The sequence below is a fragment of the Prenolepis imparis genome, unplaced genomic scaffold (genome assembly GCF_030444845.1).
Source record: "Prenolepis imparis isolate NDT839.2.m4 unplaced genomic scaffold, iyPreImpa1.0 SCAF_7, whole genome shotgun sequence".
In the NCBI taxonomy this organism is placed as follows: Eukaryota; Metazoa; Arthropoda; class Insecta; order Hymenoptera; family Formicidae; genus Prenolepis; species Prenolepis imparis.
Genome location: NW_028141165.1, coordinates 4,982,771 through 5,271,128, shown reverse-complemented (window position 1 = coordinate 5,271,128; position 288,358 = coordinate 4,982,771). Strand labels below are relative to the sequence as shown.

The 288,358-nt window shown below is 35.0% G+C and overlaps 12 protein-coding genes across 14 annotated transcripts in view; 2 read left to right on the top strand and 10 right to left on the bottom strand.

The window, feature by feature from the left end:
* The window catches only part of Nachralpha1 (nicotinic acetylcholine receptor alpha1), a 154,769-nt gene extending 74,186 nt beyond the window's left edge, over positions 1 to 80,583 (top strand). For both annotated transcript variants that reach the window (XM_083041352.1, XM_083041354.1), the window contains 5 exons: positions 23,469 to 23,513; positions 34,988 to 35,097; positions 42,997 to 43,177; positions 48,188 to 49,255; positions 55,897 to 80,583. In XM_083041352.1, coding sequence (XP_082897478.1) covers positions 23,469 to 23,513; positions 34,988 to 35,097; positions 42,997 to 43,177; positions 48,188 to 49,255; positions 55,897 to 56,100 — 1,608 coding nt within the window. In that variant the 3' untranslated portion in view covers positions 56,101 to 80,583. The remainder of the gene's footprint in view (positions 1 to 23,468; positions 23,514 to 34,987; positions 35,098 to 42,996; positions 43,178 to 48,187; positions 49,256 to 55,896) is intronic.
* A 7,384-nt stretch (positions 80,584 to 87,967) lies between these two features.
* LOC145938035 (uncharacterized) lies at positions 87,968 to 278,244 on the top strand. 2 transcript variants are annotated; one of them, XM_083041358.1, is made up of 7 exons: positions 87,968 to 88,101; positions 140,224 to 140,425; positions 140,534 to 140,575; positions 273,288 to 273,414; positions 273,658 to 273,845; positions 274,756 to 274,863; positions 277,858 to 278,244. In XM_083041358.1, exons 2-7 carry the CDS (start codon positions 140,358 to 140,360, stop codon positions 277,991 to 277,993), a joined length of 669 nt encoding a protein of 222 aa, XP_082897484.1. In that variant the 5' UTR covers positions 87,968 to 88,101; positions 140,224 to 140,357; the 3' UTR covers positions 277,994 to 278,244. The 2 variants fall into 2 exon arrangements, with proteins under 2 accessions (XP_082897484.1, XP_082897485.1); XM_083041359.1 differs by lacking the exons at positions 87,968 to 88,101; positions 140,224 to 140,425 and adding an exon at positions 272,860 to 272,999.
* On the bottom strand, positions 101,872 to 114,773 carry LOC145938900 (uncharacterized). Its single transcript, XM_083042784.1, has 5 exons — positions 114,728 to 114,773; positions 108,748 to 108,888; positions 107,732 to 108,072; positions 103,725 to 103,835; positions 101,872 to 102,305 (listed from the first exon to the last, which is right to left on the bottom strand). The coding sequence occupies exons 2-5, from the start codon at positions 108,877 to 108,879 to the stop codon at positions 102,053 to 102,055; spliced, it is 837 nt and encodes a 278-aa protein (XP_082898910.1). The 5' UTR covers positions 108,880 to 108,888; positions 114,728 to 114,773; the 3' UTR covers positions 101,872 to 102,052.
* On the bottom strand, positions 116,305 to 118,176 carry LOC145938018 (uncharacterized). Its single transcript, XM_083041333.1, has 4 exons — positions 118,000 to 118,176; positions 117,304 to 117,494; positions 116,613 to 116,723; positions 116,305 to 116,434 (listed from the first exon to the last, which is right to left on the bottom strand). The coding sequence occupies exons 1-4, from the start codon at positions 118,174 to 118,176 to the stop codon at positions 116,305 to 116,307; spliced, it is 609 nt and encodes a 202-aa protein (XP_082897459.1).
* On the bottom strand, positions 121,519 to 126,360 carry LOC145938037 (uncharacterized). The gene is made up of 4 exons (XM_083041361.1): positions 126,165 to 126,360; positions 125,243 to 125,427; positions 122,002 to 122,118; positions 121,519 to 121,880 (listed from the first exon to the last, which is right to left on the bottom strand). The coding sequence occupies exons 1-4, from the start codon at positions 126,339 to 126,341 to the stop codon at positions 121,772 to 121,774; spliced, it is 588 nt and encodes a 195-aa protein (XP_082897487.1). The 5' UTR covers positions 126,342 to 126,360; the 3' UTR covers positions 121,519 to 121,771.
* On the bottom strand, positions 128,934 to 130,703 carry LOC145939061 (uncharacterized). The gene is made up of 4 exons (XM_083043116.1): positions 130,522 to 130,703; positions 129,884 to 130,056; positions 129,322 to 129,438; positions 128,934 to 129,063 (listed from the first exon to the last, which is right to left on the bottom strand). The coding sequence occupies exons 1-4, from the start codon at positions 130,684 to 130,686 to the stop codon at positions 128,934 to 128,936; spliced, it is 585 nt and encodes a 194-aa protein (XP_082899242.1). The 5' UTR covers positions 130,687 to 130,703.
* LOC145938039 (uncharacterized) lies at positions 135,600 to 148,752 on the bottom strand. Its single transcript, XM_083041364.1, has 4 exons — positions 148,515 to 148,752; positions 136,532 to 136,692; positions 135,785 to 135,892; positions 135,600 to 135,708 (listed from the first exon to the last, which is right to left on the bottom strand). The coding sequence occupies exons 1-4, from the start codon at positions 148,626 to 148,628 to the stop codon at positions 135,600 to 135,602; spliced, it is 492 nt and encodes a 163-aa protein (XP_082897490.1). The 5' UTR covers positions 148,629 to 148,752.
* On the bottom strand, positions 217,248 to 226,564 carry LOC145938524 (uncharacterized). The gene is made up of 4 exons (XM_083042227.1): positions 226,433 to 226,564; positions 217,970 to 218,172; positions 217,505 to 217,612; positions 217,248 to 217,413 (listed from the first exon to the last, which is right to left on the bottom strand). The coding sequence occupies exons 1-4, from the start codon at positions 226,562 to 226,564 to the stop codon at positions 217,266 to 217,268; spliced, it is 591 nt and encodes a 196-aa protein (XP_082898353.1). The 3' UTR covers positions 217,248 to 217,265.
* On the bottom strand, positions 249,053 to 252,907 carry LOC145938525 (uncharacterized). Its single transcript, XM_083042228.1, has 3 exons — positions 252,746 to 252,907; positions 250,090 to 250,385; positions 249,053 to 249,370 (listed from the first exon to the last, which is right to left on the bottom strand). The coding sequence occupies exons 1-3, from the start codon at positions 252,905 to 252,907 to the stop codon at positions 249,211 to 249,213; spliced, it is 618 nt and encodes a 205-aa protein (XP_082898354.1). The 3' UTR covers positions 249,053 to 249,210.
* LOC145938042 (uncharacterized) lies at positions 257,971 to 261,555 on the bottom strand. Its single transcript, XM_083041366.1, has 4 exons — positions 261,214 to 261,555; positions 260,170 to 260,359; positions 258,743 to 258,905; positions 257,971 to 258,305 (listed from the first exon to the last, which is right to left on the bottom strand). The coding sequence occupies exons 1-4, from the start codon at positions 261,367 to 261,369 to the stop codon at positions 258,155 to 258,157; spliced, it is 660 nt and encodes a 219-aa protein (XP_082897492.1). The 5' UTR covers positions 261,370 to 261,555; the 3' UTR covers positions 257,971 to 258,154.
* On the bottom strand, positions 266,520 to 273,404 carry LOC145938041 (uncharacterized). Its single transcript, XM_083041365.1, has 4 exons — positions 273,299 to 273,404; positions 272,547 to 272,635; positions 271,481 to 271,658; positions 266,520 to 266,958 (listed from the first exon to the last, which is right to left on the bottom strand). The coding sequence occupies exons 3-4, from the start codon at positions 271,632 to 271,634 to the stop codon at positions 266,645 to 266,647; spliced, it is 468 nt and encodes a 155-aa protein (XP_082897491.1). The 5' UTR covers positions 271,635 to 271,658; positions 272,547 to 272,635; positions 273,299 to 273,404; the 3' UTR covers positions 266,520 to 266,644.
* A 1,507-nt stretch (positions 278,245 to 279,751) lies between the features above and the next one.
* On the bottom strand, positions 279,752 to 288,136 carry LOC145938033 (uncharacterized). The gene is made up of 6 exons (XM_083041357.1): positions 287,704 to 288,136; positions 287,366 to 287,536; positions 285,749 to 285,857; positions 283,978 to 284,189; positions 281,098 to 281,208; positions 279,752 to 280,050 (listed from the first exon to the last, which is right to left on the bottom strand). The coding sequence occupies exons 2-6, from the start codon at positions 287,401 to 287,403 to the stop codon at positions 279,912 to 279,914; spliced, it is 609 nt and encodes a 202-aa protein (XP_082897483.1). The 5' UTR covers positions 287,404 to 287,536; positions 287,704 to 288,136; the 3' UTR covers positions 279,752 to 279,911.
* Between the last annotated feature and the right edge of the window lie 222 nt (positions 288,137 to 288,358).

Sequence of the window (288,358 nt, the reverse complement as noted above, 5' to 3'; positions counted from 1 at the left end):
TGAAGCGATTCGAAATTTTATGCATTGCGCGAAAGTTAAATATCGCGTAAAAATTATGTTATATATAATACGGGTTTAAAGCTATCTGCTATCGCGCGCAGCGAGAGTGTTTTAATATTTGCGAATTTAATATTGTTAATTATTTAATTATCCTAGATTCCTCGAATTCTTGAAACAATTTTGTATTAAGAATTCAAATAAAATGTGATGTTAATTGTTTCTCTTTAATGAGAGAAATGTTGCGCAACAATCTCATAAGGGAAATTTAAAATTTAACATTGATTATGTAGTAGAAGTTAAAATCTGTATAAAAATAGTGTTTATATGTCGATATATTTTTGGGTTTTATATAATAATCGCGAGATAAAAAACAACTTGTTTAAACATCGATACGATATAAATACCAGTATATGTATATATCATTTTTTTAAATATCAGCTATTATACTTGTATTGTTAATATTTTACTGAACATCGATATTATTATTATCAAATCAATCGGCAAAAATATCATAAATATGAAATTTTTATATAATAATTGCAATATAATTTCGCATACAACATGAGAAACGAAATTCATCGAATTTATATCGGTTTCAACACGATTGTGTAATTTATTGCGTGATTAATTAAAAGTGAATTTGTTTACGTTATTTTTCTTCTTGCGAACATAGTTCCGAACATATTCATACTAAAATTATTTACATACGCAATTAATATACTGTTATTTTCTTATCCTTTTATGAATATAATAATATTCTGTAGAATAAAACTTTACTTTTTCGCGTTAAAAACAAATTGACTCGAAAATAAAGAGACGGGAACATTTCCTCCTTGTTTTATGCGGTCGCATAGATTTTTTACGCATCGTACATCATACAAAATGTTCGACAAAAGAACATTATTTTTTTATTCGGCGGAAGTGTAGATATCGATGCATGAGTGTCGTCGCACGGGGGTCATCGAACTTCGTTCGTTGCAACGATTTCTCATCCATCCGCTATTGCAGCTCCGTGTCGCCTTTAGGAGCACTCGCGACATGACAATAATAACGGATGCGTTGTGTCAGCTGCATTATATACGCGGGAGGAAAGGGGGTTGACTCGTTCCGCGAAGCAACAATCGCGACAGCTGAATACTTTTGATTAGTAGCTAGGTGGGTCCGCCGCTCGTTGATCATGTCGGCGTTGACACGTGTTACTCTACTTAAAATATCAGTCCGCGGCAGGAGATAATGATGCTACGCACGCGTGAGGATAAGACATTTTAAATTATTTCGCGAGATTTACTTCGCATGCAATTTGCAATAGAAATCGAAAAATCAGTGAAATGGTCAAATTTGTTGAATTATTTAATTACATCTGTCATTTTATTTTTCTGCCGACATAAAAATATAATAACGTAGATAGATCTGCCGTATGGACGATAATACATTTTTGCAGTTTTTATCAAAACTAAGTTGCTGGACTCCACTCGGCAGATCCCATTATATTTTCTGATAAGAAGAAGAGTACATTTAGGAAGCAGTACGTAAGGAAGAAGTACAGGCAGGAAGTTTTGATTCCATTATGCTTTTGCTGAAGGTACTCTTTCCATCGCACGACTTGTCATATCACATTACATTCTTAATAAAACGTCTGAGAATTTCTTGGCGACACAATCTTAAACTTTAACTTTATTGCATTTGAACTATGCATGCCATTCAATGTCGCTTAAGTTACTTGAAGAAATACGTTGAATTATTCCAACATAATAGTAAATTAAGCTGTAGAAAAAAAATTCAATAGCAAACAATTTCAAGTCGAATTTTTGCTAAAGAAAAAAACTAAATTTATTTTAAAAAATATAGTCTTAAAAAAAATTCAAGCTTATTTAATACGTCGCAAAGATAGAATTTATAATAATAATTTTTCAATTATAGCTTGCATCTCGCATCACATTACACGCAGTGTAATAAATCTTATTATAACAAAAATATCGAAGAAAATATTTTTCTCCGGCTAGATTTTCAAACGGCTATGCAAATGACAGAACCCAAACCACTAACGCTGTGGTGTTCATCATTAAGCTCATTATCGCTTTCGTCGGGTCGCTTGGCGAATTAATAATTGATAGGCGGGATACTAATACGCGCTTCGGTTAATGACGCCGCATTGCGAGCGTGATCATCATCGCTTTATTTCGTCACCTTTCTCGTTAATTTTCTCTGTGTCTTTATTCACGATGGTTTTAAGAACGCGCGGTCTTTTGTGCGTCAACGTAGCGTACGGAAATCACGGTAAGGTCAGAGAGCGTTATTCCGCTCGATTTCGCGCGTTAAATGATCGCGCTTTGAAATATTAAGGGTCGGCAGCAATTAAAAACCGACGTTATTTGATCTAATGATCACTGCTTTCTTTCTTTCAAATAACGCCTAAAATAGACGAAAGTATTCTTGAGATAAGCAAAAAAAAACAGCCGTTTGTTAGTTCAAAGAGATATACGAATTCTCAAAATTCGTTTCAACGACGAAATAAAAGCGTTAAGTGTAATTTAATCAACGAGATACGATATTCGTGGAATTGTGGTTTTTTTATTATTGCTATATCAGCTTTGATTGAATTGAATTGTCAGCGGATAAAATTTCATCTCGCGAGATTAACAATCGAAGGGAAGATGTAATCCCAAAGGTAGCGGCGCGTATACAATTTCAACGTGCTAGAAAAGATTTGGCGATTCGTGCTTTAAAGTAGACAAATGGATTCCAACCGGCCAATACATTGCTTCGTAAGAAGATTAAAAAAGTCTGCGAATTGGATGCATTGCTTGTGTCCATCGTTTGTGTTATTTTTTCTTTTTTTTTTCTAGAACATTCTCACTTTGTATGGATTTAACGATTACAAACTCGGCCATGCCGCGATTGCAAAGATTTTCATTTTGTCCGAATGCTTGTTACAAAGCGCGAAACGTGAAACGCTTTAACAAACTTGAATTGCGAGTTGAATACTTAAGAACCGTATAAAATTCCGTTCTGTATAACATTTATTCAACCGGTTTTAATTTCTATGTAGACGCGGAAGTTCAACAAGAAGCGAAAAATGCAACTCTGGGACATACTACGAACTAAATTATATAACCTCGATTTTACCTGGTAATTTTATCGTAATAAAATCCGATATTTCCAAGTATAACATTTTTCCCTTTAGAAGAAAATTATAAGAAAATAATTATATCCCAACTATTACAATTAGCCCATATATTTTAACACATCTTATATACATGTATAATATACAATACATCTTTTTCTTCTCATAATATCTCTCTAATAAATCTTTTAGATGAATATATAATTACATGAAAAGCTGACATTGATTTTTATTTATTAAATAAAATGTCTTTCTTATTGAATTCATATTAATATTTACGATGTATGTATATAAATTATTATTACTTTACATTGATTGATCAAATTGTGTTTGTTATAAATATTAATTTACTTGATCTAAACGTAAATTTATTCCTGCGTCTTTTTTCAATTTTTTATCGGCTTCTCCAAGATAATATTTCTTTAATCAAAGTTTCAATATTTTTACATACGGGGAATGGTAGCGAACAATCTTTACGGGACGAAGGACACGCCAATCCAAATAATAGACATTGTTGTTAACGAAGTAATAATTCATATTGGAATTGATCGTCGAAGTCGATCATCTGTTCGTTCATAGAGCGGTTCGTTCTCGGTTGTTTTTGGTTAAACGCGCGATACCGCGAAACTGATCCGACGATTTATTTGAAGTGCTCGCGGACAGATGGAAACGATATCGGGAATTTCGAATGAAAGTAGGTTCTGATCGGATTGCCGATTGAATAGCGCCCACCAACGGAAGTGGTTTTCCGATATTTAAATATCAGCCAGTCAGAATTTGTACGAACTTGTCAGGTGGACGAGAGGGGGTATATATAGGAAGAGGGGACAGCGGGAGCTTCAACAATGTGTGCGCCGGTGCCATTGTCCTCTATAAAAAGGAATAGAACTCATATGGTGAACATTTCAGATTCCGGAATTGTCTACATCGTTTCACCCATTTTCATTCCTTTGCACATATAGCTATGGCAACAGTTTGCCTATATTTTGGCAACGTTTATAACTGCTTAAACTCTATTTGCCTGTAGCGATATTTTATCTATTAATTCAGTCAATTTTTTTTTTTTATTAAAAACGCATATGTATAATGATTTAAATTCTTAAACGCAAAGTCTTGCATATTAGAATTAATATTTTCTTCTAATATTTACTTTACTTTGTTATCTTATTCTCAATATAAGTGATCAACGTACGAATCGATAGAAATTTTTAATCAGTGTTTTGATAACTTTATTATATACATAGATATATACGAATTATACAAAATTATCATACAAAAGAAAATGAAAATTGTGCACTAACTCGATAAGTTTGCATATATATTATCTGTCATTTTATTTATTTTTATTACTCAGCTGAGTTTGTCTTTCGGCTCTTTTTATATGCACACACATGCATGTATATGCATTATGCAGTAATGCAAAATGGCCCATGATATGCGCTATCGTATCGCGGGGATAAACATTTAATTCCGCAAGAAATAAATAAAATATAAATAAATAGTAAAGTACTCATCAACGCTTCCCTCGCTTCTCTTGCTTTTTTCGTTGCTGCTCTTTTATTCGGCATTCATACAACAATCCCTCATGAAAGTACAACTCGTTCGTACGATTATACCAGAGCGTGGCAATTTTGACGTTAATTTCACACGAAAAATTCGAAAATTTCATCTTGATGCGATATGAAATGCAATTAATATTGATTGAATTAATGGCTAATTAATGCGAGAGGAATTGCTTTCGAAAATTCACAATCGAATATTCAATATTGCTCGTGCGATACAGTTTCGAATATAAATCCTGCCAAATTTGTATATCATCGACAAAGGGTCGATGCATCACGATTTTCCGTTTCTTGAATTACTCAATTCGGCAATTTTCACGTATATTACTTTGTGCTTTCACAATTCGAAAATGATAGGTAAATTATATTCGAATCTGTCAGAAATTATCAATGCGCGATATGTATGTACATTCAAATTTGAGTATTGTTAAAGACACAATTATCGCTCATAAATATCACGAAATAATAATTTATAATTTTCATTTTCGTCACTCTTATCGCTTCGATTCCTACTTCAAATGAGTAAATCGCGCGAAACATATCTGCTTCGCAAATAAATAGCAGTCGATACGCTTTTATGAATCGTTAATCGCGGAAGTTAATTAATCGACTGGGCTGATAATTGCTAATATTGTTTTATATAGAAAATGGCCGTGTTTTTCTCCCGATACATTTCGTAGTCATGTTTACACGACAATTGTAAAAAATGAATATTGAGCATCGTGTGCCAGCCAATTCGTCACTACTGCAAAATAGTTTGCATACTGTAAAATAAATTTAATTAATTAATTATTTTACTTAAAAAATATTAATTTGATCTTTACTTTACATAATTATAATAAAAAGTAAAATTAGATTTCCGTAATTGTTATACATACAATTTTTATTTATTTTAATAGAAATTACTTTTCTCGATTTAGTAAAATTAAAAAAAAATTATTTTTCTCGAAATATAGAAAAGAAGAGAGAGAAAAGAGAACAGAAAATCTGGGAAAAGAACTAATAATAATTTTATTTTCATTTTTATTTCATATTACCCATACAGAATTACTGATAAACCTTATTCTTTAAATTTAGATTGAAAATCAGATGTATAATAATTCTTTTAAAACAAAAAAATTATAAGCAATTATTTAGAAGAATTAAATATTTTACATGTATAACATTGAAATGTTGTATAACAGTTTGAATTATAGTAATTAATTTTAGTTTGTATATTATACTTATTAATTAATTTGTCAATATTAGTTGATTGAGATAATGTATCTACACACAAAGAAGTTGAAAATGTTTGCTGTGTAAGACCGCAAGTAATAGATGCGGCAAAAGGCTCCTACGAGATCTTATTGGAACTTCATCTTCCTGCTTAAGAGGCAGGCAGCTGAGGATTTATGAGTTTCTAGAACACTTAGGAAACTTAGTCTTACTAAATGGATTACGGATCCGAGCGCAGAGAGAGGTAGACAGACAGGGAGGGAGAGTGAGAGAACATATAAAGTAGGCTTATCTATAATCTGACACAGTTATATATCTTGTTAGTGTCGATAGGCACGAATATAAATTTATCGTTATTCTTAGTTATCTAATTATAATAAAACGGAAAAGCTCTAATATATAAATATAAAAATCAGATAGGAAATGGGCTAATAATTTCCCCAATTTCTGCGCCCGGCTTTAATTATATCAGGTATTATTAGCAACGAAACTTATTATCTAGCTTCGGCAATATCACATCAACGTGATGTATCATCATTGTCTTATTTCTAAGTGACTTTGTTTATATATTTCAAAAATTAAATACGTGATATTTCAGTATAAAACATAGATATTGAATATCTCCGTTTTATTTAAATTATTTTCAAACACGATCATTATTCTTCGGCAATTTCTTTGGATTCACCATTCGCTAACATAGGTTCTACTCACGTGAGGGCGTGCATCGAGTAAATGAGGATATTGCACGCTCTTATTTACAGAGGGACAACTATAGCGACGCATATCTGCGAATTTCGAGAACTTGGAAACTCCATCTTAATGCTAAACGGCTTACAACTTGTGCCGGAGATAGAGAGCATAAAGATAACTACGCCCCCGAAGGAAACCATCCGTTTTGCCAATGGCATATATTGTTAGAAATGTAATTTTCGAAAGTGCGTGGCGGAGCGCGGACGCGACTTTACATCGCCAACTTTCGAATAATCGTAATTTCGCGAAGGAGTAAGTTTTAGACACGCGCGTGTGTTTTCTATTTTCACGCAAGTATCAAGCAACTTTAACACAGTGTAATATATTTTTACTGTCTAATTACTTGAAAAAGAATACTGAGTGAAATGAGAAGAGCGAGAAATGAATCCTATCACAAATCATTTCGATACATTACCGGAGTTATGCGCCGAAAGTTTGAAAATATTTCTCTCTCCTCGTTTTACTCATCGATTGCTCTAACTAAGAGATTACGAAGGCGGAGTTTTAAGAACGTTGAAACTTCGTCGTAATGTTAAATGGCTTACCGGAACCAGCCGAAAGGAAAGAGCGCCGGAGTTAAGCGCGCTATTGCCAACTATCTGCTTAGCATGAGGGATCCTTTTTAAGTAAAGTAAAAACACATCCACCGTGAAGAACGAGAGCAGCAAAAAAAAAGACAAACGCTACTTTACTTAAGCCCCGATCTTTTAAAAACATTTCTTGATATAATCTTCGCCCAGCGAAATTTACAAAAGAATTCGCACTACAATATAAATGAGAGAAGCGGAATAAATAACGAGAATAACGGAGTTAACGAGAATTAAGTGTTCAGTGAGTCCGCGGGATATTTTTAGTTTTAAATAATATATAGGATTTTTTACTTTGAAAATATTTTTCAGCGCTTTTCAAACTCGCAAATAAACGCAGATTATTTACAGTTTATTCAACGTAAGGCGATTAACAAGCGCGCGATTAATTCAACGGTTATTTCATTCATTGATCAATAACAGATTGAGATTTGAGATTTCTCTTTTCGAAGATTATATATTTAATTTTTTTCTTTTTTTTTTCATTTGACATTACAACTATTTGAATGATTTATAAAGAAATGGAATGTAGTATAAAAATGTAAAATGTTTTGGCATCAAAAAGAATGGAGATAACAACAATGAAAATTTTAATCACATTAATGCATAATGAATAATGCAATGTTAAAATCAAGTTAATTAGTTAGCTTATTCCTCGAAATCCCAGTTTTTGTGTATTTATTGTTCGTTTACATGTACTTATATTCGCTTGTATAAAATGTTTACAGTTTAAAGTTTTCTATTTCTATATGATTTTCTTTAATGAATTATTATATAAACAAAAATAACAGATTCTTCGATAAAGATTGCATTATTCTACGCTTTTCTAAAGTTCTCGAATCTGTTTCATTTTAGTTTCTAATATAATTTTTGTATTTATTTTTGTAATTTTCAACAGATATCGGTTTTAAGAATTAATATCTCGGAATTCGATTTTTGTTCATTTAAACAAGAAGTCGTTTGCTCAAAAAAGTTTGAAACAATATTATCAAAACTGTGATATAATTTGACGAGGGGGGAGCAGAGTATTTTGATAAATATCTCTGGATATATAAATTGATATTTTTGAGTTCTCTCAGAGCGAGGGGATAGAAATCAAAAGCAAAATGTTACACGAGAGATGAACATGTCAATTTTGAATATTCTTTCTCCCTACAAGTGCGCGATGTGTGAAGATAAGAATAGGATACGTGATATGAGCGTACACGTGGACCGCGGTGGCTGACAATGCAAAGTAGCACAGCCGATACAAACTGATTTTATAGGAAACGGGTGAGAAAGAGAGAGAGAGAGAGAGAGAGACGGTTCCGTCGTTGACAACTCGCAAATTGCTTTCCTCGCAGCGAAACGATACGCGCGCGGATCGTTCTTTTTCATCTTCGGTCGACACCACTTTTTGACACCGTTGAATTTTCAACCGTGGCGAGGGGGAGGGAAGCCTTCTTCCTTTTCGTCGCTTCCCCCTAAAAGCTGCGGGATATATCGTTCTTCCCCGTCTTGTAGAACCTCACCCAAGTTTGTCCGCAAGTCAAACTGTCAGGATCGATTGAAAGTTCGCCGCGAGCGTCGTCAGACAATTCTCCAGGATGGGAATTGACGGTAGCGTGTCGCCGTGATCCCGGAATATAGCAAAAGATCCCCTACGTTGGTAAAGAGAGAGAGAGTCCCAAAGTCTTGTCCAAGCGCGATTGTTCTGAAATATGCAAGTAGTTTCATATAAGACGAAGAAGAAGAACCGGACCGTTCTCAGACACGTCCAAGTATTGATTTATTGAATTTTTCTTTAGTTATGGCGAAGACATGGGTACCACCATTTATCTATCATCGTAGATTTATAATTCTTTTCGCCTGTAATACTCTTTCGCCTCTTTTGTACGAACTGCTTACGCAGATTGTTCGTAAAATATATTACGTTAAGATTCGACAAAGTATTGCGTGTTCCAGATTCAAACACGCGAGCATTAAAATAGATAAAAAAAATTCGCCATATAATCTCTTTTTTATTTTGACCCATGACCGAGTACCATACACGTGTATTCAAATTTATACGTATATTCTTTTTTGTCGCGGAAAATTAAGTGAAAATTTTATGGAAAGCGAGATTTTTTGTTCGATGAGAATCGGGGTTAATAATTATAATGAGACCGATAAAAAGAAACCACCGCGATCGAAGCGTGTAATTGGTGACTTTGCAGGAAAATCACAAAAAAACTTTTCTGGCTACATAGAACGAACGTTCTTCGGAACGGAATAAAAAATTTATCTGTATCGTAATTTATTATTAATTCTTTTGCGGTTGTTGAGAATTTCGATATAGAACGACAATTATCCGACGAAAATGTTTTGCAAGTTTCTTTAACAACTCCCTATCGTTACATAACAACAGCTGGCATATACATGACATGAATATAATTAATAAACATTATACATTTTAATTGAATTTTTTATTAAAATAATTTTTAGAGTTAGAACTTTTTTATAAACTGAAAAAAAGAATTATTAGAGAAATTAAAGATGCATAAAAATGAATAACAAGAGTGAAGAAAGTGTAAAGGCATTTTTACTCTCTTTATTTAGAATAAATTTCTTTCAAACTTATCGCATACATTTTTTTATTTATTATATTCTCATCTGACTGTATTATTACATCATACCAATATACACTTAGAATTATATATATAATCTGACAGTATTAAAATTTAAAAATCGAAGCTGTCATTCTCTCGTGCGTTAAAAATCAACTTACTGACGAAATGATACGAGATGCTGGACTTTAACAAGTCGCAAACCAAATTCTGTCTGTGATAAGGTATATATAGGTGGGGCATCGGGGTACGATAAAGTTCGGAAATGAAGAATGAAAGGGAGATGAGAAAATAGCTGTATAGGTTGGGCGCGCGCGAGGAAAGCGAGGACATCAAAGGACTTAGCCGATTGGGTCGCCGAACGCAATTAAAACTTTTCTACTTCCACCAGTTAATTTGTCTTTGTTACTGGCGTCATGGTGTCGCACTACCTTTTGTTATGAAACGCCGCTTATTCGATCTGCTTTTTTGACGCCTGCTGTATAAACTCTGTTTCTACACTTTGACAATCGAATATTTTAAAGACAAGGTTGAACATGATAATATCGAAGTTCTTATCGATTGCTAAATAAAGCATCGGTTCCATTATAAGTTTCATCTAGTTATTTTTATTCAAATTACAATAATGCGTTCGTTAAATTCGATTTAATCAACGGATATATGTATATTTTTAATTCAACTGATTGAAAATATAATGTATACAATGTATAATTGCATCTCCCTCTCTCTTTAAAATATATATTTCACAACATATCATATAATAAATAAAAATTTCGTAATACGTAAAATTTTCGAATTAATTTATATAAAAAATGCTCTGTAAATATATTATAAATGACATTTAAATTATGGATTACGTATTCACATATACATACGTATTTATTTATTAGACACGAGAAATGATTGAAATTATGAATGAATTTATAAAAATAAATTCAATATTCTTTTGAAATTATTAAATATATTTATATTTGCGAGATATTTATTATAAAATTATATATCGTAATACTTCAGATACAAATTTGAAGCAAAAAGTATTTAAATATATGTAAGATATTAAATTGCAAAGTTTTAAGGACATTTAAAAATAAAAAATAATATGGAGATAATTAGAAATATATAATAATATACATTTATAGTAATAGCATTTATAGTATAAAATTAATCTCAAAATCTAATTTTATTTTACGTTCACATTGGTCAGCAAGACAAATTCGAAAAATCTCTTTCCTCACATTTCATTGAATTGTTTTTTTTTTTTTTATTCATGGCACAGCTGGTTGCTTTCGGTGACGGCTGGTCTGTCGAGAAGTCCTGAATATTCTGGAAGGGTGTTTTGATGTAGAAGCGATAAAGGCAGAATCAGCGAAGAGCAGAAAGTTCGGACGTGCCAGATGTGGTCATCTTTTCTTTAGTCCGTTTTAGGAGGTCCGCAAGCAGGGTTCTTGTCAACGACACGTTCAAAAATCGCTTAGCCTCGCTAGATAAGCGGTCGATAAAGGATGAACCGGGCTGACATACGACGTAACATCCGTTCTTCTTCACCGCTATTCGATTTTTTTCTATGGTACAACTCGATGAAAGACTGTTTGCGGTCTGCGGTCTTTGGACAGCTTTTTACGTCCCGAGATAACCAGAATCTCGGGTCGGTCGCAATCTCCGGGAGATTGGAGTTATAGGTCCGAAACGGTCAAAGAACGTGCTAGATTATTTTTGATTGTTTTTTCTTTCTATCGTTTTTACTTACGTGGCAATTTATTTAAGTTAAACACGGCAAAAAATAAACGATTGAGTAAAATTAATTATTAATTCTGCGCAAATTAAGAAAGAGACGATCTCACAGCGAAATGTGTTGCTCGGTAATAAAGCAAATCGTACGAAATTGAAAAGAATGCAATTTTGTACGTGAAACTTTACGTTCGAGCACGAAAGAATTATAAATGCTATATCCTTTGCATCGAGACATATACGAAGAATCCTAATAACGCGTGCGCAAGTCGATACCGGAAATAAAGGTGCACCTGTGTTTCCTAGCAGCGACATTCTTTCATTTATTTCTCTCTCTCTCTCTCTCTCTTTGCGATTCGAATCACGATTTCGTTTTTAGACGCCAACGTTTTCTCTGTAAAAGGAATTCTTATGGCTCCTTCTACGGCGGAAAAGAACGCGAATGGCGGACTTTTCCTCTTATGTTCCGCTACAAGCTGTGCTCGATTTGTCAAAGGATGGCCGTCGTTTCTGACGTAAATAAATCCGCGCACCTCTACGCTCTTACAATCTTATCGTGTTCGCGAAACTCATTACGCGGACGGTTTAAACGAGCTGGATATTCGCGTTAGCTACAGCCTGGCCGTATTTCATTTACAGGTAGTCGCGTTCTATCTTTATTCAACGGAGATCACGGTCGAAAGTTTAAAGAAAACCTCGTGCTGTTAAATGTAGGATTTAACATCGTTTAATTATTTCGACGATTCTTGTACGCGTTTGACACGAAGAGAGAGATTTTATGTGCAGGAAATCTGTGTTAAGGATACTGTGTTAGGAAAGAAATAATATAAATTATATGTTATATATTAAATTTATTATATTAAAAACTTATATTACATAAAATTTTTTTGATAAAATTCAAAATTATCTTAAGTTTTTTTATATAAAATATCATTTTTTAATGCATATTTTCATAGCCATTGCTGAGACGGATTATAACACAATTTTGCTGAAAATTATTCAAGTTTAAGAAAATACGTAAAGATTAAGTTTTGAATTTTCACAAAATCGATTTTTCCGAAAATAAATTAACAAATTATTTTTTGCATTTCATCGTTATATTTCATCGTTTCATTCTCGATTATAACATTAACCCAAAGATACTGAATGTAAGAATGATAGAATTAAGAAGTTTTGAATAATGTACCCATAACTAACGTTCACTGTGCTTAAGTTAACAAATCTAATTCGTATTAGATGACGCGAAGCGACACCAAAACTTCCACTCGCAGTTTTAATGCTCGAGAACAGTTTTAATGATGAGAACCGTCTAATGTGTACGTACGTGTTGGTGTTACCGTATACTCTCTCTTCACTAATTCAAACATCTTGAAAGTTTGTAGCAAGTATAGTTTACTCTCGTATAATGCGTATCGATTACTTTACTGGATCTGAAGTGGATGCTTAAATTTAACGCCGCTCTTAAAGGCCTCCATATTTTGTAGCATATTTTGCAGTATCTTATAATGACAAAATATATATATAAGAAAAAAAGGATTATAATATAATCAATTATATCATAATAATAGAATAAGAAATTAAATGCTCATTAATAGATTTTACATTAACTATTTCTCTATATAGGAGAATAAATTTATGCACAGTTTGCATAAACTGCTTAATATAGTTACGCCTATTTATTATTTTGTCCTTATTATTAATTAAGATAATTATTCCCCGTTCTTCGTTACGAGTTTGAGACGATAATAATTTTATAACTAGAAATGCACTGTGTTACAATGTGTTGTTACGGTGAATAATTTCAATATTGCGTTTCTCTCCGTTCTTGTAATTTCCTTTTTAACATGTAAAGCACATGTTTGCTCTTTCGAAATTTTACTAGTTCCTTAACCCACTTTTGAACAATGCGCGGATACATGGGGTAGCTTGAAATCGATGATGTCTCTCAATAGTGTTTCGTAATCTTCTATAAATAAGGTTGCGAGAACAAAATGTTGCTTGCTTATAATTGTGCACGAACTTTCTGAGATTAGAATCGCGATAACATAAATTCTTGGCGAAATCTTTTCTTGCGTATTAATTCTCGAGATTATATTCCAAAAATTCGAATAATAGAAAATATCCATTATATGATTCTACTATTTGTTACTTAATAACAATAAATTAAGTTAAATAATATAGTTTGTAATAATCAGAAGTTTTTGAGTTGTTATTTAGAGATATCTATGGCAGAAATATATATATATTGATGGCTGATGCCAAAGCAAAACCTTTATTCCATTTTTATCCACTCGATTTATTACGGTTTTAAGAAGACTTTAGGACAATTTTAATTTAGAGCTTAGAACGTTGCAATTTTCAGGTTAAAAAAGTTGCGATAAATGATGATCTCGCGTAATATCTTCGTCGAAGAAAAATCTACTTCAGGTGTCTCCTTTAAATTTGCTTCGTTCATTTTGAATTAAATTATTCTATCTCTAACATTACGTAAAATAACAATTAATGGAAATCTATTTTTATTTCCGAATAGCTCCTACGCGTTTAGCATATTTCTATTACCGACAACCGTGACGGTGTGGAGCTGGAAATATCGCGAATTCTTAGGGGGTTGAATTCAAATAAGACTAAAAGACGCGAATAATGGTATTCTCTCTAAGTTCGTTTTCCAATTCCACCAACCTCCTGCGTCCCAGAACAATCCCTTTGTTCTTTTGTTGAATTTCTCCGAGGTACCGTTAAAGCTATACTCCGGAAGTGTCGTCAAGTGAAAAATACACACACAGACACATGTGTATATTTATGCGTGAGTAGACACCTCCACGGATACTGGCATCTTAACCGAATTAATAAGAGCAAGGAGAGACGTGAAATAAAATATCAGAACATCGTAACGAAATTGAAAAAGATAAGACTGAATAGGAATAAACATAAAAAGTAATGGAGAAGTCCATTGTAGAGGATAAGGCATGAAGACAATAGCAGTAAGAAAATGAATAATAAGGAAGAGAGAAAGAAAATTAATAATTTGGCTTATTCACCGCTAGTGGTACTCTTCAAAGATTTTTTTTTTTCGTTAAGAACTTAATTTTAAAGATATGCAACTCAAATTAAAAATATATAATCTTAAGTGTACTTTAAATAATTTACAATATAATTCGTGGCAAAAAATTCTAGAATAGAATTCTATTTCTAATTTTGTGTGTTAATAGAGAAAACAGATTGCAATGATTAAAATACATACATATACAAAATATCAGGATGCATATATACATATATATTAGGATATATACATGTAGCACATAAAATTACAAATACATCAAATAAAGAGTAACAGATAAAAAAAAGAGTGCTTCGACGCTGTAATACATCTATTTCCTTCTTTGTCCCGAGAGAAAGAGAGAGTTCGATTCAACTCTGTTTCCTTCCGACATCCAATTTCCATGCCATTAAGGAGAACCTGCCCCATATACACAAACTGATTTTCGCGCGGGCATCTTTTCTCGAAACCGTGTTTAAGACGAGCTACCCGATGATGAAAATGCGTTATCAGGGGGATGACGAGCGATATCTTCCGGATAACGATGCACAGTCGCTTTTAATGCGACCGTACTTTACGGACAAGTGGACGTGGCCGCGGTTTCAATAACGAGCTTTCAAGCCACGTTGCATTAAATTATAGTCGTGCGAGCAGATGGAGGTGATTAATAAGCCGCGCAACAAAGCCTTCGCGCCTGATGCAACATGACGATGGAGCGAAAGGAGAGAAGAAATTTTGACATTTATCGATTGTGTGCGTATCAGATTTGCAATACATTCATGATTATCACATTTATTTTCACTCTGCTTCACACTAGACACATTAAAGACATTAATTTATACATTTTACCCACAAAAATTAATTTAATTGTCTAGTCAATCTTCGCCTGAAAATGAATAAAAATCGAAATTAGGTCCCATTACTGATAGCGAGCTTTATGCTAAATCCTTTAAAGATATAGGTATTTTGTATAGACATTTTCATATGTTTTTGTTTTAAGGAAACGAATCAATATTTATTTTTTTAAAATTTTATTATTATTTATGAAATTAATTTACAAATTAAATGATCACTAAAAGAATTCAGTACTATATGATCTGTCCAACTTTCACTAGAATTATGTAGATTTTTTAATACATTTTCACTTATTAATTATCGTACCTTTAGCAAAATTAAATAATAATAAAATTTTGTCAGAGAGAAAATGGAGTAAATATATAATGCTATATAAAGAAGAGCGCGTATACTTTCACCGATATATTAAATCGACTAATGTACTAAGAAATTGGAAAAATGTATCGTTTGTGTAAAATGTTCTTTGAGGAAAAGCGGAAACGTGTTGGTTCGATGATACGTGCGAACGATACATCATCATCCTCGTGGCAAATGGCGGGTGTAAAACTGTTTTCGCCGCGGTATTGGTTATTAAAGAGGTACGATAAATGCGAATACAATGACGTTGGGTTGTAGGGTTGATAAACGATGTTAATAATCGGGCGAACGGCGAGCAGCGACGTAAAATCGGATTACACGACGAAGCAAATTTCCCTTTGTTGCACGACGAGCGTGAAATATGAATTGGGGTGTTCGCGTGTTAACGGTTACTGCCATCGTCACTGCCGTGTGTCGCGCGATTGTCAATAAAGAAAAAGAGTTATATCGGCGCAACGTCGGTCTCTTTTTCGTTGGTTGATGTTGCGAACCAACTGACACAACTGAAACGATTCGTAACACACGATCAAGCAAACAGGCGCATACGAGTATATACATACATATATATTCAGGAGTATATATTTATATCTTTTAGAAACCCTAATAAAAACCAGTTAGGTACCTAGCTTGAAAGTAACCGAAATCGGTTATTATTTCGAGAATTATTGCCACTCTATGATAGTTTTCTCGTTTAAATCGCTAGTTTTCTCGTCCGAATCGCGTGATAAGGAAGTAAAACTTTGCAATCAGCAGCAGACCATCGCTATTCCTGGACAGGATATTCGAAATCTGCGTCGGAGATGTTCCTTTTTCTCGAACTATAATTCTTGGTCTAAATTAGCCGAGAGAATTCGAGGGTTTTGTGCCGCTTATCTCGATTGGCCCTTTTTTCTTGGCCACTACTTTCTCTCCCTCTCTCTCTCTCTCTCTGGCGAGCCAACGAACATTGTTTTTTTTATGGGCAATCAAAGGATCTAGAAAATCCGAAACTGAGGCATCTAGATGCTATCTCGTACCATTTCGAAAAAATACCTGCGCTAAATTCCGACTGGTCAATTTGAGGAATCGCGTATCCGCATCTCCGTTCGGTGTGTTTAATTAAGAAAAAATTATTTATATTAAGCGCGTGTTAATTCAATATAATCGCGTTTTAATTCACTTGAAAAGAGAGCAGCTGCAGTAACTCGCGCGACTCGACGCTATAGGTATAAACACACGCTCGATAAATGCCGACGAAACTATGTCGCTTGATAAGCAAAGTTTGTGAATTTTTGCCGTAATGAACCTTTCGCGGTTGGCTGCGCTTTTAACTTCTCATACTATGTAATAACGTACTAGATACGTGTTATGTTAGCCAAGATGATGTAAGAGCAGCAAACACTTTGCGCTGCAATAGCATTAGTGCGCGAGAAACTCATTTATTCTGACCTTCTGAATGGCTGCCTTTAAACGGCAAAGGCTAAAGCTACAAGAGTGAAATGCAACGATAAATGATGTGTGTCGTGTGCTTCAAATAATTTGGTATAAAATTAAATATAAAATTAAAATATTAAAATTGAATATAAAATTCGATACTTTTTTGCAAAGAATTTTGCATATAGAATTTGTGTTCTTGCGCGCACATTAATTATTAAAACAATTTTTCGATCGTCGTTTTAAAAATTTATACGAACTAATTTCTTCGCAGTATATAATTCGCGAAAATTGTTACAAGATTCTTCTGAGAGAAAGAGAGCCTTTCAAGGAAATGTCCAATTTTTCGATCGTCACACTCATTTGTAGAGTACTCGCGTAATGAAATCTTTATAATACGTTAAATATAGAGATATTAAATTTCAGATTGATCTCATAAAGTTCGCTTACACACGCGGACAAGATCATTTTGCAATAGTGTTCGCACGTTCTTTTTACGTCCATCCCTCTTTTCGCGTTCTTCTGTTTTCTCTTTCGATCCGCGATTCAATCTTCGAATTTTTTTTTCTTTCGAGATAATAAAAATTCTAGCAGATTGAAAAAAAAAGAGATATAGATATACGCTTAGCATTATTCTTTTAATAGCCTGCGTCAAGCTATAAAGAGGAACATCCCTTTCCCCGTCGACGTTCTCATAAATTCTCGTCACGCAGAAGCGATCCTGAGGGATAACGACGTTAAATGCTGCCAAAGCTTCACGCTATCAATTGCGAACGTTGCGCTTTTCTCGCGATTCTCTCGGCTACGTGAAAAGTTGCTTCTTCTAGGAAAAAAAACCTTCGAGAGAAAGGCTCGAGAAAAATATGTGACTTATAAGCTCGTCGAAAAAGTATCTTCCTCGTTTTTTATCTTACGTCCGATTTCTTCGGATCATTCAGCATCAACTTATCAGACCAACATTTAAATGAAAACCATATACATACATATTAAAAATAAATTTTATTTAATATTTTGTTTCATACATGTGTCTAAAATATACTAAAATTGATTGGGTTAAAATAATGATTTTAATTATTTAATTATAATAATATTATTATCATTTAATCCAAATTGTGACGACGTGTGCGGTAAAACTACAGACGAGATATCCGTAGATATTATTGATACTTTACGCAAAAAGTTACCTCTGCCATTTTAAGATTCTGTTTCGCAATATGCTGTGTGCGTCAGTGAAATCCGTATTATCCCCATCGAGGAATCAGATTCTCGTAAAAGGAAGCGGGAAGGCAACATTGTTGGAAAGTACTTCTCGAAACTTCGTAATGGAAGGATTCTGTATTTTTACTATCTTTGTTCGATGCCTCGATATGATTTCATTTCTTGCTTCATCAAAACTATAGCGAGAGTTCTCAGTTTCTAGCCTTAACCTTTCCTCGCTCCCCGTACACAGCTCCCTTTTTTGCGATTAAATCGACGGTACGTTTACATTAAATCTTACGTAACTTTCAACTACAGATTTTTTGCGCACTTCGATTGCGCGCGGCATGCGACGATCGTTTTCAACTATTCGCACAAAGTTTCGAGTTTCATTTCGCAAAGTTTCTGTCGACGCATTCACTCGAGATTTACTCGTGTAAGTGCGCGAGTTGCAATCGAAGGTTAAGTGTTACGGAGTTTAGTTTGGAGTATAGAGAATTCGCATGGCAACTATATACCGCACTTTACGTTGGATAAAATTAATCCACTTAAATTTAGTAATTTCATTTATTAAATAAATATATTAGTGTGGGGAAATGTTAATTATTAATCGTATAGGGAAGATTATAATGTTATTGCAAAGTATAAATAATTAGTATTACATTAGTAATTCGACAAATAACAATCTCGTAAATATTAATTTAAATATTAATTTAAATTAAAATTAATCTGGACAGGGAGGGGAGAATTTAAAGTTAGGGAAACAAAATTAGGATACTTTAATTTATTTCCTGGATATCTTACTTTTATAATATTACGAGAAATCGAATTAAATTGGAAAGTTTAACTTTCGTTTTCATTACTGCGTATAAAGTCCTAAAATCTATGTAGATATGTAAATCTCCCTCGAGGATATTTCTAGCTGTGTGTTTTATTTCGCTTCTTTTTAATATTATTTATTCATTGCTTGAACAAGTTATGAATAAATATTAATGTGTAAATTTTAATCATTAAATGTTTGTAAAGATTATATAAGGCGTAAATAATATGTGTATTACAAAGCGTAAATAATTACACATAGTACAAATTGATAAATAATAAAATCTCGTACAGAGATATTAATCGAAAGCGGTTCGTTCGATAAAATATTGAGCACGAGTATGATTTTATTCGAGTGCGTATATATTTGCATGCAAAAGTAATATGAAATGTAATGGAGTTTACATGAAAAGATAAATATTTAATGAAAATACTTTACGCATTGTGTATGTGTGAAAGAAATACTTAATGTTTTTATTTCACTGTTATAATTATAATAACACATGATTCGATGACATAAATTTTTGAGTGCCTTATCCTTAGCCTACGATAACGACCTATATAATTTACTCGATAAACCATGTACGCTAATGAAAATCCTGATTAGTATTCGCGTAATTCTCATTTTGCATTCAAGAATTTCAAATCAACAATATCTTACTGTTACAAAAGATCCAGTGACAAGTTTTGCGTGATTCATATCTTGACTTTTTTTTTTTTTTTTTTTTTTTACATTACTCTGATTTCACTGATATATTGAATTATGTTAAATCAAACATATGTTTTTGAATTACATTTAAGTATTACCAAGCTGTTAGGGGTTAATTTAATTAGTCGTCGGGTTTTTTTTTAGTTAGCTATATATTTTTGAGTTTACATTGAGCCCTTTTAATCACTTACATTCATATATTGCGCTTTTTATTATATCAAATCTACGATTACATCAAAATTACGACATCTCTTCCTTTATAAAATTAATTTTCTGTAAATTAACGTATATATACATATAGTGGTTTATGCACAATACTTGCGATTTGTAGAGCTGTTGATACATTTGTATATTTAACAAAGCGTCTATCTCGCGCTGTCATACCGTTTAGAAGAATAATACATTATTGAATCACACTTGATGGATTTTCAATATATAATCAATCTTCGTGTCGATCGAATCAATAGTGACACAGGATCCGTAATTTTTCAACAAGACAGCACGCTAGTTAATCTTACGCTTCTGGGATTATCGATATTTACGATTGTTCGTTTGCTAGAATTCCGGATGCTTTTTCTATCGGTTCAACGATTGAAATGCATCGATTACTTCCGATTCTCGTAGAGTAGCACCCACGCTATTGTTGTTACGTGCAGTAGTTAAACCCGACGTTAACGACACCGTTTTGCGATTGTAAAAGGCGGCATCGTGATTTTTCGCGGCGATAAATTGGACATTACGCCTTGCGACGATAGATGTTTACAAAAGAGAGGCTCGTGATTTAAAGAAAAAAATATTGCGTTTAATTTATATGCGCCAACGTCGAGCTATTAAGCTTTTATGTCTGCTGGAGAGAAAGATATATCTTTTTTTCCCCTTTCCTTTTACTAACCGTAAAAAATCTACACAACCCCATTACTCGGAATTACTTAGAATTTATTTTTCCTTAATATAAAAATATGTCAATATCCTTTGAATTATAAACGATTGAGAGGAAATAGGATAAGGTATAGAGACGAAAATCTAATCTGACAATTAATTGACAGAAGCAGCTTATATTTATTTTAGGGTTCTTGGTTGTCAAAATATCTAGAATTAAAAGTTGAACACATATACAATTTTGACTTTTGAAAAATGAAAGATGCTTGATAAATATTGCTATTTCCGTCGATGTTTCATTATTTTATGATTATTATTAATCTTGCTATACTGGCGCAAGATCGAATCGCAGTATCTCATCTGAGATAATTGCGCGGCACTATCGTATTATAATTTATAATCGCATATGCAGTGTGTTTCAAAGCGATCACAACGGTATATACGTAATGTCCGATTCGGCGACCGTAATTACTAAACGCGGTCACGATATCCACTTGTCGCGCTTTCAGGGATGCAAGTCCCGTCCGTATATCCGGAATATACACGGACATTAATATGGTTGAGTACGAAATCGTAACCGCGCTCACGTTCACGGGGTGCTCCCGTTATTATCACTTAGCTATTACGCGCCGCGGACGATCGTTGATGCCGATATATTTGATTACACAGCCGTGACTATCCGTTACACGCTTAGCCTGTCCGTACGTTTCTCCCTCGAGTTTGTCCGCCGCGATAATTGCTAATGATACGCTTGCGGGAGAGAACTTTAAGCGTTGTTGCGTGAACCACCATCGCGGACAGAGGACAACGATAACAGTCGCCATTTATCCTGAAGCGCGACGCTGCGTGTTGAAAATAACGCCGCCGTTCTATTTAATTTAACGCTATACCGATTATTTCAGCACCGCGCGCACCGTGTTTCGCACCTAAAAAGTTTTTACGGAATTCGTTTTTGTTCGTTTTACATAACAATATATGATGTGTGTACTGAATTGCATTTTCGGTGTTTTATATTTATATTTTACGATACTGATATAGTTTCACGTTATCAAATCAATCGAAATTTAGTTAACAATTTTTGATGCAGGAAATAAATTATTTTATTTCATTTAAAATTTACTTATTTATAAAAATTTAATTATCTTGCCAAAGTCAAAATTAGTACTAGATATTATTTTTAATTCCTTATTTTTTAATTAATTTTGGATTCAAGCGGAGTTTATATTTGGAATTTCACCATAATATTTCAATTAAAAACTAAAAGCTACGACAAATAATTATATTTTTGTAAAAAAATTTTTAGAGGGAAATTAATTTTCTAAAGAAAAATTGTTATCGAAATCTATATCGTGTGCAAACAACTTCGACTGACACGATTGCGTGAAATCTTTTACCTTTGCAATTAATTTTTTCTTTTTAACCGAAAACCAGAGATTTCAGCGTTAAGATAAACCGAATCCGCCGAGCCAGTGCTAAGTGAATGCCGTAATTCTCCGTCCGAATGTCCCTAACCGAGATCTGCATATCTGACGTGAAACTCGGGCGATGACTATTGACGACGATGCGACTGATTGCGGGACTATAACCGTAATCGCATACGAACATTAACGTTTCACAGCCGTAACACAGCCGTGGTAGTGGTTCGACGACCTACGATGCCCCCCTCACGTAGCGCGCAGCCCGTCCGCCCAGAGCTTGACACTTGCTACTGCCGTGATCGCGGATAGCTACGATGCCTTACCTGCCGCTGTCAACATTATCGCGTACTATTACTACTGGGCGGCCGCCGCCGCCGGCCGGACCCTAGCGCTTGTCAATGACTACTGATATCGAGGCGCGCGGCTTCAATGCCGGGAGCCGTAACTGCTGTAATGTTCGTTGACGGTTCTATTGGCGCGATGGGGAAATCTATTGACCTGCATGCGGCCAGGAGCCAGATAATAACTATTGTCTCGCGCGGTTTGCTCGGTAGTTTGTGTGTTGTGAAATTATATATATAATTTCTCTAAAGTTTTTCTTTGAATTTTCATCACACGCTTTACAATTTTTAACCACGTATAATTACGATTTTGATCGAAACGTGATATCTAGATATCTGTGTAATTAAAAAAAACTGAGATATCTCTTTACAGTAATAAATGTAGCGTACAGTTTCATCACATTTCATTGGACATTTTTTAATCAAATTAATTCAGCTTCTTTTATGCTATACAATTTAAGTTTTTCGAGCGATATTGTCATGATACAATTATACTTTAAAGAAACATTCTTACCGTCAAGTACGGTTCTTATGTTACAAATATTTAATAATCTCAAAGGTTATATACATATGGAGACCGCAAATGAAGAAGATACTGTTTGTCTTTTCGGAAAAAGAATAATATTATATTCGGATATTTTATATATATATTTGAAAATATATCTGAGATTTTTCAGTATAGAAAGTGGATGTACTCGACGGTGGAATGATTTATTGGTATCTTCGCGAGCGCTCTAAGAGTCTCTCTCTCTTCTGTCTTTCTCTTTTGTTCTCTAGTATCATTCTAGTGTCTCGAAGAACCAATAAATCCGTCTCTGAGTAACCAGAAACGAAGTAAGATAACGCCTTCTGGAGATCGCATGCTCATCCTCTTTTCTATTTTCTTTTTCAGAACCTGAAGAACCAGATCATGACGACAAATGTTTGGGTGGAACAAGTGAGTAAAATATTGTCTTTTTCATATGTATATTATATTAAATTTAAGTTAATCGTGTACGTAAAGCGCACATATGACATTTTTTTGACGTAATCTTGTTATTTATAGAATAAAATTGTGCATAATAATAATAATAATAAATAATAAATAAAAGTAAAAATTAAAATTAAAATTAAAAAATTTTCTCTCTATATAAAATTCTATATGTAATAAAAGATAAAATTAAAAAATAAATACTTATATGTATTTTAATTTGAAAGAATTTATTATACAAAAAAAAACAAATTTATTTAAATTGAGTAAACTAAATGCAATATTATAATATTGCCTCTTTAATTTTGATAGCTAATTAATAATTTATTGTTAATTGTATAATCAGTCGCTTATTACCTGTGCGTACGTTTATTTTATTGCATTACCTGTGCGTACGTTTATTTTATTGCATTACCTACTTTATTATTATTTATTGTTACTAAAATAATTATAATTATCATTATAATTGAAATATTTATATTAATGTGTCTCTAGGATTATTGAACGATTGAACGGAGTTTATCCTATTTCAATAATTAATTAGTAATTAATTTGAGAATCTAATAAAATATGCAAGAGATATTCGCTCTTTCATGAATTATTCGCACAATATCGGTTCGATAATATTTAACATTATCGATTTTCGATGCTTTTCTTGCAAAACATACGATATAGCTATTTTGTTATTAATAAAGCACAGTATTGCTTATAATCTAAAAATTCGTAACTTTTAGTAATTTGCAAAAATGCTTTTCCATTTTTTTGAATATGAAATTTTTTTATCGAGAAGATATTCACAAAGATATATACGTGCTGCTAAAATTTCACATTTCTGTCTGCGAAGGACGAGATTACAAAAGCCGAATTTCGCCATTTTCGCGAGTGCTATACACGAACACGATCGTATCGCTTTGACTGTCAGATCTTGCCACTCGACATAAGGCGATGGTTTGGAATTTCAAAGTAGACGAATTTCATTCACGTTTGTCGACGACGAAATCCGAATCGACGCAGAGCAGTTGGCCTTTATTGACGTGATGTCCTCCTCTTGAATTCGCGAGAATAATTCCGTGACACGATCGTTTTTCATCTGTTCGAATTTAATCCGTTTTGTGCTTTTTCGAAGAATTGTGCTGTATCTTCTTTATGCTGTATCTTTTTTATTACTCTTTGTTCACTGCTGATCGCATAGGAACATAAACTTTTGTTTTGATTTTAACAGGAAAATGATTGATCTATTTATTCTGCTTTTTGCAATTAATCATGAAAAGTTTAGTTTTTTTTAGTTTTTCTGAAAAGCTTTAGGATGTAAATAAAGAATTCATGTTTTCACGAAAAATCTGCGAAATATTTAGACAGACGTCTACGATAATTTTTATTTTTAAAATAAATTTAATAAGTATGGAGAAGATGTATATATATATAAATTTTTTTATTCAGGTTAAAATTTGTATGTAAAATAACATACAAAATTCTTTATTTCTATTTATTATTCTGTTTTAACATTTTTTTGAAAAAGTAAAAAATTTACATAAATGCATATATTAACAAATAGTATTCCTGGTAGTATTCGAATATTTAATTCGTTGCAAGTGTGTGTAGAGCAATACTTATCTCTATTTCTAATTGTATATAAAATTTTATAGACATTTTCAATCACTGAAAAATATAAAATCTCGAAGTAAAAAGAAGCGAGATCGTGATGACAGACGGTGTTACAGAATGATGTTTGTTGAGGGAATCTTTCTGATTTGGTTCAAGACGCGGAATGTCAAAAGGCTTGCTTTGCCTTTCTATGGAATCTAGAAGCGACGAGACGGTGTCGATGGGATGCATTTTAATTGTAAAGCAGCTCGGGCGCACGTACTTGCCCCACTCGCGGATGCAACCCTCGTCTTGCAATGTGGAAAATTTGGAATTCTCGAAGAGTCGCCGGCCGACGCCTGGCGACGATCCAAAAAACTTGATACCGCGGTAGAATGGATTTGGTCGGAATGTATCTGGATGCTTGTTGGTTGACTTTGGTATAACTTTTTGCGAGCGTTCCAACTTTTTCCGTACGTGCGAGGCAGAAGAAAGAGAATTCGAAATGAGCTTATTATTGATTAAGGAAAGTGGCTATATATAAATTACAGGGCGTATCTAAAATCTAATATTTTTTTTTACGACTGATATAATAATTTGTATTTTCTTTAATTAGAACACATACGAAGCATTTTTTATAATATATGAGTTAGATCTCATTGGTCTCGATCTGTTTTATTGTGAATTTAATATGTAACTTAATTTATCTTTTGTTTATTATTCAAGTTAGTATTTAATTTATGAATATATTTATTTGGATCTTTGCAGGTCTGAGTGAAAAATTAATTTTTTTATTATTTCATTTTTTTTTTTAGATACTCAAAACTTATTAATATTAAAATTTTATTCAGTTCTATATCAGAATAATTGTGATTGAAGTTCGCTTTCTGTTCCAAATATTATAACTTTTTTTTATCTTTTTTTATATCTCTTTCTCTCGATCTTTGAAAATGCAACATTCTCGAATCTTTGTAGAGAATTTCCGTAGAGAATTTGAGCGACCTTGAGTGCCGGAACACGGTTAGCCGCGGACAATAAGCCTTTAGTAGCGAGACCCGAACTTCCTGGAAGTTCGGCTCGGAAAGTTAAAGCGTAGGCAGAAGATCTCGATTTATATCGGGCACTTCCCGTTTTGTACGGAATTTTTTTTTGCTGTTCTACCCTCTCTCCCTTCTTTCCTTTTATCCGCGTCGTCGGTTCGTTACGATCGTTTGTCAGTGTCGATAAAGCGAGGTCGGCGATCTTCCTCTTTTTTCTTTCCTCTTTTTTTTCTTTCTTTCTGACGTCGACCCGCAGAAACGATAACGGACGAGTTCCCCTCCGGCGTCATGTCAGCCGTCGATGAAGTGGCACTCCTTTATCAGAGTTTCGGAATTGCTCGTGATTACTGTTCGAGCATAGGAGAAGAGAAGACTGACTGGCAGTCTGAACGACATGCTTTGATGGGTTCGGAAGTTCCGCGATACACTCGGGGAAGTAAACAGTCATATGTTTTTCTTGACAGAAAGCCGGCTGAGGCGAGGGAGGGAAAGTTTAATCGAGAATCGTGCGACGGCAGCGGTGGTGTCTTGTTTGTATAAAACAGAGAAGATATCATCTTCATCCTCCGAAGACAAATTGCACAGTCGATAGAAGCAATAGGGGAAGAGGGTGGCAATGGAATCTCGCGACGGGAATAGGACAAGGGCTAAAAAGAAATATTTCTCTCGCAAGCTGGTTATAATTGGGGAAAAAAGAGACAGACAGACAGACAGACAGATAGATAGACATATAGACACGAGAGAAGAGCGACACGGTATATCTATTAGTGGCACAACTGCGCGGCTTGCATAATCATCATCGCGATCAATTTCGACCGGATTTATCGAGTTCGAGTGTCCCCGATACGGGCGCGGCCGCTATTATTGATATTGTTAGAATAATTACAATGAATCGGAACGAGGAAGAGAGAGAAAACGAGATTTGATGCACGCGCGACTGGCTGGTTCGCGGGCTCGGCGTATCAGTTCGAATTTCATCGTCGATAGGAAATCGTAATCGACTGTGTGTGCGCCATTCGGAATTGCACGATGCTCAATTACGATACGCGCACGCAAATTATCGACTCCATCGAAAAATTATTTAATTGGGTTATCGCTCGTATCAGTACTGTCGCATCTCGTTCGTGTGCATTCCGAGAGAGATATAGATGGACAGATAGAGAAAGAGAGAGGGAGGGAGAGAGAGATTCGAGCTCTCGTGTTATTATTAGTGGAGACGGGTTTTCAATTCGTCATCTCACTCTCTATTGTCGAGCACCGGCGGAAATCGGACCGAGTTCGCGACACAGGTGGGAGCCGCGAGGAGAATCTCTCTTGGCGACGATATTTATACTATAAATATATGACGGGGGCGGGGGTGCGCGCGCGCGTCATAGGGAAGTTTCCGTACTCTTCCTGCTTAGCCTTTGTAACTACAACGTAATATAAGTAGAAGCTCTCTAGCTCTCTTCCCGGCCTTTTGTTCATTAACCGATGCGCTGCGATCCAAGACTCGTGCCGCACTTAACTCCTCGATAACACGAAGAAGAAGGCGCCCGTCCGCGTCTTACAAAGACGAGTCTGATTAACGGGATTCAGCATCGCGTCCGCGAGAATTTACCAACAGTATAGGCTTTTGTTGTATCGTTGTTACGTAACGTTGTTGTACTGCGAGTCTTTATACACGAGTTTATCTCGTCCATTTTTGCGAGTGTATATCGCGACATTATCATCCAGTATGTCTTATTAAAATTGAACGCGTTAGACTTAATGTTTAATATAATTGATTATATGAAAATATGAATAGACATATAGGTATTTCAAGTTCTAGACATTCCAGGACAAGTTCTGGAATGTTTGAGTTTCATTAACAAATGTGAGATGAAAGAGATACACACGTGTTCTCGATTTGACACTTGAGCACGTTTTTCCTACTAGTATTCAATGCGCGACTTTACGTCGAGAATGAAGCAAATATTTTACAAGAGACGTCGTATAACAAAGATTACATACCTGCCAAAAAATTAATTCCTATGAATACCTATGTTATTTTCTCCGCAGAAATAACGCGCGGTTGACTTAGGGATTATGGATATGTGCGATCCTTCCAGCTTGTTCAAACGACAAGGATAAGATGTCCGCATCGTACCGTATTTATTCTATCTGCTATTCTGCCATTGTGTGGTTGCTAAGCGAGTTTTGCGGCTTCCTAATGTCCGACACGGACGATTGTCAGCTCTGCCAGAAAACAAGCCGACAGTTTCCGTCGAGTCGTGCCAAGTTTTCTCACTTACTTTGGTAACAACGGGATTTCTTCCTATCCTCTGCTACTTGTTTTCCACCTTGCGCGAAAATGTTCTGACACGAACTCCTACAGGAGTTAAAAGATTCTATCTGACCTGCCGCGCGAGAGAAAGAAATGCTGACTTGAGATATCAGCGGATCTGTGCATTCGTATGATCTCGAACGATACAATCCTGCTATTTTATTGCGAACGTTATTTTATGTATAATGCAGATGAAAAGGAAAAAATGCTATCGTCAATTTTATTTCTAACATGAATTTTCATATGAATCTTCTCAGGTATATACGCAATTTTTTTATGACATATATCTTTTGCGCACTAGCGGATCCTGACGTCGACAATAGGGGGGCGGGGGTTTTGCAAAATTATTTTATTTAATATTTTTGGTTTCATGATTAGCTTTTATTCCAGGATCAACGACGTCGATAGCTCTGTAATGTTTGTTTTTCTTTATTTATATTTTTTAAACAAATTCAGCAAAACTGTTTCTTTTAATTTGCCGGGGGGGGGGGTTAACCCCCTCCCCCCAGGATCCGCCAGTGTATATATATATACATATTATATAGATATAAAGAATTTCTCGCCTAATTATTTTCATGCAACAAAATTTATCTCATCATTTCGTCCTGTGTCTGACTTAATCTATACTTAACTCCTTGAATGCGTAATGAGTATAATTTACAATATATCTTATACATACATATTGTGTATATTATATAGATACAAAGAATTTCGCCTAATTATTTTCGTGCAACGAAATTATCTCATCATTTCGTCGTATGTCTGACTTAATCTAAACTTAACTCCTTGAATGCGTAATGAGTATAATTTCCAGTGTATCTTATACATACATATTGCATATATTATATAGATATAAAGAACTTTGCCTAATTATTTTCGTGCAACGAAATTATCTCACCATTTCGTCGTATGTCTGACTTAATCTAAACTTAACTCCTTGAATGCGTAATGAGTATAATTTCCAGTGTATTTTATACTTTTTTATATATGTATATTATATAGATATAAAGAATTTCGCCTAATTATTTTTATGCAACGAAATTATCTCACCATTTCGTCGTATGTCTGACTTAATCTACACTTAATTCCTTGAATGCGTAATGAGTATAATTTACAGTGTATCTTATACTTTTATATATATATATAATATATATATAAAATATATATATAAAAAATATATATATATATAAGAGTATAAGATACACTGTAAATTATACTCATTACGCATTCAAGGAGTTAAGTTTAGATTAAGTCAGACATACGACGAAATGATGAGATAATTTCGTTGCACGAAAATAATTAGGCGAAATTCTTTATATCTATATAATATATACAATATGTATGTATAAGATACACTGTAAATTATATTTATTACGCATTCAAGGAGTTAAGTATAGATTAAGTCAGACATAGGACGAAATAATGAGATAATTTTGTTGTACGAAAATAATTAGGCGAAATTCTTTGTATCTATATAATATATACAATATGTATGTATAATTTACAGTGTATCTTATATATATACACTAGCGGATCCTGACGTCGATAGCTCTTTAATGTTTGTTTTTCTTTATTGATACTTTTTAAACAAATTCAGCGAAACTGTTTCTTTTAATTTGCAAGGGGGGGGTTTTACCCCCCCCCCCTCCCCCCTCAAGATCCGCCAGTGCTTTTGCGTATATTTATATTTAACATTTTATTTTTATATTATTTTTTAATAATAAAATAAAAAATATTTATGATAGAGTCAGACAGTTGCCGGTTCTTTTTTTGTTCTAATGCAGGTAGAAAGATACACGTTTTTTCATATCGGAAACAAGCAATACTTGTATTTCAAAGCTGCTAACTCCGCAATTCTGTTATCAACAGTAACAGTTCTGCTGGTGGCTTGAAAAAATATTGTTGATAAAATTGCAAGGTAAAATTCTCGCGCGCGCATCAGTTCCGCTTTTTTTGTTTTTCGCAAGAGCTAACGTGACAGTGTGTTACATCTGACAGGCTAAAATCTGAAAGCGTCGACGGAACACAACCGTGTGCCGCAAACGGTGCGCAATAATCGACGGTGAATTCCGCTTGTATGCTACACTCGCTTTATTCCAGGCGTCGCATTGTAATGGAAGAGAGGGAGGATGTGTCTCTTCACGAACCGAAAAGCTTCCCGATTGTCAATCGCGTGATACACACATGTGACTCTTCGGCGGTCGAATAAACCGCAGCGCCGGTTTGCTACTGTGTGCGTTTAAATTCTCGCCCTCTTCTTTGAAATCTTTCTCGCTCTCTCTTTCTAGCTCTCTAGCTCTCTCTCTTTACGCAGGATACGTCGACAAATCCTTTGGGCGCCGCGCGCGACAGGAGATGTCGAGAAAATACAGAGATTCTTCTCCGCCATTCTCGAGTTTAAAAGGTTACGCTCTAGATAGTCGTCGATTTCGCTCCCTCTCTTCACATCTCTCCATCCTCGACGATACGTTCCTCGACGTGGTGCGAACTGATTTACGATTCACCTCGGTCTTGCCTCCTCGATATCGAATGTAGTCTCCTTTAACAATGAGATATATTTAAGGAAGTGAATTGTAACCTGGGAAATTTAGTTTTTGTCGGAAACGGAAAATGCACATATATAACAGAAATTTTACTACTATATACTAAATAAATAAAAAAATTTATAATTTTTATCCAAACATTTCTTAAGTATTTTTTGTAGCAATTTCGACGAGGAATTATAAATTATAAATTATATTTTTGTTGTCGCTCTTTATATATATAATTATAATATTAAATAATTAATTATTATGTAAACGAAGGATAGCAGCAAAGAAATAAATTGTTTGAGAATATTCGATACGAGAAAGAAGATTGAAGTTTCTTGTAGCGCGTTCTTTTCAAGCGACGAAAGTACTTTTTTCGCGCCGTAAGAAAGAAAATATTGCTCCTAAATTACCAGCGTTTTTTCTCGCGCTAGACTGTAATCGCGCTTGGAAATTCAGTACATAGCGGCTCACTATGCGATTTTACAATGGACGTCGTACAATCGATTTCCGTCCCCCGATAAATCGCATCTTGCGGAACGCTGGTAGAAAAATTCGAATGCAAATTACATGTAGCGTAATTTACGATCTTGTGTTTAAGAGTTAAATAGAATTTAACTTTATGTTTGTGCCACACACACACGGCTACAAATGTTTGGATTCTTTAAATTAATCGTCAACAGGAGAGAGACCTGATTATTTATTTTTACAATCTATTATTTAATAATTAATTTAAACATTAAATAATATGGTTAATAGCATTTAAATACGCGTTTGTGTTCTTGATATATAAATTTAAAAAGTGAAAAGAGATTTTTTTAAAATAATTTGACAGAAGAATTATTGAAACACAGCTGTTTAGATCATGATCGATTTAATGGTTCCCAATTAGGAAAATAAACGAAACGCGTCTTTTTTATGTAAAATTTTTTTTCTCGCTGAATTGTTTCAATATTCTATTTTTAAAGCACTTTTATCATATACTTTTGTGATAGCACTGAATTAATTAACGAAATTATTTAGTTTATACAGTTTATTTTAGCTTTGATCTTAACAAAGGATAGAACTCTTGCGAATGTTTGCTGTCCGATAGGATTTAGTTCTACAGTTTTTCGCTCAGTTTTTTCTTTTCGATCGCAACTCACCGAACATCCATGTCTCATACACTCGATAAAGTTGTCTCAAGGGCGTTCCCTTTCCTCTGGTTCCATTTTCGTACTGCGTATACTACTAAATTAATGTCGAGATCATTTGAGCCGCCGTATAATGGTTTTAGCGTGAAGATAATTTTCCATGGTAGATGTGCGACGGTTTATCATCACGTATGCCACGATGTTCCCGAAGGGGAGGAAATTACCGAAGTGTATGTAGCTATAACTGCGTGCATCTGTTCACATTATATACGCAGCTTTCTCAGTGTCAATGATTCTCCAGACGGCGCGTTTCCGAGAAACATATTTATTAACGCTTTTATCTCGCTTTTTGTCTTATGTGCAATTATATATCGTATATTTTTAACAAAATGATATAATAAAATCCTCTTTATATTTATGAAAAGATTAATCAGGAAAAAATAATTGTCCTTAATCCTTAAACTACAAATTAAAATCATTTGACTGTACCGCTCTCTCATTGCCAAAATAATAATTGATCTCGATACGAGTGTATGTTGGGATCGTGTACGAAATTTTAGATGCGCTCCGCGGCGATGCCAGATACCTACCAAACTCGGCTAATTGCGAGCGGAATAATTAATGCCTGTAGGAGCAACGAAACTCGACGCTTCGCGAGCGCGAACATACATCGCGGGTGCACCTGCAGCGGCTGTTTTCTGTCGCGCGTTGCCGCCGCGTCATATAATTCTCCGTATATAAGATGATGATGAAATCAAGATGTCTTAGTTGCAGGTGTAATTTAACTACTAATTGTCGATGCAGAAGCGTAAGTCTGAACACTATCGAGTTTGAGATTTGCATAGAATTCAATTTCCAAATTAATGCGAAATTAATTTAATTGGACATTGTCTTAATTGCGTTGTTATTGAGGAAATAAAAAAGAATTATCTGTATATCCATACGACGTTATTTGTTTTTTTTTAAGTGCAAACGCAAATTGCGAACATATAAATAATATGTATATGAATTTATACATTACATTATATTTGTTCTAAAATCAAAACAATTTCTGGTATTTTTTTTGTCCAACGATGTAATTTGAAGCAGATAAGACGAGCAAAAAAAATTAAACAGCACTATTGTTATTACACATGCAACGGGAGAGTTTTCAAAATTTCATAAAGTCTGTTGCTTTCTTCTTTTAAGCTGATGAAATTTCTACATGTGTATTTAATAGCACACATGTATGTAGAGATTTAGAAATAAAAGTTCCACAAACAAACAAATAAATTAGCAGATTCTAACAAATAAACTTATTATGTGCAACGCATTTAAAAAGTAATGTAATTTTTTGCTTTTATATGTAAAGATTTCCTGATGTTTTATATTAAAAAGAAAAATTACGAGGAAAACGAAAAATAATTTTATTCTCTCTGAGAGAAAGAAAGAGAAAAAGAGAAAGACAGCTGTTTTAATTTTAAACTGCAATAATTTTTTATTTTGGCTATCCGGCGTAGAAAAAACGATTCCGAATTCCGAATATTTTACATTCAAATAATGATGCTATAATTCTTTGAATATTGCGATACTTAGGAATGGTCGAACAATTTTCAGAATATCTGCATAGCAGCTACTGGAATATTAATTATTAAAATCAGGAATTTTGTATGCACACATTAATTAATTGCATACAATTATTAGGTTATTAAGAACGATGTAAATTCAGTCGGCGTTCAGTAGACGAATTAGTGGAATTTAATCTACGACCGAATGTCGGCGAATGTTGGGCGTTGCTCGAGTATCGATCAGGTGTAAGAAAATTCTTGCTTCGCTACTGCTAGCTCAAGCATCCGTCTCGCAAAAAATATCGATGCATCTTGCGTGACGCGCGTATAGATACCCCGCCTTATGATGTTCGTCGTAATATCTCGTTCAACTCTTCCTTCTCGTTATCGTCGCTTCTGCTCGACACGCTAACGAGTTAGGAGAAAGGCATGCCGATATCAAAGGGATACATCCTTCGCTGAGAGTAGTAATGAAGAAAGGGGAGAAAGAACTTTTCTAGAAATGGTTCCACATTTCCGCGTCATAATGTACCCGAGAACACCGCTATCTTTCTCGAGTAGAAAAACTTGCGACGAGACCGACGAGCGGAGGGAAGGAAAAGGTAGAAAAATTGCGGATCTCTCTCGTGTAATTACTCTCTCCCTCTCTTTCTCTTAATCGTTTTACCTCGTTTGCTCGCGTAAGCCGTTACTATGGAAAGTGAATCTTGGAAATAGGATCTTCCTGCCCGGATATCCGCTACGAAGGGCGAAACTTCCGCGAGTAATTATGAGGATCGCCAAGACTGTGGTCAGAGGGACTCGAAGTCGGACGGCGGGATATATTGACAGCAGTTAGGACGATTACGGACGATTACCCACTCTCCCTCGCACGATTGCGGAGGGTGCTGGGATTTACTCATGAAATAAAAATATAGCGTTACACATAAATACAATATAAATAATGTTATATACAAATTAATTTTGCTTTACATTTTCTATTTCTTTCTCACAGATGAGTTTTAATTTATATATACGTGGAAAAATTATACTCTCTTCTTGCTGGAAATGAATCTTTTAGAAAAATATTTTCATATTTTTTACGTGATTTAATTTAATAATTCTTTCAAAATGATGGAAAAGTAAAAAAAATTACGCAAAAAGGAAGAGAAAGAGGAAGAATGTATACGAGTAGAAAAACCAATCTCGTTGTTCTCGTTTCGTGGAAATTTTCTTTACTCTTGTCGGACGCTCGGTAATCGATTAAGACTTCTTCATCCCCGTTAAATCGGTGAGACATTTACGATTCTTCTCTCTGCTTTCAGGAGTGGAACGATTACAAGCTCAAGTGGAATCCGGACGACTATGGCGGCGTCGACACCCTTCACGTACCATCGGAACACATATGGTTACCTGACATTGTTCTTTACAACAAGTGAGTAGAAAACATTTTTTTTATTATTTCATCTACGATAACATTAGAGAAAGCGGACGCGTTCGACATTCAAATCATATAAGCTTATCTCTCTTGAAGCAATCGACGATGTCATCTTTTCACGTCGAGCAGATTTTTCGTTCGCGCGTGTCAACCGATTTTCGCGTCGCTTCTTTTACCTCGAACCTGGGGGTTGATCGTCACACGCGAACCGACCATATTTTATAGGATTTCACAGCGCAAAGTGCGAAGAAACGTAAAGCTATGCTCGGAATATTTCTTCAGGAGGGACGGCACGTTTTCGCCCGCTATTTTGAAAATCCATGCCGCGACGAACGAGCGAGCTACGTAGGTAGCTACCCTCTGCGCATCTAGCATTGAGAAATAGGATGTACTCAAGCACTAGCCGAGGACACTTTTACGAGGAGAGGGAGTTGTAGAAGCCCCTTCGCGGAGAGAGGTCGACTCGTTTGTTCGGCGGTTCCCGTGCCGCATTTCATGCTCGATGATCCTCGCACGTAACTCTCGAGTAACCGTGCGGAAAAAGGTTACATCTCGGATATACATACACAGAGCCTCGACGAGATCGTTGGTAGTGTGACGCTTCGATATCGCGGATGCTCGAGCAATTCCGCGGTAAAAGTAACTCGGGGAGTCTACTATCTGGAAAAAAACTCTGAGAAGAGAATTCTGAGGGGGGGATTCTTTCTTATTTTTTTTTAAGGTTTTACAGACGTTCTTTGTAGAATTATCGAGCCGAATAGCGTATATCGCGAAGCGAACGAAAAGCGTATCACGAGATGATGTAGCTTAGCGAGCGTGAAGGTAGATAGATACACAGAATTTGCGATTTCACAGAACTATCGCGGATATCGCTCGCATGCGTGACGCCGACATCTATGACCGCGGATTTCATTTTGCCGTGAGTCTTCGCTGTGCTACAGATAGTACTCGAACGCGATGACGTGATGCATAATGTGCGGTCGGCATAAGCCGCAAATTGCATAAATCGGCGCAAATTACGAAACCATTAATCCGGAGAATGGGGGCCGAAATTAATTGCCCGGTGTATCCCGGCTTGATGCAGCCCTTCGTCTCTTCGCGCGGCAACTGCATCGCGTTGTTGTAACGTTTAGTTACTGACAAGTGTCTACGACGTAGGATGTGATATATTAATTATAGTGATAATAACAACTTTATTAAGCGCAACATTGACGAAACATTCTAATCAGCGACTCCAAGAACAATAGCGAATTTCATCGAAATCTGTCGGAGTTGAAAAAATAAAATATTCAAAAGAAAACTCCATATATTGACAGGAGATTGATGATACTCTTGCGATTTCCGATATCTCCCCCGCGAACAACCGAGTCTCAAAGGAGGAGGAGGGCAAGCAATCTCTAGTCTCGTCTAAAGACGGTGTATCAAATAAGCTGAACTTAACCCGCCCTATTAAACTCCATTCCAGTGTGCGACTTCAATCCGCTATTCTCATTTCCATCGGGGAACTTTGAATCCGTCTTGCACGTTCACGAGCCACGCAGGATATCTCTTGCCTTACCTTCTTCATTCCTTCGAAGCGATACATTATGTAAAACTCACCCTGTGACGCGCCAAGACGGCACTCTGCCTATGTGCACTCTACGCTCGATATATTTTCTCTTATTTTCTATTTGCCATACAAAGTGCCACTCTGAGCTCAGCCGTTATCGTCGCTTTCTGATACAAAGGTATCAAACGAACGAAACAACTTTATGTAAGTCATTAGAGAGAAAACATTTTGTCGATTTAATGGACCGGATATTGTCGAATCGATCAAATTATACCAAATTAACGAGATAATATCGTTGATTGCTGTAATATATAAAAAATAATCTCGTTGAGATTACATCAATGAAATAGTTTGATAGAATTATATATAAAATTATCTTATATTTTCTCTCGATTTCATGGAATTGGCTAATATTTACTGAACGTTTGTAAGTGTGCATCAAGATAAGATAAGATAAGATAATGATGCAAATACATATTTTACGATGATTGAGAAGTAATTTTGTCATATGGCAGTAGCTTAAATCTTTGCATGTTGTAGATCCTTCATTTTTGTATTATACAGGATAAATAAAGAATGCAGTACGCAATCACGAAAGAGATTTCTTGTATAAAAATAAATTTAAAAAATATAGAATAAAATCCTTTTTTGTCCAAAGCTTTTGGTTTCGAGAAAATTTTTAAATTTAAGATATTTATAATATATTCACTCTTTTTTAAAACGAATAATCTCTAATGATCTTTATTATTTATAATTGAAATTGTCCCAAAAGCGACTATTAATATATAAATATGAAAGTATAACATTCTCTTTAGTGAAACGAGATTTTATATATTATAATCTAATTTACTGAAAAAGCTACATGTGTAAAACAGCTAAATAAAATATCTAGATAAAAACTTTACTTTTTTTAACAGAGAGAATTTTATAGTATTTTTTTATATCTTTTAAAAGCTGCTATCGAGCTAAATTAAATAAGCTTAAATATGTTATCAATCTTTTCCACTTTTTCAAATCGCTTTTTTTCTCGTCTAGCACGAAAAAAATTTGTTTATATTCTACATTTTTTATCTATTTTGCATGACCTTTTTTTCGAAATTTGGGCCATCGTTTCAGTAATCTCGTAAAATTGCCATTTCGCAAGAATGGCTGCGGTATGCCAAGTCTACATAGAATCGGCGAGGTAACTAAGCGTCTGTATGTACGCGAAGGGCCAGGGAGAATAGCGGCCAAAGGGTTGCTTAGGCACAACGACCCTGGCGCGGTACGTGCCGCCGTGTGCCGCAAAATGCAAAGTTAAAATATGCAGGAAACGTACGTGCGGGCGAATCTCGTTACTCCATTATCACCGGATTACTGCACCTGCAGCTCATCCCAGATGCGCGCCGCGGTAATCCATTCCAGTCGCCTCGCGAGAAAACGGATATGACCTGGTAACGAAGCAAAGGGGTTCTTCCCTCCGAGAGCAATTGCACACGTGTGCGTAAAAAGTGCAATCGATATAGCAATTGTTTTCTCGAACGATGCGGATTTGATACGTAGGGGGAGGAAGGGGTGAGAGAGGGATGAGAATTCGATAGAGCGAAAAAAAATTGCTACAATAGTAAATTACTCGTAGGGTATTCAAACTCACTTTGGTCACATATTTATGGAACTCTCTCTCTCTCCCTCTACTATTTCTCTCACTGAACTATCCAGCTCGCATTTCGCAAGTGTCAGCCGCAAGCTCTCTCGCGTCCAGTTTTCCAGAGAAGCACTCTCGCGTGCGCCATAACACGTTATCAATTGCGGGATCAAGTCCGTCTCACCAGTGGATGCCACATCGTAAGCATCGAGATCTACGACAATAGGGAGCTTTCCTCCCTCGAAACGATCGCGGGGTGGATCGAGGGACGGCAGGGGTGGCAGGGTAGTAAGTAATATCGTGCCATAAAGGGTGCCTCAGCGCGGAATGCGGTTTGCAACGATTCAAGCTTTTCAGACCGGCGAGCTCTTACCTCGTCGAGGTAGGACAAACTGCCCGAGTAAGAGGATACCGATGCGGTCTAGACGGCAAAGGTCCGCGCGTTCTCTTCAGCGAGCCGCGGAAAAGATTATCGGTCAGAACTTTACCGTAATGGCCGGCGATCCACAACGTCGGCCGCCGATGTCGTCGTCGTGTTAGTTTGATGTGAAGATCTCGAAAAGAAAGCGATTTTCGCGGAATAGTAGTACGAGTACGCAGTGTATCGCGACGTACAAAAATAATATTAAAATTTAATTTTTTAATTAAATTAATAAGTATTTTTAAATTTTCAACATTGAAATTACACATCTAGGTATATTTTATTAATTTTTAAAATTTTTATACATTTTAAATTTAATTCTCTTTTTCTTCTTATTCGTATTTATTCTAATTTAATGTGTATTAACTATAAATTAGAATAAATATCAATAAGAAAGAAGAGATAATTCAATATAAAAATTTAAAAATCAGTAAAATATATCTGTGTGTATAATTTTAATTTATCGAAAATTTAAAAATATATAATTTAATTACAAAATTAAATTTTAATATATACCTATATGTTATCATTGATTTATTGGTATACAAAATTATATGTGAACCTTAAAAATTCTCAATACAAACTTAAAGAAATCAGCAGTATATATACAATATTTAGCGGTGTCTTATGTGTCACTAAATTAGCATGTTTGATGATTTATAAATGAAGATACGATATTTCAATGAGACACATTTTTAATTGTATCTACGATAAGAATACATTAATGAATAGAATGAATAGAATGAATATTAAATTAATATTAATTATTGTGATCGTGATAAATCTCGTGGCGCTGACCGGCGCGGCGAGAGGACAACGTCGTCTTTCATTATGTCATCGCGCGGGTTCTTGCGCGACAGTTTTTTCAAGGACTCGTTTCCGATAGGGAGAAAGTCGGGAACGGGAGAAAAAGACGGCGACGACGTTATCATTAAGATTTGCGACAAGGAGCTATGTGTCTCTCATTGCGGCTCGAAGCCGTCGAGGATGGTTTTTACTGTCTGCACGAAGTTCCGAGATTTACATGACGTGGTCGCGCAAGAAGCGCGCCATAAAGCACGCCGAAAACGAAGAAAAAAACCGTGATTAATTGAGTCTTCGAACTTTCTTGACGTAAACTCGCAGAATGCGCTCGTTTGTTTCTTACAATGTGCTTGCAGCCTTCCTGTCTCTATCCGGGGGGCAAGGTACAAATATTGTGTGAAACGAACACTTCTGTACCTTCCATCTCTTCTTCGAGGGTGACATTCATTTCGCTTTTTTAAATAAATTATAACGCATATAATTAAAAAGTTTGTGTCTTCGAAAAACTCTATTTAAGATCGCTTACTTATTTTAATACGCGCAAATTTCAACGAAATAGAGTTTCTTGAAGCTTACTCGGGATAATCGCGACTACAGGGATGATTGTGATTCGTTCTGTCGTTAAGCGAACGATTATCTTTTTTAGCTGCGACATCCGAGATTATGTAACAACGTGAATGTATATCTCGCCCGAGAATAAAGCTTTTAAACGTCTTGTCTTGACGACGAGTCGCGATTAAAATGTCTCATTTTCGAACCGAACGGCTCTCTTCGTTATCGTCTTTTCTAATGCGTGTGTTGCGTGTCGGAAGCGCTGACTTTCAATCGACGAAACGTTCAACATGACCAATTTGCGGGGGTTAACGTAAACGATGTTTCGCGCACGGGCTAATTTTCCTGTCCCGCTTACCGGAATTATGACGGCTGCTTTCACTATTCATGAAGATAGCCCGATCGAGTAATTGAAAGCTACGCGGCCCGAGAGAGAATGCATCGCGCAATCGATTCTCGGATAATCATCCCCGGAATATCGTCCCCGTCGTTATTGACTGTTGTATATTTTAAGTTTGCAATGTGCAACCGAATGCAGAATATCGAGAGATCAATGTCGCAATAACAGAAGTATAATTAATGACGTGGGTATGTCTGGTTTCAAAAGTATGGGCTCGAAATTTGCAGTAAATTATTGATCGAAAAATTATTTTCATCACATCTCTCATTATTACAACGATTATTCGAGTCAGCCTTAACTCCTACACGATTCACTATATAACTTGCATTCTGTATTATATATCGAACAGTAATAGTTACGGCAAACTATCCTTATTTTTAGCTTCTCTTCTTTTTTCTCTCTCTATGCAGAGAGAATATATATTTTGATAATAGAAATATAATTATCGGATGACCACACAAAGTGCAGGAGACCTATATTAACCTGTAAAACATAACGCTTGTGTAACAGGATTCGCAGAGAGATGCGAGAACTTTATCCGATATTTAGCTTTTGTTGCGAGCAAACTTCATGTTTCATGAATCGTTTAGTTAAACGTTAAACCGTCCAGCCTCTTATATGTCACGCTTATAAGATTTCGAATTATTATACCTGTTTTTAAATGTTGATTAATCTTTCAGTTGTCTCAATTCTTTTCAATCAATTTATATCGAGAGAAAGAATTTTAATTTTTAATGAATTATTTCTATTGTTGCATTTTATAGATGATATTTCAAGAATTGTAAATATTATAAGGATTTTTTAAAATATATTATTAGTAATAGTATAAAGGAAGAAATATATAAATAAAAGGCACAATATTTTTCTCTCTACTTACACCACAAAAATTGCGCTTGTGCATTAACGTGCTGAATTTCGTTTTTATTGATTCCTTGTTACTGAGACTGCCTGTAACCATTTTCTTAGCTTTCTCTGATGTATATTCGCGGACACTTTATATATACGTTTATCTCAGTTTACACGACCTACACCGTAGCAACTAAGACTATGAATTATTTCGTCGATCGACAATTTATATGTCAAAGAACGCGTCTCTCTCTCTCTCTCTCTTTCGTCCCGATGGATGCAGTGAGGAAATATCATGGTCGATAATATCGTCATCAGGGGATTCTCCGCGAGACGATGCGGATGAAAAATTCACGAATTGGCGCGAAACGAATCGACACGGCAGAATTCACAGCGTGGTATAACGGCCGTGATGTGTCAGACTAATAAGAACGCCAGGGGCTGACCGGATAAAAGTAGTGCAACAAGTGCAAGTCGCGACAGCGACAGCTGTGACAGCGTCAGCTGGCCGCGGCGCGGCATATATTATAATATCCGAGAAATCCGAACGAGAGAGATCGCATTATCTCGATGAGTTTATTTCGCCCAAGTGTGCGCGCTCTGTTTCCTTTAGTCCTCGCGTAATAATATCGTCCCGGTGTGTTAACCGATTTACCTGTATCGTTTATTCCACGGCGAATTTGCTCGTTTTGCTCCGAAATAATTTCGCTCCGAAATTTCGCAGCTTTCAACAGCTCTGACAGCCGTGCTCGAGCGATCTCTGATGATTCAATACGAACTTGGATCATCTCAGTGAGATTACAATGTAAAAATTATTCTTTCTCATACTGTGAAAGAATAGAAAAATAATTAATTTGAAGTATTTTTTATGTTTCCTAAGAATATTATTTTTTAAAATATATATTTCTTTTATAAAAATATTGGTCAAAATATACAATAATAATGCTTTAAGCATGCTTCTATCTTTAGTCATTTATCAGTATTAATTTAAAAAGCGACAGAGATTGATGATTAATTAACTAAATGTCTTTATTACTATCCTAGGATGATACTATCAGTGCAATTCAAAGAGAAAAAGAGAGTTAATTTCTAAAAAAGATTATAGAGAGAAGATAATTGAAGGCGAGATAGATATACAGCTGTTCCACGTTCAATGTACGCATCGAAGCGTTACATCGCTTTGTCAAATTTTTGCACAGCAACATTTGAAGCGTCACTTCGTTTTATTCGCGATATCGATTGATGCCGTTTCTATTGGTTTTACATATGGCAGGAAGCTTTTAACATTCTGCTCTGATGTTGCGGTTGCACTGCACGCTGACAGCACTTCTCTTCCTCTTTGTAGACAATTTAGAAAGATATATCTAGAGTAGAATTGTGTGCTGATCATAAAATCAAAATGTTTCTTTTTATAATAACATAAATCTGAAATATTTAACTGAATAAGTATTTATTGCGCAGATAATAGCGCGACGAAATAAGAAGAAAAATATATAATATACGCAAACTTATACAAAATGCACTATATTGTGCGACATAGTGTCACAAATTGATGATTATGCAAGTTATATAAGTCAATATAAAAAGATGTATTAAAATTACAGCGATATTTCGAGACGCGATATCTTATAATAATTATCTCTCAAATTACTTAATGATAAATTATTTTTAAAAAATTTGTTGATTTTTTCTGTTTTCAGTGCCGACGGTAATTACGAGGTAACCATCATGACTAAGGCGATTTTGCATCATACGGGGAAGGTCGTGTGGAAGCCACCGGCAATCTATAAATCATTTTGCGAGATCGACGTGGAATACTTTCCCTTCGACCAGCAGACTTGTTTTATGAAGTTTGGTTCGTGGACTTACGACGGTTACACGGTAAGCACTATGATGCAGATTAATCATATATATAATGTGGTTATAAATTTATTATTATATGAAGAGAGATTGTGTGTGCACATAATACACGTCTAAGTTTGCTCGTCAAATATTTGTACTAAAGTAATTTTGAGAGTCATCTTTCATTGAGTTATCACAAGTAATATACATATAATTATAACGCGTGGAAAGTTAAAGGGCAAGTAGAAATTGCAAGACTTTGATCATTTTTTGCATATTTTTTTTGTAATTTTATGAAACTATTTCGCGAAGAATTTCACAATTGGTCATATTAAAAAAAATTAAAATTTGTAATTTTTAACGCGTAACGCGACATAGTATTTGTGTACAATTTATTGCACACATGTTGCATGAGCTTAACTAAACGAGGAATGTGTCATACATATTTCTCAAAAATTGTGAAAATAGTTTTATTATACGTTTCAATAAAAATTTGTTCGTTATTATAAAATATATTCCATAGGTTGAATAATGAAGTATGGGCGTAATTTAAATAATATTATGCACTCAACACATCTACACAATAAATTAATTAATTTATATCTTTACATATATTTTGAAAAAGTCAGATTTTCGCATTCTCATTATAAATTGTATGCATAATTTTATACGCGTTTTTTCAAATTCATATATGAATAATACTAAAGTGATACTTTTAACATTCGTTATTAGCACAAGTATTGTACGTATATAAATATATATTAATTCGAATTTGTATAATGACACATGTATTACATCTCTAAAATTTTTGAGGTGCTATTTAATTAGAGATTATGTATATTTATGTATATTCTCTCTATTTTTAAAATTTGTAAATGTAAGAGCACTATTGGGAATTTTTATTATAACAAACGTATTATTATAAATTACGGACATTAAGATGAATAAATACGTGTAAATTCGTTTTATCGATATTATATTATTAAGTTATCTGTATAGATGTAAAAATTTACGTTAATAGAATGAATTTATATTTATTGGCTTTTTTGTAGTCTTGAAAGATTGAAGCAAAAAAATAAAAAATTAGCGACTAACAATCAATTATCGTTGAAAAATTTAGACGTGAGCATCTCTAAAGAATATCTGGAACAAGTTTCTTTTCTCGTTGTTGGCTAATTTTATTCGTAAATTAACCAAGCTTATATCTCCATCTACGTTCTGGTTGTTATTATACTCTGGAGGGAAAAAATGAAACTGTGATCTTCCGGATAATTTTTAATAATCCGACAAATTAACTAGAAGTAAATAATACGCAGATAATTGCATGCTATAATTGTATATGTAATAGTAACAAATTGAATACTTAAAAATTGCAATTTGTTTTGTCTCTCAAATTGCTCTCTCATTATTTTACTGGAGTTCTGCCAGATTATTTTTAGCTGGCACAGAGTAATGTTATTTTTTTTTTCGATTTGTATATTTTTTTATTATTATTAGAAATTGCGTTTCGCGATGCACTGAGTTCCCTGCGGAATTTCACCGGGCGATTCTAATTTCAACGCGCGCGCGCCAATGAAACGTCACGATTTTTGGCGATTACAACTCGCGCGGCGCCTGTTTGTCCTGTCGATCGCATTTTCTCTCACGCGCAATCCGACGTGGGAGTAAGCCCTACCCCATCGTTCGATCGACGGATATATCCGTCACTGACAAATCCGCCTGTCTGTGAGAGTTTTACCGCTGTACAGTTGCGGATATAAATCCCGCGTCTGCGGGGGTAAGCCATTTCGACGAGAGAAGCTCGTCCGTGCTAGCCACTTCGAAAACACAGGACCCTCAGTAATCAACCTCGTATCCACCCACGCGGTGGATAACTTCCGTTTCCGCGTTTCAATTTCGATTTCCCCCAGCGGCATGTCTCGCGGCTACATCGAGTATATTTTCCATCCCTTGAAAAAGACGTTGGGGGATGATACGGAGATAGAGCCGCGCTTGTATTCAACAGCGAAGGTTAATCGATACAAAACTGATCGCAATATTTGCGGAATGTTTCGCGCATAGATATGTCAATGAAATTCAACGTATAACAAGTAGATGTACCTTCAACAATATAAATTATAATATTAATTCCAGAATATTAAAAAAATTTCACAACTGTTTTAGAGATAAAGAGAGATGCTAATTGAAATGATTTAATATTCAAATTTATTTTTCCAAGAGAGAGAGAGGAGGAAGCCATATTTATTAATGATTATAATGTTTACAATTATAATGACGCGATTATTACTTTTACTTTTACTTTACAGAAATTTAAATGACGTTAGAAAGAATCGGAATAGATAGTTATTTTTTAATTATTCTGTAATTTAAATTAAAAAGGAAAATATTGCGATTTGTCGGGACGAAATTGAAAAATCAGGAAGCGAATCCGAGTAAAGAGCAAGCAGCGCAGTGAGAAAATGCGCGAGAAAGGCATGGTGAATGAGCAACGCTCGTTCATCGAACTATCGACAGATCTCGAAAGTGGTCCAGGGAGGATCAGCCGGTAACTCTGATGGCGGTCGCGAGATTTGACTCTCCCGACTTTATTCCGATTCCATGGTCTGCAGGCTTTGAGATAGCCAGAATTTATCCAGCGCAGCCATTAGAGATATCCAATTTCTTCCCTTGCTCCTTTCATTTCTTCCTCCTTTCTTCCCTCTTTCCTTTCCTTTCCATTGCTCTGGCTTTTTCTCTCTTTCTCTCCTCTCTCTTTTAAACAATCGTGTACCTAGAAAATCGATTGTGGCGAGGGATAAAATGGATTTCGGCGACTCGTAGCTGATCGAGAAAATTCCTTCAGCACAGAACACACATATAGGATGTCAGTTATATTCCTTGACGAAATCAAAATTGAATTTCTTTCAACGATGTGTTTTGAGAATAATGTCTCTTTTTACAACTTTGTAATTTTTAATATTAAATATGTTAGCAATAAAATTCTCAAATTTAACTTTATTAGAATAAGATATTTATAATTAAAAAATAATTGATATCTTGTTGAAATAAACGACATTCTTAATTTAGTTTCTAATATTTGTATATGAGATAGAGGGCAATGTACAGGATATCCAGTATATCCATTGCTTTGGAATGCGAGCGAATGCATATCCAAAGTATATCATGAAAGTCAACGTGTAGGTCACGAGATGTTATTTATCGCGCAAGAGCTGTATCAGAAATGTCTTGGAATATAGAAGTCGTGCAGTCCATAAATTTCAAGACCCTGTAGTTTAAAGCACAATGACGATTCTGGTTATTGTCTTCTTCTGGTGTGAATGGCGCTAAAGTATTCTTACTTCTATATAAGTGTGTCGGGCACATTTCGGGTATAAACAGTATAATTTGTTGGTGTGAGACTTCTTCAGAAAATACACGTCCGCGTTTTCTTCATCAAAAATATAAATTTATTCGTCTATAGTAATTTAAACGTTACTCGTAGCTCATTATTAGATGAGACAACTCAACTTTAGACGAAATACTACACGTTGTGTCATCTGAGTGACTGTCAATTTCGGAATAACATTTGTACATCAACGTGCTTACATATGTAGAGCTACAGACACACATACAGGTATGCACACGTATACACTCGCTTTGTCAGGAAGCTCCTTCCATGATGCAGATTATCCTGAGCACCGATTAGACAGCGCGCTAAGATAATAATCTTTAGATACTCCGAGTACCCTCCTCCTCGGCTGTATCTGCTGATTTATCTCTCGTCGGCGTGTTTTGATTATGTACTGCATCGGATGTCGAGCAATTGATTATTAGAATATCAGACGCGGCGGAGCGAAATAACAATTTGGATTTAGCTACTGCAATTTTGAATCGAACCTTTGAGATCGTCTCGACGATGCGCGATTCGAAAGCCGGGGATTTGTTCTGAAGATTAATTGGATTATAGACCTTGAGGCGGATTATCATATGGCAAAAAGAAAATGTCTCAAGTTAGGATAGGATGTTTAGATGACTACAGATCAGCATCTTTCTATGTTTTATAGTTATTCTCTCTGTTAATACATGATAGAGATCCAGGTTGCTTTACGTTTTTAGGAAATAAATAATTAAAAATTGGATTGTTTTTTGTATAAACGATGGCAATTTTTATTTTAATATACGTTATATTATTTAAAAATAAAGTTTTATAATTCTTTCTTGAGAGTCATATCAATTCTTTCTTGATAGCCATTCTAGTTGCAAAAGTAGTTTCTACAATTATTCGAATAATATATTACGTATGTTGTTTGATAGATTTGAATACAAAACATGTTGGGGAACATATTTATGAAAGAATGAAAAAAATCCGACTTTTTATTATACTAAATACATAGTGTACATACCCTGTAATAACTTTAGCTTTTATTATTAATGTAATTTGTAGTTGCAACAATTAAAATTATTTTCTGGTTAATGTGTAAATACGTACACACACACACACACACACATACACACACACACATATATATATATATATATATACACATACAGTATGCAACTGTTACATATTACGCGGATTTTACGCAATGCTAAATATCCAGATTGTATTAAATGTTTGCCGACGTATAAAGTATAAATTTATATAAATAATATAATATGTACACATATGTATGTCGCGGCAAAACGTTTTAAAATAAATATTTATATTTACATATTTATATATTTGCGTGCCATGATATACATTTCATTATGCCAATATTAAACGAATGCCAATATTAAACGAAATGCGAAAAGAGTGTTGAAATGTGTGCGTTATGAGAAAAATATTTTCTTTGAAAATTCAAATAGCACAATTATATTTTACAATCGCGTCATATCGAAACGTCAAAAATAATTATCTGTAGAATTAACCGAGATTGAATAGAAAAAATGTATTACGACTCTATACCACAGATGATAGATTTCACGATTGCATTTTCCATTTGGCCAACATGACACCGATAAAATGACAGAAATTTGGTGAAATCTTCATTCGACTTACGTACGATTCCTCTTCGGTGGTGTTCGCAGGTCGACCTGCGGCATCTCCTGCAGACCGAGGAATCGAATCGAATCGACGTCGGGATCGACCTGACCGATTATTATATCTCCGTCGAGTGGGACATCATAAAAGTGCCTGCCGTGAGGAACGAGGCGTTCTACATATGCTGCGAGGAGCCCTACCCCGACATCGTGTTCAACATCACCCTGCGCCGCAAGACCCTCTTCTACACGGTAAATCTGATAATACCGTGCGTGGGCATATCCTTCCTGTCGGTGCTGGTGTTCTACCTGCCGAGCGACAGCGGCGAGAAGGTCTCGCTGTCGATCTCGATTCTACTATCGTTGACGGTGTTCTTCCTACTGCTGGCCGAGATAATACCGCCCACGTCGTTGACGGTGCCGCTTCTCGGCAAGTACCTGCTCTTCACGATGGTGCTGGTGACGCTGTCGGTGGTGGTCACGATAGCCGTGCTGAACGTCAACTTCCGCTCGCCCGTGACCCATCGCATGTCCAACTGGGTGCGGGTGGTGTTCATCCAGGTGCTGCCGCGGTTCCTCCTCATTAAGCGGCCGAAGAAGAAGGAGGACGACGACGATGACGAGGACGAGGGTAGAAACGGCGCCGGTCGCGACGCGGACGACGACGCCGACGACGATGGCGCCGACGACGAGGACGACGACGATGACGATGACGACGACGAGGACGATGTCGAGGCGGCGAACGGCAAGCCGCCCGAGGGCATCCTCACCGATGTGTTCCATGTACCAGAGACTGATAAGTACGACACGTACTACGGCAAGAGGTTCAGCGGAGAGTACGAGGTACCGCCGCACGGAGTGCCGCCGCCGGCTACGAGGTACGACCTCGGCGCCGTCGGCACCGTCGGCACCGTCGCACCCTGCTTCGAGGAGCCCCTACCCTCGCTGCCACTGCCGGGGACGGACGACGATCTCTTTGGGCCGGCTAGCCCCGGATATGCTCACGAGGACGTCAGCCCCACCTTCGAGAAGCCGTTGGTACGCGAGATCGAGAAGACCATCGACGACGCTCGCTTCATCGCCCAGCACGCCAAAAACAAAGACAAATTCGAGAACGTGAGTATATTATTATCATTATTATTATTTATCAATTAACGGGAGAAAAACTAAGAAAGGCTATTTTTATACTTGTCATCACCGCGTATTTCATCTTTCATTTTTATCGACGATTTAAGATTGTATCGAGAAGCAAGTATTTGTTGCCGAAGACAATCCACAACGACAAACTTTTAAATTAAAACTAATTCGAGAAAAATATCGCATCTTTGATTGTTACTCCTTGTTTTTTTTTTTTTTGTATAAAACCTCGTTTCTACAAAAATCAACTATTTATGAGAAACACACATATTCACATATCCGTCAATCAGAAGTCTTTAATTGAATGAAACTTTGTAGATGTATAGGTTGTCCCCCAAGACACATGAATCGTCAAGTACGCTCCATTCATACCCTATCGTCCTTTAAAGGTATGACGTCTGACCTTAAAATCAAACGCCCACTTATATGCGTAACTTTTAAATTTTGTTACAACGGAGAAAAAATGTTTATGCGTAGTATAAAAGTTTATTACGATTAACGAACTTGCTTTATAAATATCGCAATATGCTTTAAATATTACATAGTCAATCTAAATTGCTAACTATATTTTTAGTATTATCAGATTCTGTAGTAGAAAAGTCTCATTATTTTTCGATGACAACATACTTTCATGTAATATTATTACTTTATTTAATAACGTATTTTTTAATAATTTTTCTGTATTTATCATGCAATATTAAATATATTATTTTCTAATCAAAAAGAAACATTTTGTGTGGATTTTCAAAATAATATCCGGGAAAAGATATTAAAATGTTTTTTATTAGATTGTAACACTTTAAAACGCGAACGGAAAATTGAGGATATTTGATTTGTATAATTTTCTTAAATGATTGAATCTCTCAATTATGGTCAGTTAAAACCACCGAAAATAGTTGTTTGCAAAACATCGAATGTCTCGTAGCAGTTGAACATATAACGGTGGCCATTCCGTTTTATATATGATACAAAAACCGGTGATTTATATATCGAAAAGTTTAATGCCATCGAGCGAAAGAATTGTTGCACGTTTTTATTATTGCGCGACCCGGATTTCGGGGGGTGAGATGGTAGCGAAATAGTTTCTGATCGTAATATATCGTGTCACTACGATAACGCGGATGACAGTAATGCCGCATGTATCATACTACGTAACTGCCTTTGTGATTCTGCACGCAACGCGAATGAAATATCTCTCCCTATCCGTGATTTCGTAACGCTGTAAGAGAATTATTGACTTTCATTGTAGAGAAGGAGCGATGCGCATACATAGAGTATTCATTTATTTATTGCATCTGAAATGATGTTAGATTCACTGCAGTATAGTCTCATCGTCAGGATGCAAAAGTTCGCGAGATTTTCTGGAGAGCGAGCTCGCTATAAATTCAGATTCTCAAGTCGAGAGTAAGCGAAAATTTTTAAATGCACGCTTTATCATTTTTATAGAGAGATATTGTCGAATTATTCGCGGCGTTTTTAACGCGATCAATTTTAACACAGATTGTTTTAAATTTGATTTATTTCCTGGTACCGATTTTTTTTTGGCAGGTTTCGAGATTAAATGCAATATACGTGTGTATTCAAGAAAATTTCAAAATTATTTCCATCCTTTGCAATGACGCGTTCCGCGTTACACGAAGCGTCCAAATTGCTCTACATGTCCGATTTTATATAGCTTGGCCCCGAATTCTCATATTTTAGACGGATCTTGCGAGCGGTTTCCTACCTCGATATTTCGGATTTTATAGCGTACCTAAGATACACCGCGACCCGACTCAAATGCGTATACTCCAGAGATTTGGAAATCTCCTTCGTAAAAATCGAGAAAGCATCAACTACGTCGGATCTCGACGATAGACATAATCCGCAGCAACGGCCATGAAATAATGGCGCTGGAAATATTGCGAAAGCGGATGTTAAACAAATGGAAAGATTTTCTTTCTCAGTTCTGCCTCTATTCATATTGTTTCCTCGCATTTACCGTACTATTCTCTCCGAGCAATAAAAAAAAAGAGAGACATCTTTATATTTAGATTGGCCATTGCACGTATAGAACGTTTCACATTTCAACCGTTTTGAATGAAAGCGTCGAGCAAGAGATCCGGCTTACAAAGTTACTCAGAACTGTCGAAAAACGGGCATTTAACGTTATTTCTCTCGTGAATAAACTTTTTTTTTTCTCAATGAGAATGTCAGAGAAAAGATTATTCTCTTTCCCAACTGCAGTATTTTAATAATTTAATCTTAAATTGAAGCTTTTCATTACAGCAAAGTCTGCTTCAAATTAAACACAAGAGAAATATAATATTATTTTATTTTTTTATTTGAAAAAAAAAAAATTATTTTAACATCTGGATAAGCTCTCTGATAAAAATCGATGTTAAACCCATAGAATGATGCTGTGCGTACAACTTCCGGAAGGGAGTCCAGACCTCGCGGTCTTCAGTTAAATCGAAACCTTGCGATTCCGGATATGTGTTGATTTCCGGATTTATGTAGTTTGCCAGGGCATTTCTTCGAATATCTGGTACCATGGCAAGCCAAGTTCGATGAAGCTTCACTTGAGACCATTTCTCGACCCCCTTTCTTCTCCTCCCTCCCTCCCTCTCTCCAATGTCGCGCGCATAACTTATTTGCGCAAAGTATACGGCGGAGAACGCATTGCGGCAAAGTGCCGTTCATTGCCAAATGCGCCCGTTTTGCGGCAAGTGCATATATACCGAGTGCTCAGAAAGTATCATCTTGCAAGATTAAAATTATGAAGGAAAGACTCGAATGTAATTTGTTGTAAAAGTTTAATTGTAAGTAAATCCGTGAAACTTTGGCAGTTTATGTTAAAAAAAAATATTAATTGTTTCATTTAATTCGATCTCGTTTGCCTGCGCTACAAACATCTATATGAAATTCTTTGCCAAATGTGAAAATAATTTTGTACGATTACATTTAAACTATTATAGGAGAGATGTCATACATTTTTTTATTCCGAGAGGGAATTTATATTTATAGCAATTATATTCTATTTGAGATTTATTCAATTACACCAAAAATGCTTTTCGAAATTGTATATCAAATACACCGCATATAGTAAACGTGTATATATATAAAACAATGTGGATGTATCCATAATGAATGCACATTGTATGCTTATCACTCTGTGTATACTGTATAACAACACATATATATACGATGCATACGTCTCAAAATATATGTTATATACAAAATATGCAAATGCATTTTCATGTAGCAAAGGATGGAGGATGATGCGGCAGCCAATCCCGTTGTTGTAGCCAAGTTTTGGCTACAACTCGATTTCATAGAACCGCATAATGCCGCTCCATCTTGCATAGAATCATACTTTTGTAATCGTATTTGAGAAATATATATATATATATATAAGATTACAAAGAGATCGAAATAATCTTTTATGTGGATAAAATGTAAAATGAGAGATATCAGCATTGGCGGATCCTGGAGGGGGGGGGACCCCTCCTGCAAATTAAAAGAAACAGTTTTGCTGAATTTGTTTAAAAAATATAAATTAAGAAAAACAAACATTAAAGAGCTATCGACGTCAGGATCCGCTAGTGTATATGTATAAGTATAAGATACACTGGTAAATTATACTCATTACGCATTCAAGGAGTTAAGTTTAGATTAAGTCAGACATAGGACGTAATAATGAGATAATTTCATTGCACGAAAATAATTAGATGAAATTCTTTATATCTACATAATACATGTATATATAATATATATTATATCTATATAATATATATTATATCTATATAATATATATTATATAGATAAAAAGAATTTCGCCTAATTATTTTCGTACAACGAAATTATCTCATCATTTCGTCCTATGTCTGACTTAATCTAAACTTAACTCCTTGAATGCGTAATGAGTATAATTTCGTGTATCTTATATATACATATTGTATATATTTTATAGATATAAAGAATTTCGCCTAATTATTTTTGTGCAACGAAATTATCTCATCATTTCATCCTATGTCTGACTTAATCTACACTTAATTCCTTGAATGCGTAATGAATATAATTTACAGTGTAATTAATAAAGTCTTATACTTTTATATATATATATTATATAAAATATATATATATAAAAGTATAAGATACACTGTAAATTATACTCATTACGCATTCAAGGAGTTAAGTTTAGATTAAGTCAGACATAGGATGAAATGATGAGATAATTTCATGCACGAAAATAATTAGGCGAAATTCTTTATATCTGTATAATATATACAATATGTATGTATAAGATACATTGTAAATTATACTCATTACGCATTCAAGGAGTTAAGTATAGATTAAGTCAGACATAGGACGAAATGATGAGATAGTTTCGTTGCATGAAAATAATTAGGCGAGAAATTCTTTATATCTATATAATATGTATATATATATACACTGACGGATCCTGGGGGGGGGGGGGTCAACCCCCCCCCTACAAATTAAAAGAAACAGTTTTGCTGAATTTGTTTAAAAAATATAAATAAAGAAAAACAAACATTAAAGAGCTATCGACGTCGTTGATCCTGGAATAAAAGCTAATCATGAAACCAAAAATATTAAATAAAATAATTTTGCAACCCCCCCCCCCCCCCCCCATTATCGACGTCAGGATCCGCTAGTGATTATCAGTATTGTCAGATTCTAAGAGTTCTGAATAATTTGGTTGCAACACGAAAAAATTTTGGATTAAACAATGTTTTACAGAAATCGACATTGAGCAGCTCCTCTCATTCTTTATAAACTCAACTGCAAATACTTTAATACATTTATTAATTTATCTTTAACAATTAATTCAGATACTGTGTTTTTAATTAAACATTCAAAATTTGCATTATATGATTAAGATATTCGACATTAAATTTTTATTAATAATTTTTAATCACTTACATTACACAAACATGGTTATCTTTCCGCGCATTAGTAAAGGGATGGAAGGAGGGTTTATTTGCTTTCTGGCATTGGCGGTTAATCGGATGCCGGTCCTAGAAAACAAGATCACGTACTGAAAATGCTCTTAGGGCAAAGATGTTTCTCCGGTCGAATCTCGCAACGAGCCGAGCGAGAGAGAGATACGAGGGAAATGGTGATCGGAGTAGTAGCAAAGTAACGGCCTGGTGCATTGTCCTTGTGAAAGTATCATAAAAGTATTGGGTGACTGTTTTATCGTGTCTCTCTGGCTCTCTCCCATGTCGCAGTGGGAATCTCTATGGAAGTCAATATACCTTTAGCGCGACAGATCGATCCTTCTCTCCTTCTCTCTCTCTCTCTTTTTTTTTCGTGTTTCTCTCTTTCTCTCCCTCCCTTTCTCTCTACGCGAGAAGCTGACGCAGTATGTCGAGGGTGCTCCAGCAGGATCACGCGAGATAGAAACTCGTCCTATAGCTCGTCGTATACCAAATGCCCTGCAAGTTGGATAACGGATACGCCCGGCAAGTTGTTGATACTAAATATGCGCGAGAGACCCTCGATCCAGAGTCTCTCGTGTCTTTATGAGATCCATACGCGACACACGGAACATTTCTGCATATGGGACGCATTCATTTTGATGCGAACTATAGATAAATCTAGTAGTTGAATCAATGTTAAGAAAAAGCATGCGTGCATAATTTAATTTTCACTTTAAGTTACTTGAAGCTGAATAATATTGTATACGGCAGAAGATACATAAAATTGTTTATACGGTGAAAATCTACAGAGTACGAGAGAATAGTAAAGCTCATTAAAGTATGTTAGATGTTAAAATATATTCAGAAGTACATACATATATAAAAATTTTATGAAGAAAAATTACTCTTTTAAATAAACTAGAAAAACACAAGCGCGCGCTACGCGCACACCATTCCATTTTATATAAAAAAGACTATATTTTTTGACAGAAATCAGCTGATAACTGTCAAAAATATTAATCGAGTTTAAAGAATTATGACCTATTATTTATAAAACATTATTTTAATTTTTATAACATCTTTAAAAATTAATTAGCAAATCAACTCTTTAATCAGCTGATTTCTGTCAAAAAATATTAATAAGGTGTTAATTTGTTAATTAAATTAAAAAATGTTTAATATTTAAAAACTTTATTAATATTTTTTTACATATATTAGCTGATGAAAGCGTTAATTTGCTAATTAAATTTTAAAATAATGTTATGTTATAAAAATTAAAATAATAATTTTTTTAAATAAAATGTTATAATACTTTAAACTCGATTAATATTTTTTGACAGTTATCAGCTGATTTCTGTATCGTTCTTTTTAACATAAAATCAAGGAATGGCGCACACTTGTGCTGTTCTAGTCCCTTTCTAAAAATCTCTTTTTATATCTCTTTTTGTTTGCGATTAGTAAAATAAAAATTAAAAATGAATAGAATAATATATATCAAAGTATTCTTTATATATTATTAATAAAATTATTAATAATTATTTTTAAGGATGTTTGTTCTTGATAAACGCGATTTTAAATTTGTAATTCGAAAATCGCGATGAGTTGTTCTAAAAGGAGTCATTACGCAGTGATGATAAATAACTAATTACGTACGTTTGTTTTTACGAATGTACGTTTTTTTTTTATTGTTCTCAGGTGGAGGAGGATTGGAAGTACGTCGCGATGGTGCTCGACCGGATCTTCCTTTGGATCTTCACGTTGGCTTGCGTGTTTGGCACGGCGTTGATTATTTTGCAAGCGCCAAGCCTGTACGACACGACGAAGCCGATCGACATCAAATACAGTAAGATCGCCAAAAAGAAGATGTTGCTGATGAACATGGCCATTGAGGAGGACTAGTCGACGATCCCGCGCGGCCTCGTGCCGCGTCCACAGTGTCGGCCGCCTAATCGTCGACGACGGCGTCGTCCACGTCATCACCGTCGCCGTCGTCGACGTCGCCGCCGCCGCCGTCGCCGTCGCCGTCGCCGTCGCCGTCGTCGTCGTCGTCGTTGCCGTCGTTCCCCGCGGCCGCCCATCATCGAAACTGCCGATTTTCGCGTCGACGTGGAAGAGGACCCTCTCTCAAACTCACGCTGGTGCCAAAGATACGTGGTCCGGGACTGATGACACCAAGGAGATAGACACGCAAGTGAGGGGATCAAATGATACGACGAGCGGATCACGAATGAAATTCCGCCGGGTAAATCCGTGAAATGGGATACTGTAACCCTCCTCGAAGAGGGCGGATCGGTTGAACTTTGGTCCGATCACCCTTCGGGATGGAGATAAGATAAGGGCGTGCAACCGCATGGGTACACGAGAGTATAAAGAGAGCTTTCGTGACAGAGTGAGATAGAGCTCGCATGTGTGTATGCGTGTGTGTATGCGTATGCATGTGTGTGCTATTTGGGGTGGGAAAACGGAGGAAATTGAACAAAGAGCGTGAAAGGGAACGATAGAGAGGGAGAGAATGGGTGCGAGAGAAAGAAAGAGAGAAAGAGAGACAGAACAAGCGAGAGTTTGTTGCAAAAGAGAGAGAGAGAGAGAGAGAGAGAGAGAGAGAGAGAGAGAGAGAGAGAGAGAGAGAGAGAGAGAGAGAGAGAGAGAGAGAGAGAGAGAGAGAGAGAGAGAGAGAGAGAGAGAGAGAGAGAGAGAGAGAGAGAGAGGTGAAAAAGTGCCAAATACGCGAAAAACACGCGCACCGTATTTTTGTAAATCTGGTTTCATACGTAAGGCTAGAGTCGTGCGGCGAGACGTCGAACTGCCCGAACTGCCGATTTTATATAAGAAGACGTTTACAGCGCGCGAGAGGAGATGCATGGTACACTGAGGTACCGAGATTCACACGCATTTATACATCTATACTTAACATATAAATACATTATACACACACGCGGTTTGGCATACATATACACATACATACCGTACATGTACCGGCATCAACGTCACGCGATATATACCTACTTATATATAACATATGGACACACACGCGCGAATACATTTTTTCACTCACGCGTTCGCGTTGACACGGCGAAGGAGAATCTCTGTTCGCTAATCAAGGGAAGGTTTTTCCCTCGGAGAAATTTTCACCCCCTCTCGCAGGATTTTACAGATTTTTCTGCAGACTCTTTCTTATTTATATCCTGCAAATTTCATACCTTTCATACTTCACACAAACGTGTCATAATAATATTTCCAAAATTATGTACTTTTGCTACAAAATAATCCGGAAATCTCTACCAACGCGGATCTATTGATCGATCGATAGGATGATCGATCTGGACCGATCTGCGTCTATTGATCTTTCGATTCGTTTTTCCATCCGGTATCATCATCGGCGTTCTTCTCTCTCGAATAATGATGATCGCCACTTGATACGGATATCGATGCGCCGTTATCAACGCGATTCGAGTAATTTACACGAGCGGCCAGTTATCGAGAAGCAAATTATCCAATTGATCGATTATTCCGACGTATCGAGTGGCCCGGACAGCATTCAAGCAGCTGACGAGAGCGGCACGACTACCGGGAATAATTGATTGGCAAAATAATTTGCGCGAGGCATATCCGCTCGTCGGCTTGTCCCATAATTAATGTCATTGATTAATGACGGATCTCTCTCTGAAAACGGATCGTCGCTCGTCGCGGTTTCGAGCGCGTTCGTCCCCCTTCGCCGTAAAACGCGCGCCACGTTCGAAGATCAGGGGCCGGGAGGGAAGGGCCGAAAGCCACGAGAGAGAGGAGCAAACGTAAATTGAGATACAACTGTCAATTTTCAGACGCGATCGCGGTTTCTCCGAGTCTGAAACTACTCCGGTCGGCAACAAGAAGCGAGGTAAGTGTGGCCTAATGTCGGTGTGGGGCTAATACGACGATCGAATAGGTCGGATGAATAGAGTGGATAAAAGAGATAGGGTGCCAAAAAGCGGTTTCGGCCACGAGCCAGCTCGTTTCCATGTGCCGGCAGGTTCGATCGAAGGATCTCATCGTTGTCTTTTTTTTTCCTGCTTTTTTCCCCTCCGTTATTCTCGAGAAAACAGAGCTCGCCTTAACGAAAGTCCCTCGCGATATTTATAATCTCACTTTTATTATAAAATAAAATAAAACCGAGACTTGTGTTGACCACGATTCGCGCGATTGACGGAACAAATAAATAATTATACGTCGCAAATAAAATAATCGCGATGATTTTCGTCTGTCGATATCAATAACGGATTGTATATACGTCCGATATTAATATCGATAATCATCATTTCGAGGGTGGAAGATTTTCGCGTAAATTTTTGACAGGAGCTATTTTATTTCGATCGAGCAATTTACACGGTTAATTAATTTGCATTGCATTAAAACGGCTTGATCAAGCGCGAGGAACGCGCTGATTAATTATTAATTACAATGTTTGTGAAAAAGCAACAGGCTCTCGAAAAGATACGAATTAACATTCGTCTACGTGGCGCCGTTGTACGTTAATTATCGGCGTAAGAGAGAGAAAGTATATTATCGTCGTTAAAAAGATCAAATTCAATTTCGTAAAATTCAGCCTCAAAGCATGAGGGTTCGAGCTGGCTCGTCCAAGTATCAATCAAAAAGTAGGCTCATCTCGTTCTTCATTTCTTCCTCGGCTTTCGTTCATCGATCACGGCGCGCTGCGTGCAATTTCTTCATTCTACCGTATATATATATATATATATCACGAATCGATACTTGCAAAAATAAATAAGAGAAGCAAGAGAGGAAGAGAAGAAGAGAGAGAGAGAGAGAGAGAGAGAGAGAGAGAGAGAGAGAGAGAGAGAGAGAGAGAGAGAGAGAGAGAGAGAGAGAGAGAGAGAGAGAAAGGGGGTATGAGAAGGACACGCAAGAAAGCTCTCGACGTGTTTGCTCGTATCGTCGCGATTGGCTGGCGCAGTCACGTCGAGAGCATTCCGTCGTCGAGGGGGAGGTAGGGGGGAAGGGGGTGTTAACAGGAGCCGAGATGACGAGGCAGGAACCGCGGAACACGAGAAGGATACCGAGGATAAGGGTAGATCCACGGTAAGAACGCGACAGAAGTTAAAGATGACACGGTTTCGGATAGTTTTACCCCCTTTAGAGAGGGAAAGAAGCGAAAGAGAGGGATGGGGCGGAGATGGGAGTGGAGACAGGACGTAATTAGAGCCGCTGGAGATTAAACACACACGTACACACATATTTACACACTCGCGCACGCGCTTAACACATATTCATAGGGCACACGAGAGTACGTACTCCATGTCTAAACATCTATACACATACACGCGTATACATGTATACATACATACGTACGTACACATTGTTTATACCGCCGACGAGAGATACGAGAGGGGGACGTGGGGGGCCGAGGGGGGTGTTAGAACACTCTCGCGTGGCCCCCGTCCGGCGATATAATAATCAATTTATTTGCTCACGTAAAAGGTAACGGTATAATATATTTCATATATGTGCATAATAGGTGTAAAGAGATTAATTACATTAATTGATTAATTGTACAATCCGCGCGCGATAGAGAGAGATAGAGATAAAGAGAGAGGGAGGGAGAGAACATTCCATTTGCCAAGCCGCGCGAGGCGGCGGTGCTTGTTGACGTTGTGACAGGTGTGACAGGAGGCTTTGGTGTGTCTCGCTGTCGCGTCATACGGATCGTCGGATAGGATCAAGATACATGTGTCTTTGTGCGGAAACGCGGAGGAAAAGGGGGTTGAGGGAGGAAGGGGCGGAAGGGTTAGACGAGTCGATCGAAGAAGGAGCCAGATTGCAGGAGAGCTACCGCTCTCCCGAAATAGCGAGGAAGCAGACGAGAAAATCAAATATCGAGGGACGGATAGGGGAAAGATAAGGAACTAGAAGGCGCGGGGAGAGTTTCGACGATCCTCGCTTTATTCTTAATCGCTAAGGGAATCAGCCGTTCCTCGATGTGGAAAGAATGGGACAGGGAAACTTCTTCTCGGTGATTAATTAAAGAGGCAACGAGACGGAGGATGATGGCAGGATGGAGGGATACGTTCGATGGAACACGTGTGCAAGTGCGTACACGTGGCGAGAGGAAAAGCGAGCGAACGCAATGACGGGTGAGTTGACACAGTGGCTGTAAAAAATTGCCGATGAAATTCGGCATCTGCGATCTATCGTAGTCCGCGTCGACGAGGAAATCGAGATAAATCACGACCAATTTTCAATAACACACAATCTCACTTATATATAATTATGATATCTTGATATTAGATTTTTCGGGCAACTTGACACATATAATTGATTGTTTAATCCGTTTTCTCGTATAAGACGAAATATTTCCTTATGCAAACGCTAGACTAATTAATTGAGATTAATTAAACGCGATGTAATTATAATAAACACGCATGCAAATACTGAGAAATTTCTTTGGTTCGTAACGCTTATAAAAAAGATTTGTTCTCCACTTTCATATACGGGATAAAGAAATAATCCCTTGCATGCAACGCGGGGATTAAAGTTACCTTATGGATTTGCCGCCCTACCCCTTTGACTATTTTTAACATCATCAGCGCGAAATAAGATAATTCTCATCGAGACGTCCCCATGAGAAAAATTGATTCGTAACACACACATCATTGATCACTATTTCGTTTTCTAAATTTCTTCCTGCACACACATGTTTCTGTCTTTCTTTCTCTCTCTCTCTCTCTCTTCCGAATTCTATCGACAATTCGCGCGATAAACATCACGGCGGATTTATCCTGGCAACCGGTATATACTTCGGACGCGTCATCATGCATCGCGCATCACAATTTATTATGAATCTATAATGACGCTTGATCGGAATAAATCGCGGAGACGCGTTACGTCAAACGGCATTTGTCATCGTGCGAGCGGTCGCGAATGCGGGGCGGCTCATTTTTACATTACCGGCGTTGGGCTGTCATCGAAAATTGGTCGGTTTCCCAGAAAGGGCGAGAAAAGAGAGGAAGGGGAGACAGACAGGAGAGAGCGGACACATACCTATATACATACATATACAGACGGAGAACGACCCGATTTCTCGCTCGTGCACCGGTGGTTAATCGATACTGCGTGGCTGGAACACACGAGCCGATAAAGCGCGCGCCAACGACCGTTACTACGATAATAAATAAATATCGATTATCGCGCGGGAGGGAGAGAGAGAGAGATTCGCTTCTCATCCCCTTTACGGCTCGTATCTCCCACCCCCTTTCACCCCTTTCGCCCGCCCGCTACTATTCTCCCGTGAGAGAGAGTGTGTGATAACCGTAAACAACCATATAATTAACGCGATCGTGTATGACTATCACGACGAGAAGGAGAGAAGAAGGTTGGAGGAAGGAGGAGAATGATAGTGATAGCGCGACGACGATAAGTGAATATTGTTAGTATTATATATATAGACCGTTCGTATAATCGGTGATAATCGACTACGATGCACACGACGAAGTGAGACGAGAAAGTGTACATACATAGAAGCGAGGGGGGAAGGTTTAAATAATCGGACTTTGAATTATTAGCGATTGATGCGAGAGGGATCGGTCGCCTCGACTTTTACGCTACGATCGATCATCGAAAATTGTATTAATCGGTGTATATAATTTTCTCGATCATTATTAACGTAGAATTGTTATATAAGAAGAGAGAAGGGCCCGGCTCAAGCGCAGCTGTGTAAGTGTACGTAAGTATTTATTATGATATAACTGTAAGTATTGTCTCTCGAGAAAAATACACGCATACATACGGGAAAGCGTGGAATATATTTCGATCCACTTTGGATCATCTTTAATGGCTCAGAAGGATCTCAGAATTGTAGAAAGAGTTGTGTAAAAATTATGTAGCTGGCCTGTATAATTTTCTCAGATCACAATCGAACGAAATTCGATTAATGTAATTCGAATTAATGTTGAATTCAATTACGTGGCTACACTCGCGATATATCAAAGGATAGATATAGATCGCAAAAAATTACGCGCAACATCGTTGAAATGCAATTTTGTGCATCTATGGAAAAAAACAGAAAAAGAGAGAAATATTCTTTTTTTGTTTCGTTATTCCTTTGTCTCGAGACTGAAGCTGAACAGGAAAATTGTATACAGTTACATAAAGGCTACATAACTTTATATATATACATATATCGATGAAATTGTATAAATATTAGACGCTATCGATTGTAATCGTCGTTATCAACGAAACGTGCCGGAAGGGCAGCGCAGCTCTTTTCTCGTTCCTTCAATTAGAAGTTCTCTTCACCCCGTAAACGTCGCCAGAAGGCTCCAATCACGCGTCTTCCTGTAATCGAATCACCTTTGCCTCCCCCCATTCCCGTGTTAAGGAAAAAAATAGGTAGCGGAAATTTCGAGTAGGAATGAGATACACGTAGTTTTTTCCCGATAATCACGATAATCAGCGGAGACTTGGCGAGCCGCGTCTAATATCGAGAAGCTGTGGTTTGTAGCTGAAACACACATACACATCGCGTCTTGCGGACGATTCCGGCATTTTTGGCGATTTGATTTCATCGTCACTACAACGACGATGTTTTTATATATTCTGCTTCAAAATTTCGCACGAGTTTTCAACAGAAATTCGTGATTTGGAGCATGAAGAAAAACTTGAATAAAAAACATTTATCCAAATATATTTTAGGGAAATTAGATGTGTGCCTGTGGGTGTTATCGAATTGCATCCTGCGCCGTGTATGCGTTTGTCACAATAATAATTAATAAGTATCCCCGCCCGTCACGTGCGATCATCCATAACATGCACAATTGTATTGTAAATAATACTCGTCAGGTCGTCGAGAGGGGGATGAGAGGGGGAGGTTGGGGGTAGGAACAAATCGGGTCGCGAGATAATTGCGATTTCTGTTTTCATTCGACATTCGCCATTTCTTCTCCTTTCCCCCCTGCTTCCTCGTTCCTTCCTCCCCTTCATTTTGCGCATTCCGCGTCCGGAGTATTTCATTACACCCGCGCCAGGGCGCTGGGAACGAAGCTCGCCGATGTAATTGAATTTTTCAGTCACTTCAGCCTTTGGCAGAAACGTGATTCATTAGTAGTGCAAACGGTGGTGGAAAATTAGGACGGGCGTGCAAGGTAAACGAACGAACGAACGAACGAACGAATAAACGAACGAACGAACGAACGAACGAACGAACGAACCAAGGACGTGAGTACGTGAATTAGGTAAGTAAGTTCTGATTTCGTGCCCTGCGACCGCCCAAAATACGAGAGATCACATTTCGCGCGGATTTTCCGCCGCGTTATTTCCTTCTTTTTTTTCTTTACGACTCGCTTGGTTTAATCTCGCCATTCTCCTCTCTCTTCAGTGTGCAAATGCGCGCGCGAGTGGTGCCGCATTTAATGAGGGGAATTATTTAATAATTGGACTTTATCGCGAGCAGTTACGTTTCAGGAAGGTGCTCGTGTTGAAATTTAGCGCGATTTCACTTTTCATGTATCTATCAACACATCGTATCGCGCGCCGCTGATTCGGAGTAATTAAAAAGAGTTGATCGAGTAACATGCAAATTTATGATTTCGGTAAAAAATTTAATGAGCCTCTCCGTTACTTATCGATAGTTTAATTATTATTATTTTTTTTATTATTTGGATCACGATTTTCTCTTAATTACATTCGCGAAAAATCACCGCAAGTGCGTCGGTCCGTATCTTTACAAACGCGGTGCAATTTTTGGGTCACGCTCCAGAGTCTCTGCTTCTCGTTCTTACGTCTCTAGATTTATACAGTTCAGAGTTCGTCGCGTCGTGTCGCGTCTGGGAGGATCAACGAAGAACACGAGAAACGCGTGTGGCGTTGTTGGAAGCGCCTGCAGTTGTCTCCGATCGTTTTAGGAAATTGCGTCGCAAATTTCATTTTCGCAAACGCGCGAGAGTAATACGTATGTATGTACAGAGTTTTCCCCGGATACGCTGCTCGTCTACGTAAGCGTCACTCGAAAAAGCAAACGGATGAGGCAGATACGTCTCGTGGTCTCGCGAAATTTTGCCGAACGTCGAAAGGGACTTTCCGTCAAGGAAACGTATGTAATTAGAATACAAGTTAAAAAGGATGCTGTTTATTTAATTATGTGTGTATATGTCGAAAAGTTTAATAGTCATTGAATTATAGACAAACTCGAAAATTTTCGAGGAATCAAATTTCGGGATAAATAATAAGCATAGAAGAAGATCTTACCTTACACCTATCTCGAACGAAAACTTTACTTTGACTTAAACAATTATCGGGACATTTTATTAGTGAAAATTAAGAAGATTGCTTAGAATTATCTAGGAAATTATCCGTAATCAGTCAAGGGATGCAACACTTGAGACATTAGATATCATTGTTTTAAAGTTGCAATTGTTCTTTTTAAGTTTGAAACGTATGAATAAATAATTGAATTAACATGAATTTTTTCCAACTTGGATTACATCGAATAGAAGGAAGAAAAAAAAGTTAATTCAAAGTTACGAGTAATTTTGCGCCATCCTGTACATACATCCGTCGACCGGGCAGTTTAATTATTATTTAACAAACGTAGGTCGATAAATGAGAGAGAATCGGGATCATGTGTGCAGCGTCAAATTACACTGTGATCATCAATGCGTGCATTCAGAAGAGACAACAGTTGAATAGCGATTGAATTGTTATCGAATCTCGATTCGTTGAATCTAGGAATACATGTCAATAACTTCAATTGCTGTACGATCGTTCTCTCTACTGAATGCGCTCGATCGTTGAGCTTTGCAACTTATACTTAATAAACTTACCGAGCGCGACGTATCTTATTCATCTGTTTGCACTCGATCCACAAGAATAATCGAGGCAGACGCGCGTAAACATCTCCGGGAACCGGTAATGGAGAGAGAGAGACGAGACGAGGAGATAGGGGATGACAATTAAGTCATCGCGCGACAGAAATCCGTCTTCCTGCCTTGAGACTCCTACTTTTTCGCAACCATCAATGTGTATCCGCGAAAACGGACTATATATATTATTATTATTATAGTGCATTGTATGTATGTACACACGCGAATATATTAGAAACTGTACAAATTCGTGTATATACACGCGCGATAGGGAAACGCGGGATAGTCATTAAGTAACTTAATAAATCGTAAGGAATATTTCGCGTAAGTAATATTTTAGATAGATCTCTTGGATTGTGACCCACATGCGAGAATGATCGACGGTCAAAGGAATCAGCTGTATCGCTATCGAGATTTAACAGTTCGATTTTACAAGCGAGAGATGTTTTCGAAACGGTATAAAAAAAAAATAGGCAGAGTAAAAACTCGCTTTTTACAACTGTTTCGCAGGCAACAAAGTGTTTCCTTTCGAAATGTTGTTTTCAGGATTTGCGAGCTCGAATGATCCGGCATAATTCCAATAATTTCGGTAATGTATATGAAAAAGTGATAGACATAGTAAACGCGATAATATTTTGGTGCCAATCAGCAAAATCAGAACAATAATCTTTCAGTCAGTAATATATAACCGGAAATTTGGTGTACCAATATTTGCTGCAATAACAATTTGTGCGCGCGGAATGTGTTGCGGAATTAATTCTAGATATTTTGTGACATTACAGGCGTAATGCGCTCCATGGAACATGTCGAATCTGTTTTCGAAAGCTAATCGATTTAAACGAGACGTCAGTTTGGAAAATTGTTTACTAATATCTCTCTCTTTTACACTCGGGAAATTAAATTTGCTTTAAAATTAGAGCATGAGATGTTGCATATTTTGAACGATTACAGACTATACTCTGTTAATATATGATTCCGCTTTCTCATTATTGTCGTATTATACATATATTGAATTTTTTACACAAAATTACAATTGTATCAACGGTAAATCTGATTAATTATGCAACCGGTACATGATCAAATTATATTCTTCCGTTATATCAATGGTGACTTCGAGAGAAAGACGTACTGTTGAGAGAAGAATCGTCTCGTGCACGAAATTGTGGGTCACAATCGCAAAACGCTCAATAAAACAAGCACTTATTATCAGAAGCTCAAAGAGTTCCACGAAGCACTCTTATCTGAGCGATTTCGGGGTGAAGTAACTTTTCCGAAAAAAAAAACATGGGACGAAGAGAGCGTAAGGTCGTCGTAACGATGATGCGAATTGATGTTTTGCCTTTGCGTTTTCGGCGAGCGTTATTTATGAATATTATTCTTCGATGGCGAATCGATGTTTTCCGTCGAGAAGAAATCGCGCAGGAAGGCAGCCGAGAAAAAAAAAGAAAACACGAAAAATCCGTTCGCAAAGAAAATAGATGAAAAGAATCGTGCAATCTCATTATCTCTATGTGTCATAGTGAGAACTTTGCATCGTGACAATATTATTGCTTCTTTTTGCATCATCGAATGTCTTTTTTAGTAGCTTCGTCGTTCGGTACAAGTCAATTTATTTAATTCTATGTCGTTAGAACAGAGCACGTCGTAATTCGAAATACTTTCGATTCGATTGAGTACCCTTTTTAGAGCGATGAGTTTTTCTTATCTTTTTGTCTTGTCTTAATTAAATAAAAAAAATAATACGATTATTTTTGACTGCTCTCTTAGTTTTATTGCATCGTCAAATCTGTGCAATCATAATAAAAACCTAATCGATGAAATTATTCGTAAACGCGCAAACTTTTATCGCGCGAAAGTATACGAAAACTTGACATTAAACGTGTGAAAAACGTTTCTTATCTCTTTCGTCATTTTTATACTGACGCGATTTTTTAAGAGAATCAACGCCATCAATCATATTGCACGATCGAGCGGCAAAAAAATATGTCGCGATTTGATAAAATATTCATCATCGTGTAAACACCAACTGTCAAAAGGGAATCTTCATATAAAACTATTAATCGTAAATAAAAGAAAAAAAAATAAAAATACATCGTTATACTATACTACAAGTCTTTTATATAGCGCTCGCAAAAATCACCGATCAATCCGAGCTTCTTGACTTGGATTCGCGAATTTGTTTCGCGGCACGCGAATAAATTTGCGTTGCTCGCGAAAGTCTGACCTCCCCTTCCGGCATGCGTGCACGAGATCGTATCTCGTATCGAATAAATAATTGCCACAGGCAAAACGTTATGTCGACAGTGCGTGCCAACGCACTAATTCGTAATAAATATCGTGTAAGTTTTTGTTACATTGGTGTTACATAGAGAGAGCTGTAATTCGCGCGCGAATATATTCGCGACGTTTTCGCACGAGGGAGGAATGCGACGCCGAAAAAGAAAAAAATTCGCTTTACGCGATATATATGTATATAACAAGAAACGAGCATCAGTATCTCATCTTGTTGCGTGAGAAAGAAAAAAAACAGCATTACGCGCGGATGAAAAAGCTGAGCATTTAATTATTTTTTCACAATTGATAGATGAAAATTAATATTTACATATATGAATATAGAGGTTAATATTTACATAAATAATATTATATCCATAAAACACTTTGTTCTCTGTTTTTCAAACATTAATTATAATTATAATATAAACATAATATAAATTTTAAATATATTAATACATATTTAATAATATATCGAAAATTTTCTCATCTTTCGCTCTCGTTAATAATTTTAACCGAATAGAAAAACATTCTTTGATATTTATCAATATGTAAAATATAAAGACTACCATTTATTCTTAGAGATATTGTAAAAATTTCCATTTATTTATCACTACGCGTTATATTGTGAAAAGTACGATAGAATATTTATCCGCGAAATTACACGAAACAGCGATAAAAGATTGCAGCGAGTCATTCCTCGCTCGTTCCGAGGGCGTCTTCGGATTAAGAGCGTCTTTTAAGCATTGAGCTTTCCGGCGACGAGAAACGCAGATCGGTCCTTCAACGACGAGGCGAGGCGTTCGTTTAAGGCGGAGTGATTTAGCAAAGAATTATTATTATTATTATTATCGCATGTCTTCCTGTGAGTACCCTTCGACTTTACGAGAGAGAACTCTTTTGTGCGCGGCCGCGCGCCAATTATCCCGGATACGACCCCTTTCGAAGGGTCGTATCTTTAGCGGCGGCGAAGCTACGCGGCGGATGTCGAAACGTCGACAAAGCGATTCCTCTCTTTCATCATCGTCGAGCGAGAGGAGCCTTGGTCCCGCATAATTCTCGTCCATACGCCTTGTGCGAGCGCGATTGCCAAGTGAAGTAATGCATCACGCTTCGGTGAAGAAGAGTAATTGATCGATCGTGCGAGACCCCGATTTAGACGAAACATTGCGAGTCGATAAAAAAAATGTGAAAAAAGTGAACTCTATTATTATATTTTCCTGGGAGTCGTCGAAGCGAATCGCCGCGGAAACGGCCGTGATTCTGGGAAGACAAATTATTGCGAGAACATGACGCGATACGAAGCGGAGAGAAAGAGAAATGTTTACTCGATTTAGTTTATTCATTTGTCGTCATCTCGAGCAAAGTTCTGTGATTAAGATGAGGAGTTCCATGAGCACTCACCGTATGATCTCAATCGAACGAACGAGAAAACGCCCCATCGGAGATGTGAACGTAGTTTTGATGTTGATTTAGCTCGAAAGACATATTTACTTAACCGTTGATTTACTTACGCTTCCTTGGAACTTCGAATTGAGCCGTACTCCGCTCTGCAAGTAGTAAGTAAATTACCTATCTCGCCACAGGAGAGGAGACGAGGAACATAATATTCCGCCAAGTTCGGTACAAAGGTTACTTGGAACAGTCACAACAATTTTCAAGCGATTAACTCTTTGCCGGAGAAATTAATGAAGGTTAAAGGGCAACGTGGGAATGAGGAGAAACTAGATTTACTTTAATTCGAGTAAAGAACTTCCATTCAGTGAGATTAAGGATATAATCAGCTTTGCGACACGAGAAAGGAAGCTAATCGCGATCTCTTGCGAGCAGAAGAAAATTGTGGATTCCTCGTTCGATTCGGGAATCCCTCTCTCTCTCTCTCGTCACTCATTCACCTGAAGAAACAGCGAAAGGGAAGTGTTGAAATTCGCGAGAAGCCAGGATTCTTCTTCCTCTTCCTCTTTCGTATCGTCATTTCTCATCTCGCTCTTTCGCCGATTGCAGCCAGACACGCCCAGGACGATCAATCAGTGCGTCATGATATCGCTCTAGAAAATAATCGAAGAACTCGACCAAATGCCACAGACTGCCGAAATAGGGAGTAAACGACCTTCTTTTATACGTCAACAATCACAGGACGCGAATCATCATCAACAGGGCGGGCGGGAGGAAGGAGAAGAGGGGCCCGGAGCTGTAATCTGACGCAGCAGTTACGGAAGTACATATTTCGACCAAGACACCAACTGCCTATACAAATCTCGAGGACACCATCGTCCATCGTAACAACGGAGTTGCGTCATGAAACAGCGGGAGAGCAACGCTTTCGTGATTTCGCTTACCTCATCGGGTCCTCTCTCTCTCTCTCTCTCTCTCTCTCTCTCTCTCTCTTTCTTTCTCTCTCTCTCTCTCTCTCTCTCTCTCTCTCTCTCTCTCTCTCTGTCTCTTCTCTGCTCTTCTCCGTCTGTGTTTCCTCGGCAGAAGCTCGTCGAGAAAACGCCTACGTAAGGACGCAGAAATGTTCCTTTGAACGAGACGACGCGTTCTTATCATTTTTCGCTCTCTGTTTATCCCCCTCCTCCCTGTCCCCGTCATCGTTGATCATTTGTGTATTTTTTCCTCCCTCGAATTTCCACGGAGGAAGCTCACGACGTCAAAGACGAGGACGACTCCGTCAAAGACATTCCCGCGAAATGTTTGCCCGCGGCGAATCTATCCGACGACGTCGTCATTAGATGCTCGAAGAGGAGGATTTTCAACGTGGAAGAGATACGTCGCTCGATCGAACTTACGTTTCCCGGAGAAAATTGTGGGGATTTTTTTTTTTCAACGGTCTTCTCCCCCGAATCCTCGCGAATTGTGACTGAATCATTGAACTGAATTTTAATCAGGGCGCGGAAAGACAAAGGGATTTTTCTTGATTCCCTCCCTCCGTCCCGTCCTTTTTTTTAAGAACCGCGGTAAAATACATCAGCTCGACGACGACGTTCACCGAAGTGGCGCCGAAATATCGAGGTGGCGAGACAGATTTTGCTGTCTTCTTTTTTCCCTGGATACACAACTAGTCAAGAGATAGTCTTGATAACCTCGTCTCGAGATTGCCGCGGCAATTGCTACTTAATTAATAGTCGGTATATAGCGTCGTGTGATGAACGCTATCCGTAATATGACTATCACTGTTGTTACACTGTTACTGTTATCCGGTCATCATCGTCGTCGTCGTCGTCGTCGGTTTTCGACTAGAGTGGGCGCGTAAACGGGGCACAATTTGGCCCTTTCGCTGTATGCGTTTTCGATTCACAGATTTTGGTTGTGTAACGCGAGCGTAGGGATTTATAAAATTCCAGCGCGACTATCGTTCGCCGATATCGCATGGCTGCTTTTTGAAAAACACGGGCCGCAGTTTGATCTCTTTGCTGCGTGTATGACGGAATTCCATTCGTTGCTATTGCGCCGAGCGCGAAAGCGTATTAACGCAACGGACGCATATTTACGCGTGGGCGCGTTCAATCGTCGAGCATTTAGTTTAACGCACGCTAAACGCATATCGAAACGATTTAATTAACTGTCAGAGTCATATCAGCGAAATATGCGGAAAAACGTTCGTTTACTTTCGTGCATTCTCGCTGGTCATTTTCAGATATAGACGTAAATAAACCGAGCATTGATTAGCGTAAATAAACCGAGCATTAATGAGAGGAACTAAGGAACAGGTAAATAGAGAAAAATGACACATGATTGGAAGCTCTGTTCTTTTTTGAAGAATATGAAACTAACTAGCTAAACAGTTAATTGTTCGATCATACGGATATGTCAAATTTTCATTTACTGTGCACGATGCACGTGCACGAAACGAGATAAAAAGCATTTCCTTTTATCTCTTTTACCTAGTCTTTGAACTAAAAATAGTGAAAAGCTCGGCCTATACTACGTCTGTAAACCTGATCATAGATATATCTCTAGATGTAACGATGTAACGAGGCAGCGGAAGGGCCGAGCTTGCGTGACGTTCCTTTGCGCGATTTAATCAGAGTTTCCTCGACGGTTTTGAAAGCATTAAGATTCACCAGAGAACCATCGATAAGCGCGTCGATGGACTTGGACCTGCGATCGACGTGTGCGCAAAGCACGATTAGCGATTAATAGGGTTTAACGTTATCGAGACGTCACGTGGTCGCCGACGTGACATTTCCGGGAAGACTAAACGGGGAGACACTTCGAAGTCCCTTCGAACGGATTAAATCGAAATCTTTGCTCAACGTTGTGTATGTGTTACTTAAAGATAAAACAAAGTTATATTCTCTGTAATCGAGAGAGAGTGAGAGAGAGAGAGAGAGAGAGAGAGAGAGAGAGAGAGAGAGAGAGAGAGAGAAAGAGCGAGAGTGAAAGAGTTAATTGTTGTCGTCGCGCAACGACGGTCCGCAAAATGTAACAGATGTATAAATAGACCGTATAAATAGATAAACACTAACACATTTAACACACACACAAACACATATACACACGAGTGCGCGTGAGAAACACTGTTATCACTTTATAGGCCCCTTTATCGCGTAATGTTGATCCGTTTGTAAATTACACGCGACATCGTACGTACGATATGCAATGTTCTTGAAGAGAAGCCCATGGAGAGAAAGGAGGATGGGAATAGTAACTATAAATGTAAGAGAATTATATAGTGCGATAAGGAGATACATTAATAATTATAATAGATGAACGATAATATAATATGTAAGTGATCGATTATAACGACGGTAAAAAAAAACGATAATACTATAACAATAAGAATAATAAACGCATAGTAATAATAGTGATAAATAGCGAGTAATAATAATAACAATAACAATAATAATAATAATAATAACGAGATAATCGTAAAATAACGATGACGTTAAACAACAATATTAATGATAACTCTTACCTTTAGAGTATATCGAGTGCTATCTAATTAATAACTCGCAAGAGAAAAATATTACGGCACACAAACAAACAAACACACACCAACACGCTGTTAATAATTACTAAATAATAAATGACTATTAGTAAAGAAAGAGGAACTCTCTCTCGTGTAAAACTGATAGTATTGTTAAGACAATCAGACTCTTATTGCTCCGGCCACACCAAGCAGGGCCATCCAATGGATTTATTCGTTGTTGAGTTCGTCGACGGCCGTCAAAATGCGGCGGGTGAACGACGAAAAAAAAGAGCACGGAAAAATAAGTGAAACTATCGCTCCCTCCCACCCTCCCTCTTTTTCTACTCGTCCCCGAAAGTCAAACGCCTGGAGGAAGAGAGACGCGGCGGCGAAGTAGCCGAGCCTCTGACAAGTCGGACAGAAACAAGTGGAGGAAGGACGCGACAAGCCGGACAGGTCGGGTCTCTTCGACGCGTTCACTCCTCGCTCGTCTCCATATCGCGAGGGAATGCCAAGAGGAGGGATCTCGCGTAACCGGAAGCCCGAAAACAGTGCGAACGAACGAACGGACAGGAGGAGATATGCGGCACCGGAAGTAAGTGCGTCGAGTGTGCCGCGAGACACCTTTTTGTAACGCCTCACATTTTCTACGAATTAAACGAACAAAAAGAAGAAGAAGAGTGAGAAGAATTTAACAAAGAATAACAAGCGCGTAAAAAGGCTGAGAGACGGAATTATTGTTATCGCCATCGTATTTTGCGGCGAACATCTCGCGGCGCCGGTGATTTTTTCCTCTCGCGCACGGGGGAACCCCGGGGGATGATTGGCGGCGCCGCTGACACTTTCAGTTCTTCACGGTCCATTCTCGGTCAGCGTCGTATTCGCGCTGCCGAGGGGGCCGAAGGGACGCGGGAAAACGGATATGCACGCGCATATTTCGCATCGCACATACACACAAACATACACGCACACATATATACGCATCACATGCTTATTTAATACGTCGCAGTTTTGCATGCTTTCTCTCCGAATTGCATCAAGTTGCATTAAGAGATTATAATTTCAATAGTTCTCTAATAAAATTATCAGCGTCTTTATCACAAAATATCACGCTTTAATTATTTATTATTAATTATAATTAATAATTTTTTGATTATTTAAGACGTGCTCTTAATCAGAGATCTTTAATGATTGAAGAGCATGTCGAAAGATGAAACTTTTTGAAACTTTTTCAATTATAATTTGAGGGAGAGAGCGTGCGATTTCTGATACATACACACGTGTGATGCAAAGTTCTGCAAATTCATACGCACACCGAGGACACGTGGAGACGACAAGATGGATATTTTTTTAGCGAGAATAGCTGCTGAAAAATCGAAAAAAAAGTCGCTTCCAGTGAGGATAGAGGTGGCGGACATAGACAATTTCCTAATAGATCGTCGGCCGTTCCCAGAATAATATTATGTAGCCATCTCTATGCGTTGGAAACGCGGAAGCGGCGGATCATTACCGGAAGACGACGTTTCGCGTTCTCGTTCGGTCGTGTTCACGTCGCCTTCTCTCTTGTTAGAGAATGTCGAAATTTCACGGCGTGATTTTTTTTTCGGGGGGCCGAAGGGAAGATTTTCGCGATTTAATGCCGTCGATCGTCTTCGGCATCTTTTTACGGACGCATATAGGAGACACGTGTGTCCTGTTTCTCAATTCTGGTACGCGTATATACATAAAACATATATACACACATACACACATTTATATATATATTCATATACCGCGAAAGAAAGGAAGAGAAATCCTCCCTCGTCGCGTAGCGCTTTTCGCTTGGATGGAGGGCTTCTTGTAAACCAAAACTTATGCGGAGGGGGAAGAACGGCGCGCTTTTTTAGTAGGATCTCGATAATCTCGATCGGCGGATCCCGATATTTTATGACGATGATCGACGACGATGGGGGTTCCTCGTCGTAATATTAATTCGTCCGCGAATTCTTGTCAGCGGGAAAGCGAAAACGGTTTCTTTCTCAGCGATATAGTGATATAGTCTCGGATTTTAATGCCTGATGATGCTTTTAATGCCTGATGCGACGAATTGCATCGAGTATATATATACATATATACTATATATATGTAATAGGAAGAAAAGAGAAGAAGGTATCGAGATAGTTTTTAGGAGCGAACGCTGAAACCGAGATGCGAACACTTATCGAAGACTGCAAGAATTCTTTCTTTATTCTTAAGGTATAAATATTCTTCGCGATTTAATTTTTTTTCTTTTCTGTTTTATCCCGCACACATTTTCACATATATATATATATATATATATATATATATATATATATATATATATCGTCACGTCTCGAAATGGAGAAGCGGAAAGGTTCAGTTCTATCGATGCACATATCTCTTACCTCGCTGGAGTCGTCGTTTACAAAACGCATCCACCCTTCTCGGCGACCATTTTGTCGCGTAATCTAAGCGAAGAAGCATTTTTTGCCCCTTTTACATTTAGCGATAATTTAGCGAACGAAAAGTTGCGACGCGGGATGAGTGATGCGAAAACTTTTTTCGCGAGAATCAGCGAACCTCGATAACATTATCCCGTCGGTGTCTTGTACATGTAAGGGTGTGTCAGTGCCAGAGTGTCGCTGGTGGGAGGATCAGTTTTAAAACTCCCCTTCGGGCCCTTCCGATCGAAACTCCGACGTGCTCCCGTTTTTCCTTTCCTCTCTGCGTATCCGCGTTCCTTCATTCTCGTTCATTCTTTTTTTTTCTTCTCGTTTTCCTTAGCGATCTCGACGAGCGAATCGCGTTCGCTCGGGAGGCGACTACGACGATTACGACGTCGCGTTAATTAAGGGTAACGAAGTAACAAGTGTCTAAGGGGAATTAAGGATAAACGCAGATAAGCGCATGTTATATACGTACATAATCGTACACACATAAAGCGTACAAGACGCGCGTCATTATTACTTATTACACACGCATCGAGGACACACATCCTATTACACACATATACATATGCGAGTACACACCATGAGCTACATAAATCGCGTAATACATACGAGAAATAAGGAAGAAAAGAAAAAAAAGTAACGTAACGAGCGTTTTGTTATATCCGTAAAATGAAAAAAAATAAATAAACGTAGGTGAGAAACGTGTGTTATTAAGAGAGTAAACGTATCGAATCTACAGTTAAATGTTTACGATAAAATTACGGGTAATTAAGAAATTCTAGATTTTTTCTAACTAATCGAATCGTACGGCGGACTCGTGCCAATCCTCTAGATTTACGACCTAAAACGAGATATACAAATGAAGATGAAGCTGTTATCCTACATTAAGTCGGCTTGAAATATATTTCATTACATGTATTTATCGTACAAGAGTGTGTTGCGTTGCCACGTGCGTGCACGAGCGCATATGACGCGTGTGCCCGTCAAAAGAAACACACACACACACGTGTGAGAACAAACCCGTGAAGCGTGTGCGTGAGATTCGTGCCTGTGTCTGTGTCTCCCCCGTGCATTTGTGTGTGCGAGAGCGAATGAAAAAGTACGCGAGAGAAGTGAATGAAGTGAGAGAGTGTGAAAAAGGGAGAGAGAGAGAGAGAGAGACGTGCGTGCGAATGAATAATTTATTAAATAAATTGTAAGCGCGTGAGAAAAAAAGAAAACACGCGACAGTGGCAAGAGCAGCGAAAAGAATCGTCAAGACGGCATCTCATTCGCTTAATTTATTTTACGACGCTCACGAATATTTATATAAATATTCGATTACGAGAAAAAATTCAAGTGTTTTATAAATAAGCGAGATTTGAGTGTTTTTTTTATTTCCCTGAAGCAATAATATATGTTTTTGTAATTAAACGAATTAACATATACGATAAAAGTATAGTTGTGGAATTATTGTATATGTTTGTTGTTATTTTCTATATTGGATGGCGAATATCTCTGTCAGAAAGAAATTATTTCATATCGTCGCGCGCGCGCGCTATTATTTCAGGTATGTAACCTCAACACATTTAAAAGATCCGATGAATCAGATCGTAAATTAGCACAAAACAATGATATGCCATTTTGAAACACTATGAGCTATCATTGTTTTTGTAACAACTGCACAAGTAATCTCTTGCTGTTTTATATACATATATACAATATACATTGTATATATAATGTATGTTTTATTCAATACCTTCACTGGTATCAATATTTGCATTAATAATTCTTATACATTATTTTGCAGTCACGAAAAATTGGCAATCAATGGATTTATGGAGTAAACATTCGTGCTTTATTTACATCATTGGAAATGTATGTAATTTGTGTAATAAGAATGGTAATTTTGCATGCGCGTGTTAAAAGTAGATAATTTTCAATTGTGATATAAATTGGCATTTAAACATCGAAGTACCGACGATCTGTGCCAATTTTTAAATTAATTATGCTTAAAATAGTATCAAACGTGATAAGCAATTTTTAAATTTTAAATAATCTCAACAGATAATTTTTCCTTTTTTTAACAGTCATGTAATAATTGAAAGATTGACAAGAAACGCAACAAGATTATATATATTCAAATTTTACAATTATTAATATTTTTTGCTCAATAGTAATTAAATAAATAAATATATATATGTATATATATATATATATATATAATTTATAATAATTTATACATTTTCTATTTCTTTATTTTCTTGTATTGCTTATTGCGCTTGATAATAATATATTTATCAGACATAAATATAATGACCATATCTTTTATTAATTCTTGTCATGTCATTCAGTCGATCTATTTTATGCAAGTATAAAAATTACATTGTGATTTTTAATAGGACGATCAACGAAAGTAATATGCAGTAACATTATCTAAAGATAATTATAAATAGGAGGGCATTGTTTTAGAGAAAAAATGCAGAAAATATTCTTCCAAAAGCCTGATTGTATCTCGAGGGAATTTAAGCGCGACTGAAATAACTTGTCATAAATCAAACATCGTCGCGTTCGTTATATTTAAGGGACCCAATTCTTTCTTTTTCGTAATTTTCGATTTCGTGACGATGTCGAGCTCACGCCATTCGCGTCGTGTGTCATCACATCACCGCTATTGTCATCATTGGTATAGTGTTTATATATTGCCGTATAGGAGAGAGAGAAAGAGAGAAAGAATGTGTGAGATGTCATTAATTAAACATTAACCGATGCTATAATGAAGGAAGTGAAATAATTATTGCTATACATATGTACATACGTGATGCAAAGAGTGGGGAAGAAGAATTGCGGTGAGCCGGAGCAAGGTGGAGAATGGAGAACATTTTCGCCGCCATTGTAGGTCATCGCGATCATTATTATACGATTACGACAATTATTATTATTGTAATCGCTATTATCCTATTATTGTAACTATTATTATTATTGTCATTGAATATTATTAGCAAGCGTTATTATCGTTCTGGCGAATCGCGGTTCGGAATGACGAAACAGAGATTTTAATGGATATAGTATATAAAAAGGAGTGCGCAAAAAAGAGATAAACAATAAAACAAAGAAAAATGTACGCAGAACGAACAGCGAGATTAAATTTGTGAAAACGCGCGTAAAAAATAGAAGAAAAAAAAGAGGCGCGCGAAATTTGAGGAGAGGAAAGAATTTGTTTTAAATAAACAACGAATCACCAAGAAAAAGAGAGAGAGAGAGAGAAAGGTTTCTACATTCTTGACATACCGATCTCTCTGTCTATCTGTTTGTCTATCAGTCTGTTCGTCTGTCTGTCTGTCTGTCTGTCTGTCTGTCTGTCTGTCTGTCTGTCTGTCCGTCTGTCTGTCTGTCTGTCTGTCTGTCTGTCTGTCTGTCTGTCTGTCTGTCTGTCTGTCTGTCTGTCTGTCTGTCTGTCTGTCTGTTCCTTGTGTGTCTGTGTCTGTTGTGTCTCAGAAACAAGTGCCACCTGCCCAACGTGCGTCCATTATGTTTCTTCTTAGTCTTCTTGTTGCCCTTGCATGCAGTATATCAGCACGAGTATTCCCCTCGTTCGGAAGACTTCCGGTCATCGAAGACATCCGCCGGCGAACGTTCGCAATTGCATCGTAATTAATGCTCATTTATTTCGACGACATAAACATTAACCGATTGTGGCGAATAATTCGAGTAATTCGGTATTCGAATATCCGGAAATTCGGATATGTGTGTATGTGTGCGCGCGCGCACAAACACATCCGTGATTTGTACATATTTAATAACGATCAATCAAATCGGTTCTCTCGTCTTCTATTCACTCGATATTCGAATACTCGAATTAAACTCTTCGAACGTCGCATGAAGTTGCGATTCTACAAATATAGGGATACGTCCCAATGAAAAAATACACACACATACGATTTTCATCCGGAATTAAAAAAAAAAAAGATGATTTGAATAGCTCAATTACACTATTTCTTGTAGCGTTTGATCATCAAGAAGAAAATCGATACATAATTTGAACATTTAGGTAATCTCGCTGATTCTTTTTTTTTTTAGCGCAAGCTACATTAGATATACATTAGATTAATTCGATATTACGGGATATATCTTATAAACTGTAATATCAGAATAGATTTTTATTTGTTCACAGCAAATTGCGAATTAATGACAAATCTGCACACAATTCGCTCTCTTTACTGTCATCCTGCTATATCGATTCATCGCGTTCACACATCGAGATATTCGGATTATCCGCATCGATTATTCGGATATTCCATTAATTCGAGTTATTTCGAATAGTTCTGTCTCTGATAAGCGCGATTATTATGCCGCGTATAATTCGAGCCCCCGCAAGCCTCAAACGCCATACGTATGATAGACTGTGTATAGTAACTTTTACGACTTCTTTTATACACATACACACACACATCCGATTTAGTGATAATGATGCCTAGTCGACGTGCCGGATCGTGATGTATCGGCAGTGAGATGGCAGGATTGCGAAACACGCGGCAGCAACAACGTTATTCCCCGTTCGACGATCTTTGCCGAATTGCATTTGGCAATTAATGGTACGTTGTGGAATGAAAATTGCATGGAATTAAAAAATATGAGGTTTCGTGCAAAAAGAAGCAATGAGAAATTACTCTCAGTAAGATATATCTATAAAGCATTTTGTAAATCTTTTTAGAAATATAATATGCTTTGTTTTATTTTTAAATTATTTTCGATTAAAGAAAAAAGAAAAGGAAAACAATCATCACTAGATTTGATATTTTTAAATAATAAAATTATAATTAATATTTTTTAATAATTAGATTAATTAAATAATAAGTAATTATTTTTTAATAATTTATATGAAAACTAACAATAAAATAATAAAAATTGATAATTTTTTTGGTAATCTACAATGATTATAAATTTCTTTTGTAAATGAGAAATATTGTAATATCTAATTTATTATGGCATTCATACGTGTGCACAAAATTATTCCTATACTTTATTCATTTCACGCAATTTGTCGGAAATGTTAAAAAGCTAAAATTTAAAGTCTCCAATTTCCAATTTAACTTCAAAGTAACACACAGGGTGATGAATGCAGTTTACACGATAAATTCAGAAACGCTCGAGTGTAATAAACGAGACCAAGAATTCCCAACTTCTCGCATCGCGTTCGTCGAGAATAACGAAAACGAGTCTCGTATCTCAATTTAAAATGCGAGAGAGGAAATACGCGTTCTGTCCGCCGTTAATTCTCGCCGATGATCATCGGCAGCCTGGAAGAGTCGTCGCCCGTGGCGACGTGATTCGCGACGGGGGATGATTTATCCCGCGATATACCCTGCGATTTCAATGTCGGCTCGTATATACATACATACATAAATACATATGTACGTACATCCGGCGCAACGACGAGGCTTGCCGGGGCTTAAAGCGCAAATCGGAAGTACATTTCACGCGCGTGTAACACACGCTCTCGCACGCCTTTCGTTCTTTCGTTATGTTTCTTCCACGCATTTCTTCCCCGTCGTCGCTTCGTCACGAAACGCACACGCCGTCTCGCGAAAAAAGCATTTTCGAGTCTAGCTCGATCTCGCGCGGTCGCTTCGACGGGCAACTGGCACTTAAATCCGTCTATAATTCCTCACGTAATTCCGCTCCCGATGAAACATTAAAATAGGGGGTGAAAAGGATGCTCGTCGAGGAACGGGCGAGGAAGAGAATTGAGGGAAAGGAACGGAGAGAACGTGAGAGAACGAGGCAGTTATGGTTGTAGGAACGTGTGAAAGGGAAGAATGATGAGAGAGAGAGAGAGAGAGAGAGAGAGAGAGAGAGAGAGAGAGAGAGAGAGAGAAAGCGGAAGCAGAGACGCTATATGTGTAAAATATTAATTATCTAATTACACAAGAAGCCATTACATACTCTAACGTGAAGAAAGAGGAAAGAAAAACACACGAACACACATTATGTATGGATAAAGTAAACTAATCTATTTGTAAGCTAACGTCTACACTCTACACAACTATCCAACGTATGTAAAACGATTGAAATAACGAACGGTTAAAATTATTGTTTAAAAAATAATAAACGTATTGAAAAAAAATAGAAGAGGAGTCGTGTCTCTCTCTCGACGTCGTCCAGTCATCGAGTTCTATTTTCGCGTTGTATATACATATAGTTATGTATTCTACCCTCGTGTCAAAAATATCACTACCCCGAAAAATCTGCGCGTATATCCATCAAACTTCCGGAAAACCCGGCAATCTGCTTGTCATCACGTCACCTCTTCTTTGAACGGATCTCCACTGGGCGAATTTTATTGGTAAGGCATTTTGAGAGAAGAAAAAAAAATAAAGAAAGAGAGAAAGAACGCGTTTATACAGCGCGCGAGATTCGGTGAATGATGGATGAATTTTGAGCGTTTTGGAGAAAAGTGTTCGGCGAACACAAGTGAATTATCCAATTTGGCGTTGTAGAGAGAAACTTCTTTCTATATAAACTTTCTTTCTCAACGCGAAGTTGATAGCGCTCGTTAATTTCGTCTAACAGCGACGTGCTTCTCCGCTTTTGTTGTCAAGCTGAAAACTTCTGATAAGAGAAATACTGTCTTCGTATCCTTCCTAACTTCTTAATTGCACGCAACGTAATATCATTATCCTCATTGGGAGGGTCTACTCTCTACAGATATTATTTTTTTCTGGTTAGCACATCAAGTTCCTTTTCGAAGTTTGCGCACGCATACGATTCTCTCTCATCGTTACGTCTTATATTCTTTCTGATGTAGAGATGCTACAAACTGTCTATTATTGTTTACTTTCTTTTCAACAGCGTACATATATTTTTCTTTATTAAATTGGGAAAATAGCCGCTCGTTCTCGTTACTTTACCGGAAAGAGCGTACATTTCTTGTTTTATGGCAAAAGTCGAGAGTGAAGAAAAGAAGAAAAAGGATACCCGTGGTCGCAGAAGATGGAAAAGGGTGGAGGAAAGTATAAATCCACATCAGTATCTCGAGAATTAATTGCGACGTGAGCATATAAAGAACCATTAAGGTGCCTCTATCTCGAAAAACAGAGATTAGTGTCACGGATAATAAATTTTGGTTAATTAGGATCAAGTCGTCGCGTTGGAAGTTTCCTCTTCATTGAGATGGAGCGGCATTCATACACTGCACTATTTAAAATCGCGTAGGATGGAAGCAACTTTATATCGATCAATGTAATGAAACAAAGGAGCAATTACCGTGGTGAACTTTAAAACAATGCACCTTGACGAGAAACTAAAGTTTATAAGATTTATCTATGTTGAAGACATTATCTTTTCTACTAGCGGATCATCATAAGAATTAATATTCGGTATTAAATTAAATTGTTAATGTTAGGCAGTTTCTAATTAACGACTACAGAGAGCTAAGTCTTAGATCGAATCGAGGAAAAGTTTACTAGGTCGAAGGTATGTATCCATTGTGGTTCATTAAAAATTTCCTCGTTTTAATCCATTATCGCGAAAAGATTGATAAAGTTCATATAAGGTTTGTTTGTTAATTAATTTACGCTCCCAACTTCCATAGAGAGCGTAACATTTTACAATGATTAAATTCTGTTATTTTTATAATTTTTAACTAATAAAGATAATTAATAAAACAAGTCAATTTTAATTTAAAAATTGGTACACTGCGTTAAAAGAACTATTTTAATACAAATTTTGAGTCATTTCCGCCTGAACTCGATCTTAATAGAGCATCAATAAAAGAAAGATGAAAAATTTTATAAATGCAATGACTAAAAAACGTCATTTAGTTTAAAAATCTTACAATATGTTGGTTTGGGAGATGTATCTATACCTACACCTATATTTTTTGTTATCTATGCTTGGACGCCTCTAATTATTAATTTATTTTTATTTTATAATTGGTAATGACACTTCAAAAATCTGTTGAATTTTTAGCTCTTTTATTCTAAAAAATTAATAAATCAATAAACTAGCATTTCCATTGAAAAAACAATAATATAGTACATATTTATGCAAGATTTTATATATTTTTTTAGGATTTCTGAGAAAAACCTCCCTCCCTGCACACATACATATCTGGACTAAAACTCATACAACTTGTGTTCAAATTCAAAGAATTATACGCATTATACACTTCTTTACTCTTAAGATATGATAAATTTTAGCACAAAAAACAAACAAGACTCAAACAAATATTTCTTTAACAAAATATATTACTATAAATTTATATTGTATATAATATTATATAATATATATAAGACGCATTTTAAAATATTATTGATTAAAACAACCACACACCACCGTTAAGTCTTTTTTTTAAATTTTACTAGAACAACACAAACGCGCGCTACGCGTGCGCCATTCTTCGGTTTTATGTTAAAAAAAATGATATTTAAAAAAAAATAATATAAAGTTTGTTTAAACTCGATTAATTTTTTTCACAGAAATTAGCTGATTAGAGCGTTAATGTACTAATTAAATTTTAAAATAATATGTTAAAAAATTAAAATAGTAATATGTTGTAAATAATATGTTATAATATCTTATTCTCGATTATATATAATATTTTTTGACAGAAATCAGCTGATAACTGTCAAAAATATTAATCGAGTTTAAAGTATTATATAACCTATTATTTAATACATATTATATTATTTTAATTTTTATAACATTTTAAAAATTAATTAGTAAATTAACGCTTTAATCAGCTGACGCTTTAATCATATATGTCATGTGCTTCAATTAATTTTTTTTCAGTAGTAATATAAGACATTAATCAGACGTTGTGATTGCTCGGTAGATACTGACAAATTATCCAAATTAATTATTATACAACAAATTAATTATATAACAAATTAATCATTTTTTACAATAATCAAGCTTTAAATACACAAGACATCTCGAAAACATTTCTATGAATACGAGAGAGAAAATATTATTGCGGAGAAAGAGACATTCTCTCTCTCAATGTCTCTTAATCAGCTGATTTTTCTGTCAAAAAATATTAATAAAATTTGCTAATTAAATATTCTAGCTTACCTATTTATATTTATATTGTGTATATGTTATAATTTGCTAATTAAATTTTAAAATAATAATATGGTAAAAGTTATAAAATAGTAATACGTTATAATTAATATGTTATAATACCTTATTCTCGATTAATATTTTTTCTTTCTAAAGCCATATCTTTTCGAACGAATCTCTTTCGAGTTTTAATTAATTATTAATATTAAGTCATGTATACATATAGTATCGCGCGCGCGTTATTAGAGTGAAGTTGCCGATGTTTGTAGCCTCGGCCATTACCGAAACGCCGCGAGTATCAGGCAGTTGGAGCTGCGTCCCGCTGTGATTAATTAGTAAGCATAATCGTTGGAAAAGATTTCTAACCTTTGTATTGTAATATTCATCAATCGCATATCATAATTTCAACGTTACTATGTAGTCGTAATTATTCGAAACGTATGTTTCGCGAAAAATTCGATGCAAAATCTCTTACCAACATAACCCAACTTAATCTGTTTTCGTGCGCGCGAATGTGTTGCGATCCGTGGATATATCTATCATTAATTCTAGCTTACATATTTATATTGTGTATGTTATAATGCGAAATAATAAGATTATTCTAATATATGTGTGTATTTTATTTGTTACAGATAGCATTGCGCTACACAGTGCGATTCACACGTCGTGTCGGGAGTGCCGTGTAAAGTTTCGCGCGTCAGGAGTGCCGTGTAAAGTGTCGGGCAATCGTAATTATTGGTATTTTCGCGAGTGTCGTGAATGCTTCGAAGAAGCAATGACGGTCGACCAAGAGAGGAGGAGGAGGCCCGGGGAGGCTTCGGGCGACATCGGGGCAACTGTGAGGTATGTAAAATAAAACATTTTTTCTAAACTGCATTGATTTATGAGATGATTTATGAGATATTCGACACACACATATGTATATACATAATTTGAATATTTTATTTTCAGATCAACGTGCTGTGTACTACAACTCCACTATTGCACCTATCGGTGAGTGAGAAATTGTTTATTTTATAATATTTCTTTAGCGGTAATGGGGATATATATAATGTGTTGAAAATATTAAAAAAGTAACATATGTTTTAAATAATATGTTATAATATCTGATCTGTGATTAATATTTTTTGACAAAAATCAGCTCTGATAATTGTCAAAAATATTAATCGAATTAAAAATATTATAACATCCTTTTCTGAAAAAGGCACATTAAGTCGATTCTTGCAAGTATTGTTGCATCTTTTCCGATGCAAATTAACTGTTTCGATTCGCATTATGCGTTAGCATCGAGAGACTGTCATCGCGAGGGTTAGTAGTTTAACAGTTTGTTCAAAATAAAATTAAATAAAATAATATGTTTTAAATAATATGTTATAACACTAGCGGATCCTGACCTCGATAATGGGGGGGGGGGAGGGGGTTTGCAAAATTATTTTATTTAATATTTTTAGTTTCATGATTAGCTTCTATTCCAGGATCAACGACGTCGATAGCTCTTTAATGTTTGTTTTTCTTTATTTATATTTTTTAAACAAATTCAGCAAAACTGTTTCTTTTAATTTGCCGGGGGGGGGGGTTAACCCCCTCCCCCCCAGGATCCGCCAGTGTATATATATATAAATATATATATATATATTATATAGATATAAAGAATTTCTCGCCTAATTATTTTCATGCAACGAAATTATCTCATCATTTCGTCTTATGTCTGACTTAATCTATACTTAACTCCTTGAATGCGTAATGAGTATAATTTACAGTGTATCTTATACTTATATATATATATATATATAATATATATATAAAAATATAAGATACAATGTAAATTATACTCATTACGCATTCAAGGAATTAAATATAGATTAAGTCAGACATAGGACGAAATGATGAGATAATTTTGTTGCACGACAATAATTAGGCGAAATTCTTTATATCTATATAATATATATACAATATGTATGTATAAGATACACTGTAAATTATACTCATTACGCATTCAAGGAATTAAGTTTAGATTAAGTCAGACATAGGATGAAATGATGAGATAATTTCATGCACGAAAATAATTAGGCGAAATTCTTTATATCTATATTATATATATAATATGTATGTACAAGATACACTGTAAATTATACTCATTACGCATTCAAGGAATTAAATATAGATTAAGTCAGACATAGGACGAAATGATGAGATAATTTCATTGTACGAAAATAATTAGACGAAATTCTTTGTATCTATATAATATATAGATATATTATATATTATATAGATATATTATATATTATATATATATATATATATTATATAGATATAAAGAATTTCACCTAATTATTTTTGTGCAATGAAATTATCTAATCATTTCGTCTTATGTCTGACTTAATCTAAACTTAACTCCTTGAATGCGTAATGAGTATAATTTACAATGTATCTTATACATACATATTGTATATATTATATAGATACAAAGAATTTCGCCTAATTATTTTCGTGCAACGAAATTATCATTATTTCGTCCTATGTCTGACTTAATCTATACTTAACTCCTTGAATGCGTAATGAGTATAATTTACAGTGTATCTTATACTTATATATATATATATATATATATATATATATATAAAAGTATAAGATACAATGTAAATTATACTCATTACGCATTCAAGGAGTTAAGTATAGATTAAGTCAGACATAGGACAAAATGATGAGATAATTTCGTTGCACGAAAATAATTAGGCGAAATTCTTGATATCTAAATAATATATACATTATGTATGTATAAGATACACTGGAAATTATACTCATTACGCATTCAAGGAGTTAAGTATAGGTTAAGTCAGACATAGGACGAAATAATGAGATAATTTCGTTGCACGACAATAATTAGGCGAAATTCTTTATATCTATATTATATATATAATATGTATGTATGTACAAGATACACTGTAAATTATACTCATTACGCATTCAAGGAATTAAATATAGATTAAGTCAGACATAGGATGAAATGATGAGATAATTTCGTTGTACGAAAATAATTAGGCGAAATTCTTTGTATCTATATAATATATATTATATAGATATATTATATATTATATATATATATATATATATATATTATATAGATATAAAGAATTTCGCCTAATTATTTTTGTGCAATGAAATTATCTAATCATTTCGTCTTATGTCTGACTTAATCTATACTTAACTCCTTGAATGCGTAATGAGTATAATTTACAGTGTATCTTATACTTATATATATATATATACACTAGCGGATCCTGACGTCGATAGCTCTTTAATGTTTGTTTTTTTTTATTTATATTTTTTAAACAAATTCAGCAAAACTTTTTCTTTTAATTTGCAAGGGGGTGGGGGTTTTAATCCCCCCCCCAGGATCCGCCAGTGTGTTATAATATACTTTAAACTCAATTAATATTTTTGATAGTTATCAGCTGATAACTCAAAAATATTAATTAAAGTCTTATAAAATATTATTTAAAACATTATATTATTGTATTTAATTTTATTTTGAACAAACTGTCAAACTGCTAACCCTCGCGATGACAGTCTCTCGATGCTACGAATATAACGCACAACGCGAATTGAAGCAGCCAATCAGCATCGCGGAGAAGAGGCAACAATACTTGTGAGAATTGACTTAACATGCCTTTTTTATTTAGAAAGGGATTGTTTACAGTGTTTAACTGACATCACTGCTTATTAGTAGTAATATATTTCAAAATAATAATAATATATTTTTTAATAATAGATTTTATTTAAGAGATTAATAATGAATCATAGATCTCTAGTAAGAGATATTAAGAGACTAAAGTAACGAAAAAGCAGTAGTATACATCAACTGTTAATTGGACGTAGTTATGCAATATGGGGGAAACCAATCATCAATTTTTTCGATTTCGAGATTTTTATTGCAAATTGTATCAGACACAATTTGCAATAAAAATCTCGAGATAAAAAAATTTGGTGGTTGGTTCCATATTGCATAACTGCATCCAATTAATATATATAATTAATTAATTAAAAACTCGAAAAATATTCCGTGTGAATTTACATATTTTGTAGTGCGTTGAAATGTATTTCGTGTGGATACAAGTTAAATGTATTATACTAAAAGCTCGACCTTTGCCGCGTAAACAACCTTCGTCGCGCGAATAACAACAGACCTAGCGCGCTATCGTTCATGCTCTCTAGCTTTGTTGTCATTCACGCGGTGAGACTCGAGCAAGAAGGTAGGATGCGCGAATCGCTCCGTGTGTAGTATATTTTATCTTCGATTTCACCATAATCATTCCGTTATTTTTATATAATTAGCGATCATTAACTCGCGCAACTGGATTATTTCTTATAAACGAACGTGAGTATCACGACGATAGCTATTTATTAAATCATATATCTCTGAGCAATATATTTCTCTTTCTCTCGATACAGGAATTTTATCGATCTCTTTTTTAAACCTAACTTACATATTTTATATGCATTTTGAAACGTGGAATTAAATCCGCTCGAAAAAAGTGTCTCGCTTTCGTCTCGTTTTTATTGTATAAATATATTTGAATACAACATATATATCGCACTCAAATACATTTATACAAAAATGTATTGTCAATGTAATGTCGGTGTGAGTGTCAGTACTATGTCAGTGTCAGTGTCAGTACCAGATGTAGCATCCCTGCGGCAAGTGACGCATGAAGTTGCGCGATTTTCGAGCCATGAACGGATCGTTTGTTTTGCGTGATCGTAGTTTCCGCGTTGTTTTCCTATCGTAATAATAAAGTATCGTCGAAATGCAATCAATGTCGGGAATGCAAAGTGTCGCCGTTGTATTTTAGTTCGCGAGTGATCGTAATTAATCGTGTTTTTTTTCGCGTTTGAATGCCATGAAGAAAATCAGCAAAAGAGGAAGAGGCGATTCAACGATAGCATATCGAACGATGTCAATACATGGGATAATATTGTATATGAGGTAAACAATTTATAATGTATTTAATTTATTATTTATTATTTATAAAATGATTGCTCGTATCTCTGCGATAATGATCTATATTATATGATTATGCAATTTGTATAAAAATATACTAGATTTTATTTTAAAATAGACTTTATTTTAAAATTTCACATTTATTTTAAATGTCTAAAATAAGTATGTGTGTGTATATTATTCTTTAAATTTATTTTAAATTAAATACTTAAATTTATTTTAATGTTTAAGTTATATCAAATTGTTTTGATTAATTCTTTGATTAAAAAAATAAAAAGTAATTTAAACCTTACAATAAAACACCTTACAATAAAAAAATATCAAATGTATATATTAATAAATAGCACAAGGTTTTTTTAGATGTGTGATATATAAACACTATTGTCTCTTATTTCGAGATTTTTTAATATGATTCGTAATATATTTTATAATAAAATCACTCTCTCACATACATATATACACACATAAAAAATAAGGCTCCTCGCTAAATAGTAAAGCTTCAGGAAGAGAAACCTTCCGTTTGCAAGCATTCGGCAGAAGTTTCGTCATGTATACATTAATATCCTCTCTCACGCGCGTGACGCGCACAAAAATTTATGCCAGCCGCAAAAATATATATACATTTTTCCGTATATATAATATATATATACGGTAGCGTACGAAAGCGAACTACACAAACTACAAATGTCACGGAGAGATTCTGCCGCGTAAAGCGGCGACCTTCTCCAAGATTTATTCCATCGTGTGTTTGTATTTCAATATACAGGTCAACTTTCTTGAAATCAAACATACGATGTTCTATCGAGAATTCTGTTACATCTTGAATATTATGGAGATTAAATTACGCGGCATAATTTTTCGTGTAGTTTCGGACGAACGAAAAAATACATATTTATGTGCATTTTCTTCCGCGTTCATTTATCATAATACTTGACAGATATTTACGGCTTATTCTGATCAGTTTTTGAACCAGTTGTTGAAAGAAAAAGATGCCTGTAAATTTTTATTTCTGATAGAACTTATATACGTTTGATTAATATTCTGTCGATATGATTGCAACTCTTGTCTACATTTTTATCTGATTTTTATTACGATAGTCACTTTCATTCGAATCGTATTTTCACAAATACAACAGCGAGTTTGAAGCATTCGGCATTGGTAAAAATCGGACAATCGACACGAATTTATTTCGAGGAAATTGCCTGTTATCAATAGAAACATATTCAAAGCGAAAAGACGGTATATTTGTCGGCTCGTCCAGCTTGTTTGTAATTGCGGTTTTGAATTCGCAGAATAGATTTGTCAAACACGATTGAGACTTTTGATGTTTTTCGCTGGATATTTCTATATTTCTGCTTTAACACATTTATACTCACATTTTATACTCATATATATTTCACGACGCATCCGTTTCGGGTAAAAGTTATGAGCAAAGTATTTTCTTTTCATTTCAATCATACGCATCAATATGCATAGCCGATGCAGTTGTATCTAAACGATCAGCAAGAAATTTCTCTAACGGATAAAGTTACCGCTGAGTTTTAATGGATTCGTGAAAGCGATTAGCTGCAAGAGTTATTTTAATAGCGCTTAACTTTCTTCTGAAAACGATAAAAATTGCATCAGTGCTTGATGGCTCGTATTGACTTAAATATTTTTACTTAAATTATTCCGAGAGCTAACGAGAAAAGTTAATCCTCATTTGGTTTATCTTATTTATGAAAATCGCAATTTATATTTTTTTTTACAACATTAACGGAAATGCCGATTATACGAGAGAAGAGGGAGAGGGAGGGTTTCCGGCTGAGTATGCGGGTACCGTCAGAAATCATACACACGCGTTTTGCCTCAATCGCGGAGGGCACTCAAAAGTCGAGGTAACGTAAAAACGTTTCGACGAATGGTTTTTCCCCTTTTCTCCTTTTCGAGTGCCATCCTAACATATCTCCGCTCGAGGACCTTTGTCGTGTATCTCAAGGATCCCGGCTATCCGCCGCATTGTGTCGCGGATTTTCCGCCGCCCCCCCCCCCCCCCATCTTGAAAGATACCTCGCGCGATTTACGACTGTCGAAGCCCGCGTCTCTGCCAGGATCATTCTTCTCTTAACAGGTCTATTCAACAATTCAACATTCTCCCAACAAATGATAATAAGTCATTATATTAAAAATATATTTTTATATAAATTTTTTATATATTTTATTTATTTTATATATTTTTTGTATATTTTATATATTTTAATAATAAAATATTGAATTTTGGAAACATAAGAAAACATTAAAAGATAAAATAGAATATTTTCCGGATATCGTTATTAGATCAACAAAAGATAAGAAGCTAACAGACACATACATATAAATATAATCGTTTGCAATAATATATCTTTAAACGTGTATTATTTCCCTCTTGTTTCGCTACCCCTTATATACATCGACATTTTTATTGCTTCGCGATCCCGCGTTAGGGACGATTCCAGTCAGCGCGAGGGGCAAAAAGAGAATTGGACTCGTCGCTTTCTTTCCCCCGTCGTCGGTGTCTCTCTCGCGAGACTCGGCGACGACGCAATATCCTTTCCGCGTGGCATTCCTGTCGGGCTTCTTTCTTCCTCGTTTCGGATAGATTGGCTCCCGGCACGTATTCGAATTTTCCATGCCGAATCGCCGGAGACTTCTCTTACAGGAATTTCCATCCCCTTTCCTCTGCCCCCTTCGTCCCCCTTTCTGTTCTTCCTCTTTCGCTATAGACGGGGTGAGGTATGCAGTTCGGACTGTCGGGTAACTTCCATTTCGAAAACTTCGCGTACACGTGATGCGCATGTTTGTTTGAGCATCAGAAGGATTAGATTATTAATATTAAATGCGAGATTCTTCATCCCTCTAATACCGCGATATTAATTCTTAATTGCGCAGTTTTTTCTCTTCTCTGAAAGGCGAGAGAGAAGAGAGAGAGAGAGAGAGAGAAAGGGGTAAATAATTTCTTCTTAATTATGTAATGATAATAAGTTTTCATAGCCTGGGGAGGAATTTTCATAGAAAAAAGAGCCGCGAAATCTTCTGCGAAATGCGTTATCGACACAGATCCTCGGAATAAACTCGTGCGTTCTCATTCTTGAGATGTACACGATGAGAGCAAAAAACATATCGAACTACGGAGAATGGGTAAACTTAGATAGAGAGAAGTTTAACGTTTCTCTCGTTGCGGCACCGATGTTATTTCTGAAATTTTCTCTCGTGCGTTATATGCGGCAGAGTATTGAACGTTCTGAGTAAATAAATGGAAAGAATGTATGTAATTTTCGTAGCTGTGTTCCCGATATTACGCGAAACGGAATTGTGTTCGCGAGTATTGTCGCAATTTTCTACCATCGTGTATCGAACAACAAAAGTTCGATGTTTGTAGATGCATTTTTAGATTTTCTTGAATAATGCGTTCCTTCCGAGGTTGAAACCAAGTCATTTGATGAAAGAGGCCGATACCAATATGAAGCTGTACACGTGAAGCGTGAAACTGACGTGAGAAAAATCATCGCATTCTTCTTCAAGTTGAAATAACCCTTTAACAGATTCTTTAAGACAGATCCTTCAACACACAGGCCACGTTGCTATAACTTTCTAAGTTCTTTAATTAAAGATCTCTCGCTAAAGATAGAGCGTTAAAGTTCTCCATGTCTCGTATTACCAGCACGAGCGTTAAGTTAAAAGCGAGAGATGAGCCTCGTTTATACCGTAAAATAATTTTATCTGTTCCAAAAGTTGACAAAAGAAAAGCGATCATAAAACTTTGTCCATCTACGAGGAAAATGAGTTTTCTATAGGATTCCGGTTAACAAAGGGAGTCGCATGCAACGTATCCATCGTAAATTTGCGAAGTAGAAAATCAAAAATATAAATATTCTCTTTCCTCTCTTTCTCTCGCTCTCTCTCTTCTCTCCAGTTTTTCGCCAAGTTTATTAGAAAATGACCTGGACACGCGCGTGTCCTTTCATGTCAGCTCGGCTCTTTTTTTGTATTCCTTCTTTATACAAGAAAAAAATCTTTGAAGTCTTTCTCCAAGTTTTTTCTTTTCAGCTGGTATTATTTCGCTGGTATCGCAAATGCTGAAGCATTGAGATTTTCGCTGAAAAAAATAGTTCTTAAATATAATTTTTTCATACCTCGCTAATTAGACTTATTTAAATATTCTAATTTAAATCTTAAATAATTAATAACATTATATTACGATATAAATATATATATATATATGTATATATAAAAAGAAAAAATAAGATGATCAAATTTAAAATAAATAAAGGAGGAGAAATGATAGATGAATAGAGTTTGATATTGATATTATAGCTAAAAATCAGATGCACTTTAGGACTTTGATATTCTAACTTCTTATTCATCTAGGGTTTATCGTCGAGCACAAGCGAGACTGATAAATACCTTCATTCTCATTTTTTTTATCACGCATAATGCATACATAATCCGTATACATAATCCTCGGTAAAGCGGTTATTTCGCAATAAGAGGGAGATCTTCTCAAAGTCGCAGATAGCCCCTGGAAGCTCCATTATTGTTATCTGCGAAAGTAAAGGGGAGAGCCGTTCGTCTTGCACAGCACAGGAGAGTTCGCAGATATTCATCTGCAATCCTCCTCTCCCTGGTAGTATACCTACCGGTGCTGAAAAGAAATTAATCTCTGCCTTTCGTCGGCGCGCGCGATCGCAGTTTTATTACAGAGAACGCAGGCTCCTTCATAAGCGACGTAATTACAGCGAAAATACAGCGACCAGGGGACATCTCCGGTTTTTGCAGGAAATTCTAGTATATTTCCCCGTCCTCCCTTTCTCCCCTCTCTTCCCTCTTCCTCCTCTTCGTTATATCTCTCTTTGATCCTGCGGACGCTTTCCGCCAGATGCGTTTCCGGTCGAGGATGCAAGGACCGACCCGCAGCCACGCTCTGCAGGAGTTTGTCCCCTCCCCGCTCTTGTCCGATATATCGCGGCGAACCGAACAGGAATTCCGAATGCGTGCGGTATTCCTTGTGTGTGAAGCTTAGATAGAGCAAAGGGCTTAACGTGCTAGCGAAACGTCATTGTTAATGGATCGAGCTCGCGTTTCGCTCGGGAAAGTGGAAACCGACGCGACACGGTAGACGAGATGTAATTTCATTATTAATCTCGTTGGATACTAGGGGGTGTAGAGGTGAGAAAGAGGGGGAGAAGGGAGAAATCACGACATATGACGATGTATTCCGAAGCTTCCTCAGCGACTTGGATCATGCTTTAATTTTCATTCGGGTCTCTCCCCTGGCTTCTAACTTCGACTTAAATTATAATTAGAGACTCAACTATTCTTCCCTCAAACGTTAATTATGTCACATCGCCAATTAGCGATAGATAATTAACATCGCGAATTTGCGTACAGTGAGTGCAAGTTGCTCAACATATTTGAATAATTTCGCTGATGGCTTCTCTTACGTGTAAAAATACAGAGAGATATATACTATATCAGAGAATTATATAATTATATCAAGTTTGAAGTCTAATTTCGAAAATATACGCACGTGTCGTTCGAAGAATTTGTTGTTTGAAATGAGTTTAATCGTCCGAATAATGTCGCGAGATAGTAAAATTTCCTCGCGTTACAATAACACGCGTGTTCAAGATTCCTCGATGAAATAAATAAATGTTACACCCGATCCGTCTATTATATGTAGGCCGATTGACGCGAGAAGAAATTCGATAACGTCGTTCGCGAAACGGCCGAAACGATAACGTATCGAGGAGACGAAGAAGAAGAAAGAGGAAGTTTTCGCCGCGTTTCGGGACGGGACGTATCACTTACGGCAGCCGAAACTACCGTCGAAGGCAATCGGGGACGCCTAAGGAGGTTTGGAGGCAATACGGAGGCGCGTCTCTCTCACGACAAATTAAGTTAATCGGAAGGAACCAATTTTTCTTGGGGAAGTACTGCGGCAGTACTTGCGGACGACGCGATGCCTTCCTGAATCAATACTTCACTCGTCGCGAGGGGAGCTCCTTTCCTCGGAGCTGCAACGCCGCAAAGCAGCTTAGCGTCACTTCGGCGTCACTTCATATTTATGATGTTTAAGAGCGTGTTCCTTCTCTCGTATACTTTCCCGAGAAGCGGACTTAACGGGGAGTCACTATCTTCTTAAACTTCATTAAACTCATTTGTAATATCGCCCAAGTTGTAATTAACAGCGTATATAAGCCGGAGGTGTATATTAACATATTTCACCATATGAGATAACTTGGTGACACATTTCGACCTGCTAAAGTAAAAATAATATAATTCTGGGATTAATCAATTCGCGTTTTAAACAATTTTTTAGCAAAATTGAAAGATATATATAAAGTTCTCGTCACGATTTTTAAGACACTTACGATAATCTGACTAAAAAATCATGAACTGTATTAATTTCGAATCGACAACAAATTGCAATAAAAATTAGATAAACTTTTTGTTTGATGAAAAAGCAAATTTACTTTGATTTTTTTTAACTAAAATTACCATGTTTTTTTTAATAGTAATGTAGAGGACAGCAAAACAAATTTAAAATAATTAAAATGATCAAAACGATTAAAATAATTTATATAATCAAAATGATCAAATAATAATTATTTATTAATTTTTTATTATTGCTTGTCGGTTAGAAACTGACTAAATTTCTGTTTATGATAAGGATATGACTCAAAAATTGACACGACTTACTTTTGCATTCGCATTTACCAACATTTTGCGTAAATGAGTGACATATTTTGCGCGCATCGATGGCGAAACTTTTCATGAGATTTCCAACGAAATTGTTGCTGCGGACGCTTAAAAAGGTTCCAGCCATAATTAACCCTTTTAACGGAAAAACTCGGGTTGGAAAGTTCGACCGACGTAAAAGTCCACCACATCGAGTTAAGTCGCGCGATAAATGGCAAACACTATCAGGATTCTTCATTTAAACCGTGATTTATATCATTGTGCTTTACGATCCTAGTCAATAATAAACTGTTCTTAGACTTTAGAAAATAAAGAGAACAAATTATTGCGTCACTATTAATAAATATTGCTGATCGTATCGTCAAACAGTTGTAACTTTCATTCAGGATCAACTTTTTCAGTATTGAGTAGATTTTAATTTTAACCATCGCTACGTGAATTTCCAGTGGAAAAAGACCACACAATCTGTTTTTTTTTTTTTTTTTTTTTTTTTTAATATTCTGTACAAAAAATGTGAAAAGTTACCTGTGAGATGCTCATTTTCGACATCAGCAAATTCAAATGAACTTTTTTATTTAACAGTTATTTATTTAACAAGCGACTTAAATGCACCGTCATCTGCTACGTTTCTAAATATTTATCTTACTTTCATTTACATATAAATCCGATGAAAAATACCGCACATGACAGAATGCATTAAAAACAACAATGTTCCGTTAAAAAAACACTTGTTACATATATACGTTCATTTCAATTATCTATACATACGGATATCAAATATAAATACGTATTATATTAATAACAAATCTCCCAATTACAAATTGTCTACAATAAAAAAAGCTATATAAAATAAATACCTAATTGTACATTTGTTAAATTATAATTGAAGACACATTTGCGTGTGTAAAACATTTCTGATATCCGATGAAAAACAATTTTATTAGAAAGCGTTAAATGTGATTTTCCGCAACAACAATGAGGGATTCGTGGAAACGTGTATTTATTTCCAGAGTAACGCGATTCTCCCGCCATTCTCGCGTTATTTTTACAGCGAGGCGCACAGAAGGGAGGTGGAGGAGTGCAGGAGGGTGGAAAAGGGTCGTGTTTTTCTATTCGGCGAGACGTCTCTCGCATAGAAAGCGTCGCGTACGGCACATCGCGAGTCCCAGGAGGCATGTCGTCGTCGTCGTCGTCGTCGTCGTCGTCGCGATGTGCAAATTCAACATCGACCGCGAAACTGTCGACTTTGGATGTCGCTGGTATTCGCGCGGTCGCGAAAACGCGTCTCGCGAAGAGAAAGAGAGAGAGAGAGATGTCTCCCTTTACTACCCTCTTATCATCTACGACAATTCGCGCGGTGGGAATCGCAGGATCGTGGAATCATACGGCGGCGTCGTAGTAAAACGGAGGGTTGTTATAAGCGGCCTACACATCACCACGCCCGGTTCTGGCCCGCGAACTAGGGCGGTGCCGCGTCGCACCGCGCGAAATCGATATCTGTTCTCTCTTACCGGATTTTATTCAATGGCAGAAAAAAAATAGGAAGAGAGGAGCGAGGGAGAGATGTGTCGGAATCAAAAATAAATTTGCGTGAGCGGGCAGGAAGTCGAAATTCGTTGTCGCCGGATAACGACGAATTGCCTGTAATTGATGTATTCCACATTTCACGGTTAGTTAACGCACGACACGACTCGAATTACTAACTTAAATTATAATTTGTGGCATAAAGCGATATTTTTAGAAGATTCAACGCAGAGCAAAGTTTCTCTCTCTTCGCGATTAAATCACGTATCGATAGATATGTGCCTATACGCACGTGTGCGTACAAAGAAAGAAAATATAGACATGGAAAAGTAAATTTCGGCCGCTAATGCATCTTACGGTCATCACCGCATCATTAATAATTTTAATAAGTTCGCTGTAAAAGATAGAGCGCGGCCTATACCGAAAAATGTAAAAATTGAATTTTCCATTTTAATTGCCGTTTAAATGGCAACATTAATGCTGCTCCGTCAGTGCAATTACGCCGACGTAATTTTCTTAAATCTAATTTTCGTTATCGCGCAGGTGTGGGAAATTAAAGCTTCTAAGGCTACCGCTAAAGTTCAAAAATGCAACTTTTAAAATTATATCTCATTTTCTATCTGCACGAGAATTGCTTCATTAAATATATATATATATATATATATATATATATATATATATAAAACACACACACATACACTAGTGAATCTGTTTGTATAGGTTGCACTAGAGTTTCGTTCTTACCTCGATATATTACAAATGCGTGTTACAAAGTGTAATTATTTGAATTATAAGAGCAAGATACAAAATCGGGCTTTTGAGAAATTTTTTCTCCCCGTTTCTCGAGTTAATTCTCGATTTACACGCACGCGTTCTAAATAACATTTAATTTTCGCGCTATAATTAATCGCGACTTTGCAATCGCGTCGCTTTTGCAGGATGGCTTTTATATTATGGATGCACGCCGAAGTCTCTTTATCCGCGTGCAACGCCCAGAAAAAGGTAAGGTTGCACGTGTGCGACGAGGCTACCAAGATAGGTGCATCGTACCCGCATCGTGTAATGATAAAAAGCCGCGCCTTGCGACGGGAGCAAAAAGGGCGTTCCTTACCCGGCAAAACAAACACGACGTATATACGGCAATAAAATGTAAAAGCAACCTTTGCGGCATAAATAGGGCGAAAGAGCATCTAACGGCTTCCTCGGTCGTTCAGCCGAGTGATAACCCTCGTAAATATCTAATAACTTTATTCGCGCATCTCTTATTCGTTTGGAATTACTTCTGAAAAATCGCTCTAGAATATAATAAAAACTTCAAATATTTTATCCAGCAATTTTATCCTCAAGTATATATAATACCCATAAACGCATTGAATTATTAAAGCTATTAATGACGTTAACGTTATCAAGAAAGTCCATTTTATAGATGCGTTGATGCAAAATGAATGAAAAATACGAAAAGCTTCTCGTCGGCGAAAATTCCTTTTTAAAGAATATTTACGCATATTTATATCGCACTATAAAGAAGAGAAACACGTATACACAATAACGGACATTACTTTCGAAATTACCGAGCCCTATCGGTAGCGTTATTAACGAGCCTTGCTTTGCCTCGCCAATCAATATATCGGATTTCTTCGTCAGTAATATCAATATCATCGACGCCACAAGAGTGTCATTATTCCCATGGAGACGCCCACCGGATCCATATCATCAAATATATCCAGAATATATCCAGAATCAATCAAAAGTACGATAGTGTTTCGCACCAATGCGTCTTTGCTTAATAGCCCAATTTAATTAATATTAAATTGCTTAATAAAAGTGTTGCGCTTTATTAGTTAACGCAGGAGGCCTAGAAGAGGCATCGGCAAAGTAAGATATTTAATGTTATTTTGATTGGATAATCTTTTCATATCCATAGATTTATCGAAATAATGAAAACGGAAAATATAAATAAATAGCATAGCTATGTTTCTCCGACGAACCTATCGTATTGATGTCCGTTCAGCGAATTGAACAGGACAAAATAGTTACGTCAATTTTATATCGTTATCGATGCAGCTCGAGGATTCTTCTCGATGAGTGAAATGTAATTTTTCATTCTGTATTCTGGAGAAGAATATTATGATGTCTGACAAGAACGACAAGCGAATATGAAAGAATGGAAAAAGATCAATCAGCGAAAGACTGAAAAAATTGAACTAATTGAAAAAGAAATAAAAAGTAGGAAATCGTAAAAAGAAATAAAATATTTAACATTCATTTCTAATTAAAATTTAATTGTCAATTTTTTAATGATGGATTTAAAGTTCATGTGCGAAAATAATTAAATTTTTACTTTAAATTAAAAGTCAATATCTCGATGATATATGACGCGAATAAAGTATATATAAGAGAGATAGAGAGAGATGCGAGAAAGAAGTTATATACGGTTTTTCTTTAGAATCCGGCGTGAAATTTTGAATTGCACTACTCGAAGTAATTTTTTGCTCGACTATGCGTGCAAAGAAAGTAGGTTTCAGTAAAATTATCATCTCTTCCGCGAAGATATAAAGTATTTATGACACGTAGCAAATACAACATAAGTGCTATCTCGAGGGTGCTCTCTTCTTCCCCTCTTCCCCTTCCTCCAGTTTCCATCACTCACCCTCTCTGCTCCTTCTACCAGGTTCTTGATGCAACGTCCCATTTCGTGTCGTATCTCACCCGATCCATGTCGGCCGTGCACGATTAACCCCTTATCATATCTCCTTGTACACTTTGTAGCAACATGTTCGAGAAATGATGTCCTCCAAAAAGTTATGGATAGAACAAACAGATAAAACGAGAGAGAGAGAATAAATAAAGACTAATAATAGCTTTCTAAATAGTTTATTGTGCGCTTTATTTGCATGATTTTTTATTTGAGCGGATCACAATCTATTACACGACTCTGAGTGTTTTAATTAAATTTTAACAATATTGTTAAAAAGTAATTTATATTGCATATAAAAATTTGCATTATATATTTTTTAGTTATACTTATTATATTTTCAAACTTTTGACATTTTTATATGTCATTCTGTATAAATGATTAAAAATTATTGGGGACACGCGGGATATAATAAATACATTTTGTATCAAAAATACTGTTATGCTTTAAGCGCAATTTTATAAATGCGAAATTCACGAACTTTATTCACATTCAGACTGCTTCTGCCCGTATTTGAAATTTATGATTTACGAGTTACTCATAATTCGAGTCTCGCATTCTGCGATATTGAAACTCGCAAAATGCCCATAATTTACGAATACTTGCATTAAAATGTGTCAACTAATTAAAAAGTTACTAGTAAATATATTTATTGCAATTACAGTTATTGTTTCACATAAAGCGTTATATTCAAAACTCTGCGTCGATTTCAAAATAAATTTAATCATTTTCTTTAGTTAATATTATCAGTTATTTTGTGTGTGCGCTTACAAAACGCTTTTTATATAGAGATTTTCAGGTATCTAGTATAAAAGTTTTTATCTCCAATCTCTTCTTTGATCGTATCGCAGTTTGCTGATCAATTTTAAATGTTTTTTTAGCGTAAATATTACAAAAGAAAATTATAAATAATTAACAAAACTTGGGGGAATATATTTCGATGGAAAAGTGCTATTGTCAAGTATAAATATGATAATTGATATTAATAATTGAGATAATACGCGCGCATTTCTCTCATATAACTGAAATTCATTTATGGTTAATGATTAAAATTCAATATTTGTATTTAGTTAGAAATTAACTTTATGTCAATAATTGAAGCTCTCTCTTCTATAATAAATATGTAAATAACATACATATTTTAATCATAGAATTACTAGTTATTTTTTCCGATAATAACATCTCTGTATTTCGACCACGCAATTCTATTTTTATTAATATATTTTTATTAATATATTTTTTATTCGATTAACCAATTTCAATATTCGCAAATTCATCATCCGATACAATTCTATGAGAATAAAATTTATATTTTTTTTCTTTATTGAAATTTTAAAATTATTTTTATTCGCTTTTATATCGCGCTTCTTTGTAAATTCTTATTTTCGCTTATACTTTATGCGCCAATTATCATCTTTTACAAAAATTGTTATTCTTGGAGCTTATACCTTTAAAGTTAGTAGTTTACAAAGAAGAATATACACAATTTGCTTTCTGATTTGCAATGCATAAGGATTTAATTTTAAACTAGCATTGTAATATAAAATGTCGCGAAACGTAAAGAGATATCTGTATTTCCATAAAATATCGTGTAATAATATCGACGATGTATTCACAAGAATGAAGCATAATGCATCCCTTCGAATCTCGATGATCCTTAAGTCTATGTTCTCTCCTTCGGATTTCTTCTTGTCGATACTCGATGTATCTTTTCATTGCTTTCGTGTTTCATGTGTTGTTTAATCCAACACAATTCTGTCCAATTAGTTAAATCGTACTACCATGCTACGATAATGATGTAACGCGAGGAATTGTTACAGCTTGTTATGGAAAATATGTATCCATCTTGCTAACGTCACATAACGCTTTTCCGTGTACAGTAACGCTCCAGTTTCCACTCTCACTCTGTTATTCGCGAATCACGCGTTACTCTGTTTAATGATATATCCGTAAATCATCTCATACAATATTAGTTGTTTAACTTGATAGACATTTTTCCTTTATAACATAATATTCGAAATTCATCAAATAATATAAAAAAATGCATTTGCGTGTGTACAAAAGTTAATTATTTTAACTTTGTGGCGAATTTTGAAAAAGGGAGCTAATTATGTAAAAACACACATTCAGTTTATTACAAAAAGTTTTTATGTAATATTCGATACACGATACATCTTGATACACAATAATAGATTTATGATTGTCTACATTGGAATTATTTATTTTCAATCGCGCATCGAGGATGCATTTGCTTAGCAAAAATCTGTATCTATCAGATACAGACCTCTGTATCTCTCTCCCTCTCGCAGCGATCGTTTACCTTTACTCGGGATCATCGGCATCATGCTGCACGTTCGTCGGAATCAGATTACCGTCTCTGCATGCATCGCGTTACTTCATGCTGTATCTGGACCAATCCGCGACAGACTCGTCCTCCGTGTCGAAAGTTCCGGCCGCGGGATCTGCGGGGTTCGGGTCGAACGGGGGGGCTGCGTTATATTTCCCGAGGGCCAAGTCGATGAGGGAGAAACAGCATCCGGGAAACATGGTGGCGCAGTCCTTGCCCTCGTGGCCGGCTTTATGTGCCCGAGTGTACGTGCGATGCTCGTCGGGTTCAAAGGAGAACACCCTCTTTAAGGGTAGCCTGCAACGTAAAGAATTATTTTTAGATCGCGAATCGTACGTTACATTACTAACGATGATTGAATCGAAGAGTCGTGGAAAATCGGACTCGATTTTCATCTTCATCTGAGAGATATTACGACTGAAATATTATATATATATCTCTCAGAAAGGGTAGAGCAATACTCTCTCCCTCTATCTCTGTCTCTTTCTCTCTTTCTCTCTCAGGAATTAACCCTCTCTCAACAGAACCCTCCACAAGAAGGTCTCTAACGTTTTGCGAATTGCACATTCTTGGCCGAGATGATGAGTAGGTTGCTCGTAATAGTCGGTTACGGGATAATCGAGGAGGCGCTCCCCCGAGATATCGTCGGATAGAAAGAGCTATTTTAAACCGCACGCGAGTCGAGTCACGTTTTTAATCCGTCGTCATTTTTGCGCTGCGAGAAAGAGAGAGAGTCGTAATAACATCTTCTGTTTTGTCCTCTGTACCTTTATTTAGAAAGGATGAAAGAGTAAATTGGCATGTAAAAAATGTCTAAGAAAAGTTTTTCAGTGTCTTTATATTAAACAAAATCAAATAGAATAAAACGAGAAATTGAATTAGAAAATTTTTCAAATATATAGATTCATTCAAGTTGTATCATTCAACATTGTGAATTGCAATACGTATAAAAGCATCTGGTTTTTCTATATAAAAAATATATATATTTTTTTTTTATAAAAGCTCTCGTTTACTTACGATATCGCTATCAAGACTACTTGAAGTATTTCAAGATAAGTGGGTCAAGTAGTAGTAACGAATTACAATGAAAACAAATTGTCCAGGCACCAACAGCTTTCGTAAACCGATTTGAAGAGGGTTTTTTTCAACAAGGGAACAAAAAACAAATACACAAAACTATAAAATTGTATTGGTCAGAGCATATCAAATGAAAAATAACGCGATTTTTATATTTCAACTAATATCGAGAATGTATATTGAAATGTGAAAGATTTCTGCGACAAATGGCGATTTTCATTATTATTTTCGCTAAAAAAAGATATCCTGTCCGCTAAATCAAAAATTTATTGTCATAAAGAATATGACCAATTCAGTTTGATCCACTTTTTACAAAGATTAAAATTAATTACAAAGATATAAATTCTCGAAAGAAAGCTACGTATTAGTTATTAGATAAGTAGTATCTAGCATTATTGTTTATCTTGCACCTTCTTAATTTTAGTTATCTGCATCTTCCACCGCATTTGTTCTTCTCTCTCTACTTCTCCTTTCTTGGATCGTATTATTTTGAAATCTCACGGCGCTCAATATTCATGAATTCGTAAATTAAAGTAAATGTAGGAGAAAGGTAGAAAAAAGCCTCGAAAAATAGAATACCAATTCACGACTCTTCGAGGTACATTTGCCAAATCCTTTCGCCTCGTTTGAGAATCTTACGAGAATGATATCCGCATCATTTCTTCTATCAAGGTGTTCCCCTTCGGCATTAATCGCTGAGATGCTTCGCAAAGTGCGCGCAGAATGCATGTCCTGCCATCAAAGCCCATCCTGAAAAATAAGAGAGAATGACATGTAAATGTAAAATGATAAAAAAGATATATTTCGTAAAAAAATGATTGTGAGACATGACTATATTTTTTACAAAAGACGAAAGAGAGAAAGAAAGATCGAAATCTTTCATTGAATACGATTCTGATTTGTCGAAATATCCTTTTTTGTTATTTTTGCGAGTTGCCATTATTGTGGATTGCGATAATAATTTTTCTGATTTATCACTGCCACTTTGTGCCTGGAGAAATCTTAGGGGAAAATGCACTGAATGACAGCAGTTATCAGATTTCCTCGTAGACTTCAAAGTCAGACAAGAAAGGACGATATATTTTACAGGGTACATATTTCTTTAGACCTTAGACAATCGATAAACTCTGTTTTTTGAGAGAAAGTCAAAAGATTTTTAGAAACACGAAAATGTCTCTAAATATAGCTACGTATATTTAGGTGTTTAATGATATACTTAATTAATTTTCTATTCTATTTTATTTTAATAAATTTGTAGTTTTTTTTATACTCTATAATCAATTTATAATTATTTTATTAACTTTTCGCAATTAATTAAGACACAATTTCTTATATATAAATGATATAAATAACAATAAATAATATATATTTATTCTTGCGAAATAAAAATCATTTTATGTCTATAATTTTAGACCTTCAAAAATAAATTAAATTCTAACAATTTAGAGTTTTTTTTCTTTCTTTTTTTCTTCCTTTATATATAAGAGAGTGAAGAGATTAATGTTGAGAGAAAAAGTAAGAGAAAACGAGAGGGTCATTCATTTTACACGCAATTGACGAACCCAACCGCAACGGCAATTTGAATAAACACCTATCATTTATTTCCGAGGGTAATTTTTACGAAGAGAGGACTTTAACAGAATGGATTTCGAAGAAATGAGATAGAATTAATCTTTTAGGCCTAACGTAGACACTCCGAGATGTGCCGCTTTATCCTGCTCATTCTTTTAAGTAAATGACATCCGTTGATATATTAGTCATCTATTCTATATTGTCAATTTACGGCTGTTTCGAGCGTAATTTGTCTCGTCGCCGACAAGTCTAAATACGATTTATGTCACGTTTCTACGTGACACAAATTCTATTATTCTTCTAAAATCGCAACCGGTTATAAAAAAATATATCACTGATCGTAAAATTCGAATCATTTACTATGAATTATCAATAATTTACAACGCTAATGCTTCTCTTCTCGCATTAAGCAAATCATTCTATTGCTTCGTAAGAGATAAAACAAACGCTCGTCATTGATTTCCGCGCTACGGGTCGCGTTTCCGGATAGTTGCTTTATGAGTCTCCTCGCGGTCCAAAACGCTATAAAGATTTCTCAGTTAAGTATTCTTGCTACATCCTTGGAGTAAGAACGCCTTGCGGCTACAGCCGTGGCCTTATTTTGGCTCGAGCGGAACGCTATCGACGAAAATAATCGGAGGCTCTCTGACTGGCGGAGGGTATAAATCTGGTTATGGCCCGGGCCGCGGAAGAGAGAGAGAGAGGGAAGAAACTATTTTCCCATGGTCGTTGGCCCGAGAAACGGATAAATGGTCTGCTGGAGACTCGTTCAGAAACAACCCTCCCGCTATCGGGCCACGGCTGTGGAAACGCCACCCTCTGATTCATGCCATCCTGAAGCCGCCACCACCGTCGTCGACCGATCCCTTATAAACCAGCGGCGACGTTGCCCCCTCTTCCTCCCCTATACACATACAAATACTCTCGCACACATACACACGCGCGCGTAGAAATGCGCGTCCTTGCACAATATTCTACATAGCGACCGCTCTATAAGACGTCGAGTATATAAACCACCACTTTAGCATCTCCTCGGCGAAAGGGTGAATGATTTCATGCGGATATTAGCCGCAATACTCTAACGCTCGCCTCGTTATCCCGGTCGGGATAAAGTGGAGTAAACGACGCTGCTAAATGTCGTTCGATGAACGTCCTTAAAAGCATGCGGGGGATGCAATAAACGTCTTCCTGACAATTATGCGAGGCACACATAAATGGCCCTCTTTGATCTTGGTAAAGTTATTCGTTTCGCGAGCGTTATAAATAATACATAAAAAAAAATTTCCGCTTATTAATATACGCTCTTTTAAGTAGGATTATTTTTGTTTATTTGGAGAGAGAGAGAATCAAAGAATTATGATAAGAAGAGAAGATTTCGAGTTGTATTTTCGCGAAGAGAAAATGAACTTCGAGCCGATATTTGCTCAATTATTGTGCAACAAAGCTTTCTGAAAGAGGCAGTTGACGCTACAAGAACTCTAATCAAATTATGTTATAGAAACACCTACTCCAGATAAATATCATGAATAATTCGATTCAAGTATGAATTGATATCATCTTTTCGTATAATACGAGATGATGGCTAAAGATTGATCAGGTTGTAAAAGATCCTCGGACATATCCATGGTCTCATCCGTAATACAGATATTTGTCACCCTGTCTCGCGTTATTTAAAGTCTTTCAGTGCCAATGTACCGTAATAAATTCGGATAAAGATGCGTCAGCACGTTACATCTCCGTAAGATTATCGCGTTACGATACAGATAGCATCCATAAAATTATCATCGATTCTCTACAGATCCTCTTCAATTTGTTCTCATGCTTTTTTTAATTTTATTTCTACGAAATAAAATCGATTTATGTGTCTTTCTTTTCTCGATGAATATTATAATTATTAATTTTATACTTCTTTTTTTTTTATGCAGCATTTAACGCGACATAGAATTATTGAGATATATATCGGAAAAGTTAACATCACGATATCATAATATCAAGACTTTTGATATCGTGTCACGCATATCACATATTGCGGTGACTGGGATTAGCAGACTCGGCATGAAATGTAATTTAAATCCCCTGGTCGAATGATGAAAATGAATTGGCTAAATCTCGTATATAATAGCCGCGTCACAGGTTCGTTTTACAATATGATGCGGCTTGACAAATTGTAAGTCCCCGCGTGACGTGACAATAAGCGCGTGTCTCCAGCTTCGACCGATGTGCGGTCTCGCCGTCATTATTGCGATTATTATATCGGTTTTTTCGGTTAATGCGGCCGATACGTCGGGATATACGTCGCGACAGATGACACGGAAGCAACTGTAATACTTCGACGGGTCTTTGCCATAAAGAGGCAAGACGGCCGTTCGATCGTGCCAGAGCCACTAAAGCCGCCGTCCTATTTTATTATCGAGCGTGTCTCTCGTCTCGTGAAAATTCGTCGCTCTCCTCCCTTTCCTCAAAGATGCTCTGAAATCCAGGTTAATATATTCGCTCAATTTAAATGGACGGCGAGAACAGAGAGACGAGAGAGGGAGGAGGAGACGTTGATCCAGGAAAATTGTCGTCTTAACCGCTCGCGAACGCGGATATTATTAATTGCTATCAGAAGTGGCCATAATTAGATTGTTATTCAAATCATCGGGGATCCATCTTTAAATTTTATCAAGTACAATTTTGATGGATTTGTTTAATTTTTTATATAAAGGTTTTTAAAGGCTACATAAAGGCCTTATTCAAGAAATATGCAAGCGTTGCAATTTTTATATAAATTTGTTTTAATTAAAAATATTTTTCTAAAATAAAAAATCTTTAATTGTCATAAAGTTTTATATAATATCTTATCTTTTATTTTGAGCGTTCAAAAAGAAATATATTTGCATATATTTTAATATATTCTATTGATATTTTTCTCAACGCAAATATAATAATCTTATTTGTTTAAATTTGAAAAACAAATTGCTTGAATAAGGTCGACGCTTTTAACTAAATTTCATCAAATTGCAACCGATTGGATTTGAATAACATTTTAATGAAGCTTCCTCGGATTTTGATCCGAATAATCGTACACTTACGCATTCATGATGACCTCCAATTTGTTATAAAGCTCCCTTCGATGCCTCCTCTGCAAGTAATAGTACTCCGACTTGCGGTACTTCTTTCCGCCGGGCGCGAAGTGGGTCCTAACGTCGTTATTCCATCCTGAATATTTTAGAGGGCCGTTCTTATTAGCGACTGCAGTCGAGCCGTAACGGTCGTGCTTGTTGCCGAATTTAAGTTTATCGTTCCTCAACTCCAGGAATGGTTCCAGGGCGGGTTTGCTCTCGTTAGGCAGGTCGTAGGAGATACCCCAGTTAAGACCCTCCGTGAAAATGTTGTCCGGGGTCAGGGTGTGCACTGTCAGACAGAGGGCGACCTGTATTCGAGAATGCCATGTTATATTTGTGTCATTTCTTTTCGTTTTTATACCTTCAGTTTCGACATGATTGTTATCATTATTAACACGAAATTTTCCTGCTTCTCGTAGGATGAATAAATTATGACGTTCACATTTTATCATATAATAATCTTAAAAGTAATATTATATGCAAAATTATCATTAGGATTGCATCTGTGATTAGAAATCTTATCCGACAAAAAACATGTGACAGAAAACAGGTGATGACAGAAAAACGGATATTTTAAATTTCTTGAAGCTTTACAAGTTTTCTCGACAATTATTCGACAAAATAGTGTGTTCCGTACAGCTCGTGATAAATGATATTAAAGTATGTATGTAGAACAATTCCGCCGCGTAACTTCATCTACTATAATAAGTAAGTGCATTTTATCAGTAATAATTAATGATCAAGTTAATTAGCTTACGAGCGATGCCTCTTATAACCAGATGTTAAATTACTTCATGTAGCCATTGAATTTACATTTAAATTAACATTATATTATCAAAATCTATTGTTAAAGTTAATAGAGGAGTATAATGACTTTTGATGCTATGAATAATAATACTGTTTCGAATTGAGAGGAAAAATTACGAAGATTGTTTACATAAAATATATTATATAATATTATACAATTAATTTATTGTACTTACAGAAAATGTAGAGCCTTCGGGAAAAACGATGTAACGTCGTTTCCTCGAGAGAATCGACTTGTCGTTGGCTTCATACTCCGATAATATCACGCAGATTATTAAGAACATTAGATACCTGGCATTGTAATTCATTGTATTAGCCTGTAAAAATATATACTGCGTTGTTGACTCAACTAATGAAAAAAATGACGTATTTTTAGAAAGAAAAATAAATCGGTAACATTTTGACAAACATATTCAGAAGAAGCGAAAAGCGTGATTTAGTAAATTTTTATTTAAATTTATAATCGATTAACAATCTTCGAATTTACATACATAAGTCCATATTCGACATATTATGCACACATGGAGCGCGCAAACAATCGTAATATTTCCCTATTTCCAGGATTAAACGTGGGAGTCGGGATTAAAAGCGGATGTGTAGGTTTGACATTGACACAATCGACGTTGCTTTAAACGTTCAAAGATGATATCCCGGAAAAACTGGACCGCTAATTTCGTCGCGCTCACAAAGCGTTCTTTGAAGCGAAAGCAAATTATTTCATTGTCATCGCAACATGGAGAAGGAGACAGAGAAAGAAAAAGAGAGAGAGAGAGAGAGGGTGCAAAATCGAAGGGTTGTAAAGTGGAGAAGGGAGTTGAGGGAGGAAAAAGGGGTGATCGTAGCGGGCGAAAACTTTCTTCCAGCGCGAACTTGTAAAGGAATTACCCAACTTTCCGGAGAGCAAATCTCGGTATAATCCGTTGAGAAATTGTTCGACGACTTTCCTGAAATAAAAGCAGCCCATGAACGACGCCGGTAATGCCGCCTTTTTGCGATCGCGAGGAGCGAACTGCCGTAAACCATCAAGGTCCCTTTCTTCCTTTCTCCTTCTTTCCATCTCTCTTTCTCTCCCTCTCTTGTGATTCGGGCTGGTGACTCCGAGCGGGCGTTAGCGATCGGTCGGGAGGATTAGACAGGAAGTTGGAATTGTACGAGGAAATAATCTTGGGATAAATAATCCGGTCGGCCACGCTCCAATGGCTGGATTTATCGCGAGTTCGCAGATATTTAAGAGCCGACTCACTCGGAATTTTAACTCTGGTCTCGCGTCACCCGATCTCGAATTAAACATCAAATCTCTACGCTCTCTCTTTCTCTTTCTCTCTCTTAGCGCGTCAATTTTTTAAGAGGAAGAGAAATATATCTCAAGAAAATATAATGAAAACTGTGCGAAAAAGAAACCTTGATTTGGGAAACATTAACTGTTTGAATCCTTTGCGGACGAGAAAGGATACGCATAAGCTTTATCTTTCGCGCAAGGATGCAAGATTAATTTTTCATTCCGCGACGTGAGCACTGCGCTATAGTGATTGCCATTTTTCCTCCCGATGTTAACCCGGAAAAACTTCTGAATTGCCGGCATTAGTTTCTTTCTCCTCCTTGGCGAGGAACGAATACGTGTTTGCTGCAGGATACGATACAGGCTCGCGCGATGCGCCTGTGTCTGTGTAGAAGCGAATTGTACATTCTCACTTGTGATTATACATCGATCACCGTCCTTGCGTTTCCGGCCACGAATCCCATAGATCCTAGCGGGGACATTATCCGCTTTCACGTTTGAGGGAATTTCGTTCACCCGCGTAACGACAGACGGGATATTGTCGCATTCCTCTGCCGCGAACTTTTCATTCCGCCGAAGCGGGATGTCAATTTCTGTGCTCGCGAAAAGACGTCAAAGTAAATCAAGAAATCAATAAAAGAGAAAGAGAGAGAATAATCGTGTCTATCGGCGAGAATAAATGTGAGAATTTACACAGCTGAGGGCTTTAACTTTATTTTTTTCTTTTCTGAAATACCGTAAATTTAAAAACGATTAAAAAATAATGTGTGCGCGATGGAAGTAAAATATAAAAAAATTTTCCTGCATAAATGCACAACTTTAAGATAAATTGACGTACACCACGCGATTTATTTCCTACCTCGCACTCGTGTCGTTCGTATGTGGTCCGTATGTTCCGTTAATTAGTATTATAACTTTGCTCCGACTCCCGATTAACGTAATTGGAATCTTATTACTTGAGCGCGGATATTATAATCAATGCTAAAGCGTTGCGCGCTCGAGCTGCAAACCACCTTCAGCAGCCAATTAATTGCAACGGTACGGGATTATTAATATACTCTCCCGGACATAGCGTCGAACGTTGTGAAATTTGTTACGTCGCGGGTTGAGAGAGGTAGAGAGAGAGAGAGAGAGTCGACACTCTCCTCCGGAGCAACTATTTATGTACATTCGAAGCGCGTAGAGGTTCGTTAACGTCAGTTAACGAATACGTCAATAATTTTCCACATAATATGATATGTAATGCGAACTTGCAATAAAATGTTCAATAATTGTATTATATGCGCGTATGTATAATAATGCAACGTACATTGTGCAAAATACATTTTATTAATAATCCCTGATAAATTCGGGGACGAAGAGTGCGATTGACGTTTCGCAATTTTACGGGAGGCTGCCAATCAGTGTCGTTAGCCATATAATTCGCCTATCGAAAAATATACCGAAGGACGGGGAGGTCTGCGCTTTCTCTCTCTCTCTCTCTCTCTCTCTCTCTCTCTCTCTCTCTCTCTCTCTCTCTCTCTCTCTCTCTCTCTCTCTCTCTCTCTCCCCGCAAATCGCCGATACAATAACAGGATACTCTCCGTATATTTCGATGAAAACCGATATAATCGATCGATCCGCCCCGGCATCGTCAAGTCTCGTCGACCCGACCTAGCCATATCGGCGAATGAAACAAGTTTGATTAGATGTAGCAGACACGTTGAGAGCTTGAAATTCGATAAAAATCTATTTCGATCAACGAGAAACAAGTTGACCGTTACCGTTCCGTCCTTGATCTCATCTCAGGTTTATTACGGATATGTGACGCGTGGAAATGGAAAATATATATCAGGGTACGAGTTTTAACTTTGACACGTGCTCGCTGGTTCTTTAAATCGCATAATTGCAATCACTTTAACGAGGAGATTTAATGTCGGCTGACAAAATTCAAAGCGGGATAAATTTATAAAGCGAATTTCGACGAGCGTTTGAGCAAAACACGTCGCAAAAATTATAATCATCCACGTGTATTGTAATGGATTAAGGGACGTAATGGATTATAATCGTGTTTGCACAGGAGATAATTACTTTGCACAGGTGTGTATCGAATAATGGAATTTATAATCCCCTCGCGTTTGTAATCCTTAACGTGTAGATCAAGTTATTATCTCTTCTATAGACATTTAATCAGTGAGTAATTAATTATCCCGATTATTCACCGATATCCCCCCGAAGCCTGGATATTCGCGTTAAGGTATAACCGTCGGATATCTTTGGATATTATCAATATACTCAGCTTAATCGTTGCCATCTGTCAAAAATATCAAAAATGAAGAGATTTAGCAAATTTCACGGACATCGCTGACATAATTTACTTTGACAGGAAATTGCCAGATCGTGGTCTCGAATGAGAGGTCGGCCAAATATTTTCGGCAGACAAAACTTTCCGCATAGGATGAAGGATCGAGCCCTCTAAGAATAACCCCGATATAACTCACTTCGGCTCTTTAGGAAGTAGGAAATTAGTCACCGTGAAAAAATGAGACACGGAAAAAAGCAGAATGATCGATCGACGGTTGCCTATACGCGAAAAAGACACAGCATGTTAGATGTATATATACACTAGCGGATCCTGACGTCGATAATGGGGGGGGGGGTTGCAAAATTATTTTATTTAATATTTTTGGTTTCATGATTAGCTTTTATTCCAGGATCAACGACGTCGATAGCTCTTTAATGTTTGTTTTTCTTTATTTATATTTTTTAAACAAGTTCAGCAAAACTGTTTCTTTTAATTTGCAAGGAAAGAGGGTTTAATCCCCTTCCCCCCAAGGATTCGCCAGTGTATATATATATATATATATATATATATATATATATATATATATTATATAGATATAAAGAATTTCTCGCCTAATTATTTTCATGCAACGAAATTATCTCATCATTTTGTCCTATGTCTGACTTAATCTACACTTAACTCCTTGAATGCGTAATGAGTATAATTTACAGTGTATCTTATACTTTTATATATATATATATATATATATATATATATTTTATATATATATTTTATATATATATTTTATATATACCAGGTGTCCCATTTTAAAGGACTCAAGCCAAAGGTCATATGAATATTACTATGTTATGTCCCCCTCGAAACCCTACAACTTTTGTAGGAAACATTTTTTGATTTAACGCAGTGTTTCTGAGATATTTGAGTGGGTCCTTTAAAATGGGATACCCGGTATATATAAAAGTATAAGATACACTGTAAATTATACTCATTACGCATTCAAGGAGTTAAGTATAGATTAAGTCAGACATAGGATGGAATAATGAGATAATTTCATGCACAAAAATAATTAGGCGAAATTCTTTATATATATATATATATAATATATATATATATATATATATATAATATATACATTATGTATGTATAAGATACACTGTAAATTATACTCATTACGCATTCAAGGAGTTAAGTATAGATTAAGTCAGACATAGGACGAAATAATGATAATTTCATTGCACGAAAATAATTAGGCGAAATTCTTTGTATCTATATAATATATATTATATAGATATAATATATATTATATATATATATTATATAGGTATAAAGAATTTCACCTAATTATTTTCGTGCAATGAAGTTATCTCATCCTATGTTTGACTTAATCTATACATAACTCCTTGATTGCGCAATGAGTATAATTTACAGTGTATCTTATACTTATATATATACACTAGCGGATCCTGACGTCGATAGCTCTTTAATGTTTGTTTTTTTTTATTTATATTTTTTAAACAAATTCAGCAAAACTGTTTCTTTTAATTTGCAGGGGGGGGGGGTTAATCCCCCCCCCCAGGATCCGTCAGTGTATATATATATTATAATTTTCTATAATAATTTTCTAGCAATTATTTTTTCAACTGTGAATCTTCTTCATCGAATGTGCGATTAATTCTCGGTCGGCGTGAAATTTTGTTTTTAGAAACAGCAGGAGCCCCCTGTGTGTTTATTTTTAAATACGTCAATCCGCCAATAAATATCGCCGAAACGTTAGAACGCGGTTCGTTGTCTCGATAAATAGATTATGATTAATCAGTTTGTCGAACAGTTTGCCGGCTGAAAGAATACCCGGCCATGAGATTAACAGAGAGAGTGCATTAACGCGAAAACTACATAAAAGCGAAGTTGTACCGTTTGATCTTCCTCCCGTAACAAGAGATGAGTAATCGGTTTGGGAGAAGGAAAGGATGCCTCGTATTATCGATATTTCTGACAAACTTTCTTTTTTATCGTCATTCACTCGCCTCTCCTATGTTGAATATTGAAAACGTCACTTCTTTCCCGTTTAAAGTAAAATAATATCGCGTCTCTTGTATCAAATTGGCTCAATCAATGTGAACGAATTTATATTTCGATAAATATAAAAAGTAACGCATTTAATGCGATGCAATTAATGAACGGTTAAAGGTATATTATTCTCTTAATTAATCTTCGTCGTTATTATACGTTATTATACGGTATATCGATATATGTGTAATATAATACAATATATTTACGTAATATAATTTGTTTTTTTTTTCCACGGAAATTGATCGTTGCTTGGTAAATAAAGGTTTCGGGAAATAGCGCGCGCATGTGTTAAATATCAGCATGTAAATTCGCGAGATAGTCCCATAAGCCCCGTTCGATTGTACAGCAGTTTGATCGGGATCGGGGTCGAGCAATTATCCCGGCCAATCTCCGGAATCTCCGGCGCCGTGTGTTGTGTCCCGCGAAAACGAGAATGGAATTGAAACGAGCTGTTTTGTTATCGTATCACCGCGCCGTCAAATCGCGAACGTCGAATAATAATCCCTCATACACGCTCTCTCACCTGTCTCTCACTTATTTCGGCTTCTCCCGCGGTCCTCCGGTGAATAATCTCCCGTCCCGGCCGAGACTGACCGTTATTATTGCAGTTAGGCGAGCGCCGGAGCATTGTCGAATTCATTAACGTCCAGCCGCGCTCAGCTCGGACTTCCGTTCTCTCCTCGGCTTTATTTAACCAAACGATTAACGGCTCAAGAGCCGAACAGCCCGACACGTTGCCGGGCGTGAGCATAAAATACCGTTCCACTATTAGTGCGATTAACGTTTCCGTCCGTATTGTGTGTATGTGTGTGTGTTTGTCGAGTACCTTTCACACGCACGTGCTCTTGTATCCTGTGGTTGCGCCTATAATTCGAGAGCATTTATCATTTTGCACGCTACAGTAGGATTTTTGCAGATTATCATTATCCTATTACCGATTCCTAGTTGAACACGCGACGAATTATAAGCGTGGCTGATTCGAAAAACTGTATTTTCTTCGGAAAAAGCACTATTCATTCGTCGAATAAATCGTAAAATAAATATTATCGAGAGTTTGAGACATCCTCTTTAAATCAATTTTATAAAAGATTGTTTAAGAGAAGAAATGTCACGTATTAAGTTAAAAGTATAAAATTTATTAAATTATGAATTGATAGGGGAATAGAATAGTTTGATTGAGTTTGTAAAATAAATTTAAAAATAATCAATTTAAAATAATATGTATATATTTCTAATAGATTTATCACTAGATAAGATTAAATATAAACTTGGATAAAGTTTTTTTTATTTTTATCACGCTTACGTCTAACAAATTATCGTCGCTAGATTAACTTCACATATGAGCTAATAAGAGTTATATGTAATTTTAACTTGGCTGTGCGTCAGAGAAATATATAGAATTGTCAAAAATAGAAATTTATTTATCTATGAGAGAAAAGTTTTTTTTTATAAATTCGGCGCGACTGCAACATCCAAAATATTAATAAAATCGAGTAATGATATAAAAGCAGTTAGTTGGGAATAATCATTTCAAATCATATATCCAATTTCGCGATGTACATGGTCAATTAATACTAAGTATTATTCGCTTAATTACATTCATATAATGCTAAACGTGTTTTGTGTATAATATGATTCGGATTTTGCAATTGAAATATTTCGTTTGCTCGAAAGTATGGTTCTTATTACGAGGAAATAATAAATTTTGAACATTTGCATAAATACAACTTTGCTTTTAATAGAAATTAGTTCTCAATGAAAATTTTATAACGAAACGATACTCTAATAATAATTTAAGCAGATATAAAATAAAATAAAAATTATACGAAAAAGTGCTTATGTGTGTGTGTGTGGATTGAATTACTCATTTTATAAAATTTTGTTCCTTTTTTATTTTTATTATATTGTTGATATCTTTTGAAATATATATTTCAGACGTATATTTATTCGATAAAATAATATTGGAAATATCACAGATTTTTCTGTCTAATGCAGAATTAATCTAATGCTAATTAAATATAAAATGTTTAATAAATCACATAAATTACAGATTGTTTAGACTTTAATTTTATTATTAGTTTGGCTTTTCAACAGGTACAGTCATTTTGTATATAAATTATATAACAATAGTTTCAACAGCGAAAATGGACAAGGATAGACAATCTCGCAATCATTTCTTGTTCGATATGCAATGTCATAACAGTCGTGTTCATTTGTATCCTCGAAATTTCTGAAACATACATTCTTAAGCTTTTAATTCGAAATATCATAATATTACAATAATTTTTATAATAAAATTATATAATATACTATTATATATTATAAAGTTGTTCAAGAAAATTATGTGTAAAAAATACTATTAAAATATTCGTCTAAATATTAATTTAAAATGTGGAAAATATTTTTACCTTAAAATAATTCGTATGGCATCTTCGATAATTGAAAATCCTGGGGGACTTAACACTGTTTCCGCCTCGCAAATCGCGCGAAGAATACATAATCGTCCAGGCAAGTTTCGACTAAAATAGATAACGGCAAATGTAAATTAATTAAAGCCAACCTAATCAAAACATAAATAAAATTTTCAGGATAGCATCGAATATAATCACATTTGATGGAAAGAATATGTTCGAGATATTTAATACACTGAGAAAAAAGTTGTTAACTTGACTAAATCGTTCAACTAATTACTATTTTGATAATTAAATATATATAAGTATTTAAGTCAAATACATATCATCTTAGATTTAATATATTGTACTTAAATTAAATATTTCTATATGTTCAATCAACAAAATAGTAATTTAGTGGAACGATTTCGTCAAGTTAACAAATTTTTTTTCACAGTGTACATATTCAATAAAATTAACATTTTAATATTTATCAACAATTATATAATTTCCTTTTCCTTACACTCTTGAATGTGGCGTCTGTTTTAATACATTTTAAAATTATAAATTAATTTAACATATATTATTTTACATTAGTGTAACTTGAATATTTAAAATCTTTTATATTTTAATTTGATCTGATTTTTTTCATGTATTTTCTAAAAATTGCGTTTTTATATTTGCTTAACTACTTAATTTCTTTTTTTACCTGTTCAATGCCAATTCAAAATTGGCATAAAGCTCGCGTCTATGTCGTCGTTTTAGTTTGGACGGTCTTTTGATCACAGTTTTCCTTAAATCTTCCTGACTAGGTATAGGCCATATCATATCGAATTCCAGATCGAGATTCCAGTTGCTAGGCTCAGTAATCTGGATAGCCTTTAGCAGGCTCAAGGTTACCTAAACGAGCAATTCGCACATGCATAAAATCACTTCTTGATTAATAAAATTACGTTGATTTTCTTCAATCGAAGATTATATAATTGCATTAAAATAAAGATGAGAATTTTATTATTGATAAAAAAAATGAGAGAAAAAGGGAGAGGAAAATTTTCTTACTTTAAATTGACATACATTTGTAGATCGAATTAATGAAATACTTGTATGTTCGCTATAATTTCATTTTACGTCCATCGCTGACAGAAGCGAGGAAATACGTGTGTTTCGTGGTTTGCACGTACTACTGATAAACTTAATTCAATGATACTTTGCGGTTTAATATAAAACGTGCTCATCTTTTCGGAATGGTTGCTCGTAAAAGCGCTCGTTATCGCGTAATATGAGAAAACGCTCGTCTAACTGATTCCTATCGATCTCCTTCGATCTTTCGCGGAGCGAGTAGTACGCTCTCGTAAAAGTCCGACGTAAAAGACCTTCGTTACTTCGCTGACTCCGTCTGACTCACCACGAAGGCGCTCCCCTTCGGAAAAGCCAGTTCCCGTCTACGTCTGGGTAAAGTCTCCCCTGATCTTTGACCGGTGGCACTTAAGTCGGCGTCATTACGGTGACACACCGCCTCCCGCAGGAGCGACAACGAATTCTGGATCTCGGCGAGGATCAGGACGAGCCACGGGGCTCTCATTTCTCGGAATTACCGGACGGCCGGGCAAAATCGGGAGGGCTCTCTCTCCCGAGAGGCTCACGGAACGGAGAGCATTTTCAGAAAACCCGGAAACATCCTTCGCGGTTACGTCGAAATATTATACTTGCATTTTGCGCGCACTAGTAGTAGCACGACTCCGCCGCTGGGACGACGGAGTGACATATGGAAATGGCATCTCTCTCTCTCCTGTCTCTCTCGTTGTTTGCGCTGCGAATTATCACGCGTCCGGCTTGGAACGACGAGAAATGATCTAATTGCTCGGATGAATATTTAAATATATCGCGTGTTAATTGCAGTTTCGTTCGACGTGATACATTATTACAAGAAATCGAATCGACTCGCGATCATTCACCCTGCAATTATTTTACGGATGAAAAATATCTCCTCTCTCTTTTTCCCTAAAAAAAATTATGTATTAATCGTGTGTTAAATTTTTGTATAAATTTTAGCCGTGTGTATACGGCCGTGTGTAAGCTTCATGTAAGAGACCTGCTTCTGCGGTTGTGATAAAGTATGCGGTCCTATCTCGTACATGGACTGCACATACGTTCGTTCTCCGGTATATTTTATGTCGCGGAGAAGATATCTTTCCGGTGGTAAGGCTGAATAAATTTTAGTCTTTGTCAAGTTTTAATATTTCAGAACTGATATCGCGTAAAAATTTCAATACAAATGAGAACATCTTCTAAATACGAAATAAGATAATGTGTAGGAAGAAAAATTACACATAAATAATTAAAAAGTTCGAATTAAAATAAAACTAACGCACACAAAAAAGAAACATTGGTAATTACATCTTTCGTTATAATTTTTTGCAATTTATTTACTCATTAGATGGCCAAATTGGCGCTGATTTCTATGCGTTCTCGTATTCATCGAGCTCGACCGAGAGAGCTCATTAATTCTTTCGGGTCTCTCGTAGACCATTAAAGTCTGACAAGCTGTCCCTCCTCCCTCCATATTGCGGAGTCCCGTGGCTTTTCCATGCTAATCTTGAAAAATCTCACCGAAAGCTCGGTCGGTTTTTTATGAGAGCTTTATCGGCTCTCCGTTTTTCCCTCCCGCCTCCGCCGCGAGAGCCCTTAAATTTCGTAAATCTCGCGAAATATATTCAGGGGAACAGGCTGCCTATTTTATCCAATCCCAAAGATCCGAGTGCTTTCTGACCACCTTCGCAGCTTCCATCTGTGGGGTAATTTCATTTTGGGCTTTCGAATCTCCTTGATTCCTCCTTCCCTTCTCCCTTTCTTCTCATCCCCTTCTTCCTTCTCTCTACTTAAGCCCATTCTTTATTTCTTTTTCTCGACGACACTGCCAATTCCATTCTGCCATTCTTCCTTACCGAGAAAATCGCGTGATTTATCTAACACTTAAAATCGAGCGCGATTTTTCTCGAGCTTTCGAGAGAGAACGATACTTCGGGGGAGATCCTTAGTTAAGCGCACAATCGCTACACATAAATGCGAGGAAAATTGCCAACGTAATCATTGCCGCGATAATCTCTCTTTCTATCGATATTTCGCAGAGTAGACTTTCAAGACTCTCTCGATTTTCTCCATTACGGTAAATACTTGGAACATCAATTAGATTTGTTGCGAAGCGCATCCTCTCATAGTCGCGACACGCTTATCCGGGTCCACCATTTCCTCGACATAACGCAATGTTACTCCAAAGTCCATTTTCCGCGAACATTTTGGTCGCCATTAAGGAAACCAGATTCATCTGTTTAGCTTACAATAATAGGTTGTGTATGGAATAATGTACCACAACCCTCTCTCTCTTTCTCTCTCTCTCTCTCTCTCTCTCTCGCTGACATGTACGCATATTCTAAGCATCTGTAATGCGTTGCATGTGCGAAACTACGCTCTATGTTTGCACGTACAGTGACGGTAAGCTAACGTAATACAATTTCCCTACTGAGAAACGTCAGCCCGAGTAGTTGAGTTTACATCACATATCATTAACGCGAAGTCGATTCGCGATCTCCTAAGCTATTTCTCATCTCGCAATATCATATGCGATATCGCAGTAAAATTTATTCGAAAATTTTTACGCGTGTCTCTCGATCGCACAAAGATATATATTGGCGGAACATTAATTTCTGCTAACTAAGAGAAGAAGCGTCAAATTAATCAAAGAAATTCCGATTAAAAGGAACTACCGATGTTGCCGAGACATTTCAAGAGAGTGATTTCTTTTTAATTAAATTATCGTGAAGTTCCATTGAAGACCTACGTCAAATTAATCGAAAAATAAGATTTTATTATTCGATCGCATCGGGGTGAAAAAGAGAACAGTCTTTTCGGGAATAATTATAGAGTTCTGTTAAATTATTCGCAATTATTGAAAAGTGGATAGACTTCAATGCGAGATACACAGTATAACTTGCACTTTGTCGAAAGACTCTGTCTTCCTCTCTCTCTCTCTCTCTTTCTCTCTCTCTGTACGAGAGAGATCAGGTCTTTGAAAGTTCTGTTGTAATCCGAGCAATTTCGTAGTTACGAGGAAATTCCAAGAACGACGTCTACTGCATAATTAGAATTGCTGACATCATTGTTGTCAACATTGTTGTCGATCTCATCACATACTGACGGTTATTATTATTCTATTTTACGTTGCGATATTTTATCTTTTTTTCTCACAATTAAGAAAAATGCGCAGAAATTATTCAAAGTCACACAATCTTTAACCCTTCTGTCAATGCATAATATTTCACTTATTTATCAACGTATGAATACCCGGGTACCAACTGCGTATTTTGACACATTATATTGCGACAATTTTGTTTGTAGCAGCTGTTGGGCATCAAACTCCTTCTCGTTACATTTTAGGAGGTTTCCGAATACAAAAGCCCTTTGTATTTTGTTTCAGGCAGAGAAAAGTTCCAACACATTTAGAACATTTAAAGTTGCTTTGGGTACTTGTTCATTGACAGAAGAGTTAAAGCTCACAGAGTATTACTTTGCACGCTGCACAGAAAGAGAAGCGGGTTTACATTTCAACTAATTCACGACGGTGTTTCGCAGAATTTACGACGATCCAGAAACTTTTAAAATGCACTTAAGAATATATATAAAGCTGCCATGTATACACATAAAATAAACACAAGAAATATGAGATATATATTGTCTAGAAATATAATAAATTTTTTATTACAATATACTATATATATATGATACAATTAAACATTCCTGTCAAACAATAAAACAGTTTTGGCTCTACAATTATGTTAAAAAGCAAACATTTAATATTCTCAAATTCGCATACATTTAAAGATTTAAAGATTGAGAAGATTGTTTTAATATCGTCTAAGAGGTGCAAAACATTTTTATTGTAATTAATATCAGAACTTAAGATGAAGCAATTAATAACATCTATTGTTTATCTATAAATTCCAAGTTTCCTGAAAATCTTAATCTAAATCTGATAATCTGATCTTTGGTGTTACAATTCAAGCACTTAATCTGATTACAAAGGAGAGAAAGGCAGGGGTGAAAGGGAGAGAGAGAACTTTCTGCGTGATAGCTGCTCGTTTCATGATTGTGTAAAAGATGATCGCGCTGATTGCGGCACTTTAGAAGACATCTGGACACTTGGCGTGCATCTCGTTGCAATTCTCACCCAAGTGGTAACTTCGCTCGTATTCGGTCATCGGATCGATGTCGTAATGTCCTCCGGGCAGACTGCAATCAAAACCCGTCACCGTCATCTTTCGTGACATTAATAGAGAGAGATCACGTTTCTCTTTATCTCGTGATAAGGAATTTAATTTAGTTATTAATTTTAATAATTTTTTTTTCTTACGTGAATGTAGCGTGCAGGATCTCCTCCAGGAAGTTTCCTTTCCCTACGTCTTCGCGCCTACGCCTGGCTGCTTTGCAGATCGCCTTGAGGACGCAGGCCTTGCCGTCCTTCTCCTGGCTTCGCAAGCGAGAAATACAGGGGTGAGATTACGGGAGTTCGAAGATTCGGCGAAGAGCGGTGTAATTCGGTGGTCGTTTGTCATTATCATCCTCGTTATCGTTGTCGGTCTCGCCCCCGAGAGTCGGCGGCGGTCTATTCATTAAGTTCGCGATAATACCAGAGGGGGGGGGGGTTGATATTGCCGTGCACACGAAACGTTTCACTGTAAACCCGGGGGTTACAATGAGTTCCTCGTCTTCCTACCCCCTTCCCTTCTATGCTAAACAACCGCGCGCCAGCGTCGTTTCGCGTCTGCCTCTTCCCCTCCCCCGGGCCTCCATCCCTCGCTGAGCAAGCACTGGCAATTAGGCTATGGCTCCGCGCAATTAGAATTAGAGTAACCGTCTCACTCAGGATTAATCCCGCTGCTCGACTCTTAACTCGAAACTTTAGTGTACGCGCGGTTGTAGAGGGCTACGATCGATAAAACGTATATATGTCTTTCGATCGAGAGGGTTTGCGAATACTCGACAGTTCGCGGGAAGAAGTAAGAGGGAAAGGAGGGAGGAGATGATTTATCCGCACCAAAACGGGATTTTAGCCCCGGCGTGTTTGTATTATATAAGCGCGATTGACGAGCACGAAATCTTTGGAGCATTTTCCGTTTTAGCGTCCCGTTACTTGACGGAGTAGCATAAATCCTCTCACGAATTTTTTAATCCATTAACATCCACGTGCTAAGATAGCTCGAGAGTCTGTCGGAGGAATGCGACGTGGATCTTTGTCGCGAACTCTTGATCAGTGATTTAAATGTTAATGTGCAAAATGTTTTTTATCGTTTTTGAAAATTCGCAGCAGACGAACTCGACGTGCAAGAGACTTCACAAGGGACTCAAGTGAAAGTTTAAACTTGAACATTGTACTTGAATATAAAATAAAATTATCAATCTTTTACCGCAGGTATCATCGAACTTCAAGTGTCCTTTATTAGGGATAGGTCGCACTGTGTTAAGTAGAACGATTACCCCATATAGTCCGACAGCAAGAATATTACTATAATATCTAAAAATTTCAATAGTGAATTTAATAAAAAAATGAAAGATATTTTGTACAAAATTATTTATTTAACTTGTGTAAACAATTAATTGTGCGGTAAAAGATCCAATATTTTTATATTAAAGTACAAGCTTTTATCTGAGTCCTTTCTGATGAATCTTGCATCGGGTCTGCTACAAATTTTCAAAAATGCTAGAAAAATGCTTTATTCAGAACTTCAACTCCATTTTTCTCGAAAATCTGGTTATTTTGATTTACGAATTTAGATTCAACGTACAAAAAAACTGTAGGAAATTACTCTTCTTTTCCAGACCGCAAAATCATGCAGATCTTTCTAATCTTCTCATATGTGATGAACAAAATACGACCCCTCGGGTAATCAAAGTTAATAAGGGTTGTTTTTATTCCGCAGATTATCTCGACGACGAGGGCAGCTTAAGACGACGGAGCGTGCAATTTCGCGGCCGCGGTTGGCCGACTGGATCGTCCGCGAAAAACCGCGGAACCGTAGCGCGACGCCCTCGGAATAAAGTATCGCGTGCGCGCAAGTATACTCGTTCGTCCGAGTAATGGCGTGCAATTTTTTTTCACGTAGCCGAGAGCGCGCGCGTCAAACTGCGCGACGGCCCCCATATATTTCTCCGCGTCGTGTGCATTTCGCGAAATAGCGGACCGCAAACTCGCGTTATTTCTTCGTGTCTCGCGACGCGAAAACGCGTAGTTGGTTGGTTGGTTGGTTGGTGTTTCGGAGCTTTCCACACCCGGGATTTATCCGATTTTGTGGAACGCGTCATTGCTGCGACGCGCTGCAATTATATCGAAAATCCGATTTAATCGGAGCTTACATTAAAATACAAGTTCTCTCCACCAAATTATCTGCCGTTCGCTGTTTCGCGCTATGGGGACGCGAATATAAGTGTTGCTAATGGCTCTCACGGGTCTTCCCCCCTCTTCCCCAAAGAGCAAGTTGTCCCTATCCTGATGAACTGTCTGCCAACAATCGTCCTCTCGATATGGTTTCACGAACATAACGTCACACGTAAAAATCATGATGTAAAAATATGATTGAACTCTGATGCTTTTCTTCTAAAGAGAATTATTCCTAGCGCGTTTGAGAAATAATTCGGCTCCGACCCCGGGGGAGATTTTTGTCGCGCGAACCCTCGCGATGATGGAAGCTTCTCTTAATCCGCCCATCCGCAAACACGCATCATTTCTTATACCTAAATTATCGTCGTTTCTTCGAGACTCGCGAGCGAGTTTCTCTGCCGCACCGTTAGACCATGAAATTCATTCGTCGCGCGTGTTTCGCCCTCTCTGGCCAGTGTGTTATCCGGATTTCCCGAATAATTTTATTACAGTCACGCACGGGCTCGCGGCCAAGCTTTACGTAGAGCTTTACGTTTTTCAGGCGGGCAGCCGTCGAACAAGGAACGTCGATTACGGGGAGGCGCAGAGAAAAGGGGTGAATATCATCTTACCTTAAATTCTCGGCTTTCCGATTCTTCGCGCGCGCGACTCCGATCGCACCTAAACGAGAAACGTTTTCCTCGAAAAAAAAAATGGAAACATTTTCTCGACGCAGATAAGGAAGGCGGCGGCTCTTCCTCGATAATAATAAGTTGGCACTTATTTTTTTTCGTATTGGAAAATAGCGAATTCTCTCTCTCTCTCTTGCTCGACAAGTTGCCGAAGCAAAAATCTCACCGATAAGTCACCTTTCGCTCTGGTTGGTTTCAATAGAATTACCATTTTTCCATCGAGAGACTTTTCATCGAGGAGAAGCGAGAGAGAGAATAAATCTGATCAGTAGAGAAGAACAAAGTAGAGTCGGACGCGAAATATAATATAATGGAATATTTGATTTTTCCCGATGGATGACAAAATATCGGGGTAATCATTGCGGTGGCAATGACCCCGATTTTTCTGGTCGCATATTAAAAGTAACGTGACACTTTTACGTTATTATTAATTTATGTAATTTTTTTCAGTCGTGTAATTATAATACCATAATGTATAGGGGGTGAAAGCGAAAGAGTAAACGGTCTGTAGTTCTCTCTTTCTCTCTTTCTCCTTCCTTACTCACGTTCTTAGCATTAGCTCCACTTTACGGTATAACTCTCTTCTGCTTCGACGATGATAAACCTCGGCTGGCTTCCTGTATGGCACGGTATTTCTATGGGGTAGTTCCCACGCCAACCCGGCAGTGACACCGATGACGAACATTCCTGAGGGCTTCGAGTACGTGCCCATGGTTAGGCAATAGACGAGCTACGTAATACAATGGAAGAATAAAAGAGAAACGAGAAAGTAAATACGAAGATTATTTTTTATTAAATCAAGTAGAATACAAATAATATACATACATTTAAAAAAAATAATTTAAAAATGAGAGAGAAACAGATTACCAGTGCTAATTAATTAACTCGCGCTTACTAAGTAATCTTATTTCATTATCCTATGATTCAGTGTATATTGTGTGAACGTGGCGTATTTTTAATTAATTATTTACCTGTTATATACGCGTTACTGATTAATATTTCTACCTTCCACGTAGTTTGCTATTACTCGCGGAGGTTGCCGCGCTTATTAGAGTCTTTTAAAGCGTTATGCACATGAAGCAAGTTCCGTTTCATTTAGCATATATGAAACTTTCCTAAGCTTAAACTATATCGAGAATTTATGTGTTGCGCCATAGTATATATAACTTGGCGAAAACTCTTTACACGCGGCCTTCCGGTATCGACCTATCTGGCGCGCGTTTCCGTCAAAACAAAAACACGAGAAAATTATGATTTCATTTTAATAATAACGAGAGCTCCAACGAAATCCAAAAGCGGGAGTGTAACAGGTGCGTTTACGCTCACCTTAACATTTTCCCCAAGTTTATGCATCGCAAATTCGCGGACTTGACGCGAGAAGAGGCGACCGTAATTGCCATTTCAGCGAGAATGCGCTCTCTCTTCTTCCCTCGTAATATATGTATGTAAAATGAAAGTTTATCTTACTTGAACGTTGCTGCCTTGAGGGAATATCAGATAATTAATGCCAGCTTCTCTCTCGGACCTCACAAGCGAGTCGTTTGGGTGTGTCGTCGTCGTCGTCGTCGTCGAGTTGGTCGGTTCTGCGAAGCGTGGCGCGAGAATACCGAGCAGAACGAGGTGTCGGAAACGATTGATCAACATCGCGACGCTCAAATTTCATGTTCCGTCGAACGGAACTAAAGTCCTAATCCTAACTGATAGAATACGCTTGGATGCGCGAGCCTCTCTGGACGCGGTGAACACTCGAGGGCAAACGCTAACTACATTCGCGTGTGTTGAAGAGCAACGGTACTCCGGGACGGTTATCTTAATGACTAGTTAAGCGAGGAATAATATGACTTTTCGCTCTTCTATTTCGAGGAAAAAAAATAAAAGAGGTTTATAAAAATTTGCGCAATTTGTGCACGAAAAGAAAAGTTGCTGCGATAAATGATACTTTAAGCAAGTAAATAATAAAATAAAAGATACAAAACATTTTTATGATCTATGAACATTTCTCATATTTTTATATCTTCTGCGTTAAATTTTTTTAGGGAAAAAATTAAATTAATTACACTTGCTCAAAATTTTATTATTTTATTCTTTTATTTTCCTTTCATATATCACTTTCTCGATATAATGAAAAAAATCACACTTTTATTAATTATAAATCACAATTGCCTAAATATTGTCATTTGCACAATAATATGATAATTATGATAATATAATTAGTAGGATCAAACACTGTAAGAACAATTATTAAATTAGCATTTTAATTGATTATCGATTACATTAAAATAAAGCATGAGCCGATTAAACATTAATCTGAATCAAATTAGTATTAAAGCGTACGGTTTGCTTTCTGCAAATACGATAATTTATTACTTCAGAAAGTCGTTAACTCCCCCGTCAGAATAACCCCCGTGTACAATTTATTCGCACAACAATTATTTCATATTCCACGGATTACGCGGATACTAAAATCATCGGCGATTCCGCGTTTTTAAGTCCCGCGGTAAACGATCCTGCAATAATTTGATTATCATTGGAATAAATTTCCGGCTAAAATAACTAGGACACGACTAAACCCGAGTGCACGATATACATATTATCGAATCAGACGCGTGCCAGTAATCTAATTTAAGCCGAATATTACATGCATCGCAAAATTATATTTTGCGCGAGGCAACAAAAGCGGAATACGCGCGTGAATATAATAATAATAATAATAATAATAGTAATAATAACAACAATGTTGGAATATCATTTAGCCGAGTGGAAGGACGAAATTTTATACCGATGTGGAAAATATCCGGCTTGCAATTTCTATGAATAATGATTTTTTACGCGCTACTTTCAAAGTAATTATCCCAGGATTTTCCGGCTGGTTATTAAACTATGTATTACATCACGATATAATATTTTATCGTTCGATAAATGAGCGCGCAATTGCTATACAATAAAAAAAATTATCGAGTAAATACGATATTATTTATATATTTGCTATCGATTCTTCCTGTCGCGCGCGACGATATACAATGTATATACATATATTTATTTTATGACATATTATGCGAAATTATACTTATTACATTTAATCGCGAGCGTTCGTAGAACGCTGTTCGCTTCGATCGCGAATCGGCTTCGGCGATTGAATATCGATTAGACGTTTGTTACAACAAGACGCGGAGATGTATTTGGCATATTTTATATTCGTATTAAAAAACAAGAAGGAAAGAGAAAAACTAACCGCGGGATTCCGAAGCGTTCCATCGCGGAGCACTCTACAGAAATGAACCATAAATCGACGAGAGAACCGAGCGACCGTTTTATTAATGCAAAACGTCGTGAAATTATTCGAAACCGCGCCAAAATGAATTACACGTTGCGGAAGTAATGTAATGACCGATATAAAATATTCATGGCGTGCGAGAGCCTCGCGTGAAACTTTCTGAATTTAACCCCGGAATAGTCGTTGATGTTAAATAATCGTTTGTTGTCGTGCGATCCATCGACACGTATGTACATACACATACGCGCACGCACGCAAAACATAACTGCAGAAATGCAATATTATTGTTAAAAATTATGCAAATCTCGAAATATTTGCCTGCTCGATTGACGAAACAAATACAATATATATTCGCGATAAAATATTATCAGAATATGAAATTAAGAAGAGAGAGAGAGAGAGAGAGAGCGCGAACGGATTGTCACTCCTTTATTAAATAGCTTTATATGCACATATATTATATGCTACATATTAATACATATATAGTGACCATATGTAGAGGACGGCTCGTGGCAAGATAACGATATCAACATATACTTAATTAGTATGTTAAACTAAAATATAATGTATAAATAATTTACATCGCGTAATTAGATTTTCTCTCGATTAACGAGTTGCGTATAAGCTCATCTCTATTTTAATGTAAAATAGCTCCTCTTTCACGGAGAAATAGCGCTCCGAATAAAGAAAAATAAAACCGGTAAAATCGATTTTTTTTAGGCGATAACGTTTGAAAAGTTTGAAGTGACAGTCAAACCGACCATGCGATAGGTCGACGCGTTTTATCGCAGTAATCGGAGATCGATATTCGTTCGCGGAATAACGCGCGAGGCCAGGGCAGATGTCAGGGTAGAAAAATCGTCCATATAGTCGTCGGAAAAACTTGACTATAAGGCCTCGCTATCAGATGTGCACTCTTCACGTCATTGTTATTTCCGGGGAACGAAGTCGCGCTCGCACTTTCAAAAATCCATGTCGTAAATGGAGTATCGACACGTCGGATACAGCATCTTGCAGTTTCCTTTCGTCTCGTATGCGCGATCGTAAGTCTGGTCCTCCGATCGTTCGAATCTGCCGCCGTCCATCGGCAATCTGCGAAGCAAACAATTATATTGTTGCGACGAAACCTTCCACACATTTTAATTCACGGTAAGAATAACAAAGCCAAGAGGCTTCGCGTCTGTTCCTTAATTAAGGTGGAAGATTAACGCGCTCTAGAGCTCCAAGGAGCATTAGAGTTTCGCCAGAGGGGAATAAAAACTTAATACAATAGTGTAATATAAAAAGAGAAATTTAATATGTTTAAGAGGACTTTTCATTTATTATAAATAGAATCGTGATTACACTTACGTGAAAATTGCGTGGAGAAGTTCCTGGACGAAGGAACCCGTACCTACTTGAGAGGGATCCCGTTGGCCCGCTTCGCAAAGGGCCTTCATCACGCAGGATCTACCATCGAGGCCGGTGCTGCCGATAAAGTTTAATTTCCTTTAGCATAAACTTTGACGACAGCTCGGCTTCTTCCGAGCGCGAGAACAATTATGCTCCAAATGATTTCGTCTCTAATTACAGCTAGAAATAATTGCGCCTTCACGGTGCGTAGCTACAGCAAAATAGAGGTACAATATTATCCGAATTACGTTTTCTAAATGTTTTTTTTTTTTTTTTTTATAAATTGTCATCAAGCAACTAAGTTTATATAAAATATAAAACGATCAATTTATTACGTAAAATTCGCACTTTTTCGATAAATTTTCTAAAGTCGATCTAATCTATAGCTGTAGACAACCTTCAATGTCCCAAATCGTTTCGGACAGATACTCTGGGCGATAGTGTTATCTCTCGTCAGATCGGATGCATATTGAAAGATTGGCAAAGCCGGTCGAAAAAGGCGAAATAACACGATACTCACGATTGAAGGAAAGCCTCCATTTTCGGATATACGACGCTACGGCTTCTACGGTGAAGCAAATTCGATATCTTTGAGTCGACCTTATTCGGAAGTTCCCAGGCTAAGGCAGCTGTCAGTCCCAGCACCAAATCACCCTCTCGGCCGTACGCTCCGATAGTCAGACAATACACTAACTGGAAAATACACGGAACATTCACGCGCAAATTCAGTTTTCCACGTAAATTTCCCAGAGCGGTGAGGCACTTTACTTTTCTACTTTATCCGTGTACCGAAATTTAAGAGAGGGTGGGAGAGAAGAGGGAGAGGAGCAATAAAATCACGCTATGGAAAGTATACAAAACGTTTGCGAACTACTTGGCCAAATTTACACGGCAACTTGATTTTCTACAATCTCTTCTCTGCGTGTAATATAATTTCGTTTAAAATAATATAACTCTCTTTCTCTCTCCCTTTCACCCCCTCTTTTTAACTTTGATTGTCTGAAATTAGATAAGAAAATGCTCTCTCGGATATCAGATCAAATTTTTAAGAGAATGTTTTAACATTGATCACGACGAAGGTGGCAAAAATTATCGGATTTAAAAAAAAACATAAATATTAAAGACTGTTTTTTGCAAGCGTTATTTAAATAAATTTACCTGAAAATTACTACCCTGCGGAAAAATCAAGTACCTCTTAGGTCGCGACAAGATTTTGGGCGCGACATCGATCTCTGTTGTGTTCTCATCGATAATCATTGAACCGGTACAGAGAATCAACCAATTCAAGCATCCGACAAGAAAAGGAAGCCGGTAGTCTGACATATCCTTCGTACGCCAAAACGTTAATGATTTTTCGCATCATACGCACCTCGTCTGTGAAAAGTAGAATAGTTTTTATCCAAAATTACAAAACGAAATCTCGTATAAACTATGACAGGAGTTCTATAAAATTCAATTTTTATATATAATTATTACAAATTTACAGCACACAGTATCGGAAGAAAGAAAACAAATTCTCGAGTAGATAAGTCGAGTTCTTTTATAATGTATATTAATTAATAAAAAAACTCACAGGGCGGCATAGAATGAAATCACATGACATAAGCTCTCAAGATCCGATATACTCGTTTCGTCATCGATCGGCGGTTTGTCACGAGGTAGTCGCGATAGTAGTCACGAGATTGTTACACTAACCAGCCGTGATCGGCAGCAGATGATGAATGCGAAGATTTGACGAGGCAATTTTCGCTAACAGTAACGACGATTATCGGGATTATTATCATGCCTTCGCGTCGATTTAACGGCTCGCGTTCGCAACAATTACTTAGTCAAACAGAACGAGAATCTGTTTGCGCGCCCGGCGTTATATTTACATCTCATATTTACATCGTTGTATCTGTATCTTGTACGTCGTTTAAACACAAGATCTCGCATAAAACAGGAACTGAGACATTATCGTTCCCGTTATTACTCGCGCCCTGACTGCGCGGTTTCCGCAACACATTTTTTTCCATTTACAATTCGCTCCTTGATGAGAGAGAGAGAAAATTTATAAAGAGCGCGAGATATTACAACATCAGCACTGAGAAGAAACGTGGATAGGAAAAAGAGCATTTATACTCTGGAATGAAAGCAATGGCTCAATATATACGGGAGAAGAAACAATAATAAATAAATAATTGATCTATGCATTTTTCCATCATATACAAAATTATAGTAAAGATAATTACTGTCCAGAAGCATCAAAGCAATAATTGTAATTAAATTTTGAGATTCTTCATCAATATCTAATATCGATAGAAAATTATTATTTACATCTACAATAATATATTATGTACAAATGTACAATATATACATACATAGATAATACAGCAAAGTCGTCTTATGTTTAAAAATTAGTTTCGATAGAACTTTTATGTTTACGACATTAAATAGTTAAAGCACACAAAGCAAATGGGTGTTGTTAATAGTAGTAGCAAATTTTAACTCGTGTGTGACTTTCTGAGCTATAAAAATAAAACTTTTTCTCTTTCTCTATTCTATTTTTTTCTCAAATAATAAATTTAAAAGATACTACAAATAAATTAATTTATAATTTGAGACTGTAAGAGGGCTGTGCTATATTATAACTAAAAAAAAATTAAATTAAAAAACGAGTATGCATCGTATTTTTTTCTTTCATGCAAAAGCAATTATTAAGCGAGAATTTCAACAATTTATGAATACGCTATACACACACGCATTTTGTATAATTAATAATTTAACGAAAATTGCAAAGTTGTATCTCGATTCGTGATATGTTTACTTTGTATGTGGCTGATAGTTGCTCGAGTTTCGCATACATCGTTGAGAACTTTTCGCCCTGAAGTAAAATGCGGAGCCACCGCGCAAATACCCCGCGTGGATACAAGTCCACAAATTGTATCCGCAATTAAGAAAGTGGACGGAAAGTCGATAATTACATTCTACGTTCTTCTTAAGTTCGCGAAGATTCTTCGAATACTCTGTTAATTAAAGGCTAGAATATTTAATTCGCTGATAGAAGACCGATACATGCGCTCCGTGCAATAAAAAAAGCTTTACAGCGGGTTATCCCATCGGAATACAAAGTTAATTTATCTCTCATTAAACTTCTTACATCTTCTTATTAAAAGGTAATTTTAAAAAACCAACAATGTGCAAATTTTTAAAATTTTTATTTCAAGTTTTGTGTGTTTATATTCCTTAATACTTTTTGTAATTACGTGATTCATGCGCTTATTTTTATTATTGAATTATTTTATATATGAAATGTACATCATTATACAAGATAAAAATCAAAGATGATGCATTCTTTATTTTGATGTTCGAAATTATCTGTGTAATTAATTCTTAACAAAAATTATATAACTGATTCGCGCATTAAATATCTTTGTATAATTATGGAGCGTACGCGATAAAGATGCGAGATATCATCGGAATAATAAATAAGCGAAATAAATGAGCAGCGAAGGAGATTGTCATTTAATTTCACTTGGGATTTTCCAGTCCATTTCACCGTCGCGCCCTTTCAACCCTTTATTATCTCCGGCGAATAACCGCTGCTATCAGCGAATCCCTCTCACACACATCCACAACGCCCGAATCTTTTTGCGTATTGCGTCAACCCAGGCATCGGCAAGCACGTAATATTACCCGCTCTCCTGGATCAAGCCTGACAAAGCCAGGCCCTTTAACGTACCTTTACTTTTTTCCCTTTTTTCTCTCTTTCTCGCTTTCCTCCTCCTGTGTCGTCGTTGCAACGGAGGCGCATAGCGCTTTCCGTTAATTGCATACGGGAGTTGTATGTACGCGTGGCCGGTTTTCTGACAAGAAAACCACAGAGCATTCTAAATTAATGCTTTTCGTTAACGCGCGGCCCGCCGAGACCGCGGCCGGATGCAATTATAACCCGTTCTCTTCTGGAATGCGACAGTCCCTACGACACGCGACATCCTCCGCTGGGATAATGACGCGGACAGAAACGGGGACGATGAGCCGCTCTTAAAGGGCGGTATCGGGGGATGAGACTCGCATTCGCCAAATCTCCCTCCTTCGTCAAGAATCGCGGATTTAATCCCGCCGGTTCATCCCAGGAACGATCGCAGATTGATTTTATTTGTACGCGATTGTATCGTTGGCTCGTCGGTGAGGCTTCCGTAGGGAAACGTGTACTCGTAATAATGTACATAATAAATGGTTACCGCAATTGTGCCACGCAAACCATCGGGGATATGGAAAGGAAATTTCTTTATTGCGTTTCTTGCGTTCACTGATCTTTGACACGATATCGATACGACTCTCTCGATGAAGCAATACGCGACAAAATTTAATTCTACAACATCGACACGATTGTAGAGATGTTTCATAATTTTTTTTTTTTTTTTTTTTTTTTTTTGCAGAAATGTATCGAAATATCTGCGAAATATATCTACATCTATGGCTCTCGTAAACCTCTTGGATGAATCAATGTTGGGAGAAAAAGAAGTTTGAAACTCAGCTCTCGTTCGAAAACACCGTGATTCCCCTTTCCTCTCATGCATGTGGATCGTTAGAAATATATCGTGGCACCGAGGAAAATCATATGACCCATGTTGAACTATTGATTTATAAAAAATTTTAGCCCGCTAGACTCCGACATTTTTACTATTTATCTCTGTTAACGTGTTTACTTGGAGATAATTATTAGAAAAACAATTCCTCCGCGCCCTGTATTAATTACCCCGATCGTCTGGGTACGAAATTAACAATTCATATTTTCGATCGTTAAAACTTGCGTCGGATATACCGACCTTTGATATCCTTATTTGAATGCAGCCCTTTACCATCTCTCTCTCATGGTCAAAACTCCAAATAATTACATCGCAAATTCATTTACGTGCTGATAAAGCAATCTTACAACGCCGTATACATGTATAATGAAATAAACTATGTCAGGGGATTCATCGTGGGGCAACAATGCACAGCAATTAAAGTACGTATTTATGGAAAAATAGTTCTTTTGTTAGCACACAGCTCTGTGAGAATCGTGCAAGAAATGTATTTCAAACGAAACAGTTTTAACGTCATTGTGTAGAAAATATAATATAATACTGACAGCATCCCAGCGTATTTTTGGCTATCTTTTTTTTTTTTAAAGTAATTTTTCATTATTATACGCGCGCGCGTGACTTTTTATCATATTATTTAGATACTGTGACTTTAGCTCATTAGCGTAATTGTAAGCCCGTATTAAGCGTAATTATAGCCTGACTTCTGAATAATATGTGTTTGCGTTGGCAAATGGCGAACGTAAAGTGGGGCATTTTTTAATTGCCAGATAGTCGCGCGATAGTCCAAATTAATGCTTTTCGTTGGAACTGGACCAGCGCTGCTCATGAGTAGCAATTATAATCGTCCTGTCGCGGGACATGACAGGTAAAGGGAGAAAGAAAGAGAGAGAGAAAGAATAATGCACGAAAACGAGAAATATTTTTTTTTTTTACGGTACCCATTATACGAAGACAAATTAATGGCGCTGAGAGCCATATATAACGCCCGGTAGAAATATCCTTTCGCTCATTTTTTGTAATATGTGCTTGCACTCTTTCTCTCTCTCTCTCTCTCTCTCTTTCCCGGTCTTTAGAGTTAAACGTATATTTTTACTACATTTAGTCGGCTGACATACCACCATATTTTATCGCTTGCCGTGTCCGGTGCCCCGGAATAATTCGAGTGCGGTTTTGCAGCGTGACAAATGTTTCATTAACCGCTGTCATTTCTCACAGTGTCATCTAGTGATAACCGCGTAGGGACAATCGCGTAGGAATGAGGCAGGTCTTCAAGCGCTTTTTTGTAACGTCCGTGCTTATTTCAATGTGAAAAATAAAATCTCTTACAAAAACGACTAGCAGCAACCTCGGGTCAACACGACAATTTTATATTATGCTCAACTATACATAACTGTATATTTACTTTCTTCGTTTTCTTCTGTGAATAATGTCGCTCCGTTTTTAACATGCATCACATTCACAACATCATTATCGTCGCAATAATATTCGAACATTGAATAAGAAAACAACAGCTCGATTTTTCTCTATCGAAATGTGTGATAAATAATATTATAAAATTAATTTTATAAAAAGAATTACATCGCAATATATTATTGTCTATCCGTTTTGTTTGCGATAAAGAAATAGTTACTCGATAATTCGCACTTTCTAATACTCGAAAAAATGTTAGCTCTCTGTAAAACTGTTAAATCCGATTAATTCTAGAGGACAATTGTTGGAATGGCGTTCACAGAACAGCGGATCTTCGTGCCAAGTATCATTATTAACGTACGATCTGAAAGCAACGAAAGACGATTAACACGTCGACGATTAACATAATGTAATTAAAATTAATATATCTCAACACTCACCCCGCGAATAACTTCAATATCTTTCCTATAACGCCGTCCTGTCGCTTCGCATATTGTAACACTTGGCAAACGTTCTTCAGTAAACAAGAACGACCGTCGAAACCGTGACTGAAACATATTTATCGTAATCGATCAATTTATTGAAACACAACCAGAAGAGAGAAAGAGAGAGATGCGTTATCGAGATAAAACCGGAGTACCAATTACAACCAATGAATTCAACTCAATCACGGTAATTACGATACTGAAACGAACTGCGCGATATTTCTCAATGATATTGAGAAATGATGATTTAACGTAAATCCAATAAGCGTTAAAAACTTGTTAGGGAGGACTCGAAATTATCGAAAAATAATTGATCATTATAGGAATATTTATTGCGAAGTGAATCCACCCAGTTTAGCCCAGTTATTCTAATTGCCCCCGTGGTATCAATTGCGTGTTGGGAATGTTTTAAATTAAGTTTCCAAGATCGTGTGTGCGTCTGGCAAGTTCCGAGCAAGCACTACACTTCAGCAGAAGTCGACGGCACGGAAGACGGCATTGCACCACATTGGTGGTTGCCTGCGATCCCGCTGGCAACGGATGTCTTCGGTCAGTCGGCCGGAAATACATCCCCGCGCCACCCCTCGGTCTTAACCGCTTCACCGACCCTTCGACTCCATCGGACCCATCTCTCTCTCTCCCTCGCTCCCGATATTGTTACCGTTCTTGCATAATGCAACCCCGACTATTTATAGTATTTACCTTTCGTACACGAGCTCGGCGCACTCGTAAATGTCAGGCGCGGACCGGATGTTGCGAGAGGAGTCGCCAGCGGATGGCAGTTGCCATGTCGCCTTAAAACCCGACGCTTGCGCGAAGATGGTCGTGTAAGGGAGCGAGTTTATCTTGTAGTTCAGCCGATACTGAAAGATATCATTTATTCACCCGTGAATCCCGGAGTTATTTTAACGTTCGACTGTGTGTCGGTCAAACGAGAGTCCAACTTCTCGCGTAGACGTCTTACGAGATGACACAGCTGAGGGTATAAAGTGGGTAATTGCGAGAATACTCTGGAGAAATAGATATATTTAAATATTCTACTATTTCAAATATATATTTTAATGACTTAATATTTCCATACATATATCTGAATAAATCAAAATCTGATGGAATAGATAGTTGAATAATGCGAAATTGGTAATCTCGAATATTTGCAATTTAATTTTTTGAAGTTTATCATTGTTTGTTATCGTAAGTAAAATAATTTTAAATAAATTTTGCACACATTTTCTGCGTATATATGAAAGACTCCTTTAAGAACAGGCTCGAAAGGAGGGACGCGAAATCGCGCGCTGGAAATCGCGCGAAATTTCATCTGCGGAATTCGAAATCATAACTTTGTATCAAAGGATCGTGGGAATATATGAAATTCCCGTCGTAATCTTCATGAGAGAGAGAGAGATTTTCTGAATTTTCGATCGACCGTTCAATTCGCCGTCCGGAATTGCCGGAAAACCTTATTTTCATCTTATTCAAATTATATTCTATATTGTAAATTATTTCCCTATCTAAGGCAAAAACAGCGTACTCTGTGACTGTAATTCTTTTGCGCCGCCTGTTATTTTCTTCTCCCCGTAGGGATCGCACCCCTCGTGATTTTATCTTTACGTTTGCCTATAAATAACGAGATACTTATCGTAAAATTGCGTCACCGTGATTCTTACGAATTATTCCCTCATTATTCGCGCGAGTAATATAGCGAGAAAATTTTCCGCTCCACTTATCGATCTCTTGCGTAAATAAAGTTCTCGGACACCAATTTGTCCTAAGAGTTTAGAAAAATATTTGAGAGATTATCGGAGATTTTGTAAATTTTATTATAATTTTGCTTGACGTGTCTTCTTCATTCTCACTCTCTTTCATTTGAAAATACTGAATATAGAAATTGAATATATAGAAAATACTGAATATATAGAAACAGCAATTATATGTAATAATTAATATTTACATATTTATATATAATATAAAATATTTATAATATTATATATATGTATATATACAAAATTTATATAAATTGTTGGCGCAAAACTGTTGAAATCTGGATAGAAAGCCAAGGATAACAAAGTCTTCATTGTAGCATTTAAGATCATAGACATCAAAACGTGGAATATATATCCTACATCGTGTATCCTATACGTACAACGAGACGTGTATACTGAATTATCTAACAATAGTTCTCAACTAGTTATTCACTAGTGCGTCTATCCTTGTGAATCGCGCTTGATCTCCTCGACGTATTTCCTCCTCGCGCAAGAAGCTGCCAACGGGGATAGAACTGTGCCGGTTCCATTCGCGATGCCTATTAACCCGCGGGTTGAATCGCGCCCTGGTATTTCTCCCGTGTAAACGCGACAGAAGGATGGTGTCGCCTGGATCTGGCAAGCCGTTTGTCAGACGCTCGCGTCCCGCCACCTTACCACCTCTGTTTCTTAACGGCCGAAAATACGATAAGGCGATCGGATTTATGCGCCCCTCGCGCCAGCCCATCGAGACGAAATATGTATGTGTGCTAGATCGTTGGATGTGTGTACATACATATGTGTGTGTGTCTATAATTTTCCGGCAGTGCTCTACTGCTTCCAAAACGCGTCTTCGGACTTGCAAGAAAGAAGATAAGAAAGCTAGATGGACGGAGAACGTGACGGTCGCGCAACTTTGTGCATTTGTCGTCGCAACTTTAAAAGATATCCAAAAAATGAACCATTTAGTATGCAAAAAATAACGATAATAATTATTTTTTTTAATGTTTCTTATGTACATTTCTTATATTCGAGAATATAACGGAATATAATCTCTTATCACGAGTAACAATCGATCAAATGACTGATAATTAATTTCTAATACATTGAATATTTTATTTCTATTATATAAAATTTCAAAATGTATTTTATAGTTTATTTTTTAATTAAAAAAACGAAATCGAGACTTAATGATTTGTTTTTTTTTATATTTACATTGCATCTCTTTTAATCGAAGGAAAAGAGGAATGCGATATAGATAATCTCTCAATTATAAAATAAAAATTCTAGATTATATGTATATTATAATACAAGATTTAATCCTCCCAACGGGTACACCTTGACGTGGTTGGAGGGCTCCGTACCTGGTTAATCTTTAAGGTTTATCCTAAAAGTTTATCCCGAAGGGGAAACCAAATACCCAAAACACAGCACGAGTCGCAAATGACTTATTTATATTTTAATTGTAATAGTGATAACTATTTTTATAAAACAATTTTATCTTAATTTTTTATAGCCCAACCGTCTATGTTTACATATTAATAAACTTTAATTAATGTAAAGCCAAGTTATAATCAATTAAATTATATGCAATGTAAATTAATTTTAATTTCTTAGAAATTACATTTTACTATATACTATATTATATATTATCATAGAAACTTTAATTAATTTTGATTGTGTGTGTGATAACTTAATAGCTTTTATATCAGTTAAAGCAAAGTTATAATAAAATAACATCAAATGAACGAGGATAAAATGTTTACGCTTATTTGCCTGTGATAATAATTAACCATCTTTCTTTCCTCGATCTCCGATCAAAGCTGCGTCTCTGCATCTATATGTCAAAATAAATGCAGTCAAAGTCAATACAAAAATAGATCTAATATTGTATAATTAAATGATCCAAAACACAGATAATTTATGCAAGAGAGGTGACCAATACTGGACGTAAAAGATACGCAACACCATAAAGATATTACAAAATAAAATATAACAAATATATGATATATCATAAATTCGTTGCCTTAAAATGGATGGACTTTTTTTATGTGACTTGACGTGTATTTTTTAGAATTGACTAGACAACATAAGCGCGCGCGCCATTTTATTCAAAAATTTAATTTAATTTAATTTTATTTAATTTTATTTTATTTTAAACAACTGTCATATATGGTATAAGCTATATATATCTTTTCGAACGAATCTCCTTCGAATTTGAATTAATTATTAATATTAAGTCATGTATATAGTATCGCGCGCGCGCTATTAGAATGAAGTTGCCGATGTTTGTAGCCTCGGCCATTATCGAAACGCCGCGAGTATCAGGCAGTTGGAGCTGCGTCCCGCTGTGATTAATTAGTAAGCATAATCGTTAGAAACGATTTCTAACTTTTGTATTGTAATATTTATCAATCGCATATCATAATTTCAACGTTAATATGTAGTCGTAATTGTTCGAAACGCATATTTCGCGAAAAATTCGATGCAAAATCTCTTGCTAACCCAACTCTTAATCTGTTTTCGCGCGCGCGAATGTGTTGCGATCCGTGGATATATCTATTGTTAATTCTAGCTTACATATTTATATTGTGTATGTTATAATGCGAAATACTGAGATTATTCTAATATATGTATGTATTTTATTTGTTACAGGTAGCATTGCGATACACAGTGCGATTCGCGCGTCGTGTCGGGAGTACCGTGTAAAGTTTCGCGTGTCGGGAGTACCGTGTAAAGTGTCGGGCAATCGTAATTATTGCGAGTGTCGTGAATACTTCGAAGAAGCAATGACGGTCGACCAAGAGAGGAGGAGGAGGCCCGGGGAGGCTTCGGGCGACATCGGGGCAACTGTGAGGTATGCAAAATAAAACATTTTTTCTAAACTGCATTGATTTATGAGATGATTTATGAGATATTCGACACACACATATGTATATACATAATTTGAATATTTTATTTTCAGATCAACGTGCTGTGTACTACAACTCCGCTATTGCACCTATCGGTGAGTGAGAAATTGTTTATTTTATAATATTTCTATAGCGGTAATGCGGATATATATAATATGTTGAAAATATTAAAATAGTAACATATGTTTTAAATAATATGTTATAATATCTTATCTGCGATTAATATTTTTTGACAAAAATCAGCTCTGATAATTGTCAAAAATATTAATCGAATTTAAAATATTATAATCATCCCTTTCTAAAAAAAGGCACGTTAAGTCGATTCTTGTAAGTATTGCTGCATCTTTTCCGATGCTGATTAACTATTTCGATTCGCATTGTGCGTTATATTCGTAGCATCGAGAAACTGTCATCGCGAGGATTAGTAGTTTGTTCAAAATAAAATAATGTTTTAAATAATATGTTTAAATAATACTTTAAACTCGATTAATATTTTGATAGTTATCAGCTGATTTCTGTCAAAAAATATTAATCGCGGATAAGGTATATTATAATATATTATTTAAAACTAATATTATTTTATTTTATTTTATTTTGAACAAACTGTCAAACTGTTAACCCTCGCGATGACAGCCTCTCGATGCTACGAATATAACGCACAATCTTGGCAGCCAATGAGTATCGAGGAAAAGCGACAACAATAAACTTCGATATATGCGAGTATCGACTTTACATATCTTTTTTAGAAAAGGATATTGTTTTAAAATTAAAGTTATAAACTTACAAACATATGATATACATCGATCAATTTTTTAAATTTGACCAAATTTATTCGAGCAATTTTCATATGACACAAAGTGCATGATTGCAGCCTCTGTTTCCCAAAACATCATTTTCTTAAAAATAATTTAATGTAACATTTTTTTATGTGCATAAATAATACACAGTGTCGATTAGAATAATAATAAATAATCTGTCAAGTGTTGTCATATATGTTGGCGCTAAAGGGTTGTAACGAGACAACGTTGATTCATGCATATTGATCCTAAGCCCTGTTCCCGCTCTGTACATCGGATAATGTACATGGTAAACACGGCGCGTATCATCGATATCGCGGTGCACTTCGTCGTAAGTGCACCGGATCATCACGAGTTGCATAATTCTTCTGTCAAGTATATACAAGTTGGCCCAAATACTCGGATCTTTCGAGAGACACCTGCTATTTTCCTAGAGAACAAAGACTATTCCTTTCTGCTCGTTGCGTTAAATTTTATTAATTATTATTTTAAAAAATAATGCATTTATAATATTATTCATAATCACGATTGCACGCGTCTCTATAAATCAGAATCGCTTTCTTCATCCCGTCAGATGCAGATCGCAGGCGGATTTTTATTTTTGACATGTAATTCTCGTATATTGAGGGACATTATTAAATATAAGTATCGAGAATTTTCGGAAATATGATATAGAGGAGAAAAGACTGACGTGTGCTGTGACAACGAAAATAAAATACGAAAACAAGAGACTTTCGCAATTTTGCAATTTTGACACTAGTATGAGCATATCATGCCTTTTGACGAAGCATTACATATTCTGCGCATTCGCGATATCCCCGACTTCCATCGGGGGAAAATTTCCATCAATTTGGATCTCATCTTTTGGTTTGTACGTACTTATCATTACTTGGAAATTCGGAAGCTTCATCCTGTATTAATGGCCCGAGCTACATCGTGCTTCAAAATATATCCGTCATCCGGCGGCTTCGTGCCTTTTAAAGCGAAAATACGGACGGAGCCCCGATCGGTTTACATTATAGCGAGCCCCATGTACATACATATAGCGCATAAATTCACCCCTCGTGCTCTCTCTCTTTCTCTCTGCAACGACACACCAGACGCTGCATAAACAGTACCGCGCTATGCACCGGCACGGATGATACGGGATGTTATCCAACATTGATTCTTATATGGCTTTTTACGACCCGCTCGAACGAGCGATCCATTTACCTGCCATTGATGCACCCATGTTCCTTTAATACGTCGAAATTGGAAGTGATGCTTTTTTCACGGAAGTGAAATAGATGGATTTCCATCTATTTTACGTCTTCCCCTTCTTTCCTCATACTCCTCGCACACAATCCTGGAGGTAGGATTAATTCGCATATGTTCATTAATACCGCGCGAGAACTCAGTTTATTACATTCCGTAAAATGTAATATTAGTATTCGCGCATTTTTTCCAAACGCACGTTTCGAATAATTCACAATTAATTATAAAACGATCGAAAATCATACGATTGCGATTCATGATGATGCTGAATCCTAGAGTAGATTTTTCTAATCACTCACAATCGTGTAGATTTCTTTCTATATTATTTTTAATATTTAAAACATACACTTCAACAACTCCCTTCTTTCTTTCGCATTAACGAGAAATAAATTTCTCGGTTTTGACTATCAATAAAAGAAAATTCAACAGGGAATAAACGCAGCAGGGAGCACGTCCGTTCGATAAGTTTTAAAAAAATACCGCTTACGACTGTCGAAAAATTTGATATTGCGATATCTAACACGCAAGTTTATTCTCAGAGGCGTCATGTAACAGGTACTTTCAAAAGGATAAGATTTATTTGCGCTACGTTTAACGAAGCCGGATGCGGAATCGTATAAATTACGGAAGGTGAGGAAGATATTTTCTATTATATCGCGTTTCGCGCACAGCTGTTTCGCGAAAGACGAAAAAAGCAAGCACCTCATTGCATTTGAATATCGAAATTCGTGAAAAGCGAGTGGTGCGAGGGGAGAGACAAACGGAGAAAAAGGGAGAGAAAGAAAGGATGCGATTTGTACAAAAATAAATGGCAGAAAAACCGAAATAATCGGAGAGAATTACTGCGTGCACGGGAATTCGCGTAAAAAATTCCGCAAATCTCTTCGTCGGACGGATATATTTTCGCGTATATTCTCGTCCAACGGGATAATGAGAATGTAATTAATTTAAAATGATATATCATTCGGCCGCATTTTGCCGCGCAGATGCAAAATATTTCCGATGACATTCTTCGCGCGACAAGTTCGATCGAGCAGAATATATATTATATTTATACAAATATATACATTATATTTCACAAAAGTATCCTTACGATATTTTCGGTGTCACGTTGAACTACACGTTTCGAACGTATGGTAATATACATATATCTGCTACGTTAGAATTTCGATTCGGAGAGTCAAAGCAGGGGACAATCATTCGCGAAATGCTCTGTGAGATTATTGCGATCTTCACTTTCTCTACACCATCGAGATTCAGCATTTGATCCTCCTTTAGCTACGGATGCAATATTACATTTATATGTGATATTAAATTGCTGGCCACGTGCTTGGAAACAGTCGCGATATGCAAATGTCAATTAAAAAATTACATCATATTACACAGCATAATTTTATCGCGTAATTTTATCGCAACTCGTTCGCCAACTATTTCTCTAAGACAGATAACAGATCCGTCACACGTTTGCCTTTTATTTATAATTGTTGCGTTACGGTTCCCGTGTGGAAAATTGTTAAATCGATGGTATTCCCACCAGACCGTCCAAATTTGATAAAATGTCAATTTTACGTTTATTAATTTTTTCGTGCCAAGTATATTACGATAAAAACTAGTTTCCGGCAGTTTCCCCATCAACTATGTTGCCTCTTTAATTTAATTGTTATTTCAATTTTAAACAAATTCTCTTGGCAATACTTTTCCGTATGTAATCGTTCACCATTAACTTGTGATATGGGGTTTGCGGTTCAAAAATTCTAATTTTCAATATTTTAAAACGAGCCAAAAATTATTCTAATATATATTTCAACAGTACATTATCTGCACAATATGATGGTACCATCAGCATACCAGCGTACAAACTTTTTGATCTATTATACGTAAAATGAATCCGCGGCGTATGTGGTCCGCGGTTTAAAAATTTTTATTTCCAATATTTTAAAACGAGCCAAAAATTATGAATATATAATTTTTGGCGCGTTTTGAAATACTGAAAATTAAAATTTTTAAGCCGCGGATCCCATACAGCGCGGATTAATTTTACGTTTATTAGACCAAAAAGGTAGTATGCTTATGGTACCAAAATAATCTGCAAACAATACACTATTGAAACTTATATACGATTCATTTTTGGCTCGTTTTAAAATATAGAAAATTAAAATTTTTAAGCCGCGGATCCCATACGGCGCACAATTATAATACGTATATTACACCAAAAAGTTTGTAGGCTGGTATGGTGATGGTACCATCATAATGTGCAGGCAATGTACTGTTGAAATATGTAAACAAATAATTTTTGGCGCGTTTTAAAATACTGAAAATTGAAATTTTTAAGCCGCGGATCGCATACGGCGCGGATTAATTTTACGTTTATTAGACCAAAAAGGTAGTATGCTTATGGTACCAAAATAATCTGCAAACAATACACTATTGAAACTTATATACGATTAATTTTTGGCTCGTTTTAAAATATAGAAAACTAAATTTATTAAGCCGCGGATCCTATACGGCGCACAATTATATTACATATATTATACCAAAAAGTTTGTAGGCTGGTATGGTGATGGTACCATCATAATGTGCAGGCAATGTACTGTTGAAATATGTAAACAAATAATTTTTGGCGCGTTTTAAAATACTGAAAATTGAAATTTTTAAGCCGCGGATCGCATACGGCGCGGATTAATTTTACGTTTATTAGACCAAAAAGGTAGTACGCTGGTATACTTATGGTACCAAAATAATCTGCAAACAATACACTATTGAAACTTATATACGATTCATTTTTGGCTCGTTTTAAAATATAGAAAATTAAAATTTTTAAGCCGCGGATCCCATACGGCGCACAATTATAATACGTATATTACACCAAAAAGTTTGTAGGCTGGTATAGTGATGGTACCATCATAATGTGCAGGCAATATACTGTTGAAATATATGAAAGATTAATTTTTGGCTTGTTTAAAAATATTGAAAATTATAATTTTTTTACCGCGGACCCCATACGATGCGGATTCATTTTACGTATATTAGACCAAAAAGGTAGTACGCTGGTATGCTTATGGTACCAAAATAATCTCCAAACAATATACTATTGAAACTTATATACGATTAATTTTTGGCTCGTTTTAAAATATAGAAAACTAAATTTATTAAGCCGCGGATCCCATACGGCGCACAATTATATTACGTATATTATATCAAAAAGTTTGTAGGCTGGTATGGTGATGGTACCATCATAATGTGCAGGCAATCTACTGTTGAAATATGTAAACAAATAATTTTTAGCGCGTTTTAAAATACTGAAAATTGAAATTTTTAAGCCGCGGATCGCATACGGCGCGGATTAATTTTACGTTTATTAGACCAAAAAGGTAGTACGCTGATATGCTTATGGTACCAAAGTAATCTGCAAACAATACACTACTGAAACTTATATACGATTAATTTTTGGCTCGTTTTAAAATATAGAAAACTAAATTTTTTAAGCCGCGGATCCCATACCGCGCACAATTATATTACGTATATTATACCAAAAAGTTTGTAAGCTGGTATGGTGATGGTACCATCATAATGTGCAGGCAATGTACTGTTGAAATATGTATACGAATAATTTTTGGCGCTTTTTAAAATACTGAAAATTGAAATTTTTAAGCCGCGGATCGCATACGGCGCGGATTCATTTTACGTTTATTAGATTAAAATAGTAGTACGCTAATATGCTTATGGTACCAAAATAATCTGCAAACAATACATTATTGAAATATATATACGATTAATTTTTGGCTCGCTTTAAACAATTGGAAATTAAAATTTTTAAATCGCGGACCCCTTACGGCGCGTATTCATTTTACGTATATTAGATCAAAAAGTTTGTAAGCTGGTATGCTGATGGTACCATCAAAATGTGCAGACAATGTACTGATAAAATATATGAAAGATTAATTTTTGGCTCGCTTTAAAATATTGAAAATTAATATTTTTAAACCGCGGACCCCATACGGCGCACAATTATCAGCTGATTTTTGTCAAAAAATATTAATCGAGTTTAATGTACTATAACATTTTATTTAAAACATATTATTTTATAATTGCTATTACATACTATTATTTTAAAATTTAATTAACAAATTAACGCTTTAATCAGCTGATTTCTATCAAAAAATATTAATCAAGTTGAAACAAACTTTATATAAAAATATGTTTTTTATATAAAATCGAAGAATAGGGCGCGCATTGCGCGCACTTGTGTGTTGTTCTAGTGATATATAAAGTGCGTGTTGTTTTTTATTGTTTTTGACTCGCATTTATGATTTTATGTTAATGATTAAGTGATTGCGCGACGAAAAGGTTAACCGTAGTGAGAAATTGTTGACTCGTACTACTTAATCTATCTACATTCTTACTTTGCGCATAATAAAATTATGATATATAAAGTGCGTGTTATTTTTTTATTGTTTTTGACTCGCATTTATGATTTTATGTTAATGATGAAATGATTGCGCGACGAAAAGGCTAAAGGTAGTGAGAAATTGTTTACTCGTATTACTTAATTTCTCTACATTCTTACTTTGCGCATAATAAAATTACGATATATAAAGTGCGAGTTATTATTTTATTATTTTTGACTCGAATTTAATATTTTATGGTCATGGCAGAGTAATTGCGTGACAAAAAGGTTGAATTCTTTTCTTTTCTAAGAAAGATATGTAAAATCGATACTCGCATATATCAAAGTTTATTGTTGTCGCTTTTCCGCGATGCTTATTGGGTGTCAAGATTCACGTTGTGTGATATATTCGTAGCATCGAGAGGCTGTTATCGCGAGAATTAGCAGTTTGACAGTTTGTTCAAAATAAAATTTAAAAAAATAATATTAGTTTTAAATAATATGTTATAATACTTTAAACTCGATTAATATATTTGAAAGTTATCAGCTGATTTCCATCAAAAAATATTAATCGAGAATAAGATATTATAACATATTATTTACAATTTTACAACATTTTACTATTTTAATATTTTAACATATTATTTTAAAATTTAATTACCAAATTAACGGTTTAATCAGTTGATTTCTATGAAAAAATATTAATCGAGTTTAAACAAATTTTATATTATTTTTTAATAAACATAAAACCGAAGAATGGCGCGCGCGTAACGCGCGCTTGTGTTGTTCTAGTTTATATTAAATAAAAGAATTTGTACGCTGGTGTCTGCTTGGTACCAAAATATTCTGCAAACAATGTACTATCGAAATATACAACAAATGAATTTTTGGCTTGCTTTATAATATTAAGAATTGATACTTTGTAGCCGCGCGGACCTTATACTGCGCATACATAAATTATATATATTAAATAATAGAATTTGTACGCTGGTGTCTGCTTGGTACCAGTTTGTTTAAACTTGGTTAATATGTTTTGACAGAAATCAATTGATTAAAGTGTTAATTTGCTATTTAAATTTTAAAATAAAAGCATGTTATAAAAGTTAAAATAATAATGTTATAAATAATATGTTTTAATTCCTTAAACTAGTTAAAGATTTTTGACAGTTATCAACTAATTTTTGTCAAAAAATATTAATTGCACATAAGGCATTATGACATATTATTTACAACATTATTACTATTTTAATTTTTATAACATATTACTTTGAAATTTAATTAGCAAATTAACGCTATAGTATTTTTCTTTTACAGAAATTAACTGATTAAAGCGTCAATTTGCTAATTTAATTTTTAAATAATAATATGTTATAAAATTTAAAATAATAATATGTGTTAAATAATATGTTATGAATCTTTAAACTTGATTAATATTTTCTGACAGTTATCAGCTGATTCTGTCAAAAAATATTATTTTTTTAGAAATATTATTTTTTTAAAATACAAAACTGAAGATTGGCGCACGCGTAGCGCGCGCTTGTGTATTTCTAATAATAAATAAAAGGAAAGAGAGAGAATGTCATGTGATATACTTACGAAAAAAGTGCTGCCTTTGCGGAAGGTTAGTGCCCTGATCGGCCTTCCAGAGTGCGCAAATCCCAAGTTTGCGAGGAGGATGAAGTAGACACCGCAGGAGAATGACAGGCGCATAATCAGCTGCACTGTTTCGCGTCTTGGTCGGAGAAAGACAGAAAGGGGATGACGGAAGAGGGTGAGAAGACTCACACAGGGCCGAGGAGGAGTTCTTAGGACAAAGTTATATTGTGAAATCCGTTTCGAGTTCTGTGCGTCGGACGTGACACGCTTTATGCCGACGAATCCACCGACGCTTACCTCAAACAACCACCACGATCTCTCACGCGGACGTTTACAATGTAAAGCCGGGCATCCCTTCCTCTTACCCCTCTACCTGTTTTCGACCTCCTTACCTCCTCGACTCGTCGTCCGACTCGTTTGCGAATTATGGAGAAGCCTGGTTAGCGTTAGTTCCGCGAGATACAACGGTCGCTTAATTTCGACCGAGTGTAACTGCGAAAGTTATTGCCGTTGTATAAAGGATGCATTGGCCTTTAAGTGCCTTCAGGCACCAATCGATAATCTATATATAAGTAACACGCCTAACTGTATTCGTTGTCGTATTTGCATTTCGAATAACAGATTATTTGCGTTATAATTCAGAGTTAGTTTGTCGCCTTCATTAAAATCTACACACACGGTTAATGTGTATGTTCGCGAGATACACCGATTGTGCTTAATTTACGTTCGAACTAAACGCGATGATTTTCTGCGCGACAAGTTTCCCGATTATACGAATCGATCGTATTCGTCGAATCCTTTCTTCCATTCGCCCATCAATTTCATTCGATATTCGGCTATTCATTCAACCGCTGCAATGCAATTTAATTAATCGGTGAAATATCTTATAAACGAATTATAAAGTTCAAAATTATGAAATTCTTTCAACCAGAAGTAAATGTATTCATTTATTGGTTTTATTTATAATATTTTAGTAAATATATAATAATTTATAGTCATATATAGTCACATTAAAAATTATATTTATAAAAAAATTATAAAAATCATTTTTAATATTAACTATCACACATTATACAACACATATACACTAAAATATTTCGCAATAGATATACATAAATTTGTTAAGCTTCTAGAGAAAAACATAAAAAAATAGAAATTAAAAAATTCCAATGCCGAAACATTATCATAGTAAATATCAAAGTGTTTGCAACTATGTACTCTTTGCACTTGACTGATTTAATTTTCGATTTTTAATTTTTGATCTCTCTTTGTGCACTGACCGTAGGCACGTAATAGTGTTCACAAGAGGTGCTACAAAGTGGCATATGCCCTATTTTTGTTAAACTGTGTTGGCTGACCGACATCATTTGCGCTGACTTTAATACCTATGATAACGCTAACTCAACTTCGTGCCACCGTACGTAAGTGTCAAGTTTTGTCAGCGGAAATTACTTGTCACTCTATATTTGCGTAATACATGGTTAGTCTACTTTACTTTGAAAAGTTGTAAATTGCTATTTTGCATACCTTGAATTATTACGGAAATATTGATTGTATCACGTTGATATTATTAAAGAAAAGAATTATAGAGCGTCAAAAAATTAATATTTTAAAACTGTAAAAATGTTTGCACGATAAAATTAAATTTAAAAAAAATTATTAAACATTTATTTCTTCACTACTTTTTTGAAATTTTGTAAGTACTTAATATTTAAAAATTAAGCCATACAATTCAATAAAATAGATAGTCAAAGTTATCGCTTCAGTTCTGCTGGACAGTTGACACTTAGACCTTCTTGCAAAGCTATTCTATACCCTAATCTAATAATATCAGAAATATCACTGGTTGGCAACACAATTTCCCTCTCTCCGCGGAGTATAGAGAGTGTATGGCACGTTCTGTGACGAATAAATGCATACTGGATATTGTGTGCCAAGGGACTTAGAAATTACGTAGGTCTTCATATAACATCCAGATACGATTCCCTGGGAGATATCAGACTACCCGAAAGAATATTCTCCAGCTTCTTATTTATAAAGAAACTGTATCGGTATTATCCTTATCGAGAAACGCACATGGTGATGATGTTATTTTAATCTCGATTCTTATAAAATTTTAATAGTTTAATTTAATTATCGTGCTCTAAACACTACAGCTGTGTATTATATTTTAGTTTGAATTTAAATGCAAGATTTCTTTGGTCAATTTTCGTGATTATTAAATTAAATAATATATATTAGAAGATTTTGTAGCCATCTATCGGCCGACACAGCAAATTATCCACCGATTGTGAAATATCGTTATATATAGGGTATCCGATAATAATCGCCCTATAATAATCGCGCGCGACAAAGAATATATTGCGCCCAGCAACTGTTAATTAGTGGAATTGTCTCTCCTCGCTTGTGCTCGCGCTTTTTTAATTAATTTTTTCTTAATTATTGTGAAGATTACAAAAGAAAATTTTCCTTGTCAATTTAATCCGCTCTACCTGCACACGACGAGTGGGGCGATTATTATCGAATCGCTCTATATATATATACCTATATATGTATATATAATCTCGTTTTTATAAAGGACTAGAACAACACAAGCGCGCGTTACGCGCGCGCCATTCTTCGGTTTTATGTTTATTAAAAAATAATATAAAATTTGTTTAAACTCGATTAATATTTTTTCATAGAAATCAACTGATTAAAGCGTTAATTTGGTAATTAAATTTTAAAATAATATGTTAAAATATTAAAATAGTAAAATGTTGTAAAATTGTAAATAATATGTTATAATATCTTATTCTCGATTAATATTTTTTGATCGAAATCAGCTGATAACTTTCAAAAATATTAATCCAGTTTAAAGTATTATAACATATTTAAAACTAATATTATTATTTTTTAAATTTTATTTTGAACAAACTGTCAAACTGCTAATTCTCGCGATAACAGCCTCTCGATGCTACGAATATAACATATAACGCGAATCTTGACAGCCAATAAGCATCGCGGAAAAGCGACAACAATAAGCTTTGATATATGCGAGTATCGATTTTACATATCTTTTTTAGAAAAGAAAATAATTCAACTTTTTTGTCACGCAATTACTCTGCCATGAGCATAAAATATTAAATTCGAGTCAAAAATAATAAAATAATAACTCGCACTTTATATATCGTAATTTTATTATGCGCAAAGTAAGAATGTAGAGAAATTAAGTAGTACGAGTCAACAATTTCTCAGTACGCCTTTTCGTCGCGCAATCATTTAATCATTAACATAAAATTATAAATGCATGAATAGTGTATTGTTTGCAGATTATTTTGGTACCATAAGCATACCAGCGTAGTACCTTTTTAGTCTAATATACGTAAAATGAATCCGCGGCGTATGGGATCCGCGGCTTAAAAATTTTAATTTTCAGTATTTTAAATCGAGCCAAAAATTAATCGTATATAAGTTTCAATAGTGTATTGTTTGCAGATTATTTTGGTACCATAAGCATATCAGCGTACTACCTTTTTGGTCTAATAAACGTAAAATGAATCCGCGTCGTATGGGGTCCGCGGTAAAAAAATTTAAATTTTCAATATTTTTAAACAAACCAAAAATTAATTTTTCATAAATTTTAACTGTACATTGTCTGCACATTATGTTGATACCATTAACATACCAGCCAACAAACTTTTTGATTTAATATACGTAATATAATTGTGCGCCGTATGGGATCCGCGGCTTAAAAATTTTAGTTTTCTATATTTTAAAACGAGCCAAAAATTAATCGTATATAAGTTTCAATAGTGTATTGTTTGCAGATTATTTTGGCACCATCAGCATACCAGCGTACTACCTTATTGGTCTAATATACGTAAAATGAATCCGCGCCGTATGGGGTTCGCGGGTAAAAAATTTTAATTTTCAATATTTTAAAGCGAGCCAAAAATTAATCTTTCATATATTTCAACAGTACATTGCCTGCACCTCAAAAATTCATCGATTATACATTTTAATAGTACATTGATTACAGAATTATTTGGTATCAAGCAGACACCAGCGTACAAATTTTTTAATACGATAAACATAAAATAAGGATGCGTCGCACAGGGTCCGCGTCAAAAAAGTATCAATTTCTAATATTTTAAGACGAGCCAAAAATTCATCGATTATACATTTTAATAGTTCATTGATTACAGAATCTTTTGGTACCAAGCAGACAAGAGCGTACAAACTTTTTCATTTGCTATACATAAATTAAGGATGCGTCGCATAGGGTCAGCGGCATAAATGTATCAATTTCTAATATTTTAAGACGAGCCAAAAATTCATCGATTATACATTTTAATAGTACATTGATCACAGAATCATTTGGTACCAAACAGACACCAGCGTACAAATTTTTTAATACGATAAACATAAAATAAGGATGCGTCGCACAGGGTCCGCGTCAAAAAAGTATCAATTTCTAATATTTTAAGACGAGCCAAAAATTCATCGATTATACATTTTATTAGTACATTGATTACAGAATTATTTGGTACCAAGCAGACAACAGCGTACAAACTTTTTCATTTGCTATACATAAATTAAGGATGCGTCGCATAGGGTCAGCGGCATAAATGTATCAATTTCTAATATTTTAAGACGAGCCAAAAATTCATCGATTATACATTTTAATAGTACATTGATCACAGAATCATTTGGTACCAAACAGACACCAGCGTACAAATTTTTTAATACGATAAACATAAAATAAGGATGCGTCGCACAGGGTCCGCGGCATAAATGTATTAATTTCTATTATTTTAAAACAAGCCAAAAATTCATCGATTATACATTTTAATACTACATTGATTACAGAATCATTTGGTACCAAACAGACACCAGCGTACAAATTTTTTAATACGATAAACATAAAATAAGGATGCGTCGCACATGGTCCGCGTCAAAAAAGTATGGATTTCTAATATTTTAAGACGAGCCAAAAATTCATCGATTATACATTTTAATAGTACATTGATTACAGAATCTTTTGGTACCAAGCAGACAACAGCGTACAAACTTTTTCATTTGCTATACATAAATTAAGTATGCGTCGCATAGGGTCAGCGGCATAAATGTATTAATTTCTATTATTTTAAGACGAGCCAAAAATTCATAGATTATACATTTTAATACTACATTGATTACAGAATCATTTGGTACTAAACAGACACCAGCGTACAAATTTTTTAATACGATAAACATAAAATAAGGATGCGTCGCACAGGGTCCGCGTCAAAAAAGTATCGATTTCTAATATTTTAAGACGAGCCAAAAATTCATCGATTATACATTTTAATAGTACATTGATTACAGAATCTTTTGGTACCAAGCAGACAACAGCGTACAAACTTTTTCATTTGCTATACATAAATTAAGTATGCGTCGCATAGGGTCAGCGGCATAAATGTATTAATTTCTATTATTTTAAGACGAGCCAAAAATTCATAGATTATACATTTTAATACTACATTGATTACAGAATCATTTGGTACCAAACAGACACCAGCGTACAAATTTTTTAATACGATAAACATAAAATAAGGATGCGTCGCACAGGGTCCGCGTCAAAAAAGTATCGATTTCTAATATTTTAAGACGAGCCAAAAATTCATCGATTATACATTTTAATAGTACATTGATTACAGAATCTTTTGGTACCAAGCAGACAACAGCGTACAAACTTTTTCATTTGCTATACATAAATTAAGTATGCGTCGCATAGGGTCAGCGGCATAAATGTATTAATTTCTATTATTTTAAGACGAGCCAAAAATTCATCGATTATACATTTTAATACTACATTGATTACAGAATCATTTGGTACCAAACAGACACCAGCGTACAAATTTTTTAATACGATAAACATAAAAGAGGGATGCGTCGCATAGGGTCAGCGGCATAAATGTATCAATTTCTAATATTTTAAGACGAGCCAAAAATTCATAGATTATACATTTTATTAGTACATTGATTACAGAATCATTTGGTACCAAACAGACACCAGCGTACAAATTTTTTAATACGATAAACATAAAATAAGGATGCGTCGCACAGGGTCCGCGTCAAAAAAGTATCAATTTCTAATATTTTAAGACGAGCCAAAAATTCATCGATTATACATTTTAATACTACATTGATTACAGAATCATTTGGTACCAAACAGACACCAGCGTACAAATTTTTTAACTTGATAAACATAAAATAAGGATGCGTCGCACAGGGTCCGCGTCAAAAAAGTATCAATTTCTAATATTTTAAGACGAGCCAAAAATTCATCGATTATACATTTTAATAGTACATTGATTATAGAATCTTTTGGTACCATGCAGACACCAGCGTACAAATTTTTTAATACGATAAACATAAAATAAGGATGCGTCGCACAGGGTCCGCGTCAAAAAAGTATCGATTTCTAATATTTTAAGACGAGCCAAAAATTCATCGATTATACATTTTAATAGTACAATGATTACAGAATCTTTTGGTACCAAGCAGACAACAGCGTACAAACTTTTTCATTTGCTATACATAAATTAAGTATGCGTCGCATAGGGTCAGCGGCATAAATTTATTAATTTCTATTATTTTAAGACGAGCCAAAAATTCATAGATTATACATTTTAATACTACATTGATTACAGAATCATTTGGTACCAAACAGACACCAGCGTACAAATTTTTTAACTTAATATACATAAAATAATGTTGCGTCGCATAGGATCAGCGTCAAAAAAGTATCGATTTCTAATATTTTAAGATGAGCCAAAAATTCATCGATTATACATTTTAATAGTACATTGATTACAGAATCTTTTGGTACCAAGCAGACAACAGCGTACAAACTTTTTCATTTGCTATACATAAATTAAGTATGCGTCGTATAGGGTCAGCGGCATAAATGTATTAATTTCTAATATTTTAAGACGAGCCAAAAATTCATCGATTATACGTTTTAATAGTACATTGATTACAGAATCTTTTGGTACCATGCAGACACCAGCGTACAAATTTTTTAATACGATAAACATAAAAGAGTGATGCGTCGCATAGGGTCAGCGGCATAAATGTATCAATTTCTAATATTTTAAGACGAGCCAAAAATTCATCGATTATACATTTTATTAGTACATTGATTACAGAATCATTTGGTACCAACCAGACACCAGCGTACAAATTTTTTAATACGATAAACATAAAAGAAGGATGCGTCGCACAGGGTCCGCGTCAAAAAAGTATGGATTTCTAATATTTTAAGACGAGCCAAAAATTCATCGATTATACATTTTAATACTACATTGATTACAGAATCATTTGGTACCAAGCAGACAACAGCGTACAAACTTTTTCATTTGCTATACATAAATTAAGGATGCGTCGCATAGGGTCAGCGGCATAAATGTATTAATTTCTAATATTTTAAGACGAGCCAAAAATTCATCGATTATACGTTTTAATAGTACATTGATTACAGAATCTTTTGGTACCATGCAGACACCAGCGTACAAATTTTTTAATACGATAAACATAAAAGAGGGATGCGTCGCATAGGGTCAGCGGTAAAAAAGTATCGATTTCTAATATTTTAAGACGAGCCAAAAATTCATCGATTATACATTTTAATAGTACATTCATTACTGAATCTTTTGGTACCAAGCAGACAACAGCGTACATTTTTTTTCATTTGCTATACATAAATTAAGGATGCGTCGCATAGGGTCATCGGCATAAATGTATTAATTTCTACTATTTTTAGACGAGCCAAAAATTCATCGATTATACATTTTAATTGTACATTGATTACAGAATCTTTTGGTACCATGCAGATACCAGCGTACAAATTTTTTAATACGATAAACATTAATTAAGGATGCGTCGCATAGGGTCCGCGTCAAAAAAGTATCGATTTCTAATATTTTAAGACGAGCCAAAAATTCATCGATTATACATTTTAATAGTACATTCATTACAGAATCTTTTGGTACCATGCAGACACCAGCGTACAAATTTTTTAATATGATAAACATAAAATAAGTATGCGTCGCACAGGGTCCGCGTCAAAAAAGTATCGATTTCTAATATTTTAAGACGAGCCAAAAATTCATCGATTATACATTTTAATAGTACAATGATTACAGAATCTTTTGGTACCAAGCAGACAACAGCGTACAAACTTTTTCATTTGCTATACACAAATTAAGTATGCGTCGCATAGGATCAGCGTCAAAAAAGTATCGATTTCTAATATTTTAAGATGAGCCAAAAATTCATCGATTATACATTTTAATAGTACATTGATTACAGAATCTTTTGGTACCAAGCAGACAACAGCGTACAAACTTTTTCATTTGCTATACATAAATTAAGTATGCGTCGCATAGGGTCAGCGGCATAAATGTATTAATTTCTAATATTTTAAGACGAGCCAAAAATTCATCGATTATACGTTTTAATAGTACATTGATTACAGAATCTTTTGGTACCATGCAGACACCAGCGTACAAATTTTTTAATACGATAAACATAAAAGAGTGATGCGTCGCATAGGGTCAGCGGCATAAATGTATCAATTTCTAATATTTTAAGACGAGCCAAAAATTCATCGATTATACATTTTATTAGTACATTGATTACAGAATCATTTGGTACCAACCAGACACCAGCGTACAAATTTTTTAATACGATAAACATAAAAGAAGGATGCGTCGCACAGGGTCCGCGTCAAAAAAGTATGGATTTCTAATATTTTAAGACGAGCCAAAAATTCATCGATTATACATTTTAATACTACATTGATTACAGAATCATTTGGTACCAAGCAGACAACAGCGTACAAACTTTTTCATTTGCTATACATAAATTAAGGATGCGTCGCATAGGGTCAGCGGCATAAATGTATTAATTTCTAATATTTTAAGACGAGCCAAAAATTCATCGATTATACGTTTTAATAGTACATTGATTACAGAATCTTTTGGTACCATGCAGACACCAGCGTACAAATTTTTTAATACGATAAACATAAAAGAGGGATGCGTCGCATAGGGTCAGCGGTAAAAAAGTATCGATTTCTAATATTTTAAGACGAGCCAAAAATTCATCGATTATACATTTTAATAGTACATTGATTACAGAATCTTTTGGTACCAAGCAGACAACAGCGTACAAACTTTTTCATTTGCTATACATAAATTAAGTATGCGTCGCATAGGGTCAGCGGCATAAATGTATTAATTTCTAATATTTTAAGACGAGCAAAAAATTCATCGATTATACATTTTAATAGTACATTGATTATAGAATCTTTTGGTACCAAGCAGACAACAGCGTACAAACTTTTTCATTCGCTATACATAAATTATGTATGCGTCGCATAGGGTCAGCGGCATAAATGTATTAATTTCTATTATTTTAAGACGAGCCAAAAATTCATCGATTATACATTTTAATACTACATTGATTACAGAATCATTTGGTACCAAACAGACACCAGCGTACAAATTTTTTAATACGATAAACATAAAATAAGGATGCTTCGCACAGGGTCCGCGTCAAAAAAGTATCAATTTCTACTATTTTAAGACGAGCCAAAAATTCATCGATTATACATTTTATTAGTACATTGATTACAGAATTATTTGGTACCAAGCAGATACCAGCGTACAAATTTTTTAACTTGATATACATAAAATAAGGTTGCGTCGCATAGGGTCAGCGGTAAAAAAGTATCAATTTCTAATATTTTAAGACGAGCCAAAAATTCATCGATTATACATTTTAATACTACATTGATTACAGAATCATTTGGTACCAAACAGACACCAGCGTACAAATTTTTTAACTTGATATACATAAAATAAGATTGCGTTGCATAGGGTCAGCGGTAAAAAAGTATCGATTTCTAATATTTTAAGACGAGCCAAAAATTCATCGATTATACATTTTAATAGTACATTCATTACAGAATCTTTTGGTACCAAGCAGACAACAGCGTACATTTTTTTTCATTTGCTATACATAAATTAAGGATGCGTCGCATAGGGTCATCGGCATAAATGTATTAATTTCTACTATTTTTAGACGAGCCAAAAATTCATCGATTATACATTTTAATTGCACATTGATTACAGAATCTTTTGGTACCATGCAGATACCAGCGTACAAATTTTTTAATACGATAAACATTAATTAAGGATGCGTCGCATAGGGTCCGCGTCAAAAAAGTATCGATTTCTAATATTTTAAGACGAGCCAAAAATTCATCGATTATACATTTTAATAGTACATTCATTACAGAATCTTTTGGTACCATGCAGACACCAGCGTACAAATTTTTTAATATGATAAACATAAAATAAGTATGCGTCGCACAGGGTCCGCGTCAAAAAAGTATCGATTTCTAATATTTTAAGACGAGCCAAAAATTCATCGATTATACATTTTAATAGTACAATGATTACAGAATCTTTTGGTACCAAGCAGACAACAGCGTACAAACTTTTTCATTTGCTATACACAAATTAAGTATGCGTCGCATAGGGTCAGCGGCATAAATGTATTAATTTCTTATATTTTAAGACGAGCCAAAAATTCATCGATTATACATTTTAATAGTACATTGATTACAGAATCTTTTGGTACCAAGCAGACAACAGCGTACAAACTTTTTCATTTGCTATACATAAATTAAGTATGCGTCGCATAGGGTCAGCGGCATAAATGTATTAATTTCTAATATTTTAAGACGAGCCAAAAATTCATCGATTATACGTTTTAATAGTACATTGATTACAGAATCTTTTGGTACCATGCAGACACCAGCGTACAAATTTTTTAATACGATAAACATAAAAGAGGGATGCGTCGCATAGGGTCAGCGGCATAAATGTATCAATTTCTAATATTTTAAGACGAGCCAAAAATTCATCGATTATACATTTTATTAGTACATTGATTACAGAATCATTTGTTACCAAACAGACACCAGCGTACAAATTTTTTAATACGATAAACATAAAATAAGGATGCGTCGAACAGGGTCCGCGTCAAAAAAGTATCGATTTCTAATATTTTAAGACGAGCCAAAAATTCATCGATTATACATTTTAATAGTACATTGATTACAGAATCTTTTGGTACCAAGCAGACAACAGCGTACAAACTTTTTCATTTGCTATACATAAATTAAGGATGCGTCGCATAGGGTCAGCGGCATAAATGTATTAATTTCTAATATTTTAAGACGAGCCAAAAATTCACCGATTATACATTTTATTAGTACATTGATTACAGAATCTTTTGGTACCAAGCAGACAACAGCGTACAAACTTTTTCATTTGCTATACATAAATTAAGTATGCGTCGCATAGGGTCAGCGGCATAAATGTATTAATTTCTAATATTTTAAGACGAGCCAAAAATTCATCGATTATACATTTTAATAGTACATTGATTATAGAATCTTTTGGTACCAAGCAGACAACAGCGTACAAACTTTTTCATTTGCTATACATATATTATGTATGCGTCGCACAGGGTCCGCGTCAAAAAAGTATGGATTTCTAATATTTTAAGACGAGCCAAAAATTCATCGATTATACATTTTAATACTACATTGATTACAGAATCATTTGGTACCAAGCAGACAACAGCGTACAAACTTTTTCATTTGCTATACATATATTATGTATGCGTCGCACAGGGTCCGCGTCAAAAAAGTATGGATTTCTAATATTTTAAGACGAGCCAAAAATTCATCGATTATACATTTTAATACTACATTGATTACAGAATCATTTGGTACCAAGCAGACAACAGCGTACAAACTTTTTCATTTGCTATACATAAATTAAGGATGCGTCGCATAGGGTCAGCGGTAAAAAAGTATCGATTTCTAATATTTTAAGACGAGCCAAAAATTCATCGATTATACATTTTAATAGTACATTGATTACAGAATCTTTTGGTACCAAGCAGACAACAGCGTACAAACTTTTTCATTTGCTATACATAAATTAAGTATGCGTCGCATAGGGTCAGCGGCATAAATGTATTAATTTCTAATATTTTAAGACGAGCAAAAAATTCATCGATTATACATTTTAATAGTACATTGATTATAGAATCTGTTGGTACCAAGCAGACAACAGCGTACAAACTTTTTCATTTGCTATACATAAATTATGTATGCGTCGCATAGGGTCAGCGGCATAAATGTATTAATTTCTATTATTTTAAGACGAGCCAAAAATTCATCGATTATACATTTTAATACTACATTGATTACAGAATCATTTGGTACCAAACAGACACCAGCGTACAAATTTTTTAATACGATAAACATAAAATAAGGATGCTTCGCACAGGGTCCGCGTCAAAAAAGTATCAATTTCTACTATTTTAAGACGAGCCAAAAATTCATCGATTATACATTTTATTAGTACATTGATTACAGAATTATTTGGTACCAAGCAGATACCAGCGTACAAATTTTTTAACTTGATATACATAAAATAAGGTTGCGTCGCATAGGGTCAGCGGTAAAAAAGTATCAATTTCTAATATTTTAAGACGAGCCAAAAATTCATCGATTATACATTTTAATACTACATTGATTACAGAATCATTTGGTACCAAACAGACACCAGCGTACAAATTTTTTAACTTGATATACATAAAATAAGATTGCGTTGCATAGGGTCAGCGGTAAAAAAGTATCGATTTCTAATATTTTAAGACGAGCCAAAAATTCATCGATTATACATTTTAATAGTACATTCATTACAGAATCTTTTGGTACCAAGCAGACAACAGCGTACATTTTTTTTCATTTGCTATACATAAATTAAGGATGCGTCGCATAGGGTCATCGGCATAAATGTATTAATTTCTACTATTTTTAGACGAGCCAAAAATTCATCGATTATACATTTTAATTGTACATTGATTACAGAATCTTTTGGTACCATGCAGATACCAGCGTACAAATTTTTTAATACGATAAACATTAATTAAGGATGCGTCGCACAGGGTCCGCGTCAAAAAAGTATCGATTTCTAATATTTTAAGACGAGCCAAAAATTCATCGATTATACATTTTAATAGTACATTCATTACAGAATCTTTTGGTACCATGCAGACACCAGCGTACAAATTTTTTAATATGATAAACATAAAATAAGTATGCGTCGCACAGGGTCCGCGTCAAAAAAGTATCGATTTCTAATATTTTAAGACGAGCCAAAAATTCATCGATTATACATTTTAATAGTACAATGATTACAGAATCTTTTGGTACCAAGCAGACAACAGCGTACAAACTTTTTCATTTGCTATACATAAATTAAGTATGCGTCGCATAGGGTCAGCGGCATAAATGTATTAATTTCTAATATTTTAAGACGAGCCAAAAGTTCATCGATTATACATTTTAATAGTACATTGATTACAGAATCTTTTGGTACCATGCAGACACCAGCGTACAAATTTTTTAATACGATAAACATAAAATAAGGATGCGTCGCACAGGGTCCGCGTCAAAAAAGTATCGATTTCTAATATTTTAAGACGAGCCAAAAATTCATCGATTATACATTTTAATAGTACATTGATTACAGAATCTTTTGGTACCAAGCAGACAACAGCGTACAAACTTTTTCATTTGCTATACATAAATTAAGGATGCGTCGCATAGGGTCAGCGGCATAAATGTATTAATTTCTAATATTTTAAGACGAGCCAAAAATTCACCGATTATACATTTTATTAGTACATTGATTACAGAATCTTTTGGTACCAAGCAGACAACAGCGTACAAACTTTTTCATTTGCTATACATAAATTAAGTATGCGTCGCATAGGGTCAGCGGCATAAATGTATTAATTTCTAATATTTTAAGACGAGCCAAAAGTTCATCGATTATACATTTTAATAGTACATTGATTACAGAATCTTTTGGTACCATGCAGACACCAGCGTACAAATTTTTTAATACGATAAACATAAAATAAGGATGCGTCGCACAGGGTCCGCGTCAAAAAAGTATCGATTTCTAATATTTTAAGACGAGCCAAAAATTCATCGATTATACATTTTAATAGTACATTGATTACAGAATCTTTTGGTACCAAGCAGACAACAGCGTACAAACTTTTTCATTTGCTATACATAAATTAAGGATGCGTCGCATAGGGTCAGCGGCATAAATGTATTAATTTCTAATATTTTAAGACGAGCCAAAAATTCACCGATTATACATTTTATTAGTACATTGATTACAGAATCTTTTGGTATCAAGCAGACAACAGCGTACAAACTTTTTCATTTGCTATACATAAATTAAATATGCGTCGCATAGGGTCAGCGGCATAAATGTATTAATTTCTAATATTTTAAGACGAGCCAAAAATTCATCGATTATACATTTTAATAGTACATTGATTACAGAATCTTTTGGTACCAAGCAGACAACAGCGTACAAAGTTTTTCATTTGCTATACATAAATTATGTATGCGTCGCATAGGGTCAGCGGCATAAATGTATTAATTTCTATTATTTTAAGACGAGCCAAAAATTCATCGATTATACATTTTAATACTACATTGATTACAGAATCATTTGGTACCAAACAGACACCAGCGTACAAATTTTTTAATACGATAAACATAAAATAAGGATGCTTCGCACAGGGTCCGCGTCAAAAAAGTATCAATTTCTACTATTTTAAGACGAGCCAAAAATTCATCGATTATACATTTTATTAGTACATTGATTACAGAATTATTTGGTACCAAGCAGATACCAGCGTACAAATTTTTTAACTTGATATACATAAAATAAGGTTGCGTCGCATAGGGTCAGCGGTAAAAAAGTATCAATTTCTAATATTTTAAGACGAGCCAAAAATTCATCGAATATACATTTTAATAGTACATTGATTACAGAATCTTTTGGTACCAAGCAGACAACAGCGTACAAACTTTTTCATTTGCTATACATAAATTAAGTATGCGTCGCATAGGGTCAGCGGCATAAATGTATTAATTTCTATTATATTAAGACGAGCCAAAAATTCATCGATTATACATTTTAATACTACATTCATTACAGAATCTTTTGGTACCAAGCAGACAACAGCGTACAAATTTTTTAATACGATAAACATAAAATAAGGATGCGTCGCACAGGGTCCGCGTCAAAAAAGTATCGATTTCTAATATTTTAAGACGAGCCAAAAATTCATCGATTATATATTTTAATAGTACATTGATTACAGAATCTTTTGGTACCAAGCAGACAACAGCGTACAAACTTTTTCATTTGCTATACATAAATTAAGTATGCGTCGCATAGAGTCAGCTGTAAAAAAGTATCAATTTCTAATATTTTAAGACGAGCCAAAAATTCATCGATTATACATTTTAATACTACATTGATTACAGAATCATTTGGTACCAAACAGACACCAGCGTACAAACTTTTTCATTTGCTATACATAAATTAAGGATGCGTCGCATAGGGTCAGCGGCATAAATGTATTAATTTCTAATATTTTAAGACGAGCCAAAAATTCATCGATTATACATTTTAATAGTACATTCATTACAGAATCTTTTGGTACCATGCGGACACCAGCGTACAAATTTTTTAATACGATAAACATAAAATAAGTATGCGTCGCACAGGGTCCGCGTCAAAAAAGTATCGATTTCTAATATTTTAAGACGAGCCAAAAATTCATCGATTATACATATTAATAGTACAATGATTACAGAATCTTTTGGTACCAAGCAGACAACAGCGTACAAACTTTTTCATTTGCTATACACAAATTAAGGATGCGTCGCATAGGGTCAGCGGCATAAATGTATTAATTTCTAATATTTTAAGACGAGCCAAAAATTCATCGATTATACATTTTAATAGTAACATTCATTACAGAATCTTTTGGTACCAAGCAGACAACAGCGTACAAATTTTTTAATACGATAAACATAAAATAAGGATGCGTCGCATAGGGTCAGCGGCATAAATGTATCAATTTTTAATATTTTAAGACGAGCCAAAAATTCATCGAATATACATTTTAATAGTACATTGATTACAGAATCTTTTGGTACCAAGCAGACAACAGCGTACAAACTTTTTCATTTGCTATACATAAATTAAGTATGCGTCGCATAGGGTCAGCGGCATAAATGTATTAATTTCTATTATATTAAGACGAGCCAAAAATTCATCGATTATACATTTTAATACTACATTGATTACAGAATCATTTGGTACCAAACAGACACCAGCGTACAAATTTTTTAATACGATAAACATAAAATAAGGATGCTTCGCACAGGGTCCGCGTCAAAAAAGTATCAATTTCTACTATTTTAAGACGAGCCAAAAATTCATCGATTATACATTTTATTAGTACATTGATTACAAAATTATTTGGTACCAAGCAGATACCAGCGTACAAATTTTTTAACTTGATATACATAAAATAAGGTTGCGTCGCATAGGGTCAGCGGTAAAAAAGTATCAATTTCTAATATTTTAAGACGAGCCAAAAATTCATCGAATATACATTTTAATAGTACATTGATTACAGAATCTTTTGGTACCAAGCAGACAACAGCGTACAAACTTTTTCATTTGCTATACATAAATTAAGTATGCGTCGCATAGGGTCAGCGGCATAAATGTATTAATTTCTATTATATTAAGACGAGCCAAAAATTCATCGATTATACATTTTAATACTACATTGATTACAGAATCATTTGGTACCAAACAGACACCAGCGTACAAATTTTTTAATACGATAAACAAAATAAGGATGCGTCGCACAGGGTCCGCGTCAAAAAAGTATCGATTTCTAATATTTTAAGACGAGCCAAAAATTCATCGATTATACATTTTAATAGTACATTGATTACAGAATCTTTTGGTACCAAGCAGACAACAGCGTACAAACTTTTTCATTTGCTATACACAAATTAAGGATGCGTCGCATAGGGTCAGCGGCATAAATGTATTAATTTCTAATATTTTAAGACGAGCCAAAAATTTATCGATTATACATTTTAATAGTAACATTCATTACAGAATCTTTTGGTACCAAGCAGACAACAGCGTACAAATTTTTTAATACGATAAACATAAAATAAGGATGCGTCGCACAGGGTCCGCGTCAAAAAAGTATCGATTTCTAATATTTTAAGACGAGCCAAAAATTCATCGATTATACATTTTAATAGTACATTGATTACAGAATCTTTTGGTACCAAGCAGACAACAGCGTACAAACTTTTTCATTTGCTATACATAAATTAAGTATGCGTCGCATAGAGTCAGCTGTAAAAAAGTATCAATTTCTAATATTTTAAGACGAGCCAAAAATTCATCGATTATACATTTTAATACTACATTGATTACAGAATCATTTGGTACCAAACAGACACCAGCGTACAAACTTTTTCATTTGCTATACATAAATTAAGGATGCGTCGCATAGGGTCAGCGGCATAAATGTATTAATTTCTAATATTTTAAGACGAGCCAAAAATTCATCGATTATACATTTTAATAGTACATTCATTACAGAATCTTTTGGTACCATGCGGACACCAGCGTACAAATTTTTTAATACGATAAACATAAAATAAGGATGCGTCGCACAGGGTCCGCGTCAAAAAAGTATCAATTTCTAATATTTTAAGACGAGCCAAAAATTCATCGATTATACATTTTAATAGTTCATTGATTACAGAATCTTTTGGTACCAAGCAGACAAGAGCGTACAAACTTTTTCATTTGCTATACATAAATTAAGGATGCGTCGCATAGGGTCAGCGGCATAAATGTATCAATTTCTAATATTTTAAGACGAGCCAAAAATTCATCGATTATACATTTTAATAGTACATTGATCACAGAATCATTTGGTACCAAACAGACACCAGCGTACAAATTTTTTAATACGATAAACATAAAATAAGGATGCGTCGCACAGGGTCCGCGTCAAAAAAGTATCAATTTCTAATATTTTAAGACGAGCCAAAAATTCATCGATTATACATTTTATTAGTACATTGATTACAGAATTATTTGGTACCAAGCAGACACCAGCGTACAAATTTTTTAACTTGATATACATAAAATAAGGTTGCGTCGCAAAGGGTCAGCGGTAAAAAAGTATCGATTTCTAATATTTTAAGACGAGCCAAAAATTCATCGATTATACATTTTAATACTACATTGATTACAGAATCATTTGGTACCAAACAGACACCAGCGTACAAATTTTTTAACTTGATATACATAAAATAAGATTGCGTTGCATAGGGTCAGCGGTAAAAAAGTATCGATTTCTAATATTTTAAGATGAGCCAAAAATTCATCGATTATACATTTTAATAGTACATTGATTACAGAATCTTTTGGTACCAAGCAGACACCAGCGTACAAATTTTTTAATACGATAAACATAAAATAAGGATGCATCGCACAGGGTCCGCGTCAAAAAAGTATCAATTTCTAATATTTTAAGACGAGCCAAAAATTCATCGATTATACATTTTAATAGTACATTGATTACAGAATCTTTTGGTACCATGCAGACACCAGCGTACAAATTTTTTAATACGATAAACATAAAATAAGGATGCGTCGCACAGGGTCCGCGTCAAAAAAGTATCGATTTCTAATATTTTAAGACGAGCCAAAAATTCATCGATTATACATTTTAATAGTACAATGATTACAGAATCTTTTGGTACCAAGCAGACAACAGCGTACAAACTTTTTCATTTGCTATACATAAATTAAGTATGCGTCGCATAGGGTCAGCGGCATAAATGTATTAATTTCTAATATTTTAAGACGAGCCAAAAGTTCATCGATTATACATTTTAATAGTACATTGATTACAGAATCTTTTGGTACCATGCAGACACCAGCGTACAAATTTTTTAATACGATAAACATAAAATAAGGATGCGTCGCACAGGGTCCGCGTCAAAAAAGTATCGATTTCTAATATTTTAAGACGAGCCAAAAATTCATCGATTATACATTTTAATAGTACATTGATTACAGAATCTTTTGGTACCAAGCAGACAACAGCGTACAAACTTTTTCATTTGCTATACATAAATTAAGGATGCGTCGCATAGGGTCAGCGGCATAAATGTATTAATTTCTAATATTTTAAGACGAGCCAAAAATTCACCGATTATACATTTTATTAGTACATTGATTACAGAATCTTTTGGTACCAAGCAGACAACAGCGTACAAACTTTTTCATTTGCTATACATAAATTAAATATGCGTCGCATAGGGTCAGCGGCATAAATGTATTAATTTCTAATATTTTAAGACGAGCCAAAAATTCATCGATTATACATTTTAATAGTACATTGATTACAGAATCTTTTGGTACCAAGCAGACAACAGCGTACAAAGTTTTTCATTTGCTATACATAAATTATGTATGCGTCGCATAGGGTCAGCGGCATAAATGTATTAATTTCTATTATTTTAAGACGAGCCAAAAATTCATCGATTATACATTTTAATACTACATTGATTACAGAATCATTTGGTACCAAACAGACACCAGCGTACAAATTTTTTAATACGATAAACATAAAATAAGGATGCTTCGCACAGGGTCCGCGTCAAAAAAGTATCAATTTCTACTATTTTAAGACGAGCCAAAAATTCATCGATTATACATTTTATTAGTACATTGATTACAGAATTATTTGGTACCAAGCAGATACCAGCGTACAAATTTTTTAACTTGATATACATAAAATAAGGTTGCGTCGCATAGGGTCAGCGGTAAAAAAGTATCAATTTCTAATATTTTAAGACGAGCCAAAAATTCATCGAATATACATTTTAATAGTACATTGATTACAGAATCTTTTGGTACCAAGCAGACAACAGCGTACAAACTTTTTCATTTGCTATACATAAATTAAGTATGCGTCGCATAGGGTCAGCGGCATAAATGTATTAATTTCTATTATATTAAGACGAGCCAAAAATTCATCGATTATACATTTTAATACTACATTCATTACAGAATCTTTTGGTACCAAGCAGACAACAGCGTACAAATTTTTTAATACGATAAACATAAAATAAGGATGCGTCGCACAGGGTCCGCGTCAAAAAAGTATCGATTTCTAATATTTTAAGACGAGCCAAAAATTCATCGATTATATATTTTAATAGTACATTGATTACAGAATCTTTTGGTACCAAGCAGACAACAGCGTACAAACTTTTTCATTTGCTATACATAAATTAAGTATGCGTCGCATAGAGTCAGCTGTAAAAAAGTATCAATTTCTAATATTTTAAGACGAGCCAAAAATTCATCGATTATACATTTTAATACTACATTGATTACAGAATCATTTGGTACCAAACAGACACCAGCGTACAAACTTTTTCATTTGCTATACATAAATTAAGGATGCGTCGCATAGGGTCAGCGGCATAAATGTATTAATTTCTAATATTTTAAGACGAGCCAAAAATTCATCGATTATACATTTTAATAGTACATTCATTACAGAATCTTTTGGTACCATGCGGACACCAGCGTACAAATTTTTTAATACGATAAACATAAAATAAGTATGCGTCGCACAGGGTCCGCGTCAAAAAAGTATCGATTTCTAATATTTTAAGACGAGCCAAAAATTCATCGATTATACATTTTAATAGTACAATGATTACAGAATCTTTTGGTACCAAGCAGACAACAGCGTACAAACTTTTTCATTTGCTATACACAAATTAAGGATGCGTCGCATAGGGTCAGCGGCATAAATGTATTAATTTCTAATATTTTAAGACGAGCCAAAAATTCATCGATTATACATTTTAATAGTAACATTCATTACAGAATCTTTTGGTACCAAGCAGACAACAGCGTACAAATTTTTTAATACGATAAACATAAAATAAGGATGCGTCGCATAGGGTCAGCGGCATAAATGTATCAATTTTTAATATTTTAAGACGAGCCAAAAATTCATCGATTATACATTTTATTAGTACATTGATTACAGAATTATTTGGTACCAAGCAGACACCAGCGTACAAATTTTTTAACTTGATATACATAAAATAAGGTTGCGTCGCACAGGCTCCGCGTAAAAAAAGTATCGATTTCTAATATTTTAAGACGAGCCAAAAATTCATCGAATATACATTTTAATAGTACATTGATTACAGAATCTTTTGGTACCAAGCAGACAACAGCGTACAAACTTTTTCATTTGCTATACATAAATTAAGTATGCGTCGCATAGGGTCAGCGGCATAAATGTATTAATTTCTATTATATTAAGACGAGCCAAAAATTCATCGATTATACATTTTAATACTACATTGATTACAGAATCATTTGGTACCAAACAGACACCAGCGTACAAATTTTTTAATACGATAAACATAAAATAAGGATGCTTCGCACAGGGTCCGCGTCAAAAAAGTATCAATTTCTACTATTTTAAGACGAGCCAAAAATTCATCGATTATACATTTTATTAGTACATTGATTACAAAATTATTTGGTACCAAGCAGATACCAGCGTACAAATTTTTTAACTTGATATACATAAAATAAGGTTGCGTCGCATAGGGTCAGCGGTAAAAAAGTATCAATTTCTAATATTTTAAGACGAGCCAAAAATTCATCGAATATACATTTTAATAGTACATTGATTACAGAATCTTTTGGTACCAAGCAGACAACAGCGTACAAACTTTTTCATTTGCTATACATAAATTAAGTATGCGTCGCATAGGGTCAGCGGCATAAATGTATTAATTTCTATTATATTAAGACGAGCCAAAAATTCATCGATTATACATTTTAATACTACATTGATTACAGAATCATTTGGTACCAAACAGACACCAGCGTACAAATTTTTTAATACGATAAACAAAATAAGGATGCGTCGCACAGGGTCCGCGTCAAAAAAGTATCGATTTCTAATATTTTAAGACGAGCCAAAAATTCATCGATTATACATTTTAATAGTACATTGATTACAGAATCTTTTGGTACCAAGCAGACAACAGCGTACAAACTTTTTCATTTGCTATACACAAATTAAGGATGCGTCGCATAGGGTCAGCGGCATAAATGTATTAATTTCTAATATTTTAAGACGAGCCAAAAATTTATCGATTATACATTTTAATAGTAACATTCATTACAGAATCTTTTGGTACCAAGCAGACAACAGCGTACAAATTTTTTAATACGATAAACATAAAATAAGGATGCGTCGCACAGGGTCCGCGTCAAAAAAGTATCGATTTCTAATATTTTAAGACGAGCCAAAAATTCATCGATTATACATTTTAATAGTACATTGATTACAGAATCTTTTGGTACCAAGCAGACAACAGCGTACAAACTTTTTCATTTGCTATACATAAATTAAGTATGCGTCGCATAGAGTCAGCTGTAAAAAAGTATCAATTTCTAATATTTTAAGACGAGCCAAAAATTCATCGATTATACATTTTAATACTACATTGATTACAGAATCATTTGGTACCAAACAGACACCAGCGTACAAACTTTTTCATTTGCTATACATAAATTAAGGATGCGTCGCATAGGGTCAGCGGCATAAATGTATTAATTTCTAATATTTTAAGACGAGCCAAAAATTCATCGATTATACATTTTAATAGTACATTCATTACAGAATCTTTTGGTACCATGCGGACACCAGCGTACAAATTTTTTAATACGATAAACATAAAATAAGGATGCGTCGCACAGGGTCCGCGTCAAAAAAGTATCAATTTCTAATATTTTAAGACGAGCCAAAAATTCATCGATTATACATTTTAATAGTTCATTGATTACAGAATCTTTTGGTACCAAGCAGACAAGAGCGTACAAACTTTTTCATTTGCTATACATAAATTAAGGATGCGTCGCATAGGGTCAGCGGCATAAATGTATCAATTTCTAATATTTTAAGACGAGCCAAAAATTCATCGATTATACATTTTATTAGTACATTGATTACAGAATTATTTGGTACCAAGCAGACACCAGCGTACAAATTTTTTAACTTGATATACATAAAATAAGGTTGCGTCGCAAAGGGTCAGCGGTAAAAAAGTATCGATTTCTAATATTTTAAGACGAGCCAAAAATTCATCGATTATACATTTTAATACTACATTGATTACAGAATCATTTGGTACCAAACAGACACCAGCGTACAAATTTTTTAACTTGATATACATAAAATAAGATTGCGTTGCATAGGGTCAGCGGTAAAAAAGTATCGATTTCTAATATTTTAAGATGAGCCAAAAATTCATCGATTATACATTTTAATAGTACATTGATTACAGAATCTTTTGGTACCAAGCAGACACCAGCGTACAAATTTTTTAATACGATAAACATAAAATAAGGATGCATCGCACAGGGTCCGCGTCAAAAAAGTATCAATTTCTAATATTTTAAGACGAGCCAAAAATTCATCGATTATACATTTTAATAGTACATTGATTACAGAATCTTTTGGTACCATGCAGACACCAGCGTACAAATTTTTTAATACGATAAACATAAAATAAGGATGCGTCGCACAGGGTCCGCGTCAAAAAAGTATCGATTTCTAATATTTTAAGACGAGCCAAAAATTCATCGATTATACATTTTAATAGTACAATGATTACAGAATCTTTTGGTACCAAGCAGACAACAGCGTACAAACTTTTTCATTTGCTATACATAAATTAAGTATGCGTCGCATAGGGTCAGCGGCATAAATGTATTAATTTCTAATATTTTAAGACGAGCCAAAAGTTCATCGATTATACATTTTAATAGTACATTGATTACAGAATCTTTTGGTACCATGCAGACACCAGCGTACAAATTTTTTAATACGATAAACATAAAATAAGGATGCGTCGCACAGGGTCCGCGTCAAAAAAGTATCGATTTCTAATATTTTAAGACGAGCCAAAAATTCATCGATTATACATTTTAATAGTACATTGATTACAGAATCTTTTGGTACCAAGCAGACAACAGCGTACAAACTTTTTCATTTGCTATACATAAATTAAGGATGCGTCGCATAGGGTCAGCGGCATAAATGTATTAATTTCTAATATTTTAAGACGAGCCAAAAATTCACCGATTATACATTTTATTAGTACATTGATTACAGAATCTTTTGGTACCAAGCAGACAACAGCGTACAAAATTTTTCATTTGCTATACATAAATTAAATATGCGTCGCATAGGGTCAGCGGCATAAATGTATTAATTTCTAATATTTTAAGACGAGCCAAAAATTCATCGATTATACATTTTAATAGTACATTGATTACAGAATCTTTTGGTACCATGCAGACACCAGCGTACAAATTTTTTAATACGATAAACATAAAATAAGGATGCGTCGCACAGGGTCCGCGTCAAAAAAGTATCGATTTCTAATATTTTAAGACGAGCCAAAAATTCATCGATTATACATTTTAATAGTACATTGATTACAGAATCTTTTGGTACCAAGCAGACAACAGCGTACAAACTTTTTCATTTGCTATACATAAATTAAGGATGCGTCGCATAGGGTCAGCGGCATAAATGTATTAATTTCTAATATTTTAAGACGAGCCAAAAATTTATCGATTATACATTTTAATAGTAACATTCATTACAGAATCTTTTGGTACCAAGCAGACAACAGCGTACAAATTTTTTAATACGATAAACATAAAATAAGGATGCGTCGCACAGGGTCCGCGTCAAAAAAGTATCGATTTCTAATATTTTAAGACGAGCCAAAAATTCATCGATTATACATTTTAATAGTACATTGATTACAGAATCTTTTGGTACCAAGCAGACAACAGCGTACAAACTTTTTCATTTGCTATACATAAATTAAGTATGCGTCGCATAGAGTCAGCTGTAAAAAAGTATCAATTTCTAATATTTTAAGACGAGCCAAAAATTCATCGATTATACATTTTAATACTACATTGATTACAGAATCATTTGGTACCAAACAGACACCAGCGTACAAACTTTTTCATTTGCTATACATAAATTAAGGATGCGTCGCATAGGGTCAGCGGCATAAATGTATTAATTTCTAATATTTTAAGACGAGCCAAAAATTCATCGATTATACATTTTAATAGTACATTCATTACAGAATCTTTTGGTACCATGCGGACACCAGCGTACAAATTTTTTAATACGATAAACATAAAATAAGGATGCGTCGCACAGGGTCCGCGTCAAAAAAGTATCAATTTCTAATATTTTAAGACGAGCCAAAAATTCATCGATTATACATTTTAATAGTTCATTGATTACAGAATCTTTTGGTACCAAGCAGACAAGAGCGTACAAACTTTTTCATTTGCTATACATAAATTAAGGATGCGTCGCATAGGGTCAGCGGCATAAATGTATCAATTTCTAATATTTTAAGACGAGCCAAAAATTCATCGATTATACATTTTAATAGTACATTGATCACAGAATCATTTGGTACCAAACAGACACCAGCGTACAAATTTTTTAATACGATAAACATAAAATAAGGATGCGTCGCACAGGGTCCGCGTCAAAAAAGTATCAATTTCTAATATTTTAAGACGAGCCAAAAATTCATCGATTATACATTTTATTAGTACATTGATTACAGAATTATTTGGTACCAAGCAGACACCAGCGTACAAATTTTTTAACTTGATATACATAAAATAAGGTTGCGTCGCAAAGGGTCAGCGGTAAAAAAGTATCGATTTCTAATATTTTAAGACGAGCCAAAAATTCATCGATTATACATTTTAATACTACATTGATTACAGAATCATTTGGTACCAAACAGACACCAGCGTACAAATTTTTTAACTTGATATACATAAAATAAGATTGCGTTGCATAGGGTCAGCGGTAAAAAAGTATCGATTTCTAATATTTTAAGATGAGCCAAAAATTCATCGATTATACATTTTAATAGTACATTGATTACAGAATCTTTTGGTACCAAGCAGACACCAGCGTACAAATTTTTTAATACGATAAACATAAAATAAGGATGCATCGCACAGGGTCCGCGTCAAAAAAGTATCAATTTCTAATATTTTAAGACGAGCCAAAAATTCATCGATTATACATTTTAATAGTACATTGATTACAGAATCTTTTGGTACCATGCAGACACCAGCGTACAAATTTTTTAATACGATAAACATAAAATAAGGATGCGTCGCACAGGGTCCGCGTCAAAAAAGTATCGATTTCTAATATTTTAAGACGAGCCAAAAATTCATCGATTATACATTTTAATAGTACAATGATTACAGAATCTTTTGGTACCAAGCAGACAACAGCGTACAAACTTTTTCATTTGCTATACATAAATTAAGTATGCGTCGCATAGGGTCAGCGGCATAAATGTATTAATTTCTAATATTTTAAGACGAGCCAAAAGTTCATCGATTATACATTTTAATAGTACATTGATTACAGAATCTTTTGGTACCATGCAGACACCAGCGTACAAATTTTTTAATACGATAAACATAAAATAAGGATGCGTCGCACAGGGTCCGCGTCAAAAAAGTATCGATTTCTAATATTTTAAGACGAGCCAAAAATTCATCGATTATACATTTTAATAGTACATTGATTACAGAATCTTTTGGTACCAAGCAGACAACAGCGTACAAACTTTTTCATTTGCTATACATAAATTAAGGATGCGTCGCATAGGGTCAGCGGCATAAATGTATTAATTTCTAATATTTTAAGACGAGCCAAAAATTCACCGATTATACATTTTATTAGTACATTGATTACAGAATCTTTTGGTACCAAGCAGACAACAGCGTACAAAATTTTTCATTTGCTATACATAAATTAAATATGCGTCGCATAGGGTCAGCGGCATAAATGTATTAATTTCTAATATTTTAAGACGAGCCAAAAATTCATCGATTATACATTTTAATAGTACATTGATTACAGAATCTTTTGGTACCATGCAGACACCAGCGTACAAATTTTTTAATACGATAAACATAAAATAAGGATGCGTCGCACAGGGTCCGCGTCAAAAAAGTATCGATTTCTAATATTTTAAGACGAGCCAAAAATTCATCGATTATACATTTTAATAGTACATTGATTACAGAATCTTTTGGTACCAAGCAGACAACAGCGTACAAACTTTTTCATTTGCTATACATAAATTAAGGATGCGTCGCATAGGGTCAGCGGCATAAATGTATTAATTTCTAATATTTTAAGACGAGCCAAAAATTTATCGATTATACATTTTAATAGTAACATTCATTACAGAATCTTTTGGTACCAAGCAGACAACAGCGTACAAATTTTTTAATACGATAAACATAAAATAAGGATGCGTCGCACAGGGTCCGCGTCAAAAAAGTATCGATTTCTAATATTTTAAGACGAGCCAAAAATTCATCGATTATACATTTTAATAGTACATTGATTACAGAATCTTTTGGTACCAAGCAGACAACAGCGTACAAACTTTTTCATTTGCTATACATAAATTAAGTATGCGTCGCATAGAGTCAGCTGTAAAAAAGTATCAATTTCTAATATTTTAAGACGAGCCAAAAATTCATCGATTATACATTTTAATACTACATTGATTACAGAATCATTTGGTACCAAACAGACACCAGCGTACAAACTTTTTCATTTGCTATACATAAATTAAGGATGCGTCGCATAGGGTCAGCGGCATAAATGTATTAATTTCTAATATTTTAAGACGAGCCAAAAATTCATCGATTATACATTTTAATAGTACATTCATTACAGAATCTTTTGGTACCATGCGGACACCAGCGTACAAATTTTTTAATACGATAAACATAAAATAAGGATGCGTCGCACAGGGTCCGCGTCAAAAAAGTATCAATTTCTAATATTTTAAGACGAGCCAAAAATTCATCGATTATACATTTTAATAGTTCATTGATTACAGAATCTTTTGGTACCAAGCAGACAAGAGCGTACAAACTTTTTCATTTGCTATACATAAATTAAGGATGCGTCGCATAGGGTCAGCGGCATAAATGTATCAATTTCTAATATTTTAAGACGAGCCAAAAATTCATCGATTATACATTTTAATAGTACATTGATCACAGAATCATTTGGTACCAAACAGACACCAGCGTACAAATTTTTTAATACGATAAACATAAAATAAGGATGCGTCGCACAGGGTCCGCGTCAAAAAAGTATCAATTTCTAATATTTTAAGACGAGCCAAAAATTCATCGATTATACATTTTATTAGTACATTGATTACAGAATTATTTGGTACCAAGCAGACACCAGCGTACAAATTTTTTAACTTGATATACATAAAATAAGGTTGCGTCGCAAAGGGTCAGCGGTAAAAAAGTATCGATTTCTAATATTTTAAGACGAGCCAAAAATTCATCGATTATACATTTTAATACTACATTGATTACAGAATCATTTGGTACCAAACAGACACCAGCGTACAAATTTTTTAACTTGATATACATAAAATAAGATTGCGTTGCATAGGGTCAGCGGTAAAAAAGTATCGATTTCTAATATTTTAAGATGAGCCAAAAATTCATCGATTATACATTTTAATAGTACATTGATTACAGAATCTTTTGGTACCAAGCAGACACCAGCGTACAAATTTTTTAATACGATAAACATAAAATAAGGATGCATCGCACAGGGTCCGCGTCAAAAAAGTATCAATTTCTAATATTTTAAGACGAGCCAAAAATTCATCGATTATACATTTTAATAGTACATTGATTACAGAATCTTTTGGTACCATGCAGACACCAGCGTACAAATTTTTTAATACGATAAACATAAAATAAGGATGCGTCGCACAGGGTCCGCGTCAAAAAAGTATCGATTTCTAATATTTTAAGACGAGCCAAAAATTCATCGATTATACATTTTAATAGTACAATGATTACAGAATCTTTTGGTACCAAGCAGACAACAGCGTACAAACTTTTTCATTTGCTATACATAAATTAAGTATGCGTCGCATAGGGTCAGCGGCATAAATGTATTAATTTCTAATATTTTAAGACGAGCCAAAAGTTCATCGATTATACATTTTAATAGTACATTGATTACAGAATCTTTTGGTACCATGCAGACACCAGCGTACAAATTTTTTAATACGATAAACATAAAATAAGGATGCGTCGCACAGGGTCCGCGTCAAAAAAGTATCGATTTCTAATATTTTAAGACGAGCCAAAAATTCATCGATTATACATTTTAATAGTACAATGATTACAGAATCTTTTGGTACCAAGCAGACAACAGCGTACAAACTTTTTCATTTGCTATACACAAATTAAGGATGCGTCGCATAGGGTCAGCGGCATAAATGTATTAATTTCTAATATTTTAAGACGAGCCAAAAATTCATCGATTATACATTTTAATAGTAACATTCATTACAGAATCTTTTGGTACCAAGCAGACAACAGCGTACAAATTTTTTAATACGATAAACATAAAATAAGGATGCGTCGCATAGGGTCAGCGGCATAAATGTATCAATTTTTAATATTTTAAGACGAGCCAAAAATTCATCGATTATACATTTTATTAGTACATTGATTACAGAATTATTTGGTACCAAGCAGACACCAGCGTACAAATTTTTTAACTTGATATACATAAAATAAGGTTGTTTCGCACAGGCTCCGCGTAAAAAAAGTATCGATTTCTAATATTTTAAGACGAGCCAAAAATTCATCGAATATACATTTTAATAGTACATTGATTACAGAATCTTTTGGTACCAAGCAGACAACAGCGTACAAACTTTTTCATTTGCTATACATAAATTAAGTATGCGTCGCATAGGGTCAGCGGCATAAATGTATTAATTTCTATTATATTAAGACGAGCCAAAAATTCATCGATTATACATTTTAATACTACATTGATTACAGAATCATTTGGTACCAAACAGACACCAGCGTACAAATTTTTTAATACGATAAACATAAAATAAGGATGCTTCGCACAGGGTCCGCGTCAAAAAAGTATCAATTTCTACTATTTTAAGACGAGCCAAAAATTCATCGATTATACATTTTATTAGTACATTGATTACAAAATTATTTGGTACCAAGCAGATACCAGCGTACAAATTTTTTAACTTGATATACATAAAATAAGGTTGCGTCGCATAGGGTCAGCGGTAAAAAAGTATCAATTTCTAATATTTTAAGACGAGCCAAAAATTCATCGAATATACATTTTAATAGTACATTGATTACAGAATCTTTTGGTACCAAGCAGACAACAGCGTACAAACTTTTTCATTTGCTATACATAAATTAAGTATGCGTCGCATAGGGTCAGCGGCATAAATGTATTAATTTCTATTATATTAAGACGAGCCAAAAATTCATCGATTATACATTTTAATACTACATTGATTACAGAATCATTTGGTACCAAACAGACACCAGCGTACAAATTTTTTAATACGATAAACAAAATAAGGATGCGTCGCACAGGGTCCGCGTCAAAAAAGTATCGATTTCTAATATTTTAAGACGAGCCAAAAATTCATCGATTATACATTTTAATAGTACATTGATTACAGAATCTTTTGGTACCAAGCAGACAACAGCGTACAAACTTTTTCATTTGCTATACACAAATTAAGGATGCGTCGCATAGGGTCAGCGGCATAAATGTATTAATTTCTAATATTTTAAGACGAGCCAAAAATTTATCGATTATACATTTTAATAGTAACATTCATTACAGAATCTTTTGGTACCAAGCAGACAACAGCGTACAAATTTTTTAATACGATAAACATAAAATAAGGATGCGTCGCACAGGGTCCGCGTCAAAAAAGTATCGATTTCTAATATTTTAAGACGAGCCAAAAATTCATCGATTATACATTTTAATAGTACATTGATTACAGAATCTTTTGGTACCAAGCAGACAACAGCGTACAAACTTTTTCATTTGCTATACATAAATTAAGTATGCGTCGCATAGAGTCAGCTGTAAAAAAGTATCAATTTCTAATATTTTAAGACGAGCCAAAAATTCATCGATTATACATTTTAATACTACATTGATTACAGAATCATTTGGTACCAAACAGACACCAGCGTACAAACTTTTTCATTTGCTATACATAAATTAAGGATGCGTCGCATAGGGTCAGCGGCATAAATGTATTAATTTCTAATATTTTAAGACGAGCCAAAAATTCATCGATTATACATTTTAATAGTACATTCATTACAGAATCTTTTGGTACCATGCGGACACCAGCGTACAAATTTTTTAATACGATAAACATAAAATAAGGATGCGTCGCACAGGGTCCGCGTCAAAAAAGTATCAATTTCTAATATTTTAAGACGAGCCAAAAATTCATCGATTATACATTTTAATAGTTCATTGATTACAGAATCTTTTGGTACCAAGCAGACAAGAGCGTACAAACTTTTTCATTTGCTATACATAAATTAAGGATGCGTCGCATAGGGTCAGCGGCATAAATGTATCAATTTCTAATATTTTAAGACGAGCCAAAAATTCATCGATTATACATTTTAATAGTACATTGATCACAGAATCATTTGGTACCAAACAGACACCAGCGTACAAATTTTTTAATACGATAAACATAAAATAAGGATGCGTCGCACAGGGTCCGCGTCAAAAAAGTATCAATTTCTAATATTTTAAGACGAGCCAAAAATTCATCGATTATACATTTTATTAGTACATTGATTACAGAATTATTTGGTACCAAGCAGACACCAGCGTACAAATTTTTTAACTTGATATACATAAAATAAGGTTGCGTCGCAAAGGGTCAGCGGTAAAAAAGTATCGATTTCTAATATTTTAAGACGAGCCAAAAATTCATCGATTATACATTTTAATACTACATTGATTACAGAATCATTTGGTACCAAACAGACACCAGCGTACAAATTTTTTAACTTGATATACATAAAATAAGATTGCGTTGCATAGGGTCAGCGGTAAAAAAGTATCGATTTCTAATATTTTAAGATGAGCCAAAAATTCATCGATTATACATTTTAATAGTACATTGATTACAGAATCTTTTGGTACCAAGCAGACACCAGCGTACAAATTTTTTAATACGATAAACATAAAATAAGGATGCATCGCACAGGGTCCGCGTCAAAAAAGTATCAATTTCTAATATTTTAAGACGAGCCAAAAATTCATCGATTATACATTTTAATAGTACATTGATTACAGAATCTTTTGGTACCATGCAGACACCAGCGTACAAATTTTTTAATACGATAAACATAAAATAAGGATGCGTCGCACAGGGTCCGCGTCAAAAAAGTATCGATTTCTAATATTTTAAGACGAGCCAAAAATTCATCGATTATACATTTTAATAGTACAATGATTACAGAATCTTTTGGTACCAAGCAGACAACAGCGTACAAACTTTTTCATTTGCTATACATAAATTAAGTATGCGTCGCATAGGGTCAGCGGCATAAATGTATTAATTTCTAATATTTTAAGACGAGCCAAAAGTTCATCGATTATACATTTTAATAGTACATTGATTACAGAATCTTTTGGTACCATGCAGACACCAGCGTACAAATTTTTTAATACGATAAACATAAAATAAGGATGCGTCGCACAGGGTCCGCGTCAAAAAAGTATCGATTTCTAATATTTTAAGACGAGCCAAAAATTCATCGATTATACATTTTAATAGTACATTGATTACAGAATCTTTTGGTACCAAGCAGACAACAGCGTACAAACTTTTTCATTTGCTATACATAAATTAAGGATGCGTCGCATAGGGTCAGCGGCATAAATGTATTAATTTCTAATATTTTAAGACGAGCCAAAAATTCACCGATTATACATTTTATTAGTACATTGATTACAGAATCTTTTGGTACCAAGCAGACAACAGCGTACAAACTTTTTCATTTGCTATACATAAATTAAATATGCGTCGCATAGGGTCAGCGGCATAAATGTATTAATTTCTAATATTTTAAGACGAGCCAAAAATTCATCGATTATACATTTTAATAGTACATTGATTACAGAATCTTTTGGTACCATGCAGACACCAGCGTACAAATTTTTTAATACGATAAACATAAAATAAGGATGCGTCGCACAGGGTCCGCGTCAAAAAAGTATCGATTTCTAATATTTTAAGACGAGCCAAAAATTCATCGATTATACATTTTAATAGTACATTGATTACAGAATCTTTTGGTACCAAGCAGACAACAGCGTACAAACTTTTTCATTTGCTATACATAAATTAAGGATGCGTCGCATAGGGTCAGCGGCATAAATGTATTAATTTCTAATATTTTAAGACGAGCCAAAAATTCACCGATTATACATTTTATTAGTACATTGATTACAGAATCTTTTGGTACCAAGCAGACAACAGCGTACAAACTTTTTCATTTGCTATACATAAATTAAATATGCGTCGCATAGGGTCAGCGGCATAAATGTATTAATTTCTAATATTTTAAGACGAGCCAAAAATTCATCGATTATACATTTTAATAGTACATTGATTACAGAATCTTTTGGTACCAAGCAGACAACAGCGTACAAAGTTTTTCATTTGCTATACATAAATTATGTATGCGTCGCATAGGGTCAGCGGCATAAATGTATTAATTTCTATTATTTTAAGACGAGCCAAAAATTCATCGATTATACATTTTAATACTACATTGATTACAGAATCATTTGGTACCAAACAGACACCAGCGTACAAATTTTTTAATACGATAAACATAAAATAAGGATGCTTCGCACAGGGTCCGCGTCAAAAAAGTATCAATTTCTACTATTTTAAGACGAGCCAAAAATTCATCGATTATACATTTTATTAGTACATTGATTACAGAATTATTTGGTACCAAGCAGATACCAGCGTACAAATTTTTTAACTTGATATACATAAAATAAGGTTGCGTCGCATAGGGTCAGCGGTAAAAAAGTATCAATTTCTAATATTTTAAGACGATCCAAAAATTCATCGAATATACATTTTAATAGTACATTGATTACAGAATCTTTTGGTACCAAGCAGACAACAGCGTACAAACTTTTTCATTTGCTATACATAAATTAAGTATGCGTCGCATAGGGTCAGCGGCATAAATGTATTAATTTCTATTATATTAAGACGAGCCAAAAATTCATCGATTATACATTTTAATACTACATTCATTACAGAATCTTTTGGTACCAAGCAGACAACAGCGTACAAATTTTTTAATACGATAAACATAAAATAAGGATGCGTCGCACAGGGTCCGCGTCAAAAAAGTATCGATTTCTAATATTTTAAGACGAGCCAAAAATTCATCGATTATATATTTTAATAGTACATTGATTACAGAATCTTTTGGTACCAAGCAGACAACAGCGTACAAACTTTTTCATTTGCTATACATAAATTAAGTATGCGTCGCATAGAGTCAGCTGTAAAAAAGTATCAATTTCTAATATTTTAAGACGAGCCAAAAATTCATCGATTATACATTTTAATACTACATTGATTACAGAATCATTTGGTACCAAACAGACACCAGCGTACAAACTTTTTCATTTGCTATACACAAATTAAGGATGCGTCGCATAGGGTCAGCGGCATAAATGTATTAATTTCTAATATTTTAAGACGAGCCAAAAATTCATCGATTATACATTTTAATAGTAACATTCATTACAGAATCTTTTGGTACCAAGCAGACAACAGCGTACAAATTTTTTAATACGATAAACATAAAATAAGGATGCGTCGCATAGGGTCAGCGGCATAAATGTATCAATTTTTAATATTTTAAGACGAGCCAAAAATTCATCGAATATACATTTTAATAGTACATTGATTACAGAATCTTTTGGTACCAAGCAGACAACAGCGTACAAACTTTTTCATTTGCTATACATAAATTAAGTATGCGTCGCATAGGGTCAGCGGCATAAATGTATTAATTTCTATTATATTAAGACGAGCCAAAAATTCATCGATTATACATTTTAATACTACATTGATTACAGAATCATTTGGTACCAAACAGACACCAGCGTACAAATTTTTTAATACGATAAACATAAAATAAGGATGCTTCGCACAGGGTCCGCGTCAAAAAAGTATCAATTTCTACTATTTTAAGACGAGCCAAAAATTCATCGATTATACATTTTATTAGTACATTGATTACAAAATTATTTGGTACCAAGCAGATACCAGCGTACAAATTTTTTAACTTGATATACATAAAATAAGGTTGCGTCGCATAGGGTCAGCGGTAAAAAAGTATCAATTTCTAATATTTTAAGACGAGCCAAAAATTCATCGAATATACATTTTAATAGTACATTGATTACAGAATCTTTTGGTACCAAGCAGACAACAGCGTACAAACTTTTTCATTTGCTATACATAAATTAAGTATGCGTCGCATAGGGTCAGCGGCATAAATGTATTAATTTCTATTATATTAAGACGAGCCAAAAATTCATCGATTATACATTTTAATACTACATTGATTACAGAATCATTTGGTACCAAACAGACACCAGCGTACAAATTTTTTAATACGATAAACAAAATAAGGATGCGTCGCACAGGGTCCGCGTCAAAAAAGTATCGATTTCTAATATTTTAAGACGAGCCAAAAATTCATCGATTATACATTTTAATAGTACATTGATTACAGAATCTTTTGGTACCAAGCAGACAACAGCGTACAAACTTTTTCATTTGCTATACACAAATTAAGGATGCGTCGCATAGGGTCAGCGGCATAAATGTATTAATTTCTAATATTTTAAGACGAGCCAAAAATTTATCGATTATACATTTTAATAGTAACATTCATTACAGAATCTTTTGGTACCAAGCAGACAACAGCGTACAAATTTTTTAATACGATAAACATAAAATAAGGATGCGTCGCACAGGGTCCGCGTCAAAAAAGTATCGATTTCTAATATTTTAAGACGAGCCAAAAATTCATCGATTATACATTTTAATAGTACATTGATTACAGAATCTTTTGGTACCAAGCAGACAACAGCGTACAAACTTTTTCATTTGCTATACATAAATTAAGTATGCGTCGCATAGAGTCAGCTGTAAAAAAGTATCAATTTCTAATATTTTAAGACGAGCCAAAAATTCATCGATTATACATTTTAATACTACATTGATTACAGAATCATTTGGTACCAAACAGACACCAGCGTACAAACTTTTTCATTTGCTATACATAAATTAAGGATGCGTCGCATAGGGTCAGCGGCATAAATGTATTAATTTCTAATATTTTAAGACGAGCCAAAAATTCATCGATTATACATTTTAATAGTACATTCATTACAGAATCTTTTGGTACCATGCGGACACCAGCGTACAAATTTTTTAATACGATAAACATAAAATAAGGATGCGTCGCACAGGGTCCGCGTCAAAAAAGTATCAATTTCTAATATTTTAAGACGAGCCAAAAATTCATCGATTATACATTTTAATAGTTCATTGATTACAGAATCTTTTGGTACCAAGCAGACAAGAGCGTACAAACTTTTTCATTTGCTATACATAAATTAAGGATGCGTCGCATAGGGTCAGCGGCATAAATGTATCAATTTCTAATATTTTAAGACGAGCCAAAAATTCATCGATTATACATTTTAATAGTACATTGATCACAGAATCATTTGGTACCAAACAGACACCAGCGTACAAATTTTTTAATACGATAAACATAAAATAAGGATGCGTCGCACAGGGTCCGCGTCAAAAAAGTATCAATTTCTAATATTTTAAGACGAGCCAAAAATTCATCGATTATACATTTTATTAGTACATTGATTACAGAATTATTTGGTACCAAGCAGACACCAGCGTACAAATTTTTTAACTTGATATACATAAAATAAGGTTGCGTCGCAAAGGGTCAGCGGTAAAAAAGTATCGATTTCTAATATTTTAAGACGAGCCAAAAATTCATCGATTATACATTTTAATACTACATTGATTACAGAATCATTTGGTACCAAACAGACACCAGCGTACAAATTTTTTAACTTGATATACATAAAATAAGATTGCGTTGCATAGGGTCAGCGGTAAAAAAGTATCGATTTCTAATATTTTAAGATGAGCCAAAAATTCATCGATTATACATTTTAATAGTACATTGATTACAGAATCTTTTGGTATCAAGCAGACACCAGCGTACAAATTTTTTAATACGATAAACATAAAATAAGGATGCATCGCACAGGGTCCGCGTCAAAAAAGTATCAATTTCTAATATTTTAAGACGAGCCAAAAATTCATCGATTATACATTTTAATAGTACATTGATTACAGAATCTTTTGGTACCATGCAGACACCAGCGTACAAATTTTTTAATACGATAAACATAAAATAAGTATGCGTCGCACAGGGTCCGCGTCAAAAAAGTATCGATTTCTAATATTTTAAGACGAGCCAAAAATTCATCGATTATACATTTTAATAGTACAATGATTACAGAATCTTTTGGTACCAAGCAGACAACAGCGTACAAACTTTTTCATTTGCTATACATAAATTAAGTATGCGTCGCATAGGGTCAGCGGCATAAATGTATTAATTTCTAATATTTTAAGACGAGCCAAAAGTTCATCGATTATACATTTTAATAGTACATTGATTACAGAATCTTTTGGTACCATGCAGACACCAGCGTACAAATTTTTTAATACGATAAACATAAAATAAGGATGCGTCGCACAGGGTCCGCGTCAAAAAAGTATCGATTTCTAATATTTTAAGACGAGCCAAAAATTCATCGATTATACATTTTAATAGTACATTGATTACAGAATCTTTTGGTACCAAGCAGACAACAGCGTACAAACTTTTTCATTTGCTATACATAAATTAAGGATGCGTCGCATAGGGTCAGCGGCATAAATGTATTAATTTCTAATATTTTAAGACGAGCCAAAAATTCACCGATTATACATTTTATTAGTACATTGATTACAGAATCTTTTGGTACCAAGCAGACAACAGCGTACAAACTTTTTCATTTGCTATACATAAATTAAATATGCGTCGCATAGGGTCAGCGGCATAAATGTATTAATTTCTAATATTTTAAGACGAGCCAAAAATTCATCGATTATACATTTTAATAGTACATTGATTACAGAATCTTTTGGTACCAAGCAGACAACAGCGTACAAAGTTTTTCATTTGCTATGCATAAATTATGTATGCGTCGCATAGGGTCAGCGGCATAAATGTATTAATTTCTATTATTTTAAGACGAGCCAAAAATTCATCGATTATACATTTTAATACTACATTGATTACAGAATCATTTGGTACCAAACAGACACCAGCGTACAAATTTTTTAATACGATAAACATAAAATAAGGATGCTTCGCACAGGGTCCGCGTCAAAAAAGTATCAATTTCTACTATTTTAAGACGAGCCAAAAATTCATCGATTATACATTTTATTAGTACATTGATTACAGAATTATTTGGTACCAAGCAGATACCAGCGTACAAATTTTTTAACTTGATATACATAAAATAAGGTTGCGTCGCATAGGGTCAGCGGTAAAAAAGTATCAATTTCTAATATTTTAAGACGAGCCAAAAATTCATCGAATATACATTTTAATAGTACATTGATTACAGAATCTTTTGGTACCAAGCAGACAACAGCGTACAAACTTTTTCATTTGCTATACATAAATTAAGTATGCGTCGCATAGGGTCAGCGGCATAAATGTATTAATTTCTATTATATTAAGACGAGCCAAAAATTCATCGATTATACATTTTAATACTACATTCATTACAGAATCTTTTGGTACCAAGCAGACAACAGCGTACAAATTTTTTAATACGATAAACATAAAATAAGGATGCGTCGCACAGGGTCCGCGTCAAAAAAGTATCGATTTCTAATATTTTAAGACGAGCCAAAAATTCATCGATTATATATTTTAATAGTACATTGATTACAGAATCTTTTGGTACCAAGCAGACAACAGCGTACAAACTTTTTCATTTGCTATACATAAATTAAGTATGCGTCGCATAGAGTCAGCTGTAAAAAAGTATCAATTTCTAATATTTTAAGACGAGCCAAAAATTCATCGATTATACATTTTAATACTACATTGATTACAGAATCATTTGGTACCAAACAGACACCAGCGTACAAACTTTTTCATTTGCTATACATAAATTAAGGATGCGTCGCATAGGGTCAGCGGCATAAATGTATTAATTTCTAATATTTTAAGACGAGCCAAAAATTCATCGATTATACATTTTAATAGTACATTCATTACAGAATCTTTTGGTACCATGCGGACACCAGCGTACAAATTTTTTAATACGATAAACATAAAATAAGTATGCGTCGCACAGGGTCCGCGTCAAAAAAGTATCGATTTCTAATATTTTAAGACGAGCCAAAAATTCATCGATTATACATTTTAATAGTACAATGATTACAGAATCTTTTGGTACCAAGCAGACAACAGCGTACAAACTTTTTCATTTGCTATACACAAATTAAGGATGCGTCGCATAGGGTCAGCGGCATAAATGTATTAATTTCTAATATTTTAAGACGAGCCAAAAATTCATCGATTATACATTTTAATAGTAACATTCATTACAGAATCTTTTGGTACCAAGCAGACAACAGCGTACAAATTTTTTAATACGATAAACATAAAATAAGGATGCGTCGCATAGGGTCAGCGGCATAAATGTATCAATTTTTAATATTTTAAGACGAGCCAAAAATTCATCGATTATACATTTTATTAGTACATTGATTACAGAATTATTTGGTACCAAGCAGACACCAGCGTACAAATTTTTTAACTTGATATACATAAAATAAGGTTGCGTCGCACAGGCTCCGCGTAAAAAAAGTATCGATTTCTAATATTTTAAGACGAGCCAAAAATTCATCGAATATACATTTTAATAGTACATTGATTACAGAATCTTTTGGTACCAAGCAGACAACAGCGTACAAACTTTTTCATTTGCTATACATAAATTAAGTATGCGTCGCATAGGGTCAGCGGCATAAATGTATTAATTTCTATTATATTAAGACGAGCCAAAAATTCATCGATTATACATTTTAATACTACATTGATTACAGAATCATTTGGTACCAAACAGACACCAGCGTACAAATTTTTTAATACGATAAACATAAAATAAGGATGCTTCGCACAGGGTCCGCGTCAAAAAAGTATCAATTTCTACTATTTTAAGACGAGCCAAAAATTCATCGATTATACATTTTATTAGTACATTGATTACAAAATTATTTGGTACCAAGCAGATACCAGCGTACAAATTTTTTAACTTGATATACATAAAATAAGGTTGCGTCGCATAGGGTCAGCGGTAAAAAAGTATCAATTTCTAATATTTTAAGACGAGCCAAAAATTCATCGAATATACATTTTAATAGTACATTGATTACAGAATCTTTTGGTACCAAGCAGACAACAGCGTACAAACTTTTTCATTTGCTATACATAAATTAAGTATGCGTCGCATAGGGTCAGCGGCATAAATGTATTAATTTCTATTATATTAAGACGAGCCAAAAATTCATCGATTATACATTTTAATACTACATTGATTACAGAATCATTTGGTACCAAACAGACACCAGCGTACAAATTTTTTAATACGATAAACAAAATAAGGATGCGTCGCACAGGGTCCGCGTCAAAAAAGTATCGATTTCTAATATTTTAAGACGAGCCAAAAATTCATCGATTATACATTTTAATAGTACATTGATTACAGAATCTTTTGGTACCAAGCAGACAACAGCGTACAAACTTTTTCATTTGCTATACACAAATTAAGGATGCGTCGCATAGGGTCAGCGGCATAAATGTATTAATTTCTAATATTTTAAGACGAGCCAAAAATTTATCGATTATACATTTTAATAGTAACATTCATTACAGAATCTTTTGGTACCAAGCAGACAACAGCGTACAAATTTTTTAATACGATAAACATAAAATAAGGATGCGTCGCACAGGGTCCGCGTCAAAAAAGTATCGATTTCTAATATTTTAAGACGAGCCAAAAATTCATCGATTATACATTTTAATAGTACATTGATTACAGAATCTTTTGGTACCAAGCAGACAACAGCGTACAAACTTTTTCATTTGCTATACATAAATTAAGTATGCGTCGCATAGAGTCAGCTGTAAAAAAGTATCAATTTCTAATATTTTAAGACGAGCCAAAAATTCATCGATTATACATTTTAATACTACATTGATTACAGAATCATTTGGTACCAAACAGACACCAGCGTACAAACTTTTTCATTTGCTATACATAAATTAAGGATGCGTCGCATAGGGTCAGCGGCATAAATGTATTAATTTCTAATATTTTAAGACGAGCCAAAAATTCATCGATTATACATTTTAATAGTACATTCATTACAGAATCTTTTGGTACCATGCGGACACCAGCGTACAAATTTTTTAATACGATAAACATAAAATAAGGATGCGTCGCACAGGGTCCGCGTCAAAAAAGTATCAATTTCTAATATTTTAAGACGAGCCAAAAATTCATCGATTATACATTTTAATAGTTCATTGATTACAGAATCTTTTGGTACCAAGCAGACAAGAGCGTACAAACTTTTTCATTTGCTATACATAAATTAAGGATGCGTCGCATAGGGTCAGCGGCATAAATGTATCAATTTCTAATATTTTAAGACGAGCCAAAAATTCATCGATTATACATTTTAATAGTACATTGATCACAGAATCATTTGGTACCAAACAGACACCAGCGTACAAATTTTTTAATACGATAAACATAAAATAAGGATGCGTCGCACAGGGTCCGCGTCAAAAAAGTATCAATTTCTAATATTTTAAGACGAGCCAAAAATTCATCGATTATACATTTTATTAGTACATTGATTACAGAATTATTTGGTACCAAGCAGACACCAGCGTACAAATTTTTTAACTTGATATACATAAAATAAGGTTGCGTCGCAAAGGGTCAGCGGTAAAAAAGTATCGATTTCTAATATTTTAAGACGAGCCAAAAATTCATCGATTATACATTTTAATACTACATTGATTACAGAATCATTTGGTACCAAACAGACACCAGCGTACAAATTTTTTAACTTGATATACATAAAATAAGATTGCGTTGCATAGGGTCAGCGGTAAAAAAGTATCGATTTCTAATATTTTAAGATGAGCCAAAAATTCATCGATTATACATTTTAATAGTACATTGATTACAGAATCTTTTGGTACCAAGCAGACACCAGCGTACAAATTTTTTAATACGATAAACATAAAATAAGGATGCATCGCACAGGGTCCGCGTCAAAAAAGTATCAATTTCTAATATTTTAAGACGAGCCAAAAATTCATCGATTATACATTTTAATAGTACATTGATTACAGAATCTTTTGGTACCATGCAGACACCAGCGTACAAATTTTTTAATACGATAAACATAAAATAAGGATGCGTCGCACAGGGTCCGCGTCAAAAAAGTATCGATTTCTAATATTTTAAGACGAGCCAAAAATTCATCGATTATACATTTTAATAGTACAATGATTACAGAATCTTTTGGTACCAAGCAGACAACAGCGTACAAACTTTTTCATTTGCTATACATAAATTAAGTATGCGTCGCATAGGGTCAGCGGCATAAATGTATTAATTTCTAATATTTTAAGACGAGCCAAAAGTTCATCGATTATACATTTTAATAGTACATTGATTACAGAATCTTTTGGTACCATGCAGACACCAGCGTACAAATTTTTTAATACGATAAACATAAAATAAGGATGCGTCGCACAGGGTCCGCGTCAAAAAAGTATCGATTTCTAATATTTTAAGACGAGCCAAAAATTCATCGATTATACATTTTAATAGTACATTGATTACAGAATCTTTTGGTACCAAGCAGACAACAGCGTACAAACTTTTTCATTTGCTATACATAAATTAAGGATGCGTCGCATAGGGTCAGCGGCATAAATGTATTAATTTCTAATATTTTAAGACGAGCCAAAAATTCACCGATTATACATTTTATTAGTACATTGATTACAGAATCTTTTGGTACCAAGCAGACAACAGCGTACAAACTTTTTCATTTGCTATACATAAATTAAATATGCGTCGCATAGGGTCAGCGGCATAAATGTATTAATTTCTAATATTTTAAGACGAGCCAAAAATTCATCGATTATACATTTTAATAGTACATTGATTACAGAATCTTTTGGTACCAAGCAGACACCAGCGTACAAATTTTTTAACTTGATATACATAAAATAAGATTGCGTTGCATAGGGTCAGCGGTAAAAAAGTATCGATTTCTAATATTTTAAGATGAGCCAAAAATTCATCGATTATACATTTTAATAGTACATTGATTACAGAATCTTTTGGTACCAAGCAGACACCAGCGTACAAATTTTTTAATACGATAAACATAAAATAAGGATGCATCGCACAGGGTCCGCGTCAAAAAAGTATCAATTTCTAATATTTTAAGACGAGCCAAAAATTCATCGATTATACATTTTAATAGTACATTGATTACAGAATCTTTTGGTACCATGCAGACACCAGCGTACAAATTTTTTAATACGATAAACATAAAATAAGGATGCGTCCCACAGGGTCCGCGTCAAAAAAGTATCGATTTCTAATATTTTAAGACGAGCCAAAAATTCATCGATTATACATTTTAATAGTACAATGATTACAGAATCTTTTGGTACCAAGCAGACAACAGCGTACAAACTTTTTCATTTGCTATACATAAATTAAGTATGCGTCGCATAGGGTCAGCGGCATAAATGTATTAATTTCTAATATTTTAAGACGAGCCAAAAGTTCATCGATTATACATTTTAATAGTACATTGATTACAGAATCTTTTGGTACCATGCAGACACCAGCGTACAAATTTTTTAATACGATAAACATAAAATAAGGATGCGTCGCACAGGGTCCGCGTCAAAAAAGTATCGATTTCTAATATTTTAAGACGAGCCAAAAATTCATCGATTATACATTTTAATAGTACATTGATTACAGAATCTTTTGGTACCAAGCAGACAACAGCGTACAAACTTTTTCATTTGCTATACACAAATTAAGGATGCGTCGCATAGGGTCAGCGGCATAAATGTATTAATTTCTAATATTTTAAGACGAGCCAAAAATTTATCGATTATACATTTTAATAGTAACATTCATTACAGAATCTTTTGGTACCAAGCAGACAACAGCGTACAAATTTTTTAATACGATAAACATAAAATAAGGATGCGTCGCACAGGGTCCGCGTCAAAAAAGTATCGATTTCTAATATTTTAAGACGAGCCAAAAATTCATCGATTATATATTTTAATAGTACATTGATTACAGAATCTTTTGGTACCAAGCAGACAACAGCGTACAAACTTTTTCATTTGCTATACATAAATTAAGTATGCGTCGCATAGAGTCAGCTGTAAAAAAGTATCAATTTCTAATATTTTAAGACGAGCCAAAAATTCATCGATTATACATTTTAATACTACATTGATTACAGAATCATTTGGTACCAAACAGACACCAGCGTACAAACTTTTTCATTTGCTATACATAAATTAAGGATGCGTCGCATAGGGTCAGCGGCATAAATGTATTAATTTCTAATATTTTAAGACGAGCCAAAAATTCATCGATTATACATTTTAATAGTACATTCATTACAGAATCTTTTGGTACCATGCGGACACCAGCGTACAAATTTTTTAATACGATAAACATAAAATAAGTATGCGTCGCACAGGGTCCGCGTCAAAAAAGTATCGATTTCTAATATTTTAAGACGAGCCAAAAATTCATCGATTATACATTTTAATAGTACAATGATTACAGAATCTTTTGGTACCAAGCAGACAACAGCGTACAAACTTTTTCATTTGCTATACACAAATTAAGGATGCGTCGCATAGGGTCAGCGGCATAAATGTATTAATTTCTAATATTTTAAGACGAGCCAAAAATTCATCGATTATACATTTTAATAGTAACATTCATTACAGAATCTTTTGGTACCAAGCAGACAACAGCGTACAAATTTTTTAATACGATAAACATAAAATAAGGATGCGTCGCATAGGGTCAGCGGCATAAATGTATCAATTTTTAATATTTTAAGACGAGCCAAAAATTCATCGATTATACATTTTATTAGTACATTGATTACAGAATTATTTGGTACCAAGCAGACACCAGCGTACAAATTTTTTAACTTGATATACATAAAATAAGGTTGCGTCGCACAGGCTCCGCGTAAAAAAAGTATCGATTTCTAATATTTTAAGACGAGCCAAAAATTCATCGAATATACATTTTAATAGTACATTGATTACAGAATCTTTTGGTACCAAGCAGACAACAGCGTACAAACTTTTTCATTTGCTATACATAAATTAAGTATGCGTCGCATAGGGTCAGCGGCATAAATGTATTAATTTCTATTATATTAAGACGAGCCAAAAATTCATCGATTATACATTTTAATACTACATTGATTACAGAATCATTTGGTACCAAACAGACACCAGCGTACAAATTTTTTAATACGATAAACATAAAATAAGGATGCTTCGCACAGGGTCCGCGTCAAAAAAGTATCAATTTCTACTATTTTAAGACGAGCCAAAAATTCATCGATTATACATTTTATTAGTACATTGATTACAAAATTATTTGGTACCAAGCAGATACCAGCGTACAAATTTTTTAACTTGATATACATAAAATAAGGTTGCGTCGCATAGGGTCAGCGGTAAAAAAGTATCAATTTCTAATATTTTAAGACGAGCCAAAAATTCATCGAATATACATTTTAATAGTACATTGATTACAGAATCTTTTGGTACCAAGCAGACAACAGCGTACAAACTTTTTCATTTGCTATACATAAATTAAGTATGCGTCGCATAGGGTCAGCGGCATAAATGTATTAATTTCTATTATATTAAGACGAGCCAAAAATTCATCGATTATACATTTTAATACTACATTGATTACAGAATCATTTGGTACCAAACAGACACCAGCGTACAAATTTTTTAATACGATAAACAAAATAAGGATGCGTCGCACAGGGTCCGCGTCAAAAAAGTATCGATTTCTAATATTTTAAGACGAGCCAAAAATTCATCGATTATACATTTTAATAGTACATTGATTACAGAATCTTTTGGTACCAAGCAGACAACAGCGTACAAACTTTTTCATTTGCTATACACAAATTAAGGATGCGTCGCATAGGGTCAGCGGCATAAATGTATTAATTTCTAATATTTTAAGACGAGCCAAAAATTTATCGATTATACATTTTAATAGTAACATTCATTACAGAATCTTTTGGTACCAAGCAGACAACAGCGTACAAATTTTTTAATACGATAAACATAAAATAAGGATGCGTCGCACAGGGTCCGCGTCAAAAAAGTATCGATTTCTAATATTTTAAGACGAGCCAAAAATTCATCGATTATACATTTTAATAGTACAATGATTACAGAATCTTTTGGTACCAAGCAGACAACAGCGTACAAACTTTTTCATTTGCTATACACAAATTAAGGATGCGTCGCATAGGGTCAGCGGCATAAATGTATTAATTTCTAATATTTTAAGACGAGCCAAAAATTCATCGATTATACATTTTAATAGTAACATTCATTACAGAATCTTTTGGTACCAAGCAGACAACAGCGTACAAATTTTTTAATACGATAAACATAAAATAAGGATGCGTCGCATAGGGTCAGCGGCATAAATGTATCAATTTTTAATATTTTAAGACGAGCCAAAAATTCATCGATTATACATTTTATTAGTACATTGATTACAGAATTATTTGGTACCAAGCAGACACCAGCGTACAAATTTTTTAACTTGATATACATAAAATAAGGTTGCGTCGCACAGGCTCCGCGTAAAAAAAGTATCGATTTCTAATATTTTAAGACGAGCCAAAAATTCATCGAATATACATTTTAATAGTACATTGATTACAGAATCTTTTGGTACCAAGCAGACAACAGCGTACAAACTTTTTCATTTGCTATACATAAATTAAGTATGCGTCGCATAGGGTCAGCGGCATAAATGTATTAATTTCTATTATATTAAGACGAGCCAAAAATTCATCGATTATACATTTTAATACTACATTGATTACAGAATCATTTGGTACCAAACAGACACCAGCGTACAAATTTTTTAATACGATAAACATAAAATAAGGATGCGTCGCACAGGGTCCGCGTCAAAAAAGTATCGATTTCTAATATTTTAAGACGAGCCAAAAATTCATCGATTATACATTTTAATAGTACATTGATTACAGAATCTTTTGGTACCAAGCAGACAACAGCGTACAAACTTTTTCATTTGCTATACACAAATTAAGGATGCGTCGCATAGGGTCAGCGGCATAAATGTATTAATTTCTAATATTTTAAGACGAGCCAAAAATTCATCGATTATACATTTTAATAGTAACATTCATTACAGAATCTTTTGGTACGAAGCAGACAACAGCGTACAAATTTTTTAATACGATAAACATAAAATAAGGATGCGTCGCATAGGGTCAGCGGCATAAATGTATCAATTTCTAATATTTTAAGACGAGCCAAAAATTCATCGATTATACATTTTATTAGTACATTGATTACAGAATTATTTGGTACCAAGCAGACACCAGCGTACAAATTTTTTAACTTGATATACATAAAATAAGGTTGCGTCGCACAGGCTCCGCGTAAAAAAAGTATCGATTTCTAATATTTTAAGACGAGCCAAAAATTCATCGAATATACATTTTAATAGTACATTGATTACAGAATCTTTTGGTACCAAGCAGACAACAGCGTACAAACTTTTTCATTTGCTATACATAAATTAAGTATGCGTCGCATAGGGTCAGCGGCATAAATGTATTAATTTCTATTATATTAAGACGAGCCAAAAATTCATCGATTATACATTTTAATACTACATTGATTACAGAATCATTTGGTACCAAACAGACACCAGCGTACAAATTTTTTAATACGATAAACATAAAATAAGGATGCGTCGCACAGGGTCCGCGTCAAAAAAGTATCGATTTCTAATATTTTAAGACGAGTCAAAAATTCATCGATTATACATTTTAATAGTACATTGATTACAGAATCTTTTGGTACCAAGCAGACAACAGCGTACAAACTTTTTCATTTGCTATACACAAATTAAGGATGCGTCGCATAGGGTCAGCGGCATAAATGTATTAATTTCTAATATTTTAAGACGAGCCAAAAATTCATTGATTATACATTTTAATAGTAACATTCATTACAGAATCTTTTGGTACGAAGCAGACAACAGCGTACAAATTTTTTAATACGATAAACATAAAATAAGGATGCGTCGCATAGGGTCAGCGGCATAAATGTATCAATTTCTAATATTTTAAGACGAGCCAAAAATTCATCGATTATACATTTTATTAGTACATTGATTACAGAATTATTTGGTACCAAGCAGACACCAGCGTACAAATTTTTTAACTTGTTATACATAAAATAAGGTTGCGTCGCACAGGCTCCGCGTAAAAAAAGTATCGATTTCTAATATTTTAAGACGAGCCAAAAATTCATCGAATATACATTTTAATAGTACATTGATTACAGAATCTTTTGGTACCAAGCAGACAACAGCGTACAAACTTTTTCATTTGCTATACATAAATTAAGTATGCGTCGCATAGGGTCAGCGGCATAAATGTATTAATTTCTATTATATTAAGACGAGCCAAAAATTCATCGATTATACATTTTAATACTACATTGATTACAGAATCATTTGGTACCAAACAGACACCAGCGTACAAATTTTTTAATACGATAAACATAAAATAAGGATGCGTCGCACAAGGTCCGCGTCAAAAAAGTATCGATTTCTAATATTTTAAGACGAGCCAAAAATTCATCGATTATACATTTTAATAGTACATTGATTACAGAATCTTTTGGTACCAAGCAGACAACAGCGTACAAACTTTTTCATTTGCTATACACAAATTAAGGATGCGTCGCATAGGGTCAGCGGCATAAATGTATTAATTTCTAATATTTTAAGACGAGCCAAAAATTCATCGATTATACATTTTATTAGTACATTGATTACAGAATTATTTGGTACCAAGCAGACACCAGCGTACAAATTTTTTAACTTGATATACATAAAATAAGGTTGCGTCGCACAGGCTCCGCATAAAAAAAGTATCGATTTCTAATATTTTAAGACGAGCCAAAAATTCATCGAATATACATTTTAATAGTACATTGATTACAGAATCTTTTGGTACCAAGCAGACAATAGCGTACAAACTTTTTCATTTGCTATACATAAATTAAGTATGCGTCGCATAGGGTCAGCGGTAAAAAAGTATCAATTTCTAATATTTTAAGACCAGCCAAAAATTCATCGATTATACATTTTAATACTACATTGATTACAGAATCATTTGGTACCAAACAGACACCAGCGTACAAATTTTTTAATACGATAAACATAAAATAAGGATGCGTCGCACAGGGTCCGCGTCAAAAAAGTATCGATTTCTAATATTTTAAGACGAGCCAAAAATTCATCGATTATACATTTTAATAGTACATTGATTACAGAATCTTTTGGTACCAAGCAGACGACAGCGTACAAACTTTTTCATTTGCTATACATAAATTAAGTATGCGTCGCATAGGGTCAGCGGTAAAAAAGTATCAATTTCTAATATTTTAAGACGAGCCAAAAATTAAGTATGCGTCGCATAGGGTCAGCGTCATAAATGTATTAATTTCTATTATATTAAGACGAGCCAAAAATTCATCGATTATACATTTTAATAGTACAATGATTACAGAATCTTTTGGTACCAAGCAGACAACAGCGTACAAACTTTTTCATTTGCTATACACAAATTAAGGATGCGTCGCATAGGGTCAGCGGCATAAATGTATTAATTTCTAATATTTTAAGACGAGCCAAAAATTCATCGATTATACATTTTAATAGTAACATTCATTACAGTATCTTTTGGTACCAAGCAGACAACAGCGTACAAATTTTTTAATACGATAAACATAAAATAAGGATGCGTCGCATAGGGTCAGCGGCATAAATGTATCAATTTCTAATATTTTAATACGAGCCAAAAATTCATCGATTATACATTTTATTAGTACATTGATTACAGAATTATTTGGTACCAAGCAGACACCAGCGTACAAATTTTTTAACTTGATATACATAAAATAAGGTTGCGTCGCACAGGCTCCGCGTAAAAAAAGTATCGATTTCTAATATTTTAAGACGAGCCAAAAATTCATCGAATATACATTTTAATAGTACATTGATTACAGAATCTTTTGGTACCAAGCAGACAACAGCGTACAAACTTTTTCATTTGCTATACATAAATTAAGTATGCGTCGCATAGGGTCAGCGGTAAAAAAGTATCAATTTCTAATATTTTAAGACGAGCCAAAAATTCATCGATTATACATTTTAATACTACATTGATTACAGAATCATTTGGTACCAAACAGACACCAGCGTACAAACTTTTTAATACGATAAACATAAAATAAGGATGCGTCGCACAGGGTCCGCGTCAAAAAAGTATCGATTTCTAATATTTTAAGACGAGCCAAAAATTTATCGATTATACATTTTAATAGTAACATTCATTACAGAATCTTTTGGTACCAAGCAGACAACAGCGTACAAACTTTTTCATTTGCTATACATAAATTAAGTATGCGTCGCATAGGGTCAGCGGCATAAATGTATTAATTTCTATTATATTAAGACGAGCCAAAAATTCATCGATTATACATTTTAATACTACATTGATTACAGAATCATTTGGTACCAAACAGACACCAGCGTACAAATTTTTTAATACGATAAACATAAAATAAGGATGCGTCGCACAGGGTCCGCGTCAAAAAAGTATCGATTTCTAATATTTTAAGACGAGCCAAAAATTCATCGATTATACATTTTAATAGTACATTGATTACAGAATCTTTTGGTACCAAGCAGACAACAGCGTACAAACTTTTTCATTTGCTATACATAAATTAAGTATGCGTCGCATAGGGTCAGCTGTAAAAAAGTATCAATTTCTAATATTTTAAGACGAGCCAAAAATTCATCGATTATACATTTTAATACTACATTGATTACAGAATCATTTGGTACCAAACAGACACCAGCGTACAAATTTTTTAACTTGATATACATAAAATAAGATTGCGTTGCATAGGGTCAGCGGTAAAAAAGTATCGATTTCTAATATTTTAAAACGAGCCAAAAATTCATCGATTATACATTTTAATAGTACATTGATTACTGAATTATTTGGTACCAAGCAGACACCAGCGTACAAATTTTTTAATACGATAAACATAAAATAAGGATGCGTCGCACAGGGTCCGCGTCAAAAAAGTATCAATTTCTAATATTTTAAGACGAGCCAAAAATTCATCGATTATACATTTTAATAGTACATTGATTACAGAATCTTTCGGTACCATGCAGACACCAGCGTACAAATTTTTTAATACGATAAACATAAAATAAGGATGCGTCGCACAGGGTCCGCGTCAAAAAAGTATCGATTTCTAATATTTTAAGACGAGCCAAGAATTCATCGATTATACATTTTAATAGTACAATGATTACAGAATCTTTTGGTACCAAGCAGACAACAGCGTACAAACTTTTTCATTTGCTATACATAAATTAAGGATGCGTCGCATAGGGTCAGCGGCATAAATGTATTAATTTCTAATATTTTAAGACGAGCCAAAAATTCATCGATTATACATTTTAATAGTACATTCATTACAGAATCTTTTGGTACCATGCGGATACCAGCGTACAAATTTTTTAATACGATAAACAAAATAAGTATGCGTCGCACAGGGTCCGCGTCAAAAAAGTATCGATTTCTAATATTTTAAGACGAGCCAAAAATTCATCGATTATACATTTTAATAGTACAATGATTACAGAATCTTTTGGTACCAAGCAGACAACAGCGTACAAACTTTTTCATTTGCTATACACAAATTAAGGATGCGTCGCATAGGGTCAGCGGCATAAATGTATTAATTTCTAATATTTTAAGACGAGCCAAAAATTCATCGATTATACATTTTAATAGTAACATTCATTACAGAATCTTTTGGTACCAAGCAGACAACAGCGTACAAATTTTTTAATACGATAAACATAAAATAAGGATGCGTCGCATAGGGTCAGCGGCATAAATGTATCAATTTCTAATATTTTAAGACGAGCCAAAAATTCATCGATTATACATTTTATTAGTACATTGATTACAGAATTATTTGGTACCAAGCAGACACCAGCGTACAAATTTTTTAACTTGATATACATAAAATAAGGTTGCGTCGCACAGGCTCCGCGTAAAAAAAGTATCGATTTCTAATATTTTAAGACGAGCCAAAAATTCATCGAATATACATTTTAATAGTACATTGATTACAGAATCTTTTGGTACCAAGCAGACAACAGCGTACAAACTTTTTCATTTGCTATACATAAATTAAGTATGCGTCGCATAGGGTCAGCGGCATAAATGTATTAATTTCTATTATATTAAGGACGAGCCAAAAATTCATCGATTATACATTTTAATTGTACATTGATTACAGAATCTTTTGGTACCATGCAGATACCAGCGTACAAATTTTTTAATACGATAAACATTAATTAAGGATGCGTCGCACAGGGTCCGCGTCAAAAAAGTATCGATTTCTAATATTTTAAGACGAGCCAAAAATTCATCGATTATACATTTTAATAGTACATTCATTACAGAATCTTTTGGTACCATGCGGACACCAGCGTACAAATTTTTTAATACGATAAACATAAAATAAGTATGCGTCGCACAGGGTCCGCGTCAAAAAAGTATCGATTTCTAATATTTTAAGACGAGCCAAAAATTCATCGATTATACATTTTAATAGTACAATGATTACAGAATCTTTTGGTACCAAGCAGACAACAGCGTACAAACTTTTTCATTTGCTATACACAAATTAAGTATGCGTCGCATAGGGTCAGCGGCATAAATTTATTAATTTCTTATATTTTAAGACGAGCCAAAAATTCATCGATTATACATTTTAATAGTACATTCATTACAGAATCTTTTGGTACCAAGCAGACAACAGCGTACATTTTTTTTCATTTGCTATACATAAATTAAGGATGCGTCGCATAGGGTCATCGGCATAAATATATTAATTTCTACTATTTTTAGACGAGCCAAAAATTCATCGATTATACATTTTAATAGTACATTGATTACAGAATCATTTGGTAACAAACAGACACCAGCGTACAAATTTTTTAACTTGATATACTTAAAATAAGGTTGCGTTGCATAGGGTCAGCGGTAAAAAAGTATCGATTTCTAATATTTTAAGAAAAGCCAAAAATTCATCGATCATACATTTTAATAGTACATTGATTACAGAATTATTTGGTACCAAGCAGACACCAGCGTACAAATTTTTTAATACGATAAACATAAAATAAGGATGCGTCGCACAGGGTCCGCGTCAAAAAAGTATGAATTTCTAATATTTTAAGACGAGCCAAAAATTCATCGATTATACATTTTAATAGTACATTCATTACAGAATCTTTTGGTACCATGCGGACACCAGCGTACAAATTTTTTAATACGATAAACAGAAAATAAGTATGCGTCGCACAGGGTCCGCGTCAAAAAAGTATCGATTTCTAATATTTTAAGACGAGCCAAAAATTCATCGATTATACATTTTAATAGTACAATGATTACAGAATCTTTTGGTACCAAGCAGACAACAGCGTACAAACTTTTTCATTTGCTATACACAAATTAAGGATGCGTCGCATAGGGTCAGCGGCATAAATGTATTAATTTCTAATATTTTAAGACGAGCCAAAAATTCATCGATTATACATTTTAATAGTAACATTCATTACACAATCTTTTGGTACCAAGCAGACAACAGCGTACAAATTTTTTAATACGATAAACATAAAATAAGGATGCGTCGCATAGGGTCAGCGGCATAAATGTATCAATTTCTAATATTTTAAGACGAGCCAAAAATTCATCGATTATACATTTTATTAGTACATTGATTACAGAATTATTTGGTAGCAAGCAGACACCAGCGTACAAATTTTTTAACTTGATATACATAAAATAAGGTTGCGTCGCACAGGGTCCGCGTAAAAAAAGTATCGATTTCTAATATTTTAAGACGAGCCAAAAATTCATCGAATATACATCTTAATAGTACATTGATTACAGAATCTTTTGGTACCAAGCAGACAACAGCGTACAAACTTTTTCATTTGCTATACATAAATTAAGTATGCGTCGCATAGGGTCAGCGGCATAAATGTATTAATTTCTATTATATTAAGACGAGCCAAAAATTCATCGATTATACATTTTAATACTACATTGATTACAGAATCATTTGGTACCAAACAGACACCAGCGTACAAATTTTTTAACTTGATATACATAAAATAAGATTGCGTTGCATAGGGTCAGCGGTAAAAAAGTATCGATTTCTAATATTTTAAGACGAGCCAAAAATTCATCGATTATACATTTTAATAGTACATTGATTACAGAATTATTTGGTACCAAGCAGACACCAGCGTACAAATTTTTTAATACGATAAACATAAAATAAGGATGCGTCGCACAGGGTCCGCGTCAAAAAAGTATCAATTTCTAATATTTTAAGACGAGCCAAAAATTCATCGATTATACATTTTAATAGTACATTGATTACAGAATCTTTCGGTACCATGCAGACACCAGCGTACAAATTTTTTAATACGATAAACATAAAATAAGGATGCGTCGCACAGGGTCCGCGTCAAAAAAGTATAGATTTCTAATATTTTAAGACGAGCCAAGAATTCATCGATTATACATTTTAATAGTACAATGATTACAGAATCTTTTGGTACCAAGCAGACAACAGCGTACAAACTTTTTCATTTGCTATACATAAATGAAGGATGCGTCGCATAGGGTCAGCGGCATAAATGTATTAATTTCTAATATTTTAAGACGAGCCAAAAATTCATCGATTATACATTTTAATTGTACAATGATTACAGAATCTTTTGGTACCAAGCAGACAACAGCGTACAAACTTTTTCATTTGCTATACATAAATTAAGTATGCGTCGCATAGGGTCAGCGGCATAAATGTATTAATTTCTATTATATTAAGACGAGCCAAAAATTCATCGATTATACATTTTAATACTACATTGATTACAGAATCATTTGGTACCAAACAGACACCAGCGTACAAATTTTTTAATACGATAAACATAAAATAAGGATGCGTCGCACAGGGTCCGCGTCAAAAAAGTATCGATTTCTAATATTTTAAGACGAGCCAAAAATTCATCGATTATACATTTTAATAGTACATTGATTACAGAATCTTTTGGTACCAAGCAGACAACAGCGTACAAACTTTTTCATTTGCTATACACAAATTAAGGATGCGTCGCATAGGGTCAGCGGCATAAATGTATTAATTTCTAATATTTTAAGACGAGCCAAAAATTCATCGATTATACATTTTAATAGTAACATTCATTACAGAATCTTTTGGTACGAAGCAGACAACAGCGTACAAATTTTTTAATACGTTAAACATAAAATAAGGATGCGTCGCATAGGGTCAGCGGCATAAATGTATCAATTTCTAATATTTTAATACGAGCCAAAAATTCATCGATTATACATTTTATTAGTACATTGATTACAGAATTATTTGGTACCAAGCAGACACCAGCGTACAAATTTTTTAACTTGATATACATAAAATAAGGTTGCGTCGCACAGGCTCCGCGTAAAAAAAGTATCGATTTCTAATATTTTAAGACGAGCCAAAAATTCATCGAATATACATTTTAATAGTACATTGATTACAGAATCTTTTGGTACCAAGCAGACAACAGCGTACAAACTTTTTCATTTGCTATACATAAATTAAGTATGCGTCGCATAGGGTCAGCGGTAAAAAAGTATCAATTTCTAATATTTTAAGACGAGCCAAAAATTCATCGATTATACATTTTAATACTACATTGATTACAGAATCATTTGGTACCAAACAGACACCAGCGTACAAACTTTTTAATACGATAAACATAAAATAAGGATGCGTCTCACAGGGTCCGCGTCAAAAAAGTATCGATTTCTAATATTTTAAGACGAGCCAAAAATTTATCGATTATACATTTTAATAGTAACATTCATTACAGAATCTTTTGGTACCAAGCAGACAACAGCGTACAAATTTTTTAATACGATAAACATAAAATAAGGATGCGTCGCATAGGGTCAGCGGCATAAATGTATCAATTTCTAATATTTTAAGACGAGCCAAAAATTCATCGATTATACATTTTAATAGTACATTGATTACAGTATTATTTGGTACCAAGCAGACACCAGCGTACAAATTTTTTAACTTGATATACATAAAATAAGGTTGCGTCGCACAGGCTCCGCGTAAAAAAAGTATTGATTTCTAATATTTTAAGAGGAGCCAAAAATTCATCGAATATACATTTTAATAGTACATTGATTACAGAATCTTTTGGTACCAAGCAGACAACAGCGTACAAACTTTTTCATTTGCTATACATAAATTAAGTATGCGTCGCATAGGGTCAGCGGCATAAATGTATTAATTTCTATTATATTAAGACGAGCCAAAAATTCATCGATTATACATTTTAATACTACATTGATTACAGAATCATTTGGTACCAAACAGACACCAGCGTACAAATTTTTTAATACGATAAACATAAAATAAGGATGCGTCGCACAGGGTCCGCGTCAAAAAAGTATCGATTTCTAATATTTTAAGACGAGCCAAAAATTCATCGATTATACATTTTAATAGTACATTGATTACAGAATCTTTTGGTACCAAGCAGACAACAGCGTACAAACTTTTTCATTTGCTATACATAAATTAAGTATGCGTCGCATAGGGTCAGCTGTAAAAAAGTATCAATTTCTAATATTTTAAGACGAGCCAAAAATTCATCGATTATACATTTTAATACTACATTGATTACAGAATCATTTGGTACCAAACAGACACCAGCGTACAAATTTTTTAACTTGATATACATAAAATAAGATTGCGTTGCATAGGGTCAGCGGTAAAAAAGTATCGATTTCTAATATTTTAAAACGAGCCAAAAATTCATCGATTATACATTTTAATAGTACATTGATTACAGAATTATTTGGTACCAAGCAGACACCAGCGTACAAATTTTTTAATACGATAAACATAAAATAAGGATGCGTCGCACAGGGTCCGCGTCAAAAAAGTATCAATTTCTAATATTTTAAGACGAGCCAAAAATTCATCGATTATACATTTTAATAGTACATTGATTACAGAATCTTTCGGTACCATGCAGACACCAGCGTACAAATTTTTTAATACGATAAACATAAAATAAGGATGCGTCGCACAGGGTCCGCGTCAAAAAAGTATCGATTTCTAATATTTTAAGACGAGCCAAGAATTCATCGATTATACATTTTAATAGTACAATGATTACAGAATCTTTTGGTACCAAGCAGACAACAGCGTACAAACTTTTTCATTTGCTATACATAAATTAAGGATGCGTCGCATAGGGTCAGCTGCATAAATGTATTAATTTCTACTATTTTTAGACGAGCCAAAAATTCATCGATTATACATTTTAATAGTACATTGATTACAGAATCATTTGGTAACAAACAGACACCAGCGTACAAATTTTTTAACTTGATATACATAAAATAATGTTGCGTTGCATAGGGTCAACGGTAAAAAAGTATCGATTTCTAATATTTTAAGACAAGCCAAAAATTCATCGATCATACATTTTAATAGTACATTGATTACAGAATTATTTGGTACCAAGCAGACACCAGCGTACAAATTTTTTAATACGATAAACATAAAATAAGGATGCGTCGCACAGGGTCCGCGTCAAAAAAGTATGAATTTCTAATATTTTAAGACGAGCCAAAAATTCATCGATTATACATTTTAATAGTACATTGATTACAGAATCTTTTGGTACCAAGCAGACAACAGCGTACATTTTTTTTCATTTCCTATACATAAATTAAGGATGCGTCGCATAGGGTCATCGGCATAAATGTATTAATTTCTACTATTTTTAGACGAGCCAGAAATTCATCGATTATACATTTTAATTGTACATTGATTACAGAATCTTTTGGTACCATGCAGATACCAGCGTACAAATTTTTTAATACGATAAACATTAATTAAGGATGCGTCGCACAGGGTCCGCGTCAAAAAAGTATCGATTTCTAATATTTTAAGACGAGCCAAAAATTCATCGATTATACATTTTAATAGTACATTCATTACAGAATCTTTTGGTACCATGCGGACACCAGCGTACAAATTTTTTAATACGATAAACAGAAAATAAGTATGCGTCGCACAGGGTCCGCGTCAAAAAAGTATCGATTTCTAATATTTTAAGACGAGCCAAAAATTCATCGATTATACATTTTATTAGTACATTGATTACAGAATTATTTGGTACCAAGCAGACACCAGCGTACAAATTTTTTAACTTGATATACATAAAATAAGGTTGCGTCGCACAGGGTCCGCGTAAAAAAAGTATCGATTTCTAATATTTTAAGACGAGCCAAAAATTCATCGAATATACATCTTAATAGTACATTGATTACAGAATCTTTTGGTACCAAGCAGACAACAGCGTACAAACTTTTTCATTTGCTATACATAAATTAAGTATGCGTCGCTTAGGGTCAGCGGCATAAATGTATTAATTTCTATTATATTAAGACGAGCCAAAAATTCATCGATTATACATTTTAATACTACATTGATTACAGAATCATTTGGTACCAAGCAGACACCAGCGTACAAATTTTTTAATACGATAAACATAAAATAAGGATGCGTCGCACAGGGTCCGCGTCAAAAAAGTATCAATTTCTAATATTTTAAGACGAGCCAAAAATTCATCGATTATACATTTTAATAGTACATTGATTACAGAATCTTTCGGTACCATGCAGACACCAGCGTACAAATTTTTTAATACGATAAACATAAAATAAGGATGCGTCGCACAGGGTCCGCGTCAAAAAAGTATAGATTTCTAATATTTTAAGACGAGCCAAGAATTCATCGATTATACATTTTAATAGTACAATGATTACAGAATCTTTTGGTACCAAGCAGACAACAGCGTACAAACTTTTTCATTTGCTATACATAAATTAAGTATGCGTCGCATAGGGTCAGTGGCCTAAATGTATTAATTTCTAATATTTTTAGACGAGCCAATAATTCATCGATTATACATTTTAATAGTACATTGATTACAGAATCTTTTGGTACCAAGCAGACAACAGCGTACATTTTTTTTCATTTGCTATACATAAATTAAGGATGCGTCGCATAGGGTCATCGGCATAAATGTATTAATTTCTACTATTTTTAGACGAGCCAAAAATTCATCGATTATACATTTTAATTGTACATTGATTACAGAATCTTTTGGTACCAAGCAGACAACAGCGTACAAACTTTTTCATTTGCTATACATAAATTAAGTATGCGTCGCATAGAGTCAGTGGCCTAAATGTATTAATTTCTAATATTTTTAGACGAGCCAATAATTCATCGATTATACATTTTAATAGTAACATTCATTACAGAATCTTTTGGTACCAAGCAGACAACAGCGTACAAATTTTTTAATACGATAAACATAAAATAAGGATGCGTCGCATAGGGTCAGCGGCATAAATGTATCAATTTCTAATATTTTAAGACGAGCCAAAAATTCATCGATTATACATTTTATTAGTACATTGATTACAGAATTATTTGGTACCAAGCAGACACCAGCGTACAAATTTTTTAACTTGATATACATAAAATAAGGTTGCGTCGCACAGGCTCCGCGTAAAAAAAGTATCGATTTCTAATATTTTAAGACGAGCCAAAAATTCATCGAATATACATTTTAATAGTACATTGATTACAGAATCTTTTGGTACCAAGCAGACAACAGCGTACAAACTTTTTCATTTGCTATACATAAATTAATTATGCGTCGCATAGGGTCAGCGGCATAAATGTATTAATTTCTATTATATTAAGACGAGCCAAAAATTCATCGATTATACATTTTAATACTACATTGATTACAGAATCATTTGGTACCTTACAGACACCAGCGTACAAATTTTTTAATACGATAAACATAAAATAAGGATGCGTCGCACAGGGTCCGCGTCAAAAAAGTATCGATTTCTAATATTTTAAGACGAGCCAAAAATTCATCGATTATACATTTTAATAGTACATTGATTACAGAATCTTTTGGTACCAAGCAGACAACAGCGTACAAACTTTTTCATTTGCTATACACAAATTAAGGATGCGTCGCATAGGGTCAGCGGCATAAATGTATTAATTTTTAATATTTTAAGACGAGCCAAAAATTCATCGATTATACATTTTAATAGTAACATTCATTACAGAATCTTTTGGTACGAAGCAGACAACAGCGTACAAATTTTTTAATACGATAAACATAAAATAAGGATGCGTCGCATAGGGTCAGCGGCATAAATGTATCAATTTCTAATATTTTAAGACGAGCCAAAAATTCATCGATTATACATTTTATTAGTACATTGATTACAGAATTATTTGGTACCAAGCAGACACCAGCGTACAACTTTTTTAACTTGATATACATAAAATAAGGTTGCGTCGCACAGGCTCCGCGTAAAAAAAGTATCGATTTCTAATATTTTAAGACGAGCCAAAAATTCATCGAATATACATTTTAATAGTACATTGATTACAGAATCTTTTGGTACCAAGCAGACAACAGCGTACAAACTTTTTCATTTGCTATACATAAATTAAGTATGCGTCGCATAGGGTCAGCGGCATAAATGTATTAATTTCTATTATATTAAGACGAGCCAAAAATTCATCGATTATACATTTTAATACTACATTGATTACAGAATCATTTGGTACCAAACAGACACCAGCGTACAAATTTTTTAATACGATAAACATAAAATAAGGATGCGTCGCACAGGGTCCGCGTCAAAAAAGTATCGATTTCTAATATTTTAAGACGAGCCAAAAATTCATCGATTATACATTTTAATAGTACATTGATTACAGAATCTTTTGGTACCAAGCAGACAACAGCGTACAAACTTTTTCATTTGCTATACACAAATTAAGGATGCGTCGCATAGGGTCAGCGGCATAAATGTATTAATTTCTAATATTTTAAGACGAGCCAAAAATTCATCGATTATACATTTTAATAGTAACATTCATTACAGAATCTTTTGGTACCAAGCAGACAACAGCGTACAAATTTTTTAATACGATAAACATAAAATAAGGATGCGTCGCATAGGGTCAGCGGCATAAATGTATCAATTTCTAATATTTTAAGACGAGCCAAAAATTCATCGATTATACATTTTATGAGTACATTGATTACAGAATTATTTGGTACCAAGCAGACACCAGCGTACAAATTTTTTAACTTGATATACATATAATAAGGTTGCGTCGCACAGGCTCCGCGTAAAAAAAGTATCGATTTCTAATATTTTAGGACGAGCCAAAAATTCATCGAATATACATTTTAATAGTACATTGATTACAGAATCTTTTGGTACCAAGCAGACAACAGCGTACAAACTTTTTCATTTGCTATACATAAATTAAGTATGCGTCGCATAGGGTCAGCGGCATAAATGTATTAATTTCTATTATATTAAGACGAGTCAAAAATTCATCGATTATACATTTTAATAGTACAATGATTACAGAATCTTTTGGTACCAAGCAGACAACAGCGTACAAACTTTTTCATTTGCTATACACAAATTAAGGATGCGTCGCATAGGGTCAGCGGCATAAATGTATTAATTTCTAATATTTTAAGACGAGCCAAAAATTCATCGATTATACATTTTAATAGTAACATTCATTACAGAATCTTTTGGTACCAAGCAGACAACAGCGTACAAATTTTTTAATACGATAAACATAAAATAAGGATGCGTCGCATAGGGTCAGCGGCATAAATGTATCAATTTCTAATATTTTAAGACGAGCCAAAAATTCATCGATTATACATTTTATTAGTACATTGATTACAGAATTATTTGGTACCAAGCAGACACCAGCGTACAAATTTTTTAACTTGATATACATAAAATAATGTTGCGTCGCACAGGCTCCGCGTAAAAAAAGTATCGATTTCTAATATTTTAAAACGAGCCAAAAATTCATCGAATATACATTTTAATAGTACATTGATTACAGAATCTTTTGGTACCAAGCAGACAACAGCGTACAAACTTTTTCATTTGCTTTACACAAATTAAGGATGCGTCGCATAGGGTCAGCGGCATAAATGTATTAATTTCTAATATTTTAAGACGAGCCAAAAATTTATCGATTATACATTTTAATAGTAACATTCATTACAGAATCTTTTGGTACCAAGCAGACAACAGCGTACAAATTTTTTAATACGATAAACATAAAATAAGGATGCGTCGCATAGGGTCAGCGGCATAAATGTATCAATTTCTAATATTTTAAGACGAGCCAAAAATTCATCGATTATACATTTTATTAGTACATTGATTACAGAATTATTTGGTACCAAGCAGACACCAGCGTACAAATTTTTTAACTTGATATACATAAAATAAGGTTGCGTCGCACAGGCTCCGCGTAAAAAAAGTATCGATTTCTAATATTTTAAGACGAGCCAAAAATTCATCGAATATACATTTTAATAGTACATTGATTACAGAATCTTTTGGTACCAAGCAGACAACAGCGTACAAACTTTTTCATTTGCTATACATAAATTAAGTATGCGTCGCATAGGGTCAGCGGCATAAATGTATTAATTTCTACTATATTAAGACGAGCCAAAAATTCATCGATTATACATTTTAATAGTACAATGATTACAGAATCTTTTGGTACCAAGCAGACAACAGCGTACAAACTTTTTCATTTGCTATACACAAATTAAGGATGCGTCGCATAGGGTCAGCGGCATAAATGTATTAATTTCTAATATTTTAAGACGAGCCAAAAATTCATCGATTATACATTTTAATAGTAACATTCATTACAGAATCTTTTGGTACCAAGCAGACAACAGCGTACAAATTTTTTAATACGATAAACATAAAATAAGGATGCGTCGCATAGGGTCAGCGGCATAAATGTATCAATTTCTAATATTTTAAGACGAGCCAAAAATTCATCGATTATACATTTTATTAGTACATTGATTACAGAATTATTTGGTACCAAGCAGACACCAGCGTACAAATTTTTTAACTTGATATACATAAAATAAGGTTGCGTCGCACAGGCTCCGCGTAAAAAAAGTATCGATTTCTAATATTTTAAGACGAGCCAAAAATTCATCGAATATACATTTTAATAGTACATTGATTACAGAATCTTTTGGTACCAAGCAGACAACAGCGTACAAACTTTTTCATTTGCTATACATAAATTAAGTATGCGTCGCATAGGGTCAGCGGCATAAATGTATTAATTTCTATTATATTAAGACGAGCCAAAAATTCATCGATTATACATTTTAATACTACATTGATTACAGAATCATTTGGTACCAAACAGACACCAGCGTACAAATTTTTTAATACGATAAACATAAAATAAGGATGCGTCGCACAGGGTCCGCGTCAAAAAAGTATCGATTTCTAATATTTTAAGACGAGCCAAAAATTCATCGATTATACATTTTAATAGTACATTGATTACAGAATCTTTTGGTACCAAGCAGACGACAGCGTACAAACTTTTTCATTTGCTATACATAAATTAAGTATGCGTCGCATAGGGTCAGCGGTAAAAAAGTATCAATTTCTAATATTTTAAGACGAGCCAAAAATTCATCGATTATACATTTTAATACTACATTGATTACAGAATCATTTGGTACCAAACAGACACCAGCGTACAAATTTTTTAATACGATAAACATAAAATAAGGATGCGTCGCACAGGGTCCGCGTCAAAAAAGTATCGATTTCTAATATTTTAAGACGAGCCAAAAATTCATCGATTATACATTTTAATAGTAACATTCATTACAGAATCTTTTGGTACCAAGCAGACAACAGCGTACAAATTTTTTAATACGATAAACATAAAATAAGGATGCGTCGCATAGGGTCAGCGGCATAAATGTATCAATTTCTAATATTTTAAGACGAGCCAAAAATTCATCGATTATACATTTTATTAGTACATTGATTACAGAATTATTTGGTACCAAGCAGACACCAGCGTACAAATTTTTTAACTTGATATACATAAAATAAGGTTGCGTCGCACAGGCTCCGCGTAAAAAAAGTATCGATTTCTAATATTTTAAGACGAGCCAAAAATTCATCGAATATACATTTTAATAGTACATTGATTACAGAATCTTTTGGTACCAAGCAGACAACAGCGTACAAACTTTTTCATTTGCTATACATAAATTAAGTATGCGTCGCATAGGGTCAGCGGCATAAATGTATTAATTTCTATTATATTAAGACGAGCCAAAAATTCATCGATTATACATTTTAATAGTACAATGATTACAGAATCTTTTGGTACCAAGCAGACAACAGCGTACAAACTTTTTCATTTGCTATACACAAATTAAGGATGCGTCGCATAGGGTCAGCGGCATAAATGTATTAATTTCTAATATTTTAAGACGAGCCAAAAATTCATCGATTATACATTTTAATAGTAACATTCATTACAGAATCTTTTGGTACCAAGCAGACAACAGCGTACAAATTTTTTAATACGATAAACATAAAATAAGGATGCGTCGCATAGGGTCAGCGGCATAAATGTATCAATTTCTAATATTTTAAGACGAGCCAAAAATTCATCGATTATACATTTTATTAGTACATTGATTACAGAATTATTTGGTACCAAGCAGACACCAGCGTACAAATTTTTTAACTTGATATACATAAAATAAGGTTGCGTCGCACAGGCTCCGCGTAAAAAAAGTATCGATTTCTAATATTTTAAGACGAGCCAAAAATTCATCGAATATACATTTTAATAGTACATTGATTACAGAATCTTTTGGTACCAAGCAGACAACAGCGTACAAACTTTTTCATTTGCTATACATAAATTAAGTATGCGTCGCATAGGGTCAGCGGCATAAATGTATTAATTTCTATTATATTAAGACGAGCCAAAAATTCATCGATTATACATTTTAATACTATATTGATTACAGAATCATTTGGTACCAAACAGACACCAGCGTACAAATTTTTTAATACGATAAACATAAAATAAGGATGCGTCGCACAGGGTCCGCGTCAAAAAAGTATCGATTTCTAATATTTTAAGACGAGCCAAAAATTCATCGATTATACATTTTAATAGTACATTGATTACAGAATCTTTTGGTACCAAGCAGACAACAGCGTACAAATTTTTTAATACGATAAACATAAAATAAGGATGCGTCGCATAGGGTCAGCGGCATAAATGTATCAATTTCTAATATTTTAAGACGAGCCAAAAATTCATCGATTATACATTTTAATACTACATTGATTACAGAATCATTTGGTACCAAACAGACACCAGCGTACAAATTTTTTAATACGATAAACATAAAATAAGGATGCGTCGCACAGGGTCCGCGTCAAAAAAGTATCGATTTCTAATATTTTAAGACGAGCCAAAAATTCATCGATTATACATTTTAATAGTACATTGATTACAGAATCTTTTGGTACCAAGCAGACAACAGCGTACAAACTTTTTCATTTGCTATACATAAATTAAGTATGCGTCGCATAGGGTCAGCTGTAAAAAAGTATCAATTTCTAATATTTTAAGACGAGCCAAAAATTCATCGATTATACATTTTAATACTACATTGATTACAGAATCATTTGGTACCAAACAGACACCAGCGTACAAATTTTTTAACTTGATATACATAAAATAAGATTGCGTTGCATAGGGTCAGCGGTAAAAAAGTATCGATTTCTAATATTTTAAAACGAGCCAAAAATTCATCGATTATACATTTTAATAGTACATTGATTACAGAATTATTTGGTACCAAGCAGACACCAGCGTACAAATTTTTTAATACGATAAACATAAAATAAGGATGCGTCGCACAGGGTCCGCGTCAAAAAAGTATCAATTTCTAATATTTTAAGACGAGCCAAAAATTCATCGATTATACATTTTAATAGTACATTGATTACAGAATCTTTCGGTACCATGCAGACACCAGCGTACAAATTTTTTAATACGATAAACATAAAATAAGGATGCGTCGCACAGGGTCCGCGTCAAAAAAGTATCGATTTCTAATATTTTAAGACGAGCCAAGAATTCATCGATTATACATTTTAATAGTACAATGATTACAGAATCTTTTGGTACCAAGCAGACAACAGCGTACAAACTTTTTCATTTGCTATACATAAATTAAGGATGCGTCGCATAGGGTCAGCGGCATAAATGTATTAATTTCTAATATTTTAAGACGAGCCAAAAATTCATCGATTATACATTTTAATTGTACATTGATTACAGAATCTTTTGGTACCATACAGATACCAGCGTACAAATTTTTTAATACGATAAACAAATTAAGGATGCGTCGCACAGGGTCCGCGTCAAAAAAGTATTGATTTCTAATATTTTAAGACGAGCCAAAAATTCATCGATTATACATTTTAATAGTACATTGATTACAGAATCTATTGAAGTTTGCATATTTAGTATCGTGCTATTATTGAGGAATATAGTGCGGATACAGTGCGGAAATTTAGGTCACGATAATGATCGGAATGTTATTTGAAGTAAAAGAACCATGTTTTTATACTTTCTGAATGTTTGAAATACATCAACTATCTTATAAATGTTATTTTATATCTCGCAGACATTGTCATTCATCTTGAAAGAATATTCTATTAAACTTTTAAACAGATAACATTTTCTTGCGAATGCATCTATATAATACATTTGCATTTTTAAGAATCCCTGTAATATAGGTTTTCTAAATTAATTAATATCTCTATTTCTCATTTAAGTTAATTGCAATTATTTAAATAAAAAATGCAAGTTTTTCTTCCTTTCTCTCTCTCTCTCTCTCTCTCTCTCTCTCTCTCTCTCTTCTTTTACTCTCTTTCTATCAAAACTATTTAAAAATTTTAACTAGAACCGCTAATAATTATGTAAATCTGTATTGTTTGATATACTATATATTTATTTATAGCTCAGCCTGAATTTGAATATCTATTTCTAATAGCTATTATTGAAAACAGAGCACAGAGACACTTTTTTGGCTATAATGTTTACATTACTTAATTAAAAAATGCAATCGTATCAAAGCGTGCTCTTTTCTATTGAGTGTTTGAGAATATCTTACAATTATTTTACATCTTACATCTTACATTTAAAAAATTTTTAATTTTTAATTAAGTTATGTAATATGTATGTAATATCTTGCTAACATATTACATTCGTATTTTCAAGCATTTATATTTATATTTTAACAATATCGTAAGAAACATCAATAAGAATCAATATTCTTTATCAAAATCCTAGTTGAGTAAAAATCATTATTTATAATTATAATAAAAAATTATCCAACATGTTGCATAAAATCAAGTAAACTAACATTATTAATTTATATTTGAAAATAAGTTTGATCATTAAAGAGTAAAAAGTTTGTATAGTGTTAAATTGTCGATTAAAAAAATAATTTTCAATTTATCTTGAACGCATTAATAAAAAAAATTTGGAAAATATTGTAGTAAAATTTTTAATAATATAAAATGTAAGTTTGTCTTTCTAAAGAGGTAATAAAAATAAAGAAAAAAAAATTTTATAAATATAAAAATAAATACAGTATATTTTAACTACAAAAATTAATAAATCATATTTAAAATCATTTATTTATTTATTTATTTTATAATCTGTGTTTTCTCGTAACATGCACACTACAGTTTGTTTCACTATGTAAATCCAACAATCCTAGCCATCATTTTTAATAATCAGTATATCTTATATTTCACGCAAAAAGATAAAAAGTAAAAATTTTTCTTAAATCAGTTAATTTGTGAAGCTTGCTTGTGCGTATTTCAATTGTCTATGATATCACTTTTGAGATTTGATCCAGAATTCCTTGACCATACAAACACGATCTGTAGATTAGCGAACAATCATAATTTTTTTGTCCAAATTCTAGCGCCTCTAAGTATTCAAAATCCAAGGATGAATTATTTCCTTGTTGTGGTCTAAAATTAATAAACATTATATCTCGAAATCTTCGAAGAAACATAGCAATATAAAAAAGTTCATAAGAATGCAACAATTTAAATTTTTTACATAAGCAAGAGATGCAACAATTCCCCCACTAATCCTTCGTCCTCTAAAGGTGCCATCGCTGCTTCGCATATGCTTTTTTTCATGCATTCTCTTCCATCTATCCCTCTCCTGTAAATTATCGAAAAATATCAATTAATACATACATATAATTACAACAAAATATTTTATAAAAAATCCAAATAATATTTTAATATGGTCAACATACATATACATACATATTTTAGTTGGTTGTTGAATATGTACATAAAAAATATTTTTACAAAAATCAAACTTTTTCCGTAAATAATGTTCTCCTCCCCCAAAAAATATCTAAATTATCCAAATTTCTGTACATTTCTTTAGATTAAGTTTGTAATCATTCACGGCATGTAACATAAATTCACGCGACAAGTTTTCATACTGTCATCGCGAATATCATTTTCGTCTACAGTGTACGAATTTTCAAAATAGAGAAACAGTTCTCACCTCTCAAATCCTTCCTCTAAGAGTCTGTAGAGAGTCATCCTTTCGTCCCAGTTAACATTTTCGCGACGTCGTCGTGACGAATCCTTGAAGAACTCCGTGAAGAACGTCGCGTTCTGCGGCAGGACGTATTGGAACTGAAAGTTCTGCCCATAAACCAAAGTTCTGCCCGAAAGTTGTACGGGCACTGCGTATCCCACGATGAGCTTGTCGTAAATACAATGCATAAATAAATATATTTGCGCGATAGTATCACGAAAATATTAGATACGCAGTCGTTTACAAGTTATTTTTTCACAATGCCACTTCTTATATATATATCTTATTATTTAAAAATTTTTTAATTTAAATATAATTAAAATCTTTTCAATTAACCCCTTATAGCTACTTTTAATGTGTACATACATCTAAGCGTTTTATATAATAGATCTAAATCAATGAAAATAAAATATTTAAAAAAATACGAACATTTAAAATATAAAATTGAAAATAAAACAATATTAAATTAAATGATCGATGATTTTCTTCCAAAATTTTCTACAAAATAGCGCAAAATTCCAAGCAAGATAACCACGGAATGGGGCAAACGAGTTCGTACATTTCTAAAAGAGCTTAGAGACTCTCGTGCGCGATCGCGCTCTTGAAATATTTCCTTTTCTTTTATCCTCGAAAATATAAAAGATCTATTTCGGACGATCGAGATAAAAGCAAGAGCTTTTCCGGACTTGGTCGGAGGATAAAAAATATGCGCCGCGAGTGGATCTATCGCATGAGAGAAGAGGGAGGAAGAGTAGTTTACTCGCTCGTTCGGCAAAGTTAGACCGAAGAGATGCGGAGAGAAAGGGGAAACGGACGGGAATTAATTTTGTGATTTTCTTGGGTGATAGTCGACGTGCGGGGGAAAGAGCGAAGAGAAGAGGGAGGACACAGAGGCTGCTGAGGAGGAAGTTGATGAACGCCGAGCGGCGTCACACCGCGCTCTCTCTTCATGGCATCTCGCAATAAACATAAAATTTCATATGCGCGGCAGTATCTGGTCGTAAGGAAAGGAATTGACCGCGCGATAGGGCGGAGTAGGACTCGCGAATTCATTTTAGAGATTACGCCCCGTCGTAAATCAATCTCGCGAAACGGAAGAAGGGGAGAAGCTAGCAAATCCGACCTAGCTCGACCGAGCGGCAAGATGGGATAAAACGAGAAGAGTATATCAATAACGACATCTCAGTGGTTATTGGATATAAAGATGCGCGGACGGGGATGACCGCAGCTCGTACATTTCCGGAAAAGATCGATGAGTGACCGGAATAAATGCGAGAGAAGAGACAAGAATGCGTTTCGGAGTAAGAGAGGTAGCCTAGCTTAGAGAGAGCTTGCAAGATATCGATCGTAATATCGATTTATCGTTTTACGAAATTGAAATTAATATTATAGAAATATATAATATTATATATTTGAGAGTTGTATGAGAAATGTGTGCGAAGATTTAATTGTAATAAACGTGCAGCTTGAAATATTATGGGGAAACATTCTTGATGTGTATTCGAAATAAACTTTACCAGCTTTTTCCAACTACCTATGTCATTTTGATGGCACGCTCTTCGTCTCCAAGGGAAGATCTCTATCCTTATGCTATTTTCGCAACCTGCAGATGACAGAGGAGCTACATACAACTCTCTGGCGACTCGCCAAACCTGTCCTTTCTCTCGCATTAATTTTTATGACGCGCGAGGCTTCTACTTTGCTTAGGTGCTTCGTATTATTTATGCAAAAGTTAACTGACATTGCCAAGATGCACTCCCAGTTTTATGTTGTTACTTGGCATTTTCCTTTCTTGAGAAAAACATTATGAGAATATTAACAATCAGTATTTGAATTTTAATGATGTTTAATATTTATTTTTTTTAAATAATTTATTTTATATTTAAAATTTTAATATGAAATTGATAATATTAATAATATTAAATTAGTAATATTAATAATATTAAATTAGTAATATTAATAATATTATTATGGCTATTGATATATATTATTGATATACATATAACAATTCAGATTTTGTCGGTGTATTCGCTGCATAACACATTGTACAATTTACAAAATAACTGCGCATCTAAGAAGAATACTTACTTAATAAATTTTTCATCTAAAAAGGCATGTGAGCAAAAATTATGTTTTTAGAAAAGAGATAATTTAAAATTTCTATTCGTTTTTTCTGTTACATAATGCTTGTTTTCATTGTAATTAGGCTTTTACGCTACTCTCAACATTAAATCTTAAATAATATTCTTTTGACACATGCGCAAAGTTAATACAGGATTTGAAATAATTTTGACTCTAATTTTGATTGATAATTTCGATTAATTTTTTTATACCTTAAAATGTCATGGTGTTTTGTCCAAGTTTTTCTGTATTTACCAACAAAACATTTCTTCCCCTTTAATGCCTCGTTAAATAAGACGAAGAAGAAACAAAAAAAATGTAACAAAAATATCTTTGTCATATCTGTGCACTATACTTGAACAAGTCTGCTTTGTGCAAAATCTTAAAAATAATTAATTACACATGATGTCGAAAATTCTTAAAGAGCGTTTTAATATCTCTGATAAGAAAAAAATCGAAATCGTTTAAAATATTTATTATCAAAACAAAAAGATTTTTTTATATATATTAATAACATATAATTCTTTCATATTTCTTTCGATTGATTTTTTGCACCGCAAATGTCTCATTATTGTCACTACAAATTGTGCAACATTTCTGCTAATGCAGCGACCTGGTTGCATCGCGATGAAATCTGAATCTTTTCTCATGAGAGATGGACCTATCCTCTTCTACTTGTAGAAATCAAGACGCGCGGTTTGCGGAGAGATCGATATCCCTATTCTAAATATCTTCCCGCCGGGGAAAACGAACGTAAAACTGCGCCCGCAGAGCGTCTTTCGTTCCCTTCTACAATCGCTACCGTATTTTCGGAATGCATTTACATCAGGAATCTCTAGAGCTCTCGAGAACGATCGCGACGCGTTTTGTTTCAACAATCCCGAATGTTTACATGGGAATTTATCTTTATTCCGGATATATTGCGCATTTGTTTTAAAACGTGCGACGGGAATACCAATTTCCAGAAGAAAATACAAACGTTTCTCTCTCTCTCTCTCTCTCTCTCTCTTCTCTCTCCCTCTCGTGTTAAAATTGGTACGGGGGAGCCAAGAGCTTCAAGCTTCTCTCGCGATATTTAACGAATATTGTAATCCGGTATCGCTTCATCGAATACGCAATAAAACAAAGGCATTCGTGAAATGTATTCGAACTGCGCTTTGTGATCACGACTCGCCGCATTTTCCGCTAGAACGATATTACTTACGGGAGATGTAATACCGCGCGGGAATAACGTTGAACTGAAAGGGAAGATTTACCCCGACATTGCTTTCTCTCCTTTGCTCGCGTCGCAAATCACAATCAAACCTACCCTCTACCACCCCCGACATCATTTCTTCCGCGAGTTTACACGTGCGGTGACCCGAAACGCGCTCAATCCGCTTTCCCTCCTTTGGTCGCCCACAGTTTTAAAGTAAACACTCAAATATTTACAATTGTCGCGCTACTTCTGGGATTAAAGACTCTCTTTCTCGCGAAAGGGGGGCAATCGACAACTATTATCTCACGTTATAAGTAACGCGAACAATTGATGTCGATTCGCTTCGTCGTTCTTTATATCGGTACCGTATATTTCGATGTCCCTCTACGTGCATCGACCCGAATACAATTTGCCTTTTTCATATTTTCTTACGTTTTACATTGTGCATACGGAAATTTTTATTTCTTCTTTTCAAAAAGTGGTATGAAAAAAAGCGAAGCTGAATGCAAACAATAATATTCGCGTACTGCCAAATTCTGTTCTAGAGAGCATCTCGCGTTTTCTTTTGATTATTTTTATACTTAGTGTTTCATTATATTTTCCCAACATTAGTAAGAATGTCATAACTTTGTTTAATAAAATATTTCATAATACTCCAATTATTTTAATAAACTAATTTATAATAACTCAATCATATTTCACTGACTCTATTTCTTAACATCAAAGAAGCATATTATTTCTATTTTTATTATCATTTTGTTATCGTTATAATTCTTATTTCTTTTTCATTTTTTCTGCAACATAAAAATATATTTTCAAAAGAAGCAACGAGAGCTCTAAACAAACATTGTGCATTAAATAAAGAAAGAAATATAAGAAATAACAAATAATAATAATGTACAAAATAATAAAGATAATAATGTGTTTCTCTATTATTAAAAAATAAAATTGCAACAAAAGTAAAAGAAAAAGCTCTTTCTCTCGCTCTCTCTCTCTCTGATATTCATTCATTATCGATTATTTCTTCAACTATTTTTAAAACCATTTATTTACGTCGACTAGATACTCTACGGAGTTTTTATTTAATTTCCTTTAAGTTTTCTCCTCCTTTAGGAAAAGAAAGAGAGAGAAAGATAGAAAATATTGCCTAATAATCGAAATCTTGCTGAGACAGTAAAACCAAAACAAACAACTCGACACGACATCGAGCCTCGTCTTATATAACGCCAAAATTTTTGTTTTGCTATCGTCATTGACTCTTAAAGCTATTAACTTACAAGGAAGATTAAAAATCTTCGAAAAAACTTACACATTAGAAGGTCACAATCACATATGATTATTAAATAATTTCTTTGAAATTATCCGAAAATACATTCTACATCTTATTCTCTTATAACGGAATAATATTCAATACGATTGTTATAAAAAAACATTTTATAAAAAATAATTTTACTCTGATTCTTTAAAATGTTGTAATTAAAATTAGTAACAAGTTATTAATAATATTAACAAGGGTATCAGAATTTGAATTTAAATACAAGGCATTATTAATACACGAATATAATCTAACGTATATAATTGTTAAATTGAATAATTTTTATACTAAATAAACTTGTAACTGCTTAGTAATAGAAACATCTTATTTATCTGTAAAATTTTGAGACCTGCTATTGTATAATAATTTATTATTTTGTTTAAATAAAAAATTTTGTCTGATGTATAATTGATTATTATACAAATTTTCTTATATATATGTACACACACACACACACACATACATACACACATCATCATCATAATTTTAAAAATGCGCATCACATTAAAATTAAAATAAAATTATTCATTTTTTACTGCTTTCTCAAAATTTTGTGAATACGTAAAATTTGAAAAAATAAAATCGTACAATTTTTAAAAAAGATAGTCAAAGTTATCGCCTCAGTTCTGCTGGGCAAGTGACAATTAAGAAGACCCCTTATATCCTGTACATTCTTACATCCTAATAATATTAGAAATGTTTGGTTGTCAACACAATCTCCCCTCTCTCCGCGGTAGAGTATGCGCACGTTTTGTGACAAACAATGCGTCGGGATATGTGTGCCAAACTTAAAACTAAACAGGGCCCACATGTAATTGCACACCCAGATATGATTCCCTGGGAGATATCAGACTACCTGAAAGCACATTCTCCAATTTCTTATTTATAAAGAAACTGTATCGATACTATCCTTATCGAGAAACTCACATGGTGATAATGTTATTTTAATCTCGATTCTTACAAAATTTTAATAGTTTTATTTAATTATCGTGCTCTAAACACTACAGCTGTGTATTGTATTTCAGTTTGAATTTAAATGCAAGATTTCTTTGATCAATTTTCGTGATTATTAAATTAAATAATATATATTATAAGATTTTGTAGCCATCTATCGGCCGACACAGCAAATTATCCACCGATTGTGAAATATCGCTATATAGGGTATCCGATAATAATCGCTCCATAATAATCGCGCGCGACAAAGAAAATATTGCGCCCAGCAACTGTTTAATAGTGGAATTGTCTCTCCTCGCTTGTGCTCGCGCGGCTTGGGCGCGCTCTTTTAATTAATTTTTTCTTAATTATTGTGAAGATTACAAGAGAAGATTTTCCTTGTCAATTTAATCCGCACTATCTGCACACGATGGATGGGGCGATTATTATCGAACACTCTGTATATATGTATATCGATAAATGTATATATAATCTCTCTTTTTATAAAGAAATCGTGTTGAACACGGACATTGTCGACAAACATTATAAATATACTTATATCCTCGAAAAAAAAGGTTAGACTTTGCTAATATACATATTTTATAATATAGACTACAAACACACACACACACAATTTTCAAAAATGCGTAGACTTATCTGTTCGTCATCCTAGATGTTTATTTACGCGACTCAGTCGAATCTTGCATATTTAGTATCGTGCTATTGTTGAGAATGCAGCGCGGAAATTTCAGGTCACGATAATAATTGGAATGTCTATATTGAAGCAAAAAAGCCATGTTTTAACTTTCTGAATGTTTGAAATATATCAACTATCTTATAAATATTATTTTATGTCTTGCACAGACATTATCGTTCTTCATCTTGAAAGACATTTCATTAAATTTTGAAACATATATTTTCTTGCGAATGCATTCATATAATATATTTGCATATATAAAAATATTAGGCCTCGAGTCATGTACTTATTTTTAAATAATTCTTAATTAAAACCTACAAATTGTCACAGAGGCAATCTTCCTCTACACAGTGGAGTGTATGCACGTTTTATTCTATGTACAAAAAATATGTACTGGATATTGCATCGTTCTAAAAATAGGCCACATATAATGGTTTATGGGTTCCCTAGGAGATATCAGACTATCCGAAAGCATATTCTCCAGTTTCTTCTTTATAAAGGACTATATCGATACTATCTCTATCGAGAAACCTACGTCGTAATGATATATCTTAATCTCGAGCATCAAAGTTACAATTTAATTTAGTTAATGAAATCGTATATAGACATTTTGGTAATTTATTGAATTTAAATATAAAATTCTTTCATAAAAATTTCTGTAATTATTAAATTGAATAATTTATACACTATAAGATATTTACTATATATTAGATTAATAGAATTAAAATAAAAGTACCAAAATAAGTATATCGCTGAATTGAAAAAGATTTACACGCCGACCAAATACTTTACGAAATTTTTGTTTAATTTCTGTTAAGTTTTCTTCTTTTTAAAGAAAGGAAAAAGAGAGAGAGAGAAAAAGAGAGTGAGTGTTATCTGATAATCGAGATTGCTAAGGCAGCGAAAATCAAGATAAACAACTCGTTATGACATCGAGTCTCGTTTTATCTGCCGCAAGGGGAAAAACTGCGGCTAAAATTTTTCTATTTAATTAGAGAATTTGAGGACGCTCTGGCGCAAGATAAAACTGCAGTTAATTATCAATCGCGTTCTATAGTGTACATCGCGTCGAGATATCTCGCCATTTGAATTTATTCTTCTGCTTCTCGCGCTGTCAAAGACATTAACAGCACTATTACCGACTTCTGTGCTAAAATTATGCTTAATAAGAATTTAGCGCATTTTGTCACCTTGCTCACGAAATTAATTTAATTCCACTGTGTGTTAATCGAAATAGTTGAAATAAGTTTGTAGAAAAGGTAAGACATTACACATGTGTAAAACAGCAATGTGTATAATGTCTTTTTATTTAAACTTTTAACAATTAAAATTATAAATTAATCATAAATAATTCTCGTAATGATAATAAAATCTAATTTGCTGATCGATAGTTTTGTCAACTCGTATAACATATATATATATAATATATATTATTATAGTAGGTATTATTTTATAATAAAATATTTGAACTTGCATAACATATTTTATTGTAGTGTGTAATAAATTGCAAGATATATTTCTAGCGTGAAAACGATTAAGTATCTGCGCACGTTTTAATTAAATTGTCACTTATTAGTATGCAACGTTTGAGATATCATGTTACGCCGAACTACGCAAATTAAATTCTCACTTAACGATTAATGCTGAAACGGTGAAACACACAGTAAAACTAAACTGTGTTTAAACCAAAACTTGTTCAAGAAATGTTTCTTTGAGCATCGAGACGGAAAGTTTATTACGGCGAATCCACACTGCAAGATAACTACAGAAATCCACCACAATGTGGAAAGTGCCATTGGCTTGTTGGATGGAGGATAGTGTCGCGATATATAGAATACGTGTCTTCGAAGAAGAGATTTACTATATGTCGCTCGGTTCAACCATGCGGAATATTACATTCTGAGAATCGTAATTAGTTAGTGCGTCCTCTAAGGGAAATATTCAGCGAAATTTTCAAATATGCGCACAAGGAGAACTTCAAAAATTAGTTTCTAAACTAATCAGGAATCTCTCTTCAACTATTCTCGACGCGAAGAATCTCGCTCTGAATATTTGAATAATAAAATTACAATAAAAATTAACAAAGCGATATTTTTAATGGCTTATATTCAAGAAATAAGATTTTCTTTTAAAGACTAAAAATGTGTTTAGAGATTAAAATACCTTGAATGTTCCTCCGTATGGATAAACAATCGGCGGTGGATATAATATCTGTCTTCTCTGTCTGGAAGCGAAACTTTCACCTTTCCAATCACATAATATAAGAAAGATGAACGAAAGTATCTTTTTCGCCATTAAAACCTAACAAGAAATAAAAAAGCATGATACAATATAATTTATTTTGTTTCATACAAATTTTTTCAAGCATTTATTATTTTTTTATTTAAATGTGAATATTTACACTTTTCAATATTACTTCTCTTTTATGTGTCTTTTACATGCCAGTTTTAATAGTAATATAAGATATGTATATTTAAGAAAAATATTCATTAAGTTAAGTGCACGAAATGTTTTCAACTCACTTTTTTAACTTTTGATTCAATAACTATCAATTTTCGATCGAAAGCTATACTGTCTGCATAGTTTCACATTCATCATTTATTGCATTGCTTTTCGTTTAAAATTGCAATGGCTTTTTATATGAAACTCACATAAAAAATATTATTTAAAATTGTTTTATGTTTTATATAAAGTATTTTTTCTCTTTAAAACCGTATCTCTCTTTGAGACACAGAGTTACTCATTAAAAGTCCATATCACGTATTCGTCTACAAACAGCAGGATAATGTTACTTTACAGTGATAGAGTATGTGTAACGCAAAAAAGAAATTGAATTTCATCATCATTACACACAGTAATCATATTATTCGATGCCTCTACTGTTGATTAAAAAAAAAAGATAATGAAAATAGGAACTTGTATTTTTATATTATTAACAATCCTTTATAAATATGTATAAAGTTGCATAAAAAAGAAAACTGCGTAATTTACTTTTTCTATATAAAAATTGCAGACTTTGCAGCGAGAGAGAATCTGTACGCGGTAGAATCTCTTTTATTATTAGAGACACAGTGAATAAAATCGAAGATCGGCTTATACAATAATCTTTACGTTTCACGACTCTCGCGGTGTCGCACTCGCCCGAGTCGGTTCTATTGGATTCCACGGAGGAATAAGAAGCGAAATTCACGAGCACAGCAGCAAATATGCCATAATCCCGAAGTCGAGAGAAAGAGAGAGCGCGATTCTCGAACCCCCGCGTCGTATTCTGCGGATAAAATGTACGCTGCCCAAGACGAGTGAATTCGTATTCAGGTGTGTGACCCCGCGGGTGGCCGGCGCGTTAAATATAGCTACTTTTATCAGGGGTGCGATTTATGACGGCTTTTATGGCCCGCCCTGTATAAGTATCGCTCGCACTTATATAGCCGAAAAAGGAGCGGCTTGCGACTCACGGTAAATAACTCGCCTGACGTCCGGAAAAGTCCTTGGGTCTCTCTTTTTCTCTCGAAGGGGAAAGACCACTTGGTGGTCGTCCTTGGATTCGTCTCTCGTCTCGTTCGCCGGCTTGTTTTTCTCTCTTAAACTCATTTCTTGGCAAGTATTATGTCACGTTACACTAAAAACCTTACTTGGGGTTTCTTCTCGCACGCCCGAATACATAAATTTGAATTCGAATAAATCGCGTATCATTTCACGCGCGAAGAGAGTGGACCCTTCTATTTATTTCTTGGGAAATATAACGCAAGATCGTGAGCTTCACATTTTTTTAACGCTTATAAATTCTGCTTCGGTGAGATAAATTTGACTCTCGACGCGTAAATCGCGAGAGAGTTCGCGGTAGAATATATTATAAGACCAAGGCAAAATGTGTTTATAGAAAAACTTTGAATAACTATATAAACTTGATGAAACATACATCTAAAACAACGTGTATAAAAATATCGTGTATAAAAACATCCTGAAACCCACGTAATACCGACCGTAATAGTTTGTAGACAACATGCGTTTCTCCTCCGGTGTGTGAGCGTATCTCTAATCTTACGACCGAGAACACAGTAGACTCTTGCTGCAGAAGTGGCGCATATACGCACGCCTGTCTGACTCTAACCGGCCGCTTCTACTTCCTCCGCTTCGGAACTCCTATAGCGGCGCACGTGGCCTGCCTCGTGGAAATTAACGTAAATTCGCAGAGCCGCACGAATTGCTTGCTCAGCGAGTCGACACCTGCGATGAATTATAGTCAAATACGCTCAAATAATTTTCGTGCACGACGGACGGTCGGGACAACCGTGGCCAGAAGAGGATCCAGAGGATGCTCTTGAAATTAAACAGTTAATATCTTTCAAAATTTCTCTCTTTCTCTCGATTTTTGTCGTTTGTTTTTTAAAAAACAAATTAGGCATTTCTACTACACAATCGCACTATTAAAAGTTTTTTTCTAAAATAGCGTGCAATTTCTAAATAATATATTTCGAAATTTACAAAAATAAGACAATTGTGTTCGCTTTCTGTTATAAAAGAGTTTCAAACATTTTATTGAGTGTTACATACACATAGGTAAGCTCTCTCCTCCTCTCTTTCTAATTTTTTTCTAAAATATATATTATATCAAAGTAATGTAACAAAATATAAAAATTTTTTATTAATTAAAATACTTTATTATTATTATTTTTTAATTATATAAAAAATGTTATGAAACGTTATATCTTTTCTTCTTCTTTTTCTAACAGGAGTACAACTTTTTATGAAGAGACTTATTTGACGTTTGCATAAAATAAAATATTTATGTGAAAAAGTTTGCTTCCTACTTTAATAATCTTAAAAGTAACGAGAAACTTTCGATAAAAATTAATTCGATCCGCAACTTGAAAATCTATTGTTCTTCGCGTAATTTCAATATCATTCCTGTCTTCGATCATTACTCGTGTCCGTATTAACATTGTAATTACTAAAGAGGGATTTCAAAATGTGAAATACATTTGCGTATCTGTGTGTATTTACGGAATATTATATTTCATCGTTAAACTTGGGATTACAGGCCCCACCGGGGAGTGAATAAATCTTCCGCCTGAATTATATTTTATCTACTTACGCTCTCGCGTAATTTATAACTCAGTCGCTTTTTTTTCACACGTTGTACATACAAGCGAAATGAGACACGCGCAATGTCGGACATTAATTAATCATCGTTACGCAAATTATTTTTACATTCCGCGTGCGTCTGTTCTCTCGCTTAAATACGTCTCAAATTAAATCTTATCACTTCCGTGCGTCCGTGCAGGAGCAACGTGTACAACACGCGTAACAGTGGTGTATTGCGGAATAAAGCTTCCCTCCGTAAGTATGACATTAGTTAAAGTTAATGTAAAGTCCCCACTCCGAACAATGCGGTGGTGAAAACGCGCTCGGAAAGTAACAGCCGGATACCGTCGCGAGAGATAGATGACAATCTACTGTTCGCCCTCTCTTGCTTCAAATGTTTGTCAGTTCTGCCTTTGTAATCACTGTTCGCTGAAAGTTGTCACTACCCCCCCTGTCCCAGGTGAGAATGCTCGCGACAAGTTCCGGATAAGGGGGTGTTGCGCGCGGAATAAGTTTTGAAACAGGAAGATTACACGTTCAAGCCTTAAAGCTCTCCTAGAAAACGCGAAGAAGGGGCGGCAAAGAGAGGGGTGTGGGAGAGGAAAATGAAATAATGCAAAGAGAAAAGCGCGGACGAGATAAATAAAGATAGGATCAAAAGAGGATGAAGAGGAGGGAAGAGGGTGAGAATGTAAACCGACGCGGAACTAAGTAAGTAGAGAAAGAAATCATTATTCTACGTCTCTCGAGGGGATAAATCTCCGCGGAGTTAATGAATTGCAAAGTTTTAATCGATGCGTTATATAATAAAATTATGTAATGCCTCCGCTACGCACAATATAACGCGAGAGTAATCTTATATCCGATATTTCGCACTCGAGGTGTTTCGGACGCGGACGAAAAATTGGGGGAAGAAAAAAATGGAGATAAATGAAGATAGAGGCGAGGAGAGAACAATAAAGCGGTTGAACAAAATTGGATAGTAAACGAAAAAAAGTCTTCCCTCTTTCGAAGAAGGACACTGGGTAAGATGAATGGGTAGTGTCCGGAACCATCTTATACTCTATTTCTTTCGTTGAGAAAATTGCGCATAACGTTGCCTGCGAATAGTTAATTGTTTAATTAATTAGCTCCAGCCGTATACATGTAACCCTCTAGCGCGCCATTCTATTGTAACTATTATCGCAAATGTAACCGTTAATCCCAGGAGCGTAATATGTTTAACACTAGAAACGCTGCACAATGCGATCCTCGAAAGCGCAGAGGGCATAAAATTAGGTCACGTTAAAGTGCTCTTGTAAAAAGAATCTCGTGTTTGTACGTAAATTACTTCAAATTAAGTTATAAAATTAGACACACCTTTTCTCTGTAAAAATACAATTTTTTTAATAACAGTATAATATTTTTTTTTGTAATTATATAAATTCCTTTGAACGACAATCTCTCTTGTTATACGCAGAGTCTACCTTCTTTTTTCTTTGCATGAAAATGCGCAGCAAAAGAAATTACCTTGTCATCAAGCTTTTAATTTTTAAGGCAACGTGTATCTTTGCGGCAAAATTAAAATGCACTTAAAAGTAACGTCCACTTGAAATTAATTCTGTAAAAAATATACTTTTTCTCTTATCTCTCAAAATTTAAATCCGTGTAAAGCTCCTCTCGTACTAGCTAAAGGATCATTAATCGTTCGATACTTCGCCAACAAAGATCGATCTTAAATCTTGAAAGGGATAACGTTATGGGTCTATTCCGCCAATTCTAGGGCGCTTTATATTTGCGAACGATAGTACATGCGAAAGTGCGTGATTGGGCGCACTCCATCATTGCCCAGGTAACTATCGCGGCTTCACTCTGGTGAAAGATCCTCCGTGTGGCTGCGCATAAAGTACCAGATACATACGTAACCTTCGACGGTTGCGAGACACGCGGAAGGAAAAGACGGTGAAAGATAGCGGGCACGAAAAGAGAGCGGAAGAGGAAGGAGGATAAAGGGAAGGGGGAAAGGGGGGATACGGTATTTACGAATCCAGATAAAGAGCCCGAGAGCGGATAGATATATACGTACGAGAAAAGAAATCAGTCGCTGTATATATCGCTTTTCAAGCTATCTTACTGAGCGAAACCCGAGAGTTAAATTTATTTAGCACTCTTTTCATTCCGCCTTTTATGTGTGTGTTTGTGTATCCTTCCGACGGTCGTTCGATCATCAATGCTTCTGATAAAAACTCTTTTTAAAGAAAACGTTTCTCTCTTAAATTTAATTAAACTGCGCGCGACAGCGTTTCAGAAATTTTATTTACGTAACATATATTTTTATAAATAAACTCTTTTAAAACAATTTCAATCGGGTAAATTTATATTTATTTTTACAGTTATTATATTTATATGTTCTCTTGTGCAATTAAAAGCGCACATATAAAACTGTAGGATTGTCAAAGTAACGAAATTTAAAATGCATGCACTGCGTTTTTTTGACAGCTGTAAATTTTTATTATTTTAAAAATTTCCTTGCTTAAATTTAAAAATATCTATATAAAAAAATATAGAACACGACAAAACATATATCGCTTCAACAATACAAAAATGCACAATCTTAAGTTATTGAGAGGATAAAAAAAGGATATAAATATCCGCAAACTGAAATTTGTCGTTTATATGCTCGCATGTGTCAAGCTTCCACTTTTATATAATAAAATTCCCATCCGTCACATGTCGAGATCGCTTAGTGGAAGACAAAACTTTGCGGGATACACGCTGCTCGTCTCAAGATGCAAAACTGAACGTAAGGAAACTAACGCGTTTATAATCGAAGACGCGCGACACACAGCGAATTAATTGAAGCCGCGTCTTAAACCGGAAGGAAACGAAGTCGCGGCGATTCGATTACTCAAGGAAATACAATTTCAGTAAACGATTCCAACGGTGACTCGACGCAATCGGGATACGTTAGGATGCAATCGCCGCCAGACCTACCCAATCGTTCGGCTTCCTGATACAATTTGTTGACGCTTCGGTGACTGGAATTAATCGCTACCGGCGAGTTCTCCGTCGGCCTGTCGAAAAGAGATTCCGAGATTAAAATCGTTTCGAGAGCTTCTCTCAGCGAGTCTTATTCAAATCCCGACATTATCCGATATCTTTGAAGCGTATCTTGTATTTCGGAGAAGTTGAGCACTTGTTATTTCAAAAACTTCTGTATCTCATCTCGATTATTGCGAATCATTATATCGAAATGCCTTCTTCACTTTAGAACACACATAATAAATATATTGTATATTTTTATATATAAATAATATATATTTTATATAATATATAATATGAATGAAAAAAAAGGATTAAAATTTTAATAAATTAATGTACAATTATTTTGAAACATAAATTATTCAAGCGATAGAGTCACATCATACTATATTAAAATTGCAAAATTTTGATGTTGAACATGTAATCTACATGTCTATATTTATAAGTAAAATGTTATAATTTATTCCGCCACTCTCATATATTGTTGAACGAACCGGAATCTATATTGATGCCCTAGGATTTTCGACGAATCTCAGTAATTTGCGTGCTCGCGCTCAGCAATTAATGGCTCGTCGGTATTAATTTGCGAAATATATTTGACAACAAGGCTTATATTTCGCTCCGGAGCTTTCTCCGTCTCTCTATCTCTTTCTCTAGGAATATACGCAATTACATTCATCGGCATTTCGTTGGGTTATTTCGAAGGGAAATTCCCCGGCGAGCGGCTGCGAAGGGATAGCGCAAGTAAAGCTCGGCGAAAACCTTCCTAGGCGAAACACTTCCATTAGAAACTTAATGTACGCGCCTAACTTTGTTGCAATTAGCGCGCTGGTGTTAGCTCGGGGAGCGCAATTTCCCTCGAACACACGCGGACGTGAAACGCGCGTTCGGAATAGCAAATTCGGTGGCTCCCTACAGAACGCGCGAGCGAATATTTTACATGATGTAACTGCCACCCCGGTGCTGCTCGATTGACGATCAATTAGAACTTACTGCTGAGCACGAGTGGCATAAGAAATTTTACTTCGTGAGAACATTTACATCCGTCAAGGATTCGAGAATCACTTTACGAAAAATGAAACTCCGCGAGAGGAAGAGAGATCTCGAGACGTGCTTTTTCGCGCGGTATTAATTGAGTACACTTCTTGATAATAATTATAATCGTATATGCGATATATATCTACGCTTTTATGAATCTCTCGCCAGTAAATTAGTTTTTAATATTTATTTATTTTTTTTTTTCATACAAATTTTTCAATGCGTTCTACTACGAAGTTCGAGAGACCGATATAGTTTGAGTTGGAAATTTCGATATCAAGGGCCTGTAAAATCGTACATTAAAACTTTATAATAGCCGGTACCGTAATAGCAGCAGAATAGAGAAGAATCTGCAATTTTTGCATCTTGTTAACCTACATTTTACGGGGGGTTTACATTAGCCGTAGAAATATCTCAGAGAGCGAAGAGCCTTTACATTATTTCCAACGAATGCACGCCGCGACCATTAGTGACTTCCAAGGGAATTCATTATTCGCGACTCTTCCGGTATAATAAATCTCGTTTCCGGTATACATCGTGCGGGTGTACACCTCACCTTTCGACGGGAGTCAAAGCGCGAGTGCCGAAACATCGGAATTGACTTACGTTAAAATTAAGTGAATCATTTCCTCGAGAACGTCCTGCTGGTTCTGGGTCCTGCGAAGGGGCGTCTCCGCGAGTTCGCAAATGGTCCTCAAAAGGCACTGCCTGCCATCCCGCCAGCCGTGTCTAAAGATTCAACATTAAATCTTACTTTAGTTGGGCGATCTTCTTTCTCCTTCGTCACGCTCCGCGATTCTTCCTTATTTTAATCCGATATACACCGACTTTAATTCTATCAAAACGATAACGAAATCTTTGACAAGTAGTCGAGAGAACAGAAACGTCGACTTTTCATTAAACCGTTTGCTATGAAAATTCGCAAGAAGTAAACACGAGCGGTAAATTTATATACATATATATATATTTGGACTTTACTTTATGACGATCGAATAAGGATTTCCTGATGAACGATCCAAAAAGAGAAACAAAATTTAAAAATTTCCGACAAGTTTAAAAGATACATAATGACTCTTTGAAAACGTGAAAATTATATCGATAAAATTAATATTTTACGATGCTTTATATTTTATTTCGCGAAAAAAACGGAAAAATTTTGCATCAATCGTTTCTCAAAATCACGCTCTCCTCAGGTATCCGCGAAATTATTGCACTCGCCATTATTGATTGGCCACTTCTTATACGATATCTCAGAAGGCGGGCTTCTCATTTATCACGTACGACCCTGCATTATACGATCCTGTATCCCAGCGGAGTAATAGCCTTGCGTCCCAATTAATTTATGTTCGAGTCGCCGTTTCTGCGCCGCCCTTTGATCCTGCGAGTGACGACGCTTCGCTTATACAGGACGAAGGCGTGAGTGATAGAAAGTAAAGAGAGAGACGTTCTCCTTTGTCGTTGAAAGTAGTTGACAGAGTTCGCATCGAATTGCAACTACGTATATACCGTTCTATGTTTAATTTAATAGCAGCAATTAAACCTCGAGAGAATCGTAATATCTCTAAATTTCAACGCGACCCTAGTCATCCTTTTATCAATTTTGAATTAAGAGCGAGTGATGAATAAACGCGTTTGTGCCAAAACAAATATAAAATTAATATTAATAAATTTATATGAAAAACTGTCATATGTCTTCTCGATAAATTAATTTTATCAACATGTCTGAATATCATTATAAACAAATATTATATGTATAAATAAGATGTGAAAAAAAATTATGGAGATTTCAAAAATATTGGCATTGATAATGGCTGATGTAATTCCTTTGATAATCTCCGTGTGGATACTTTTGGAGCTTTGCCCGAAAGGTGAACCACCACAAAAGAAAAAAAAAGGAACCATTGTCTCTTTCTCTCTGCCTCGGCAGAAATATGATTTCAATAAACGGCCACTACGGATATACACAGCAGTAGAGTTTAAGTTAATTATGAATTTACTCGCGCTCGTGCCAGCTTCTGCCATGTTTACTGATTCATCGAGCAATTTCGTCTGCGTAATGCGCGGCGTTTGTTCTTCCGATTCAAAATTCAAATCGCCTCTCGACCGCCCATTGTGCAAATTCGACGGGGAAAATGCGAGCAAAATTGCGCGCTTGTTCCCGGATCGCGCGTACGAAAGTGAACAAAAGGCATGGGTGGAGAAATAACGAGAGGGAGGGATAGAGAGAGAAAGCGGCAGAATTCGCTCGTTCAGCCAATCTCGATAGCGCTGTAAGTGTCGTATAGATTGAAATCAATTGATATATTGGCCACTTTTATATCTCGACTGTCCCTTCTCTCTCGCTTAATTCTCGGCGAAATTTAATTAACGCGAACAAGAATTAGATAACCATGTGATTTGACGAGTCCTCGTTTCTCTCATCAAGATCAGGCAGACAGATAGAATCTGTCTTGCGTCTCGCGCGACGGAGTTTCTTTTAAGAAAATTTGCCAACTTACTCGTCCAGCAGATTCTCAATGGCGCCGTAAGTTTCCTGCAAATTGAGATCCCTGATGTGCCTCGCAGAAATTATCGTCGGTTCGAACTGCGACAGATTCCAAGGTAGAGCAAAGTTGAGCTGAAATCCCGAGCTGAAGGCGACGCCGCCCTTTTTCGTCATCGCCACCGGCATCGAGATACCCAGGGTAAACTGTCAAACAAATTTTCCGAGATTATATCCCTCATGTTCAACTTGCGAGGCAAATGGTGCGCGTGTACGTGTGTGTTATATCTTTTTATAACTTCTTTTATTTTTATTAATAATTCAACAAATTGTAGTATAAATGTTTAAAAAGTTGATTCAAAGGGCGAAAGAGCCTTTCCGAGAGCGAAAGGGAGATAATAATTCACCTTCTGTCGAGTCGGATTGCTAAATTCGTCAATTAGGGTTGCGACTGCTTGCAAATAAATATTTAATGCGACGACAGAGCGGTATTTTCGTTTAGCGCAAACCGCAGGGGCAAACTAAAAGCCCCTGTAACAATTGGTACCCGCAGCTAAATATCATTTTAATAGCCTATCACGATTTCGGAACGAGTGCAATTTCTTTTGCGGACATATGGGATGCGGAGAAATTTTTTATCGTCAATCTGCGAGTTTAAAGATAAATTCATGAACATTATAAAAACAATATGTGATACTTTTAATATTCATTGTTTCGACATCCCGGTTCAATTAAAAAAAAATATTATGCAAATACTATATATATGTTAAACAATATATATTCCAAAAAAAAGTGATGCCTTTTTCTCTCTCCACAATTTTTTATTAAAGTTTTATTTATTTTCAAAACAACACAGATATTGCGTAATAACAGATTTTTTGCCTAACAGCATTTACAACGTTTAAGAACGCTCGCGGCACATTAACAAAATGTGTGTACTTTGTGTATATATATAAAACTTTTCTAAATAATAATATAAAGTTTTTCTCGAGAGAAAAAAATGCACGCGTTGCGTCGAAAAACGATACAAATAAAACGAAACGTTCCAACTCGGCAAATTCTTTTGAAATAGCATGTACAAAAATAGCGGAAAAAGTTTTAAAGATACCTGATATAAGGTATTCTCGGGATACAGCAATATCGCCCGGCATCCCGAAAAATTCGCCCAAAGGCCAACGGATGCGAATACCCATAAAAGCAGCCGCGACATGACGGACGGACGTTCGTCGGTAATCGATGTCGACTTGACGCGTCTTGGAAAGAGAGAGGTGCTCTTGTTTAATTCTGTACCCAAGTAATTCACGCGGATTGACCATCGGATCACTGGTCAACGAACCGTGGACGAACGTTCGTCCTCTTATGTCACGGTGTATTGACGAGTTTGCGAGAGCGCGATAATGAGTCGCGAAGTGGAGTTCGGGAAACGCGAACCGCTATTTGCATCCAACAAACGGTCCCGATAAGATATTACGAGCGATCGAAAACTTTAGTTGCTATATGAGTTTTTTCTCATTTCCCATTGTGGAAGCTCATCGACGTTATATACATACGTATCTCGAAGTGAAAGTTAATCACTCGTCTCGCTGTATCAGGATGAAGGAAAATAGATTTAGAATATATATTTTATTTAAAATACAATTTTACAAACGATACTTATCCATATATATGTACGTAGACTTTTTATTAAATATTGCTTTTTCGCGTTTATTCGCGTTCGCTCGATAAAATCTAAACGCTTATATATTGCTGCAAGTGGAACAAGTCGACGCTTCGACAGACGTTTACGAAAAAATGATCGATCCTTCGTTTTTAAATTTTATAAACGATACTTATTCACCTATATGTATGTAGACTTTTTATCAAATATTGTTTTTTGTGCGTTTATTCATTCGCTTGATTAAAATATAAGCGCCTACATATTCCTGCTAGTAGAACAAGTCGACGCTTCGGCAGACGTTTACGAAAAAATAATCGATCCTTTGTTTTTAAATTTTATAAACGATTATCCACCTATATGTATGTAGACTTTTTATCAAATATTGTTTTTTTGCGTTTATTCATTCGCTTGATTAAAATATAAACGCCTATACATTCCTGCTAGTAGAACAAATCGACGCTTCGGCAGACATTTACGAAAAAATAATAGATCCTTCGTTTTTAAATTTTATAAACTTATCCACATACGTATATAGTTGTAGATTTTTTATTAAATATTGTGTTTTTCTTTTACATTCATTCATTCACTCGATTAAAATCTAAACACCTATATGTATATTCCTGCAAGAAGAGCAAATTGACGCTTCGACAGACAATTTACGAAAAAATAATCCTTTGTTTCTTAAATTTTACAAACGATATTTATTCACATATATATAAATTTTTTATCAAATATTGTGTTTTTCTTTTGCGTTTATTCATTCGTTCGATTAAAATCTAAACGCCTATATACACTCGTCAACAAAATTAACGCATATGTATTTTAAGTCAAAATTTCGCATAATTTCAAATAAGCATAACTCCGCTAAAAATGATCGGATTTGAAAAATTTTTTTTTCACTGTCAAGCTTGAAGTCTCTACTTTAAAAACCATTCGTCAGATTTTTAATTTATCCTCCTCCCCCGTACGCTACTGCTTCAAAAGTAAGGACGTGTTTTGTCTCTAAAAAATTGCGTACTTTGACGCACTCCACGGGGTGAAATAAATTTTTTTCGCAAATCTTATCATAACTATCGTAAAATGTGGACTTTTTACTACAAATTTAAAAAAAAAAGCAAAGTTTGTACGATTTTTTTTCGCGGAGTTATTACATATGAAAGTTACCCATACATTTTTTCCATTTAATGACTCCAAACCCTCTCTGCTGTGTGTGTGTGTGTGTGTGTGTGTGTGTGTGTGTGTGCGTGCGTGCGTGCGTGCGTATGCGTGCGTGCGTATGCGTGCGTGCGTATGGTTAGGAGAGGGAAATGTAGGAATGTTCTCATTCAAAATTGTGTGTTCCCGCCTCGTCTTCAGATTACTTCTTCTATACGTTCACGCATATTAATGCATGCTCTAATTGTTGTTTAAGGAATTTGAGCCCAAATTTACACGCACGTACGCACGCGTGGGCGCATACACACACACACACACACTATGCGCCAAATCCAACCAGCAACCTCGTGATGCGTGTCGGGTAATACTAATGCTGGCGGTAAATGGAAAAAATGTATGGGTAACTTTCATATGTAATAACTCCGCGAAAAAAAATCGTACAAACTTTGCTTTTTTTTTAAATTTGTAGTAAAAAGTTCACATTTTACGATAGTTATGATAAGATTTGCGAAAAAAATGTATTTCACCCCGTGGAGTGCGTCAAAGTACGCAATTTTTTAGAGACAAAACACGTCCTTACTTTTGAAGCAGTAGCGTACGGGGGAGGAGGATAAATTAAAAATCTGACGAATGGTTTTTAAAGTAGAGACTTCAAGCTTGACAGTGAAAAAAAAATTTTTCAAATCCGATCATTTTTAGCGGAGTTATGCTTATTTGAAATTATGCGAAATTTTGACTTAAAATACATATGCGTTAATTTTGTTGACGAGTATATTCTTGCAAGTAGAACAAATCGACGCTTTGGCAGACAGTTTATGAAAAAATAATCCTTCCTGTCTTAAATTTTACAAACAATATTTATCCACATATATGTACATAAATTTGTTATCAAATATTGTTTTTCTTTTGCATTTATTTATTCGCTCGATTAAAATCTAAACGCCTATATATTCTTGCAAGTAGAACAAATTGACGCTTTGGCAGATAGTTTAGGAAAAAATAATTTTTAGTTTCTTAAATTTTACAAACAAAATTTATCTACATATATGTAGATCTTTTTTCAAATATTGTATGTTTTTCGTTTATTCATTCACTTGATTAAAATCTAAACACTTATATATTCCTGCAAGTAGAGCAAATCGACAAACAGCCGTTTACGAAAAAATAATCGATCCTTCGTTTTTAAATTTTATAAACAATACTTATCCACTTATATCTATGTAGTCTTTGGATCAAATATTGTTCTTTTTTTGTTTATTTATTTGTTCGATTAAAATCTAAGCGCCTATATATTTTTGCAAGTAGAACAAATCGACGCTTCAACAGACAGTTTACAAAAAAAAATAATTTTTTGTTTCTTAAATTTTACAAACGATACTTATCTACATATATGTAGATTCTTTTATCAAATATTGTATTTTTCTTTTCCATTTATTCATTCGCTTAATTAAATCTAAACGCCTATATATTCTTCCAAGTAGAACAAATCGACGCTTTGGCAGACAGTTTAGGAAAAAATAATTTTTAGTTTCTTAAATTTTACAAACAAAATTTATCTACATATATGTAGATCTTTTTTCAAATATTGTATGTTTTTGCGTTTATTCATTCACTCGATTAAAATCTAAACGCTTATATATTCCTGCAAGTAGTGCAAATCGACAAACAGCCGTTTACGAAAAAATAATCAATCCTTCGTTTTTAAATTTTGTAAACAATACTTATCCACTTATATATATGTAGACTTTTGATCAAATATTGTTCTTTTTTTGTTTATTCATTTGCTCGATTAAACTCTAAACGCCTATATATTCTTGTAAGTAGAACAAATCGACGCTTCGACAGACGATTTACGAAAAAATAATCCTTTGTTTCTTAAATTTTACAAACGATACTTATCCACATAGGTATATAAATTTTTTATCAAATATTGTGTTTTTTTGCGTTTATTCATTCATTCGATTAAAATCTAAACGCCTATATATTCCTGCAAGTAGAACAAATCGACGCTTTGGCAGACTGTTTATGAAAAAATAATCCTTCCTGTCTTAAATTTTACAAACAATATTTATCCACATATATGTACGTAGATTTGTTATCAAATATTGTTTTTCTTTTGCGTTTATTCATTCGCTCGATTAAAATCTAAACGCCTATATATTCTTGCAAGTAAAACAAATCGACGCTTCGACAGACAATTTACGAAAAAATAATCCTTTGTTTCTTAAATTTTACAAACGATACTTATCCACATAGGTATATAAATTTTTTATCAAATATTGTGTTTTTTTGCGTTTATTCATTCATTCGATTAAAATCTAAACGCCTATATATTCCTGCAAGTAGAACAAATCGACGCTTTGGCAGACTGTTTATGAAAAAATAATCCTTCCTGTCTTAAATTTTACAAACAATATTTATCCACATATATGTACGTAGATTTGTTATCAAATATTGTTTTTCTTTTGCGTTTATTCATTCGCTCGATTAAAATCTAAACGCCTATATATTCTTGCAAGTAGAACAAATCGACGCTTCGACAGACAATTTACGAAAAAATAATCCTTGTTTCTTAAATTTTACAAACGATACTTATCCACATAGGTATATAAATTTTTTATCGAATATTGTATTTTTTTTGCGTTTATTCATTCATTCGATTAAAATCTAAACGCCTATATATTCCTGCAAGTAGAACAAATCGACGCTTTGGCAGACTGTTTATGAAAAAATAATCCTTCCTGTCTTAAATTTTACAAACAATATTTATCCACATATATGTACGTAGATTTGTTATCAAATATTGTTTTTCTTTTGCGTTTATTCATTCGCTCGATTAAAATCTAAACGCCTATATATTCTTGCAAGTAAAACAAATCGACGCTTCGACAGACAATTTACGAAAAAATAATCCTTTGTTTCTTAAATTTTACAAACGATATTTATTCACATATATATAAATTTGTTATCAAATATTGTTTTTCTTTTACGTTTATTCATTCGCTCGATTAAAATCTAAACGCCTATATATTCTTGCAAGTAGAACAAATCGACGCTTCGACAGACAATTTACGAAAAAATAATCCTTTGTTTCTTAAATTTTACAAACGATATTTATTCACATATATATAAATTTGTTATCAAATATTGTTTTTCTTTTACGTTTATTCATTCGCTCGATTAAAATCTAAACGCCTATATATTCTTGCAAGTAGAACAAATCGACGCTTTGGCAGACAGACGTCCGAAAAAATAATCGATCCTTCGTTCTAATCGTGCGCGGCGGGAAAAAAAAGAGAAAACCCGCGACACGATTAGACATGGCGGATGCACGAAAAGAAAGAAATTCGTGTGGAGGCACAACACGCAGCCATACATCAAGCCGTGGATGCCGGCGACGCCGCCGGGCGATTCATCGGCGTATACCAGGTTTAATCTTGGCAAGCGATAGCGTTGTAAATCCAATAATTGCCCGTCTTATCCGTTAAGCAGCTTTAATTAATTTCGTTTCCGTACCGGCAAGGATTAACGGCCAAAGTTGAATTAAAATCTCATCTGAGGCAAAAATCCGACATTACACGTCCTTCTCTCTCTCTTTCACGTGTGTGGGCCACATTTTAAATATCGTATTTACATCATTAGCGAGATTGCTTTCACACGATTCATGATTACAACATTATATTGGATAAGGGAAATCTAAAACGCCGTTTGATCGAAATTTTATATACGGTACTTTAATAATTCACTCGACGAAATTATTGAAGATAATAAATCTATCGTCAAAAGCCGAGAGACGTATAGTAGATATAGGAAGGGAGAGACTCCAATACAACATCTCGGAAAGAATGGCCGAGGGAATCTCTGATCCGAGAAAACTGTGTGTTCCGAGAAAATTGCGCTCGTCCGGAACCTTCTCGTAGGGTAAAGCTTTGTTGATTGGAAATGCGCTATTAAATTGAAACTTACATCGGATCGATGCTCGTCCGAGGGGAAGTAATAACAGCATCCTTTATGCCCGCAAGTATGAGGGACATTGTCAATTCTAATAATATTTTCACGGGAGATAAGTGCTCGTGTCAGAGGTCTCGAATTGGATTTGTAAGTCGATCGCGAACGACGAAGTATTCTCGAAATTTTTAAGAGATTGCATTTCGGTTGCCAACATACATTTCTCTTCAAATACCTATTCACGGTTCTAATTTTTAACTAAAAAAGAAAAGAGTCGTGTCAATTTTTGCGCGCGCAACATCGGAAGGAAGAAATTGAATCCTTTATCGCATAAATTCCGCACATAAATTCTACACATGTTCGCGCGCTTACCAGACGGATCGTAACAATCGGAGCAGATTCGAATGGATTCCGAGGTTGTAATCGCTATACGGATGTCCATTATACAGATTGCGACGGATGTTCGTGCGGACATCCGCAGTTATATTACAGGACGTCGCGTCCTGTAATCCGTCGAAAATCCACGCACCAGACGCGAAACGAAGTTTACACGCACGATGAAATGTGTCTGGAAGGTGGTTAATCGTTCGTCGAATTACGAACTGACATCACGGATATCCAGATGTTGGCGTCAGGATATTCGAATATCGAATTTGTGTATCCACAGGGATATATAGGATCGAATAATTCATAATTCCGATCAAAGCGATCAGATTCTCTACACCGAGAAAAATGCAAAAATATAAATACATTTTTACATTTTAAATGTTAAAAAAAAACTTGGGAAAGGTCGCGATTAAAAATTTTTGGTAATTTTTATCCTTTTCTTGCGCAAAGATAACAAGCCACTCGACAGATGTTGATTCAATTCTTTGCCGCACAAGGTACATTGGATAAGCACTTATGTATCAAGCCGCGACTTTGACATTTCACTATCGTCGCGCGTTATTTAGTTTCCGCCTGTATGCGCGACAGATGGAATCTCTCAGATGAGCTCACAGAATGAGCTGGGGCGGACGACACACAACTTCGTTTCAGCAACAATGTGCGTCCCTTTGTAGAATGCGAAAAATGCGCGATATGCATTTCTACGCTGTCTGCTTGTTGTATTTAGCGAACCGGATGAAGGGAAGAAAGTAGTGGTTAACTGAGCAAAGGGATAAACAGTATCTGTCTCTCTCTTTCTCTTTATTCATTTATTTTCTCCGATTGTCACCGTCAACGAAAATGCAAATTGCATAGAAGAGTTCTCGTTGTAATTCATTTCATATAAGATATTGTACCATTTTGAAAAGCTATGTTGACTTGCTTTTGATTAACACTAAGATCACGTCATTCCGTTTTCTCTATCCTTGTATACGTAATCGATTTGTTTAAAAAACAAACTTATATAGAATATATAATATAAAATTCTGTAAATACCATATAAAAAATATCTCAAGTATTTAATATTTTAAATCTTAATTAGCGTGATAAATTTTGTGAACTTTCCGAGATAATCTCTAATAAAAATTTAAATTCTATGTGGCTTTAATTATAATTTCTATTATTCTACTATTTATTTCCATTTCATCGCTCAATGAAGATAACTGCAACAATAAGATCGCTTTTATAAGTATTGTATTTCTCGTATCAATTTTTAATTTTTGAATTTATTCGACGAATATAAATTATTCAACACAAAGAGGGAATAATTGATCATCGATAAAATTTTGTAATATCACAATTTAGTTGGAATAATTTATTATTCGTTCGCAGATGTGAATAATCCAAGCGTATTGGTTTCAATATTGAAATATCAACTATCGATTAACTTTAAAATATTCTTTCAATATTATATAAACGATATTATATATATATATATCCCTCATCGTATAACCCTTCTATCTTCCTAATTTCCATTTCTATTTCATATTGATATTGTTACGTTAATTCGCGAAGAACGTAAATTATTTTCGATCACTTTTATAACATATGACTCTCTTCACATAAAAATTATCGTGATTTAAAATTTTCACTCGGATAAAGTCGATTCCATATTACTCGAGCGTATCTCTCTAATTGTGTTTTCCAATTTAAAAAAAAAAACTATGAAATATCCATCACTGACAGGGATTGCCAAAGACCTCGCAACAACGTCAACAACTTTCACGTAGAATCTTCAACGCTCGATACGATATAGCTTTAAGTGGATGACGCTTTGTACCAGACGAGTAGTAACATTTCGCGCAGCAACGTGCGGCAAATAAGACAACACGCCATTTCTCCCTCTCTCGTTCATCGCATCCCCAATCCCCCTATATTGTTGAACAAATATCCTCGCCGACGCTCACTGTCAACAACCACTGGCGCAACGGCGCCATTTAACTCTCCCTACCGCTTCCGGTCATTGAAAATACAATTTTAGTTCCGACGAGGTTCCGACAGCCCACCCTGGGAAAATGGAGATCGCGGGATGAGACCATAGTTTTCATAACTGATGCCAACGAGATACGTCACGTAACGTTTTACGTGAGCGCGTGTCAATGCGAGAGATAGGATTATACGTATTTCCTTCTTTTTTATCTCTCGCTTTACAAATTGATTCGCAAAATTGCCCCCCGAAATGGTTCGGACAACTGTCGAAGGCTCGAGGCTTCGATCTAGATTTTGCTCTCTTGAGAGATTTCCGTTGAATTTCAGGGCGAAAAATTTCAGGGCAAAATAGCGCTGGCGAGAGGAGGATAGCGTAATGAGGATCGAGAGAGAGAAAACAAGACAAAATTGGATACGCGGCGATTAATTTATACGGATGATCCGATGTGGTATTGATGCGATATTAAAGCCCGAAAGCGAAGCGAAACGCGGGAGATGAAGCAACGATCTGGAATAAGTGGTACAGTTCGCTTTATTAAGGCAAAATCGAGCAGATATCGAAAATAATTTGCTGCGAATAGGAAGGTTAATTAAGGTGGAGTTTAGAGATATTTTTCGAGCCTTCGACATGTGAAATACCTTGACATTTTTATCATTTAGCAGTATTGTGAAAGTCGAAATCTCTTAAAAAACGTTTATAACTTGTGTTTTTATCGTGCGAATATTGTAGAGAATATCAACCGTCTACGAGAGACAATTGTATATAATATTTCTTTTTTGTGTATCCAGAACAACTATATTTTATTATGCGAGAGAAAATTTTATATACATATACACACATATAATATATATATTTATACGTTTATTTATTTTAAGAGTTATATTCTCAAAAAAATATTATATTATTTTCAAAATGTCCGGATTTTTTTCACTACAAAATCCTCCTTGATGTGAAAAGAGAACAGTTGCTTTCATAAATATCAAACAAATTTATTTTTAATATATGCTTTAAATAATTCTTCTCTCTCTACATTTATTTATTTTTATACTATATGTATAAAATAAAGATTAAAATATCGATTTTAGTTTGTAAAGTATTAAAATACTAACCAATTAATTTAGAATTTTTATTTATATGTTAGAACAAAAGCCGACAGATTGTTTGCTAAAACGCAAATTGTTTATCAAAATAAGATATCTCTAGAGAGACATATAAAATAAATATTCCTATTACTATAATTTATTTTAATATATCTTAATTGCATTATAAAAATTCTTGGCTTTCGTTTAAAGAAAATAATGTGGCGCAAGTGACGACAGCAATTCACGCGTCTACACATGGAATATTTCCCCAGCTGTCAATCGATCGAATCGAAATGATGCCATCATATCCATGCAAATTTTTTTGCCGGCAAGCAAACTTGCAATCTCCACCCAATGTCAGGTAATACTTCCTCCTGAAGGGTTGGAGGGAAGGAGGAAATATTGGCGTCGCAGAGCGTATGTCGCGCGGCAATAAATCGTTTCTATTCACTACGACCGACCTCGGAGACAAGTGTATCCAGTCGAATGAGAAGCACGAAAATATCTCGATACCTCGTAGAAGCGTCGAAAAATTCGAAACAAGGAAAAGTTATATCCGATAATATCGACAATTCCGGGAGAAACCCGTAAATTTAGTGTCATTTTTATGTCGATAAAAGAAATAGTAAGCCTTTCTTTTCCAGAAAGGGAGGCTTCCTTTAGAGAAAAAAACAACTGATAAAATTATATAATCGACTCGTTACATATTATCGATTACATTTATAATTTATAATTATTGGACGATTAATTGTAACAAATACATTTGTGCATAATTATAATTAATTGATAATGAATTATTCAATAATAATAATTACGAATCGTTCCAATTTTTAATATAACCGATTACGATGACAGTAATTATTAAAATTAATAACAATTTGTAATTAATATTATTCGAGTTTTCCTGCTTTTGGCCTTTCTCTTGAGAATTTTATCAAAGATAGATTTTATCGATCTATTATAAAGCAGATGTTAGATCCTAGTGATATTACAAGGCATACATTATCTCGGTCTCGGCAAGCGAACGAATAGAAATGCGAACATTGGTCGAAAATTCCGGGCGAACCTTCTCCGTTTCCGAAGAAAGCAAACTTTTCCCATCAAATTTAGCTTTCACGGCTGCGGACACTCGCGCAAACTCGAAGAATATCTTGGAGCAACGTAATGTCGGCGCTCCAAGAAGAAGGGAGGCGGCTATTGTGAGTCGCGAAACAAATTCGCGACCTGTGCACCCCTGAGAAATACGCCCGTTTAGCGTTTCCGTGCGCGGAACGAGGCGCGTAAGACCGCGTGTTTACGCGACGACGCTCCAAGGAGATGAGATTTTCACGAGCGCAAGCGTAGCTGCATGCGAAGCGTTAGCTGTATGAGGTGCGACGTAATAATAAAAATAAAGTTACAAAGAGGAAATCGTTTCGCGATGCAACACGCTAAAGCGGCTTTCCAGCCACGCGAATCCAGAACCGTACATTGATTGCAATATCCCGGGAATGTTAACGCGAAGAAAGGATCTCGGATTTTTATCACAAGATCACCTGAAAAAAATTCGATAATAATGAGATGGAAGCAAGCGTTGTTTTTTGCAAATAAATCGAAAGACAAGAGAATTCAATTTCTTTCTTCATCTTCCGAGCTGTGATAAATAACGCAAAAAAATCTCATATACGTTTAAAAGACGTTTACGGAATATTTTTTATACCTGAAAGATATGAGGGACGTATATGCTGTTATATTTACAAAAGCGAACGTTATCCAAAATGCTCCGTGATTCTCGAGCTTTGCATGCTTTGTCTTGAAAAATTAGGTCTCCAGATATTCTCTTTTCAGATATAAAAAATTGTTTTTCACGTGCTTTGCAACGTCGCATTTTTGTCTTGTCCGATTAAGGTCAAGTTCACCGACTAAATTAATATCTATTCATAATTAACTATATGGTACGCGCCCCTATTATCTAATAATTAACCGGGAATCACACGTGTAACCACATAGATATGGATGCGGTTGCAATACGCATCATTATGGGAAATGTGTATCCGTGTGCGTGTAAATACACATGCGCACGGACTAAATTAAGGCCATTCCACCGAATTGATTTACATATATATTATATTATATATACATATATTACGCGAAGATAGATACGTCTCACAAGTTTGACCCCTTTCTCTGAAAACGTTCTCCATCTTCCGACTAATCTCGACAATGAAGCCTTTATTTTACTGAATTTTTCTGTTCAAGATTTTGTTTCCGCGATATATCTTTAAAAAAAAGATACTAGAAGGGTCATAGAGAAAAAAGAAGTAACTTAAAATATTTTACCACACGACTTTAAACGTGCATAAAGAAATTGCGACGGGCGAAATCACGAAAGCGGAAACGACTCGACGAGTTTTTCTTTCCGTTGATTATACCGGGAATTTGTGGGAAGCAGCGCGGAAAAAAACCGCGATAAACTTGAGCAGATCGGCTTCGCGAATGCCAAAGATTCTTTAATATCGCATGCCGGCATTCCAGCCGCCGAAACTCTGTATTTCTTCCGCGTGCACTTTTAGGAAAATGAAACTCCGAATCGGGAAAGAGAGAGAGAGAGAGAGGAATGCCAATAGGGAACGTAAAAGAACGTAGGAACGCTTTCACGATCTCTTCGCAAAGCGACGAAACATCGAGTAGAGATGGATTATTCGGTAAGGAATCTCGTTTAAAGCGCGGCGTCGAAATTCGATTTATTATTATTGACAAATAAAGTACCACGTATTCTTTTCGTAAATAAAAAACTGTCGACACTGTATATCGCGCGCATTAAATGAAACCAAACCGGCATTCGAATCAAATATTCTATATATATAATAGAATATAATAATTAAAATAGAATATAATAAAATGATAGATGATAATATCTTATTAGAAAAATAATGCGCGACATTCCGCCGATTTCCGTCTCGATTGCTCCAAAAATGCAATACGCAAAAAAATATTTTATAAATTATCTCGACGATAATATATCACTTGAAAACTTTCGGATTCTGTGATCTGACATCGCTCGATATCATTCGACATCTCGATAACCCTAACGTATCCCTGACGCCTCGTCGCCCCCGTCGAGATTTCCATTCGGTTTTACGTGATCAACGCGGAAAACACGTCGAGCACACTTTTATGGCATTCCGGATAAAGGGTGTGGCAGTTTTCACCCTTTTCCGCCTGCTCGCCCAGCTGTTCGGCCGCCCGGTACTCCCGATCCCCGTATTCGTCGTATTCTTCCTGGGTACTGGAGGGCCTGGAATCCCATTGAATTCTTTTTTCGCACACGTGGTTGGGGATCGCGCGTGAAAAATTGCAGAATTTGTCGCGGAAACGCGTTGTGTCGGACAAACGTATCGGAATTGAGAAATATCAGAATTGCGAAAATATACGTTTATATCGGTGAAACTCTCTGGGCTATGTGTTTGATGTGGTGTTTGTTAAATACCGCATCGCCCCTTCCTGCTATAACATTATGTTCGCGTGTAATTGACACGCGCCAGTGACTGGTCTGATGTTTTATTGCAGCGCGGTCAATTGATTTTTTTTCACACGCTAACAACGTCTGCTTCAAATTCTGCTTCGATTATTATTGATAACAAATATTTTTTTTATAAATGGAGGTATCTAGGGAGACATGTATAGGATATGTATTAACATCTCATAATCAATAGTTTGTAAAAAAAAAATTGCAGCTAAGAATGCAGATCAAGGTGATTAATAAAAATTAAGAAAACTTGGTAAAAAACTCACTTACAGTATTTTTTACAAAATATAACACGTTCGTTTAAAATATATATATCTGTAAAATTCAAGAAACTCTATATTTAATTCTATATACGATTCAATTTAATTTTTTTTTCTCGTAAGAGTCATTTTCGTATTTAGGAAAAAAATTTGCAGATTTGGAGATGAAAATTCAAATATATGAAAATCTTTTTTTTTTTTTAAATAAACAATACATTATTTACTTACCTGAGAAAAGTCTGCACCAACTGTCCCAGCAATCCATGGTGAACGTCAAACGGAACATATGCCACCTCGCAAATGGCTCTTAGCAAACACTCTTTGCCGCCAAAGCCGTACAGAGCCATCATCTTTTCGAACACTTTGTAAAAACTCCACCTGCTTCTGCTAGTTCTTGTGTAATACACCCCCGGTTCCGTAAAATCAGTGGCGTTGGTCGGCATGTTGTACCACATTTTTGTAAATACACCCACGATTATGCTCTCGCGATCCAACTGCAACGGAGTGCCCAGACCAAAAATCAGCTGTAAAAGTATAGTTTAGTGTCATATTCATCGCATCTGTATATGTATAATTATTTTTTTCGGCGATATATAACGATATATAATTATTTCCTCATATGTAAGGTATCTCAAAACCACCGGATATCGTTTTAAAGACAGATTCTTTGATCGATTTAAAGTCGACTTCTAGTGAAAATGTCGAGAAAGGTCTTCATTTACTGCAACTTTTCAATTTCTCGCACTACACACATATATATATCCTTGTATATAACAAGTTTATTGACGAATAAAACTTCTATTGAAGTAAACTCCGTCTGAAATTAACTGGAGAGCGCAGTTTTGTTATTTGGCTTTTCCGCAATTTTTTTTTATTTTGCGAGAGAGAAGCCCTCTATTTTCTCAATCGTTTATAACTCATAAGACTGTCGACGTTTCGATATTTTCGTCGAGAGAAACTCGACTCCAAATTGATCGACGAGTCATTAAGAGAGGACAAAAGCACAATTATTTCGGGACACCCGGTACACGGGGAACGGCGACTCGCAATGAATCCCGGACGATCGTACGAAGTTCATCCAATTTCCGCGTCGGGTTCGCATGCGGGCCCCGCCCCTCGTATGAATTTCCGATAAAACCGCAAATTTCCGCGTGGAATCGCGTTCCGCCGCCGAGTATCTGGGCGGTGAGTATCTCGGCGTTCGCCGGAAGAGAAAATGCACCCCGACGAAAAAAAGGGGAGCCGACACGCAGTATTTCTCCCCTTTCTCCTCCTCTCTCCTCTTCTCCACCCGGTAAACAATGCCGGCCGTTCGCACCCGACATTATGCGCGAATAATTGATTGCGAACGTATCGTACGAGCGTAATTCCGGTGCGAATGCAACTAATCCCTTCGCGCATCGGAAAATGCGAGCTATTTCAGAATTAATATCAATCAATACATCTCATAGAAACTTGTATTTCTCTTCAAGTTGAATAAAAAAAATCTATATTGCAAAAACTGTGCAAATTACAAATTATAAATTATCAATACTAAATTATACGAATTTTAAAAATACGTGATTTTTAGATTATTTTTAAGATTCGAGGGAATTTTTATGACACGTGGAAAGAAAGGATCCTAAAAGTTTAAACTACAGTTCATTCGATCGTGAATTTAATACGCCCATAATTTTTGGCACAACCTTCCCTACTACTCAGAAATATAAATGAAAAGTTTGTTTACGGACTAACGAGATGTATTCTCTCATTACACGTGTTTGCTGAATAAATGTATTTCGAAGCTGCCGCCGTAGCTTGTTAATCTTAGACAAACGTAGTATTCCTCGTGTATATATGTATGCTCACAATATGAGATAATGTAAATATAAGAATAAACACTCTCGCTTGCTGCATTGAAGATGCGTTCTCCAAACATTATTCTCTAACTTAAGTCGTCGATCCGATTGATCTGTCTTTAATTAAAACCCGGATAATGAAAGTCGTCCTACGTTTCCTTCCCATCCCTCCCATCCAACCGGTGATTTGTCAACGACTCGTGGAATGTATCGATTTCGTTCGCCGAGGCAATCTCGTAGGCACGATGTGTAAAAACGTTTCTCGCCGATCTCGTATAAAAGCGAACTACGGCGAATATCTCGTTAAACTGTCCTCGCCAGACATATCCCAAAGTACGATTTTCTCTGAAAATTCGTGGTTTTATCGAAATTCATATACGCGTCCACGAGAGGCTATCCACATGGTAACGTAAGTGTATGTGTGTTTGCGGTTTATTTCCTTTATGTAAGTCCTTTTTCGACCCCTCCTTCCAGTCAGCTGTCTCGCGAAAATTGAATAAACCACAAAAGATATGCGCCGAACTGTCAAAACGTCAGCCGTCTAATAATTTTTCCGACGTCATTCGCGAGAGACGAAAATAATTACTCATGTTGTCGAAAGAATAGAAAAAACCTGAGTCGCGAATAATGATTTTCGCGCTGGTCGATTTTCTTCGCGCCATTCGTTCAAAGGCCGAGACCATCGTCGACGTGCGAGAAACCGTTGTGGTGTGTTTGCGTGGTAACACGCTGTCCTGAAAATTGGATGAACGACGAAGAGCGGAGCACGTGCGCAAGAGAAAGGGCTGTATGTATTCATTTTCACAGACAAGCTTAACGAACGGTCGTTTTAATTACCCGAAATAATAAAAACTAGGCGCTCTGATCTATGTGTGTGCTCATGAATCCGCGATAAAGTATAATGATATTACTTGGAGACGCGCATAGGCAATTGGCCAAACTTTTTTGTTTTCAACAAAGTGTAAAACTCGTACAACTTTCTTATCAGATAATTAGTAACATCGATAATAATTCCAGAGGAAAGACGCGATCGATCGATTACGTACCAGGAGCATGGACGGATCGGGAAAGGTGAGACTCCTTCTCATTCTGAACGGCGAGATTTGCTCGCTCGTGCTATTTACACGAGCTTCGCTCGCCAGGAGGCATCCGCCGATGTTGATCGATTGACAAAACAGGAGCAGTGCGAGAACGATCGACGCGATCATTTTCCGATCGCGGGATTACAGTCGCGACGAGACGAGACGAGATGCGACGAGTTTCGAGAGATAGAGAGAGCTTGCCCAATCTCTGATTAAGCTCGACTTTGTCGCCGACTCCGAAGACGGCGAACTGCGGAGGCATCGTTTTCGGTGCGCGCGTGTCGCGGGAACCCGTTAAACATCCCAGGCCGCAAATGTTTGCTCCCAGTTCCCGGGAGTCGAATTGCGGCCGGGTTCGAAGACCATTTACGTAATCCGGCGAGGAGCACAAGCAATTTCCACCCCCTCATCGTCCTCCTCCTCACCCACCGTTGACGCATGCATAATAGAGCCGGTTTTCGTAATGCGCGTCTCTGTCTGTAAACGCGTCTCGGACAAATATTTGAAGTCTCTCGCGGTGTAAATCGGTGGTAATCGCGCGAAATTGCGAATGTAACGTGTCTCTCCGTTAATAAGTCCCGACGACACTTCTTTTCGCTCATCCGCGTCGTCCTGTGAATTAAATATTCACCGGAACGCGAAATATTAGCGTGAAGAGCGAACTAGCATCTCGACGGAGCGAGCTTTAATCGGTCGTTATTGCCCTGAGAATTATTAACGCTACGAGAGATAAGCGAGCTTTATTAATCTCCTTCCTAACTTTTGCCGAAACGGATAAATGAGATAAATGTGATCACGCGATAATAAACATTCAATCTAATTCTTCTTGTTAAATCTACTGTTTTATAATCTATGTGCAAGAAAATGAAAGTGAAAGGTATAATTTAGAAATTGCTGCAGTTGATAATTTCGGAATTATAATGTATATTCGGAATATAATATTATTATTAATAATATTGTATATAATACTATATATATTATTAATAATATTATAATAATATTATAATAATATTATTAATATTATATATAATATATATTCTCTCAACATGTAAAATTATTCCGAAAATTATTTCGAAAGAGGGACTTTTTTAATTAATTAATTGATTAATTTTCTTAATTCTGTTCAAATTTAAATTTGAGAGCAAAAGAAAGCAATATTCTTCCCGTTTTATCAGCCTCTCTTACAATCGATACGTCACGCATATAGCTGCAGTAACCATACATTTTCCTTCATGGATGCTGGAGAAGTCTCTCCCTCTCTCTCTCCCTCTCTCTTTATAAAAAATCGGCGCCAGCTTCGCGAATCCTTTCGCAAACTGTCGAGTGCCAAAGTGAGTTCACTGACCCTGCGGGTTGCCGCCCGCAAAAAAAATCTATCGCATCGGAGAACCGCAAAAGGAAGAGTACATTTGCGCTCCATTTCGTTATGATATCGCCTTAATACGGCACCTAGAACGAATGGATCGGCACTTTGCCGATAGCGTCGCGAGAGAAAACTCGATAAAAGCGACGCAAGGAGCCGTAACCGGGTCCAAATCGAAGTCGTATTACGTGAAAAAAGAAGGAAGAGAAAAGAAAAGAGAAAAATCTCCGAATGAAGAGAGCAACGGAGCAATATCTTGCTCTTTAAGTCCGAGCCTAGCTTAAGTTTGTCTTCGACCGCACGCAGGGGAAACTATATTTCGTGAAACAGCAACGCAACATTGGTCTTTCTCGGAGAATGATCTTCGAGAATTGGCTACAATGGAATATAAAAAAAGGTCAAAGGTAGATTCTTTTCGGTTGTATAATAAAAAGAGGGAAGATGGCTTGAAATATACATATCGCTTTTTATTGTTCGATAAAATATTTAAAAAAGAGATACATTTTTTTCCGAATACCATAATATCAAGATAACTTAAACTCTCTTATTTTTCATAAATATAGATTTTCTTTTTCGCAGTCAAGAACCGCTCACATTTCCAGCTGCCGATCTTCACGATCGACAACGGATGGCAATAAATATTTTATATAAAATCACAGGCTTTTATAAACGAACAATCCCGGTAAAATAAAATCTTGATGCGAAATTCGTGCGAGGATAGACAAAGTATGTCACAATCGCGAAGAAAAATGACCGGTGTGTAACGAGAGAAGAAAGAAGTTTCGCTGCGAAAGGATCACGGAGTCTCTCGTGAGAAGAAGGTTCAGTGTATAACTCGCTCTCGTAATCTTGAAACACGTTGTAAAATCTTGGCTCCGCGTTTACCGGCGTTAAATTGAATCACAACGAGAGAGAGAAAGAGAAGGGCTGTACGATCTCATAAAACTCACTGCGTTTTATACACGAACTCCTCGTCTTCGGACCTGAAGGCCGAATGCAAAATGCGTGACACACGTGTATTATACTCATGATCGGCTAAACAACGTCCATTCATTCGTGAACCCTTGGTGGAAAATGAATTCAGCTTGATAAAAAAAAAGATTTATTCCAAATTAAATTTTTTCTCGTGTTGTCTTAGTAGATGTCGAGTTTTATCTGCAAAGTTTGACGTCTGTCATCTCGCATTTGATTAATCGTTGTAGAATGCACTCTTTTGTACATTATATAATTGAAGAAAATATGATATTATATAACATGGTTAGCACTGACACTGGACACTGACCACAAACAATGGAAAAATTGAAAAATTTAAGAATTAAAATTAATAAGAATATAAAGAGTAGGTGCATCCTTGATAGCGTGGCAGACAACATTTTCGCGGTTTCGATCATTTCTCTTTATATCGAAAGAGGCTGGGTTTATACAATGCACCAAATCAACGCTGGACGAAAAATAAATGGTTACGTAACAGAGCACGCGGGGTATTTCTGAAACAAAAGAAGACGTATGCGGGGTCAGTTTATCACGCTGGTCAACAATGGGGGTTATCGGGGGCTCCATTTTCCGCAGTAGCCCGGTTGTACGTGCCACTTAAAACGAAAATTGAAAAAAATATCCATTGTTCGCGTCAGTACCTTAGAAGTGCTTGAAATGAATGATTAACAGTGCTATAAACCTAAAGCAGAACAAAAGCGTTTCAATTCTTTCGCGCGATTTGTACCGCGTTATATGTATGAATCTCATTAAAAATAATTATATTTATGTACGATCTGTAATTTTACAATACGACGAGATAAACGGAGTTTCGCCAACGCTGATTTAATAGAAAAATTAATTGTCAATATATTTATCACGCATTATAATTTGCGTGTTAACGTCGTTAAATTTCCATTACGCGAATCAGAAACTTGTTTGTCGCTGATCGATAACGAACCTTTCTGGAAGACAGTTGGGGGTTGATTCGTTTCTTCTTACACTTGCCCCAACGACGAGCGAACAAGGATATATATCCGAGAAGGGTGGGTTTTATTACGTCGTTCTGGAGTTGTAATTCAATTTCGTGGCAGAATACACGGCAGTACATTCCACGGCAATACATGTGAACCAAACCAATTGCTCCGTCTACTCGATAAGGAACGAATGGTTCTGGTTATCCACAAGATTAGACAATGGCACATACTGCTAACACAATACGTAATTTTTAATAAAACTAATAAATCAAAGATAATTTGTATAAATCGATCTTTGACTAATTTTACGTTAGCTCTTATTTTTTATTAAGGATATGAATCTATATACAGTTTTCGAGTTATTAGCTGTTAAAAATTAATCAATTTCTCACAAATTTAAGCTATATATATATAAAGATTACTTTATACGATTTCAGACAGAAAAAATAAATATAAAATTCCAGACAGAATGTCGAAAAACAGAATTGTCCTTCATATTTTTGTCTATCTTTATTATGTGATACATAAAATTATAAATAAAGAATTCTATCCGAAATTTTATCGTGAATTATATATTGTCTAAAGTGGATTTAAAAAAAAACTTTTTTTAAAGAAATGTGGATTCAATCAAAGTTGCTAATAGATTAAAATAATATAATTGAGATAAAATAAAATAGATTCACGAAATATATATAAACCCAGCTAGCTCAATTCTTGTAGAAGAATGCCGTCCTCTTTTTTATTGCCGTCTCCCCGAAGCCTTGAACCCTTATCGAGGACCCCGCAGCGACACAGTGCTTACTGCCTTTTTTTATTGCGTGATCGCCAGCACAATTCGAATCACTCGGTCTTATTTTTCACGTCACGTTTATCGATCTGGATGCCATAATATCGAGATTCTCGGTCTCACGCCTTCTCTTCGAAGGTCTATTTTTTTACCTTGTAATATCGAGATCCTTTATGACTTTTCGAGAAACTTGTACAGACAAACACGCTCTTCGTATAAATATACGATTATTAAAAATCACGTTTCTTCTCTTTTGTGCTCATATAAACATATTTACAGAAAAAACATCGAAAAAAATTAACAATTAAATATATCGCGTTAGAATCAATTTTGTCGCTCAAACTCAGTCTCTTCTGACCATCGTAAGAAAGATTCATCGTTACAATCGGTGTTTGCAGGGCAACCAGTGCACATAATGTACGTTGAAACGTGCGTTGGCTCCTTCGTATAGAAATAAGTTACGAGTCCTGATCTCGCACGATCTCGCGTCCGACCTAATATTACAAGTATTAAGGAACAGGACAATGGAGGCAAAACGAGAGCGAGGGATGAAAAGGGATGATGAAACCGAAAATCGAGGGTTGAGAGGAAGATACGCGCGCGGAAGCGAAAAATATATATATAAAAGTCGCGTCCAAACGCGATCGGAACGTGACGCAGTTATCGGGTTTGTTATTGCCAATATTTCCGTTCTCGACAACAGGTGCATGCGAGGAGAAAATGACAGGCTCGAAATTTATAGAAGCCGGAGAGACCGGCTACTAATCATCAGTCGCGGTGCAACGCAACTGTTATTAAAACGGATACTTCGTTTGCGTCTACAATCTCTAGCAAATTGTTTTTTTTTACTGTACTCTCGCGCATTTAGCGTACGAGGATTTATATCGGAAATACTTTGGAAAGCATCATGTTACATACGTATAACTCAAATTTAATTTAATTTAAAGGGTTGCGCGCATTGAGAATTGAATTATTTCAGCGAATGAAGTTTCGCGAATGGAAATTGATAAGAATACGTTTAGTATTTCTCGCAATAAATCATTAATCTGGCTTTCTGATTATTGATTAGCGCAAAATAAATATCAAATATTTCGCATTAAAAATAGAAAATTTGTGACAAATAAAGTTTTCTTGTACAATTGTGCGACCAAAAAAGTCTCGATTGATTCCGTTGTTTGGGATAGAGATTGCGCTAGAGATCTAATATAAATATAGCTTTGTGATGTAGCGCTAAAATATAACGCTAAAATAAGAGTTGGAATGGCACAGTTATTTTAATAGATTTCGGTGAAATAATCCAAGAGGCTTTCCGTGCATTCGAAATATAAGTTGTCGCAGTTGCTGGGATCTCGTTGTCCCGCGATCTCAGCGGCGTGATATTCTTGATCAAAGACGTTCCCGTATGATTCAGATGTGGTGGAAGGCCTGAAATATTTGTACTATTAAATATTGTAATATTATCTTATCTTAAACTATAATTCTTATTTCGCAAAAACTTTATCGCACGTTATAAAAATATATTCTTATAGCGAGTTCAATAAAATATTATATTAACATTGTTCAATAAAATATTATAGAGTTCAATAAGACTCGCTATATTATTATAATACACGTGGAACATGTCGCATTACATATATATATATATATATATATATATATATAATTTTCCCATTCTGAATATAAACGTCTTGTAAGCGTACACGTGAGAGTCCGGATGCGCCGCATAATACGGCCATGCATGAACTAGCCGCGTTCCTAAGCTGCGACAATGGTACGGTAAACGTAACAGTTCCTTAATCGCGCAGCTGTGTTGGGCTCAGTGAAGATTATTCTAAGAGACTACTTGCCGGATTAACGCTTACGTGAGGAAAATATGAGCGAGTTGTGCAGTCAGAGTGTGACTCCTCTGTCCGAAAGGCACCGCCGCGGCCTCGCAAATGGTTTTTAAGAGACAGGCTTTACCCGAGCGCGTAGACTCGAAGATCGACTCGAGGATTTTGTAGCATTCCCATCTGGATATCAGATCTGCTTCACGCGAAAAAATAATAACGAAAAGATGGAAACAAAATATATGTGAAAGAGATGGCATAAATATATAAAATTAGAACTAAAAAAATAAAAAGTATATTATTTTTCTTTCTTTTTATTTTTAATTTTTTCTAAGTTTCGATATACACTGGATGACTCTAGTTTTTTTTATTAATATATTTTTAATAAATTCTAATGATATATCACACGTACATTTTTTTATTAAAAAATATTTATTTTTCATTATATAATCTTTTTTGAGATAACACATCATGCGTTATTTTATATATGTATAACGTAATATAAATTATTTTTATATGCTGTTTAATTGAGATAAGTGCGATATTACAGACTGAAAACATTTTTTTATATTACTATCAAAAACAATTAATATTTCAAGATCCTGAAAAACCATAATTCATTATGAATCTGATATACAGTAAAAAGATAGTAACGGAAGAAATGAGAAATGATCCAAGCTGCCTAAATCTGGATTAACTAGATCAAAGTGAATGACAGAGAAAGTTCTTCGATAAAGAAGTAGGATTAAGTAGGACGTCCATTGTATCGTGAGATAGGCACGCAACAAAAGTAGCATTATTAATATGTATAAAAAGGAAAGGATCTTCGCCTTATCCGGATATTAAGTCTCGCTTGCCGACCCTCGAATCCCGAGTATTGTTAGATTTCAAAGGACGAAATTTCATTCAAGGACCTCTCGATGGATTTTATGTATAACGCTGTTTTTTTACATAATCTCACGTTTTCTTAAACATTTAACTGTCTTCGTTCAAACATATACGTGTCGATTCGAGAAGCAGAAGGACGCAGGACCGTAAAAACATTTTCATCAGAAGCCTAGGAAACGTCCCAACGTGGCTGCTGAGATAAAAACTTTATATTTCAATTAATTAAATACGAGTACCGTTGGACGTTTTTGCCAATTCGAGATATCGACAATTTTACTCCGATAAAAAGTTATATCCGCGCAATCAATTACAAAACCGATGATTTTGATTCATTTCCCTCTGCTTTATTCAACACGCGATAATTAAAATCCATTTAACATGAGAAAAATTGTTGACGTGATTATAATATTCTGTAACAAATAACATTACATGGTAGGACGAGATAACGTGAAATAGTTTTTTTTCCTACTGCAAGACGAGGGATGAATGAGAGAGGATAGAGAATCTCTAAGGGGAGAAGCTACCGATAGCTCAATTAGTTTCGTACCCCTTACGAATAAAAAACGTGATACCTTTCGTGTTTGACGGAGAAGCGTCATTCCCATCATCAGATTCAACACGACGACTGATCGATCTGTCATAGCGGACATATGGATCCGTCAAGTACGAGGCGTTATAGGGCAGGACGTAATTAAATTTCAACACATAGCCGATAATCATGCTGACGTCAACTTCCATGGGTAAACCGAGGCCGAGGATTAACTGGAACGGTTTTCAAATATAGGAAGGTGTCATCGATCGTTTGCCACAACCAGAGATCACGAGTCACGCCCTTTAACCTCTCTCGACCCCCTTCGTCTACCCCTTCTTCCGACCACCGATCGAGATTCAATCGCACGAAATTAGATCGGAAAATGGGTGTCTCTCGAAACTCTATGTGATTCGAATAACCGACGATCGCGAATCTCTCTATCAAACGCGTCGTTCATCATTGAAAGATGATGTACGAAACAATCCGAGCAACACGATAGCAGAACGATTTTTACTTAATTTAATATTTAACTTTGAAAAATCGAGTGAATCTTATAAAAAAAATATTACAAAGTGCTGTTCGATTTGAATAAAGTACTTAAATATTTATCTGAAACAGCACACCGAATTCTAATAATTATGTAATATTTCAAAATATTAATATACACATATATCAATTTAATTAATCAAGAAAGAACGAAATATTGGATTGCATATATTCATATAAAATATAAGACAATTATAACACATTTTTATTGAAGATGAAAGAAAAGTAAATTCGAATAAATTAAATTCAGTAATAATCGTTAACAATACGTCAACATAATAATATGATTTTGACAAGATTTTAATTTATACATATCAATTCGATCAATCAAGAAAGAGCGAAATATTTGAATGTGTAAAATATAAGACAATTATAATATATTTTTATTAAAGATAGAAGAAGAGTAAATTTTCAAGTAAATTAATTTATCTCTAGTAATAATCTTTAACAATATCGTCGAGAGACAAAAGACGCGGTCCATTTGCAATTTCTCACACATTTTCGTCGCGCGTTTTATTTAAGAGGAATCTTTAAGTACCTGAACTCTCGTCGCTGCATAGTCCCTAGGCGGCGGGTACACCAAATATCTCTTATCGCGAGCAAACTTGCCGCTACTTTGAGATAAAGTGGCAGCATAAATATCATGAAGGTAGACACACAAGATGGCCAGCGAGAATTCACGAGGGGCCCGCATTCTTAAACTTCAGCGAAACTGACAATTCAATGCCTCTCGGTCGAGGTAGTCGAACCTGTCTAACACTTAGCGCAATTAATAGTTAGTTATTATAGTTCGCGAGTTAATGACCCGGATAATGACCCGGAAGGGCTTTGCCCTTGTAAGATTGATATAGACGTATGAGAGTTAAACTGAAAAAGTAATACGGAAAATTAATTATATTAAAAATGTAAAACCCATCTTTGAAATGTGTTTGTGTATTTAAATGCTCATGAATATTATTGCATGTAATTAAATGCATCAGAAGTTCTCCCTTCGTACATAAAACGAGCGTCATCCACGCTGTCATTTAATGCAGCAGTTAATGCGTAATTAATATCGGCGACATAATCACTTTGAAAGGATTTTGGTCATCCACAACTCAATGAATTTGCGCGAATAGCTTGTTCGAGAGCGGATTAATACTCGCGATTTAAAGACCGTGCCGTCGCGGGATTTAAGCGGAATCAATAGCGCCGCGTGGAAAATCTTCTTACGGTTTAACTGAATTGATGAGAATAAAATTAAAGTATGTACGCGAAAGTTTTATTATAATAAATTCCGCGGAGCGAATAAGAATGCATTATTCAGCTGATCAAGAAACAATGAATTAAGGATTTCGAGAATGTTTTTGAAGAAATTTACAAATGCTCGAAAGTAAGTGGACATTTTACACGAGATATATTTCTAGTTAAAAAGAAATTTTCTTCTTTTACTTATATACTGAATCTTGTAATTTATGTAATTTATTTTATATTTATGTAATTTATTAATTTTTCCATCTATAAAAATATTTAAAGTCCATTAATCTTAATATGTATTTATGCGTGTGACAATAATTCTTTTAAACAAATAAAAGAATTTTAAAAAAATATTTTGCAATATCCTAAATTCTTAACTTTTGCAATTATTGAAATTAAAATTATATTTCAGATAGTTTCCACTACGTTGCTCTTCAATAAAAATTTAATTGAATTTAACGTAAAATATTATAATAAATCGTAAAACAATCATTCACTATGAAACAATATTCCAGATTGATTGATGAATTCGTAACGCGAGTAAAATGATACATTTGTAGAACATATTATACAATTTTTTTCAATAATTTAAATAATGTGTAAAACGGTAAAAATATATAATGATATATAATTTTTTAATAATAACGTAAAACATAAATGCTGAGAGAAAGAATTGATGGAAAAGCTTGGGTTATAAATTTTTGTAAACGTCTAATAATAACGATTTGCGTGATGCGTAACATGACGTGCATTGTATAATGTTAGAATTTATACGCGATGCAAGCTCTTTCTCTCTTCCTCCATGATTACAGGAAAACATGTTTGGATATAAATTTTTGTCGATGGTAGGTAGGTATTGAAAAATGTTCGAGGGATTAAAGTTGTTCGAGATCATGAAAGCACTCGCTATTTAAAAAGCTGCGCTCGTCGACCCACTTTCGAAGTATGTATCCCCCTGCCATGTTTCGCGGGGAAGGGATGAGGTCGACGATCGTTAATATCGAAGCAGCTAGTAATAACAAGTGACCGGCAACACAACTCCGGACTCCTTTGCCGTTTTTCGCTCGATATTAAAAACGGCCGGTTATGCCGATAATACTACGTTCGCTTCGTACTCCAGGATGAAGGGATAAAATATACACGACGAAAAATTTAATAAACACGAATGAAAATAATGGGCGTTTCGCATTTCATACACCGAGCGATTGCCCGATTTACAGCACGACGTTTTATTCTCCCTCTCTCACGTAAGAAAATCCTTTTCAGTATATAACAGAAAATATATATACATAGAGATAGAAACGTCACGAGCAGGGTGACATCTCCCTCGTTTTGTCACATTCCTGTGGAGTTGATTATACCCCGGCGATATCGGCTCGGCGGAATATTGTAGAGTAAAAAAAAAGTAACTAAGGGGGAAACGTGGTTATGAAAGGTGATTATCGAAAAACTCGGTGTGTAAAGCTCGATGAGAAGCCCAACCGCGGCGGGAAAACTGTCTTCAATCCTGCAGCCCGGAACGGGCAGTTTAATGCAGCGCATTTCACAGACAGCGGATAGCTGACGTCTAGAAAATCTCATAATGGTTAAAGGAAAAGCGAGGGGCTCGATTTCCATAACCACCACGCGAACGATGTTGACGAAGATTATCCCGGCTTATTTTTCTTACCCGAGAGATTCGAACGTGCGGCTCTTTGCGCTCTCGCCTTCCTTTCAATGCTTTTTCTGTACTTTAATTTCTCAAATAATAAGTTTTAATGCAATTTTAGAATCAATTCGATTGGTATCACTTTGAATTGAATGAATTGAAGGAATTAATTATATATCTCGCATTTTGTAAGTAATTTAATAATCTTGAGAGAATCTTTGACTTTTCTCTAATATTATAATTTCTTGCTAGATTATAAAGTTTCTATCATTCTTTCTTTATTCAAATTTTAATTATACATTCACTTTCTCTCATAACGAAAAATAATTATGTGAATCTTTCATTAGGATCTATAAACATAAATCTTTCGTTATAATTATTTTGACAAATAGCGACTTTTGCGTTATAAATAAAAATAATATATTTTTTTCGGATCGATAACAAACGCAATAAACAAACCTCGTATCTATAAATGGCACTGCATCCTGTGCACGAAATATCGTTGGATCTCGATCAAAGTTTTGTTTTTGTTGTACGAGAGATTTATTTGCGGCGGAACTTCTCCTGTGCCAAACGCGACGAACGAACAATGCCTAATATTTTCTCATAAGCAATCATATAAAATCCTATAATCGCTAGGAGGAAGGAAAACGTCTTGGTAAATACCTTCTCGCCGCGCCTCGAATGAAAGAAAACGAATGGGAAGAAAAACGATCGAAACTTTTTTCCAGCTTGAAACGTTTCCAGCTCGACGCAAGCTCCGCTGAGGATCATTTATCTTTTCTCAATACAATGGAATATTTCCGACGCCCTCCTCAAACATAAGCAAAACGCAAGTCGAGGTTTAAGCAGTGCGCGGATTTCACAAGCAGAACACTTAAAGTAAACTTTCTTGAACACACAAACTCCTCATGAAAGCATTGATGCGCATTGATAAACAGCTTTAATATCATGCAAGAGAACTGCACTTACTATTAGTAGTTTATTGATTGTGAAAACACAGAGGAAGGTGTAACAAAATTTCATCTATAAACAGTTTCTTCATATAAGTAGTAAGCATTTAATTATTTATTTAATCTGTGTGTTTTTTCTTCGAAAAAAAGGTAAGATGAAATGGCTTAAGAGCACTTATTTTGATAAAATAAAATATACAGAGATTAATTTAAAAAATATAGACACATATTTTGCATCTCTCTTATCTTTTACAATTAGTATCATAAGGTATTCTTTGATGTAATGTGATTTTTATAATGTCAGTTCACAATGTATCAATTTTCGTCAATTTGACGCGCGAGCGCGGACAATTATCGCAAATTTTCAATTCTCTTTGCGATCCCTTTTAATCCTTCTTGCTGTCTCTGAGCACGCGTGTAACATTATCAAAGTCACTGGATTAAAATTACAGCGCTCTGCGGTCATTTTCAGGATATTGCAAAGGGCTTCGGGCTTTTTTTCCATTTCCGGAAAATGGTCAGTTTAAACGACCCTAGATTCCGAACACATCAAAAGTAACATCGGATTAGCTATGAGGGAATCGCGAACTTTTTCAGAAATGCTTCAATTGCATCCTCAAGCCTTTTACCGAATTTACACACTACTAAAACGAATTTCAAAAAATATTTTTATAGAAAAACTGGCATGTTTTCATTCACGAAAACAGTTTTAATTATGCAAATAGCGTTCATAGCAATTTTGAACAATTTTGTAAATTAAAAATAATCCTGCGTTAAAATTCTTGTGAATTTTATTTGAAATATCTCATTTCACTGCACATCGACTTATTTCACTTCAAATATGCAGTTGAAGAGAGAAATTCTCGATTCACGTGATTCACATTATAAATATTGCTATTTTATGCATTATTTTTTCCTGTCATATTTCAAAAATCAATATTCCAGAAAAGTTAAGAGTTAAACCGCTTTTATAAAATTATATTTTATAACGGATAAACTAAATAAACAGATCATGGTGCTAAAAAGAGCTCGTATAGTATTGAATAAATTGCAAATGGCAGTTTGCGTAATACATATTTATTTTTAGTTTAACTGAAGCGACGAGTACTTATTTCATGAAAATTCTATGACTTGAAATCAAGTTGGAAATTATGGTTAATTTTATAATTTTATAAAAAGCCTGAAAAATTCAACGATTAATATATGAGAACCATTTATTCATATAAAAACGCAAAAAGAAACACATTCCCCAAAGACAATGACATGATTGCTTTCATTCGCGGGAAGTCGATTGTCCCGCTTTTTCCGGCTGTCGACCGACGGCGATGGTGAAAAAAGGGGTGCGAAAAAATTTTGCTGGAAATTGCTGCTTTAACGAGTGAAACGACGATGCGACAGCACAAACTTTCGGAGCGATCGCGAAACGGACAGGTGGACGTCCCTGACTTTTGCATACTTGGCAATTTCGTCATTGTGCACCCTCTACAAAGTTCTCTTTATAAATTATGCAGGAGAACAATCCATTTTTTTCTTCCCTTTCGCGGGAACTCGCTCGCGCGCGCTGGTCCTTTGCTTCGGACAATAGCGATCCGAAGAGACTCCTTTCTCGATCCACTGATTTTATTCACGTTACGTCAGCATATTTGAAGAGAATAGAGAAAAATCCGAAACCGCAAGTATGATGTTTAATGCCACAATTTTGCATAAGGATTCTCTCTCGGCATACTTTTACATTTTTTCTCTTACGTATTTTACTTCGCAAATTTACAAGATGTATTGAATAATCGCAGAAAAGACGAAAACTTACAACTGTGCCGATTCGGCACTAGTTAGAGATGAAAAAGGCAGTAAGGACTCTCAATCTCTTCATTTATCTACAAAATAATTTATACTTAAAAAGCATGTATTTTCAAAAACTTGAAAGAATTAATCTTTACAATTTAATTTAATTTAATTTACTATAAATTTAATTTAAATTAATTCTTTAAATTTAATTTAAATTAAATCTTTAAATGTTCTTATATATAAAAGTAGGCTGTAGATTTTATTCTTGCACTTTGTAATTTACAAACGAGCCAGGACGAATATTCGGGAAATTCGCGAAACTTGCGTCGGTCGAAAAATTGATTTACTCAAACAGTCAGTCTGGTGAAGTAATCGAGCGGATTGTACTCGCATTCCGGATAAAAGGGCGCGCATCTCCCGCGCGTATTCCTACCGATCACCTCGGCGGCATGGTACTCGCGATTCGAATAGATTTCGTATTCCTCGCGGGTCGTCGACGGCGTTAGGAGAACGTGCAACAGCTCCCCCAGGAGCCCGTGTCCTTTGTCGAAAGGATATGCTGCGGATTCGCAGACGATGCGCAACAGACAGGCCTTACCGGAGCCGAAGCGCTCCAACGTCGATTCCAGCATCCCGTAGAGTGCCCATCGCGTCATGTAACCTGAAAATAAAACGAAAATGACGCGGACATGCAACAATCAAGCCCGTTTTATGCCCAAACGTGTAAACGTAGCGGAAAAATATGGAAATAAGGATCCGAAATCTTCAAGGAATCTTCCCACAAGTCGGCTGACGTGGCTCTTGAGTGAAATATCCCTCTTTTCGCATTTAGATGATTGATATGCGAGAAATATAAAAAATATATTCATATATATATATAGGTATCTACATAAAATTGATAAAAAAACCTGTATATAATTTATAAAAAATATATATGTATGCAATATATACAAAAATTTTATAAAAGAGAGTTAAAGATATATTAAAATTCTGTAATATAGAGATACAAATAGAAAAGATTAAATACAAAGTGAAGCTCCATAGCTGTACATTGTATATTTATAGATTATTCACGTAGTTTAAATTAACTAAATTGACTAATTGATTTTCCAGTTTTAATTTTATGTTTAGTTAACAGAGTAGTGTGGCAGTTAAATTCGTATATGGATCTGTATATTGTATTTATATCGTATTGTATTAAAAATTAATCTCTTAAACACGTAACTCTCTATGTTTAAAGATTATTGTCTATTCTGTATTCCAAACCTTCCCCGCGCTCTTCGAATCTCTATCGAATCAACATCAACCCCAAACCTCCAGGCTCGTAAAAAAGAAAGAGATGACCGTGCGACGACTTCCCGAACGTGCGTTAATATTACGACGAGGATCGTAAAAGAAGCGTATGACAATGGTGCAATGCAGTGTCGAAGTGACCCATCGACGTTAGCGGTGCAACGGCACGTGTTTCTATTGACTTCCACGAGATACCGTCCCGCGGAGGTTACTTCCGGGCGAAAATGAGGGGAAAAAAGCCTGATGCCGGTGGCGAGTTCACCTCGTAAAAAGGGGGAAACATCTGCGGTAAACAGCCATTCGGTCGTCACAGCTGGAAATGTACCATTGCCGTTAATAAAAGGACGAAAAGGAACGTGAATGTTGCTTTAAATGAGTTATTGTAAACTCAAAAACCACGCGGTACATCACGCCAGCAAATTGCTCTCGGAAACGCAAATTGCACTCAAAAGTCCTGACTTTCACGTGTATAAATAATAAATTCGAATACGAATTTCCGCAATTGGACAAACTTTAAAAATTTATTTTCTGCGGAAATAAAAACGAAAGAAAAACGTTATCGTATTCCAACGTTTGCGTAATTCTATTTTCGATGCACTTGTAATTACGTGTGTAATTACTTGTAATTACACACGTAATTACAAGTGCATCGAAAATAGAATACACGCAAGAGTGTCGTTCTTTTATTTTTAATCGTCGCGACAGATTGCGGGTTGAAGAGGAAGAAATAAAATAATATTGTATCAACTTGGGGTCACACGTGTAGCAGTCCGTCATTTGCCAAAATAAACTTACGTTATAACGTTAGTTCGAAAAAAATTTCGTACAGCGAAAGCACAGCTAGCTAAAAATAGTTAAAAATAAAAGAAATGAGAAATTTCCAAGAAATAATTTCCCGATATAGATCCAATAGATAATTTAGATGATTATGTTGATGCCAAATATATATAGCTGTTTTCATATCGATATATATACATTTTAAACTTTAAACAAACGCATTGGATGCTTCCCGAAATGCTCTCAACTGCTGGAAAAAAAAGCATCAACCAAGTTGCCGCTGCTAAAAATTCCAGTATCTTCGACTTCTCTCTTTATTCTCGTTTTATTTCACGACTAAAGTGATTTTCAATAAAAAAAAATGCAAAAATAGCCGGATAAGCATGCAAACTTCTCGGTATCGTATTTTATCGATAGTTTTCAACAAGGAATGCACCTCGGGCAGAGAATTTTTGTGCCTTTAATTTTTTTTCTACGCAGGATAAGTTTTCCTTAAAGAATGCGAAGTTAAGTATGTCTGATATTTACACTGCACGGAATTTTAAAAAAAATCTAGATAATCGTCATTTTAACTATCTCTATCGTTCTCTTTGAAATGCTCGTCTTTGAATAAAGACGATGCAATATATACACAATCTGTATGTATATTTTTTCTCATTTCGTTTAATCTAATCGAATAATTACACACGCAAAGCGAAGTTATATTATTCTTTGATAATAAAATCTTAAAAATAACAACGCATGCATAAAAATATATTAATTAATTATGCAATACATGCATAAAAGTATATTAATTAATTATGCAACGCATGCATAAAAATATATTAATTAATTATGCAACGCATGCATAAAAATATATTAATTAATTATGCAATGCATAGAAATTCAATATTTAAATCTTTAATAGAAAATGCAAACAAAAAAATATAATTTTTACAAGAATCTCGATCAAAATACCTGCGCTTCCATTAGACTCGCGCGTCTCTATACGTCCACGCTGCACATCTCGCGCGAGACTCGAGACTGATGCCCATCACCGCCGCAAGACCGTCTCTCCGTAGCGTGTCGCCATCTGACGGCGAAACCTAACTTTACAGCCAAGAGTGAACCGAGCTTGGCGAAGAGCGAACCCAATATCTCTCTCTTTCCATCCTTTCCATTAGATGCCATGCATCCCATGCATCCGCTGCGCTGCACATCTTGCACGAGACTAATCCCCACCACGACCACAAGACTCTGCGCAGTGGTGTCGCCAACTGACGACAAAACCTGACTTTATAGCCAAGAACGAATGTCCTGGCGATTAGTCTCGCGCGAGATGCGCAACGTGATGGAGGTGGTGAATGTATAAAGATGCGCGAGTCTAAGGGTCTGAGCAGAATGACTGATTTATACTTTTAAGACAATGTTTTATGTTTTAAATCTTTGTCTTTAGTAACGCACAATACTGTTTTTTGTCTCAAATCTTAAACGTGTGTGAGACAAAAAACAGTATTGTGCGTTACTAAAGACAAAGATTTAAAACATAAAACATTGTCTTAAAATTATAAATCAATTATTCTGCTCAAACCCTAATGGAAGCGTAGGTATATTGATCGAACGATTCTTGTAGAAAATTCTATTTTTCTGTTCGCATTTTCTATTAAAGATTTTAATATTGAATTTTTAAGTATTACATTGTTACATTATGTATTACATTTATGTATTAATTAATTAATATATAAATGTAATACATAATGTAACAATGTATAATAATTAAAAATACGATATTAAAATCTTTAATAGAAAATGCGAACAGAAAAATAGAATTTTCTACAAGAATCGTTCGATCAAAATACCTGCAACAATATAATACATAAAAATATATTTTTATGTATGCATTGCAATAATAATTTTTATATATACGTTGCAATTTTTAAGATTTTATCATCAAAGAATAATATAACTTTGCTTCGCACGCGTAATTATATTCGGGTTAGATTAAACGAAATGAGAAAAAAAGTATATAGATATATATAGAGAAAAAAATATATATACATGTATAATGTACTAGATATACTCTCTTAGCAGTAAATTCTTTGCCAATCTTATGATATTAAATGTCTGTATCAAATCTTTTAGTGAGCGCTTTCATGAAATGATAGCTTCGTTAAAAATTAAAATCGTTTTATCTTGGTGATCCGCCGCTAATGGCACTCTTGAATTCGAGATATCTTTTTTAAATATATCTCGCACAAAAATGTTCCCCGAAAAGACAGAGATCTGTGTATCTTAATAATCTAAAAATATTCCACCTTTCTTAACTTCTCCCATGAATATCTGATAAACGGATAATTAATCATCCCAGGATGGAAATTAATCACATCTCCTCGTTAATATTCCGTGTTTATCTTCGCGGTTATATGGACAAAGGGCAAGAAGGGAAATCGATATCTAAAATATTTAAAGATGTATATCCTCATCGAATATTTTCGAATAATAACTGTGCGACTCGCACTCGTTCGCGCTGGAATTAAACGTTTTCGATAAAAATAAAAAAAATTGGGAAGCTTTGAAAAAAAAGAAAAATCAATAAAAAAAACATTATGAGAAATGCGCGTCTAGAGGTGAACGATCCTCACGGATTTCCCATTCCTCTTCGTGTCTCTAACGAGAGGGAGCGGAGAACTAATACATCTACATCAATTAGCTGGCGTCCGCACATAAATCCGCCGCTTTATGTTCGCGATGCTATCCCCCTCGTTAATCGCGTCCCTTAAATACGTGACTCCGCACTCGTTGCGTTTCATTAAGCCGTGCGTTCGTCCCGCGCCGCGGTTTAATTACCCGCGTCGCTTTCTCGCCGCTATTATGCGTTTCATTATCGTCTCGTTCATTACACCCCCGTGATTTCCGTTCCGTGCATTTCCGTTCCGGGAGATTTTCCGCGAGAACGAGAGACGCGCCTTTGACGGCGCGAAAACGCGCAAAAAACGAGGAGAGAAAATTAAAAACGAGCGTAATCCGCGCGAGACTGCGTTGCATATGACCGGAAGGGAAAAAAGGGGGGAAAGGAGAGAATATGGGCTCATTTATATATACACGCGCGATTAAGCCGCGACTCTGCACTTTACCTTCGCCCGTTGTCGTCCGCGATAATGCAAAGTCGTTCTCGGATCTCTTTAATCGTGACCGCCGCTGCTGCTGCACGAAGTCCGACACGTTGTAGGGAAGATCATAATTGCATTTCAGCACATAACCGAGAATCGTGGATACCTCGCCCTCCATGGGCAGCCCGAGCCCGAAGAGCACCTATGCAAATTTAATTAAACGCTTGGTGCGAGAGCTCGCGAGCTATTTCTTCCGCGCGTCGAGATACATTCGGCCAATATTTACAACGGAGGCGATAACACTGGTAATCTCGCTGATCCGTATCACGGAAACGCGTAGGATGTTATCTTTTTTTTTAACAAATTTAATTAGAGAATCGGGATTCATAAACGGAGTAATTTTTGGATAGCTACATGAAACGCGTTTGAGTGCAATCGACATATATGTATGCAAGTTTATTCCTTTCGACTATAATTTCTATGTAGTTTTTCTGTTTTTTTTTAACATAAAATGTATAAATACTTGTTCCATTTCGAGTGCAAAAAGCGTAAAACGATGTAAAGAGAACAGAGATCTGATATGATAAAAATAATTTTTACGAAAGTAAAATATGCTTATCTCTCTATTTTTAAAAATAATATACTGATTTATTGAAAATTGTTTGATATTTCATTATATCTGATTGCAAATTATATTATAAATATGTAACACATAATACTAGAATAATATAAGCTCTATAAAAAAAAAACAAGCAAATATGATATTTTAATATCGTTATATAATTTCTCAAAGTTCAATATCTCAATTTATAATGTATAAAATAAAATATATACGACGCAAATAAGAGGAAATATTAAAAGCTCCAATCAGCATATCAAACAAACGAAAATGTAATCTGAGAGTAAAATTAAATGCATGTAAGATTTATCTTGATTTAAAATGTTCAATGTACGTAAGAAAATATTCTAATAATTGGATCAAATATTATTTCATTATTATACCCACATACACATGTAACACTTTACTACTATATTATTATATATTATCTGTATTATATTTTATTATATTTTATTATATTAAATTATTTACCTGATATCTCGTCTCGCTCTCTCCCGGGTCGGGAAACAAAAGATGCCGTCGTTCACGAAAGAAGTTTATCACTCGTCGATTCGATTCAACTTGAATGGACACGAGAAGTGCCATCAGTATCATGAGAGAAACTTTCGTCATTTTACTATTTTGTAATTACAGGAGTTGGTTAAAACAATCGTAAAATTCAATCGTGAAGTTCGCGAGATACGACGAATCAATATCCCGCGTCGCGTAAGTGACAGACTAATTAATACGAAAAGGTTTCCGTGTGTGCACGTTAAGTTAACATTCGTCACTCATAACTGTACAGAGTGAGGTCTGACAGAGATCGATTTGCATGTCTCGACGTCGCGAAGCGCCTCTCGATTACTCACGCAAATCGACGCAAAGTTCTAAAGTCTGCAGATTGAGAAACTGAGCCACCATGCTTTGCCGGATAGAAGAGATCCTGTAAGCGCTTCACAATTTTCCATACTTTTTCTTTTCGCTCTGTTATTTATCACCAGATATTTATCGAACATATTCTCTAATTAATCTAAATAATATTCGTTTTATTTATTAACAATCAAACGAGAGGAAAGTGAATTTGTAAATAGAATTAAATATAGAGAGAAAAGAGAGAGAAATATGCATGTAGCAATTATTGTATATTGTTTCTATTATTTAATAATTGACTTACTTCTCGATTTTGAATTTTCATTATGTGTATATCCAAAATAAATTTTTGGCAACTTGTAGATTTTTCATACTTAATTTGACGTCGATGTCCCACGTTGTACTATCAAAGACGGCGAACTCGGATATCGCAGAAGTATTGCATCGGCCGATCAGGAGCTTGTCATTTCCTGAAAACAGTAATATGGGCGTGAGTATAAATACATATTTAAAGATAACAGCGCAATATATTAACTAACACAATTTATCGTTATAAAAATATAAAAATAATATTTTTCACTGTGCAATCATTTTTTCTCTCTTCTCAAATTTATATATTTTTTCTTTATCATCATCTTGCGATTCATAAGATCCCTTGAAACTTTCATACGAGTAGAATCTAACGTAGATAAATAAAATCGCCGGACGATCATACGATTAACGTTTCTCGCAGATCTTTGTCGCTATCGCGGTGCCGCTCGAAAATCCGCTGAATTCTATTTCTCTGTCGTACTTCTTCGAGGCCAACTACGTTTTACCGCCGAACATAACATACTTTGAGCCCTGGACGGAGCTAAAAAGGAGAAAGCGGACTATCGACAGAGCCACGATCTATCGAGTTCTGGAAAGTAAATTCGAGAGGTAAGTTCGCAAACAAACGGCCATATGTTACGAGTTGGCCCCCTTCTTCGTTCTATAATTCCTGTAATTCTTTTGCGATACTTTATGCTATTTATGTTCCTTCTAAATCCTAATACAAACTCTCCACGACAATTTCTTCAATTTTCTCTAACGCTTGTTCGAATTTAAAACACTCGATCACTCTATCTTTAAATTCGACAATATCGCTGCTAAACGATAATGAAATTTAATTCTAGAATTATTTCCTTCTTATTTCAATTTCTGCTCGAATCATATTGGTTCGGTTTCTAATGGCGTTCTACATATATTTTTTAATGTTCTTTTGCTGCATTTTTTTTATACACATTCACATTCTTATAAGGGAATTTATATTTCCAAAAATGGACTCCTGCTTTCAATATCCAAATTTCAAGACGTACCATGGAGTTCTCGGAAATCATAATCACTCGTAAATTAGTACGTCGCGTAAACGATTCGGCTGATTATACACTGCACGATAAGATTGATCGTCGCCATCGATTATCGTGCGAATCACGCGCTGATCGCGGAACGTGAGAATTCGACGGAAGACTTTCATCGAGATGCTGCAGCGTCGCGACGACGCCCGGAACAGACGGGAAATCAGTGGAGATTCGAGATAGAGAGGCACAAATGCACTCTTGGCTCCATTTTACGAGCATTCAGGGCGTCTGGGAATTGCGTTACATGCTCGACTCGCGGCATGTATGTGTGTGTGTGTGTGTGTATTCGCGAGAACGTACATAGGCAACGAATTACGTATGCACACATGAGCCTTCAATCCGGTATTTAGAGAATCGTAAAGCGTAAAGTAAACAGGCCACGACGTCTCGTTCTCCAGTCGCTCACACACATCTCCTTGCGCTTTCTTGATTTTTCTCTCTGCCTGCAGCTCCGGGAATCCCGGAAGAGAGTGCCTTTTGAGAGCGATCTGCGAAACCTCGGAATATCCGCTTCGGCACAACGGGATGATCGGCGACATAATGCACGTGGTTTTCACGTAAGTTTCTGGTTGTTGACGTAACAATAATGGCCGAAATTTTACGACACTTGTTCATTTATCACACGCAAATAAAGAATAACGCGATTAAAATCTTTTTTTTTTTATTTATATATTCTCTTTTAATATTCAATAATTTTTTTCTAAAAAGAACTATTGAAGCACAAAATGAAATAAGTTATTTAATGTATCAAAGATTGTATCTCTTTTGAAGAGAAGCTTTGATAAATTGCTTCTGTACACTCTGAGAAATTGGAAATATCGTAAACTTTCGGCTATACTTCTACTAAAACTATTATAATAATTTATTAACATTTGTTAATAATAATACGAGAATAATTTCACGTTTAATAATGACTCTCGAAACTCTCTTTGTAATGCGGAGAAATGAGCTATAACGTTAAAGCAATTAACGATTTATTAAATGCAATAAATTTCGCGAATCTTAATTAATAATCCCCTTCCTATTCTTTCTCCGTTACACGGCATTGTTCAGTCGACTGACGAATAAAACGCGCCATAGAGGATGCAGACGGAAATCTTCTCTTTTCTGCAGAAAAGAAAAAAAACAAATAGAAAAGCGCGTCGCTCGCGGGCCTTTTTTTCCCCGCCGAATACAGCGACGTTCCAAGGCGCTGCAAATTGGAGCAGATACGCGCGCGCCGAGAAAAGCAAATTTGGCTTCCTCGCAGCCAACAACCCGCCTACCCTATAGAGACGTGCATCCGTTCCGCTTCGACCCGCTTTTCCCTGTCGTGAGCGAATAAGCTCTCCGACCAGGAACGTATGAATAAAGGACACGAACCCGCGGGCAAAAGCGACATTGTCGTCGTCGTCGTCGTCGTCGTCCGCCAAGCGAACGAGAAAGTTCGTCTCCGTATATCGCGTTGATGAATTGCACTTTTCGCGAAATGCGCCAAGTACTTTTCTTTCGTATCTCTCATATTTTATGTCGCATAAATGAAGTCTGAATGAAAGTAAAAGCTTCCGGTATTATTATATTCATTACTCGCAAAGAATGCATATCTAATTATATATATATATATATATATATATATATAAAATTAAACAAAGAATGGATATTTGTCAATAGCTGTCATATAAGAGAGAACTGTCACTTTTGACAGTTCTCTCTTATGACAGTTATTATTAATATACATATATCCATTCTTTGTGAGTGTGTGTGATGAATATAATAACATTGGAACTTTCCGTAAAATATTACATATATATATATAATATTTTATGTTAATATATTATAAATATACTATGGTGTCGAAATTAATTCTTGGAGACACTTCAAACGTCATAGCCTGCATTAATTGTAAATCGAGAATCGATTAACGACCTTCCTGCGGAAGAAGCGTGCGGCGCACAAATGATGGGAAAGGAACTGCAGTGTCGTCCTTTTAAGATTTTTGTATCTCGACACGAGAGAGAGTTTTCATCGTCGGGGCCGCGACAATGCCGCGGGTTTTCTCTTCCGCGCCGAAACAGGCGGGCAAACAAAGAACATACAAAGAAGCGAAAGCTCGTTTCGCATCTTCATTCTTAACGTTGCATTCGTGCTACACGCTGATGCATTATTACGCCCTGCCCGGATGCATCTTCATCTTTTTGACTACCAGAAGAAACGTGAAATTATGAGGAAGGTCTATATCTAACTCTCTCTAGGGCGGCCGAGAAAGATCTCTATCGATCGCTGAGACCTGAGAAACAGTGGAAACGGAATGAAATATACCGGACAGCGAAATAATTTGTCATATCTAAAATAATTTCGCGCTTTGATATATCACGGTAAGTTCTTTCGCGCGCCATTCTTGCTATATTAAAATTTTTCCGCTGTATCTTCTTTAAAAAAAAAAAAGAAAAAAGAAATTACTTTGTAACACGAGTTACTTCGTTATTCCTGTTTGCCAGTCAAGAAACATTGAATATTTGATTCTCTCCGTAAGTACGAGACAACAAAGTTGCAAAGTTACGGCGCGGCCGTTTTAAATTTTAATAAAACCGGCAATAAAGTTTCGAAAGAGGAACGCCCGACGAACGCTTCTCCGGACGAAGGTCGGAAAGCAGGACGATACGCCCTTCGGATATTTCAGAATGCGAAGATGCATCCTCGTTCCCGCGAGCCTCAAAAAAAAAAGAAAGAAATTCGGAGGGGAATATTACCGTGAAGGAAAAATATTTTTCATTCGGTTCATTTCGAGCACGCAGGATATTCAAGATTTATCGTCTCTCATCGAGAGGGCTCATGTACTCCCTCGAGAGAGAGAGATAGAGAGAGAAAGAAAGAAACGAGGGGGCGGCGGGATTATGAGAGACGGATCGGGCAAAAGGCCGAAGGAGAAGGGTAAAAAACCGGGGATGAAATAAAACTCCAATAAACCGATTGTATCGTCGCGCTTAGACGAAGGACGATATAAAAAAAATTGGTCTCTCTATTCCTCTTTCTTAAAATGACGATTGCCGAGACAACGACGTCCCGGAATTGTTTTCGTCGTAAGCGAAAACGCTCGCGGCATCTCGAACGCAAAAATTCGAAAGAATGAACAAACACAAGGCAAATTGCGTTCGTAAAATTACGTAAGGCGCCTGTATCTTTCCTCCGGCTCATTACCTCTGTGTGTATGTACGCAAAATAATGCCGAACGAAGTTTTCAGCCAATTTCCTAATACGAGCATACCATGTCAGAAAATATTGTCATCGTAATTTTTGGCGAAATTACACCTATAAGTTTCAACAGAGAAAAAAAGAGAGAAAGAGAGAGAGAGAGAGAGAGATATCTTTAATTCTAATTTTAATTACAAACACAATTTTAATTTTAATTGTTTGACGTTGCGAGTTGTAAAATAATGCTGATCTCCGGTGAAACATTCTTATAAAAATCATTTTATCTCATCGTCTGTATAAATAAACCTTAATACAATGATCTGACGAAGGATGCCAGATTTTAATTGCGGTTCAATTATACGAAGGAATCATGTTTTCAGTCCGAGCGCGTCGAGACACGAGGAATTGCCGCGAGATGTTGTCGAGGCCGAGCTGGTCGGTCGCAATGGAAGCTGTTCCAAGTACCAACCGCAATGTCCGCTGGGGCTCTTCGACTTGATTGGAGTCCTCGCGTGACCTCTGAAAAATCGTCGCCAAGTTTACCGTGTGGTTTTCGGGAAACAAACAAATCTAATTGCGCCGCTATTGAAAAGCTACGTCCACGTGTTGTCGAAGGTAGAAACATAAGGTGTTCCTGTATAGTGTCGAAAACTTCGGTAATTCGATCTATTAGATAGAGAAACGTGTATCGACAGAAAATTCTCTAATAAAAGGATATCGAATATTCTTAGTTAGGGATGTATTCATATTTATGTGTAGAATGCATATCGGGTAAATATGTAAGTTATTATTACATTCATTATAGTATAATATAATATGATAATAAATATAATGATATAAAATTATTTTAATATAATATAATATTATATTTTTTAATAAATTATTGTCTTAAAATCTCATCGATTGAAGATTAATTCTTTTACACGATTGTTCCCTTGCCGTTGCTTTACTTCGCGAAATTATTGGATTCCTTAAGACGCCGCTTTAAAACAGAAACAGTTAATTTGTTCTCGCACGATGATATATAGCAAACTAAAAGTCCTTCGGGTATATCCTCACCGTTTATTCGCAGTTTATTATCTACCGAGAGAAAAGCTGCTGCGCACACAGTGGAAAAGAGAGTGGAGAACTGGAGAAAACCAGACGAACGCGCTGTATTATCGAATTATCGCGGGGGCGAATGTATTTATATTATATACTCGCTCGTAATTGCCGTGTGATCGTAAATCTCAAATGAACGTGGAAGGATATAAGAGTTATTGCCACATTTCTCCGTCCTTAGCTTCCGTATCCGCTGCCGAGCGCGAGGCCGCGTTGGAGTTATTTCAGCGTCGACATCCCTAAAGAAGATAATAATGTACGACCGTGATAATATCCCGTTGCGCGCACCACTTTTCGTAAGTAATTAAAACATTGATAGACGAACGATTAAAGGTAATTATTAAGATGATCACGAATTATTTTTGTAAAGTAGAGCTCGTTTTAATGAAACTATGAAATCGGTCGGAAAAAGTAACAAGTTAATAGTAATCAAATATACTTTTGCATTCTTTTTTTCTAAAACCCCTCATTTCCTAAACATAGAATATCAGCGAGTCATTAAAATTGCAAATTATAACGAATTATTCATGTGCCAAAATTTCGCGGCACAATTTTCAGTTTGGTATGCTTCGGAAAATTTTGCACTTTCTGCATTATTTCTCAGGGAGTTCATAAAAGAGAACCGCGCGTATCGTCCAAGATAGAGAAGTCTATCGGCAATAATTCAAGTGATAACTCGCCGAATAAAATTTTATAAAGAGATTCGTCGGAACTTTCAAGTTTATACCCAAAGTTCCCGAAAATGTAGTAAATTTTACAACCGCTACAGATAGAGAAGTCTCGAGGATTCTGACAGCTACCTGGAAAGTAAAGCATTTTACAGCATCGAGTTCACGAAAGACTTTATCCATTTTACATTACGGATTTAAAAGCGAAGACCCCCGAGCGCGTGAATCGTTTACCAATTTAACGACAATCTGCCTGGTCGGTTTAATCCTTTTACGTTTATAAGGTCATGTAATTTATTAGGCAATTTTCTCTTTCATAGATTGGTGTCTAATACGTAGACATATATCACGAATATTGATACATATAAACGCAGAATTTAATTGTCAAAAATATCACACTGCAGTCAGAGATGGTTTTTTTTTTTTTTTTACTTAGAACTGTACTCAAGCATTTTATTTATGACTTCGCGATACAATGATATCGATAAAATACACTCATATACTTTGCTGAATCAGTAAGGAAACAGCCTTTACAACGCACGCACATTCACACGCCCAGCGACAGGGAAAAAATATTCAAGTCGCGTGAAAATAGAATTGCTCTTCCACGTGGATACACCCTTAGGAAATTCACGTACAACGCACTTCTCCCAGGAAGAAAAACTTCACGCTTCCCGAAAAGTTACAAAGTCGTAAATGTTGAGCTCGCAGGAGGAGTACATTCCCAGACATTCCTCCGTCTCTTTAACATTCTCCGCGTCGATGTACTCCTGAAGATCTTCCTCGGGCATGGACGAACTTGGTCTACGAAGAGAAAATTTCAAGTTGCAGCATCTCGCGACGAGCGAGTCAATAAAAAAAATTGCTCAATTCCGGCTCGCGATAATTAACACTTTAAGTGCAAGGATTATTCGAAATTAATCGCTCTTGATTCACGATAAATATTACGGATATCTCTCTCTCTCTCTCTCTCTCTCTCTTTCTTTTTTCCCTATAATTTCATTTTACGTGGATTCTTTCCACATTCCAATTACATACAATATATCGCAATATTATTTGCTGCAAAAATGTCGATTAAAAATTGAGAGTATTACTTTTTATTTTATGCAGAAAATATTACATTCACTGAGTTAGCTAGAGAAAACGAGCAATATTATTTAATGTTTCGTTGATCTCATTAATATTACCAATCGTTTATACGAGATATTTTTAGAGATATTTATGATGCATCAATATTATCAAATCGAATATTTTTTATTTGATATTTTATTTCCTATATTAAACTTTATACCTTTGACTTCAGTTACATATAAGTAGGCTAAGAGAAAACTAAGAGGAAAAGATATCGAATGAAAAATTGGAAATATATTTTCATTTTGTCATCATAAAATCTTTATCAACAAAATGTATTTTAAAATCTTCAAAGAACATGTGACCATACAGGTCAAATAAAAATAAAACTCTTTACGGAAAGCAAAAATCGTTTGTTTAAAACAGAAGCAGAAATATATTCTACAGTTTTCATGTAAAAAATATATATAAATTAAAAGAAATTATACATATATACATACTAACTTTGCCACGTGCTAAGCTAAAGAAGGATTTTATCTCAGCATTCCATTATTTCTCAATATTAAAAAAAACTTTGCTAATAATAATATTAAATTTTCGTGCAGTTTCCAAGATATTTAATTTACTATCATCTCAAAACATTCCTCTCGAGTGAAGAAGTACCTTTTTACGCTCTCTATTTCCATCAGGATGATCGATTCGAAAAAAAACATGAGATACCGCTTTTTTTTCGCTTAGAAGAGCAGAACGTATACTAAAACATCTTGATGAATGACTCACGTGAATACAATACGCAACAGATCGCCGAGGAGTCCGTTATGGATGTGAACGGCTCGTTGCTTCGTCTCGCATATGGATCTAAGAAGACATTGATGTCCTGGATATCCTATTCTGCGAATAGAGCAAATGTTCCGTCATCCGTACATACGTCATTCCCATACGATGAATGATGTTTGACGAGACAAATGAAGCGGTCACCTAAGAGTAACGCTGTCGCAGACAGGAATACTGTATATAGGACGTATTCCGGAAGTTGGGTCGTTTAAAACAGCTTTGACAGCTAATTGAAAAACTTGCGCGATATAATGCACGACGTGTTCTATATAGATTAATAATAATGATAATAAATGTAGCGTCAGATGAAATATGTCTGATACAGTCGGCAAGAAACCTGATAGTAGATTATCGAGTAATTGATCAATCTTAGCGATCGACGTTATGACTTGGCATCTGGTTTAATAAATATTGTTAATATATCAGCCTCTCAAAAGACAAACTAATTAACTCTATTTTTCATAAACAGCTTAATTTTAATGCAAGATGCTAATTTTAAGACATTTATAAAGAAAAGATTTGATCAGAGATTTGACTTCTGAGATCATATAACTGTTTGTATTAACATTTGTATTTGACAATTAATACATTTATTGGACAGGAACTTTCACATCGTGCATGCTATTAATAATAATAATAATATTCGTATTTTTTGCAGGTTTCTTTTTTTTTTGTAAAAAGCTAAATTTTTTTTTATAAAATGTCGAATATGAGAAAACGGCATTAAAAGTTTAGACTTTTAAGATCTTGCAAAAAGTCTACAAAACACACAAATATAAGGTTAAAAGTAATTATACAAGAAAAAACTAGAACTGTACATTCAAAAAAGAAGTTATCACAATAAATTATGCAAAATAAATGTTGTGCAAATGCAAATCCAGTTTTACTATCCAGCGCAAGAAATGTCGCAGTAGTACGAACTTTACTATTCATATTGTGACACGATAAAATGTCTGTCTTCTATAAAGTATATTGTCTCCGTTTATCCGCCATATAGAAACGCATGTTACTCGTTTCCGACGCTTGACACTTTTTGACACCCCAAAAGAAATGGGGAGAGTGACGAATGAGGGAGAAATTGGATTGGGTTTGCGGAAAGAACGTGTCTCGGTCCTTAAGTCACCGACAATGGACTTCGCTAAGAAGTCACGTCCCTATGAGCCGGATGCAGGTCCTAAGCACTGTTTGTTAATATGACAATACGTTGTCAGAGAAGCGAAGAAATATTTTGATAGTGATAAAAATAACACGTATATCTCAATCGAGAATATTTTTCGTTATATGGAATTAAAACAAATTAACTAAACATTCTTTCGACAAAAATTATCTATAAATAAATACACATCGAATCCAGATGTCAAGACATGTCGCGTACATATTGTCAATTCATTCCACGCTTCTCTCTTTGTATCTTTAAAATTAAGATTATTTAATTCTACAACTGAATATAGAGAAAGAGCAAACACGAGTTCCAAACTGTCCGCTTTTGTAAGAAAATAGAAAAAAGAATTCGTAACCGTAATTTGGCGGCAATGATTGTCATCGATTCGCTATTCATCTCTCATTCAGGGCACCAGAAACTAACAGCGATTCGACGTTAAGCGACTGCGAAAACCCATAACGTTCCCATCAGCATACGATTCGACATGCGCCACCCAGCTGAAGCGTAGACGCCAATATGCAAATCTCTCGTACTTGTCGGATTCGATTTAAATGTCACGCGTCTCACTCCGACGGAACTGTCTACAGTCCAGCGCACTAATGATATCCCCTTTTTGCCCGTATGCATTCGCAAAAATAACATTCGTTCGCCGATCTCTTCGTTCTTAGGGAGTGTATAAAACGGATGAATCGCAATTGAAACTATCCAAATGAAAAAGTGCCTACCTATCCTTTACAAGTATTACGAAGATATTTGTTCGCGAAACTCATGGGACAACATTTCTGCATCTGTGTGTACATATCGAGGCACATACCTACATACAGTGTCGCGCTTATTGGAGAAATCCTGTCAAGATTGAGCAACAGCTGGAACGGAATTGCGAAGGAGGGAAGAGTGCAGCTAATCAATCTTCGAAGTAGATAAGATGAATCGTTCGGGGAAAGCAGTTGTTAGATATCGGCCCAGCAAACGCGACAATTAAATTATCGGCGATTCGGGACTGTCATTTATCTCTGCGAGGTGACAACAGTGATAAATTAAAAAAAAAAAAAAAAAAGAGAAAGAAAATTCACTAAGAAGATATATTTTAATGACTGGTTTAAAAGGATGTGAATTACTTCACCTCCAGGAAACGCGACTGTGATACATTCGTACGAATAAAATCGAATATCAAACAGGACGCGCTAATTATCTCGTCAAGAATCCCATTTCGAACAATTTCAACGGATAATGGCTCCCGTTGATAAGCTTCCTGACACGTGTACCATGCGGAAATTTGCATATCGGGCCGAGGAAATTCATATTGCATAACTTTGCGTACGCGAAAGTTCATGAAAGGTGAACCGGGACCGCTATCAGAGGAGAATCGAGGATCTCCCGAAGTCTCCAAGCAAATCTCGACGAGACCGTTTTATCTCATTCCGGTGCTCGTGGACTATTATTATTATATTTGCGATGGTTCTTAAATGGCGAATTCGCGCGAGGGTGCACGACGAATTTTTCCGAAACGATATTCGCCAAAATCTTTCTCTCTTTCAAGCTATTCTCCCGAGAAAAAAAAATAAAATAAATAAAAAAAGATAAATATATTCTCCAATTTTTCGAAAATTGATTAATGCAAGTCCTAGTCTAAGATGAAACTACCTTATGCACGAGTTACTTACGATTCAAATTTGGACTCCAGCATGGCGTAGATCGTGGTACGATCAATGATCCTTCGTCGATTAGCGTTTCTCTTGACCCTGTCCTCGCCATCTCCACTCGTTTGTTCGATTTCCGTCAAGTTCGTCGGCAATCCGTACTCTGCCTCGAGAAACATAGCTACTGACATCGTCGACGCTGGATCGTCTAGAGGAATGGCGAGAGCGAAAAACAGCTAAGAAGAAAAAAATATTTTCGATAAAGAATCGACTGGGGAATTTTTAATTTTAATATCGTTCGCAGAAGATACAATTTTTGACAATTTTAAAGAAATTGTAAAAATATTTGAATATTCTCTCCCTGCTTCTCGGATCGCAGAAATCGTTTTTCAATGTCGCGTATCTCTGCTACGTACTGCGATATTATTCTACTCCAAGCATTATGTCACAGCGGAAAAGCCGGCTGGTGCGTCGCGGAAGAGGAAAAAAAAGGGGGGAAACGCGTAATGACGGAGTCGCGTCCCGCGTGATTAATCTTCCGGGAGAACAAAAGTTCGGCCTGCGAACTTTTCCTTGTTATAAATATGGATACTGGGAGTAAAACTCTGTTCGCGCGCGCTGAACGACGAGTTTCTTTCATCTCGAAACGCAGAGACTGCGTTAGCTAACGAACCAGAAACTAAATCGAAGTCGCGTGAGTGAGGAAATGTAGAAAATGTCTACGGGCGTTAAGAGACTTTACCGCAGCATGACGTGGAAAATGTACTTGTTAGATCTGCGATACAGTGAGTATTCGCTCAGAGCTTGTGTCACGAAGTGTAAGTGTGTGTGAATATAAAATGAACGTAGAATGTAGAATAATCTTCCCCCAAACTTCAGTGAAACGTACATGCCAAGAACCTCAAACGGACTCATTAAGCTTGAAGAAGCAGTTAAAGCTTTAATTTAACTTCTGTAAATGTGTAATAATTATAGGTATATATAATAAATTTATATATAATTTTGTTAAATTATATTATACATACATACATACATATATATATATATATAGTATGTATACTATAATTTATTAAATTTATTAATATATATTATTGATATTAAAAAATCTTAGCTGTATTATTATTATATTAAATTATCATTACATAAAAATTTGATCATTATTTGATCATTATTATTAGGAATTTTATATAATCTCTTATATAATTTATTAATATAATACGATGCGATAACTCAATCCACAGACAATACATCTGCGAAATTCAAGATAATACATGCATATATCAATGTACTTTCAATTACGAGATTTTTCAATTGCGGTAATTAATATGAACCGAGAAGGGACGAATAATTTAAATGGGCTAGTTCACTTCGCCGATATCGTACGCGACGCCATATTTCGCGAGAAGCTTTTTCACGAGAAAGTGCATCAGAGATAGTCTCCTACATAATTCATTAATCCGCCGAATGTCCCGTACTTCGCTAATTGAATTGTATTTATCGATTGACGTACAAAATTTCGAAAATTAAATTAACGCTGAATCGCAAACTGGGAATATTATAGTCTTTGTATGTACAATGTAATTTCTTAATGATGAATCTTTTCTACTCGAAAACTTTATGCATAAGTCGTATTGTTTGTCATCTCTTCGTCGAAGAAAAAAACTGCACGAGAATGATACATACGTTATAAAATATATAGTCGCGCAACGCACACGCGATATCCTTTTACACGACAAACCGTATGACATATTACTTCACTACATCGGTACAGCATCTTAATCGAAAATTTTCTAACCCCCATCCTGCTGTCTTCCGGAAAGGACAGGCCCCTCACGTGACGTTGCATCGCATCCGTCATCCGCATTTCCATCGCGCTCGTGACAGCACAAAAAATCGCGGGAATTCTGCAAGAGGAGAGGACAAATGATTTTTTGCAAAACCAAGTAGTAAGAAAAAAAAGTTCCGGTCGCAAAGGAGAGGAGAAACGAATAATCGTGAAAGATAGCGCGACCTCTTTTCGCGCGCGCGGATTCTTTGAAGTCTTTGTCTTAAAACTTTTCGCGATGATCGAGCACATGTCGTATGTAAAAAAAAAAAAAAATAGTAAAAAAAAACTTTTTGATACCAAGTTTTTCGCTAGAGTCGCGACCTTAATTTGACAGATTCTGATTGATGAATCGTTGGTGTGTCGCCTTCCCCTTGGCAAAACTATCAAGGAAAGGTCATCATTTTCAGTTCCCGATATCTAAATCTTTCGACTTAGCATCCCGTTGCCTCCTTCGCGAACGCAGATATATCACTAAACTCGAGAAATGTATATGCGAAAAAAACCAATCGTCGTTTTATATATCGCAAACGAATGATACGAAAACAAGGGAGAAGAATCATCGATATATGACGCGGTATTTTTGTTCAATTTTCTCCATTTCCTTGACGTTTCGTCCGATGTCACGTCGACGGACGAGCCGCAGATAGATTTCGTACACGAGCGAGCAGGATCGAGCAGGGGGTCGCCGCCCCGTCGATGAAAGAGACGACGGGGTGAGATCGAGGAAACGTTCGGGGGATGCGCGCCCTCGGCTTGATTGTGGCTCCCAATCCCGGGACGAATCCCGGAGAGAGAAATTGCATTTCCTACTCGCGCGTATAAATGGCGAGCACCGCGTCATTTCGTTTAAACAAACCGCGACTGTACCGAGTCCTATCCTCCATCAACCACGCGGACCCTTTTACACGAAGGCTTCCGCTTTGCAGTACCTTAGTCCACCGTTCTCTATGGGGGTGTGCGCATGTATTTCTGCGTTCGTATGTGTGTAATGAACGCTTTGATTACGGTCCGACAAATAATCCCGGGGCACGTCATTTTCGAGACTACTCGAAAGCTACAGTTCGAAACGAGAGAGCGAGCGAATCGCGCCGAAACGAGGCCCGAACTTCAAGTCTTTAATCCTTTTTGGTATAATTTATCTTTTACGATACTCTCTCTTTTCTAGTTCTTCGAGCTTAATTAATACGCTCGGGGAGTAATGAGATAATATAAAAGAAGACGGTCTTTCTCTCTCTCTCTCACGGATTAAGAAGACGTATTAATTATTTTCCGCGAATGTAAAAAAGCGAAAACTCGTAAGACATTGTGAATAATGCAATAATATATACCGGCAGAGTCTTATTGTTAGTCTACTTATTAAAAAAAAAATCGTATAATTAAATGTGCACAATTTAAGCTTCTTTGTCATAATGATTTATAAATCATACTATATAATTTTTTGCATATATGTTATTGATTCAAAAATAAATGTAATGCTTAATAGAGTTTAATGTCTGATAAAGTCAATGTGTAATAGACTTGATATAATAGAGACTTTAATAGACTTTTATACAAATTATTCCGTACCAATAAATTTATTCTTACATAATTCCACCGGCGATTGAAGTCGTCGAAGCGATCATTATTAAAGATAAAAACGTTGATTTTAATTCAATTGAAAATTCCAGGTTAAATAAATATTTTCCACAGCAATCACAGAATCAGCGAGTATAAAAAAAGATTCCAGATTCACGTTGTCGGAATATTCTCAATCTCCTACAAAATACATTTAATTTTATGAGTTCAATAAAGTTTAAAAAATTGTATCAAAAACTGTGTTTCTCTCTCTCAAAAAAATCTTTGTTCTTTCTTTACTTTTGAATCTTTCTTTAATTTTTATTTTTATAAAAATGTTCTCTGTCTTAAATTTCATTGACACATACCTTATATTTTTTTTTATTCTGAAAGACAGTATTTATTTTATCCAATCACTAATTCTCCATCACTGCAATCACACTTGTAAATATAAATATACGTACTTTTAAAAGAAAAATTTGTAGAGAGAACACAGAATACGTGTTAACGCCTCGACGTGCGAATCGCGAAAGCGACTTTACACGATACGCAGTTCGTCGTTCGTTACATCACCTCCAAATCGGCAAAGCAAACCACATTATATGTTACATTAATTTTAATATAATTAAATAGTAAATTAAAAAAAAATAAAATGTACCCGTACAAAGATCGTCTGATGCTTTCTAAAATCTTAAATGAGAGGAAACGAAGTTTAATTAAGACGTAGGATAATTAAACACGCATAGTTAAGATATATAGAGCAGCCACTGCCTTTAATTAACGAAAAATTTCGTCGAAAGTTTTTTTCGCAGCTTTAAAGGAGATTTTAAAAAAACGGAGCGAATATCACGTCATTCAATACCGTTAAATGCGCTATTTAATGCGTCTTCGAACAGCGATATCAAAGATTCTGAAGTTTCCCTTTTTTTGCGCGTATGTTTTCTTAAGAAGCAAGAAGGATTTTTGCTGAAAGAGTCTTTTAAAATCAAACTTTAAATAACGATTGCAATAGCTTTGTCGAGC

Bases quoted from the DNA above. Each gene is read 5' to 3' on its own strand.
- LOC145938900 (XM_083042784.1), bottom strand. From the start codon at position 108,879: ATGAATTACAATGCCAGGTATCTAATGTTCTTAATAATCTGCGTGATA. The intron at 108,073-108,747 runs GTAAGTACAATA...TCTCGAATACAG, and splicing joins CCGAAGGCTCTACATTTTCT to GTCGCCCTCTGTCTGACAGT. The intron at 103,836-107,731 runs GTAAGTGTACGA...CTTATTTTTCAG, and splicing joins TTGGAGGTCATCATGAATGC to GATGGGCTTTGATGGCAGGA.
- LOC145938525 (XM_083042228.1), bottom strand. From the start codon at position 252,907: ATGATCGCGTCGATCGTTCTCGCACTGCTCCTGTTTTGTCAATCGATC. The intron at 250,386-252,745 runs GTACGTAATCGA...ATACTTTTACAG, and splicing joins CCGATCCGTCCATGCTCCTG to CTGATTTTTGGTCTGGGCAC. The intron at 249,371-250,089 runs GTAAGTAAATAA...ATGGGATTCCAG, and splicing joins TTGGTGCAGACTTTTCTCAG to GCCCTCCAGTACCCAGGAAG.
- LOC145938037 (XM_083041361.1), bottom strand. From the start codon at position 126,341: ATGTTGATCAATCGTTTCCGACACCTCGTTCTGCTCGGTATTCTCGCG. The intron at 125,428-126,164 runs GTAAGATAAACT...TGTATTACGTAG, and splicing joins CTCAAGGCAGCAACGTTCAA to CTCGTCTATTGCCTAACCAT. The intron at 121,881-122,001 runs GTAAGAAAAAAA...TTTTGATTGCAG, and splicing joins ATCCTGCACGCTACATTCAC to TCTGCCCGGAGGACATTACG.
- LOC145938041 (XM_083041365.1), bottom strand. From the start codon at position 271,634: ATGGAGGGCGAGGTATCCACGATTCTCGGTTATGTGCTGAAATGCAAT. The intron at 266,959-271,480 runs GTAAAGTGCAGA...TTTTATTTTCAG, and splicing joins GCGGACGACAACGGGCGAAG to GTTACATGACGCGATGGGCA.
- LOC145938033 (XM_083041357.1), bottom strand. From the start codon at position 287,403: ATGATCGCTTCGACGACTTCAATCGCCGGTGGAATTAT. The intron at 284,190-285,748 runs GTTAGAAAATTT...TTTTCTTCTTAG, and splicing joins CGGAAGACAGCAGGATGGGG to CTGTTTTTCGCTCTCGCCAT. The intron at 281,209-283,977 runs GTAAGTAACTCG...CTCTATTCGCAG, and splicing joins CTGGAGTCCAAATTTGAATC to AATAGGATATCCAGGACATC.
- LOC145938035 (XM_083041358.1), top strand. From the start codon at position 140,358: ATGACGGTCGACCAAGAGAGGAGGAGGAGGCCCGGGGAGGCTTCGGGC. The intron at 140,426-140,533 runs GTATGCAAAATA...TTTTATTTTCAG, and splicing joins GACATCGGGGCAACTGTGAG to ATCAACGTGCTGTGTACTAC. The intron at 274,864-277,857 runs GTAAGTTTCTGG...TCATGTTTTCAG, and splicing joins ATAATGCACGTGGTTTTCAC to TCCGAGCGCGTCGAGACACG.
- LOC145938018 (XM_083041333.1), bottom strand. From the start codon at position 118,176: ATGAGAGCCCCGTGGCTCGTCCTGATCCTCGCCGAGATCCAGAATTCG. The intron at 117,495-117,999 runs GTGAGTCAGACG...TTGCTCGTTTAG, and splicing joins CGAAGGGGAGCGCCTTCGTG to GTAACCTTGAGCCTGCTAAA. The intron at 116,435-116,612 runs GTAAAAATATTT...TGTATGTTTCAG, and splicing joins GCCATACGAATTATTTTAAG to AAATTTCGAGGATACAAATG.
- LOC145938042 (XM_083041366.1), bottom strand. From the start codon at position 261,369: ATGCGGGCCCCTCGTGAATTCTCGCTGGCCATCTTGTGTGTCTACCTT. The intron at 260,360-261,213 runs GTACTTAAAGAT...AAACCGTTCCAG, and splicing joins ATGCAGCGACGAGAGTTCAG to TTAATCCTCGGCCTCGGTTT. The intron at 258,906-260,169 runs GTATCACGTTTT...CGCGTGAAGCAG, and splicing joins TTCTCCGTCAAACACGAAAG to ATCTGATATCCAGATGGGAA.
- LOC145938039 (XM_083041364.1), bottom strand. From the start codon at position 148,628: ATGCGCCTGTCATTCTCCTGCGGTGTCTACTTCATCCTCCTCGCAAAC. The intron at 136,693-148,514 runs GTAAGTATATCA...GATATCTTTCAG, and splicing joins GCAAAGGCAGCACTTTTTTC to TATCGGCTGAACTACAAGAT. The intron at 135,893-136,531 runs GTAAATACTATA...AATATGTTTCAG, and splicing joins GCCGAGCTCGTGTACGAAAG to TCACGGTTTCGACGGTCGTT.
- LOC145939061 (XM_083043116.1), bottom strand. From the start codon at position 130,686: ATGTCAGACTACCGGCTTCCTTTTCTTGTCGGATGCTTGAATTGGTTG. The intron at 130,057-130,521 runs GTAAATTTATTT...TGTATTTTCCAG, and splicing joins CGCAGGGTAGTAATTTTCAG to TTAGTGTATTGTCTGACTAT. The intron at 129,064-129,321 runs GTAAGTGTAATC...TTTGCTTCGCAG, and splicing joins CTTCTCCACGCAATTTTCAC to ATTGCCGATGGACGGCGGCA.
- LOC145938524 (XM_083042227.1), bottom strand. From the start codon at position 226,564: ATGGCGAAAAAGATACTTTCGTTCATCTTTCTTATATTATGTGATTGG. The intron at 217,613-217,969 runs GTGAGAACTGTT...GATAATTTACAG, and splicing joins TTAGAGGAAGGATTTGAGAG to GAGAGGGATAGATGGAAGAG. The intron at 217,414-217,504 runs GTAAAAAATTTA...TATTAATTTTAG, and splicing joins TTGTTGCATCTCTTGCTTAT to ACCACAACAAGGAAATAATT.